This window comes from Uranotaenia lowii, chromosome 2, assembly GCF_029784155.1.
Source record: "Uranotaenia lowii strain MFRU-FL chromosome 2, ASM2978415v1, whole genome shotgun sequence".
NCBI lineage: Eukaryota > Metazoa > Arthropoda > Insecta > Diptera > Culicidae > Uranotaenia > Uranotaenia lowii.
Window position 1 is genome coordinate 63,927,043 of NC_073692.1, and position 288,358 is coordinate 64,215,400.

The window sequence follows — 288,358 nt, forward strand, 5'->3', positions numbered from 1 at the left end:
GTTTCATTGCGTACACACAAAATTTTCGAGGCCGGAATTTAGCAAAATTTTGCTCAAATTTGACCAGCTAAAAACTTAGCAACCAATTTAGCAATATTTTTTAACTAAAGTTTTAGTAAACGAGAAAAAAGTTAGCCGCCGCAGTTTTTGCTCAAATTTCTAGCAAAAACCGGAGAAAAAGATTGTCCGGATCCGTAATTTCATGTTTTGTTATTTTTTCTCTGGAGAATCAGGGGAATGTTTGATTATTGACTAGAATACACAAATCATTAAACTTTTAGTTTATTTTTCATACTTTTTTCGTGACATTATTAAACACTTTTTTGAAAAATGTAATTAAATTAGTACCGTTCTGGAAATGTACCTTCCGGGAAGGGAAATGCCAAGTTTCCGACCTTAACTAACGAATTCGCCGGATGCAACCCTCAAAATTTCCGGACAGTTGCTAAAATCTGTCGTTTTCGCTGCCAGTTGTAACCTGTTAGAAAAAAACAAGAAATTTTCAATTTAAAAATCCAAAATTTGCGCTTTATATGATCGGCCCTTACCTGTCCGAATCCGGTGTCGATTTGGCTATCATTTTGTCGTTTACTTAGCCGCAACGAGAACCGTCAGCATCGAACTCCGGAACCGCACTTAATCGCGTCAAGTTGTTATTTTATTGATCAACCGGCGGCGGCTGCTGTCCATAAACAAAGCGGCTAGAAAAATTTTGTTTTGCTCAAATCAAGTAAAATGAACCTTTTTATTGCTAAAATCAAGTAAATTGAACTTTTTGCTAACTCAACAGTAAAAAAATATTTTTGCTAAGGGAAAGTAACAGCCAAATTTTGCTAAGTGGAGCCCCGAAAGTTTTGTGTGTATACTCGCATACCTCCGAAAACAAAGCCGGCTGATGCCGGCTGGAAAACAACAATATACACCAACAATTTGCTGGCGCCCAAGGAAGACACCAACAATTGCTTGAAGATGCACACGGTGCCAGGCCGACATGGCCGGTAGACGCATCAACAAAAATACCAAGAATTGCACGGTTCACATCAAGAAATCAGTTGCCACGCGACTGGTGTGTTTGTGTATGCTATTTGCTGCATGTTTTGCTGCATTGAAAGTCTCGTTTGACGTCGAAATTGATGACTACTGATTGCGGGCAGTTTCAAGCATCATTGACATTCTCTTCTGCTGACTTTTGAATTTCTTTCTTTCACCCGAGCAGTGAATATGAAAGGATTCACTTTCATTCGAGTAATGAAAGTGAACTGCTCGAAATTGAAATTTGTTGGAGTGAGACGAACAAAGGGAAATTTCAATTTCATTCTTTCCTTTCGACGATGCCGAGCCCTGGTACAGACTCTGTTCGATTTTGGCAACACATCCAAACACTTTGTGTTGGGAAACTAAAACTGTTTTATTCTCTATGACTAATGTTTGTACTTGTTACTAAAAATTAACCAACCAAAAAATTCCAACGGTAACCAACCTGATTACCGTTGAACTTTTTACGATTACACTTACACACAAAATTTTCGAGGCCGGGAATTAGCAAAAATTTGCTCAAATTTGACCAGCTAGAAACTTAGCAATCAATTTAGCAAAATTTTCGAACTGAAATTTTAGCAAACGAGAGAAAAAATTAGCCGCCGCAATTTTTGCTCACTTTTTTAGCAAAAACCGGTAGAAAAGAGCCCCGGATCTGAAATTTCAAAATTTATAGTTTTTTCTCTGCTAATTCGAAGGGAATGGTTGATCATGAATGAGAATGCACGAAAAATTTCACTTTTAATTTATTTTTCACCTTTTTTCGGAAGTTCATTTACCACTTTTCGTTGAATTGAAAGTAATTCGTTCCGTTCCTGAACGCACCTTTTGGCGAGCGAAATGCCAAGGGCCGACCCTCATCAACGAATGCACCTGGGTTGTGTCGGATGGAGCGCGTTGACATGCCAGTTGTGGTCACTCTTTATTTCCAGACTGTTGCAAAAAGAAAACCGTCGTGTTTACCGGCAGTTGCAACCTGGTAGGAAAAACAAACAATTTGGAATTTCACAATCGGAAAATCGGTACACTTCAAGATCGGCCCTTACCTGTACGCATCCGGTGTCTATTTGACCACCAGTTTTACGTTGAACTAGCTACCAAACGAACCACAATCATCGAATAATCGGAACCGCACTGATCAATTCGATTTGTTGTTCTTCTCCCAACTGACGACGGCTGCTGTCTATGAACAAAGCGGCTAGAAAACCTTACTTTTACTAAAATCAAGCAAGATTAACTTTCTTATTACTAAAATTGAGTAAATTTAGTTTTTTGCTAACTCGAAAGTAAAAAAATATTTTTGCTAACGGAAAGTAACAGCGAATTTTTGCTAAGTGGAGCTCCGAAAGTTTTGTGTGTACGTTTACGTTTTTCTCATTTCAACAAAAACGCAATTGGGACGGACTAGCTATGAGCGGCAGTGCTCAAATGTAAAAGTTATTCTTATTTCGAATTTCCTTTGCTTGATCATATAGAAAAATTGACTTTAAAAATATGTTTATTATTACAAATAAATTTAATTTATTACAAATAAATTTAAAAAATCAATGTTTCTCAGAACATTAAACTAAAGAATAAATAATTGCATTGCACTTATGAATCACTTAAAAAATGCCGTTCAATAACTCTAAAGCTAAAAGATTAGACGTTTTGCTTCACTTGGGCACATTGCTCTATAACATTTTATCTTTGTACGAGATTTTCACTCTTAGTCTCTTCACTCAACAGCTTTTTTATCTGACAACCTACCGAAACAAATCCATAAAGGCTATTATTGGCACGATGAAACCTATTGATTCAACTCCCGTGGATTTATATAATCTACCATTGATAATTTGTTCTACTCGCCTTGAAGCTTATCGTCGATAGCAAAAAAATAAAATAAAAAGTAAACTAACTTTACGTCCACTTTTCTTTTCTTTCCAGATAATCGGTGCCCAGTTCGCAACTGTCCAGCCTTATCCATAGTTCACCGTTTTTATTTTCAGATATCAAATCGACAAATATGAGTCAGAATCTGTTGTTGGATTACTGTGTGAACGATACTTGAGAATACAAAAAATAAATCTTTCAGTGACGGTGCGCGCAAAATCTCGAATAAGTGCTTGTGAATTATTAGCAATACGATAGTTTTTAAAATTGGGTCAATCAGTAGTGTTAATTGAATGCTGCAGTAACGTAAAGTGTCTTAGCATTTGGAATCGAAAGTGTCTTATACATACCTTTGATAGGTGTTATCAGCTTGTAGTAGTAGTACCTAGTAGGAAGAAGTATTGTTTTTTTCGTTGGTGATGCGTTTGAATCATCTAACCGACCGAATAACAGTTACCGGCCAGCAGAATCGAATCAGCCAAATGGATTAACCTTAGCCGTTAATTTTTACTCGTTTAACCCTCGTGCAATCTGGTGAGTGTAACTATCGCTTTTTAATGCTTATTTTGAGTCTCTTGAAATTCTGGGGAAAAAACTAAAACTCAATGATGAGTGAGAAGCTCGTTTTGAATAAATATTTAGAACGTTTTTCGTTGAGGGGGAACAAAAAATTCTCGTTCCTCGAACATTGCCAATTTGTAATGATTCCATTCATCGAACCCACACAAATCGATAGACAGCCGCTCGGAGTAAGACCGATAGCAGAGTTTCGAAAATTTACACCAACCATAAATCTTCTTTACACACACGTGCTCTGGCTGGAGTCTCGTTTTGCTTGCAAACATGCGTAGTGTACCTACATGTGGAAAGCGAATTAATTTATTTTCGTACCAATTTTGCTTCCTAAAAACAATACGCCTGCAGCGAAAATGAGAGCAAACACTGGAGATCACGCTGCCTTGAATGGTTTATTTTCCAAATCCGATGTCTAGTCGATTTCCGCCCGTGGGGCAAACGGAACTTTTCAATTCCTTTATATATATAGTTCCTTTTCCAAGAACTATATCCTAGGGTGGCTTTAAACTAATTAACGAGCTTTGATGGCCATTTGAAATCCAAACAGCTGAAACAGCCCTACGGAATTCGTTTAGTGATTCATCTCTCGGCGATGAATCTGACAGTCCGCCTATATAAATACTATCTACTAAGGCATGACGAATTACCTAGTTTGGAAATCGGAAACGCGAGTAAAATGTTGAATCGTTGCTTATCAATCGTAAACCGGTAGAACATTCGAATGATCGTGTAAACTTTTCCACGAGAATACCGTTTCGATTTTAGAAGCTGTGCATATGAGCATTATTCACAGTGATTTATTGACTTGAAAAGTTGGAATTTATACTTTATGCTCGAATGGTGCTGAATATTGTCTTCCAATATAAGTTTATTTCTTAAATTACAAAATAAATTTTAAAACTACTAAATCGTAAACAAATAACAAATAAATTATAAAAAAATGTAGAAAACTGCTATAACAATAGTTGTTAAGTATATTCTCAAACTGTAAAGTCGCCCTTAAAAGGCTGTTTCAAGAATTAAAAGAAAATACAGTTTCACTATTCCATTCTAAGCTGCAGTTATCACCTGCTCCTGGTAGGTACTTAACTCAACAAACGTTGTTGTTTAAAGTCACGCTTGACCGGAAAAAATTCTTCCACTGCTATGCGCTAATCGATTAGTGATTTCTGGATTTGTTGACTCTACTGGTTGACATTTCTGCTGAAACGGTGAATCGAAATGCCTTTCTTGTTTGCTGCTGTCTGGAGGGAATGAGCACACAAACTACTTAAACTAACATTTATTTTGAAGTGTGATTGCAGCATTTTTAGAGGACACCGATCAGATAACAATCTGTCAACAAGAATATCATTTGTTAGGTACATTATTTTTGGTTCTCTTATAATATAATACTCCATTAATTTTAACAGCAAAATTCCCATCGACTGCTCATCTGACGACAGCATGCTGATAGACGCTGTCCGGGCATTCGGGAAAAGGTTTTTGCTGCTCTCGTGGAATTTTATGTGGCATTCGTTCGACATTGCAGTGCGAAAAAACCGCTGGTGATAATCTTCGCGGCCCCTGTTTGCCGTTTTTGTAGCTTTGATACCTACCCAGATGACATCACCAGCATTATTGTTTTTGCCCGCCAGATTTGTGCAGTGTTGTTGTACATTTTGGTAACTGTTGCAGAGTATCGTTACCATCAATGATTCATTGCTAGGCGCCCGCAGCATTCTTTCAGTGTTTTGCATTTTAATTTCCGGGAAGTAGTGAATGGAATTTCTTGTACTGTTTTCTCCAGAGTTCAAATGCTTTTACGAAAAAGTGTAGCTAGATACTGTTTTGATTTGTTGTGAATGATAGGATGTTCTTTCTATTTATTGTTTAACTGAAAAGGGTTGAGGTTAAACAAATCTGAAATAACAGCTATTAATCTCTTTGGGTGAACGCCAATTCAACGATTAGTTAAAAAATTAATAAGTCATTTTGTGTGTGCCACAATCAGAGGTTCTAAGATTCATGTGGTGCATGTGAATAACAGTCAAAACCAAAAAAGGAAGGAATCCCTTCAAGTTGACCAAATGAGCTGAAATTAGGTATGAAGCCTTTTCTGGCCTTCTTAGACAGTCCTAGTTAACTTACAGTTGAACTTAAGATGGGCAAGTTCAATAATTTCGATGAATTGCACAAGACACAATATTTATGTATAATCGGCTTGTGTACATTAGGATGTCAGCAAAATGGGTAATATAAAATTTCAAAAATCGACCATATAGATACATTTTATGGTTACCTTAACGCCCATCCGTCCCTGAAATTTTTACCCGTTACAGTCACTGAAGTGTCAATTTGACACTTCTGACTAAAACCAATCAGGCACACCGGGGCAAGTGCTAACGAATTTTATCATAGTTCATTTTTTACATGCTCTAGAAAAACATGTATGTCTTCAAACATTACAAATTGTCGTTCGTTGAATCCTAAAATTATTCCCAAAGAATTCCCGTTGAAAGTGAAAAATTGAATAATGTTGGTAAAAAGCAACAGTACTTTCGTGAAAATATTCTAAGTTTACACTTGCCCCGTTTATGGGCTCAATTGCAAACGCAATGCTTTTTCCAAATTAATTCACAGATGCGTTAGGGTATCAGTATTTCAATGATTTTAATACATGTTCGTTATGTTTTATCCACTTGTATTGATATATTTGCTATTTTCCTACAATATTAATTACTTAGACGGACTCCATTTTTTCTGACTGTTGTTGTAAGCAAAAGACCTTCATTTACCAAAGCATTACAGAATTTCAAATATCCGTTTCAGATACAACACTTTGGATATCCCTACCCCATTTTGGAGATGAATTTTTGAAATGGCTGAAGTTTACTTGGCTTTAAGATGCGTTTGCACCTAACCCGGTAGTTTTTTTTTTACAAGATGGAAATTTGAATTCAAACCATAACAGCCGGGTGTTTGCTGCCGTGAGTGGGTTCGTCCCACTAAACCCATCTTGGGCTTCGTGTGCAAGATGTGCCCCCTGGTTTCACCCTATGATACTACAACAGGGGGTAGGCTGTGCTCATGCACTTATACATCTCACCCTTTTCCTCTTTCTCAATTTTGGTCTTTCTCCTTTATCTTCTTTCTCCTTTTTCCTCCTTCTCCTTTTCCTCTATCGGCAACTTCAGACTGGTACGGAAGACCCCGAGACGTGTGCCGGTTAGGTAACGCTTACATAGTAACTCACGTCCGTCACAGCATCCACTCCCGCAGGATTTCTAACCACCAAGGCATGGCCGATTGAGAAACTATGAAACTAGAATACTAGAATCCCGTCACGACCACTCCGAATTATATCTCCGCTTCTTTTTGCTGCAGGAAAGATCGTAGCTTACTACGTGAGACCTTTTAAGTCCCACCACACGTATGAGTCCAGATTAGGGTTACACTGCGCCCTAAGATCACGTTGCTTTTGGCCCAAGACCTTCCGTTAGCTTGTTCAATTTGGTAGACTATCTCGCTCTCTCCGTTCATCATCTTTCCTGATTCTTATCAGATCGCGCATGATTTGCGAGATTTCGTCGACTATAGCACGCCACGGCTGTTGGTCGCGACACATTTCACTCACAATATTTTCAGCGTTCAAATTTTGAAGTTGTTGACGCCTTGAAATGAACCTGGGGCAGACAAAGATAGCATGTTCTGCCGATTCCCGTTCTACGCATTCCGGGCAATAAGTCGAGCTGATAAGCTTAAACCGATGAAGGTGTTGCTTAAAGCACCAATGACCCGAAAAGAACTGCGTCAGGTAGAAGTTGACCTCTCCATACTTCCTATTTACCCAGTCTGGAAGTCGCGGGATTAACCTATGCGTCCATCTTGCGTTGTTCGATGCTCCTGCCACTTTAGCATTGACGCTGCTCGTTGAATTTTACGCACTCCTCTAACAGCTCTTGCTTTGTAACACTTCATTTCCTCCGCCAGAGTTATGTCGATGGGAATCATGCCCGCGATGATATGTTCCTGTATGCACAGGAACTCGCCTGGCTATCAGCCGATGTGTGCTTCGTAAATTGAATCTGTTGCGCTTTACCTCTATCGCGGAGCACCAGACCACTGCCCCGTTTCGTAGTTTCGACAGTGCTACGCTCGCAAGGAGAAGTCTCTTGCTACTCTTTGAACCATGGCAGTTTGGCATAATCCAGGCCAATGAATCTATGACTTTCGATGCACTTTCATAACAGTATTTGACATGCGCACCAAAACTTAAGCAACTCTCGACTATTACTCCAAGGTATTTCAGCTGCTGTTTCGAAGACGTCGTGTGCCCTTCAAAAGTAATCTCCATGTGCGGCACAACTCTTTTGTTGGTCATGAGCAGAACTTCAGTTTTATGGTGAGCTATCTGAAGCTTAACTGCCTTCATCCAGATGCCAACCCTTTCTACGGACACCGTTGCAAGGTCTTCTACCTCCTCAATTGTTTCGCCAGTGATCATGAGCACGATATCGTCAGCAAATCCGACTATCTGCACGCCTGCTGATAGTTTCAGCGTTAACACCTCATTATACATGGTTTTCCAAAGCACAGGTCCGAGTATGGAACCCTGTGGAACCCTGTGTGTCCAAACCCCCTGTTAAGGCAGTAGATCGTAACCCAGTTTCGGTTTCGTACGTCAAAACTCGATTTTCGAAGACGCTTCCTATTATCCTGCAGATGGTATTGGGAACACGCATCCTGCTGGCATTGTTGAAGGCATTCTTAACGTTGATTGTCACAATGGCGCAGTGACGAAAACCTGCCCGCTTCTTTTTATATGCGCGCTTCGCGTACTCTGTCACCATTCGGATGGCGTCCACCGTAGATCTCCCTTTCCGAAAACCAAACTGTCGGTCCGACAGTCCACTTTCGCCTTCCGTGTTGATAATTAGTCTGTTAAATATTATCCTCTCCAGTAGCTTACCAAGGGTGTCCAGCAGACAAATGGGTCTGTATGATGATGGATGCCCCGGAGGTTTCCCAGGTTTCTCAGCGAGACACTTTTGTAGCACCATTCTGAAAGTATCCGGAATGGTTTGTACCGCCACCTTCAGCACTACATTTGGGATTCCGTCCGGACCAGGGGCCTTATTCACCGCAAGTTTCTTAGCGAAAGCTACAGGTTCCTCGTTCGTTACTGGCTCGATGTCGTGGGCACCCGCGTCGTACGGGGTAAGTGGCCACTGCGTCGGGCCATGCTGCGGGAAAAGATGTGCAACGATGTCTCTCAGTTTTCCCGGACACTTTTCGATCGGCGACCTTGGGCCCCCGAATCTCGCTAGTGCAACTCTATAGGCTTGGCCCAATGGGTTATCATCTACGCTCTGGCATAACGCTCTGTAGCAGTTCTCTTTGCTTGCTTTAATAGTGCGCTTCCCAAGTAACAATTTTAGCTTTATTATGGTCAGCAAAATTTCGTTTGGACTATAGCATTATTTTTCATAAAAAGCTAAAGCGCATTCTATAACATCACCTGGACTCTAATAAAGCGAAAATTAGGCTATTTGGCCCTACCCTAGAAACGTCATCATGACATATTATTGTTGGTCATCAATATTGGTCACCAAAGCTTTTAAAAAGCTATTATAAAAAATGCTTTGGAATTTTTGTTTTTTTCGATTCTGTGAGTTCTCGGAGTTTTGTTTTTTTTTCCAGCAACCATAATGGTTGATGAATGATGATTGCATTATTGAGATATGGATAATAGGCCTGAAAAAATATTTTCCAATGCTTGCATTGTGAATCCATCAACATGGCGTCATTTTGTGCCCTTCGAGTTTGCAACCAACATGGCGTGAGTCAATTCATAGTTTTATTATGGTTTAATGATGACCCCAAAAAAAGCTACGATTTGACGTTTCTCTCGCAAGCCAATCAATTACACGCTTAGGATGAGTTCCTAATTTCTGAGTTGTTAATCCTTAGTACAGTAAATGAAAACGGATTGAAATAAAAACGGATTGGTTGTTAATCACCCGTGGAATAAATCATGAGTTGAAGTCAAATTTTGTTGTCTGACGCCATCTTGAAATCCAAGATGGCGGCTTTCGCTGATCTTTCAAATGTTGTAAATGACCTAAAATCGCATGAAACCCTATCAATATTGGTATTGGGTGAAAGGGCTAAACGATTAGAAGTCGAATTTCGCTATCAGACGCCATCTTGAAATCCAAGATGGCGGCATCCGCTGAACTTTTAATGCTGTAAATGACAAAAAGTCGCATTAAACAACCACTATATGGGTATTGGTTGAAAGGGCTAAACTAGAAGAAGCCGATTTTTTTCTTTTCTTGAAATCCAAGATGGCGTCTTCCGCTGAACTTTGAAATGCTGTTAGTCACTGAGAATCGCATGAAAGGCCCACAATATTGGTATTTGGTGAAAGGGCTAAACTACAAGAAGTCGAATTTCGCTATCGGACGTCAACTTGAAATCCAAGATGGCAGCTTCCACTGAACTTTAAAATGCTGTTAATCACTGAAAATCACATGAAACTTCCACAATATGGGTATAAGTTGAAAAGGATCAAAGAGTAGAATACAAATTTCGCAATTAGGCGTCATCTTGAAATCCAAGATTGCGGCTTCCACTGAACTATAAAATGATTGAAATCATTGAAAGTCACTAGAAATTCCCACAATATGGTCATTGGGTAAAATGGCTAAATCAGTTTAAGTGGAATTTCTCTATCAGATCCTCTTAAAATCCAAGATGGCGACTTTCGCTGAACCTTAAAATGCTGTAAATAACTAAAAAACCGCATGAAACACCCACAATATGGGTATTGGCTAAAAGGGCTAACCTAGAAGAAGTCAAATTTTGCTATCAGGTGCATCTCAAAATCCAAAATGGCGGCTTTCACTGAACTTTAAAATGGTGTTAAACACTGAAAATCGCATGAAACTCCCACAATACAGGCATTGTGTGAAAGGACCAAACGAGTAGAAGACGAAGTTTTCTATCAAACGACATCTTGAAATCCAAGATGGCGGCTTCCACTGAGCTTTAAAATTCTGAAAATGACTAAAAACCGCACGAAAGCTTTACAATATTGGTATTCGTTGAAAGGGATAAACTAGAAGAACCAGACCCTGATTGTTTTTGTTGTTCAAATCGAACGATTTTTTCCCCAACTTTGTTTTTACTTTGTACTACATTTTTTATCATGTTTTTGATGCATTTAGCACTTTTCGTGTTTTGTCGATAGTTTTTGTTTTTTGCCATTTGCTATTTATGTCATTGTATTATGTCTATCATGCTACTATGTCTAAATTGTATTGGTCCTATTAAAGCGAAAACTATAAGGTTATGTTGTTTCTGTTATTTGTTTGATTTAGGGACATGTGCAAAAATCGGATGTTTCCAAAATCGAATGTTGCCAAAAACGCTCGGGGTCTGTATTGTGGTTGCTTTGTGCGATTTTGGGTCACTTACAGCATTTCAGAGTAAAGCGGAAAGAGAAAATCGACTACTACTCGTTTAGCCCTTTTACCCAACACCAATATTGTTGAGGTTTCATACGATTATAAGTCATATACAACATTTTAAAGTTCAGTGGAAACCACCATCTTGGATTCGGATGGCGTCAAATAACGAACTTCGACTTTTACTGGTTCATTTCTTTCAACTAATACCCATATTGTAAGGGTTTGAGGCGATTTTCAGTCATTTACAGTATTTTCAAGTTGAGTTGTAGCCGCCATCTTGGAATTTAAGATGGCGACGGACAACGAAATTCGACTTATACTCGTTTATTACTTTCACCTAATAACAATTTTAGTAAGGTTTCATGATATTTTCAGTTATTTACAACTTTGAACATAAAAGCGGAAGCATCTTGTATTAATGATGGCGTCAAGCAACAAATTTTGTTCCTCCTATTTGAACTCTTGCACTCAATGCTCATATTGTAGAGTTATTCATTCCACTTCCGGTAATTCGAAGTTTTCATAGATTTTTATAATTTTTTATTATTTTAACTCAAAATCAACACACAGAACTTATCAAAAATGTGTAAAAATGGGAATTCCAATTCAAATATGTGCTATCTAATCTGAGCGTGTCCTAATTTGACATCTTGATCGAGAACTGTCACTAAGTTTTATGGCGGTTTAATAATCAGGCACTGAGTGCTATTATAGAACATGCAAAAGAAAGCTTGGAGCAAACTTCTAAGTTTGTGTTTTATTATAGTTTAAACATAGCATTCCTAACTCTTTCTAAATAACTAAAACAGTATGTTTAATGGAAGATTTATGAGCGTTTTCAAAACTATCTAAAAACAGATGATCGATTCAAGAATATAAGCATTTTGCATAACCATAATAAAACCATCATAAAACGACACAAGCTGCACAAAAAAAGTCATAATAAAACCATAATAAAACATCGAAATGCTAGTTAGCTTGATCTGTGTTACTTGGGTTAAGTGCCACCCTGGCTGCTCGGTAAACGGCACCTCTCGTTTCTCTATCGGCTTCGTTTCTCGCCCGTTGAGCTCGTCGTCTGGCTTTAAGACAGCTAGTACGCCACCAATTCGGTGTATTCCTTCTGGGCATGGTCATGTCGCACACCGCTACCATCATTTTTGTCAGCTGCTCAGCATTATGGACCTGCGATGCTTCCTGCATGTTAATAGCTTCGGTGCACACTTCCTTATCGAAAACTTTGGTCTTCCATCTTCGCTCATGGGCTGGCAGTTGCCTTACTGCCACCGGATTTCGGTCTCCTACGCTGTAACGTATCGCCTGGTGATCGCTGTGCGTATAATCGTCACACACTATCACTGATGTTCTGTCTAGAATTCCATGCTTGCGACAGGTGCTGCTTAGATCCAGTTTAGCACAGTTCAACCTCCAGTCTCGCGAAGGACTCCAGTAAACTGCGGCCCCTAGGGTTGTTGCACCTACTACCCCAGTTAACCGCCCAAGCGTTGAAGTCTCCTCCTATCACTACAGGGGCCCTTCCTGTCAGTTCGTGAGTGAGTTCATCCAACATTGTGTTGAACTCCCCGATCGTCCATCTTGGTGAAGCGTAACAGCTGCAGAAAAAGATGCCGTTAATTTTAGCAATCACGAATCCGTCTCGAGGAGAATCTACCACTATCTCCTTGATAGAAAAACGTCTCGTGGCGTAGATAGCAGCTAAGCTAGACCTGTCCGCTGTCCAATTACCGTTTCCAGACGGAATTCTCTATGGTTCTGATAAAAGCGCACATCACACTTCCTTTCGCCTACCGTTTGCTACCGACCTCGCTATGGTTGAGGTTTAGCTGGATTACATCCAATTTTACTGGCTTGCCTTTGCCTTTTTGTATGGCTGACAGTCCAAGCCACCAGTTTCGTGAGCGTTGTCATCCGTTGTCATCATATATTGGAGCCTCTTTATAACATGTGGTTAGCTGAAACTTCCCGGGTAAGGTTTTTCTGTTGTATTTTCTCCAATAGTTTATTTTCTAAAATTGAAATTTTATTAGGCTGTGGATTTGATAGATCGATAATTCTTACGTACCTCAAGCCTAAATTGATCATTGGGCAACCAAAATTGACGGTGTTTGTTCTCTGTGGTTTGAGTCCGAGCCTCAATTTTGTACGGAAATTTCAGACATTTTGTTCGGAAGAAGCACAAACAACTGTTTTCAACACCGGCCGACTTCTTTCGAAGATGGCTTCGCTCAAAACCTCAATTATGACAAACATTTCACCCGACAGAGTTACTTAACTTGAAACGCTTGCCATTCCGTCAAATATTGATCAACAAACGATTAAATTCTGTCTGATTGTTAATTTTTCTTTTTCACCTTATAACATTGACTTGCGTTGTTGTCTTAGAAACCTTTCAAACGAGGATTTGCTGATAATTCAAGTGTTTGAGTTAAACCGAATTCCTTCTGTACGAAACGATTCTATTTCATTTTCATTTATGTAAGTCTGAGGATTATGTAATATTCAAAATGGTATAAAATTCTAGCTGATAACGATGGTGGCTTGATGGAACAATTCGAAAATTAGTTCCTAACGTTGTTGATAATGATAATTCGCCTCTACGTTGGTATACTCAAGTGGTAGAATCAAATAAAAACTAAACAAGAATGCGCCGGCTTACCTAACAGGAAAAAAAACTGTGCCGAATACACTTTGTTGCGGTAGGTAAAGATTAAAACCAGATTAGCTCGATGGCGATGGTTTCTCATTTCGAAATTTCTCTGTCTAACAGGATTATTTTTACTCTAGAATCTGTTCTTACAATACGTTTGTTGCAATACTTTTTGGACAGTCAGTCAGATTTTATATGAAACCAAAATGCGCCACGCGATTGAATCCCCAAGCTATCTTTCTCACTCAGCTAAACTGAGATTCCCCAAATACCAGGAGGGGCGTACATTGACTTTTCCCGATGGGCGTCGTCGTACGTTTCCCATGTTTAAAACCCGAACTATCGTTCGCATATTTTATTTCGATTTCATCCATCTATTTATTCCGGCAATTCTCGGCGAACCTCTCGACGGCTTCGTCGTTGCGTGTTTCGTATTTATTTTAGTTAGAATACGTATGACATCATCACATCCATGGATTATTGTGGGTACGTTTTGGGTGAATGTGGTATACTAAAGACATGAACCGATGATAATCAACATGTGCTACAAAGTTGACGCCTGGCGGGAATCGGATCATTGGCGATGATTATGATGACAGTAAAACAAAAGTGCCAATAAAAATGCATGTTTGAAATGTGCCGTTTCTCCCTTTAAGGCTTTATATGTTAATCATGCGTTTTAATGAAACTCATGGGAGAACTATTCTACCCAGGTACCTATTTATATAAAAATAGCACAAAGAAAGTTTTTTTTATTTGATAGGTCATTTGCTCCTTACAAAATCCCACTTATACGTAAGACATACTATTCTTGGAAAAAGACTAAGTAGCTAAATATTTCCTGTCTTAACTAAAATGGTTCCGCCAATCTTCCGTTCGATTTTCTAAACGCTGACCTTCCGGATAGTGCTAAAGGTTTGTTCCTTCCCACGATAGGTCAAGTCGCTTAGCCCCATTTCATTACAAATTAATGAGGAAGGACAATTGCCTGCCAAATAGCCGCCGCAAGTGGAGAATGCGTGAGGACTATCGATTTCCCGATGTGTCCCTCCTTGTTAGCTTCCATCCAGTGTGTTTGCTTGCCGTGATACTAAGAAGCGTTTATTTGATTTGTAGAAGCATTCTAGCCGAGAGTTTGTTTGTTCGTGTTTTCTTTATACAATGGTATGTTATGTGAGCTTATATTTAGCAGAATGCTAACCCGAATTTCGGGAACTTCTTTTAAACTCTCTCTAGTTTGGGAACATTCTAGTACGGTCGTCACATAATACTGGCGTACTAAATTAACCTTCCCAAGCCGGTTTGCAAAATTTTAGACAAATTATTTTTCGATCCTTTTGACTAGTAGTTTGATTTCGTTCCCCTGGTTACATATCTTGACCAATATTTATGATTTCGGATTCGTTGTTTAGGTCATTTTTAATTTATAAAATTTAAATCAATTTGACTTAGCCAGATTTGATTTGCCAGAATTTTTTCAGCACGTATCCGGGCAATTTTCTTAAAAAAAAAACTGACAAAATTTGGGCGTTTCATTTCTAAATTGACGACCAAAAATCCGGGCAATATCCGGGCAAATTTTGTCAAAACTCAGAAATTACTCAAAAAAAATCAAGATAAAAAAAATTAGAAAAATATTTTTTTTCATCAAATTTCATGAACAGATTTTGAATCGTATTTTAGGCTTCAAAAAATCCTTTCGTGATGTTTTTTGCAAAATCTTTTAAAAAAATAATGTTTCGGTGGCTAAATAAAAAAAAGTATAACACAATCATTTCTTTTTTGTTTTATTTGCCAAATAAAATGAAAAATTCCGGGCAAAATCCGGGCATTTTTCAATGATATCCGGGCAACAGGGCCGGGCCGGACTGTTCCCAAATTTTGTACCAAATATCCGAGCAAACTCGGATAAAACCGGGCAAACTGGCAACCTTAACTTAGCATATAGAAATCTATAGAAAACTTTGAACAGAAAACCTCCGAGAAAAGACATAATTTTAAAATCTTCATATCTGCTGAGTACTTCGGTGTATTGAAGTTATTTTTTAAGTTTTGAAATTGTAAAAAATAATTCTTTTCAAACATCTGTTAAATTTTGAGGGTCACATGAGAGTTTTGGCCGCTACCCTGGAAATACTGGATTTTTTTAATTTCTAAAAGAGGTTGATATTTTTGCTTTGCAGCGCTATGTCTCATTCCTTATTGAACCGATTTTCGAATTTAAAATTAAAGTTTCATTTTCATAACATGATCATCATTTTCACTGAGTACACATAGTAGCCCAAATATTACTGTAATTCGCAATATAAGAATTAAAACAAAACAAAATGCGTAGTTTTTGTGCCCGGCTGTCATGATGCGCTCATCTCATTTTGTCATCGTGATTTCTCAAAAAATTTCATCAAAACTGCTCCTTTTTTATATACTCAATGATAGATTTCAACCTCTACAATCGATGAATATGCTTTTTATGAGGTTCTCCCAAAAACTTGTAGCAACGTTTTCTGAATGTACTAAAAAAGGTGTCGGAATTCTATCAAATTTTTTAACGTTTTGTAACAAGCGAGTCAACAGCTTCACGCACCTCACAACCAACAGGGAGAACTTAAATCGAACAAAATCCATGGCAAACTGAGGGAATCAACGCATGGCTACGTAGGGTGGTTTGTGCTGATACGCAAGAATATTTTCACGTGATTCATAGCTAAGTCACTATCTTCATTATTTTAAACGTTTTTACAGCTTTTCAAAGTTACAGAGCCCTAGTACAGAAATAATTTAATCTTTTAATGCATAATGTGGTTTCAAAATTACTCTTAATAAATTCAAATTATTTGAATTTTGAACCCTTGGTTGTGTTATTTGAATAAAAATATTGTTTCACTGAGTCAGTAATTGTTAAGTTAAGACATTTTTTCTATAAAATTATCATATTGCATAATACTTTTAGCGACTTTTTTTGTTTTAGTAATATTATTTGAAATGGAAATTCTCATTTTACATTAGTGTGATTATTGTTATTTTACCCCTAATTTTTGCAAAGACTCATTATCTTAACTTAAAATCAGGGGTGGAATTATGAATCCTATTCGATTCGAGATACTCGTTTCGAGTTGTAACTCGAATCGAATTAGAATCGGTATTACGTTTCTCGTTCGAGTTCTAAATTTTAACATACTAGATTTCGAGTAAACCGGATAGTAGATCATCTCGAAACGTTCCATTCGAATCGAGCTCGTTCAAGATCGGTAATGCCAAAATCGGTCGAATCGAACGAAACTCGATTGTTTCGAGTTCCATAATCCCGCCCCAGGATTCAGAACAACAATTTAAAAACATAATTAAAATTCATTTTTAATAGTTTATCATTCAAACTTCCAAAATTATTTTATGCCTTCACAACTCTGCAATCAAAATTTACATTTTTTCTTAGAGTTCAGCATCGGAATGGTAAATGAATAAATTAATAACTGAAAACTCAGAATGACTTATACCGAAATCTAAATTGAAATTTTTTTAATTCGGAATATCGAATACTGATTTTGGAGTTGTGAATTCTGAAATCTGAATTCTGAATGAAACCTCACACTTTACTTTTCGTTTTGTGAATTCTGAATCCACAATAAGAATTCAATATTCACATTCCTAAATTCAAAAGTCAGAATTGAAATTCAAATTTTACAGTTTCGGATTAAGTATCATGAATATGAATATGAATAAACAATTTTTGAATACGAATTTTCAATAGTGAACTCATTCTATTTTTTGATTCAGGCGTTTGTATTCAAAACATAGTGGGAAATTGGGGATTTATAATTCCGCATTCATAATTGTGAGTTCAGTATTGGGAACGATGAAATCTTTAGAGTGAATTAGAAGCTCACAGTTTCAGGGTGACCAGTGAGTTTCCATTTACAAATTCCCGTTTTTTTCGATCGGGATTTCATAATCATCCCAGTTTTGAAGCGTAAAAGTGAGAGAGGACATGATATTTTTAGTAATTAAAACCTCGAATTCAAAGATTATTCAGTTAAGGATGATGTTTGTTGAGATTTCTGTAGAAATTAAGGTTTAAGCCGTTTCAAATGCAAAGGAGTAAAAAAATAATTGAGGCCCTTAGGATCAGTGGGATGAGGTGGCAAAATCATCAATTTTGAGTTCAGAACATATTGGCCATCGATTCTGCATATCACAATATAAATCTGATGCATAACTCTGTTTTTTCATAATTTTGTCAACACTTATTTTATTAAATTGAAACGATGATGTTCCAATTGTAGGCAATTTCCCAAATGCAGAATATGTTGTCAAACAGAATGCAATCTGCACTTAACTACGCACTATTCTGGTGCAAGGAAGAGGTACTGAACATTAACCCTTCCAAAACTACTGTGATAGCATTCACTTCGAGACGAAAAACTGCACTAAAACCACTAACATTAGACGGGGAAGTGCTAAACTTCGAATCACAAGTGAAATATTTAGGCATCATACTAGATTCAAAGCTATCATGGAATCCGCAGATAGAGCATGTAATAGCCAAGGCTTGAATAGCTCTATGGGTTTGCCTCAAAGGAGTAGGGAAAAAATGGGGACTAAGGCCTAAAATCGCATGCTTCTTTAGTATGGTGGACCAAAAGTGTGCAAGCTACGGCCCGGAAGAAACTAGCGAAGCTTCAAAGAATAGCAACCCTAGCTATAACTGGCGCTATGCGAAGCACATCAAACGAGGCTCTGAATGCACTACTAAATATCCTGCCACTACATCAATTTATTGAGTTAGAGGCAGAACGTAGTGCCTTGAGACTCTCCAAAAACAAAACTCTCTATGAGGGGGATCTTACAGGACACCTAAAAATCCTAAAGATATTTAAAATAAACTCACTTATTGTAAAGAACGATGACGGGTTCCCGTTTTCAATCTAGACATACCATACAATGTAACTATCAATGATAGGGACGTGTGGGAGTCAGGTGGACCTGCGGTTCCTTCCGGATCAATAAAATTCTTTACTGATGGGTCAAAAATGGATAATAGAACTGGGGCAGGGGTGTTCGGCCCTAGACTCAGGATCTCAATTCCTATGGTAAACTGGCCAACAGTGTTCCAAGCAGAAGTTCAAGCAATTTTAGAATGCACTTTAGCCTGTTTGAAAAGAGGATACAGGTACACAAGTATCTATATATTCTCTGATAGTCAGGCCGCTCTTCGAGCACTAAGGACTTTCACATGTTACTCCAAGCTAGTATGGGAGTGTATCGTTGCACTAAGAAACCTGGCCATGGAACAGAGTATTGTTATTCTGTGTTCCAGGCCACTGCGGTATAATAGGGAACGAAGAAGCAGACCAGCTAGCTAGGGAAGGATCCCAGGGCCTGTTAATTGGACCTGAACCTTTCTGCGGAGTATCTAGGAGTGCCTTGAATATGGAACTCAAGAACTGGGAAAGCACCACTATTGTCTCCAACTGGAGAACAGCAGAGGGAGCAACTCAGGCAAATAGATTCATTGAACCAAGCGCACGACTATCCAAAAACATGTTGAACTTAAGTAAGCACGAATTAAGTACTTACACTGGTCTATTGACAGGACACTGTCCAACAAAACAGCATCTCAAAAGGATAAACATTATTCAAAACGACGACTGTCGGTTCTGCGGGTTCGAAAAAGAAACTGCAGAGCATCTCTTATGCAACTGCTGCGCCCTCCTTAATAGGAGAGAGCGTGTTCTTGGGGCAAAGTTAATAAGCGCACAAGATATATGGTTGAATATCAGCCCTAAGAAGGTTATATCATACATCTTTGATATCATACCCGATTGGGATAAAATGCCTAGTCAGCAATCAACTGTCACTTCAACCCATAGTGCAGGTGAGATCAACTACTGGTCGCAGTGGGCTCTCCCCTACAAGGAAAAAAAAATTTTCCGAATTTTGATAGTATTTGATAAATTTTTTTTTTGTTTTTGTAAATTTTGTTTAAAAAAAACTTGAAATATATTTTTAATAAAAATGTGTACTGCAAATTATATAGATGACCTTCAAGTTTCAATAGGTTTATTTAGGGATAAAATGATTCATAAAAATTTTTGATTTGAAATTCCAGTTTTTTTCCCGGTTTTCCCGCTTTGCTGGCCACCCTGCAATACCGATTTAAGAATTTTGAATCCAGAAAAAGTAATTTTGAACAAAGATTTATGAGTCGTAAATATTGAGTTATTTATTCTCATATTTTGTTCATAATTTGGATTTAAAATTAAGATCTGAAGAATCTGAAATAAAAAACAGAAAATTTTACCTTAATTTGTGCACATTTGAAACATTTCAAAAATCAACATCGAAAATTTTCACACTTGTGTAAAAGTAGTATGTATGTACATTAGATTGGCCCATAACAAAATAAAATCCTTATATTCCACGCGGCACCTCCTCGATTGGTGCATTTAGGTGAAAAAATGACTTTCTGAAGGTTTCAGGTCATTTGGCAGAAGCACGAGCTGGCGCAAAGGATTCGAAATTTGTATGAAGATTTTCGGCAAAATTTATGAAAAATCAACATACTTTCACTATTTGTGTTCTAAAATATGTTCCCAGTATGCTAGAAAGCTCAGAATTTCAGGAATTACAGTTTAAACAATAACAAACAAGTTTGCAAAAGATTGTCACGCGATACGAGTTGACTGTGATGAGTTATTTGCAATTGAATGTGTGATTTTAAATTCTGAGCTTTCTAGCATTCTGGGAACATATTTTAGAACACAATTTTTCCATACATTTTGCCGAAAATTTCCATACAAATTTCAAGTCCTTTGCGCCAGCTCGTGCTTCTACCAAATGACCTAAAACTTTCAGAAAGTCATTTTTTCACTTAAATGCACCAATCTAGGGGGTGCCGCGTTGAAAAAAATATTGTAAAATCATCCCATACAAATTTGGGCCAGTCTAATGTACATATGTCAAATTTATGTTGTTATAGTGAAAATCAAAGAAGCTGGCACCGAAAATATATACTCAAATAAAACTGGTTGCAAATTTTGTGTATTGAGTTCAACTGATACAAAATACTCTACGACAAGGTTTACAACTATTTGCCTTCAATATCGTTTCAATTTATAGGCAAAAGGTCATTTGCATCCAACCTAATCAATCGAGTCTCACTTTTGGCTTGGCCTCTCCTCAACATGCCAAACCACTTTTTGGCACTTTTAAGTCTTCATTCACCATCGGAAGAATTTTATCCTTTTCTTTTCGCCAACATAACTAGTTCCAAGAGATACGAACTACACATTATCATTATCGCAGGTGCTAGTTAGACAGACGTTTGAGGTTTGTTGCCCGTTTGACCGCTCCTTCTAATGAATGGCACCGCCTGGAGGTCATCCAGACCGATCAAGTCTGGAAGGAAGAAATACCAACCAATCCTACCAATGGATCCCAAAGTTCACCTACTTTTCCCCAGACGACCGCACCAAATGATCGCTTTGTTTTCGAGTTCTTGTTAATTTCACATTCGCATATCGTATTGCATGACGTGTAGTTACGTTCCCTACATCAACGCCCATGTTCATACACTAGTATACTTAGTATCGTGTATGGCACCTACAATAAGTATCATTGAGAGACCGTCTGCCCATTGGGATAGGGGAATACCATCAGCCAGCAGCATATGGATGGGGGAGGAAGTATAATTAAGATATCGGCGGCACATTTGCTCGTCTCTTCCATGTCCGGAATATGCAATGTGCCTCCTCCCTCCCTCGACAGCCGAAGTGTCTGGAGATCGAGTAACGTGATAGCGAAGTCAGCTCAATCAGCCAGTACATATAAGTAACTAGTAGAATACATATGCAACGGCCCAATGCCAGGGTCTTCTCCGGTTGAATCCATTCAAGGGTGGAGATTCCGGATGATTGAAAAAAAAAAAAAAACCATTTCAGTGTAAAAGCGGAAGGTACGGTACGGTACGGTGCCTATACAGGTGAATTTGATGAAACCAACACTCTGGAAACCAGTGGAAATGTGGCACTGATGGGTGCCTAATGTATGTCATTAGTGCGTTGTTCTGGAGTGAAAATTCATAGGGTGATTTCCAGTGAAACGTTTGTATTTTAGTGGAATATTTATTTACATATATGTTGAATATGATTCGTAGGTTGTTTCATATTCGTAATTTTATTTAATTTTAGGGGAAAATTAAAATGGAAACTAATTTATTTTCCTCGTGCAAGTGGTTTAAAAGGTATGAACGTGTTTCATCATTTGCTTGATCTCCATAGCCTTAAAGTTTGTGTTTGTCTGTCTGTCAACAATTTACACAGTGACCAAAAAGGTATGTTTCTTTTAATACACAACGTACTGAACGAAGTTACGAGGATCAAATCTGCCACCACAATTTCTAATTTTATTTAACGTCATGATCTATCCCTTTTTGTAAAAAAAATTGAGACTTGCGTCGTTACTGCTTCATACACTGCAATAAGATCAAACAAATAGCAAATCTTAAGCAAATTTGTCGAGATCTCCATGTGCTATACTGCCCCTGTTTGCAAAACAAAATAATTTCATCACTGTAGAAAATAGAAAGAAGTTAGCACGCATTGAAGACCAAATACGAGATAAGGGTGGAACGTCCAAATAGTGATTAACTTCAATCAGACCCATGTAACTTATCGAAAATTCTTTCTATACGCTCAGTGCTGCTCCCTTCTGAGAAGGGGTATCATAACAGGCGACTAAAATAGCTTGTACACCCTCCATGGGGGTCAATGGTTTGAGTATTCAACAACTTCAACGTCAAATAACATAAAAAATTATCAAAGCAACCGTTGTTCGTATTCGCACTGTTGGTATCAATTTCAACATACTTTTTTTTATGAACAAAAAGATTCCCAATTGAGCATTCAAAAGATGATTTTCTTCTCGAACAAAGTAAAATTAGAAAAGCAGAGTTTCGGTTTAATTCAAATTCAAATCATTTTTTTCCGAATGGCAATATATGGCTAATAACTCGTCCAAAAGGTCAACCAAAATATATTTTTACCATTTAAAGCATTGTAGATGGCTCTGAAGTATTCACTTCCAACAGATATACTTTTAAATCAGATTTGTTTTTCCAAGGCACACATTGGTTACCATGGCTAGATACATGAATCTTGTTGCCGAACTTTTAAGGTGGCGTTGCGAACATCGGAAGTCCGTATAGAAGAATTAATGTTCGCGGCAAAGCCCACTTCTTTATCTTGAAGTGATGATATTTTTGCTTCAATGTAGCATTAATCTCATAATCGAATATTTAAAAAAAAACATACTGGAAACTTGGGAACCCCTATTATTGCTACAAGTGCGTAGAGAGATGTGTTCATTTTGTTTTCCACGCTACCTATTTCGTATTACAAATGGCGTCCACGCAAGGGAAATGGAGTTTAAAAATTTTGCACACTAGAATGCCCCAAATGACCCGACTTTTGAAAAATCTATGCGCTGCTGGCTTAAATTGATCCTAGGCCTAGTACACGATCTCATGCCAAATTTGGGCCAGATCGGATCACGGGAATTGTTCGCTCAACGAGCCTGAAAAATGATCTCATACATTTTGACACATTTTATTCGGGAGGAACAAGAAAAAACAGTTTTTCATCAATAACCTTGGTTCCCTTCGGCCGATTTCTTTTAAATACGGTTTTTCTTAAACCTCGTATTTTGAAAAATATTTCATCCGAAAACTGCATTTGGGGCATGGTGGTTTTATCGAATTTTTTTTTTTCCTTTAACATTTTTGTTTGAACAATGCAAACACAAGTAAAAAATTGTATATGTACTAATTATTCAGTTTAAAGTTATTTAACATCAACAGTTATTTAAATCAACAGAAGTTACATGTTTTGTTCATGAAGCTTTAAAATATATAGGGACTTGTGATATAGCTCAGTTGGTAAGTTGCCTCTTGAGCCGATGTCCGTGAGTTCGAGCCTAAAAGAAATCATCGAACACGGTTCTTCCGGATAAGTTTTTTTATGACTGTGCGCCAGCTGTATCGTTGAAAAAAGTCGTGACTGACACAAAGATGTAGAAATTTCTTTAACCGAAACAAAAAAGTTATTTAAAAAAGGGATTTTGAAGGCTTTAAAACTTTTTTAATTCACTTAAATTAGCAAGCAAATTCTTTTTAAAGACAAGCACAACCATTTTGAACTTTGGTGAAAATGTATCCAATATTCATAAATAAAAAAAAAAGAAACTAGGTTTACGGTTCAAATAATGTTTTTTTTTTACTCTTGTAATCTCGATTAAAATTTAAGATTTTTACCTTAACCTTTGACTCAGGGTGGCCAGCAAACCGGGAAAACGGGGAATAAACCGGGAATTGAAAATGGGACCGGGAAAATCGGGAAAAAACTGGGAATTTGTAATCAAAACCGGGAAAAAATTGTGGATCGTTTTTTTCATACTAGAACTTATTGAATTCTTATTTTCATTCATTTATTTTTATAAATTCTGTCATTGAAACGGCTCATATTTCATTCATTTCATCATGACTTATTTATTTCTCAGGCGCGAGGAAATATCTTGATTTGAATTCCATGGGAAAAATGCGTGAAAAACTCGGAAATTTGTTCAAAAACTCTGAAAATCAAAAATCGGGTTTTTTTAGCTTTGCGCAACATTTCAGTGCTCTGAAGTGCTCTATTTCCATGTCCAGAATATTTTAATTTTATTTCGTATGTTATAATTAAAAGTTGTGGAAAAAATTCTCGAGCGTTTCTTAGATCACAGTTATTGTGCAGTGAAATTGAAATCTTACATTCTATACCTTTTTAAAATTTGTTTGCGAATCTTAGGAAAAGTAAACCTACATATCCGGATGAAGAAATAAGTTGAAGTGATGTAAATTTGTAGTTTACTTCATATGCTTAACATCTATCTAACTGGATTTATTCTACATTTATCCAGAATGAATGATTTTCAAAACTCCATCAGGTGCTTTTTATCAGAAAAATCATGTTATGTTGAATTGAAACTTGAAAAATGAGCAGAAATTTAACGAAAATATTTTAAATATATGGGGAATAATTTGTAACAGTGAAACCAAAAAATCGAATGAATTTGTGATAAATAAAGATGAATTTTTAACAAAAGGTAGTGAGAATGATAAAATTAATGCATTCACGCAATTCAGCTTGCCTGTAGATCATCTTATTTTAAAGGAAACATTCTTATGTTTCGACTCTGCATATAAATTGAAGATAAAAATTTCAAATCCAAGTCTTAAAAAATGAATGGAATTTCGAATTTTTTTTTTTCATATTCCATAATTAAGAGTTTTGAATATGGAAAATTCATCATATTTTAGTTTGAAATGCAACACCAAAATTTAAAGCAGGGTTCTATACCAATCATAATCCAAATGAAAATCAAGAACAATAGCTGAATACTGACTAAATATTTTTCTTCAAGTATCCAGGCTAGGCGAATTTAAGCTATTTTATCCTAAAACCTTGTGAAATCCGGGCATAATGTTTCTAAATTTTCTTCAAATTGCGGCCAATATGCAGACAAATTTCAAAATTATCTACTTACATCAAGAAAATAAAACAATTCGAAAACTATTTTTGCTTTATCAAAACAAAACACATCAGTCGATTAAGAATCATATTTATGGCTTCCAAGAAATCGTTCATGTTGATTGTTACAAAGTTTGTCTGTTTTGGACGCAAGATACATAATTCGAAGGTCTCAATTTAAATTTTTGTTTGATTTAGCAAATAGAGTGAAAAAATCCGGTCGAAATCCGAACAATCTGGCAAGCTGAGTCTAACTTTATTGGTGTTCAATATTCGGGACTCAATTACCATCAACAAATGAGAAATTTTTTTTGAAAAACTGTTGTAGAATTGTGGACCTGGGATGAGATTTCGGTGTTTTGGAGTCGAGATTGTTACTCTTTAATCATTTTTGTTGAGCATCAAATTTGATTAGGAATTTAGAACGTTTAACAAAAAATATTTCGCATTTTTGGACAAGCCCCCTCCCTCTACAACGATCATGGTATAAGCTATGAATGAAAAAAATATCGGAAAATCTGTCCACTGTTTTTCTACTTCTTTTTATAGCATAACTGTAGCAAATAAAACTACAATTTTAGATTGTATCGAAGAAAGATAAAAAAGGTCAACCAAATCTTTAAAAATGTTTTTCAACATTCAATTGTTTTGATAGTAGGGCCAGTAAGTGCAATTATGCATACTCTAACTCCAATAAGGTACACATTTATTTTGAATCCTTCAATAAATTTATTCATTTTCTATGTGAATCTGAAAATTTCAATCAATTTCATACAAATTTTAATCAAGCAGCACAAAAGAACCGCTACACTGAACTTATGTCGTTTAATCCTTAATGGAACTGCATCAATCGCCTTGGTCCAAGAACCCTATTTCCGAAATGGAACTTTTTACTTAGGGAATTTGCTCAAACCAAACTTTACTGTGTTCAGTGTAATTGGAATGACTAATGCCCGAATAATGCCTCGTGCATGTATATTGATAAACAATTCTTTAAATGCAACACTTATACCCAATCTAACAACAAGAGATATTTGCGTCGTTCAGGTTTCGCTGCCTGATAGAAAATACGTCTACTGTTCAGCATACTCACCATATGAACAATCATCCCCTACGGATGATTTAAAAAATGTCATTTCATTCTGTGAATCACAAAATATACCTCTTGTAATTGGCTGTGATGCCAATGCCCATCATTTTGTATGGGGTAGCTCAGATATCAATCTGAGAGGCTTAAATTTAATGGAATATTTAAGCAGCACTGATTTGGAAATTCTAATTGTAGGAAATAAACCAACTTTTGTTAGGTGTGACAGAGAAGAGGTGATTGACATCACACTTTGTTCTAGAACAATTTCTCAGGAAATTTCAAATTGGCATGTGCCTAACGAAGAATCGATTTCTGATCACAGGTTTATCTATTTTGAACACTCAGGTGAGTTTTTAGAAACTATTACATTCAGAAACCCAAGAACAACTAATTGGGACCTATATTTGGAGCATCTTGCTACTAAATTTCATGGATATACACCTGAAATTACTACTCCTTCTGAGTTGGATGAAGTGGTTGCCAAAACCACCGAAATTATTTTAAATTCCTATGAAGAAGCGTGTCCCTTACGAACGTTGAAATTCAACAAAAACAGTACACCATGGTGGAACTCAAATCTCAGTAAATTACGAAAAAACTGCAGACGCTCTTGGAACCGAAGGCGCACGGAAGGTTTTGATGCTTTCAAGTTGGCTCGCAGAGCTTACCGGAAAGCAACAAGAGCTGCCGAACGCTCAAGTTGGCAGAGCTACTGCACAAACATTTCAAGCTTGCACGAAGCAAGTAGGTTAAATAAAGTCTTAGCCAAATCAAAAGATTATCAGGTTTCATACCTTAAAACCCCTAGTGGTGATTATACATCAAACGACGAAGAAACATTAAGTTGTCTATTCAATACTCACTTTCCAGGATGTGTTGATCAAGATTCATCGATAGAGCCTGAGTTCTTTTCTGGAAGTCTAGATTCCTTGCATTTTGCTCGGAAAATAGTTACTACAGATTCGATCAAATGGGCAATCGATGGTTTTGCTCAATACAAATCTCCTGGAAGTGACGGTTTATTTCCAGTTTTGCTTCAAAAAGGTTTCGATCATTTCAAACACATATTAAGAAAAATAATGATAAACAGTTTTGCTCATGGATATATTCCTAAACTTTGGCGGCAGATAGCCGTGAAATTCATCCCTAAAGGGGGACGATCATCATACGACGAAGCCAAAAGCTTTCGTCCTATTAGTCTAAGTTCATTTCTATTAAAAGCACTTGAACGTTTAATTGATCATCATATCAGGCAAGAATGCCTTGTCCAACATCCGCTTAATGCGACACAACATGCATACCAAACAGGAAAATCAACATTAACTCTTCTGCACAACGTAGTACATAATATTGAAAATAGTTTTTCACAGAAAGAATCATGTCTAGGAGCATTTCTAGACATAGAAGGAGCATTTAATAATGTCTCGTTTACATCATTAATGGATGCGGCACTACTTCATGGAGTGCCTAGTGTTATAACTAACTGGATTAGCGCAATGCTAAGTAACAGGAATCTTCATTCGTCTTTAAGACAGGCTTCAATCACAAAAGTTAGCACACGTGGTTGCCCACAGGGAGGTGTATTATCACCTCTTTTGTGGAACCTAGTTGCAGACGGCTTGTTGAGAAAACTCAATGACCGTGGAATACCAACCTATGGATTCGCAGATGATTATCTTCTGCTGGTAAGAGGTTTGTGCATAAGCACATTATTTGATATAATGCAACAAGCTCTGCGCTCTGTTGAACGATGGTGTTCTCATGTAGAACTTTCAGTTAATCCTCTAAAAACTAATATTGTTTTATTTACTAAAAAACGTATCACCCGCGGGGTGCGCCCTCTGCTGTTCTATGGTTCCGAAATCACCGTGTCTGATCAAGTTAAATATTTGGGTGTCATTCTTGACTCCAAATTAAACTGGTCTGATCACATCGAATTCAGAATCAAAAAAGCATGCATGGCCTTCGGACAATGCCGACGTGCAATCGGAAAAAACTGGGGACTCAAACCTAAACATATTCACTGGATTTATTCCACAATAGTAAGACCAATTCTGGCCTATGGGTGTCTAGTGTGGTGGCAGAAAGGAGAAGTTGCAACAGTTCGGACAAAACTAAATCACCTTCAAAGAATGTGTCTTTTGGGGATGTCCGGATCGTTCACTACAACTCCTACTGCAGCACTAGAGGCTCTGTTTTCTATCAAACCTCTACACTTGTTCCTAAAACAGGAAGCCTTCTCATGTGCTTTTCGTCTACAGGCAGTTGGTCTCTGGCTGTCAGGAAATATCGAAAGATCATCGAGTCATACAAATGTGTGGCCTGAATTAGTTAGATTAAACAAGTTTAATCTAGCGCCAAACGATTTAACACTCTCGAGTAGTTTTCCCTACATGGGGTTTAAAGTCAAATTTCCTTCTCCTCAAGAATGGTTATCAGGTTTCGTAGAGGACCAAATGTCCTCTCATATTGTATTCTATACTGACGGTTCATTATCAAACGGCCGTGCAGGTGCAGGAATTTACTGTCACGAGTTGAACATAGAATATGCTCAACCTCTAGGAAAATATTGTACAGTCTTTCAGGCTGAGCTATATGCTATTATGTATGGAGTGCAAATTGCACTTCAAAAGAAGATTATGTTCAGAACAATTTACTTCTGTTCAGATAGCCAAGCAGCTATCAAATCACTCAGTGCTTCCAGTTCTAGATCAAAACTGGTAATCGCATGCCGGAAAGCAATCGAAGAACTTGCTGAAGGCAATGGATTAAACCTTCTATGGGTACCTGGACATAAGGGAATTTTTGGAAACGAATGCGCCGACGAACTCGCTAGAGCTGGGTCGGAAAAGGAATTTTACGGACCAGAGCCGGCTGTCCCAATATCGCCATGTTGGTTCAGAAACCAAATTCAAACTTGGTCCTCTAACCAGCATGAACGATACTGGGAGGAGTTGGACACTTGTCGTCAAACTAAATTATTTTTAGAAAAACCATCTCCAATCATATCGAGTTACTTATTAACTTTAAATAAATCTCATTGCACCATCTTGATCAGAGCTCTCTCCGGTCATTGTAAACTCAACTATCACATGCACAACATTCAGCGTGCTGAATCTCCAGTATGTGGTAGTTGTGAATCAGATGTGGAAGATCCCTTCCATCTTATATGTAACTGTCCCTCATTTGCCAGACTACGTTTTCGTACTCTGGGATCTTACGCTTTAAGCGAATCTGAGTTTAAGAAATTAAACTTAAAAAACATTCTATCATTCCTTACCGAATGTAGAAAAGAGCTTTAATGCTAATAATCCCTAGTGGAAAGGCTTTATGCCATCTTAAATAGATTGAATTTATTTCTTCCTTTTATAGGTTTTTCAGGTTTCTCAGGTAAATGATGAAATCTTGGATAAAAAAAAAGGCTAGGCACAATTTTCTCGTATGTTTGGATAACGTGCCGCTATTAAGCCTACCCCCATTCTGATACCTGATACCTGATGTGAATCTGAAAATTTCAATCAATTTCATACAAATTTTAATCAAGGTCAAAAAGTTTACGCTACCACCTAGAATTAGAATTTAGCAAAATATTGAAAGTTATCAAAAAATAATATTTTTAACGAAATGTATATTACTTACCAAATTTATGGTCAAAATAAGGTTGCCAGAATCACCAGTAGATTTTTAATCGTATTTAAGGCTTCCAAAAACCTTTCATGAATAGTTTTTTAAATAAATTGCTCAAAAAATTCCGTTTTGAAAGCATAAATTAAAAACAAAAGTTTACAAAAAAAAATTTGTGTTTCAGGTTTGATTTGGCGAATAATGTGAATATATCCGGGCAAAATCCGGGCTTTTTTAATAAAATCCGCGCAACCGCGCCGAAGGGACTTTTCCCAAATTTTGTATTAAATATCCGGGCATACCAGGATTAAACCGGGCAATATGGCAAGCTAAGGTTAAAAACTTCAGGTCCTACATTCGATATTAATATTTGATATAACAATCTCGGCATGTTATGTCATCAGGGTAGGATTAAGCTATCGGAGGGTCCGGGGCAATTTTTCTCGCCAAGGGTGGGGCGCTTTGAATATTTTTTTTCAGCATACCAAGGAAACCAAAATTACCTTGTCATGTACAGAAAAACTGTTTTTTTTTGCTTTAATTATGTACCAAGCCCGTTATTCGCGTTTTTTTTTTCGACATTCGCTCCCATTTAGTTAATCAAATATTCCCTGACATTCAGAAATTATTAATCATACATGAGCTCACGAAACCCATCGTTAATTAATTTAATATTCTCCAAAAATCATAGCTCAAAAACGGCTAACATGCAAAGCTGGTTGGTGGTCAGTGGCACATAGTATCTGATTGTAACAGAGTTTTGTCCTCCTGAGAATTTGGCGATTAATGATGTGCTCACCATGTCCGTCTAACGATTTACCTTTACCTTTGGGATTAATTAACCTACGAGGACAAGCGATTTTATCACGCAACAGTGACTTTGTCTTGGTTGGTGTGATTCACTGGAATTTCATTTTGTACGTTATGAGCGCAAAAATTTTCAACTCATTCGATTTTTTTATTTCTTTTTCCAGGTATTCACTCGACAAATTAGAAGCGCACGATGGCCAACTACTTCATCTGTTTGGTGATTCAAAGATTGATACTACCGTTGATTCTAGCAATATGTAAGTATGATTCCGGGTTTCAGCGAAAACCACTCCTATTTGGGTAGGTGCAAATTGCGTGTATCCGTCATAAAACTGTTGACATTATATAGGAATGATTTAGTGCTGGGTTTTTCTTTGTTTCCTCCTGTAATTTCGATGCTTTGAACGAAAATAGGTCAACCATAATCTAATTGGGATTGGGATACAACCGTTCACACCTACCTGAATAAAAGGTTGCTTGAAATTTTGTGATATTACCAAACAACTTCGGCCTCAAAACATCGCTCCTAATTGGAGTGCGTTGGTGTTTTCATTCGAATTTGATGGGCATCATAACTTTATGCTCTATGCTTAGGGGAGAAGCATTCATCCAGAACTATTTTCGACTTCCAGAAGGTAAATGTTCCAAAATCCTGGCAGAAAAGTGCCGCACAGACAAAAAGAAAATCACAGACAACTCAAACAATATTCCGCAGGAAGTGGATCGTAAACCATCCTAGCACATTTCACGCGGCTCCTTTTCGCGTCTTGTGTAGGTTAGTGTTACAAAGTGGTTTCCTTATGTATTCCTTCCTCCTACACAGAGCGCTAAACTAAAATGAAACAAATAAAAAAAGGTGATGGTGCTTCCCTGACCGTGTCGTCTTCTCGGTCGACACGTCGTGGTAGTTCTGTACATAATGAACCTTTCCACGTGGTCTATTTGCTATTCTTGTTGTTTCTTGGTGACGTTCGGTGGCCTGCCAGTTGGTTGGTGTGATTTTCGCTTCCTGGATATCCGGAGCAAGCATGGGTTTCTGCTGTTTTGGTTGACAGCCGTTGGAAGTGGGTTAAAGCCGTTTTCCACGAGTCCGATGGTCGCCGCCGCGCCGCTAGCATGTGTATTTATTCTAGCCAAACTGGTGATATAAATTAAAGTTGAAGTCTCGAATCGAAACGTTAAAATTTTTGTCGTAGCATTCGAATGGGCTGACATTCAAATGGTTTTCAAATGTCAAAGCTTTTCTCTGTGGTCCCTTTGGTCTTCCCAGTACACTCTTTGAAGAAAAAAAAAATACAAACTTTCCATGGAATCAAACTTCTAGTGATTTTTTTTTGGATAAGTACCTTTAAGTATAAAATAACGATATTAGATTTCAGCACATTCAAAATGTACCATGTTTAGCATCTCTAATACTACAGAATATTTCAACATTATGTATTAATTAACCAGAGTTCGGAAAAAACTATCGAAAATAAAGTTTTCGTATTTCCCGATTTCCTTTGGTGATTTTGAGTTTTAACAATGGAAACTTGCGATCATGTCCAAATAAGCCGATATTTCACACTGACCAGTTGTTTGGGACAAGCGACAAGATGTAATCCGGTATCGACTTTTGCAACGGGAGTATGCCAACATTACTTCGTTTGATGGATTGACTTATTTAGTAATTTCATCTTCAAACTTTATATTGGTTTGATGACTCTGTGCCAACACTGTTGGAGAAATAATCTATTGGACAATTTTTTTTTAAATAATTGTTTTACATTTCAGTATCCTACAGTACCGTTCATAGTTGTATATAAATTAAATAGCAAGCACACGCACTGTCACTTCGACTTTTAACTTTCAAAACTTTTTACTCTGATGATACTTTTTGATCATACTTCGTGCGTTCGATAGATCAACTTAACACTACTAAGGAAACCACGATTTTTCAAATCAAGGACATTTTTGATTACGTTTTTTGCTTCCTGAAGTTTGACCATCAAAACAACTCAAAATTATGAATAACAAATAACAAATCTAGCCGATTTTCCTCTTTCGGCACAAAAACAAAATATTTGATGTTTTTTCACTCCACCACCGTTTTTGAGTAACGGCACGATTCCAAATCCAACGTAAACAGAGTATACACTTTTTAAGAGCTATTGAAGTGCGTTTCAGAGAAAACGATAGCATTTGGAGGCAATTTGCAGTTTCCACAGATCGTTAGCTTTCTCAAGTACTAGACATTAAATTTTTAATTTTTTTCTCCTTTTCATCTCCGGGAAATACAAGCGAGACTTGTCAACGAATGATTTCTGGATGTAATTTTGCTAGGTGACCGGTAAAAAAATCGTTTTGCTGTACAATACGAAATTTTTCAAAATATCTCCCCACAAGCAGTCTAAATATTTTGCGCATGATTTGACCACCGTATTTAGTTTTTTTCCGGTAGGCAGCTTCTCTACCTTGTAGAAACAAAGGCCGGCCTATTTATAAGTAAGCTAGACGAACCAGTCAGAAAAATTTGCCTTCTTTACCACTTCCTCTATTCATATTTTCAGATTGAGCTTGAAAAAAACCTCTCTCATTCCTCTTACTTCATGGAACTAATCATCTTCCCTTTTGTTCAAATTTGTGATAACTATTGGATCCTCTAGGGCTTATTGAACAATTTACCATGGGAATTTTAGTCGAACAGTTGAGTTTCAGCAGTTTTAGGGATTGGAACTTTTCTGGATTTTTATCGATTCTGACCAAAAATTTTTGTCAATGATCATTAGTATTGGACGCTATCTCGAAAACCACTAGACAGATTGTCATAAAATTTTGTACACAATATATTAATAGGTAACTTGATGGATCTGCGAATGATGAATGTAGTTTAATTTAGTACGTTTCGGCTTCTCAGTCAGTTGAAATTTTATTGAAAACAGCACATTTACTCAATGTCCAACGTTTCGGCCATGATCTTGGCCGTCATTAATAGGTAACTCCACTGAAAATTTCATCAATTTCCATTCAGCCATAAAAAGTAATTCACAAGTGTTGCAGTTTTTTTTCGAATACACTCCACAGTTCACAAAATTCAAGCTTTTTAAAATATAAAGGGCACGATTTTTTGGCAATCCTGCTTATTCCGGATGACATTTGAACACCTAGTTTCTGCTGGATGTTTTTTATTTTCTAGTTTATCTTAAAACTACACTTTTCATAACTTCCGTGAAAACGAGAATCATTTCCTCACAAAAGCGCAGAACTATCGTGAACAAATGGTGTAGAAGGAAGTGTTCCTAAGGTAATATGCGCATACAGCCGTTTGACGAAATGGCTGATCAATATATCTTATTAGTGTAGTTTGAAGGTAACCCGCTTTTGACATATGGCATAAATTTTTTTTATTGTTATATAAAATCAAAAATTTTCAAAAATCCGGAGAAGATTTTAAACTGTTTTGTTGAAATAAATTGAACTTTATTAATTGTGCGTTCAGAATCTGTAAACAAAAATGTTAATGGCTTTTCCTTCTAAATCATCTGAAAATAAGAAACTTAACAGATTAAAGCTTTTAGCAAAGTTATAAATGATAAGATAAAGTTGGCAGAATTTGTTCAGCACGTATCCGGTCCGGACAAATTCGAGCAATTTTATATTAAAACCTGGCAAAATCCGGGCAGTTGATTTAAAAATTGACGACCAGATAATAATTTACTCAACAAAAACCAAGAAAAAATATTTCATTAAAATTCATCGACAGACAGGGCCGGATTAGGCCATCGGGGGGCCCGGGGCAATTTTCCTCGGGGGGCCCCTATGATTCGATTTTTTTTAAATGTTATCCAAGAGAATACAAAACCTTTTAAAGTGTAAAAGAACTGGAGATGAGTTCACACGAGAGTGGCAGCACTGCCGGGTGAAGCTCATAAGTTTAGTGTAGCAATAATTAATTTTGGAAATTTCGATAAAGGAAGGAATCTTATTTGTGGAAATTAGATTAAAGTGCTGTGTTTGAGATTCTCCCATGATGGGAATATGAAGTTTAGCAGTAATAGTGTATATAAAGTAGGTTTTTTATGAAATTACTGAGAAGGAAGAGGAGAAGGCTGGTGCTCTGCCCTCGGGGCCACCCAAAAAAAGTTTTCCTGCGGAGACACCATACGTGGGGCAAGAAGGTTGCGGATCATAAGATAAGTGAATCAATTTAAAATTTTATTTAAGTTAGAAAAGGTAAATTGGTAAAGACTCCCAATATTGATATAAACATTGAAATTGGGTGCTTAATATGTGGAATACTTCATTTCGTGCTGTTTAATTTTGAGCTGTCAAGCTCAATATCTGACAGCCCGAGGTGAAATATTTCACATATTTAGATATTGCATGAAAAAGAACCGTACTGAATCAAATATTGTATACAAGTTTATCTTGAAATAGTCCGCAAAAATTAACAAAGATGGCGCCTTTCATAGGTTCGTAGCATAGCTAAAGTCTAAAGTTGATTTGGTGATTGGAAAAACTTAAACGAATTTTATTACAGGCTTTTTTCTAGAAAAACAATAATTCCATCAGTACTTATTTATGCTAATTTATGTTTTGATAATTTGAACATTTAGTTAGTTTGGCTCCATCCATATTCGCCCTGAAGTATATTAAAATTTAGATACAGTTAATATGAATAACAAAACTTTTTGAATTAGTTTGTCAGAAAACGAAGTGTTTGAACTCCTGATACAACTATTTTAATTGTGTGCGTGTTTTTTTTTTTTGTTTTTTTTTTTTAATCTTTATCCGTTTAAAGATGTACGTTATAAAGGTACGTTATAGGAGAAACAAATGAACTGGAAATTCCATAACGTGAAAAAAGAACTCATATTTTATTGATTTCATTAATTCATAATTATGAGGCTAATCAATACCGAAATGCTTCAAGTTTTATTTCTCGTTTCAGATCATCAGTCCACCCACATAAATATATAGTCGTTATTTTGAGGTTTAATATTTTCACTGTAGAATTAGTATGTTTTATTTATAACTGACTTTAAAGTATTTTTATAGCTTCTTCAAATTATGGTAGAAAATTGCAGGATTTTCCTTATGCAAAATATTTTATTACAAAGATTAGCATTTACAACTGTTTTCTGTGTTGATTTGTTTCAGCCCTTTTGATTTTCAAGAATAAGTGTTAATTTTTTTGTCTAAATTACCTATTACAACTTTTTTATAAATGACGTGGCTTTCTTTCTGATTTTTCACGAATATGATGATTGCATAGTTTCTCACATAGCTTTATATTTTCTGATAATTTATTTATTTATTGAAAAAAGTTCAAACTTTTCAGTCCCATTCATTTTCAATTGGCTGTTTGATAATCTAGATCATTCAAATTTCAATTTTATATTATTTAAAAACATTTTAATATTTGTACATTCTTTTTTTTAATGCAGCAGGGGCTTGCTCGTTTTAAAATAACTCTTTACTTCACAATACAATGTATTATAAGTATTATAGTTTTCAGCTTTAACAAATAATCGCAAGTGCATTATTTTACCCATCATCGATAGCCAATCAAGGAAGAATCAGAACGATTGTTATTGAATTAATTAAATTTTCAATTTGGAATTTTCAACAGCTGGATAACCAACACATGTAAAATCGATCTTTATAAAACTTTTGAATATACCGTATCATTGCCATTACTTAACTTTTTTCAATTGTGTTATTGTCTCAAGTCATAAAACATAAGCTTAATTTTTTATTGCTTATTTTAAATTCGAAACAATTATGTACTGTAAAAATTCCTTAGCTTTGTTCAAAATGTAGTAATGGAGTTTGAAATCTCTTTTTTATATTTACATTTTTATTCTATCTTATATATATATATATATATATATATATATATATATATATATATATATATATATATATATATATATATATATATATATATATATATATATATATATATATATATATATATATATATATATATATATATATATATATATATATATATATATATATATATATATATATATATATATATATATATATATATATATATATATATATATATATATATATATATATATATATATATATATATATATATATATATATATATATATATATATATATATATATATATATATATATATATATATATATATATATATATATATATATATATATATATATATATATATATATATATATATATATATATATATATATATATATATATATATATATATATATATATATATATATATATATATATATATATATATATATATATATATATATATATATATATATATATATATATATATATATATATATATATATTATATATATATATATATATATATATATATATATATATATATATATATATATATATATATATATATATATATATATATATATATATATATATATATATATATATATATATATATATATATATATATATATATATATATATATATATATATATATATATATATATATATATATATATATTATACAATATTATATTTCCCATGTATAGATTGAACTTGAATTTAGCCATTCTTTAACTTATATTTCATAAATTTTATGTTCATTTCATACCGACTATATTTTATATTTATTTATTTTTTTCAACACTAGTTTTACTGAAGAGCGAGATGTGTTTTGAAAATAAATAAATATTTTTATCGGTTACTTCAATATTCACATTCTCATATTGTTATTAGTAATTTCATTTCACATTACTGTTCCAGATAAATTGCATGTATAAGATACAATATTCATATTCATTTTCAAATTAATATTTATAGTCTTATTCATAATCACATTCATTTTCAGATATTCACAACTTATGTATAGTGATTGTTATTTCTATTACAAGATTCAATATCGTCTCAACTTTAATATTCCTATGTTACTTCTTTTTTTTCTTTTTGTAATGTGCTGCAGCTCTCAATTCCAGATTTCATCATGCATGCGGTCCAGATTTACATTGTATGTTAAAAATATCTACTCATATAACCAATTACTATTTTTATTACACTGATTTCAATTATTCTCCTTTTTTATCTTTTAGTGAAAACTCTTCAAACGATTTCCATTTTAATTCTTATCATTTTTTTCATTCCACAGCATCATTTTATCAGATATAATCATCCTAGTATTACCGCATTTATTATTATAATCATTTTTATCACTATGATCATTATTATTATTTTTATTTTTTATTCTTTTTCAATTGTCATTATTATCATTTATCAATATTATTCATTATTATTATTTCTTATTATAATTATTTATTGTATTTATGAATTGTACTGTACACCACTTACGTTTTTATGGGGTTGGTGGGATGCATCAGGGCATCAAACAAAGGGATTGAGCGCATGGGTATGGATCTGTGGCAGTCCTACTCGTATTAAGTTCTCCTGCTGTTTGACGCGCTCTTCTAAAAACAAATCTTGGGGGCGGGGACTACAGAGTCTTGCATAGTGAGTTAGTTGTATATTCGGCAATAACTTCTCGAGACCAATCGATCCTAACCCTTCGGATATTGTAAGTTACTCTACTTACGAATCCATTCCCTTGAACGTCTCATCCAGCAGTTATTAACTGGATATATGGTAACTTACGGTGACTTGTTGATGAAGCCTTAGCCACAACTGCGGTACAACCGTGCACCCAAGGTGGCTACCATACATACATACATACATAAAAGAACTGGAGATGAGTTCAGTTAACTTCAAATAGCCATGTTGTTTGTGTAGAAAATAGTTGATGGAATTTTCAAATAAAAATTTGTAATTAATCACTTACAAACATTGCGGAAGAGTTTAGAAATTTCTCAAAAATGAAGCCTCTGATTTTAGGTACAAAATGCATAATTAAATTCTCATTTTTTAATACCCTTATTACCAACTTAAATCCACTGATTTAAAAAAAATGACTAGATAGATATTTGAATGATTTTCATTCCATCATAAATAGTCCGGTTTGTGCCTCATCGAGAAATATTTACCTAATGACGATTTGAAAGTATCATGAAGATTTGAAACATGAAATACAAAACTCAAAAAATTAAACAAAATAATTAAATTCAAATGTCATAGTGATACAGATATAAGAGTTTGAGAAATCAAAACTAAAAATCAGGTGAAATTAAGAACCACAATTCAGTGTCTCAAATCTAAATCATAGTTGCAAATCAAGCTTTGAGAAGCAAAATAAGAATAAAATTTTTAAAAAAGTTATTCAAAGTTACATTACAAAGCAGAAATTGCATCAAATGTGAATTTCAATTTTATATCTTTGAAACAAAAAAAACTTGTCATGAGATTTATGAATTTATGAATCAAATTTTTAATCTAAATTTGAAAAGTTTCATTGCCCTCAAAATCGAATGGGTATAAATGTAAAAATTCGGAATTTAGATTAAATGTTCAGAACACAAAATCTGCTATTATTTAGAAAATTCAGATAAGGAATCCAAATGAGTTTAGTACCTTGAACAAAGATCCTGAGTTCTCAAAATTCAGAAATACTATGAAAAACTGAACTTCAGTAACTGAAGAAACAACACAAGTCTTTGAAATCTCAATGAATTGAATCTGTAAAAAGATAAGATTAAAAACATAGAAATATTTACGTTAAGAGAATCACTCAAGAATATTAGCAACTCAACTATGAGATCGTTTTTATGATAATTTGATATCGATCATTTGAAAAATAATATGCTGAATTCAGGATATATGCTTCAGACTCTATTTTGTTTAAATCAGTTGAAAATGTTTCAATACGAATTCAAGTCTAAGGCAGAAATTGGGATGGAAATTCATCAATGAAACTCTGTACCGTCGATTGGCCTTATTTAAGCAACTACAGTTCTTTTTAAAGATTCTTTTTTCAAGAATAGGGAGGGAAAAGTAATTTTTATACCAACGGAACTTTCAATAACAATGACTGAAAAGTGAAAAGTTATGATAATACCCGGTATTAACACGTTTACTGCCCGGGTTAAATTCTGAAATGTTTATCATAAAGCTTCTATGTTCTCTCTTAGCACTGTGAGCCAGTTTTGGCGAAATAAGCTGCTATTTTAGTGTAGTAACCATTACTTGAAATGTTAACGTAATAATAAACATTATTATTTTGCAAGACGTTTGTATGCAATGAAAATTAGGAGATGTTTTTTTTTATTGTACCTGATATGTTTCGATTAAAATATGAAAATTTGAGGTGTTTTGCCTTAAATTCTTATAATTTTTTTTTTTCGTTTTTTCGAATTTGCTTAACATTATTTTTGACCAGATTATGTGTTGAAAATTTTGAAATTCAATACCAAGATTTTGATATTCACAGCTCGCAAAATGTGGGAGAACTCCTTCCCTTTTTACTCTAGGGGGTCCTCTTAACCTATCTAAGAGAAAAACTATTCTAGATATTATTTTTCAGGGGCCCCTTTAGTTGTTATATTTAAAATTTTTATTCCGATTTTCAAGTTTTTATTTTTTTTCATAGATTTGAAGCAGTATGATTAAAGTAATTTTAAATCTTTTTTTCCCATCGGGGGGTCCCCCTGAGCCGGGGGGCCCGGGGCAATTGCCCCTTTTGCCCCCCCCTTAATCCGGCCTTGTCGACAGATTTAAAATCGTATTTATGGCTTCCAAAAACCCATTAAGGATTATTTTTATAAAATTTATAAAAAAGTTTCGTGTTAGAGTCATAAATAAAAAAAAAATCCTAGCTATATTTAATGCGAAAGAATTAGTGATAGGAGAAACAAGGGCATGATGGCCACCTTTAAGAGGACCCTTATTTAAACATAAAAACAGCTATGATATGTGAGTTACATCATTGTTTCGTGTTCAGACACTAAAAAGTCTGGCTAAAATATGAAAAAGTAGATATAAACGTTCAAAAATGCGTTTTGAATTTTTTTTTGTCGAAAGCATAAAATCGGTCAATGTAGAGGCAAAATGACTCAACAAACATTAAATCGCATTAGAAATGATAACTCAAGTCGATAATAACGTTACTTCCAATCGCAATTCCAACAAAATAAGTAATAGGCCGTGAAAATGGTAATTTGAAGTCGTTTCCAATGGTTTAAATCGGATATGATAAAAAAAGTCAGCCATGCTAGCAGATTTTAAACACGATTTTGCTCAATTTGTTTTCCCGCATGGGTAAGGTTGCCAGAATTTTTTCCACTCCCATCCGGGCCTAGCAATTCCGGGCATTTTTTCAAAAAAACCTGGCAAAATCCGAGCATGGATTTCAATTTTTCAAATCCAAAAACTGGGCAAAAACCGGGCAAAATTTAGGTTTAATTATACATAAAAGCAAAGAAAAAAAGCAGAAAAAATTGAAATTAATATTTTATTAATTTAATTGCAGACTTCCAAAAACTTATTGGAATACTTAAATATTTAAAGGTTTATAAAAGTAATTCAGCGAAATTATTTGAAACAACCGTTGAAAATTTCCATACCGTTAATCGATTTTGCTCAAACTTACTCAAAAACTTTGATTTTTTTTTTGGTTTCTTTGCGAAAATTATGATGAAAATCCGGGCAATATCCGGACTTTTTTCAAGATAGCCGGGCTACCGGGCCGGACCGGACTTTATCGAAATTTTGCATCAAATATCCGGGCAAACCCGGATAAAACCGGGCAATCTGGCAAGCTTACGCATGGGATTCAAGTGAGAGCAGCAGTGCTACCAGATTGCTAATAATCAAATGTAGTTTTTAGAAGAATTGTCCAATTAGAGAAGCAGCAAATATTGTAGCTGGCAACGGTTCGCATGCGTTGAGAGCAAAAACTTGTGCTCTCTTGCGTTCTTTTAGTATGTGCGAATAAGGCGTCGAATATCATTCAGGTCGTCCATGTAATTGAATTCGCTGTTCATCATGACTCTGTTCGCCCCAAGTCAACAAGTTATTATAAAAACGTAATTTAAAATTAATTATAGTGAAAAATCAAAAATTTAATGGTAGTGTAAATTAAACAATTTGTACATCATGGTGTTGGTTTTTTTTTTAATATTTCTGTAAAGTGTAAAAGAATATTTCCTTTTGCTGAAAAATTATACCATAGAAAGTATGAAACTGTTCCTCATGAAATTTGTTCAAGAAAATACGCAATTCTGTAGAAAAGAGGAGTTCTTACTATGCCCCGAATGCTTGTTATGCCTTAATCTCCCCTATCATAAATTTCGTCAAAATTTCAGCTTTGACGCATCAGTTTCTACCATTTTCAATTAAATTATACGAAAATATTGCATGTGAAACTAAAATACAGTTTCGGAAATCTACTATTTTGACTATTTTTATTGTAAAATCATTTTTTGTTGTTGTTTTCATCGACTTTTTTCGGCAAGAATCAAAACAAAACTTTCCAGTTGGTTCAAAATTCGAACTATTTTTAACGTTTCGCTCTTTTCGGTAGACCTTTAAATTAAATTCATTAATTGTATAATCTTCCATTTGACAAGAACTAATTATCTTATCTAACGATCGTCGTGCTGCTATCCGCTGTCTGTTGATTGTTTTTAATGTTATGTTAACATTGATTTGTCAGTGTCTTGGTATTGGGTAAAATGGAGTTGTATGCTGTTTTGAAGTCAATTTTTCTGTTTGTTATCTAATTTCAATGTGAAACATTTCTACACATATTCTGGTGTTGTACTTCGAGACTTTTTTTCAAAGGCGTTCACGTGGTACCAACCAAGTATTTATTTCCCTGACCAATACTATCCAGCACATCTTACTCAATTCCGCACATCTTACTTTCATCATATCACGTCATGTTCTTGAAGTAAATAAGCAGTTTGGTATCATAGCACAAGTGTTAAATTCCTTAGTTTTAGAGAAAAATATGTTAAAAAACTCCCGCTAAGAACTTTGAAATACTGGAAATCACCTAAAAGTGCAGTTATCTATTCAATAAGGTTGTAGAAGCATTATTATTAACTTTTCCACAGAATATTTCAAGAAATAATATTTATTTTTGTAGAAAAACATAAGTGGTACTATTCTTATTTCGCACAATTTTTTCATATTTTTGGTCCTCAACGCAAATTTCTTCATCCATAAAATGTAAACTTATGCTTGATTTCAACGGATAAATCAATAATTTGAAAAAAAAAATGTAGACAAAAATTTTGACGAATTTCAATCATTCATATTTTTACAAGCATAACACACATACTATTCTTGTTCCGCTTGCTGACATTAAATTTTTCATTAAATAATCAGCAAAAATTATCTATTATAAGATTCGGAACTCTAGCGGGATGCGACAGACAAAACCAAAAAGCGCCACCATCAAATTCTGCGGCAGAAATGCAAGTATTCAGTGAAACACACCAAGGAAAAAAAAATATTTTACACTTCGGAAATAACTAGCCGTTGGAGGGTTCATTTGCACAACAAACACACTGAGGTCCGTTGTCTTGGCTCTCCAGACTTAGCACGGTTTTTTGGTATCAGAGTCGTCATTGGAACTCAAAGCTTTTTCCTTGAGAAATTTCTGGAATTGGCAATATATGACCAGTGGCATGAAAATCATTTTGGGAAAAAATCTGTATATTTAATAACATAAATCAGGATCCCAATAAAAATAAAAACCTGGCCACATCATCGAAACCCTTAATCGCAATATCCTCCGCAATCAATGATCAAGCTCAACGAGATGTGCAATACAAATATGCTATCTGTTTTAATTGAAGTTTATTCTTTTCTTAAATAAGGAATCTGGAAGCACAAAAACGAGTCGGGTACTCAATTTAATTGAGTCAGTGGCATAAAAAATGAAGTGGAGAAAAATTGATAAAAGTATGTCAGAGTGCATTCTGCAAATGTTTTCCTAAATTGAATAAAAGAATATTTGAGTGCATTTTAAATCCCTTAGACCAGGGGCACAAAAGAAAAATTCAATTATCGAGAAATGTTGACCTTCTCTGTCAGTAGATGGTGTTAAGGTTTGTTAAAAGATTGTCCGTTGGCGTTTATATCTCGCGTGAGCTTTCATTACGCCGTATGAAACAAAATTTAAACAAACAGTTTTCTTATGAAAAAAATACAAAAACTGACATAAACTAGTCGCAACTTCTTTCTATTTAGAATATTTGTAGCCTTGACAACATATTCTATATGTGATATACAAAATTTAATGTTGTTTTCATAATTTTTGCAGCAGTTTTCTGTGAATTCTCAAGATTTTTCATACGACGTAATGGAAGCTCATGAGAGATATGCAAAATTTTAAGAACTAGGATTCTTTGAATCTATTATTTTTTTAATCAGGTTTTTGCAAGTTACCTTTTTTTCCGACTAAGCTGCAAAACGCATGTTTTTGAATTATTTAAAATTACCGAAGGAACAAAGAATTTTTCTAATTACGTCAATATTAATAAGATTTTTAGAAACCATTAAAGTAAAAAAATGTTGATGATGTATTGCATCAAAAAAACGTTATTTTCTCGCAGCTTCAATAATCGAACGTTTTCAGTAGTCGGACGCACGCATCAGCCCCAAAATAGTCCGAAAACCTAGCTGGTTACTGTAGTTTTTCAGTTACTCACGACCAAAATTGTAGTGTCATGGCAAAAACACGTATGTTCACAACATTTTTCCATACACCTCGTATCATAATTGAGGCATCTCCGGTTACATTTTCATCGATGAGTGAGATACATATTAGAAAGAACGCTTTCGCACTGCTTCCGGTTTTTCCCTACAATCTCGAACTAGTTTATCCACCTTTTGTGAATGGAACTTTACCCCTCGGATAAGCTAATTGAATTACTACTATAACCTGCTATCGGTGTTTCTTTTTTCCGATGACAGGTCTGATATCGGCCTGACTTCATCCAGATAATCAATCATACATACTATCAAGCTCAATGTATGAAAGGTGTTCGCGCTTATGGGCAGCACGTGGCTTCAACTTGAATGAAAACCAATGGACAGTAGGGTAGAGAAACATTTTAACGACCAGTATCAAATTCAGATTCAAAGGATAATGTATCAAATCTAGCGGTTTTACCTTAGGAGTTTTTCGTATTGAACAAAAATAGAATCCTTCAATCAATTTCCTATTAAAGAGCATTCGCAAAACCAAACATGGCTTCGTTATTCCTATGGCTCGTTTTTCTTCCTAGGGAGGGCTGGCTTTGTCAATCGCGGGAGCACTCTGAGGTGACATTACAGGTTTTCGCTTGGAAAACTACGCGTGCAATCATCTGTATGTTAATTCTGCACGCTTCGTGTTTAAGTTGTGCATATTTTTCGTTATTGACAAGATTTATTTTCTATTTTCCAACAGGTTGCCTGATGAGACCGGTGGGACTGTCCCTTCCCTATCTGCTCTTCCTTTTCGGTCTACCGTTTGTGCCAGTTGCCACGCCAAGGAGTATCAAAGGTAGGAAACGGGGGGGAATTTTGGAAAGTGTTTCATTTGAATTTTAATCGATTGAAATGGAAGGGCTTTCAGTTTCAAGACAGGCAATTAAAATTAAACCACTATCTTTTTTTCAGGCTCCACTGGAATCTATTTCAAACTGTATATTGTGATCAGCATATTGCTGCTAGTGAGCCAGATAGCCTTCCAGATAGTGTTCTTAGCGCTCGGGTACGAGCTGATCGAACCATGCAAATTTTTAGAGGTCTTGCTTCGCCACATAGGGCTGGTGAGGTTCCAGGGTCTGGACGCGGCCATGGTGGTCTATTGGATTTCGCCGGAGATCATCATGAGTTTGGCGGCCGTCGTGGTGTACATAGTGCTCAGGAGGTTGGTCGAGAGCATTCCGGATGCAGATCAAGCACCCACGTCGCCCACCTCGCTGGAAGCACCGGATGTGCTGCCAATGCATTGTGATGCATTCCCGATAAGTCGAGAGAAATTGGCATTCCTAACGAAGCTAGGAGTGCTTTTGAGCGTTGGGATGCTTTGCGTGGCAGCCGTTTTGCAGCCATCCGTTCCCAGTGGGATATATTTTGTAATATTTTTGGGCTCGGCTACATGGTGGGCATGCTACAAGGAGCTAGATAGGTAAAGCAATCAATGTACATAATCTATCAGCAACTAGAGGATGATCTAAACGTTTGCATATTTCCCTCAGAGCATTCGGTGTAGTTTTAAGGATAACTTTGGCATTTTTGATTGTACATATAACGGGGCTGCTGGCGTATCAAAACCCGTGGCCTCAACAGCTGCTTCCGCAAAACGACACTATCGCTAGGATACTTGCACTGACGCCCATTTTGTCCTCGGCGTGTGATAACGTATCAGACATTCGATACGTCAACTTCGATAGCGAACTGGGATCTGATTTCTACCTCAATCCGGTTGTTCTAATGATCTGTTACTATTGTATATCAATAACTTCATCGCTACTTATGAAACCAAGAGTGAGTATCCGCAAATTAAGTGACCATATTCGAAACGGAGTTTTAACGAATGCATCTCAGTCTAAGACTATAGTGCTAACGCAATATATTTTAGAATTAACTACAGGAATGTTCATTTGATAGTTTTTCTAATCGACCCCTTAACTAATGCAAGCTAACAATTTGACTAACTTTTCCCCTCCCTGTTTGAATCGCTTATCGCACCTAATCCCCGAATCTGGAATTGTCTCTAACCTCAAAAATTGGCCTTCCAACATCTAATAAACCTCGGACTGTTAACTACCCCATTGCCAAATTTCCTATTTGCCTAAAAAAACTCGAAACCCCAGATGACGGAGCATGAACGCAAACAGCAGGAGCTTTTCTACAATCTGGAATCTGGCGTTCGGCTTCAGCGCCAGATTTCGTTTCGCATGCAACGCCGGAATATCCTTCGAAAAACGCTCACCAGCGACCGCTGGCGTGGAGCAGCACGCAAAGTAAAAGTAAGCAAAGGCCTCACCACACTCGTCATTGGTAGTAGTAGTAGTAGTAGTGTTTGGCAGTAACGCATCCTTCCCTCTGATTAGAAAGGTTGTTTTGTAGAAGTTAAATAGTTGAAAAGTAGTTTTGGATTATTTTGCGTGTGCACTTGACACCTTTCTCTCTAGGATATGTAATCTTACACTGTAGTTGCAACTTGTAGACTGTGATTATTTTTTAGGATCAACTATATTATGTATTATTTAGTTTTTTTTTTCATATATGTATTTCATGCATATTCTGAGATATTTTTTTGAAAGCAGCAATTGACGTAACACAACTAATTAATTCTGCACAGTGTTTTAAAATTTTTTTTGTCAGAAGCTCGTAAAATATGTAAGAAATTTTGCTTTGAAATCTTTAATTTAGCTTTCCTTTTTTATCAATACAAGTTCGTCAGTCTATGGCTAAACAGGTGTTTCGACTGAAAACTTTTTGGAATTTTGGTGTACTGAATTTTCTGCCCTTCAGATAGTTTTTTGACTTAGTCCACATCTTGAAAACTATGATGTTCGAAATTTCATCATTTTTTTGTTCATCAAAAAGGTTGTACTGAATCGAAACTTGAGAAAATGAGAAGCCACATAACAAACATATTTGAAATGAAGGATTAATTTCGAGGAGTCCGACCAAAAAACCAAATGAATCCGTTTGAACAAAAAAATAATAAGGTTAGATAACGAAACAATTAAAACTAGAACTCGAATTATGAATCCAAACTTAAATTTAAGTTTTGATTTATATATCAGTTACTCAATCCAAAATTCTTCAAATACGTTAAAAATTCCAGAATTTAGAAGCCAGAGCTCAATACTGAAATTCAGTAGATATGAGAGAAGTAAAAGGTTTACATGACATCATATTAAAGCCAAGGATTTCCCCTTATAAAAACAAAGTTTAAATGAAAGACTGAAAAGAAGGTAACAATTTTTGACAAGATTTCGCAGGATAAAGTTAAGGTTATGATTATTATTGAGTTATTTGCTTATCTTTTTCTATTTCAATCTGCAAATACTGCAATTTTCTGTAGAAATCCCAACGAATCACTGTAATCTGTGTTTTAAAAATCTGGTAAACAAACTCATTTATGTATTTGTTTTCCAGATTAAAACTGGAAAAAATCTAAATCAGAAAAACCGGGAAAATGCCGGGAATTCAAAAATGAAATCTCGCTGGTAATGAAAGATTTAAATGTTCACTTGTGAGAATATTTTTTGATTAATAATCGATTCGGGTAATCTAGGAATGCAGGGTAATAAAGCAACTCCACGATAATTTTTTATGGCAAGTGTTGGTTTCTAATGATGAATTTCATAGCCAGAATAATGGTTGAGCTAAAGTTTTAAAGAAATTTGAAATTTTTAATCCTATAAAACTTGAAATATCCAAATTCAAAATATTTATTAATAAAAATCAAATTCAAGAAAATTGGAGAAAGTATTCTTGATTAAATAATTCTCATCATCATTCTTAATTTAAAATTATTTTTACTTACTCAAACTTTCAATTTCTTTTAAAGCTTTGTGCTTTTCAAACGAATACATCCGGCTGGTCATTTTATTTTCCGAACCTTGTATTTCAAACCACGAACTCTGAATGTGGTAATTTTGAATTCCGAGCTTCGAGAAATGATTTCCTTTAAACTTGGATTTAATTTCTTGAAACTTTGAATTATTTTCTCGAAACTTGAAATTCAGAATAGGAGACATAACATTTTGGAACACACATTACCACATTTTTTTTACTTTGAAGTCTTTTTTTCCCAAAACCAAATTTAAGAATGAAAGACACAACATTTGGAATTTAATGCTTAAAAGTAACATTACCACATTCAAATTTCGTGGTTTGAAATACTGGATTCGGAATACCAAGATTTATCCTAAGCTAAGCTGGAAGTCGGCAATCTTGTATTTTTGCACCTATACATCTCGCGTGAGCTTTTATTACGTCATATGAAACAAAATGTTAACAAACAGTTTTATTATGAGAAAACTTCTTTCCATTTAAATTATTTGTAGCCTGGACAACATATTCTATATGTGAAATACAAATTTTAAAGTTGGGTTGATAACTTCTGAGCAATTTTCAGTGCATTCTTAAGATGTTTCATACGAGACGTAATGAAAGCTCACGCTAAATATCTTGAATTACGAATTTTCGAAATCTGTTTTTTTTTTATTTCAAAATATAGTTCGAAAAAATTCATACACCGCTGTTTTAAATCCTATATGTTTCTTCCAATTTTTTCAAATAGAAGACTTTAAATGGATTAAAGAATTTATATTTGGAATTCAGATTAATCTGATTGAACTTACCAGAAAAAAAGTATTTAGAACTGAGTGTTTAAAATTGTGAATGCAAGTTTTGGATCGAGAATTACTTTGAAAGATAAGAGTAAAAAGTTTAAAATCGACATTTTTGAGTTTTGGGTTCGTGAGTTGAAAGTAGAAAGTCGGAATTTGCGAGTTGAAAGTCGAGAGCACTTAGAAAGGAATGAAGATTTTGTGTAAAGAGTTTCAATTTTAGAGTGGATTGAACAGTTTTAAGTTTAGAGTCGGCATTTAAAAGTTTAAAGTTGAGAGTTGAGATGTGATAGAAGAAAATTGATAGTCGAGGTCGAGAGCTAAGAGTTGAGAGTAGAGAATTGGAAGTCGAACATTCTCGCGTGAGCTTTGATTATGTCGTATGTAACAAAATGTAAACAATGAGTTTTATTACGAAAAAATACAAAAACTGACATAAACTAGTCGCAACTTCTTTCCATTTAGAATATTTGTAGCCTGGACAACATATTGTATAAGTTAAATACAAATTTTCAAGTTGTTTTGATAACTTTTGCTGCTGTTTTTTGTGAATGCCTAAGATGTTTCATACGACGTAATGAAAGCTCACTCGAGCATTGATAGTTGAGAGCTGAGACATGAGAGAGTTGAAAGTTGTAAGTTTAAAGTTGAGAGTACAGAATTGGGAGTAAAGAATTGAAAGTTGACAGTTGAGAGTCAAGAGTTGAAAATTGAAAGATAAGAGTTGAGAGTTGCGATTTGACAGTCTTGAGGTTAAGAATTAAAAGTTGAGAGTTAAGAGATAAGTGTTAATAGTTACGAGTTGATAATAAAGAGTAAAGAGTTGATAATAAAGAGTAAAGAATTGATAATAAAGAGTAAAGAGTAAAGAGTAAAGAGTAAAGAGTAAAGAGTAAAGAGTAAAGAGTAAAGAGTAAAGAGTAAAGAGTAAAGAGTAAAGAGTAAAGAGTAAAGAGTAAAGAGTAAAGAGTAAAGAGTAAAGAGTAAAGAGTAAAGAGTAAAGAGTAAAGAGTAAAGAGTAAAGAGTAAAGAGTAAAGAGTAAAGTGTTAAGAGTAAAGAGTAAAGAGTAAAGAGTAAAGAGTAAAGAGTAAAGAGTAAAGAGTAAAGAGTAAAGAGTAAAGAGTAAAGAGTAAAGAGTAAAGAGTAAAGAGTAAAGAGTAAAGAGTAAAGAGTAAAGAGTAAAGAGTAAAGAGTAAAGAGTAAAGAGTAAAGAGTAAAGAGTAAAGAGTAAAGAGTAAAGAGTAAAGAGTAAAGAGTAAAGAGTAAAGAGTAAAGAGTAAAGAGTAAAGAGTAAAGAGTAAAGAGTAAAGAGTAAAGAGTAAAGAGTAAAGAGTAAAGAGTAAAGAGTAAAGAGTAAAGAGTAAAGAGTAAAGAGTAAAGAGTAAAGAGTAAAGAGTAAAGAGTAAAGAGTAAAGAGTAAAGAGTAAAGAGTAAAGAGTAAAGAGTAAAGAGTAAAGAGTAAAGAGTAAAGAGTAAAGAGTAAAGAGTAAAGAGTAAAGAGTAAAGAGTAAAGAATAAAGAGTAAAGAGTAAAGAGTAAAGAGTAAAGAGTAAAGAGTAAAGAGTAAAGAGTAAAGAGTAAAGAGTAAAGAGTAAAGAGTAAAGAGTAAAGAGTAAAGAGTAAAGAGTAAAGAGTAAAGAGTAAAGAGTAAAGAGTAAAGAGTAAAGAGTAAAGAGTAAAGAGTAAAGAGTAAAGAGTAAAGAGTAAAGAGTAAAGAGTAAAGAGTAAAAAGTAAAGAGTAAAGAGTAAAGAGTAAAGAGTAAAGAGTAAAGAGTAAAGAGCAAAGAGTAAAGAGTAAAGAGTAAATAGTTAAGAGTTAAGAGTTCAGAGTTCAGAGTAATGAGTTAAGAGTAATGAGAAAAGAGTTCAGAGTTCAGAGTTCAGAGTTCACAGTTCAGAGTTCAGAGTTCAGAGTTCAGAGTTCAGAGTTTAGAGTTCAGAGTTCTGAGTTCAGAGTTTAGAATTTAGAGTTCAGAGTTCAGAGTTCAGAGTTCAGAATTCAGAGTTCAGAGTTCAGAGTTCAGAGTTCAGAGTTTAGAGTTCAGAGTTCAGAGTTCAGAGTTCAGAGTTTAGAGTTCAGAGTTTAGAGTTCAGAGTTCAGAGTTCAGAGTTCAGAGTTCAGAGTTTAGAGTTCAGAGTTCAGAGTTCAGATTTCAGAGTTCAGAGTTCAGAGTTCAGAGTTCAGAGTTCAGAGTTCAGAGTTCAGAGTTTAGAGTTTAGAGTTCAGAGTACAGAGTTCAGAGTTCAGAGTTCAGAATTAAGAGTTCAGAGTTAAGATTTCAGAGTTCAGAGTTCAGAGTTCAGAGTTCAGAGTTCACAGTTTAAAGTTCAGAGTTTAGAGTTCAGAGTTTAGAATTTAGAGTTCAGAGTTCAGAGTTCAGAGTTCAGAGTTCAGAGTTCAGAGTTCAGAGTTTAGAGTTCAGAGTTTAGAGTTCAGAGTTCAGAGTTTAGAATTTAGAGTTCAGAGTTCAGAGTTCAGAGTTCAGAGTTTGGAGTTCAGAGTTTAGAGTTCAGAGTTCAGAGTTCAGAGTTCAGAGTTTAGAGTTCAGAGTTCAGATTTCAGAGTTCAGAGTTTAGAGTTCAGAGTTCAGAGTTCAGAGTTTAGAGTTCAGAGTTCAGAGTTCAGAATTCAGAGTTCAGAATTTAGAGTTCAGAGTTTAGATTTCAGAGTTCAGGGTTCAGAGTTCAGAGTTCAGAGTTCAGAGTTCAGAGTTTAGAGTTCAGAGTTCAGAGTTCAGAGTTTAGAATTTAGAGTTCAGAGTTCAGAGTTCAGAGTTCAGAGTTCAGAGTTCAGAGTTCAGAGTTCAGAGTTCAGAGTTCAAAGTTCAGAGTTCAGAGTTTAGAGTTCAGAGTTCAGAGTTCATAGTTTAGAGTTCAGAGTTCAGAGTTCAGAGTTCAGAATTTAGAGTTCAGAGTTTAGATTTCAGAGTTCAGAGTTCAGAGTTCAGAGTTTAGAGTTCAGAGTTCAGAGTTCAGAGTTCAGAGTTTAGAATTTAGAGTTCAGAGTTCAGAGTTCAGAGTTCAGAGTTCAGAGGTCAGAAGTCAGAGTTTAGAGTTTAGAGGTCAGAAGTCAGAGTTCAGAGTTAAGCGTTTAGAGTAAAGAATTAAAAGTGAGAGGAAAGAATTAACAGTTAAGAGTTGAGAGTTAATTGTGGTTAATAGTTCAGAGTTGAAAGTTGGAAGTCAGGTTCAAAAAAGTACTTTTTTTCACAACCTTTAAAAACTGAACGTTTAGAGTTGATGGTTGAAGGTTAAGAGTTCAAAGTTTAGATTTGATGGTTGAAGGTTAAGAATTCAAAGTTTAGGTTTGAAAAATAAGTGCCTAAATTATAAATATGCAAACTGAGAATAGAGAGCTGCGAATTTAGAGCTTAGGGTTGATAGTTGAGAGCTTAATGCTGCTAGTGAGAGCTAAATGCTTTGAAGGCCCAATACATTGGCAACAATTTTCGCAACCCGTTGCTGTAAATCGATCCGGATAAAATTTTTTTTTGTTAAACTCTCTTCGAATGACTTCCTATGAATTCAGCCACAGTACCTTTTTACTGAAATTCGTTCAGCCAAGAGGTTCCTGAAACTCTAGGTCAGGCAAATAGAAACTCGCTGCAGGCTTTTTGCAGCATTTTTTTTACTTTTCGACAGAAAACTGAGCACTTTTTGAAAAGATTTGTAATCGTTTATGATACAAATTCGTACCGGAACCAAACAAAATCAACAAAGTTATTGTTTTATAGATGAGGCATGCTTAGTCTGGTGAAACTTGTAAACTTATCCAATGCAAAACTCTCTCAAAGACTTGGAAAAAAGTTTTAAGAATGATCATTCTAATGAAACAAAATTTTATACCTGCTCACTGGTCGGTGATTAAATCAGATCAATGTGACATTTGAGCGCTATTTTTTTTTGTTTTTTTTTTCTTCTGTTTTCCACCCCTGGCTCAAACCTTCTTTTTAAGTATTACCTAGTTATCTCTCTTTTTTCCTCATTTTTTTTTCTAAGTTTTGAGGCTTCCCCTCTAATTTTCGTATCGTGCCAACCAGACACCACATTTACGAAACCCGTTTCATATAATCTTTCCAAATTGAAATTATTTTTTTCCCCGTTTTTCTTTCTTTTCAAATTTTCGGTTTCCGCTTGAATTTGCTTAAAATGTTTGTGCAATGTATGGTGCCTCAAAGAAATCAAAATCGAGAGTCTTTTAATACTGGTCATTTGTCTCAAATTGTGGACGGCCTCTACCTTTCATCGTATGAAGTTGTAAATTCAAAAACTATTCAAAAACTATCAATTTAACTTGCAACTGTGGGGGTGACATTTTCTTTGAATAAACTTGTAATATCCCTTGCACTTGTATACTAGACTTTTTTTTAACTTACTAATAAATTAACATTTAGAGAAGTCGCTGCTCGTCTCACACCGGTTGCTGAAAAATAACACCCAGTAGAACGCTGCAAATATTTCAACTCCAAATTTCTGTTTCTAAATTTCAGTTTTGATTTAAGGTATTTTATTTAAAAACAACACATTTTTCTTTCTTTCTCTTCTATGTTTCCAAAAATTGACCCGTTTGGCTTCTGTTATTACTTAATTGTTTTGGTTACGCGTGTGATTTTTTATAACTTCATTCTGCTCACTGCGCTGCGAATGGTGCTTATTCTGTATGACTGCGCACAACTGCACTCTGTAACTCATAAATGGCTGCGACACTCTAACACTCGCGACAACGATTTCCATAAATCGCATTTTGGAAAATCGACAAAATCACCATCTATCGGATCTGTGTGCTTTAATAAAATCATTTTAAAAATCTACGTGGCCAACAAAAAAAACAATCACGCAAATGGACACGCTTTAATGTGTCTAGAGCGATTTATCCAAGAGACGCCGAGAGGGAACAACTAGAGGGCGTATTTTTCCCGTCATTGCGCCAACGCTATCTGCTTCCACGTCCGCTTCCGCCCCGGACGAGCGGACACCTGTACGTATTTTATTTTGTATGATTAATACTTCATTTATCGCTTGTTTTAACCGTTCATTTTTCCTACATGTTCTACTTCTTTTTTGTCATTCTTCTCTGAGTGTTTCAGTGTGCTTCTGAATGAGTGAAAAATAGCTTACAATTTATTTGTGTCAGATTACAGTGTATATGTTGAAAATCGGCGTAACTCAAATGATTTGATTGATAAAAACCATTCTTAATTTATTCTAGCTGATGCGTGGCGGAACTCGAAGGGTGCGAGATGCTTCCGCATCCGATGCGCAAAATGCAATCCCACAAGACTCGATCGCGATGCATGCCATCGGTAAGTCCATTCTGCGACATTCCCCAGTTCCCCAGTTACCAGTTCAAGGCTTTCAGTTCAAGATTCCTGGGAATCATTGTTTTTACTTATACACATTTTTATTTCTCTTTCGTTTTCGTTCTTTTCGGTTGTTACTCACGGCTGTGAACATTTTCTCCACCCTGTAAATATTTGCTGATACTAATCGTGAAATTGTGTGATTGAACTTACAACTCTGATATGAATGTACATAAATTCTAACTCACCAACAACAACCAACTGATTGGCCACCCAAACCTGCAAAACCGATGTCAATGAAAATTGCAAATGCACGCACCCCGTGTTCTCGAATTATAATTTTATTTTTGAACTAACCCGTCGACAAAAAAATGAACATGAACCTAAATTAGGTCGTAAAAAATTTTCAGAAGAGGATGATTCGTCCAGCTTTTTTGAGCAGATCATGCTGGCCACCGGGAATGTTGCCAACTTCATCTACAAAAACAGCTACATATTCACCAATGTCATTATGATGGTAAGTTGGGTTTTGAAAAATTTAATAGCTCTTGGTAGAACTGATTTCGATTTTTGTTCACACAGACTTGGAGCATCATGTACCACAGCTGGTTGACATTCGTGCTCTTGATCTGGGCCAACCTCATTTGGATCATGCCAAACCAACGGAAGAACATGTTGAACTCCAGTCCATTCCTAGTCATCTATGCCGAACTGTTACTGCTGGCTCAGTACGTTTACGGAATGAAACTCACCGACGATGAGCTGCCGTCCTCCGTTAATGTAAGACTCTTGAAAATAACTTTAAAATTGTGAAAAACTCCTCACGATATTCTTCTTCCAAACAGATCACCGGAATAAATCTGGCCCAAATTGGGTTTATCAAGTATCGCGACTACCCTTGTCTACCGCTGCTAATCAAATCCTCATTCACAACCATGTTCTGGATCTCGCTGCGGCAGATGATCCAGGAGAAGCAGATGGAGCGGCGTACCTCCACGATAGCGGATATGGCGGCGCCGTTGCAGGTGACGGTTGGAGCTGCGACGGCAGCTGGTTCCGGCCCCGGGCGGCCATTGGAGAAAAAGTCCTCCGCTTTTATCACCCGAACCGGAACTTTGATCAATTCGTTTTTGATCAAATTTTGGATTTGGGTGGTGGCCATCACGCTGTTTTTGTCCGGTATGACCGGGATACGCATGACTGGATTCCGGATCGTTTACATGGCCCTGTTCCTCATCTTCGTCCTCACATTCCAGGTAAAACATTTTTGAAATTTGCTTACACCGAAACGGAAACGAAATCGGGAATAATCTGAAGACCAAAATCCAAAATCAAAAACATTTGAAAAACAGTGTTTTGCAAAACAGCTCTGGATGACTCTTAACCCTCACCTGTCCTTAAAATTTTTACCCGTTACAGTTCCTGGAGTGTCAAATTGACACTCTTGACTAAAACCAATGTATCTTTATTCTTTATTAAAAGTTCTGGAAACCTCGTAATGTAACTTAAAAATAACGTGCTCAACGAGGACAACCTACTACAATTTAGACATAAGTTAAAAATGTAAACTTTTCTTAAGAGGACGAATGACCAAGTTGGTTAAAATCCTCTATAAATAAAAAATATAGAATAGAATAGAATAACTTAAAAATAAGCGTTCCAGGCAATATTCAGCTACAACACTCCAGTTTTCCGTTATTTACAGTCTAAGAAAAAAAACAAAAAAAAAACATGCTTCGGAAATAGACTGTAGATCAGCTTCGGAATGCCAGCTAGGGTTCTGGGTGAAGTGAAATAATATTCGCCAATTGGTTCCGGCTCACGCTTGAAGATGTCGGAGTATAAACCGGGGCTAGGCAAAGGTCTTGACCTTTTATTCTAGCTTGGCAACAAACGACTTCAATACCTGGATATGGTTGTAGTGGGATACGATAGACAGAGTAGCATTTCTTGATCCCTAAGAGAACGCCAACCCCTCTCGATCCAAGCGAATTATGTTATGGCTTTGGAAGTTGAAATCTATGTTTGGAGAAAGCCAAGTTTCGCATAAGGCGAATACATCACAATTCAAATTGTGTACCAACATTTTAAATGAGTCTAATTTTGGTAAAACACTGCTGCAGTTCCAATGCAATATTGAAACAATTTCTCTTCCCTCATAGGATGAGTTAGCCATTAAAAGAAACGGCTTCTGCGATGAGGGTCGGATTTCTTTTTCAAGAATTTTCTCATCAGAGGTATAAACATATTAATCACATTCCTCCAACCTGCTGGTACGCTGGAAAAGTCAGGGTAAGAAAAAAATTCCGAGAATTTAATCTTGCCATCATCCGAAAAGCTGGGAAAATCATTAGACGATGGATCAGATGTAGTTTCTCTGGGAATTTTTGCATTCCCGTTATCTACTGATGGGCCTGAATTCTGAAGGAAAGCCTGGGGTTTTGACTTTCTAGAAAGTGGAGGGAAGTCCTCCGAAGACGGATTAAAACCCGAAGGACTCTGAATAGAAGGGGTAGAATTACTGTTTCCACTTTGAGGATTTCTTCTAATTTTAATTTTACTAGTAGCCAATCTGGTTTGTGTTTTAGTGGTGCGTTTCCTTTTTGGAGCCTGTGGTATATTATTTTTTTTAAATGTCCCAGTTGATGTCCCTTCACATCGATCCTCCCCTTCGGACTCATTCTCGCGTAGAAGGCCAAACTGGTTTTCTGAGACGATTGACAAAAAATTCAACATTATGTCTCTATATAATTTCAGAGTAAGGTTGCCAGATTTTTTCTACACGTGTATCGACAACTCCGGGCACTTTTATATAAAAACCTGAAAAAATCCGGGCATTTGAATTCAAAATTGACGACCGAAAACCGGGCAAATTTTGTCAAAACCCAGAATTTACTCAACAAAAAAAATTGAAAAGAAATTTAAAGATCAAAATTAAACCTTAAACCTTTCATGGTTATTTATATGAAACTTGTTTTAAAAAAAATTAATTTTGGAGGCATAAATGAAAAAAATAATACAATCCATGCTTTTTTTGTTTGATCGCAAATAAAGTGAATAAATCCGGGCAAAATTCGGGCAATTTTCAATGAAAACCGGGAAACCGGGCCGGGCCGGACTGCTCCCAAATTTTGTATAAAATATCCGGGCAAACCTGAGAAACCTGGCAACCTTATCTTAAAGTGAGTTTTCAGAGAACTCTTGATCCTGCTCGCTGCTTGTATTATGCACGAAGTTTCCTCATACTTCTCCCCGCACTTAGAACAGAACAGCGTGTCAACTTCTAGAACTTCTGGCAGAACATGACCGAAAGCATGGCGTGCGTACAGCACCTTGAACGTGGGGAGGCCTGGGTCTTTGAATCGGCCAACCCCGGACTTCACCAGATCATCGGCGGTCAAATCCTCTTCGGTTACCACTCCGTCGATTTCCACGTCACGAGCGGGAACGTAAACGCAATGCTCGATCGTAAACTTCGGGTTACTCCATGGATATGGAAAGCGTTAGTATGCTCCATGGTACACTCGTTTACGAATCACCTCCAGTATACTTCCCAGCCTCTACTGTCATGATTCGAGACTTGACTTCCTCTCTAACGACTTGTGATTAAGTTCGCACTCGTGATATGAAGCCCGCTCTTCTACCACTATTTGCTTGTGCTCCGCCTGTATTCGAGTCCACTTTTACGGCTTGAGATGGCTCGAGGTCCCCTTCTCTGCTCGTCCTTGTGCCAGTCATAAGAAGCTTATCCTAGACTTGCGCCTGTCACAGCACGCGTCCGGTCGTACGTGAACCCACTCTACCTGAGTGCATTCCGTGAATTCTCCGTACAAGTTTGACTGCGGAGAAATTATAGTCTTATTCCCGCAGCTTCCGACGGCGGTGGGGGTATCCTAGAAAACGCACGCGACGTGCCTAGCAAATCCTTATACGTAGAAGGAATAGTCTTATCTTTGTATGACACCCTGCTAGGATCGGGTCCATTCGACTCGGAAGCCATCCTCCAAAGAGCAATCTGTCCCGACCGAGATTCGGTCTTCTCAAATCTCGAGCATGTCACAGGAGAACACGTTTGTGACTTTTACGAAGACGAACCCCGACTGGATAGGCGACGTAGAGTATTCTGCATCGCAAATTCGACATCTTCTATTAATACGTTCGGCGCCACGCTCATTTTGGTAGTTTTACTAGACGGGTCCAAAGAAAAGCAAAGAGGGAGAACTTCAATATTTGAAACGTGTGGCTTAACTCAGAGGATAACTTGAGTAAGAGAACGTCACATGTTTTTGATGTGACGGGGCTTCCTAGGAATACATCCGTCACACGAATATGGTTCCCATTCCCATGACGACGAACGTGTTAACGGAATCTGCAGAAATACGACTTTTTCCGCAGTCGAACTCGTAGGTGCATTGTATTCGCGCTGCGGGGTCTTCTCTCATACTTCACGAAACAGCTGGAGACGACCTTTTTCGCTCATGTTGATCATAGCGTCGTCTTTCTCGTTTTTTTTTTTGTTATGGGAGTTTAGCACGGAGTGTCATTCTTTCCTATTTTCTCTTAAATTTCGGGCAGGAGGTTTCTACTTGCAAGGAAACTTTTTAGCTTTTTCTCTACGTCAGGGCAATTGGCAAGTATTTGCCTTAAGCTGCTAGCTAATTGATACGCTGCTCTGTGCTCTTCGTATATAGAGCAATCAATCAGGATGTGTTTGACGGAGACAACACAATTGCACGAAGGGCAAATGGGAGGGTTGTCCCTATCAAAAAATAGGACTGAGTTAGTCTGGTGTGGCCTATCCGTAACCGGGTTAGGGCAGTTCTCTCTCTGGGGTTTTTCCGGTCGATCCGTTTTCGGGGGCAGTTTTCACTTCACTTAGTTTGGCTGTCCGGTTTTTTGACCAGTTTCTATCCCAGGCTAGGGAAAGTTTGTTGGAGGTGTAACGATAGGCATCTTATTGAGGGATAGATATTTGTGAAGGGGTGAGATTGGCACCTATTGAGGCCAGCCGGTCTGCAGATTCGTTGCCGGGTATACCGGCGTGTCCAGGAACCCAAAATAGGGTAGTTTTTTTTGTTTAAAGCTTCGCTTGTTATGAATGAAATCCAGGGGTGCTTTATGTTGTCCTTGGATACGGCTTTTAGCACACTAGCTGAGTCGGAGAAGATGGTTAGAGATGTTGAATGGTTTTGGGTTTTCTGGAGGGCGTCCGATACGGCATATGCTTCGGCGCTGAAAACGGAACACTGGGTTGGTAAGGCGATGCTTCGTTTATCGGAGTGGTCATCAATGCCGCAACCGACTCTGTCGTCAAAAGTCTTAGACCCGTCGGTGTATATGTGGGTAGTCGTTTTGTATTTTCTGTCGAGGAGTTGGTAGAGTGCGGTAGGACTGTGCTAGAGGGTTGACCGGCTTTGATTTCAAGGGACAGGGAGAGATCGACGGATGGTGTTTTCTCGGTCCAATACCGAAAGGCGGGGGTTCTTCTTGGACAGATGGATGGAAGGGTAGAGTTAGTAAGTTCCAGGAGAAGAGTGTTGGTGCGAGATACTAATGTTGCCTCCGATGGCGAGCCAACGGAGAGATTTGGATGTTAAATGTTTGGCCACTAGATATCTGAAGGGATGCTGGCCGCTTTCAGCCAGAATAGATACAATTGGGCTTGTGACAAAGGCGGAACCAACTGTTCTGATGAACCCATTATATTCAGGGTTCGAGTTTATTAAAGAGACGTGGGCCGGACCTACTGATGAAACCAAGTCCGTAGAGTACTGATGGGAGTATCCATCCATGGACGAATCTTAGGAGGGAGTCGTGGTTGGCATGACTTGGGTTTTTATTCAGGATACGAAGAATGTTGGTCTTGTTTTTTGTGCTTTTTCTGACTTGATTGAGATAAGTTGAGAAATTTAGTCGATCATCAATCCATACACCCAAAAGTCGGATGGAGTGGACGAAGGGAATGGCTGGGTTAAGTAGTTTTAAAGTAGGGAGCGTTTTAAGTTTCTTTCTGTTAAGGCCCAGGTGGAGGAGTTTGGACTTGTCAGGAGAGAATTGAAAACCCATTCTGGGTGCCCAACTGGCTATTTTGTCCAGTGTTATTTGTAGTCTATTGCGTGCTAAGCGTGCGAAGGAAGATATCGAGACTAATGTGATATCGTCTGCGTAGACTAGGATCTTAGTGTGATCAGGGATGATTTTAAAGATAGAATTTATAGCGATAAGGCAGAAGGTGGGAGAGATTACTGACCCTTGTGGGACCCCTGTGAGTATTGGCTTTGGATTGGAAAGAGAGTAATTGATAAGGACCTGGATAGTGCGGTTTGATAGGAAGCTTTGTGTTTATTGGTATAGTCTACCGGCAAGTCCCCATTCTCTCAGAGCGGTAAGTATGGTGGTATGATCGACCCAATCAAACGCTTTGGATAAGTCCAAGGATAAGAGATCGATATGTTGGCTACGACTTAAAGCATCATCCACTATGCATTCTAGGAGGCAAAGATAGTCGTCAGTTGATCGGCCGGAACGAAAGGCGTATTGGCGGTCGTCTAAAAGATTTTGTTCAAGAACAGTATTGAGGCGGTGATTGACCAGCCTTTCCATAATCTTACCAGCACAGTCGATCAAGGTGATGGGGCGATAGCCAATAACCCTTTATTTCATGATTTTTTATTTTTTCTTGAAAAAATTCTCAATAGTGATGAGTACATGAAGGGAAAAATAATGGAAAAATATTATTTTCTCATATTTCGAGGATTTAGCCAAAATATTAATTGTTGCTAATTTGCAACAACATGAAATGGTTATACCTTTTCGTTCCTCATACAAGACAGCTAGAAATAAATGCTTATTCCTAATTTATCTAGCTCTAATCGTAGTTAAAGCTCAAGAACTTCGTAAACCTAGTGTCTGGACACAATTTAGCTGGGGTTAGTACCTAAGTATGTTGGTTATTCACCATGGGTGCACGGATTTACCTAAGTTTCTGCCTAAGTATGTGCTTACATGCATTATTCAGATCAATTAGTTCGACAAATTTCCAATGCAGCTTACACTATATCCGAACCAAATGGCTTCGTTTGATCTGTTATCGAGTAAATGTATTACTTATGTTGATGAAAGTATATTTTGGAAGAACAAGTCAATCAGGTGGGCTAGTTTACTATATGAATTCCGGTATCCGTGTATATTTAGCTGACCTGGAAAACTGATTGAACATTCTTATATATGAGAATTTCAAGGAAGCACATCTTACCTGTTGGCCATTTATGTAATTTGGACCTAAAAGTTTCCTGCCGATACCCGTAATCGAACCCATTACGCCTAGCATACCAAAACCAGACTCACGCCAGCGTATTCTCTAGCGGCTAGACCTTCTAGGCACAGTATTATTTTGGGAGCCGGGAGGGTGACGCATGGTTGATGATCTAGCCAAAAGAATTTGTTCTTGGTTTTCCCCAATATTTTAACAGTTGTCAGCCATTTTGTTCAGTTAGAGGCTTATTTATCTGCTTTATTTCAAAAATATCTCGACAACATGATAATATAACATTAAAAATAATAAAACTTTCGTAAGGAAACATATACACTGTTTAAACGATGAAACATTAGAAAGCACACTTTGTAGCCCATAGACCTAACTAAAGGTGCTACCGTTGCATGATGTTGCAAATTTGCAACAATTAATTGAAAGCCGTTATATCAGACAAAAAATCAAAAAAATCTTCAAATTGTATTCAATTGTGTTAATTGCATTACTGAAAATGCGAAAATATTTTCTTCAGACAAAATTTTTTTTCGCAGTGTGAATTGGACTAGGTCAAAACTCTGAAAAATAAGCCTTTTTAAATATTTCATATTTTTCAGATTCAAATTGGTCTAGTTTCTATATGTATACTCAGAAAGTCATTTTTTTAAATTCAACGTAATCTTAAAGTTAGAAATATTATTGCCCTGAAGAAAAAAGTTGACTATTTGGTTTTCTGCAAAAGTTACAACAGCTTTAATTAATTGTTGCAAATTTGTTACTTTATGAAACGAAGGGTTAATATTGTTTGGATCTTTTTGAGGTTTGAGGATGGGAATGCCGGTTTGGGGACGAGCACATGGTCGTTCGGCTAAAATCCCAAGTCGATGGGTGAGGTTAGAGAAACAAGAGAGATCAACAGTGGGTAAGATCACATGCGGGATATAAATGGTGTTTCGATAGAAGGTCCAGCAGTTGATCGGCAGAGCTCGATTGCTCGTGTTCGATCACGTTCACTGTGGTGAAATTGACTAACGCGCCGCTGTACTGAAGCGGAGATTGCAGGTTCAAGTCCTGCCGGTGAGCCGTTGTATCGTTTTCGAAAAATTCATGATATTTACGACCTATGTTCTTCCGTTCTTTGATAGGTCGTGTTTCTCTAATTCTTTCCATCACCTACGAAAATGTGATTATTTTCAGGTACAAAGATGTGCCAAGCGATTTCATAACATCAGTGTTGATTTCACTATCCAATTTTTATGAGGACTTGGCGTCCTATGCCACTGAACTCGTGCTACTCGTTACAGGACTTCAGTCGAACTTGCGTGGTAACTACTGAACTTTTTCCTCTCGGGGCTTATCAGTTTCGAGCCCATTCATAAAATTTTTCTCTGTCATATTTACTGCTACTATCATTTTTATCACTATCTTCCGTTCACTTTGTGATCGTGATTTCAGACCATCTACACCTCTTGAGAAATGAGCCTGAATGGCTCTACTAGTTTTATGCATCTTATCCGTACTATATGAGTCCTTTCTCAAGAGCTACTATTGAATAACGCATAATTGTTAACGAAAATTCTCTTGGTTTCAGTTCTCATTCAAAGTCTGGCGCAAGATGATGTACGCATTCTGGCTGACCGTCATCGTGTACTCCATGTCCATCCTAGTGTTAGTCTATACCTACCAGTTCGATCAGTTCCCTCTCTATTGGAGGGAATATCTCAAGATTTCCGATACATTGTAAGTCGCTCGTTTGTTTGTTTGATTAATATAAAAAAAAGTTGACGATTTTTAATTTGGTAAAAATTTCAGACAAAAAGATATCGGTCTGGAGCTATACGAAACGAAACAACTTTTCCTGCATCTCCTCAATCCAACCATGATAGTCATCATCACCGTAATTCAGCTTCACTATTGCCATAAAAAATTCCTCGAAATCTCAGAAATACCAGTTATGTGAGTATTTATTCCAACGATTAAAAACTGGTAGATTCTATCAAAATATCTTCGATTTTTCAGTCAAGAAAGCGACATCCCAGTGATATCGGAAACCAGTTCAGCGTACGGTACATTTTCCAAGCGGAAAAAGCATAGCAGTGCAACGGATGCTCCACCCTTGGAAAGGGATCCCGAAAACTCGGAGGAAACGTCTCGGTTGAAAGGATCCAACAAGGAAGAGATCCAGGAGAGAGTGATCGCGGACAACACTTCGGAAATTCTAGAGGATCTGCGTTTCCGGAAGCTTTCGAAGCAAGAAATCAAGGGTGTAGCTCAGAAGATGTTTAACATCGTTTCCAAACTGGCGGAGCTGTTTTGGTTGTTTGCCGAAATTCATTTGCTGAAGATCATCCTCATCGTGGCGTTCTCACTGAGCGTGGAAACGATAAGTTTTATACATTTGATGTATGTGCTCATGACGGTATTCGCGGTGAAATCTCATACCGGTTCGTTGGTTCTCATTACGCGAATAATGTCGCTCATTTCTGCGATTTTGCTCATCACCACTATGATCTATCAGGTGGATTATATCAATGAATCGAACTATGAGAGCACGTGTCCCAACATCGACGTCAACGAGACCCATTGGGATATGAATAATGCCAAGTGGTTTGGATTCCAGAAAACCTCGGGGGTTAACAGCTTAGCGGATCTTTTGCGACCTTATCTGATCTACATCATAGTGGTTACGATCCATGCGGTTGTCGTGCTGCGTCAAACCATCCGACGGCTACGGCTTGGACAATCACCGAGAACTCCGCATCTGATGTTCCCAAATATCACCCGGGCGGATGCGGACAAGGACATCCCCCGTATGATCAAGTACCTGTTCAACTATGGGTACTATAAATTCGGTGTAGAAATCTCACTAGTAGCTTTGATTATCGTGACGGCGTGGAGGATGGACATCTTTTCCTGTTTCTACGCCATTTGGATATGTTTCTTGTTTCATATGACGAGGGAAGGATTGCGTAGGATATGGCGTGTCATAACCTGGTTTGTTGTGGTGATAATCCCCTTCCAATACGTGATCTTTATTGGGCTGCCTCCAATCCTTTGTGTTGATTATCCATGGGATATTGCCTTCTTAGACAGGTTCAGAAAATGGGCCATGCTTCCGGAGAATACGGCAGAGTTTCGGGAGCAAGCTTCGAAAATGGTAGCCGATTTTCTGCTACTGATGTTTTTGTGTCGTCAGACATTGGTCTTCCGGATCGAGATAAGGTACGCATCTTGTCCGGATGACTTTGGCGGTGGCAGTAATAAATCTGCCTTGGAAGATATCGATAAACTTGGGACGGTTCCGTTTATCAATCCTACTCCCGATTTCATAGCCAAAGTTCGGAACTGGCTAGATGTGGTAAAGCGAGGAGTTTTCCTCGTGTTTTTCTGGTTCACTCTTGCAATTGTGTTTTGGACCGGCTCCAGTCGAGTGACCCTTTTTTCGATAGGATATCTGATAGGGGCTTTCACATTTTTATGGCAAGGAACCGATTTCTACCTGAGACCGATTAAGTCTATTCTGAAAACGTAGGTCTATTAACTGCATTCAAAGTAGCTTTAATTTAATAAAAACATTTTTTTTTGCAGATGGAATGTTCTTATCGCTTACAATGTATTCGTTATAACAACGAAAACATTGCTGCAGCTAGTTGGTTGCCTGTATCTGCAGCAACTCACCGAGAGTACCTGTTGGTTGGTTCAGCTACTAGGGATCTCTTGTCTATCGGCAAGGGAAAATGGAGATGTGATACCGGATCCGGTTCAACCACCGGCACCGGATCTTTCCCAGTGCAACGTCCCGTATGATGATTCTGGCTTGTTCTGGGACGGAGTGTGTTTTGCCTTTTTGCTTTTGCAACGTCGGATTTTCGCTAGTCATTATTTCTGCCACATTATCAACGAAACGAAAGCGAGCACAATTTTAGCTTCGAGGTACTATTGAAGTTATTTTTCAATAATATTTCAGATTTAATAGTTTTTTCATTAACAGAGGGGCAGAGCTTATCGAAGAACTTCGTATTAAGGAGGTCAAACTAGAGGCCGAGCGAGAGAGTCAGATTTTGCAGAAAATCAAAATGAAGATGGATCGTATCAAGGCTACCCAGCAGAAAATTTTGGAACCAGTTCATGAACCAAGCACTCATGCTAAAGGTATGTTTATCAGTAGAATAGGCCGACTTCTTTCTTTGTCTGTGAAATTATGTTCCGCGAAGACGAATTATAGTGAAATTAGAAATACTTTCGTTCGTTCGGTTTAGTATTTTTTGTACCAACATGTAAGTATTATTTTTAATTTGTGGGATGTAAGTACAAAGTTTTCCGTTCGATTATGCTTCGACATAGAAGAATCTAGAGATCACCTGCGTAGAAAGATGCCTTCAGAACACGGTAGAGGTAGAGTTTTGATAGAGTAGAATGGAGCACATCAAAACATCACTAACGAGAAAGACCTTCTGTTTCTATTTTCATTCTGTTCGGTCCATTTCGCGGCCAGATCTTGAAGGGGATGCATGCATAGCACGCACTCATAGTTTGTCATCATATGCAGGATATCATACTCCGATCGAAGATGAAATTGCCGGTGGTTCTATGATAATTGAAGGCGAAGGCATTTCAGAGATTCCATCGGACAACGGAAGATTGACCGTTGGACGGGGATCTTATCACACTCAGGTTAGCAATAGTAGCCACATGTCAAAACTATTGGAAATCCCACATACCATAAACAACTGGTTTACAACCATTTTAGGCACCTTCACCAAGCTCAGCACTAATGACTGTATCACTCGAAGCTTATCTAGATCCCCAGCGCATGTCGTTTGAATCACCGAATGAAATGCTGGCGAGAGTATGCAGTCCTGATGATACCTTCCCGGTATTCTCACCGCCACCTTGTGAGGTTAGTATATCCAAATCACATGCTAAACAGAAACTTCTGGGAACGAACTTTGAAACTCATCAAATTGTAGAAGGAACAACCTGCTCAGCAAACGAATACACTTATGCCGATCACGAAAACCGCTATGCAAACTCGTCAGCACCGTAGACAATCAAGTTTGAATGCCGTATCCTGGCCCAATCCGAATGAACTTACGGTTAGTCCTAGATTGGGAAGGCCGACCAGTAACCTCACGCCAGCCGAAGTAATTGATCATTTTTGAAAGGCAACAGTTGTTGTTAGTTCTAACTCTGCAAGATTTTATTCCAGGATACACCGGATCAAGTTATGTCCCCTCGCTCCCCAAGATCTCCACGATCCTTCACTCGACATCAACATAGACGTCAATCTAGTATGGGAACTTCCGTTGCGCCAGATGAACTCACGGTAGATCCAAGTCGTCGAAGATCCAGCTTCCTGGTTTCTCTTTTCGTCGATGACGACATGACTCGCTACGACGATGTAACTACGACGGGAGTAACACGGAAACGCTCACGCGGTAAAAGTTTCTGGGGACCAGTCGGAGAAGCTGGCCTTCGTGACTCAATACGATCCGCAGCGTCCCGATCTCCTCTCTCTCATCATGAGTGTAATTATAAACTATACAATTTTCTGTGTTCACTCACTGCTTCATATCATCTACATCTCCTGTAAATATCTTTCGCCGTTGTGTAAATAAATACATGTGATGCCGATACATTCTACCCAATAATTGCAATCCCTCGGAAAGGTATGTATCCACCTCGAAGTTGCTGTAAATAACCGTTAAAAATATATTTCGATTTAAATACAAAAAAAAACCGGTCGTTTATGTAACAATTCTGTAAGATAATCCGTTCTATTTAAACAGATTTAAATAAGGAAAAATCCGAAAATCCTCACCCATATGCAATAAAAGCGGCACGCTGACTTTTCGCCGATCATATACAACAAAACACATTTAAAACACTACACTAGCTTAAACCACGCTTAAGGCTTGATTTGAATTTTATTTAGAACCCTGTTATACCACTTTTTTTTTAAAGCAAACTTATTTGAACTCCTGTGCCTCTGTTGTTGTTTCCATTCTCTAGATACCCCTCGAAGACCGAGTCTGTGGCGCCGAATTTCGGAGAACAGAGCAGCTGGTAATGATGAAACACATTTCTTCTTTTCTTCAGCCAAACTTTCCTTCTCTTGGCCTGGTATAGTACTCTCTGTTTCACCAAATTACACTCATTTATGAAAACTAAAACCTCGTGGTGGATCTATCAATGGTATAATCCTGTGGAATGTTTTTACTGGCGCATCCGTTCCTAACCAAGCGATCAAATCAAAGCGTTTCTGTCGTCGTCGTCGTCGCCGTCCCCGGTTGGAACTACAAGTGGGTCCAACGGTTAAATATTGTCCCGGTTTATGTTGCTTTCTAATCACATTTTGACAGTCCATTCCTTCGAGATCTGTTTTGTTCCTATATCGTCCAAAGGTCCGTGTATGACGGCGAACAGTTCATCTGTGACTAAAAAAAATCAGCACCGACACCCTATAAGGGGAGCTTTTTCAACACTCTAAATACGACACCCTGTAGCTTAGCTTGCACATTTTTTCAGACAAAATTAATCCAAAACGATACTGCTTCTGCTTCCTTTCAGCTTCCGATGATTATTCAGCACTGCATTGAAATTGTTGGCGGTGGAGAGGTTTTTTTCCAATTTTTGTTTCGGTCAATAATTTTTCCACAGACTGTCTGTGATTTTCCTGTGTTTAATTTTCTTTGATTTTATTTTTTTCGAAATGTGGAATCTGACCCATTTTTCAAGTTCTTGATATCCATAGGTTTATTTAGATGAAAGTTTTAATTGAAAATCATTTGAAACCTTTAAGTTTAGTTGATAGGTAAACGTTTTGTATGCTTAGGTGAAAATTCATAAAGACATGGTTTTGTCATAGACATTCATGAAGCCAGTTAAAAAGACACTTAGACAACTTTTATGTTACTCAAAATTCTCGTTTTCACCTCACTATATACATGTTAATGTTAGCTTCATCCTCATAAGGCCCTTAGAACAGATTGAACTTACTTTTCACTTTGGTTGTTTTTTCAACTGAAGCTATTCGCTATCGTACCTTTTATTTCAAACTACTTCAGTTTCTTGCATTTCCAAATATTTTTACCAAAATTAGAGTTTTTTTTACATTTTCAGTCAAACAGCATTTTTTTAAACAATAAAATATTATTTTGAATATTTTTGACATGCACCCAATAACTGTTTTGTTTTTCTTCATATAAGGATACCGATCAAACCATAAACAATAAAATTTCAAAAACTACAAATTTATACGGAAATTGTTGTTTTCTAGAGAAAATGAATTTATTTTAGTGTCAAATTTTGCCTTCAAGATACACTACATGACACTACTGTTTATGAAACGTCTAAAACAAACAGCTTAAAACTTGTAGAATTTTAAAAAATGAGTATACAAATTGTGCAAGAATTTAATTTTGTTAGCCTTTTTTTAATAAGTAGTAATTCTTTAGAATCCAATTTTTATGCTGTTGTTCAAAATTTATAATTAAAGTTCTATCATTGCTGACTGTTGGCAAATTATTTTGCAGAGTTTCACAAAAAAAAATTGTTTTGCTTGGAAAATGGTTTAATATAGACTCAACCTTTTTTGAGTGTTTTATTTGTTTTTTTAACTCTTGTCCCCTTAAAGCTGTGTATTATTATTATTTTTTTGTTTTGCTCAAATACAAGTCGCTATATTCTTAGGCTTCTGAAACCTCGCTGGATCGAGAAAATATTTTGCTCCGTAGGTGAAAATAAGGCATTTCCCCACTTGTCAGACGAAAAGCTGATTTCTCGGCATATCGTGGTGAGGTAAACATAACAACAACATTACGCATGTTCAATGACCAGATCTGAACGAGTAACTGAGTAACGAAATGAAATTGGCAATGCAATTGTAGTGGTTTTGGAAGCGCACCTTGACGAAGAGCATATAAATTCTTTATTTAATAATTTGTGAATTCATAACAAGTTAAGACATGAAGGTTTGTTGATGCTTTTAATTAAATAAGTGTTTAAAAGAAAGCATTGAACAGTGCTTATCATCAAAAATCAAAATGGCGACCAGTTGGGATTTACGTTTTTCAAAACAAAAACAAAAAGCTACCCTATCACAATCTGTCTCAAGCCTTCCTCCAACCGGATGAAAATCCTTGAAAAAAAAACAATCTCAAGCAGGGGACTGAGATAAACGAAGAATTATCGTCAGTGGTCAAACAAATTTTGCAGCCAATGATTGAATTTGTGGTAATTTGTTGAAATTTGTTAGAGAGAATTAGAAGGTTTAAGTTAAAATGAGAGAAACCGGTGCTCAGAGAGAGTGAAAATGTGCTATAATTGTTGCAAATTGTTGCAATTTGTTAAGCAGTTGAGGAATTTTGATCATTACCATTCCAAATGCAAAGAATTCTCTCTCCACTGCAATCCCTTGGTCTCAAGCCTAGTCCACACTAGGAGACGGTTCGTCTCGAAACAGTCTCAGCGTCTCTCATTTTATTCGGGAGACACTGAGACTGTCTCAGGTTTCCAACAACAACAACAGACAACAAAGTTCGTCTCATAACAAAAATCGCAGTTCATGTTGCCTAGTGTGGACGCGTCATACGAAAAAAAAAAAAAGATTATCTAGTTCTGGTTATCATACTGAGTCGAATTAGGGTCATTTTTGAGTTTCTAAAACCCCGATACATAATTTTTCGCTAAATTTTCAAGTAACGTTTACATGAGTAAATTTGAACTTTTATGTTTCCATAGGAAAACTTAATATTTTGTTCCAAAAAATCAACCTAAATTTCGTTTCTTCTGTGGAATCAAGCCTGATAATGGGTTTTGTGCCAATTATTTAATTCTCCAAGAAAAACTTTTCGCTGAACAACTTTGTCGAAGACCATAACTTCGTATCTTATTAACCAAAAAAGTTAGAAGCTGTTAAATGTTCTTCTTCGAACTTATTGATTCTTAATAAAATTTTGCTGAACGATTAACTCGACTCATAGCTAAGGCCAAAACCTAACATAATTATCCCAGGTCGACAATTCTACTATCGATTTAAAAAAAATTCTCACTTGTTGATAGTCATTTAAAGACTGCACTCGAAAAACGCTATCAAAAGTTATTCACGAAAGAAGTTGGTGTAGAATTTTGAAACAGTGCTTAGTCTCGAATATCGAATTTGCAATAAGATTAGACTTACTAAGGTTGCCTGATTGCCCAGATTTTGCCCAAATATTTTAACTTTATTTGCAAAAGTAAAGAAAATTTAAATTGCGTGATAACAATTATGTATTTTGCGTCCAAAACAATTTTTTTAACAATGATTACCCAAAAAAAGGATTGTATCCCATTTACCCGAAAACCATTGCCCAGGATGAATGTTTCCCAGAATGACAAATACCCGAAATCAAACCCCAGAATGAACCATTTCCCAGAAAAAAATTCACCAGAATGCACCATTTACCAGACATTTTTTACCCAGAATGGATCATTTCCCAGAATTTTTTTCGCCAGAATTAAACATTTACCAGAATGGCACAAATCCCAGATTTTTTCCCCTAGTATTTTTATTTGTTTTTTTTTTTCTAATGAATTCTTGAATATTTCATATGATTCGAAATTATTTTTTTCAAAATGATTTTTTAAATGAAACTACGACTTTGAAATTTTCCAACGAAATTTATTTTAAAACCAATACTGTGCTTTGTTTATGGTTTGGGTACTTTAATTGATTCAATGCTTACCATGGTCCTTTAAAAAACCGTTTTGGTATTCGACTCCTCACGCTGCGCGTTCGAACTTGAAAGACGATTTGTCCTTCACGCTGTCGCGTGGCGGACGGGGCTAAGGGATCACCCCTAGCTTTCACGCAGACCTAGGAAGCCCCGGCAGACCTAGACCAATGTCTTAGGGCCGCCGCTTCCGACGGCGTGTCGGCGGCCTCCTCGGATTTGGGAGCTTCGGCGGCTTTGTGCCGCCTCAGCCCCTTCATCCTCGTTGGTTGCGGCTTTGCCGCAAAAGAATAAAGTTATGAAACCCCATTTTTTTTCGTAACAATTCTTTTTTTTTTAAATAATTTCTAGTAAGGATAAATGTTTTCAATTTTCTGGGAAATGGTTCTTCTGGCGAAAAAATTTCTGGTACATGGTTCATTCTGGTGAAAAAATTTCTGGGAAATGGTACATTATGGCGAAAATTTTTCTGGAGAATAGTTCGTCTGTGGAAAAAAAATCTGGGGAATGGTTCTTTCTGGCGATTGGAATTCTGGGGATTTTTCATTCTGGGCAATGGTTTTCGGGTAAATGGAGTACAACCCAAAAAAAGTGGCTGACAATTTTTAATGACATAAAAAAAAACAACTTTTCGATTTTTTTTTCTTCATGATTAAATTGATGATTTACCAGATTTTGGGTTGCAAATTTTGAAATGTCAGGATTTTGCAAGGTTTTTAGATAAAATAGCCCGGATCTGCCCTGCCCGGATAAGTGCGGAAAAACATGTAGTAAGCTTAGGTTTAAATCAATTCTCATGTTCTGATTCGATTTTTGAAATCTACAGATTTCACAATCCGGCCACAGGCAACAAATTCTGTAGCCGGATTGTGAAATCTTTATCCAGTTTATTATTTTTGATTTTCAGTTCGGTTTATCATTGGGACAAAATTCTGATTCGAATCTCAGTTTTACATTTAAAACTAAAACCAGATTAACTTTTTATGTTTGAAACTCATCATTCCGGAACATTAAAAGAAAATATTTAAAATAAGCATTTTTTAGACTTGAATTTGAAATTTTTACTGTTCATTCCTATGCAGAATTTAAACTTAAAAAGTTCCATTATGGTGATCTAGAATTGATACATCAGAGTTTCATCCATCGGAATTTTCATCCAGATTCACTGGTTGAATTACTAATAAATAATTAAGGAAAAAATTTCATATATAAAATCGAAGATTCAAAACTCAAATAAAAGATTTCTGGTTAAGGATTCTGTCTGTTCTGTTCATAATTATTGGTGTTTTTTTTTTGGAATACAGATTCAGAAATCGATTTCAAATTAGAAATCCATTTTTATTATTCAGGTTTGAAATACAGATTTCATAGTTAGAATTAAAGTTCAATATTTTCCAAAAGAAGGTGACCAATGTGAAAACCACTATTTTAAAATGAGATCTGAACTCATTTACAATTTTTTGCAAAATCTGAATTTTAATATTAATTTTTTCCCAGGATTTTAATGATGATAATTTATTGCTGATAAATTAACTTTATCTTCAGGTTCAGGAAAATTCAGCTGGATATATATTTTCATTAGTTAGTTGTTTGACAGTATTAATATTGTTTCTACTTCAAAAACAAAGATTTAAACTTAAATCTAAATTTATCGAGTTTGAAAGAGTTGAAAATTAATCTGGGTTCGACCTAGAGTGTCCATTTCCCGGCGATTTTAGCGTTCCCGGGAATCGGGAAATCTGACGATTCTTTTCCCGGGAATTCCCGGGATCCCGGGAAAAATAGAAAATGAAGATTTCAACATGAAGATCTTAACCCTACTTAACATCTACTGCATACGAATTCTTATCAATATAGTATTTTTAAATTTTAATGTAGTACCTAGTATTGAAAAACATTTCAAACTTAAAAAAAATTAATAAGCAAACCAAAGATCCTGGTCCGATTTCAGCTGCAATAATTTGAGAAAGATTTCTAACTATCGATAAAGTTAGTTAGCTAGACTTCAGGTTATTCATCAAATATTGTAAATTTCCAGAAAATTGTCCATTTGTTTAATAGTATATCAATTTTTTGTTGTTTATTTTGCTATTGTCAACAGTATCCGAAACGAAAGTTCTAAATGATGAGTGTTAAATAGAATTTCCAGATTCTTACCCGTCATTATTGGAATTGTTTGGTTTTAAAGTCTGTTTGTCGTTTTTCACTTTTACACTAAGTTTTCGATTGAAAAAACATTTTTTTCTAATCAAATTCAATATATTGACCAGATTTTAGAAAAGAAAAATATGTAGATCACACTGACATGATTCCTAGAACAAAAGTTCGACCATTTTCTGGTTAATTTTTGTTGTCAAATATTGCAGGTCCACCAACCGTCGGTATTGCGAACCTTCAAAATTTGACAAAAATATGCCATGTAAGAAAAATTTAACTGTTTAGCCTGATTTTATCGTTGAAATAGCCTTTTATTTAAGTTGGGTGCCACTTTCTAACTGGGATAGCATTTCTTCAAATCGGCGCATTGATCTGGGATCGATATTTCGTACTTTTGGAAAAATCATCCATCAAACGAAATTGAGTGTCCAGTCAGTATGGTCAGTGGCAGAACTATCAATTTCCTTGCTCAATTTGATTCATTTTTTCCAATTTAGATCGTGTAAATTTGAAGTACTTGAGCACATTTTACTGGCTTCGGAATTCCCCGGGATTTTTAAGCGTTTCCCGGGATTCGAGAATTCGGGAATTTTTCTAATTCCCGGGAATTCCCGACCGGGAAATCCCGGGTAGGACACTCTAGAACCTAAAACAAGTTTTTCTGTAACCTTCAAGATCCCTCATTTGTTTTTTAAAGCTTAAAAAAACTGACCACTTTTAGGACTTATTTTCGAAAGTAGTGACTTAAAATTAATAACTAATAATATTAAAGAAATTTAACCCAAATCATGAGATTTACTTTTACACTTCCACAATTTTTTACTATTATTTATTCATACATTTTTAAAAAAAAGTTATAGGCAAAAAATTGTCATCAAAACCCCTCCTCATGAGGCAGTTCTCCCTACGGCTCTGAATGAAGGTATGTCTTTTGGCGTTGAAAATCAATCAATTCAACTGACATCATCGCTTGTGCCTATCGAAGTTTTACTTGAAAAGTTATCATGCAATACCTCGCTAGGCACAAGTAGTGATCTCAGTTGATTTGGTAAATTTTCAATGCCAAAAGACATACCCCTATTAAACAACTAACAACTTTTTGGTCTTATAAGATACGACGTTACGGCCTTCGAAAACGTTGTTCAGCAGAAAATTTCCTTTAAACGTTACTTAAAAATTCTTCAAAAAATCATAGATAAGTTTTGAACCGAAGCTAAGTTTCCAAGATTTCAGAAATTGAGTCAGTTGAATTGGGAAGGAGGTGGTCGGAGATTAACAGAATCCAATGATTAAACGTTGGATAGTTCATCCTTTCAACCTTACCGTCAGGTTGATTCAACCACGCATTAATTCTTTTTAATTTTTTTTAATAGATTCTGTCCGCACAGAAGGCAGATTTTAAGGATTTGGTGAAGATTTGTACAGATTTCACCATTTAAAAAAAAGAACAGAAAAAGCGTATTGATATAGAAACCATATCGATTGAACATTTCATTAAGAAAAAGGCAGAATTCAGATTCATGTGAAAGTCGCCAATTATGAGAAATAGTAATACAGTTGAAAGTAGCTTTCGGATTTCAAGACCGTTTTTAGGTAATTAATTAATTTTGAATATTGAAATCATGAAAACATAAATGGTATCCACAGTACAACAAAATTTTGTCGGTGAATTTTGTTTTTCAATGAGAGTAAAGAATTGAATGTGGCACCGCTGACAGCGGGGAAGAAATTGTTGTTATTTTTAATTATTTTTTTTTTTCATTTACACTGAGGTGACTGAAACACTAGGGCGCTCTTGGCTAGAATTCTCTTCCTATGCTTACGGCTTGTTTAAACTCGGATAACGAGTGGAGCATGATCAGCGAAAGAGAATTATACCGTATTTTTTTTCACCTGGAGGCAATCCAGAGGCAACCTAGGTTCGCTCTAACTGCTGTCATCGTGCTCATTTATTGCTCGAGAGGCAACCTAGGTTCGCTCGAAAACCGGACGGAGTCGCCCTGAGAAGAAAGTCAGTTTTGCGAGAAGTTCACCAATACTCTCAACGTTGTTGTCAAAACATTAAACAGCTGTTTTTGGCTGGAAGCAAAACAGTTGAAATAATGAACGGGAAAATTATTATTGCCGCGATTTTGAACCTCTCAGCCAAGCAAAATCGTACTACCTGATGTCCATGTGCAATCCGGACACGAAATAAGGCAATCCGGATGTGAAGAACCGAGTGAACAAATCCAGAAGGGAGAACAAAATGACAGCTGCATGTAAACATTGCGCTCGTTCTCACGCACACCTACGTATGGAATAACTCGAAACCCGAAAGATGCTTTTTTATTCGGACGGTTCCAGAGCCAAATCCGGAATCAAAAAAAAATACGCCATTACACTTGGAAGCAGAGTTGCCAATTTCTTTTGAGCCTCCAATAATCAGGCAAATCCTGAGAATCAGGCACATTGGCACCCTGTTTGGAAGCCGAACTGAAAACAGAGTTGTTTTCTCTCGGCTCTTTATCGTTTGGAAGAAGCCGACTAGCCGACCTACCATGCTTCTCAGGGTAGTCGTTTAGCCTAAAGGCTAGCGTGTCTGGTTTGTAATCAGACGATTGGAGACTCCAACTAGACTAGAAAAGAATGCAAAATATCTCTACGCAGTTTAAAATCTTTGGCCAGCATTACAGCCTGGCTTACATTGTAAAGTTTGTCAATGCTCTTGGGTTTGTTGGCGTAAATTTAAAATTTTTTTATATGCCAACAGAAAAAAGTGTGGTATCGTCGTATCCGGAGAACGAAAAAATGAGTTTAAATCACCATTTTATGAGACAACGATTTTTTTTATAAGCAACTGAACAATCGTTTCCGAATTAAAGCATGGAATCATCGTTAAAAATGCTGCACTAAATGACTTTTCAAAACTGTGCTTATGTGTCGAAATCGGCTGAAACTTACTTACTTACTTAATGATCCCGCGCCGATCCTCCGGTGCATAGGGCCGTTGTAAAAGACCTCCACTGTTGACGATCCGGAGCCAGCGTCTTCACCTGGTCCCAGTCAAGATTCTCGTCGACAGTTCGGATTTCAGCGGCTAGGCTTCGCCGCCACGAGTTTCTGGGCCTGCCTCTTCTTCGATGACCTTCTGGATTCCAGTCAAGTGCCTCTCTGCAAATCTCGTTTTCATCTGTTCGCACCGTGTGCCCAATCCATCTTCACTTACGTTCCCGAATCTCGATTTCTAGGGCCCTTTGATGACACCGGCGATGTAGTTCCTCATTCGAGATCCAGTTGCCAAGCCACCAAGCGCGGATGATGTTCCGCAGGCAGCGGTTTACAAATACTTGCAGTTTTCGCGTCGTCACCGCATATGTGCACCAAGTTTCGCACCCGTACAGCAATACGGATTTGACGTTTGAGTTGAAGATTCGGATTTTTGTTCGTAGAGAGATCTGGCGTGACCGCCAGATGTTTCGGAGACTCGCAAACGCAAATCGGGCCTTTCTGATCCGGGTTTCGATGTCTTTCCTGGTACCACCATCAGGCGTTACTCCACTTTCTCAACTTGTTGCCCAGCTACCATGAAACTGGAGGGCTGAAAACTGAGGAGTTATTCGATGTTGAAATCGAACACATCCAGATGGCGCACCCTGTATGGAAAATAATTTCGTTAGTTCGGAACTATTCAATAGTTTTTTGATTTTCTGGGCATATTGAAATAATTCCCAGAATGCACCATTTCCCAGAATTTTTTTCCCCAGAATGGAACATTTCCCAGAATGGCACAAATCTCAGATTTTTTCCTCTAGTATTTTTATTTGTTTTTTTTTTATGAATTCTTGTAAATTTCATATTATTCAAAATTTATTTTTTTTAAACGATTTTTTAAATGAAACGAAAGGTTTGAAATTTTCCAACTAAATTAATTTTAGAACCAATATTGTGCTTGTTTATGGTTTGGGTACTTTAATTGATTAAATGCTAACCATGGTCCTTTAAAAAACCGTTTTGGTATCCGACTCCTCAGGCTCCGCGTTCGAACTTGAAAGACGTTGCACACTGAACCTCGAAAATACCCAAACTTGAGAACTTTCCCCGCCAACCCGAATGAAACTCTCTCCCTGCAGGTTTGGCTTTTGGAGGCATAACCCAAAGTTAAGCTCTTAAAGGAGAACTCATCCCCCAAAATCTGATACCGCAATAAAATGGAAATAAAAATAAAAATAATTACTTCAGGTACGGGAATCACACCCATACCTGCAATGGCTCTGCGATTACCATCTCAGGATGCTAACCGCTGGACCACCGGAGAGTTGTTGAGAGAGGCAGCTACATCACCGTATATGCGAGACTTTCTGCGAATGAAGCGGTAATAAAAGTTATCCCCCAAAAAAACAGTTCTTCGCTTCGAACTTACCCCCCAAACCTAAATCTGCCACGATGGAGGTAACAGAATCAGATGCGCTTACAACAAAACCCCCCCAAAAAAACAGTTCTCCGCTTGAAGGACAAGTTTGGCGTATTGGCAATCTGTGATTTTTTCACAAACTTAAGTTGTCAATCTAGAATTTAGGTTTGGCGGGTGGCAGTTCTCAAGTTTGGGTATTTTCGATTTTCAGTGCAGACCTAGGAAGCCCCGGCTGACCAAGACCAATGTATTAGGGCCGCCGCTTCTGACGGCAGGTCGGCGGCCACCTCGGATTTGGGAGCTTCGGCGGCTTTGTGCCGCCTCGGCCCCTTCATCCTCGTTAGTTGCGGCTTTGCCGCAAAAGAATAGTAGGGTAAAACTGTACAAAACGCACCAGCGGGGTAAGATGGCCGATGCCATTATTTCTCAAATATACACTAACCAACGGCTTCAAATGATGTTTTTCTTCATTTATATTGTAGCAAACAAGCTTTTTCATCATTCGAAAGATGAGAAGTTCACAAAAACTACTTCAGTTCTTAGAAACAGAAGAATTAATGAAATCAGCGTGAAACTTGTTATTTTTCATCAGTAACATATAAGGTTTTATGGTAAAACAGCCTGCGCAATCTTATAAAACTACAGCTTATCGTTTATCCACGCATGTGCTCTTTCGGGAGACTATAAAATTTTTGTTGTATTTTATTAACTTCCTACAAAATTTTATCAAAAATCGTTCAGATGATAATTGGGGCAGAATGCCCACAAGACCACGTGTTTAACGCTCAAATTTTGAATGCTGTTAACTTTTGAGAAAACCCGAATATCAAAACAAAATGCCATTCTTTTTATTTGCTGACTCCCAAATTACGATAACAATGCATAATTATTGTGCATTTAATTGTTCGAGTTAAAACTGTGCATCAATATTCGACTCGAAAAAAAATTATCGGCCGCCATGTTTGCTACGATATCACCATATCAGTCAAAAAAATTGAATTTCGTTGCCTACTTGAAGGCGTTTTATATATAAGGATATTAACAAGTGTATTTTGAAAAGCAAAATTTTCGTAGAGTTTAGCAACACTAAATGATTTTTAGCCAAAGGATGGTTAGTTTACAAAAATACGATGACCATGTAATCAAACATTTGATGTTTCAATAATTACATTCCGTATAATCGTTGTTCCATTTCATACCACCCTTCATGTTTGGTGCGTTCTGTCCACTAGCTTTGGCGTTTTACCCCGCGGTTTGTTTTCTGGCTGTTTTAGTTTTTTACAAAAATATAGTCAAAATCGTGTTTTTATCATATTTTTTTCTTTTCGATAATACGTAAATCTGACCCCTGAATCGCCGTCAACTTTCAATTTGGTTCTTAAATGATTGGTATCGCTGTAAATAGCAATTATGCTTAGCTGGTGCGTCTTGTACAGTTTTCCCCTATTATGGGAACCCAATTTTTGTGGAAAAAAATCTATTTGAATTTTTTGAATTTCAGGTTGGATAAATATATTAAATTTTCTGGGAAATGGCATTTCTGGCGAAAAATTTTCTGGGAATTGGTTCATTCTGGTAATTTTTTTTTTTCTGGGAAATGGTTCACTCTGGGAAAAAAAATTCTGGTAATTGGTGCATTCTGGGAAATTTGATTTTTCATTCTGGGCAATGGTTTTTGGGTAAATGGGGTAAAACCTTAAAAATGTATTGATAATAATAGTAATGTATACAGAAAAAGTTTTTACAATTGAGCACATTTTAAGAAAAATTGTGAAATGTTTACACAAAGTAAATTTATTATTATGAAATTTACCTAATTTAATCAATTTTCAGAAATATTTATCTATTTCATAAAGTTTAAGCAAACTGGTCCTACTTTTTTATGCAAAATACTAAACATTTAGTCAAATAGGTGAACAGCTTCAACCTCTTACAGCACTTTTATCCTTCAAAGCAAGTCATCATTTTTCCAGCACTCATGCAAAAAGTCGATGTTGTGTTCGCACCATAGAATACACTGTTGTCTCGTACACCGAATAATCTTTGATATCAAATGTTTCTTTTCTCTTATTACAGATTTGGTGTGGTATACAAAAAAAAAATGTCCGGCTACAGTTGAACTAATTGGGATTAACGTTTTTCCATTCTAGCGATTCGTTCCGGCGATTATTACATGTTCGAGGATACCGAGCATGAGTTCGAGCTGGATCTGATGCAACCACGGGATTCGGACGAAGAATTCGACAAGAAAAGTTCGGCGGAACGACGCTTGAGCAGACGGCATCTAACACTAGGAAAGGTAAATTTTGTTTCTGCTCCTAGCTTGAGGATATTACAAGCGCTGAATTATTTAGCAGTTATAGTTGATGATTTATCCGTTTTGGGTTTTAAGTCCAAATGTTTTGATTTCGTTTTAAATTAATGCAACCTTTTTTTATTGGAACTTTGAATTTCCATCCAAATCAACACAACAACATTCAATATCACCTATGCTCACCTGCACGGTTTCGCATTTTAAACTTAATGAACTGTTCTAAATCCCAAATGGTTCAAATTACACCCCCACTCCACTATTACTGTCCCCCCACCAAAATTGTCCGTCCATTCTCCAAAAATGGTTCATCTGAATCCTTGGGTTTTGAACTCACCATCCACCACTTACCACCCACTTATCAACCGGGTCGCGCGTGTATGGTGCGTAACGGTGTGTTGAGTAGTTGATAGCTAAGATCAAGGAAACCAACGAACTGGACCCGGACCAGGATCCGACGGAAGAAGGGGGTGAGTTTTCGTCTCCTACGACCGAAAGTGGCCTGGCCCACTCATATCCGCCGAGGTGCAGCTCTTCGCCTGGAATGCTTCGACGCGCCTCATTCAATCGCGATCACGACGACCGTTCCGATCCGGAAGCAACCTCTACCCGGACCGGTATCGTAGTGGCTCCGGACCGTTCTGCCATCTCCGAACCACTTCCACCACGTCACACTCATTTCGTGAGTTTTGTTTTTCGGTTGTTTGTTTACTCACTTTCTGTCGTTGCTCATTCTGTTTGTATACCTTATACCAAGTACATCAAATGGGTGGGTTTGCACCCAGTTTTCATTCTTGAATAAACTTACATCAATTCCATCCATCACACCAAATCATTCATCAGTGTTCTAGAATAACCCCTTCATGTTTAGCGCGCTACGGATTCCGATGGATTTGAGTCCCCCGTAATGTTTGGCTTTGTAGTTTTGATTCACATAATCCACATCATTGACTAGTGGTATTCATATTTAAGCCTGTCTTTTTGGAGTCGTTTTGGTTTGAATATTTGATTTTTTTTATTCTAAATAGTAATATACAGTACCGTTCATGAATATATAAGAATTTGACGACAAGCGAATGCATGATCTGTGAACTCTGAAAGCTTCATATTATATAGATACTTATTCGTAAAAAATCGAGGAGAGTGAAGTATCGTGGGCCACCTTACTATATAGGATGGGTGTTGAGATAAAAATCTCAATCCAACTGTTATCATTGTCGCTCTTTGTAACCATTTTTCCCAAATGTTTTTGGTCTGTGTACGCATTGTATGTACCTTTAAACCAATTTTCAAATAAAAGCTTTTGGGGTATCATGTTAGTGAGATTTTCTTATGCCAAATAAAGAATTATGAAAAATACTTTATCCGGAGCTGCAAATGGTCAGTGTCAGACAGCCAATGTCAGTCGACTTTGCTAGTGCCTTGAATGTCTATGTCATGCGATACTAAGTTTTGGTCAGCGATATAAACTTACAATGTCATCATGACCAAGTTGAAAGATCCACATATTGATTGCTGGGACATTTTTTTCGTACCTACAAAGATTTCATTTTTTAAATTGTTCTTGAAATTCTCACCTACGCATCCAAAAAATCAAATAAAAAAGCTGCACGAGTGTGTGATTCGAGGGGAGTGCAATAATGTCATGCAACATTTACGACTTTGACATTCTTATGTTGACATTGATTACTTGATTGACATTAATTTTTTAAATTATTCTCACGTGCAGAACTCTATTTATCATTTCTTCACCTGAAAATGCTTTGATATACCTAAGTGGATTATGAAATTATTGTTTAAAAAAAAACTCATAAACTTTGCATGTTATTTGGCAAGTTTCTATTTGGTGGCCCACAATTCCACACAATTTTTGAAAATCCAATCTAAATTTCTTTTTTTTTTAAAACCGCCACAACTTGAGAGAAATTTTTTCAGCTCCAAATGATACGTTAAAAACCTAGAAAACCACGCTATTTCTAATTTTTGTTTTATCTTATTTTAAAAAGATGTTATGAATAAAAAAAAGCGGCTCAAAATGCCCCATAGTCCTAAACTGATTTGGATGATTAAGTAAATCATGTTTTCCAAATTTACTTTCGTTGAAACCAATTTTAATTATGGTTTTTGTAATAGAAAACTAGTATTTTTGATGCTTTCTACGTTTCTCATAATGGTTTTTTATTGTTTTAATGATAATTGATAACAATCACTTAGAAAGGTAATTACTGAAATTGATATTACTGGTACTAGTTGATGGTACTACTAAACATATAGTGATTAAATTGAAATGAATTGGTTATATGTATATTAGAGTGCCCCAAATGACTCCACATTTGTAAAAGTTATGTGCTGCAGGTTAAAATTTATCCTAGGCCTGATACAAAGTCTCATGCCAAATTTGTGCCAGATTGGACTACGGCAAGGAGTCGCTCAACGAGCCTGAAGTTTGTGTGGAATTTTGAGACATTTTGTTCGGGAGGATCATAAAAAACCAGTTTTTCATCAACAACTTTGGTCCCTTTGAGCCGATTTCTATTAACTACGGAGCTTCTTGAAGCTTAAACTATGATAAATATTTCACTTTAAGATCGAATTTCGATAAAAGTTAAGTTAAAAAGTTATTAAGCTTCAAAAATTGGATATAATTTTAGGGATGGTATTAAAATGGGTTGTTCGGCCGACGGTTATCCAGCCGAAGGCTGTTAGGCCGAAAGGACGCAAGGCCGAAAGAATGTTCGGCCGAATGGTCATTAGGCCGAATGGTAATAAGGTCGAATGGTCACTAAGGCGAATGGTCATTTGGCCGAATGTTCATAAGGCCCAAGGCCATAAGGGCGAATGGACGCAAGGCCGAATGGTGGTAAGGCCGAATGGATGCTAGGCCGAATGGTAATTAGACCGAAAGGTCGAAAGGCCGGAAGGTCGTAAGGCCGAATGGATGTTGGGCCGAAATGTCATTTAGCAGAATGATCGCCATGAATGGTTGCTAGGTCAATAAGAAATCTTTTACACTTGTCTGCATGCTAGGCAGAATGATCATGAAACCGAATGGTCGCTAGGTCGAATGGCTGTTAGGCCGAATGGACGATAGGCCGAATGTTCATAAGCACGAATGGTCATTAGGCCGAATAGTCATTAGACTGAATGGACGATGTTTGCAATGTTCGCAAAGCCGAACGGTCAAATCCAGCCTAGCATCCATTCGCCCTTACGATTATTTGGCCCGACGACCATTCGGCCTAGCATCCATTCGACCTTGCGAACATTCGGCTTTACGACCTTGCGGCCTTACCACCATTCGGTCTTGCAACCATTCAGCCAAATGACCATTTGGTGTAACATCCATTTGGCCAAATAATATTCGGCCAAATAACCTTCGGCCTAATATCCCATTCGACCTATTGTCCTAATTGTCCTAAAAATTTAACCCATTCGGCCTGGCGACTTTCGGCCTAACATCTTTCGGCCTATCGGCCTTCCGCCGAATGGCAGACAGTAATTGAAAAAACTCATCCGGTATAGCTGTGATCGATGTTTACTCTTGGGCTCGAACTTACGGACATCGTCTCAGGAAGTAACTGACTTGCCTACTGAGCTATATCACAAGCCCCGAGATAACAAACCGATACATAAGGACTCTGTATTCGAAAAAAATGCAACACTTTCATTTGTGAATTAATTTCATGAAGGTATTGGAAGTGAGGTGTTTGACAAAGCGCCATCCAAACCTTTCAATTTGAAAAATGGTAAATCAGGGCAATTTATCTGTCAGATTCGCCCAACACACAAAAAACATACCTAACATCGTGTCTTAAAGATAAAAAAAGCTTTCCAGCGATAAAACAAACATAATACGGTGGGTCAATCGTGCGTAAAATGGCAGATCCGTTGGCGGGGCAAAATTAAAAAAAAAAATCGGGAAGTAAATCGATACGAAATTAAGCGTCTGACGGATCTCTTGTCAGAAATTTTCAATTGAAAAGACACGTCTGAATATTCCGCGGAAGAACGAGAAGAAAAATTAAAAAAAAAATACCCAGTACCTACTACATTTGACTGACGATCCATCGAAGATGCGAATCGATAAGTGGTACATATATTAACCCGCCAAATATACCGAAAAATGCCTACAAAAGCGACCGTTTTTCTTCCATAGCTTTTTTGAAGGTTTCTCAATCAAAAACTCTGTTTTGGTTGGTTATTTTGAAAGTCAAGCTTCAGGAATTGAAGAAAGTCAACAAAAATAGCCTTGATTTAGGAAAAAGGTAGTGCCCAATATAGTGGCGCATAGAGTGTCCGTCCCGGGATTTCCCGGGCGGGAATTCCCGGGAATTTGAAAAATTCGGGAGTTCCCGATTCCCGGGAATCGTAGTTTCCTTCCCGGGAATTCCCGACATGTATGACATTTTTTCTCTGGAAAAGCCTGGAAGATGTTCTTTTTGAAAATGTAGTCATACAAAACTGATTGAGAATATGCCGATTCCTGTGGCAGTAGGGATTTTGCAGCCATTTGGTACATTTTTTTATATTCGAATAGGTAAGTTTAAAAAGATTATATGTATTTCCACACCGTATTCATTGAACGAAACCCCACAAAAGTTCGAAAAATATATGAAAAATTGCGTAGCAGGTAGACTGATTCTCGAAAGTAACATTCGTGCACTTGTTTCCCTTTGGCTTTGAAAGCCAGATAAGCCAGATAGTTTTTTATATGAAGAGAAAATATGTGTTTAGAAAAACGAAAAATGGTTGGAATAATCAAACAAATAAAAACATATTTTTTAATCAACCCCTAACTGCATGGATGAATTCTTCATTTGACTTATTCAGGTTATTTTATAGTTCTTTAGACTGTTTTTAAATATCATGGTTGAAAACAGTTTAACTTGTTGATTAAAATAAGTTAAAAACATTATGAAGAGTACATTTTAAACAAATTATGGGCTTGTATACACGAAAAGTTCGATAAGCTATGTATATTTGAGTCGAAGTGCATATATTTTACATGTTTTTTAATATTTCCCGGGATCCCGGGAATTCCCGGGAAACAGGCCACCAGATTTCCCGATTCCCGGGAAAGGGAAAATGGCCGGGAAATGGACACTCTAAGTGGCGCATATGTTGCCCAAACATTTCAGTGAATATATTTTTCCATTAGACACTATCTCAATAATTAGTTGACAGATCGCCACAAAATTTTACACATGTAAACATTATATTACTAGGTAGTATAACTGAAAATTTCATCAATTTTCTTCTATCCACTTGAAAGTTATCTAAAAATGAAAGTGTTGCATATTTTTTGAATACAGTCCTTGTATGTATTGTATATATCTAAATAAAAGTATCATCTGAGAGTGCTATTATGGAAGTACAAAGTACTATTTCTTTAACTACTTATATTAATGATCGGTACTGTAGCTTCAAAAACATCAACAGTGCTATTACTATTTACCTACTATAGGACGAAGGTGTAGTTTCTAACAGATTAGTTTGAATTTATTTTTTTTATCTTGCAATACTCAACCACCCCATTTGATACAAAAAATCGTAAATTTAGACTTATCCTACTCCTCATATCAAAAAGCCATCATTATTTTTCGCTTATTTCTTTTAACATATTATTGCTTTTTAATACGTACATAAGAATGGCAGCAGGATGGGCTATGTCGAATTTCGAAAACTGACCATATACATTTTGTAGATTACCCCAAAAACCTGACTTGTGAAAAACTTCACTTACTTACACTGTTGACGATCCGGGGCCAGCGTCTTCACCTGGTCCCAGTCAAGATTCTCGTCGACAGTTCGGATTTCAGCGGCTAGGCATCGCCGCATCAGCGCATCAGCTGAAAAATTTCAGCTCGATCGGATTTGATTCAGAGATGCCTCAGAGCCCTTAAAGTTTCAATTTTTTGTCCCTCAAAAATCACTAAAAGGGGACCAAAGAAAATCGGAAAAAAGGAATTTTAATTTTAATGCCAAATGACTTAAAAAATCATAAAACGTCAAAAACTGGCGATGTCTAAAAAAAAATTTTTTTTTCAAAAATCGAATTCAAAATTCTAAAAATTGCACCAAAGAGGGAGGGGGACCGAAGGAAAATCGGAAAATCAAAATTTTAATTTTAATGCCAATTGACTAAGAAATGCATGAATCATCGAGATCTGGTGTTAACTCGAAAAAAAGTGTAGGTTGAAATCGACTTTCTGGAACGTAGCCGTTATTACAAAAACTGGCCGTTTTTCGGAAAACCGGCTCAGAAAGTCGAACTTTGGCTAAAAATTATATTTCATGAATTTCTAAGTTATTTGGCATCATCATTAAAATTTCGATTTTCTAAAATTCCTTTGGCCCCCCCATTGGTAATTTTTTAAATTTTCAAGTCTATTTTTGACGAAATATTGATGGCTTTTGAGGCACCCCAGATCAAGTCCAATTGAGCTGAAACTTAGCACTGGTCAGTTTTTTGGGAAATTCAACAAAATGTATATGAGCTGTTTTCATAATTCGATCATGACATTTTTTCCGTACATCAGTTGCCACCCTAACGTACATACTTACATTTAATGTCTTATTTTCACTGTCTTATTCATCACTATTACTTTAAAAAAAATTGCTTGATCTGCAAGTGCACATATTTTATAAAATTGAGTTCCGATTTGGAAAGTACCAAAATGAAAATGTTATAATTACTCCAAGTCTACACTTATTACATATTAGGCTGTCGAGAAGCTGCTATTGACCATTTGCATGAATTTCGATGCACATTATTAGCCAATCAGCTAAGAATGTGACAAGCATATCTAGTTCGGAATATGATTCCGGATAATGTGTAAACAATATCTTCAAATCAATAAATTCAACCGAAAAAAAGTCGAAATTTTTACTTCTACCATTCCATGTGTCGCTTTGTGGATGTGTTAATGCTAGATTTATAAGAAAAGTGCAGTTTGCTGCAGTTCGATACAGCGTTTTGCAAGTGTATCCGAACTTATCAGGACAGGGCAAGTATAGCCCAAAAAACTTCGTAGATTGTACTTTACCAAACTATCTTGAACTGATTCGAGAAAGTAGCATAGTTTGCTCTGAGTAGTTAACGACGACTAGACAGGTATCAGAATAAAGGTAGGCTTAAAAGCGGAACGTTATCCAAACACACGGGAAAATTGTGCGTTCGCCTTTATTCCGTTAAAGCGACACCAAAATTCTAGCCTAGCGACGTCAGCTTTTAATTGTAGGCAGTATGATATTTTACACCTTTCGAATAAACTTCAGCTCTTCGGCGTTGCAGTCATTTATGAATATAATAAACAGAAGCGGTCCGAGGTGACTTCCATGAAGTACCATAGCGGAGTGGCAAATGTAATAGGCAGTGTTCAGTAAAGGTAGCTAGGAATGTAATGTAAACATGAAGATAATTTTGTGACTACCTGTCACTGTGTTATTTAGATAGCTTTTAATCAAGAAAAGTATAGACAACAAATTTTTGGGCACGGTTAGAATTAAAATTTACCTGTTTGACCATTATTAATGCGGTAAAATTGATCGAAGGGACCTAGAGGACCTAGCTGTGAGCTGAGTTGAAAAAAAAAACGCATCGATTCCATAATGGCAAAAAAAGGTGTTTATTCAAACGCAAACCAAAATTTCGATTCTGAACGTGGGCAGGAAGGTTTCGTGTCGGTTCGTCCAGCAGGTCGGCCTTCATGTTTACAATTTAAGAAACTCTTTAGCCGAATCAATAAATGTAATAGTCAAATTGTAAGCAAGAAATTTGGACCTCTAAATTAAAGCAGGCAACTAGCAGATCTCCGTACTGAAATGGTCTGTTGGAAAGTCTCACGTGGATTTTTGAATTTCCGCCTGACTATCAAATATTGAAGAATAAATCTGAGCTCCTGAGTCGGCACATGCATGCATGTGCACGAGCTTTTCAGTCTTTAGGTAAGGAAGATTGTTACAGCACACGTTGAGAAGAATGGGGTAATAGGAAGGTTCGTCCCGGATACTGTATTTTCGAACAGACCTTGTGCGTGCAAGAAAAAGGTTTTTATCTGAACCTGCAGTGCTGGTTCATAAAATTTGCAACAGTGTATATTTTCCATTCTCATGCAAAACTATCAATTTGTATCAAATAAGTTGAACGTGGTATTAGGTATAGTACGGTTAAGCACAGCTTTGCTTCTTAGTGCACACTGCTGGAACGTCTTTTTTCTCTTTCGATCTATGGTGATCAGATGCATTGCACTACCTACTATATAAAACTCATCAAAAACGAAAATGAACTCCATTTTTGCTTTGATTATATGTTGCTTAAACATTAAACCGCATTGCTCCAATTCTAACTTCAGGAAAGCCACTACAACTAAGTATGTTTGAATCTTAATCAGGATTCTGGAGGTAACAAAAGAAAACCTGCGGAAGACACCGACCAAGCGGATGGCCAGAAGCCTAGCACCAGCAAGAAGCAACCGCGTGCACAATCTTCCACCGATGAGGAAGCTCGGCTGATCAGCGATGACGACGAAGAAGAGCACGAAACCGAAGAACAGGAAGAGGAGGAGGAACCCAAGAAATCCAAACTATCCTTCTCCGGTTTGAATCTGGTGACAGCTTTCTTGGCGGGAGCTCTTGGATCGCTTACACTGCGTCTTCATCGGGTTTCCCGCAGCTACCGATACGTTATGAAAGTGTTGGCCAAAGAGAAGAAAATTTTGAAGGCATGAGTTACTCATAAATTTTGAGAATGCTTTTTTTGACCAACTTCTATTTCTTTAGGAAACACCTGGATTTGGAGCAGGGATGCGAACCGGGTCTAGTATGGTATGGACACCGATTCAAGGCTCTCTACGATCGGGAAGGTAAGTTAAATCGTTAGCGATACCTTAATAGTGTCATTAAAGTATTAAATGAAATTGTTTGTAAATAATTATAATAATAATTCATGTCGCTTGTGCTGTTCAATGTATAACTTGCCGTCGTTCTCGTAGTGTGCATTCAGGTTCTCGTTCTGGTGCTAGTACAATTAGTTTAAGGTCCCGCGCTGGAACCCCAATCCCCAGTAGAATAGCCCTGTCCCGTAGTTCGATTCACAGTAGTAGAGCTTCACTGCCTCATCCGGTAGTAGCTGCCTTGGCCGGACAACAACAGGCACAGCAATCGGTGCCATCACCGGTGCCGAAACGACATTTGCCCCATCAACCAGAACACGCTCATGAACCAGAACAGTCGCCGCAACATCCGTTACCACTACACAAACAATCATCCCAATCGTCGCTGACCTATTCGCCCCAAATTGGCGGCATCACTAGCACCACCACCACACGTAGTCAAGAACAGACTTCATCACAAGCCGAAACTCATATCGAGCAGTACATCCCGGAACAAGGGTAAATGGTTTTGTAAACTCTAATGCACTCTCTCATGGCATCATCTCTTTGCCGAGCACGCTATCGATTTTACTAACCCCGAAATCAAATTTATAAGTGGCTGTGAAGCTCATTGTGGTAAAATTTAGTAAATATGGTGTAGAGAATGTAGTTGTGTAGTAGTTTCACATAGCGTGTTTTAAATGATCGATTTCTATTTTTGATTTATGTAACGTTTGAATGTAAGTAGCTGATCAACTGTATTTGATTTATTCTGATAATTTTCCAAGGCTTGAGGTTTCTTTAAGCTAGCTTTATTATGTTAATTTTTTTTAGTACATAATTAAATGCTAAACCAAGAAACCAAAAGTCTTATATCTACTTAAATGCAAACCTCCAAAGTTTGAAATCTGCTGAACAAAGCTTCCAAAGCGAATTGCCACCGGATTTGCTCGAATGCGGAAATGAAAGTTACGAAATGGACCATAAATTAAATTGTTTGATATGTTACAAGTCAACCGCATTACTCTAATATACAACATGAAAGTTACGAATAGGACTTTTAATAGCCTTCTATGAAACATAAAAGTAACAAAAGCTCCTCAAATAGCATTCTTTGTGACATGTCAACCGCATCCGCCAGTTCATGAATATAAAATGGGAACGAACATGAAGAAAAGCACATTATCCAAAAAAAAATCATGCAATAGCCGCCTAAAAAGAAAGAGAACATCCTCGCAAAAGAATGCCTAATTCTAAACCACACAATGATTGTAACTTTTTAGAATCTAGAATGGCTTCCAAAAAGATTTTTTTTTTCATTCTCTATTCTGTTTTCATTATGTTACTTTCAATTTTGAATGGGTTACTCGATTATTTATCGTGAATTTCGATGCTTAGCTAATCTAAAGTTTCTTCGCAATTTATGCTATTCGTTGTGCTGAAAGCTTATTATTTGTTTCTAATAGTTGATCAACTTGTACATTTTCAACCCTTTAATCCATGTTTTTTCATGGAGAACAGTTGGCAACAGTGTGTGCATAAGCCAAAAAAAATAAAATTGTAAATTTGCTACTTTATAAATCATAGGACATAGGTCCTCAACCTCTTTCAACGGATTAGGCTTAAAAATTTTAAGATTTCATTCCTAAGAGCTTTGCCTGAGTTTACATTCATTTTGTTGATTTGATTCAAAATGCGTTTAATAAGTTTATGTTCTGGAATTTTTGTTTCGAACATCTTGAATTTTGGCTTTAAAGCTTACTTCAGATAGAATCTGAACAAAAACAATTGCCTGTATTTCAGTTAATTACTATTGAATTCAAGATCTTGTTTTATACAAATGTAGCGTTTTCTTCATACTCTTAAGAAAAAATACGGATAAAATTATTCGACAGGGTTTCGAAGGAAGAATTTTTCGAATTTTTCCAGTAACATGGCCCATTAGGCGGTGCACACCAAGAGTTCATCGTTTTAGGTATTTTATTCCACAAGGTTTTCATCTGATTAAGGATCATGATTACCCCGTATTTTTTAAATAGGGCGGGACTGTAGGAAGTTTAGTGGGTTAAGTTTTTTTTGGAACAAACTGAACCCCTTTCTCTGCATATCATTCTTGAACGACTTTGCTGTAACGACAGCATGCCAAATCTGGCCAAAACATTACTGGATGGTCGTGGGATCGTATGAACGACAAAATTCGTTTTGGATACACTCTTTTGGTATAGTTCCAACGTCATTTTCTTATTTGTAACGAAAACTTTCGTTTTTTTTTTGCCACAGCTGCAAATGCCCTGCCGAATCATAAATAAGGAATTTCCCCACTCGTCAAACGAACAGCTGATTTCTCATATTTACATTTTCTCGGCATTTCGTGGTATGGTAAACATAATAACAATATTCCGCATGTTCAATGACCAGATAGTAACGAAATAAAATTGGTAATGCAGTTGTAGTGATTTTGCAAGCGCACCTTGCTGAGGAGAATATTAATTCTTTATTTAATTAATTCGAAATTCATTACTAGTTAAGACATGAAGGTATGTTAATGATTTGAATTTAAGAAGTTTTCAAAGAAAGCATTGAACAGTGCTTATGCAAAGGTCAAAATGGCAACCAGTTGGTGTTTAAATTTTTCAAAACAAAAACAAAAAGTAACCCTACCACGATCTGTCTCAGGAAATACTCTATTTTCGTGCAAATTTGTCGGCAAAAACATGATTAATTAATCTGATTCCAAACAATTGGATTGAGCAAGAATTTATATATGAAAGTTAATAAAATTTCGATCCTCCGAACGCAATAATACCTTGAAACAAGTTTTTTAAGCACGGTTTCTTTTTTTTTACTTTTAAAAAGAAAGAAAAACAGGCATCTTTGATAATTGGCCATATTATAGAGGAGACTCTCCCCTATTCAATGCAATAAGTCCAGGATAAAAATCGATCGGGGGTCTAGAATATTTTTTAAAGATTTGCTTTGCTAAATAAAATTTTCAAGTTTTCGTTAATAATTTTTCCTAAGAACTTCAAATTTTACATTTTTTGGTTTAAATAAAAAAAAAAAAAACGAACACACACTTGTACAGGATCTCAGTGAAACTTCATATTTCTTTAAATTCTACTTAAGACTAAAGCGTTCATCTTTCAAGGGTTTTATGGCTAGCATCGTACTAATGCTAACACCACCAGCCCACAGTGGTCCAAAATGCGAAAAACGTGATCGTTGCTTATAACTTTTTTAGGTCACATTTTAGCATATCGGTGTCTTCGGAGAAGTTTGTCAGTAAAATCAGCACTATAATAAAAAACTATTATTTTCTATCAAATTTCTAACTTCTCTGTTATAGGTTTTAGCTCTTTGATGTCTTCGACAAACTTGTTAAAAATTAAATTTTCTACAACTTTGTCTCAGATGCCAAGTTTCGAAAATAATTATTATCCGAGATATCGGCCAAATAGGAAACTTAACCTCTAAAAATCAGTTTTTTAATAATAACTTTTTTCAGTAAATTTTAAGTTTAATAAAATGTTCCACAAAGTTGTTTGTCTTACTAAAATACACCACTTTGTTGAACATTTCAAGTTTGTAAAATGTGATAGTGCAGAGCTATGTTAAAAAAATTACCGAAAATAGGGCTTTTTCACGCCTTATTTTACAAACACCGGGCAACATCGGGCAGCCCGCTTCAGATGCAAAATAAATTCGAAGATTTCGTCTACAAGATGCAGGTACAATCGTCAGTATCCACTAGTATCCAAGCGAGATACTTCATTTTTACTTTTCCATGTTTGCATTAAAAACAACGATTTCTATGAAAGCACATACATCGCATTCTACTAGGTACGTGTGTTTTCTTCTAGCTTTTCCCTGCGCGCTGTCAGAAGCAAAGGTTTGGAAGCGCATTTGTATTAGTAGCATCTCCAGCTTGTAGAGGTTATCTATTTCAATTGAACACACAATAACCTGTACTAATAATACAATAATAATAATTATTTTAGAAACTTGGCATCTGAGACAAAGTTGTAGAAAATTTAATTTTTAACAAGTTTGTCGAAGACATCAAAGAGCTAAAACCTATAACAGAGAAGTTAGAAATTTGATCTCACTTGTAGAGGGATTAATCAGAAAAATAATAGTTTTTTATTATAGTGCTGATTTTACTGACAAACTTCTCCGAAGACACCGATATGCTAAAATGTGACCTAAAAAAGTTATAAGCAACGATCACGTTTTTCGCATTTTGGACCACTGTGCAGCCCACAGAAAGAGTACTATGTATGCCGTGACCGAGAATCGATCTCATGACTTCTGGCTTAGGAGACTTAAACGCTATCCTCTAGGCCACGGTTGGTGGCAAATTTCAGGCAGATTCCTTCAAAAATATCCAAAATTTTCAAAAATTATGGTAAAAATAATTTTCAATCAAACATTCTGGCTAAAGTGTTAAGTTCCGAAAAAAAATTGAAAATTTACGATGATAATTATCTGGAACTACACCCAAAGAAAGGGTTGAAAATGCCTATTGGAGCTAACCATGCATGTGCCGAAAATGCGCTGATATGTGCATTGCGCCAAAGATGGTATGATTGGAAAAGCACTACTGGCATAAAGTTTCAAGCTCTCTGACAAAACAATGCATGACCACTTCATTCAAGCGACACAAGAAAAACTCTGTTGTGGTATGAGCCTACTTGGTTGAATGATTCAACTGAATCAAAGCAATCGAAAGATTCCTTTTAATTCAACCACGGTACTACCGGAATCTTTCGATTGCTTTGATTCACAAGAAAAACATCTTATGGGATTTTCATCCTTTGGATTATTCATCCCAGAAACAAGATAATAATAAAAAAAAATCCGTCTGATTGTGAGATTAAAACCCACACCATTTTTGACTCATGCAACCAAAAGTTCGGATATCACTTAAGTACCGAACTTCACATAGAGCTGTACACCAGTTCTGTGGACATTTTTTGCTATAAAATGATTTTTCTAGGTCCATTGAAAATCATCCTTTATCAAGTTCTGGCAAAACTCAAAAAACCTTTAAAGTACTGTTTTGGTTACTATTTCTACTTTTTGAGAACTTTAAAGTTGGTATAAGAAAAACAATCTTCTTGTTACGTACTTCTAATTTTTTCAACATCAAGTAGCTATCAAAAGGTTGCAAGTTTTTTTGTACAGCTCAAAAGTTCGTTAAAAAATCTCATTGTACTCTTTTGTAAACTTGAAAGTTTTTAATTAGTTCCAACGAGCGTTCAAAAGCAACTTCACAATATAGGAACTTTGAAGTAGATTAAGAGGCTTGTTTCGGACTTCAACGCATGTTTGCCTAAACAAACACGTCATTACTTGGGAAACGACAATATTAAGTTCACATTTAGATCCGGGGGGAACTTTTTAACAACTTGAAAGTTGGGATAAAGTAGAGATTAAGAACCGGAAAGTCGTTTTGAAGAAAATCATCACATCAAGTAAAATCGTTGCCTACTCATGATAAGATGTTAGAGCAGCAAGTATGTAGCTCGATTTTAAAGCGGTGAGCTTGGGTTCGAGGCTTGGTAAAAAATGTGAGTTAGTCACAAATATGGTTGATTAATTTGAACTAAATTAGCGGACTGAAGAAGGCATATAAAGGAGCGAAAAAGTAATTTTTCCGATTTTTTTGTTCTGCTTCAAAAGTGTTTTTAAGCTGATTAGAAGTTGTTTAGCAATTTATGCAAACTTTTGGTCAACTTGAAAGTTTGTTAAGTTACTTAAAAATTGAGCTGAAAAGAAGTTGTATTACAATACAAGATTGAGCTGATCAAACCTGATCGAGGAATGTTAAAGCTCAGTTCTTTTATAAATGGGACACTTTTTTTTCCTAACAGCTCGTTCACTGGTAGTCGGACATTCAAAATTTTGACAGCATTTTGCTGCCTGTGAAAAATCCGACCTATTTTTATCAAAATTTAAAATTTACATGTTTTTGAGATATTTACGATGCAAGAGAAAATAATTTTGCACAGTTTTCTACAAAATCCGTCATTATCAAAGTGATAGCTGACAAAACCGTTGATTATTCCAAGAACAACTGCGTGTGAGTAGTGGAAAAGTATGCAAACACTGTCAAAAGTGTCCAAAAAGTTCGAATAAAGCATTGGCGTGAAGCACATGATCGGCAACTACGGTTAAAGGTCATCAGGGAAGCCAAGTCTCACACCAGCATTTTAAATTTTGAATAAGCAAAAAACTAAGGGTAGATCGCTGAAATGTCCAAAAAAAATTTCTCCAATAAGCTAAAAGTGTTGCTCAGTAATGAATCATTCAAACCTTACCTCAAACAACAATTTTTCTGCTAGTTCCAGAGCTCGTGAGCTGTAAAGCCGGTAACGAGGCTATGGGACAGATGCTTTCTGATGGATGACAAAACTTATGAAATACCCTATTTTAAAAAATTCCAGCGTTTGAATCCTATACCAAGTCTGCTTCTGGTAAGGTCCCGAGCATATTAAAGTATGCACAGCAAAAAAAGTGTTGCAATATTACATCGAAAACGTGCACATAACTTGAGTTTCAAAGGCGACCTAATATTACATCTTTTCTTTGTACAATATAGTACCGTAAAACGGGGTAACTTTGATCACCGGGGCATCTTTGACCAACAATAAATTTTTGCACATTATCATCAATAACTCAGTTTATAGTATGAATTTTTGAAAACTGTTTTCTGCGTTTGAAAGCCTATTAATTGAGTATGAAACAGACAAAATTTGCTTTGTATTTGAAATTTTTTCTGTTAGTAAAAGTGTAATTTCAAAATTTGAAATTTATCTACTTTTTCCAAGGCTTGCAAACAAACAGCTCTCCTGATGAAACCAGAAAGCGTTTAGAAGCAAACGGGTTGTTGATTGTGAAAGAACTATTTTTTTTCTTTGTGTATGTATAGTTATAGTGCTATTTGAATAATCTTTTAGTGATAAATTTTTGATATTTAAAAAATAAGGACATTTTCCAAGAGTAAGCCCGTATTGAACAAATGGACAGAAACCCTATCAAATGGATTACTTTGAAGAAAAAAATTAAAATGGTAATAGTAGGAGGGCCTAGAGGAATGTGTTAAGGTAAAATTTCATTTGTATTTGAGAGCTCAAACAATTTAGCGATTGTTTTAAATTTTGCCCCTAAATGTATGCAACATAATAGTATTTTTTTCAATTATAAATTAAAAAAAAAACGTTAAAAAGCAATATAAAATTTGTAAAACTAGCATTTGCAAATATTATGAAGGTATTTTGTATCCTTTATGATCAAGAAAACTAGTTAAAACCGTCAAAATAGAGACTGATCAATGATACCCCAAAGCATCAAATTGAAAACAGAGACGAAATCGATTTTTTAATCAAATTTAAAATGGTCTTATAAATTTCTGCAACCATGTTTAGCGTTCATTGGAGTCCAGTACTGATTTTAAAAATATGAAACATGCCACATTCCTCTTAACAGAAAAAATAATCGAAAAATATTGAAAAAAGTGATCAATATTACCCCGGATTACGGTACGTAAAACGGATGTAAAATAGATCAGTAAATGTACATATGTATCATAGTAAACAACGTCAAACATTGAGAATGTGCGAAGCTTCTAACATAATTTCAAGCACATTGTCAATTGAAAAATAATAAAGATATGAAATATGAATATGAATATTCAAATTTATATATCGTATAAGTGGAATTAGCACGTGCAATCGAATCCTGATAGTGAAATATCCTATTACTGGCTCTCTGGCTCCATTTCGAAATACTTCTTTTCAGTTTTGAATCCTGATGCTGAATTTCTTTACAAGTTCTGATTAACGAATTTTAGTTTTTAATTGGTTTTGAGCGTGAGCATTTTCCACCAAATATATTAAATTATCTGGTTGTATTTTTTAAAGGCATTGGTTCACTATTTTGATGAAATGGTTGTGATGTTGGTTGATATTTTATTGAGATAATATATAATGCAGCTTTGTATTTTTGGTTTTTTTTTGTTCAAAGAGATTTTTTAAAGCAATTTATGATTTGGTCAAGATTTTCTCATGTCAATTTATTTAAAATTTTGAACAGCAAGTGAATAAATTTGATGAAACTAAAACTAAAATTGAAAACAACGCTGATTTTTTAAAAGTTCGATTGATCAAGGATTCGTGCTTTGACGCTTTTCTTTATCATTAGATTTTTTAGAGATGATAATATTGATTGAAACGCATCTCCTGGAGCAAAATAAATTTTTGCAGTGTCAAAACATAAACTTAAATAAAATTTAAAAACAAATTTGATAAAGCACTTGTTGCATACAATACTGGTTTATTTTTCAAGGTTTTGAAACTTGCTCAGAATGTACAGCAGGATCATTTTTGTTCTTTATTTATGTTTTCAAAGGCGTGGAATACAATTTTTAGCATTCATGCATTAATTTGGTCTGGCTTCAACAGCATATTTCTGGGATTTTTTTTATTTATATCATTAAAAAGATGTTCATGTTTAGCCTGAAAAATGTATGGTCAACTTTTGTCAAAATGATCATATGTATCTTTAACTTCCAAATTTGGCTAAAAATATGCGAGTTTAAGTTTGCAATTGAATTCAAAATTTTTACCTTCTATATAACTTCGCTCATGTAACTAAGTTAAGAAAAATATAAAAATCAAAAATATATCTATGCTTGAATTGCAAAAATAAAACGCTTTCAAAGAAGACTCAAAAAGTTTCGCACCACTAACCTAGCTTGGTTCGAAGCAGTTGGTAAAGAGTCTCCTAAAAATCCCTAAAGAGCTTCTCATATCTTTCCCCAACGAAGGTCGTTCCTTATATAAATATATAAAATAAAATCAACGAAACTTCTAATGATCTTTTTTAAATATTTATTAATACTATTTCTAAACTTAAAACTAAATCTATCAAAAAATAAAGATAATAAATCCATTATTAACTTATTTTTATAATAAGGGATCGTACTAGTCGTTCTGCGCTACCCACAATTGCTGCGTTCGAACAAGTTCCTGTATCGGGTTTCATTTTCTTCAATATGAATTTTTGAAGAAATTCCAGAGTTTAGGATGCGCACAACGGAAATTTGAAATAGTAGAAGAAAAGAATTTCAAAATAGTTCTCAAACGCCACGGAAATGGTTCAACAACCTTCGGTTAAAAAAGAGCTTTCAGCAAAAACGTATTAATTTTGTTGAAAACCGCAATCTAAAAAAGAGAGAAAATAATAGTAATTTTTATCCACAAAATAAATGATTTGATTAAATACCTATACTCACGATCACTGGACTGCCACTTCCATCACCAATTATAAGATTTTCTTCATCAACGTCCAGTAGTGTTAGGAATTTCTGTTAATTTTAATTGCTGTTTGCCTAATAAGTTTAAATTGATTTTTAGCTCCGGACGAATCTTATTCCGAAGGAAACCAAATATAATGATTCTCGGTCTCTGAAAATAAAAATAAATCCAAATAAACCTTCCAGTAGAAGATTTGCTAAGGGATTCTGTTAATTTTTATGTAACTTACCTGCTAAACAAATCCATCTGGGCCGCGAAATCCTTCCTTCTAGTTTGTGTGTAATATTACAACGGATGATATTATATTACACAGGACGGCGTGTTCAAATTCTTTACATCGTTTGAATGTAATAAAATGCATCCAACATATGTAATATTTTTTTATTTTTTATGTAAATGCATTAAAGCCGAAAGATGTGAATTATTACATCGAAAAAACGTGAATAATGCGTTGTTTGGCTCATATCAACTGAAATTACATCGGCCTATGTTACTTTTTTTTTGCTGTGTGTATTTGCTGGTTGTTTTGTTTAAAATAAAATGATTTGCCAACATTCTGTTATTGTGAAAAAAAAATTTCAAAACGAAAACTTTGGTTTTTGCTGTTTTTAACAGCCTAAATAGAGTAATCTTGTGTGTACCCTTCGCAACCTACGATGTATTCTAACCGATTGTACTTTAAGTTCAATCTGATGATGGTTTCACTTCATTGTTGTCAGATTTTGACAGCAGAAATTCCTTTAAAAACGCTTCAAAGTGGCTAAAAAATAATCTAGTGTTGTTAATTTCGAAACAGCTGTATGCACTAAATTGCCCTTAGTTTCTTTTAACACTAGAAGGACCGGCAAATTGAATATACCTATTCGGACCGTGACCAGTCAAAATGACTGGTAAAGGGGAAATTTTTTCTATCATAATATTTTTAAATTTTTTCTTTTGAAATTGTTTTGTTATTAATTCGATAACATTTTTGTTATAAAATTGAAATATTTTTTCACCATGGGTGCCCGGAATCACCTCAGTTTGGCATAGTTGACGAATACGTGTATGTCATAAAATGAATATGTCAAATAATTATCAAAAAATTGAAACACATTATCAATCTAATAATAAAAACATGTTAGATGGCTATGGTTATTGACCATGGGTGCACGGTTTCACTTCAGTTTTGTTTTAGTAGATGTTTTCTAGCATCCATCGCTCTGAAGTTTTTTCAACCCGATGCCTATAAATTATACCTGATATTGTAGTTTTTGAAGCATATTTTTTATATAAGTAGAGCAATTCACCATGGGTGCACGGATTCACCGCCATTCATCCAACATCAATTTTTTTGCATGTTAAAGGAAAAGAATAAAGACTTTTAAAGATTCGAATGAAAATTTGTGTTATATACATGGTTTTTCACTATGGGTGCACGGATTCACCGCGTTTTAATCAAATATTGGACTTTGCAATTTTTTAAAAAGCATTATTACAAATCTTAACTAAACCAAAGTCGAAATCATGTCTTTCATGTTGAGACATAATTATTTAAATAACGATTTTTATTTTCAGCTCCGTTTTTTCATTCCTGGAAAAGAAATATTTCAATTATATCTTGAAATAATAAATTTATTTATTTATTATTAAAAAACAGGTTTTTGCCATCGTATATTTATCTGATAAGATCTGATCAACATCCAAGAAATTGGAAAACGGTTATCATGGATCGAGTGAATTTTCGGAATTATATGCATCAAGTTATGTCGTGCGACGGAAAACAGTGGAAATAAAAATAATGAATCAACATGGTCAAATGTATACATTGATTTGTTTTTCCTTAAAAGTTTTTCGATTGACTAATGTTGCATTTCAAATGCCTATCATATCTAACTCAAAAATATTTTGTGTTCTGAAGCAAGTTGAAAACTATTTATTTCTATATAATTAACAACGGTGAATTTACAGCCATTCCGGGCACCCATGTTGAAAAATCTTAGCGCCAATGTGGTCTATCAGATAGACTGGCGTGAGTCTAGTCTAGGTATGCCAGGTGTACTGGGTTCGATTCCCGGTATCGGCAAGAAATCTCTAGGGTTCAAACCCCGTAAGTTGCCGACAGGTAAGACGTGTTTCCTTTTATAATAAGAATGTTCAATCAGTTGCCAGCTTTATACACGGGTGCCGGAATACCTGTAAGGGAACTTGAATTGGAAATTTGTCGAACCTAATAATCTAAGAATGCATGTGAATACATACTTGAGCAGAAACTGCGGTGAATCCGTGCACCCATGGTGGATAACCAACGTATGAAGAATAATCAAATATAAAAAAATCATTTAAACTGTTCAGTTTCATAGACATAAGGTCTTCAAATTTGAATAAATAAGTACACAATTCATAATTATTTTACTCATACTAGTTCAGTATAAAACATATTTATCACCTAAAATTACTCGATTACTCGAATGGACATGTTTTAAAACTAACATAACTTTTACAAATCTTGATGAAATTTCGCCAAATTTTGACAGAAAGTTTGATTATAGTTGAGCAACAAAACAGACCAAAAAAATTGGGAGTCAAGTGCTTGAAGCGCCCCACAGCGGTCGATCCGAGAACTTTTTCTACAAATTTCCATGACTTCGCATCGAAAATCAATAATTTCATAGCTAATGACACACTCCTGCCCACCATAAATCAACTAAGGCTCTTTGTCTTGAATGTAGATTTCAAATAAAACCAAAAGCAAGCAAAAAAAATTTATCTTGTTTGAGTTATAGGGTTGTGAATTTTACCAGTCATTTTGACTGGTCACGGTCCGAGTGTCCATGGCGAAATTTTTCTCGCTTATTAAAAGAGCTCGAAAAATAAAAAATACACAGTTTTGTAAAGATTCAAAATTTATGAAAAGTCGTATTTTTTGCGAATTTTTAGAGGGTAGTGTTTAAAAGATATTCAACAAACAAAGTGTCCCACCAGTCATTTTGACTGGTGCGGTCTTTCTAGTGTTAAATGAGAAGATTAGACGAAGTATAAGTGGAAAAAACTGATCAATGTCATGACTGAAAAAAGTGTGCGCCGGCCGATGGAAGGTACCAATAAGGTTGAATTTTTTTTTTTACAAAAAACTTAATTTTTTTTATGAATTACCATAAGATTACCGTCATTTACTTCATAGAAAGTATTTAGATCAAACGAATGGTTTTTAGACACACGCATTCGAAACTGTCCCATTAGACTGAGTCCATTTGGGGTCATTTTACAACGTTTACATGAGTAAATTTGAACTTTTAGGTTTGTATGGGAAAATTGAATATTTAGTACTGAAAAATCAACATCATTTTTGTTTCTTCTATGGAACCGAGCCTGCTAATGGTTTTTGTGCCAATTTATAAATTCCTTCAAGAAAATTTTTCACTGAACAACTTCGTCGAATATCATAACTTCGTATCTTTTTAGACAAAAAAGTTATTAGCTGTTTAACAGGTGTATGTCTTTTTGGATTGATAAACCATGAATTCAATTGACACCACTGCTTGTGCCCCACGAAGTATGGCATGAATAGGGGTCTTGCAATACTTCGCTATGCACCCAGCAGTGGTGTCAATTGAATTCATGGTTTATCAATCCAAAAAGACATACACCTGTTAAAGAGCTAATAACTTTTTTGTCTAAAAAGATACGAAGTTATGATATTCGACAAAGTTGTTCAGCGGAAAATTTCCTGTAAGAAATTTATAAATTGGCACAAAAACCATTAGCAGGCTCGGTTCTACAGAAGAAACAAAAATGATGTGGATTTTTCAGTACAAAATATTCAATTTTCCCATACAAACCTAAAAGTTCAAATTTACTCATGTAAACGTTAATTAAAAATTCTGCAAAAATCATGGATGAGTTTTGGACCAAAACGAAGCTTTCAAGACCCCAGGGTTTGAGAAATTCAAAAATGACCCCAAATCGACTCAGTCTACTGTCCCATATCTAAAAGAACTAAGCTTTATCCGAACGTTTTGTTGTTTGAGTATCTTCATCTTTTCCATCCGACCGCTTCATCAGTGTAGGACTACCGGAGCCAAATGGAAAATTGGGGTTAATTTTCATAGTCTTATGATGGGAAAGGGAATGGAAAACGAGAAAAAAGGTTGAATTTTGGGTGTAGCTCTTTATTTTTTTTTTTTTGTAGCGGCCCACCACACTCCCCCACACCAAAAGGCTCAATTGAGCCCCCTGGTAATGGACGCTACTGTTCTCAGCATGTCTGGCAGCAATGATAATAAAAGTTAACGCGAGCAAATTTTAATCATGCTGAGAACACAAAAATTTTTGAATGTCGTGCGAGGAAATGTATTATTTAACTTAATTGACTACAATATGAATCTCAATGGAAAATAATTTCCTTTGAAGAGATTCATTATACTATATTTACTATTACACTATTTATTTTTTGCTTATTTTATCAAGTTATGTTCAATAATTTAATATAATAAAGTTACAAACTACAAAATTTTTAAAGAATAATACTATTAGAAAATAACGCTACAAATGAACAAAAAGTAAGCAAAACAAAGACTGGTTGATGATCGACTGTTTTAATGGTTCAATTTTTCTTTCAAAAGCTGTATCACTTTGGTTTTGAACATGGAACGATTGGTTATATTTTTAATTTCAGTTGGTAAGGTGTTGTATTTAGTAGGTCCAATAAACGAAATTCTTTTTTGCCCTAATGATGTTGTTGATCGGCTTCGTTGCAAGAAATCTGACTGGCGAGTGTTATGAGTTCGCAACCCCGTAGTTAAATGGAGGTTTTGAATATTTTCAATTGAGTGTAGATTATCATAGACATATATAACAGTTTGCAAATCACAGAGTTCAGATATTGGAAGAACGTTATGCGTTCTTAAAGAGTATAGCTGAAGGGTAGGGAATAACAAAGGGAGCTTTAAGATGTTTTTCAAGCATCTATTCTGGAGCGTTTGAAGTTTCTGTAAGTGGGACAAAGAGGCTCTTCCCCATATCATAATAAGGTAGTTCAAATGAGAGTGAATAAACGCAAAATAAAATTTAAAGAGAACATGTTGTGGAACAAAATTTCTCAGTTTCCAAAGAACACCGCAAAGAGGAGTAATTTTTTTTCCAGGTGTTCAATGCTTCCTCTGTAAGTTTGTTTTTTTTCCTGTTTTTCAAACCAAAATACCAGCGAAGTTAAACTTACACGGTAGCAAGACTGGTAATCAGGCGCGGTCCTATGGGGGGGGGGGGTGATCGGGGTGATCACCCCCCCCAAGCGGCAAAAATCCGTTACAGAATACCCGCAAAAGCTCGAATTTCTATAAAAAGTTGGAACTTTTCTGCGTAGATGTGCTTTCCAATTTTAAAAATTTTCCACTCCGTGGGGGTGTTTATTCAACAAAAAAGTTAATTTATCACTTAAAAGGTTCAATATTGAAAAAGGTCAAACTCAAGCAGCTGTAACTTAGGATTCCCTGGACTGAATTATACCAAATAACTTTTGTTGATAAGTTACTCAACAAAAGGGTGTTGTTGAGTGGTGATTTGGAATTTGCTATTAATAAAATGTAGGGACAATTTTTTTTTAAGATTGTCACTAATTTCTCTCATATGCTTCAAATATACGAGCAAATCGCAACAAATTTTAGTATTTGCTTCAAATTCAGAGTTTCTGAGTTCTTGATTTTATTTTGAATTTCAAGGAAATGAAAAATTTGGAAAAGTCATATAGGGGGGTGAAAATGGTTATAGCACTGAAATTCTTGAAATATTTGTTCTGGTTTTATCATACATTTATTGCCTCCAATTGCAGAATAAAAAATCAGGTTCTGAATCACAGTAAAGATTCTGTTTCGCGTGAGTTTTTCACCTTCAATTAATCCACCATTCAAATATGAATTATAAACTTAAAATTAATAACCTATATTATGAAATTCAAAACAAAAATTCAAATTTTAAATCTGATTTTATTTAATTCTGTTTGAAATGTATCACATCAAACATTCATATTATGGATGACTGTGGAAAAAATACAAGTACTGCCAAACAGAAATCGAATATAAAATATTCATAGTAAAAGTTTAAATTCTAAAAAATCCTCTCAAGAGATTTCAGCAGCCATAAATCGAAGAAAGAGATTACGTTTTATGACTTTTGCTTTTCCTATGAGTTTTTAGTGCCAAAAAGGATCAAAAAAGTATTTATATCAGCTGTTTCAGGAATTGGTGTTGGAGATAGAGATTCAAACTCATCTCTAGAATCCAAAATCTGCATTCAAAACTATAACACAAGAAAACAAAATTCACATTTTCCGAAGTGCAAAGAATTTGAAAACTAATTTCAACTTATTTAGGAGCTCTAAATGCAAATTTGTATTCTTTTATTAGCTCTTTTTTCCGGTATAAATTTTGAAAATACAAGGCTCATTGGAGAAATTTGTGCACTTTTTAGCAAAAGTGTAAAATATCCAAAAAAATTTAGAAAAAAAGGTATTAACTTAATGATCAATTCTAATAAAGACTGTGAGTTATTTACCATGAGAAAAAAATTATATAATAATAAGTATCTTTCCTCATTTTGTAAAATACGAAGATTATCTAGACGAAATCTGTATTGTTTTTTTCCGAAAATTTGGTACTTTTTGCATTCTTCCCTCTGACCTGCATCGTTGAAAGAATAAAGTATAATGAAACGATTAAACATATTTTTTGTTGTTCAGGTTAGTTACTTCATTAATTATCATTGATCGATTTAACTCTGAACTGCTAAGTTTTAAAATTACTCAACGCCAGAAAATAAGAAGGGGAAAAAACAGACAAAAAATCGAGTTTGAGACGCAAAAAACTTCCAAATTCAGTTTGCCACGGTTATAATTTTTCCTTTGTGAATTAAAACTATTCCCTTATCATTCCACTATTTTTTCGGTTAAAAGGCATTATATCATGCCAAACAGTCATAAGATTTTTTAGTGATTTAAATTTTAAGTTAAAATTTAGCTTAAGGTTAGATATTCTTAATCTGAAAGCTTGGCTATTTCAATTGCAAATGATTGAGACTGTTCAAGTGTTCACTAAAGAAGAGAAATAACATTCAGAATTAACCCTTCATTTCATAATTTTCTTTATAATTCAAAATTATTAAAAAAAAGGTAAATATGTGGTGAACGAAAATTAATCACTTTTCTTTGTAATTTATTTCTTGTAATACAATTAAAATTGAAAATTTTGAATGAAAACTTTAAATTCAAGAGCAAATCAAATAAAAATCGGTTCCAGAATTTAGAAACTGATTTTGATAATGATAATTGATGATGATTTCTACTTAATTTATATTTAAAGTGTTGATTTTATGTATTGTGTTTCCAAATTTGAAAATTATAATACTAAATTTCCAAATCACGATTCAGTAAAATACCCCAATGAAGAATTCAATTCCCGTTAGTTATGTTAGTTAGTTTGTTTATCGGGCTTATCGGTGAAAAGTAAAATACTTTTGATAAATTATAAAATACCAGAGTGCTAATATTTAGAAGCTCAGAAAAAAAAATGAAGATAACTCGAATTTTTTTTCTACGTGTTCATCTCTCAACATCGTGTGTATTATTGACATTGAAAAAATTACATGTTTTATCGTGAATTTTTTTAAAGAGCTCTTAAAGTGACAATTTTAAAATGCCAGATATATGTACCTACAAATTTAAAAAAAAATATATAATCATTTTTTCGCAGTGGTTTTTATAGATTCGGTGGTTGTTTTATAAAGGGATAACAACCCCCCCTCCCCCCCCCCCCCGCAACCCCTCCCTTCTCCTTTCGCTCACTCAAATGATTGTTTTTTTCACCAGATATTAACGTTCCTTTATATTGACTGATTTTTGAAAGTTGGAAAATCACCCCCCCCCCCCAAGAGCCGACTCTAGGACCGCCCCTGCTGGTAATACTAGAATTTGTCAGAAATAGAACTGTTTTTTCCTTAAATTTGTCAATGAAAGGAACCATTTGAATCTATAATAAGTTGTTATCCCTTTTCAACTATTTAACAAATGTTTGGAGTTGGGTGATATGTTTGTTATAAAAATTGTTTTACGATGCATCAGTTAACATAAAATATTTCTTAACCGTAGTCTCTGTTTCACTTTCTGTGCACTCCATTCAGCCGGCTTCATCAGGTCAGTGGTTTGGGTGCGGCTCTTGCAGTAATGGCCCACAAGGAGCGTCAGGCTAAACAAGAGTAAGTTTTCCTACTTGTAGCTGGATGTTGTACCGTAGTACTCGTTAATATCACCTGTTAGAATGGTAGTTTTTTTTTTGTTAAAGTGTACCAAGACAACTTACGATATCGTTGTCATCTTTTTTAGTTCTTGTTCTAGTTCTACAGCTATGACGCATGATGTTCAAAATATTTTTCGTCCGATAGTTATCTTTTAAAAAAAATCGAAGAATGTAGTGTATTTTTCTTCCCGCTTATCCCTCCCCATTGATTGAACACTCACAACACATTTTGTAGAACCAGTAGAAGTTATGTTCCCGAAATTCTTATCCTGGCTCCCTCGATTGAGCGAGGCCTAGATGATGGAGTTCCGTACAAGTTTGTCTCCAGTGATACGCTGGGCAGGTAACGGACAGCAATAAGATATTTGATTTTTGTCTCTATTCCATCACAGAAATACTTTTTGTCCAACAACAACGCACCCAAATTGTTGTAGACTGCACTGTAAATATTTTAGCGGCACTTCTCTAACACATAAATTATGAATGATTTCTATTGCGCGTTACAATAATTTATGTTTTATTTCTGCGCCTAGCAAATCAACGGAAACCGTGGAGACTATCGACAAACAGCTCGAAGAGGACGACTCCGAGGAAGATTTCGTTAGCAAAGAACATTCGGTTATAGTGGAGTTTTTGCAAGCATCCTGGTACGCAATTCTCTCACATACGGATTTCATTTGCTATTTTTTGGTGTTTTTGAATCAGGTGACTTTTAAAAAAATATTTGTTAAAGTATTAAACTTAGGTCTTTTTTAAACCTTCCATTTCTTTTTTCAGATTAAATCGGCTAGTCTATTTTCGCTACCACTTCCTCTGATGGTAACTCTATGGGGGACGCTAACATTCCCTAGGCCTTCGAAAAACTTCTGGGTAACGCTGATAGCTTATACCCAAACGGTGGTCCTACTGAAGTGCATCTGTCAGTTCGAAATGCTACCGTGGAATCAAAATCCGATTCCCCCGAATCAACCCTTCAGTCCGGCACGGCTGATCGGTATTGAGCACAAGAAAGGTTACGCCACCTACGATTTAGCATTGCTTTTAGTGCTGTTCTGTCACCGATTCATTCTTAAATCCCTGGGACTATGGAAGTCCGAGTTTGTCGACGAAACAGAACTTTCCGAGGGTTTGTATCGATTGGACACGGCGGATGAGAATGTGAAGAAACTGCTGAAGGAGTCGGAAGAGATCAACAAAGAGTAAGTGAAAATGTTTTTGTTGGATTGCTTTTTTTTAATGTAACATCCCACTAACAGATTTCAGAGATTTCATTTCCTTACCCGGTTGGGTGCAGCAATCATCCAAAGGGTCAATCTCACAAACTTTGAATCATTCAGGTCCATCGGTATTATGGTTTTGTTTTTGTTTTTTTTAAATGTCCTATCCAGTATTGCATTTTCGGTTACATAACTATCCAACAGGGTGACCCAAAAATAAGAGAATGTTCCAAAATCAATACCTTAGATGTTGAAATCGTTCCTTTACTTGTAAGAAGGCCCATGCAAAATTTCAGCTCATTTGATTTACACTAAGGGGTCTGGCGAAACCGCAAAATTCTGTTTATTGACTCTAAGTTTATGCACATGTACCGATTGCTCTACAACACATTTCTTTTCAATATTAGGTATTGGAAAAATTGAACGGTGATACTTGTTTCCGCTATCGCTTTACCGGTATTACTATCTCTACCTCTCTTGTACCCTTGTGTGTTTAGATTAAGAAAACCAAATTTGTAGAGCAATCCGTGCCTGTTGATAAAAGTTTAAGGAGTACCAATCGAAACGCCAGCGGATAATCGTACAAACTTATATTTATTGCGGAAAGCAAAAGTAAACAACGCAATGTGCGCCACTAAATCTCCAAGCCGAGTGGTGAGAATTTAGTTCTCTCCGATGTCGCAAGATGTCTTCTTTGGATGCAGTACAGGTTCCATAACTAGCGTACCGCATCACTCCCCCTTCCTAGAAAGATCCTTGACCTGAAACCGAACGTGACGTCCGCTTCTAGTTATTCGATCAGCCAGGCGCTCCAAATCACGCATACAGTATGCCGGTTTGACACGGTCGACTGATACCGTAGAGGGTTTGCTCTTGATGTTGATGGTGATTGTCTTGTCGTTTCGTGAGACAACTTCGTAGGGTCCTGTGAAGGGAGGTTCCAGAGCTGCTTTTACTCGGTCGGTCCTTAAGTACACGTGTGAGCAGCTGTCCAAGTCTTTAGGAACAAACACGTGTCGCTTTGTATCGTTATTAGAAACAGGACGTGGAATAAGAGAATTCATTTTTTCTCTAAGATTATCAACAAACGAATCGGATCTGCCTGAGATCGTACGTTTTTCCATCATCGCACCAGGTATACGAAGAGTAGTACCGTACAGCATTTCCGAAGCAGATGATTCTCCGCGAATCGCTGTTCTCAATCCAAGAAGAACAAGTGGTAATGCATCTGTCCAAGCTGCTTTGTATGATTTGAGACCTGTTTTCAGAGGTCTGTGCCAGCATTCGATTAAGCCATTGGCTTGGGGATGGTACGGCGTTGTATGTATTCGTTCTAATCCTAATAGAAGGGACAATTCTTTCATGAGCTGTGATTCGAATTGTCTTCCTTGATCCGAAGTCAATATCTCAGGAGTTCCAAATCTGGCCACCCAGGTTTCTACAAATACTCTAGCTACGGTTTCGGCTGTTATATCGGGCATAGCTACAGCTTCTGGCCATCTACTGAAGCGATCGATCATGGTAAGGATGTAGCGCATTCCGTTCGATATTGGCAAAGGACCTACGATGTCTATGTGGACGTGCTCGAACCTTTCGTCGGGAAGTTGTATTTTGGCTGGTTTCGATTTGGTATATCTAGTAACCTTGTTCTTTTGACACTCTTCGCAAGCGCGTACCCATTTCGAGATATCTTTGTTAACTCCAGGCCAAACGTAATTTTTTAAAATCTGCACTTGTGTTGCCTTGATTCCAGAATGGGCTACTCCGTGAATTAGATCGAAAATAATTTTTTGGTAGGATTGAGGAACACAAACTCTTGACTTACCGCCTTGAAATTGGCAAAGAAGCTCTATCCCTGATCGAGGATTTCGTAATTTTCGAATATCAAGATTAGACTTCTGCCAAGCTTGTAATTGTTGGTCCTGTTCTTGCTGTATCGCGAAGTCGCAATAATCGATGTTCGGTGGTATACAAACTGCTTCGATTCTAGAAAAGACGTCTGCAGGAATATTGTCAGCCCCGGCAACATGTAGGATTTCAGTAGTGTATTCGCTGACGTAGTTAAGAAGCCTCTGCTGACGCGGTGTTGGCTTGTTCGGATCCTGTTTAAAAGCAAACGTAAGTGGCTTATGGTCGGTGAAAATTATCAGATTGCGCCCTTCTATCTCATCCTTGAAATGCTTCACACCAAGGTATATTGCCAGTAATTCCCTATCGTAAGTCGAATATCGTTTTTCTCGTTCGCTGAATTTGACAGAAAAATATCCAAGCGGTTTCCATGTATCATGAGAAAGTTGTTGCAAAACTGCGCCTGCTGCCAAATCGGATGCATCTACCATTAATGAAAGCTGGGCTTCCGAGTCGTAATAATCTAAGGCAGTAGCTTCTATCAGGGAATTTTTACACTCGCGGAATGCTTTTTCAGCTTCTTCCGTCCATGCAATCGGTGTCTTGTCATTCTTCTTGTTTGACGGTATCAGCTTTCGCAAGGGTAATTGAGTTTCGGCTGCATGCGGGAGAAAGCGACGGTAGTAATTAGTTAAAGCGAGAAAACGTCTCAGCTCTTGCACGGTGTTCGGTCTAGGGAAGTCTGCGACAGCAGAAACTTTTTCTGGAACGGTTTTGCAGCCCTCTTTCGTAATAAGCTGTCCCACAAATCGCACCTCTTGCTTGCCAAGTTGACATTTGTTAGCATTAATTTGAAGTCCATTTTCCCTCAACTTTTGAAAGACTTGCCTCAGATGATCTTTGTGCTCTTCCATGGATGAAGACGCGATGAGTAAGTCATCCAGATATCCAACTACAAATGGCAAATCGAAGAAAATGTTGTTGATGAATCGTTGAAAGGTTTGACCTGAATTCTTAAGCCCAGGTGGCATCACGAGAAACTCATAAAGACCTAGCGGCGTGATTATTGCTGTTTTCTCGACATCGTTTTCGTGCATCGGGATCTGGTAATATGCTCGCTCCAAGTCGATAACAGAGAATATGTTTTTACTGCGAAGAGTTTGACAAATGTCATAAATATGTGGCAGAGGGTACCGATCGCTTAACGTAGAGTCATTTAGATTTTTATAATCACCTACTAATCTAAATTTCACAATACCATTCTGCAAGGTCTTTTGTGCTAGATGTACTGGACTAGAATACGGGCTTTTTGATGGTCGAATGTATCCTAGTTCCATGAAGAGCTTTAGTTCTTTACGCAGCGCCTCCAGCTTATGCAAAGGAAGTCTCCGAAATTTGGCATGACATGGAGGGCCTTTAACATGAATGGTGTGTTTGACGCTGTGTCGGACTTCTTGATTAGGCAGACGTGGTCTTGTGACGTCGGAAAACTCGCTTAATAAACCGCCAAAATTATCGCTACAGTTAAAGGTTTTCAGGCCGAACACTCCGTCTAGAATTAAATTAACTTGTCCGTGTGCTTTTAAATTTGTTTTTTTATCGACTAAGCACTCACCTCGTAAATCCACCATCAGGTCGTAGAACTTTAAAAAATCTGCGCCTAGAATAGGTGACGTGACGTCAGCTATGGTAAATCGCCAGGGAAAATCTCTACGCAACCCGAAAGTTGGCTTGTAGATTTCGGTGCCGTACGTTGAGATGCGGGAGCCGTTGGCAGCGTACAAATTCAGGCCTGTAGATGGTTTTGCCTTTTGACTTAGCGAGCACGGCAGAACGGACAGATCTGCGCCAGTGTCGACCAGAAATCTGTAGTTTGTTGCTGGATCGTGGATGATAAGGCGGGATTGATTAAAACTGCTGCATTCGCCCACCGTCGGTTGCAGCTGTACTAGTTTTTTGATTGAAACTGACAGGGCTGGCGACAGCTTCTAGCATTTGGACCGAACCTTCGATGATAAAAACAATAGCGATGATCACCGGAGTTACTTCGGGAGTTTCGCTGGTTGCTGAAATTTCTGGTACGAGATCTGCTGCGGTCGTGACGTAAAGCCGAAATTTCCATTGATAATGCCGAAATTTGTTCACGTAGCTCTGACAACTCAGATTGGCTGCTCCTACTTTCGTCGATAGCTGCAGAAGATGTATAACGAGTTTTCGCGATGTCTGCAAGCTTATCCGCCTGTTCAGCTAGTTGTGACAGCTGCAGAGTTTCCTCGGAAATTTTGAGCACAGCTTGTGTTGTTTCCGGAAGCTGTTGTAGCCATAGGGACTTCAGAATTTTTTCGTCCGTAATGAAGTTTCTGGCTAGATCTCGCATTTCCCGTAGTAGCTGAGATGGCTTGCGGTCGCCTAATTCACATCCTCTTAGGAGCTGCTGTATTCGGTTTTGCTCGCTGACGCTGTACTCCTTAAGGATCCTTTCCTTGACGGTGGTGTATTTATCAACTGCCGGCGGATCCCGGATTATATCCGAGCAGCACGCAAGTATCTCCGAATCAATTGCTGATAGAACATGGAAATACCGGGTGTCTTCCTGGATGATGCCAGCTAAAGTGAACTGAGCTTCCACTTGGGCGAACCAAAGAGCTGGATCGCGTTTCCAGAAAGGGCCGATTTTGATTCCAACTCGATTAATCGCGCTGACTGGCGGCGCTTGTGAAGTAGATGCTTGTGCTGCCTGGAGCTCTGCTTGCAGCCGGATGATTTCGTCCTTCAGGCGCTGATTATCCGTCATCGTTGAGCTTTGGGCGCCTCGGCAGTGGATTTTATGTGTAGAATTCAGGTTATGTTGCCCACTGTGTGGTGTATCGATTCCTCCGTTGAATTCCTATCGTCGGGGTCACCAATAAGGAGTACCAATCGAAACGCCAGCGGATAATCGTACAAACTTATATTTATTGCGGAAAGCAAAAGTAAACAACGCAATGTGCGCCACTAAATCTCCAAGCCGAGTGGTGAGAATTTAGTTCTCTCCGATGTCGCAAGATGTCTTCTTTGGATGCAGTACAGGTTCCATAACTAGCGTACCGCAAGTTAAATAAAAAAAAATAGATTTTGCAGATTCACTAGAACAAATGGTGTCGAGTTTCCAAACAAACTTGAGAACCGTAGAACGACCCCTTAGACATAATCAAATGAGTTGATATTTGGCATGGGTCTACGGGCAGGTCAAGGAATGATTTTAGCTTCCATGGTTTGATTCCGGATCATACCCTTATTTTTGGACCACCCTACTTTCCAATTAAGACCAGCCAGCAGCTTTGGTGTTAGTTGTTGAATACCTCTGAATATCGTTGATACCTAGCGAGTGGAATTCAAAATAAACATGAGTATTTTCTTCAACAAAAATCTTGCGATACAGTCGTTACATTTTAACACTTTTAAAGTTCGATTACACAAGGCAACAAAATTCACAATTCCTAGATGCAAAGAGTATAGAGGTTTATTTTGACTAACTTTGGGGCACGGATTCCAAATATTCATCTAGCTTTTCTGATCTCTCTTCAATTACCTCAAAGTTGGAAAAAACTCACTAATTTGACCGGAATCTAGTGTTCAAAACTGCCTCGAAAAATGAGATGAGAAATTCAGAAAGTCTCATAAAATTTGTTCAAGTTCGCACATCATTACAATCATTAAAAAACTATCAATCATAAAAAAAGGAAATTAAAATTTAATTTTGAATCCAGAACTTTTTGTTGCAACTTTAGAAATATAAAAAGGTGCTAATATTAGGTACAATTTTCCAGTAATAGTGTTAGATTCAAGAGTTTAAAACTAGACAATCATCTTTACACACGGCACGTTTTTTGTAGCTTAATTAAAAGTTTGACATCGCTTATTTCAATTACTCGTCATAGTTTATTTTCTCTGCTTACTCTCGTTTTGAAATTGAAGGGCTAACTTGAGAAATTTATTTGGCAATATTTTAGAATATTTATAGGTCTTATCAGGTCAATTATAAAACTTTTTATATGTGCTTCATCCAACGTTTCGAATTATATTAATTCTTTATCAAGGAACTAAAATTAAATACAGGAGCATAAAACATATTTTCTCATAATTAATATTAACATTAATTACTCACTCGAACATTCGTGTTATTGTCCAAAGCAGATGCACTCCTACAGCGTTCATCAATCGTCGGGATTCTGGCTATGAATTTTGAATTTCAAATCTCATTTCATGTCGGAAGTGAGGAGGAAAGCTTGCGTGTGACTTACGTGCCCAATATTCTGGTATCGGCCAGGGCGTCGGCGCCTACTCCGTCGTTTTGGAACACGTCCGTGGCAAAACTTCTATCACTCGACTCACTGTTTGTTATTATTGTTTGAGTTTTCGTAGCGTTTTCTTTACCGCCAGAACCCGGCGTCCATGAGTGCTTGCGAGTGTTTGCGAGAGAGTGAAACACTCCGCCGTACGAGATTGCTCTCCCGTCTGTGTCGCTCTCGTACGGCGGAGTGTTTCACTCTCTCGCAAACACTCGCAAGCACTCATGGACGCCAGGTTCTGGCGGTAAAGAAAACGCTACGAAAACTCAAACAATAATAACAAACAGTGAGTCGAGTGATAGAAGTTTTGCCACGGACGTGTTCCAAAACGACGGAGTAGGCGCTGACGCCCTGGCCGATACCAGAATATTGGGCACGTAAGTCACACGCAAGCTTTCCTCCTCACTTCCGACATGAAATGAGATTTGAAATTCAAAATTCATAGCCAGAATCCCGACGATTGATGAACGCTGTAGGAGTGCATTTGCTTTGGACAATAACACGAATGTCCGAGTGAGTAATTAATGTCAATATTAATTATGAGAAAATATGTTTTATGCTCCTGTATTTAATTTTAGTTCCTTGATAAAGAATTAATATAATTCGAAACGTTGGATGAAGCACATATAAAAAGTTTTATGATTGACCTGATAAGACCGAAAAGCCAATACATAACCTCAAAATTATTCCCGGTCGAACAACAAATAGAATATTTATAAGATAGTCAAATCGAAGGTTTCAAATCAATGATCAACTTTTCGAAGACCGCGAGTAGTTGAATTGAAACTTCTGAGAAAAATGAGGCGTCCTTTAAGTTTATTTATCACATTCTGGTGAAATATGAGAATTTAATGATATTTTGGAATATTTTTTTCTAAACAAAAATTAATTTTTTTTTTCGAAGCATAAGTCAAAAAAATCGCAGTCTTCAACATAGTTGCAAATGGAATATTAATCTTTAGTTCCGAAAGCTCATACAGTTTCTCCAATGATGTTACAAATAGTTACATTTTTCTATAGGTTTTTAAATAACTTGAGATTTCTTTTCAAGCATATTTTTCTTTGAAACTAGAATAGCTAGGTAATATCTTAATCCGCTAACGAATGGAGGACAAGTAGGTAGATTCGAAATCAGTTTTTGTTTTTTATAGAGGGTTGTAGGTTTATTAAATAGTTATCAATGATTGAGTTTACTCAAAACATACTAGGGTAATTCTGCCCAAAATGACCTTGTGGGGTAAAACCAGCGACTATATTTTGACAGATTTCGAATATTGGCGAAATATTATGAAAAGTCTTCTTAAACAAATGAGTTCAGGAAATCGTTATGTTATAATTTAAATAAAAATAATTGCCAGATACTCAATGAAATCTGAATAACGATCAAATTAAATTTTATGGTGGCTATTCATCACTAAATGAGCAAAAGAAATAAGCTTCTACGCTAAGGTGATTGCTGAAAACATCCTCACCCTTGTTTATTTTTTTTGGTTGTTCAAAGAATATATTTAAACTATCAATAGATGAAAAACTGCTCTAAATTGTTGTTTTATGAAAAAGTCAAAATTCATTGAACTTTGAATATCCGATCAAAAAGCTCCCATCGAATTTTGGACAAATCGCCCTCCTCTCAAGGTGCCGTTCGGTAAGATGTTAACAAAAGCACGTGTTTTACTCTAGATTTCGGATTACAGTTTTCCATGAATACATGCCGATTATCAACATGATACATCGATCTTCTTCTTTGCTTAGTACTAATTAATCAATAGGACATATAATAATTACAACTTTTGATCGGGTTTGAGTAAAAAACGTGCACACAGTTCAACATAATGACAAAAATTTCAAAATTATTCATTTTCATGTTTTCATGTGTAGGAAAAAATGGAAAAAAAATATTTTTTTTCACTTTTTTTTTCGAATTTAATGAGATATAATTTATTTTCACTGTGAAAATTATGTTGTTTTCGAGTCGTTTTGATCCAATGTTTTGAAGCATCGCTTTCCTACGCTACGGCGTTTTACATCCAATGATTTTAAAGGTTGCTTTGAGAAGCGTTTGTAGCAGATAGAAATACGAAGAACATTTTGCAATGCATTCGGGTGAACAGCTTATGTATTTCGCCTGATCGGTCATTTTTCCAAGCAGATGCATATTCCCCTGAATGACCCTAATTTTTAAATTTCAAAACTCAATATCACCAAAGCTAGATTTGACAGAATCATACAAATAATTCGAATTCATGACGGCAAAATCAATTTTTGAAACAATGGCTTTACAGATTTGAAAACATGTACATATCATGTTTTTATTGTAATCTGCATTTTATAGCTTAGCTTATAGTAACTAAAAATTTTGTGAACAACGTTGAGTCTCTTATATTTTCAAAACCCTATTCGTCCACTTTTCAACTTGGTTTTTACATAAATCCTTAAAGTTAGTTTGGCTTAGCAAACTCAGCTTAACATGTGCTTGCAGAAATTTATAATATTTCTTTTCCATTATACAGAGGTTGTTTTCAATTTCGAGCAAAATTTACAAAACGTTTTATCTAGCTCAATCATTAATCGGAACAGTTATTTTTAATCATTTCAACCCAAGAAACTGACTCAAAATAAAAATATATGTTGAACAATTTTCGGTAACTTTTTTTTATTGAAATCACATTTTTCTACATAACAAATCTAACCTTCCCAGATTCAATAATGAAAACTTTGAGTATTTTTTTTATGGAAATATTTTTTTGTGCATCTTAACAAATAACCACATGTTTACGACTATGCCAAATTATTGAATATTTCTGGTCAAGTGGTTCGTGGACTGTACTTTTACAGGCAAAAACAGTATGTATAAAAAATTATCGCTTTTCGATACTGTTTTCAGTGTCTAAAAGTAAAGTTTTAGCACTGAATTACATAAAAACAATATTAATAACCATTCAGGAATTTAATTCTTTTTTTTTCCAATTGGTGACTTTTTCAATAAAAAAAAAAGTTTTTAATTTTTTTTTTAAACTTGGTTAAAAAGTTCTGCGGAAAATGATAGGGTCAACTGAGGTTATTATGAACAAAAATCGTTCTGTTTTGTTCTTATATCTGTTCATAATTTCCCAAATGAATATGAGATAATAATGAATACTGTAAAGATTCCTGTTTCGTGAAAATTCTTAATGTTGGCAATATTTTTAGTGAAATCTAAACACTGCGCTAGATACGATTGGTGGTCCTCCAAACATTACTCTTAATTGGCGAATTTTTGTACTCACAAAGGAACAAGGAAGCTTGTCTTACAACCTCATATTAACAGATTTTAGAACTTGGTAAATTTATGCCTTTTCGGTTTATTTTGATGCCTTTTCGGTGATTTTGACGGTGGGATTTGGTATTGGTATTTTGTAACATTAAAGATAAGTTTAGATAATCTAACAATGCCTAAAACAAGTGTTCATAACTTCAATCAATTTTAAATCAACCAGATATAATTTTACACTGTTTGTGTATAAATTTCATTGACCGGTTGATTTTTGCATTACGCAATGTAAAATTAAATCAAAACAGTTTATCTCTATTCAATTTTGGAAAAAAGACTAATATTAAATCGAAAGGAGTTTAAAATTACATCTTTTTGTAATCACACTCAAGAAAAAATAAATGACTCGTGTTTAAGATTCCGTGTACTTTTCGACAATTTTTGCTATGTATAGAAATCGCATTTCTAGGTTCATGCTTGAAATATTGTATCTTGCGTAACTTTCGATCCCATCGATTAAACTTTTCAAAAACCTCGACGACATGCAAAATTTCAATAAAAAATGTAGCGTAGTTTAAGAGATCTTGCAGTATGAATGAGTAAAGTCCAAAAAGCCCGATTTTCGTAGAATTACTACTCCAGAAAGCTCAAATTTTGTGATATACATAATAGTGTGACAGTTGATCTATTTAAAACAAAAAAATTGAAAAAAAAATTTCATCATAATAAAAAGTTATGGAAGTTCAAAGTCGAAGTGACAGTGCCCGTGCTTTCAATTTCTATACAATTATGAACGGTATCTGTATCTACACTGTAAAAAATATCTTAAAACTACATGCTACATATACCACAATCAGACGTTTGTATAGACGATGTATTTTTTTTTTTAATTTTTATTGGTTACGATGTGTATTTAAGCTATATTTATTACAATAAATGAATTTGAAGCGAAACTATCCAAATTTACATGAGTGTTTTTTTTTGCCATTTTCTTAAGGCCCTATTACATCAAACGAGTCAGGTAACTCGACTCGACTCGTCACTGTCGAATCGAGCGAAATGTCTTATTACGGTAGTCGAGTGAAACTGATCGAGTTAATTTGAGTGTTCGAATGGCGGCTGTCAAATTAAAAAAATTTCAAACCGTCTTTGAAATGCTTCCTCATGCCTAAGGCTGCCAGAATTTTTTCCACTCCCATCCGGGCCTAGCAATTCCGGGCATTTTTTCAAAAAAAACCGAGCAAAATCCGGGCATGAATTTCAATTCTTCAAATCCAAAAACCGGGCAATAACCGGGCAAAATTTTGGTGTTATTATATATAAAAGCAAAGAAAAAATACAAAAAAAAAATGAAATTAATATTTTATTAATGTAATTACAGACTTCCAAAATCTTTTTGGAACACTTAAATATTTAAAGGTTTATAAAAATAAATCAGCGAAATTATTTGAAACAACCGTTGAAAATGTCCATACCGTTAATCTATTTTGCTGAACCTTACTCAAAAACTTTGAGTTTTTTTGGTTTCTTTGTGAAAATTGTGAAAATATCCGGACTTTTTCACGATATTCGGGCAACCGGGCCGGACCGGACTTTCTCGAAATTTTGCATCAAATATCCGGGCAAACCCGGATAAAACCGGGCAATCTGGCAAGCTTACTCATGCCAGATATCAGGCTTTCCCCTGATTTTCCTGTCGTTTCTGAAAAACTTCGTCAATGTTTGCTGTTTTTATCATGAAAAATACCCTACACGACAGGGGGTTGGTTTAAGTTCCTGTAAATAAAACCGAATCAAAACAAACTTGGCTCGGTGAATCTTGACAGCTGAGTCACGAATTTTCAAGCAGTCGACTCAGTCGAGCTACTCGATTCGACTACTGTAATACCAAAATGGCTCACTCGAGTTAAATTACTCTTGACTCGTCTTTTGTAATAGGGCCCTTTCTCTCTAAAATTACTCGACGCAATCAATCCGCATCATTTTTGCTTGTTAAAAAATTACGAAGTCAAAATATAAAATAAAATACTGTCTAATTTTATTACATACCTATACTGCCGCTGCCGGCAAGTCTGTCCCATATGCAAAAACAACGAAACGAGAAAAACGGCTTTAAAGATTTTTATAAACTTTCGTGGATTTCTCGGTTTTCTATTCCTTTCTTCACAGATATTAAGATAATTGTTGTAGAATTTCGTCCAATGTTTTTTTTTGCTTTGGAATTTGTTGATGCAGAGGAGAAAATAATGATGGGACATATTTTGCATGCATATTAAATGTACCCGCAAAGCTGCCTATATTTGGCTTTTCTTTTGTCTTTTGATCTTTTGATTCTCTCTATCTTCGCTATAATATTCACTTTACTGGTTGTATACTGATGAAAATAAGTTTGTAATGATGTTTATGACATATTTAGATAAAGATAACGTATAAAGTTTATCGTAAGAATTGAGTATGTCTAAAATAAAATGAATAACAACGTTCCATGGTTGTTTAATCTGTACCTATCTTTTGGATAGTTTTTCGGTCGATTATCTTTTAAGAATGATTATAAATACCTATAAATTATATTAATGTTGAATCAGAAACAGCAAAGCATCTTGCCTGCAAATATTTAATGAGAAAAATCAATTCAATATGACTACACATTCGGCTAAAGTAGCTTGTAAAAATTATGGAAACTGTTATTTTTGACTTTACTGTACTGTTTTATGTAGTCTAACTTTCGTAATTTCAATGAATGCTTATTTTGTCGCACACATTGTATGAATATTTGTAAAAGTAACGTAAATTAGAGGAGCGATTTTAAGGCATTCTGTAAAAATAGACATATGGGACAGCATTGCGGGTATATTTCATATGGGACAGAGATGACTTGGTATTTTTTTTTTTCATATTTATATGTTGAGAACAAAGGCATGAAAGTTTTTAGTCTAAATTGTAGAACTAACTGTATTTGAACGATTTTTGAGATAAATTGAAAACAGACGAAAATGCATGTAAGACAGTCTTGCGAATAGCGGCAGTATAGTTTTGAAGCATATTTGAAGACTGTGTTTTTTTTTTAAATTTAACAAAACATATTAAAACACTGATTTTATCGCTGGTCTGACGCAGCATAGAATATACTTTGGAGTTCAAAGTAGTTTTATACGATAGCCGTTATAAACTTTGTAGACCGTAGTGAACCAAAATCACTAATAAGCCAAAAATGTCACATAGGTAATTTAAAAAATCATAACATAAGTTTGGTTAATTATGTGTTTTTTTTTCAAAGAAAATTTTTTTTTTGAATATTTTTGGATTGATTAAATGCAAACTGGATAGGCATTTGTCTCATTACTCATCTTTATCCCACTAACGAAATTCCTTCTCCCATCTGCACCGGCCCAGAGGACATTCCACCCATTCCCGCATCAAGATCTCGCCGGTCTACCCTTTTGCACTTTCTGTCAAGACATGTCTCGATACTGAGGGCCCGATCTTCTCAATTCCAACAACTGAACCTGGACATACCCTCAAGATTAGATTTTTTCTCCACCTACCGATACCAAAATGCCCAAATACGGCACATCCCAGGGTAGTTTTATCAAAAGACTTCAACGCATCGGAAGCGATGAACCTCATTTTCAATTGATTAACCAAAAAATTATTTCTTTCACCTTCAATCCATCTATCTTCTAGGCAAGATGCAGTCGTTATTCGGCGGGACGATGGAACCGAGCTAAATATGGTTAAGGTAGAGGAAGGGGCGGATCAAACGCCACTGCAAGACGATACCGAGAACGGAAGTGCCTTAGTTTGTGTGACGCATCATTCGGAGGATCCGGGCGATTATTTCCCGCAGATCGTCAAACATTCGTTCCAGAAGTATGCCTCCTCGGTGAAGGCATTCTTCGATCAGCTGCTGGATCGACAATCGCGCAAGACGGCCGATGTGTATGGGTATTTGTTCCTGTGCGATTTCATCAACTTCTTCGTGATTCTTTTCGGATTTTCCGCATTCGGGGTAGGTGAAAGTTTTATTTGGTTTTTGAATAAGTTTTGCGAAGCGATAGGAAATAAGATAATCTCATGGTTTACAATTCATTTTATTTTGCTACTCAAAAAGACTTCTCTAAAAGATTGCTAAAACACTAACTTTTTTTTACGAATATACCATTTCATTGAAAATCTGGAAAATTGGAAATAGAAAAAAAAGCAAAAAACTCTTTGTTTTTTAAGTTATTCCATACTGATTGAAGGCAGATTTCTTTCCCTGCTCATGAATGTTCGTTTGTTTCACTTTAAAAAATACAATAAGTGCACATTTCATGACGACTTTCATTTAAAAAAAAACTAAAAATAAAACCTTTGACATATCATTTCCAAGTACCTCACGAACAAAAACGAAAATAAATGTAACTTCACATACGTTTATACGAAGAATTCTCACTTTTTAAACCGCAAAACTTTTGAAAAAATTGGTATATAGTCAATTTTTGGTTTCAACATTATTCAAATATTTTTTTTTCTCTTCTAGACGCAAGAAGGAGACGGAGGCGTCCTGTCATACTTCGAGGAAAATAAAGTGCCAATGACTTTTCTACTTATGCTAATAATCCAGTTCTTCCTGATAGTGGTCGATCGGGCACTGTACCTGCGAAAGTACATGATCGGAAAGATTTTGTTCCAATTCTTCCTGATCATCGGGTTGCATATCTGGATGTTCTTCGTGCTGCCCTGGACCACGGAGAGGAGCTTCAACGCCACGAATCCACCGATTTATTACTATTTGATCAAATGTTTCTATCTTCTGTTTTCGGCTTATCAGATTCGTTGCGGCTATCCGGCACGGATTTTGGGGAATTTTGTCACCAAAGGATTTACCATGATCAATTTCACCGGTTTCAAGATATTCATGTCCATTCCATTCTTGTTTGAATTGCGTACTTTGATGGATTGGATATGGACCGATACATCTATGACGCTGTTCGATTGGCTCAAAATGGAAGACATATTTACGAACGTTTATCAGCTGAAATGTATGCGGCAGCTAGAGGAAGATCTTCCGGCCCCTCGTGGACAGAAGAAAGGTGCTCTTGTTAAATATTTAATGGGTGGAGGACTGATGTTAGGCGTGATTTTGCTTATTTGGTTTCCCCTGGCCCTATTTGCATTTAGTAACGCTGTTGGAGAACCGAATCTACCCTACGACGTATCGGTTTCGCTTCGAATAGGACCTTACGAGCCGGTTTACGTAATGTCTGCCCAAGATAGCAACATTCACGGACTGAACGCTGAACAGTGGGCCAAATTTATGGTTCCCTACGCCAAGGATAAGAGTGCTCTAACTTTGTTGTCCAACTACGAACAAGTCGATGTAGCGGCTGTAAAACTTGGGGCTAACTCTACATCCATCTGGAACATTTCACCGCCCGATAGGGCCCGACTATTGAACGACCTTAACACAACGTCAACGCTAACGTGTCGTTTCCGTTACACCATTAGTCGAAAGTCACATTCCAAAGAAAATCCTGGTACGGTGTCCGAGGAAAAAGCCTACGAACTTGGACCGAACGATCCAGCCCGCCCGGTTTTGGTACAAATGCTGTCCAGTGACACCAACATATCGGTCTCGTTGCCGTACATGATGCCAAAATTTTTAAAAGTTAAAAACAGTGGCAACGTTAAACCGATCCATCAGTTGATACCAACTGCTGATAGTAAGTTTTAAAGCTAAGCTCTAAAATATGATTAACTAATATAACTTTATTTTTTACAGCCGATGAGAGCGAACGAAACTACCGGAACCTTACATTACGGTTGTTCCAAACACACTCAAACAACACGATTCCCCTGTTCTGGTGGGAGGTCAAGGAAAACTGCAGTGATCCCACGTATGCCACATTCGCCAACATGCCATATGCCGACTGTTTATCCCACCTGGTGATGTACATGTTCAATGATAAAATTTTTCCCAGTACCATCAGCTCGATTGCCGCTGGCGGGTTAGTTCCGAAATTTCAAACCCAGAAATTCATACAAGAACTAAAACCCTATTTCAAATTTCAGAATCATCGGAATCTACTCCTCTTTCATCCTCTTGCTGTGGCGAATGCTAAGGTCCAGCATCTTTTCCGGAGCGAGTTCCAAGATCATGTTCGAGGATCTTCCGTACGTCGATCGGGTGCTACAGTTATGTCTGGACATCTATCTGGTGCGGGAGTCGCTCGAGTTCACCCTGGAGGAGGACCTGTTCGCGAAGCTGATATTCCTGTACCGGTCGCCGGAAACCATGATCAAGTGGACCCGGCCCAAGAACGAGGAAGGGGACGACGAAACGGACACAATGAGCTCAAGCTCCAAGTCGCGCAAAAAGAACGATTAGTTTTCACGACGTTTTGCTGCTTGCTAGTTATTACGCTATTAATGATACTGGTGATATTACTTTATAAGGCGAAATAATTATTTATTACAAACGATCTGTGTAAATGAATACATGGTTCATTAGGATGAAAATTTGTTAAAGTTTGGCCTCTGCTTAGCGATTTGGACAAAGATATTTTCCCTCGATATTGTAAAATTTCATATCGCTTAATTTATCTTTTCTTTTCCCTCATAAATCTCACTTCTAGGATACGGCTTATGCAAATTGATTTGTCACACATTACGGAAATTTGAATATCAATCATAATTCGAAATGCATTTTAACTCTAGTCGAAGAAACAAAAACAATTGGATATGAAGAAAGTCGGAAAAGTTTGTATAATTTGTTCGAATCATACTTAGGATAAAAAAAATTTGAAGAAATATTTTGTGAAAAAGATTGTTAACTTGTGAACGAGCAAGTTCAATCAGTTGAAAATTTATTTTTGGAATCAATAAAACGTTTGAATAATATGATTGGAGTTTAACATTTGATATTCCGAAATTCTATAATTTTTATCCCTCATATCCCTGTTTTTATTAACGTTGCCAATTTTTGTTTATATTTTATACGGGATTTTCTTCCTTTAGGATGAATCATCCCATATTTTAATGTTGCAGTTGGCGGTCAGTCGTAGAAAAGCTTATCCGGTACAACAGTGTTCACCATAGCATTTTCGTGGAGTGAAACAACTAATAATTTTTTAAAAGGTTACATTACAAAGGTTAAATTCGTCTGTGAGGTCTGGGCTTGTGATATAGCTCAGTTGGCAAGTCTGTTGTCTCCTGAGCTGATGTCCGCGAGTTCGAGTCCAAGAGTAAACATCGAACACAGTTGTACCGGATGAGTTTTTCAATAACGATCCGCCAACTGCAACGTTGATAAAGTCGCGAATGCCATAAAAATGGTAAAGCGACTAAAATCGAAACAAAAAAAAAAAAAAAAAATCTGTGAGGTCTTTAAAATATATTTTTTTCATAAGCGATCGCTAATTTCGCACTCAATTGTATGTGATACTCTGAGCTAACCACTCGAAATATTAGGCAACACGGCTGTGTTACCACTAACCTGATTTGAGTACTTACGATTTATCGTGTGATGAAGTAAACATTCGTACAAGGGGCTGAAAGAGAAGAAAATTTTCTAACTGATATTTTAAAACAACACTGACGTTGTGGTACCAAAATGCAATTGAAATTCAAGGGGAACTGATGTTCTGGTTCTTAAAAGCTGGACCGTACTGGTTATATGTGATTTAGCAGTTGCTTCAGTCCCTTGCATTTGTGCCATGTTTACAATCATCAGCTGTCATTAGCAATCATCAATGGGCTATGGAATTGCATGTAACAAGTGGGAATAAATACAAACAAAGCGTAACATTCTAATTTAAAACTTGGTTTATTTGATACTGCCCAAACCAATTCGGAATACTTATAAAATAAAAGATAAAAGAATTTCAAATTAGATTGAAAACTAAGAAAAAGTCGATACAAACTTTCCTCCGTGCACCAAAGGCTGAATTTGACAAGTCATTTGTTCGTTTGGAATGATACTGACAGCTCATCGCTATTCACGGTATAAATATATAAGGTAAGCTACTAACTCGAGTAAACAACTCGTTTGAATGTAAACAAGTGACGTCATTACTATCTGCCTATAGCGTGCCAGGCAAAAAGTTTTGCGCGCGTAAGATAATGCTGCATACACCGAGGATCACTAGATTGATAGTAATGACGACATTATCGGGAAGATATCACCTTATTATATTGTACACCGTGATCGCTATTCCAATTTTCACAGTTGGCGTCACTCTTCTTATACACGGAAAATAATAAAAAGGTAAAATTTACCGAGACAGCAAAGGTGAATGCTCGCAAAAGCCAAAAAGGTAACTTCTACCTATTCGAGGTGAAACTCACCTCACAGCGAGGTAAAATATACCTGAAACGAAGAATGAAAAAAGGTACAATTCACCGAGAAAAAATGTGAATCCAAAAAAGGTAAATTTCACCTCGTAGCGAGGTGAAGTTCACCTGAATTGAGCTGAATGAAAAAGTATAATTCACCTAGAAAGAAAGGTAAATCCAAATAAGGTAAAACTTACCTCGTAGCGAGGTGAAGTTGACCTGGATTGAGCTCAACAAAACGGTACAAATCATCTCGAAAAAAAGTAACTATTTGACGAATCCGTTTATTGAGGTTAAGCTGTTTTGCCGTTGAGGAACAAGTTCTGCTTCGTGCACAATATGTAAAAATCGGAACAAAATGGTAAGTGTTTTCTTAGATTTCATTTAGTTGTGCTGGTTCTCTTCATAATACTTTGCTTTTGTTTCAGATCGGCCCACAGAGCTTCGTGTTGTTTTCCCGTCAGCCTTCAGATATTATTCCGGACAAGCCGGACCTGACAAGCTTGGCGAACAAAGGACTTGCCTCAACAATTTTTAAAGAACACGGTGATATATTTCAAAAATAAATATTAGGTAACTCCCTATTTATTTCAAATAAATACCAATTTTTTCATGAATTGTGTTTTTTTTAAATTAATTATTATTGAAGAAACCAATCAAACAAACAAGCATTTACCTTTTAAATCAGTGAATGGGAAAACGGTATTATTTACTATTTTGCTTGGTGAATGAGAAAATGGTAAAATCTACCTTTTTGCTAGGTGAATTGAAAAAAGGTAAAATTTACCTTTTTGCTAGGTGAATGAAAAAAAGGTAAAATTTACCTCGAAAGAGGGGTGGAAAAAATTCACCTCGCAAAAAGGTAAATTTTACCTTTTTTTTATTTTCCGTGTAGGCACGCTAGCAAAAATTAAAGGCAGCCGCACAATAGCCCGTCGGACGTCGCGTCGCGTGAGCGTCGCGTTGACATTTCATTTTGGGGATACCGTTTTCCGTTTGAGCCACCACAATGGTGCGTCGCGTCAGTGACCAAAGGACTGAAGCAACTGTCAAATCACATACAAACTGACCGTAATTTATGAAGATGTAAACCAACCGATGCATTTTTTGGATAATCGTTTTAATATTACATCTTTTCTATGTGCACCATGCATGTAAGTCCATAACCAGGAGTGTAATATCACTAATCATAGTAATATCGTATCGAGTAGTCATTGTTCATCCAAATTGACATTTGATTTGGTATACAAATTAAAAAGTCGATGGAAAATTGCGAGGCTCAGGACGATTTGTTTCTCTGGTGAGTATTATCAATCTTCTCAGAAAAAATAAGCAAAACCATCGAACAAGGTTTCATTTTATTTTAACTTTCTAGGACAATTTCGCTCAAGGACACCGGCGTGAATGAAAATATAGTCAGGTTTGAAACCATCCGGGTGAAATGGTGAGTATTTTTTGCCGATCTGTTTATCCTCAATGTGCTCATTTCCAATACATTCTTTCAGGAAGTAATGTTATGGATGGAAAACACACTCTGGCTGTTTCTTCCTAAGGATATGGAACCTCAAACTGGTTCAAATCTTACTGCTACGGTGCCTTGGCGATATTGCTCCGTTGTCGATGAAAAATTCCCAGCAATGAAAGAAAGTTCATACAGCTATCATTTCATCGCAAATTGTCAGAAATTCAAGTGGAATATATTGACAGGATTTTCAAAGTTCCAGCTCAGTTCCAGCAAATATCAGAACATTCGGGTACATTAGAAACTCTAAACTATATCACCGTGCTCGAATTTGTCTACTGTCTTTTGATGTAATTTGTTTTACATCGTTTAGATGTAGTTCACAACCTACATCAAAATAATGTAATATTAGAGATGTTTTGCGAGTCAAGTTATGTGCACGTTTTAGCTGTAATATCGCAACCCTTTTTTTGCTGTGTAGTTATTCAAGCTTCTTCGTTTGGTTCTTTTGGCACGCAGCACAGGGTGCCCAGACGGTGTGGCAAACAAGCCAGAGCGGGTACCGAGGAGCTCGAACTCAATACAGCCGGAAGTGCCAAGGTCGTAGGCACGAAGCTGCTGAGGAATCGGGACATGGGAGCTCAGTGGCACTGGGATCGTGAGAGCGTAGCGACCGAATGATTGGTGCTCAAACCGATGATAGCTGTGCTGAGGAGAACTGACGATTTCGAACATAATTGGAAACTGGAGGCAGCCGTAAAGAACCGGATTCGGAAGCCGAACAAGAACCGGATCCGCGAGCCCAAGAAGGAATCTGTACCTGTGGCTTGAAAGACAGCATATTCATAGCTTCCGGGACTGTCAACCAAGCAATTTACGTGAAAGAGTGTTTGAATAAACGTCTGCTGCCTTTCCTGAAGAAACACGGTTGTTCCGTACTGTTTTGGCCGGATTTGGCATCTTGCCATTACGGTAAAATGGCCATGGAGTGGTACGCCGCCAACAACGTGCAGGTGGTTCCCAAGGACAAGAACCCTCCCAACACGCCAGAGCTCCGCCCAATTGAAAAATACTGGGCTATTGTCAAGCGAAACCTAAAGAAGACCAAAAAACCTGCTAAGGACGAGCAGCAGATCAAGGCAAACTGGCTTTCTGTGGCGAAGAAGGTGGACAAGGTGGCTGTACAAAATCTGATGGCAGGGGTTAAGCGTAAGGCCCGGCAATTTGGATTTGGAAAAGCGAAAGCCTAACTGAATATTTTTCCTGATTTTTATACTAATAAAACTTGAAAAAAAAAATTTAAGTTGATTTTTTAAATAAACTATTTTACCGATTTACACGCGTTTTCCCTTGACCAAATTTGGACCGTATCACCCTTTATCTTCACCGAGACCTTCAAATTTTAAAGGATGCCGACGTCTGTCTACGCCTTCTGTCGAAGTTGGACACAGATGAAGCGGATTGCAAACTGGAAAGTTCTCATAGTGAGATTGATCTTCCAAAGATCGGTGCAAAATCGACCAATTCTCGTGGAAAGGTGTACAACTTCTTAGCCGATTTAGGATTACAGACTGAATAAACATGGACAACTTAAGATTAACATTTAACACCACGTACAAAGATGTACCAAGCGATTTCATAACATCAGCATTGATTTCAACAGAGCAACACCTTTCTGTGTAACTGGTCTGCTCGGAACCAAGGCGGGTATATATTTAGTAGGTGTACTTATCAGCCTAATTTCCGAATCAGCCATGCTGGTTTTCCAAATTGGTTACCATGGACACGTTGCGTTTGTTTACAAATAATTATTTGAAATCTGATTTCGTTGTTTCATATTCACATCCCTTCACTCGTTTTCGCTGTCGGTAAGTGAAGCGATTGGTGACCTTAAACAGTATTACTAGCTGATAGTCGCCCGGCAGTTAGTTCCGAAGCAGCTTCCGGGGGAGTGCAATTGGTGGCTAAGTTTGTGGCTCTCGATGTGAAGAAATGGCAACAGAAGAACATCAGTTTGATGTTGGTTGAACTCTCAGTCAGCAGTCGAAGCAGAACGCCATCGTACACTGCTCATAGACTCGAAGAGCGAGCAAATTATCGGAAATATTGATGGAATCAGTAACATGTGTGGTGCGAGAGTATGTTTGTTTTTTTAATATTTTTAATTAAATGAAACATTATCATTCCACCGTTTTAGGTTTTCAGATACAAATTCAGAAAAGTTAAAAAAAAACATATGGAAATTGCGTGGGTAACTATTCCCAAGGACTCGCTGGTGAATCCCAGGTCCCAACGGGAATTTTTAACTGATGAACGCTGACTGGAAATTGTTAAATTGCTAAATTGCCACAGGAAACCTACGAATACGGTGTAAGTTGATGGCCTTAGTGACTAAGCGAAAAACCAATCAATAATGAATTTCTATGCATGTTCCGAGTCAGAAGAAAAAATAAAAAGCCGGATGCTTTGAAGCTGACATATTAAGTGTAATAGAAATCAGTAAAAACGGAAATTCAAAGAAAAAAGGAGACATTCATATAAGCTTGTGAGTTGATGATAATTGCAGTAAGAGTTTTTTTTTTAAATAATTAAGAATCAGTTGAAAATACACTGTGTTTTATTTTCTGCTATTTAAACTATACAAAAATAGACTTAAATCATTATAGAGTTTTAAAAACTGTAGGGAAAACCAATCAAAAATGTTTCAGTTTAATTTGTTTGTTTGATAAATAAAACCATCATGTATAAACCTGTTTCTAGGTACGTCTTGAATATTTTCTTTCAAATATATCATATACTATCAACACAGATAAACAGACAGGACACTTAGAACAAAAATCATTCAAATTTTCGCAAGAGATTACATTGCCATCTGGTGTCGGTATTGCCTACCAATCAGTTTTGTCTGAAATAAAAGGATCGAGGTAGTCTAAGATATTGTGATGTTAAGAAAAAGTGTAAACAAACAAGTTTTTCATTTGTGTTGGGATTTTGTCAATTTTTCCTTTATATTATTTTTCGCGTGTGATCGAGATGTTCCATATCATTGAAGATCAGGGAACAAGAAACAACTGTATTCAAGAAAGAGTGCGATCTTTACTAATATTCATGAACATTCTGGCTGAAGTTAGTGCTCTGGTTGAAACCGAGCATATTAGAAACTTCATGAACGGCAGCAGCACAGTAAATCCGAGCTTCATCCCTCACAGCCAGAGTTTCTTGAGACGGGTTAATTTAATCACTGCCGAAGCGTATTTAAAATAAATCACTTTTTTTCAGAGTCATGTATTCATTGATTATGTAATGGAAATAACAGTTTTGTCGTCCTTGAGTGTAACAGAATCCCACTGATAGATTGGTTTTAAGATGGTTCGAGTCGACTATCAAACATTCCTCCAGCCGAAACCGATGAAAATTTATCAAACGGAACAGCTTCGGATTGAATTGTGAAGTAATATTGTGTTTGAAATACCAATATTGTTCTAGAAAAAGCTGTTTTGGATTTCATGTATGTCATTTTATTGTAAGGGCTCAGTAGAATTATAAAAAAGCTTATCGAAGTTTTATTTGTTTTTCATAGAAAATTTATCTGTTATTTTTTAAAGAAAATTTATACATTTTATTTTTACAGGATTTAAATTTCTCAAGTAGGTACTCATGTTTTCGTCAGAAATAATTTTTTCAGTCTTTCACTACAATCCTTCAAGAGTCATTTTAAAGGTTAAACTTGGTTTCAAACATCTTATAGATCTTAATAAATTTCGGCTCATTCTCAATGAATTCACTTCCACAAACATTTCTTCTTCTTTTCGTTAACATGAACAATCATTGATGGAAGGGGCCACTGGAGGGTTTTTTCGGGATTCGCCTTTTTTTCTCTTTTTGAAAATGTGAAACTCCTTATCAATCCGGTATTTTTGTACGATTCAGGTCATGTGATGCCGGATTTGAACCTTTCCGTATGAACGTAAATTTTTCCGACCGGGCCGCCGCTAACTTAGGAGGCATATACCCTCGGTCCGGGCAACCGTTGTCGGCGGATACTAATCGTCTTCGGCGACGCAATAGCTCAGGAACAGGCACTGTTAGTCAACCCAGAATTTACGCATCGGCCGCGATACGAGCAAGTCATCCGAACAACTTCTATGGAAATAACTCCTAAAATACAAATGCACCAGCTGTTAGAAGGTCGGTCCTGTACGAAATTAGGGATTTTACATACCGAAAGAATTAGCCTTTGATCCGATTATTTTAGCTGTTCGTTGCATTTAATTTTTAAAACGTTGTGACTTTAACTTTAATCACTTTAACTTCTACCAAAGTGGGAATCAAATTTTCGCTGGATGAAAACAAACTGAAATGAACATTTTAAAATAACCATGGTGATAAAAATATTATTACCATTATTACACAGCTACCATGATGAAAAACTTAGATTTGCTTCTTAGTGATTCTAGTGCACTCTTGTGGCGACATTGCCTACCTTCGGAACAGATTTGCGAAAAACGAAAACCGAGTGTCCCGTCTGTTTGTCTGTGCTATCAACATTATAATTTAAAACTAAAATAAAAATGAGCAATATCTAGATGGGATTTTATTGAAAATAAAATATCCTTATTATTTAAAACTGAGTTTTTGATATTTTTTAACAATACGGTTTGGTGTTGAATATTTTTCGGATATTTTTCGAGAATTGTTTTTCTTAGTTCTTTCCCAATATTTTTTTTGAAAGCTAAGCTCGAAGTTCTGTGACACAGATCAAAAATGTTTTTCATGGCTTTCCCCATGACCTGAAACCGACAAGTTTGCTAAAGCATGGAATCTATACCGAGGGCTGCGTTCATCTTGGATATTTTGCATCCTAAATCAGGATGCGATTTTTTTCTGCAGAAACAGTCTCAGTTCGTAGAGACTCTGGTGCTTGGAGACCAGATCCAGCTAAAATTTAAAAAAACTGTTAAGATTGCAGAAACCTATCGGAAATCTGTTGTGAATCGATTCACTTACCTTTGAGGAAATTGTCCATTGAACCTGCAAAGACTGTCTCGGATCGCAAAGGTTGCGGTACGCAGAGACTTGGAACAGCTGAAATTGAATGAAACATTTCGATTGCGTACGTAAACCGACTGAATAATGAGAACTAAATTAACCTTTTGGAACGTCTCTGCCATTATCAAATCAAGAACATTCTGCCCAAATTGAAACGAACAAAAACAATTTGGCTCGAAGTGCTCTTAACAGATACCTTGATTGGACTTTGGTATCCATCCTTCCCCATGGTCAAAGAATATTGTCCACGCCCTGAATTGTTCCCTGTTTTAGGAAACTTCAGGTACACAATTTTTTCCACCGCGTTTGATGACCGACCGCTTATTTAGGAAGCTTTTAACTGCGCAGAAAGACACAATAATCCCTTAAGAAATACGACCGAATTTTTTTTTCAAATATTTTTAAACAAAGATAACGAGCCCTTCACCACTTCACCGCGCAGTCTTCGCCTACTTACTGCAAAAGTCAGAAAACCTAGTAAATTTAATAACCTTGCTCGGAACCTTCAGCAGCACTGATTGTTTCTTCATCTGTCTGACCGTAAGTTGCGGCAAACCCGAAGCAATCGACCATGTGCTCGCTCGGCTAAAATCCCGAGTCGATGGGTGGGGTTAGAGAAACAAGAGAGATCAATAGCGGGAAAGATCACATACGGGATATACATTGTGTTTTCGATAGAAGGTCCAGCAGTTGATCGGCAGAGCTCGATTGCTCGTGTTCGCCGGTTTCATCACGTTCACCGTGGTGAAATTGGCTAACGCGCCGTGGTACTGAAGCGGAGATTGCAGGTTCAAGTCCTGCCAGTGAGCCGTTGTATCTTTTTCGAAAAATTCATGATATTTACGGCTTACGTTCTTTCGTTCTTTGATAGCTCATGTTTCACTAATTCTTTCCATCATCTACGAACATGTGAAAAAGAAAAAATTTAACACCCAGTACCAAGATGGGAATCGAACCATGGATCGCCTGAGGCAATATCCATGCGACTACCGTGTCACCACGATAACAACTCGGCCACCGAGACGTACTGATGACAAAGGTTTAGAGGTTGGTAAGCTACTTTTTCTATCTTCAAATTTCAAATAGAATGTAGACGAAATTTCGTCGTTTGCTCATCGTAACCATGAACTTAGAATAATAATATTGTTGTAACATTTCATACATAGATACCATAGCGATGAGCTCATTCTACTAATTTAAATAATATTTTTCTTCGATGCCCTGATGCAAATGCTCTCTAAGCTTTCTTAAGTTGGCAATTTTTTATTTATTTTTTCTTTAAGATCTTCTTCTCAAGAATCGGAATAAACCTGTTAAAAAGTTAGTATTCGGTATACACCGACTCTCGGATTTGTTAAATACATGTTGAAGTGTTCAAACTCACTATTTCAAATCTAATGGATTTCTTTCCTCCAAAGTACATTCCACCGACACAAACCCAACTTGGTTCAGCACATTTCGATAGATTTATTCACATCGGTTTGTTTTTTGTCATTGCGTTTTACCAACTAAACGAAGAGAAGTCACCAGCCGCCACAAATATGTTGTTGAGAGGATGTCACGTTTTGTTTTTGTCTCCCGGGTCCCTGCCATCGCTGCCATCGAATCGGATCGAATCAAATTTACCGTCGTCTTCCGAATCGCATGTGGCCGTAATCGTCAAACTGATCGCCTTCGCCGCCACGTTTGCCAAATCGCATATGGCCGTAGTCGTCGAAGCGTTTTTCGATGTCATCGCCGTCGAATAGATTCACATCTGCAAGATAACCGGTGGGATTTCGAGAGGAACCACCTTTTCTTAGCATTGCATAGGGAGATGCTGCTGGCCTTCGATTGTAGACACTCCTTAGCCAAGCGGTCTGAAGTTTACTGAGTCCTTCGTCACCCAGAGGATTATCCACCTCGCCATTGATGGACGTTTTAGAACCGACTGTAGCCAATGCTTCACTAGCCAACGCATGGTATGCGAAGTAGATTATCAACGATGCCAAAATTGATAGCGTAAGTCGAGCCATTTTTTTATTTCTTACACTATTTGAACCAAATCTTAGAAAACAAAAGTTACCGTAACTGATAACTTTATCAATTGACTTCTTGAATTGAACTGGTTGCTGTTTCCGGAAAAACGCAAGTTTATATAATGGAGAGCTCCGAATCCTTTTTCCAAGGAATTATTTTTTCCTCGAATCGATGCTGCATCAACCAGCTTCAAAGATTATTAGCGATAAGAGATAAGGCAAGCTGATTGGTATTCACATCCCAATCGACAGCACCGCGAAGTGGCCGTTATAAACGGTTAACCCAATTACTGTCATGGTGCGGATTTATGCTGTTGAGTTATTATTCGTCACTTGAAAATTGGCAGCATTTGCGTTTTGTTTGCTGCTCGAGTTGTTTTGAACTCCTCCGATGAACGATAAAAATTTTGTGACGAAAGCATGTTGCAGATATTTTTAGAACCGGCAATGGCGCTTAGTTTAGGAAGAATTCAATGCTAAATTTCCGATGTATTTATAAAATAAGTTCTACAATTTGATGAGAAAACTATTAAATTTCAAAATACAAGAAATTATTTACCATATCAAGATCAAGCAATTGACATTAAACATCATCTAACATCAGTTTAGGATATGAACACACGTCGTTTACCAATTTGAGATTTCTGTAAATCACGTGAAACATAGAACTTCTAAAAACTGTACATTCATTCGATTTGAGACTCCTGATAACGGACGCTAACTGTTCTCAGCATGTCTGGCAGCAAAACAAGGAATAACTTAATACCGTAATCCGGGGTAATATTGATAACTTTTTTCAATACTTTTCGATTATTTTTCCTGTAAGGGGAATGTGGCATGTTTCATATTTTTAAAACCAGTACTGGACTTGTTTGAACATAAAACATGGTTGCAGAAATTTTTTGGACTACTTTAAATTTGATTAAAAAATCGATTTCGTCGCTATTCAGGAATTGATGCATTGGGGTTACATTGATTAGTCTTAATTTTGACAGTTTTAAAGAGTTTTTTTTGATCATGAAGGATACAAAACAACTTCATAATTGTTTACAAATTATTATTTATCAATTTTACCTTTACCTTTACGTTTCTTTTAAAAACATTTATATTAAAAAAAAACAATGATGTTGCATACATCTAGGGGCAAAAATTATAATAATTACTAAATAGTTTGAGCTTCAAAATACAAATGAAACTTTACCTTCACACATTTCCCTAGACCCTCCCACTATTTCCATTTTCATTTTTTTTTTCAAAGTTAATCACTTGATACGATTCCTATCCACTTGTCCAATAAAGGCTTACTCTAGGAAAACGTCCTTATTTTTTAAATATCAAAAATTGATCATTAAATGACAATAAAAATAGCACTATAACTATACATATACAAAAAAAAGTTGTTCTTTCACATTCAACAACCCGTTTGCTTCTAAATACTTTTTAGTATCATCAGGAGAGCTGTTTGTTTGAGAGCTCTCCTCGTCCTGGAAAACAAATCGATTTTTGAATACGGCGAATGCGCCAACTGTAAACAAATCCAGATAATCACATAAATGCGTTAAACTATTTTACATCCGAAAATATGATCTTTTTTGAATTTTTGTTATTTTAGTGAAGTTAAGTTTAATTTTTTTAATAAGGCGAATAGTTTTTTTTATGAGTGCGGAATTCCACAGTTCATTCGCCCATTTCCCCTCAAAATTTCGTCGCGAACAAAAAGGCCAATAGTTATTTAGAGATAGAAAAAGGGCATTGAAGTTTTTGAAATTTGTTTTCCAGGACGAGGAGATGCACAATTCAGTATTTATAAGACCGTTAAATGTGCTAATGTTTTAATGTGATCATTTGGACCCGCTTTCAAGCCTAAATTTGCTTGAATATTGCTTTTTTAATGAGTGATCCAAAAGGCGAACAGTCATTCTGCAATTCAAAAGGGCGCTCCAATTTGGCGAATGAACAAAATGAAAGCACCAGTCTGTGGTAAAAGGGCCCATTTATGAATTTTTTGAAGTAATTAGCACGGAAAAGCTATATTTATCGATCGGGTGATGAAATTAAATCAATTTGAAAGCATTTTAGCGACTTATTTAGGAAAATGATTGTACGCAGCTAAATAGGAAATTGATTTTATTTTCTGAAACTTGGATGCGTTTTTCTCAAAACAAGGTCTTGGCGCATTCGCCGTATTCAAAAATCGATACCGAATTTCAAAAACTTCAATGCCCTTTTTCTATCTCGAAATAACTATTGGCCTTTTTGTTCGCGTCGAAATTTTGAAGGGAAATGGGCGAATGAACTGTGGGATTACACACTCATAAAAAAACTATTCGCCTTATTTAAAAAATTAAATTTAACTTCACTAAAATAAGAAAAATTAAAAGAAGATCAAATTTTCGGATGTAAATGAAGAGTTTAGCGCATTTATGAGATTATCTGGATTTGTTAACAGTTGGCGCATTCGCCGTATTCAAAAATCGATACCGATTTGTTTGAAATAAATCTCAGTGGTGGAATATTTCGTTTAACATTTAATAGAATTATGTATAAATAAAAAAAATAAACCAAGAATACGACTAAAACTACATAATTTAAATTTTTTTTGCAAAGAAACTTAAAAAAGGAATAAAGTAAGTAGTGGTTGATCATCGGTTTGGGTTATCTTTGTAGTACCGCATAAGTTTGGTCTTAAAAATATACTGTTGGAATTGTTTTCAATTTCTTCAGGAAGGCTGCTGAATTTTGTTGGACCAATGAAGGAAATTCGACGTTGGTCAAAACTAGTTGAACTTGTACTGCGCATCAAATGGTGAGTTTGACCAGTATTGTGATATCACAAACCCGCATTGAATCCTAAGCTTTGATTATTGTTTAAAGAGTGTAAGTTACCAAAAACATAAGTTATAGTTTGTAGATCACAAATAAAGTATGGATAGAGGTGATATATTGTGAGAACGATCAGAATAAATTAAATTGGTTGGATAGAGAAAAGGAAAATTGAATGTGGATTTCAGACAACGATTTTGAAGGGTTTGTAAACGGGAAAGGATACTAGGTATTAATTAGTATAAACGGGATTGTACAAAAGCAATATAAAATTTAAGTTAAATATGACGTGGAACGAAAGCTTGCACCCTCCATTAAACACCGCTCAGGGATGAATTTTTTTGTATTTGATCAATTTGGCCGAACCATGACAGAGTTTCGTCCAAAGTGTGTTTATATAGAAGATGTTACCGTATTTAAAATTCTCGATTCAGCCACTTTGGCCATTTTGGTTAGGCGGAACTCATGGAGTTTGTTTACCAGTAAACTACACAATTATTCCTACACGGAAAATAAAAAAGGTAAAATTTAGCGAGAACCAAGGTGATTTTTTATCCATCCATCTTTCTCGGTAAATTTAAGCTTTTTCCATTTACCTAGAAAAAATGTAACCTTTTTTATATTTACCTAGAAAAAAGGTAACCTTTTTTAATATTTACCTAGGAAAAAGGTAAATTTTACATTTTTCGCATTCACCAAGCAAAATAGTAAATAAAACCGATTTCCCATTCACTGATTCAAAAGGTTTATGCTAGTTGGTTTGGTTGGTTTCTTCGATATAATTAAAACGAAAAAAAAAATTATTCAAAAATTGATATTCATTTCAGATAAATAGACTTTATTGTTGATGCAAGTCCTTTCTTCGCCAGGATAGGGGTATTTAGGCTTCACGTTCTTCCGAGCCATTCTATTCCGATTTTTACATAAAGGGCACGAGGCTAAACCTTTTTCCCCATCTCGATTCAGGTATACTTTACCTCACTCTGAAGTGAGTTTCACCTCGAAAAGGAAGAAGTTACCTTTTCGACTTCCACGAGCGTTACCTTGCTAAATCGGTAAATTTTACCTTTTATTATTTTCCATGTAGATAGTTGAAGTTGGTAACCTTCAATATTACAGATTGGCCTACTGCGCTACTTAGTGTTTTCATCATCATTCCGATATTATCCCCCAACTGGACGGATGAGTCAAATGGAGAAGGGACGGAATATGCTAATTGTAGGAGGATTCAGCGGCCATGGAGGCGCGGAAGAACACGAAAAAGGCAGCGCTGATGTCCGAAATGATTTTGCATCCGATAATTTCATCAGACAAAACAGAACATTCAAGACAGAAACGGAGAAAAACGTTATTGAAACATAGATTCCTAAAACATTAATCACATAGGTAAGGAAAAATAAAAATCAAATCTTGAATGATTTTGTGCCTTTGTTTCATTTCATGGCTAGTGAACGGTATACAATGTGCAACTCGAGACCCCATACACCCAACCTTCGGGTAGTGGTCATATCACCTCTTGTCTGCAACTCCGATTCTCTACCTCCCCGTGGTGCTAGCTGGGGTGCGAGCAACCTTAGCGGAGATCGGGTACCCAACCCCGGTGGATGCTTTGGTCGCATGCAGACTGAGTCAGGGGGCTTCGTACGCGTCTGTTCTCCATGTTAGGGGCGGCGTGCGGAGTGCAACAGCGTCCTGGTGGTGTTCGGGACCCAAAACAGCAACATCACGACGGTCCTCCTGCGAGATAGTGGGGTCAGCTGCGGGCCTTGCGAGCCTGTGACTACAAAAAACATAAGCAACGAACAACGAACAACAAATTTCGGATGGAAATCGGCAAAGACCCACGCGACGAAAAGGGACTAGCGATGGGAAACTTGGAACATGGAACTGCCGATCTCTAAATTTTGTGGGCAGTACCCACGTGCTCTCCAACGAATTGAAGAGACGAAAATTCGACATCGTAGCGCTGCAGGAGGTATGCTGGAAGGGCTCCACGGTACGAACGTATCCAGATGGTCGTGCCATCTACCAGAGCTGCGGCAACACACACGAGCTTAGAACAGCTTTTATAGTGATGGGAAAGATGCAAAAGCGCGTGATCGGGTGGTGGCCGATCAACTCACGAATATGCCGGTTGAGAATCAAGGGCCGGTTCTTCAACATCAGCATCATCAACGTGCACAGCCCTCACCTCGGAAGTACCGGTGGCGACAAAGACGAATTTTACGCGCAGCTGGAGCGTGAATACGACCGTTGCCCAAAACATGATATCAAGATCGTCATCGGGGATTTCAATGCTCAGGTCGGCCAGGAGGAGGAATTTAAACCGACAATTGGAAGGTTCAGTGCACACCAGCTGACCAACGAAAACGGCCTCAGACTTATTGATTTCGCCGCCTCCAAACGAATGGCTGTACGTAGTACCTTTTTCCAGCACCGCCTTCCACACAAGTACACCTGGAGATCACCGTACCAAACTCAATCACAGATCGACCACGTTTTGATTGACAGCCGGCACTTCTCGGACATCATCGACGTCAGATCCTGTCGGGGCGCCAACATCGAGTCGGACCATTATCTAGTGATGGTGAAGATGCGCCCAAAACTCTCCGTAGTGAACAACACGCGAAACCGGCGCCCGCCTCGGTTAAATATCGCGCGACTGAAGCAACCTGAGGTCGCAGCAGACTACGCGCAATCGGTCGAAGCAGCGCTGCCGGCAGAGGGCGAGCTTGACGAAGCCCCTCTCGAGGACTGTTGGGATACCATAAAGACAGCCATCAATAATGCTGCGGAGAACGTCATCGGTTATGTGGAGCGAACTCGACGGAACGACTGGTTCGACGAGGAGTGTAGGAGGGTGATTAACGAAGAGAATGCCGCGCGGGCGGCAGTATTGCAGAGGGGCACCCGTCGAAATGTGGAAAATCACCGACAGCGGAAGAGGCAGCGAGTCTGACTTTTCCAGGAGAAAAAGCGCCGCCTGGAGGAGGAGGAGCTCGAGGAGCTGGAGCAGCTGCATCGTTCCCAAGAAACACGAAAGTTCTATCAGAAACTCAACGCATCCCGCAAAGGCTTCGTGCCGCAAGCCGAAATGTGCCGGGATAAGGACGGGGGTATCCTGACGGACAATCGTGAGGTGATCAAAAGGTGGAAGCAGCACTTCGATGAACACCTGAACGGCGCACATGTAGGAGATCAAGACGGTGGGGAAAGGTACATCGCCGGCGTAGCCAACGACGAAAAGGAGCCACTCCCAACGATGAGTGAAGTTAAGGAAGCCATTCGCCAGCTGAATAGAAACAAGTCGGCTGGGAAGGATGGCATCGCAGCTGAACTCATCAAAATGGGCCCGGACAGGTTGGCCGATTGCCTACACCGGTTGATAATCCGGATCTGGGACATAGAACAGCTACCGGAGGAGTGGAAGGAGGGAGTAATATGCCCCATCTACAAGAAGGGCGACAAATTGGACTATGAGAACTACCGAGCGATCACTGTCCTCAACGCCGCCTACAAAGTGTTGTCCCGAATCCTACTCCGCCGCCTAACGCAACAAGCAAACAGATTCGTGGGAAGTCATCAGGCCGGCTTCATGGAGGGACGGTCAACGACTGACCAGATATTTACATTACGGCAAATCCTCCAAAAATGCCGGGAACACCAAGTCCCTACGCACCATCTATTCATCGACTTCAAAGCCGCATACGACACGATCGACCGTAACGAGCTATGGAAAATCATGGACGAGAACGGCTTTTTCGGGAAGCTGATCAGACTGATCAAGGCGACGATGGATGGAACGCAGTGCTGTGTACGGATTTTGGGTGAATTGTCGAGTTCATTCGAATCTCGCAGGGGGCTTCGACAAGGTGATGGTCTATCCTGCATGATGTTCAACGTGGCGCTTGAAGGTGTTATTCGACGAGCGGTGGGCGAAATGCGGGGCACGGTTTTCAACAGATCCAGTCAACTTATCTGCTTTGCCGATGACATTGATATAGTCGGCAGATCATCTGCGGCGGTGGGGGAGATCTACCGCAAACTGAAACGCAAAGCAGGAAGGATTGGGTTGATGATTAATACGTCCAAGACGAAGTACATGCTGGCCTGCGGATCCGAGACCGACCGAACCCGCTTGTCCATTAATAACAAGGTCACGATCGACGGCGACGAGCTGGAGATAGTCGAAGACTTTGTCTATCTCGGCTCACTGGTGACCGCAGACAATGACACCAGCCGTGAGACCCGGAGGCGAATTATCAGCGGAAGTCGTGCCTACTATGGACTCCACAAGCAACTGCGGTCAAGAAGACTTAGCACGAAGTGTAACCTGTATATGACGCTTATTAGACCGGTTGTTCTCTACGGGCACGAGACATGGATATTGCTCGAGGAGGACCTGCGTACACTCGGAGTATTTCAGCAACGAGTGTTAAGAACCATCTTTGGCGGCGTACAGGAGAACAGAGTGTGGAGGCGAAGGATGAACCACGAGCTCGCGCGACTCTACGGCGAACCCAGTATCCAGAAGGTGGTGAAAGCTGGCCGGATACGCTGGGCGGGACATGTTGCGAGAATGCCGGATGACTGTCCTGCAAAACAGGTGTTCGCTACGAATCCGGTAGGAACAAGACGAGCGGGGGCGCAACGAGCGAGGTGGTTAGACCAAGTGGAGCGTGATCTGGCGATCGTGGGGTGCCCGAGAAATTGGAGAACGGTTGCTATGAACCGAGTGAATTTTAGGAATTATGTTCGTCAAGTTATGTCGTAAGACGGAATACTATGTAAATAAAATAATTGTTTCATTTCATTTGGTGAATAGCCAGAATACCAAAAAGAGCCCTTCTAGACAGTGAATGGGAAACTGGTAGAATGTGCCTTTTTGCTCAGTGAATCCAAAAAAGTAAAGTTAACCTTTTTTCTAGGTGAAAAGAAAAATGGTACTATTCACCTTTTTGCTAGGTAAATGAAAAAAATGTAAAATTTACCTCGCTACTTGGTGAATTTTAACTTTTTATTATTTTCCGTGTATAGCTGAATAGGATAGATTGAGAACGCAATTAAGTTTTTTTCCTGGGAGATTGATCGTGTATTTCGTTTTAGCAAGATTGAAGGTCAGGAGATTAGCTGAAAAATATTTATGAAGAAGTTTCTTCCATGTTCTTCCATGATGGTTATAACAGCATTAGGACAGTTTTCAGGATAAAATAGGGCTGTATCATAGTAAAAACAGTAAAGGTCCTATATTGCTGCCTTTCGGGACACCAACTTCCAAGCTTTCTAGAGAGCTCTTTGCCTCACCTAAGATGACAAATTGTGTCTTGTTAGCCAATTAGCTGCGTATAAGATCATTGGCTAACCACTTTGCTCGTGGCGCCCCTGATGGTCTCGTTCCTACCGGATTCATCGCGAACACTTGTGTTGTAGGCCAGTTGTCCGGCATTCTCGCAACTTCATGTCCTACCCAGCGTATCCATCCAGCCTCAACCACCTTCTGGATACTGGGTTCGCCGTAGAGTCGCGCAAGCTCGTGGTTCATCCTTCGCCTCCACACTCTGTTCTCCTGCACGCCGCCAAAGATGGCTCTTAACACTCGTCGCTACTCCGAGTGTGCGCAGATCCTCCTCGAGCAATATCCATGTCTCGTGCCCATAGAGAAAAACCGGTCTAATGAGCGTCATGTACAGGTTACACATCGTGCGAGGTCGTCTTGATCAGTCTGGTCAGCTTCCCGGAAAAGACGTTCTCGTCCATGATTTTCCATAGCTCGTCACGGTCGATAGTGTCGTATGCGGCTTTAAATTCGATGAATTTATGGTGCGTAGGCACTTGGTGTTTACAGTATTTTTGGAGGATTTGCCTTAGTGTGAAGATCTGGTCCACCGTAGACCATCCCTCCAAAAAACCCACGAATCTTTTTACTTTTGGCGTTAGGCGGTGGAGTAGGACTTTTTAGGCGGCATTGAGAATAGTAATCGCTCGATAGTTCTCACAGTCCAATTTTTCGCTGTTCTTGTAGATTGGGCATATTACCCCCTCCTTCCACTCCTCCGGTAGCTATTCTGTGTCCCAAATCCGGGCCATCAAACGGTCTGGCCAACTTCTTCGGGCCCATACTTACATACATATCTTAAGATTTTCGGGTAGTTGGCAACAAACAACTTCAATCATTACAGGTGAAAACTTTGATGTTCAATATAACTGTAGTGTAGTTGTCTAACCAGATCCAAAATTCATTCATAAATTTTACAACCCTAATCTAATTACTGCGGACGTGTACCTATAATGGACAATGGTATGGGAGAAAAAGCAAAAACAAAATCCTTCACCCTCACGTTTGTGTCAGCAAATGACATCACTCGGAAGCATGCTTGCATCTTTTTTTTTACATAATTTGCGAGACAGTTACGCCGCCAGCCGCCCCAAGCCGGTCCTTATTGAGCTTAAACTAAATGAAGACCAAGAAAAGCGTGAAAATGTGCTATCCTATTACCGATCAGGTGTAAGTTATCGAGCAGCGACTAGAACGTTACCCAACCCAAACGTTTATTTTGGAACTCTTTTTGTGCCCACAGCTCGATTATACCTGGCTTAGGATGTCTCAAAAATTTTTAAATAAAATGATTTTCATCAATTAGATTCAAGCTTTAATAACATTATCTACTTATTGTTTGGACCTTTTGGGTAAAGATATCCAGAATATTTAGATTAAGACATAACCTAAAATGTGTTCCAGGACGAAACTGGAACCAATGGAACTATTAAGTAATTGTGCCAACGAAAGAACGTCGTAGGGAGCGACAGCTGCCACATTGCTGCACTTCTAAGGTAATTATCTAATTCTAATCCTTCTCCAGAAGCAACAGGTGGCCATTTCATATCCGTATATAAGCAAATTGTTTTTCGCCGCAGACCTTCAGTAACAATCTGATACGTGCTCGTAGACACATCCTTGTAAGGGACAACGGGCCATGGGAACACCAACTCGGGTCATACAAATTGCCAAGGAAAAAAGCCAGAAATTTTTCGCCTCCGAGTCGCAAAGGTTTTCCTACAAAATCGAAAAACTGCTAACCGTATACCAGGGCTATAATCAGATCAAGCCGAAAGTTTTTCCCAAACGGCTGAAGACCATGTTTGCATCTGACGTCATCGTGACCAACGAGGATTACCAGCGGCCCCCGGATTATTTCCCGCAGTCTACCTTTGTGGCCACTTCGTCGTTACGGAGACATCAAAGGGAACGGGGACTGGCGGTGGGACAGATCGATACCAGCAGCAAGATCCGGATAGTTTTACCAGCACAAAGTGTCGATAGCTGTAGTTCGCTAAGCAAACCTGGAACTCCCTGTAGATCGCTGATTGGTGGGAAGCGCACAAAGCCTTCGAATGGGGGTGGGGGAGGTGGAGGATCGAAAACGCCCCCGCGAGTTGTGTTAAGTACCCCCAAACACACCGGGAAAAGAGACAATATTCTGTGCTCGAGTGTGATGTTGACTTACAAGGAGGATTTGTTTTTCAACGATAAAGAAATGTGCAAAAAGGATACTGATGTTTGACTGAAGAGGGAGGTGATAGTGAATAAGTGATGAAGTATATTAAAGAGCCGTTGCTCGTCTAACCTTAGTTTTATGGCTTTTTTAATTAATTGAAATAAATTTTAATGTGTAACTCTAAAAACTTTGTGTTTTGGAAAATAATTTAATGCGATATCATCCATAACGATACAATTGGATTCGGTCGATTAATGATTATACGACAAAGGAGGAACGCCGATTTTAAAGGACATTCAGGTATCAGGTATCAGAATGGGGGTAGGCTTAATAGCGGCACGTTATCCAAACATACGGGAAAATTGTGCCTAGCCTTTTTTTTTTATCCAAGATTTCATCATTTACCTGAGAAACCTGAAAAACCTATAAAAGGAAGAAATAAATTCAATCTATTTAAGATGGCATAAAGCCTTTCCACTAGGGATTATTAGCATTAAAGCTCTTTTCTACATTCGGTAAGGAATGATAGAATGTTTTTTAAGTTTAATTTCTTAAACTCAGATTCGCTTAAAGCGTAAGATCCCAGAGTACGAAAACGTAGTCTGGCAAATGAGGGGCAGTTACATATAAGATGGAAGGGATCTTCCACATCTGATTCACAACTACCACATACTGGAGATTCAGCACGCTGAATGTTGTGCATGTGATAGTTGAGTTTACAATGACCGGAGAGTGCTCTGATCAAGATGCTGCAATGAGATTTAATTAAAGTTAATAAGTAACTCGATATGATTGGAGATGGTTTTTCTAAAAATAATTTAGTTTGACGACAAGTGTCCAACTCTTCCCAGTATCGTTCATGCTGGTTAGAGGACCAAGTTTGAATTTGGTTTCTGAACCAACATGATGATATTGGGACAGCCGGCTCTGGTCCGTAAAATTCCTTTTCCGACCCAGCTCTAGCGAGTTCGTCGGCGCATTCGTTTCCAAAAATTCCCTTATGTCCGGGTACCCATAGAAGGTTTAATCCATTGCCTTCAGCAAGTTCTTCGATTGCTTTCCGGCATGCGATTACCAGTTTTGATCTAGAACTGGAAGCACTGAGTGATTTGATAGCTGCTTGGCTATCTGAACAGAAATAAATTGTTCTGAACATAATCTTCTTTTGAAGTGCAATTTGCACTCCATACATAATAGCATATAGCTCAGCCTGAAAGACTGTACAATATTTTCCTAGAGGTTGAGCATATTCTATGTTCAACTCGTGACAGTAAATTCCTGCACCTGCACGGCCGTTTGATAATGAACCGTCAGTATAGAATACAATATGAGAGGACATTTGGTCCTCTACGAAACCTGATAACCATTCTTGAGGAGAAGGAAATTTGACTTTAAACCCCATGTAGGGAAAACTACTCGAGAGTGTTAAATCGTTTGGCGCTAGATTAAACTTGTTTAATCTAACTAATTCAGGCCACACATTTGTATGACTCGATGATCTTTCGATATTTCCTGACAGCCAGAAACCAACTGCCTGTAGACGAAAAGCACATGAGAAGGCTTCCTGTTTTAGGAACAAGTGTAGAGGTTTGATAGAAAACAGAGCCTCTAGTGCTGCAGTAGGAGTTGTAGTGAACGATCCGGACATCCCCAAAAGACACATTCTTTGAAGGTGATTTAGTTTAGTCCGAACTGTTGCAACTTCTCCTTTCTGCCACCACACTAGACACCCATAGGCCAGAATTGGTCTTACTATTGTGGAATAAATCCAGTGAATATGTTTAGGTTTGAGTCCCCAGTTTTTTTCGATTGCACGTCGGCATTGTCCGAAGGCCATGCATGCTTTTTTGATTCTGAATTCGATGTGATCAGACCAGTTTAAGTTGGAGTCAAGAATGATACCCAAATATTTAACTTGATCAGACACGGTGATTTCGGAACCATAAAACAGCAGAGGGCGCACCCCGCGGGTGATACGTTTTTTAGTAAATAAAACAATATTAGTTTTTAGAGGATTAACTGACAGTTCTACATGAGAACACCATCGTTCAACAGAGCGCAGAGCTTGTTGCATTATATCAAATAATGTGCTTATGCACAAACCTCTTACCAGCAGAAGATAATCATCTGCGAATCCATAGGTTGGTATTCCACGGTCATTGAGTTTTCTCAACAAGCCGTCTGCAACTAGGTTCCACAAAAGAGGTGATAGTACACCTCCCTGTGGGCAACCACGTGTGCTAACTTTTGTTATTGAAGCCTGTCTTAAAGACGAATGAAGATTCCTGTTACTTAGCATTGCGCTAATCCAGTTAGTTATAACACTAGGCACTCCATGGAGTAGTGCCGCATCCATTATTGATTTAGACGAGACATTATCAAATGCTCCTTCTATGTCTAGAAATGCTCCTAGACATGATCCTTTCTGTGAAAAACTATTTTCAATATTGTGTACTACGTTGTGCAGAAGAGTTAATGTTGATTTTCCTGTTTGATATGCATGTTGTGTCGCATTAAGCGGATGTTGGACAAGGCATTCTTGCCTGATATGATGATCAATTAAACGTTCAAGTGCTTTTAATAGAAATGAACTTAGACTAATAGGACGAAAGCTTTTGGCTTCGTCGTATGATGATCGTCCCCCTTTAGGGATGAATTTCACGGCTATCTGCCGCCAAAGTTTAGGAATATATCCATGAGCAAAACTGTTTATCATTATTTTTCTTAATATGTGTTTGAAATGATCGAAACCTTTTTGAAGCAAAACTGGAAATAAACCGTCACTTCCAGGAGATTTGTATTGAGCAAAACCATCGATTGCCCATTTGATCGAATCTGTAGTAACTATTTTCCGAGCAAAATGCAAGGAATCTAGACTTCCAGAAAAGAACTCAGGCTCTATCGATGAATCTTGATCAACACATCCTGGAAAGTGAGTATTGAATAGACAACTTAATGTTTCTTCGTCGTTTGATGTATAATCACCACTAGGGGTTTTAAGGTATGAAACCTGATAATCTTTTGATTTGGCTAAGACTTTATTTAACCTACTTGCTTCGTGCAAGCTTGAAATGTTTGTGCAGTAGCTCTGCCAACTTGAGCGTTCGGCAGCTCTTGTTGCTTTCCGGTAAGCTCTGCGAGCCAACTTGAAAGCATCAAAACCTTCCGTGCGCCTTCGGTTCCAAGAGCGTCTGCAGTTTTTTCGTAATTTACTGAGATTTGAGTTCCACCATGGTGTACTGTTTTTGTTGAATTTCAACGTTCGTAAGGGACACGCTTCTTCATAGGAATTTAAAATAATTTCGGTGGTTTTGGCAACCACTTCATCCAACTCAGAAGGAGTAGTAATTTCAGTTGTATATCCATGAAATTTAGTAGCAAGATGCTCCAAATATAGGTCCCAATTAGTTGTTCTTGGGTTTCTGAATGTAATAGTTTCTAAAAACTCACCTGAGTGTTCAAAATAGATAAACCTGTGGTCAGAAATCGATTCTTCGTTAGGCACATGCCAATTTGAAATTTCCTGAGAAATTGTTCTAGAACAAAGTGTGATGTCAATCACCTCTTCTCTGTCACACCTAACAAAAGTTGGTTTATTTCCTACATTTAGAATTTCTAAATCAGTGCTGCTTAAATATTCCATTAAATTTAAGCCTCTCAGATTGATATCTGAGCTACCCCATACAAAATGATGAGCATTGGCATCACAGCCTATTACAAGAGGTGTATTTTGTGATTCACAGAATGAAATGACATTTTTTAAATCATCCGTAGGGGATGATTGTTCATATGGTGAGTATGCTGAACAGTAGACGTATTTTCTATCAGGCAGCGAAACCTGAACGACGCAAATATCTCTTGTTGTTAGATTGGGTATAAGTGTTGCATTTAAAGAATTGTTTATCAATATACATGCACGAGGCATTATTCGGGCATTAGTCATTCCAATTACACTGAACACAGTAAAGTTTGGTTTGAGCAAATTCCCTAAGTAAAAAGTTCCATTTCGGAAATAGGGTTCTTGCACCAAGGCGATTGATGCAGTTCCATTAAGGATTAAACGACATAAGTTAAGTGTAGCGGTTCTTTTGTGCTGCAGATTTATCTGTGCAACCTTAATAGAAAGCATTTCTATCAAAGAATTCCACACATATTTCCATCACACACAAGAACCCCTGCACCTTCATATCGACGCATGAAGCGGGGTATCCCATACAGGATGAAAATTTAAAAATCGTGTGTATAATCTGAATCCCACGAGTTGCCAGGAAAAATACGGCCCTTTGCACCAGTGCCTGGCTATAGTGCAGACCTTAACAACGTTCTGCTTAAGGTAGGATTATTATACACCCTCCTACCCCCACTTTGGGGCCCACAGGCACAGAACCACCCTGAAGCGGGTGTTTACAAAATTTAGGAGAATTCAACTCGTGCATGCGCATTGATAGCAATAAGCACAATTGGTGAATCCTCCCTGAAGAAAACTTGGCTTAGAACTTCAAAATCCCAAGCCAAGTTTCCCCCCCTCCCAATGTGATAGTCGCATTTGAAGAATGACTAACGCATATGGGAAGTACTGGATAAGTCGCCTTTTACGACGTGGACCAGTATCCCAGTGGTAGTATTCTATAAGCCGCCACCACACAGCCGATATATTAAAGTATATTAAAGAGCCGTTGCTCGTCTAACCTTAGTTTTATGGCTTTTTTAATTAATTGAAATAAATTTTAATGTGTAACTCTAAAAACTTTGTGTTTTGGAAAATAATTTAATGCGATATCATCCATAACGATACAATTGGATTCGGTCGATTAATGATTATACGACAAAGGAGGAACGCCGATTTTAAAGGACATTACTAGATTGGTTGAAAAAACTTGCAGCTCTTCTTAGGTTGCATAAATGAAGTTGAATTAACTACTGTAGACGACTTAATTTATTTAACAGAAGAGATCAACGTCTTGGCTGGCTTGCAGATTATATTGAAAAACACCGTTTAAATATTGTCTGAACCGAAGATTACCATCGGATTAGGAGATTAAACTGCTTTATTACAGATTCGTTTCATGTTCTCAGCATTTAACTACAAATTCAAATATAATTTAGATACATATATTTGTTTTGAAAATCAAGATAATTCAGGACATTTTGAAGACTAAAAATGAAGAGTCAGGGCAATTTAAGAGTTTTCGAAAACCAGGAAGGTCTCTCAAAAATCAAGACAAATCCTGAAAAATCAGGACACCCCTGGCACCTCTGATTCGGAGAGCAGCGCCTTTTCTCGTAAACGACAAACGAAACCAACAAAAAACTGCGTTTGCTCATTCCTCTTCTACACAATGGGCCTTCACAGATGCCAACTGTTTTTTAGAAAAGTCTGGAAGATTTTGGAAACATGTCTGAAAAAGTATGGATGTCGAGCTTTTTAGTTAATGAGTGTTATGACCTTTTTTTGGTCGCTATGGGATGATAACTGGGATGAATGTCACAACTTGCATCGAGACTGGGAAAAAAATGTTAAGCAAAGCAGATGAAAGTCGGTCGTTGCTTCGATGACATTCATATTGGCAATTGTTACGGCGACATTCAACATTTTGTCACAGAATCATAATCGTAACATTCATTGGAATCTCCATGATATGTTATTACAGCTAAAACGGTTCCTTGCTAGTTTTATAAAGGAGGGTTTTGGATGTGGATAGGACAATCTGGCCGGCTGGCAAACCTCTAACCCAATCTAAGTTTTCCACGTAATTTTTCGTAATCCAGAATCGGCCAGATTGACCGTGGCCAGGACCAGATGGCCCCAAACCACTTCTGCTATCAATTCTCATCATGTACATGTCAAGAGCTTTCAATTGATGTGTCGCAAGTTAGAATCTGATAATTTTGATTTTTCGGATTCCGGAACCGGTCAGAACTAGTTGACCCGAACCACTTCTATCAATTCTCATCATGTTCAGGTCAAGAGCTTTCTTTTGATGTGTTGCAAGTTGAAATCTGATCATTTTTATTTTCCGGATTCCGGAAACGGGCAGATTGGCCGTGGCCAGCACCAGATGGCCTCGAACCACTTCTTATATCAATTCTCATCATGTACAAGAGCGTTTTATTTATGTTTCACAAGTTAAAATCTGATCAATTTGATTTTTTGGATTCCGGAACCGGCCAGTTTGACCGTGGCCAATGAACTTCATGACTGTCAAAATTATGACATTTTTTTAATTTTTCCATGACAGTCACACAATCTAAAATTCAAAAATGTCATTCCGACAGTGTGGTACAAAGAGATGATGAACAAACACGCACACTATTACAGAACTCGTTATTCAAAAAGTAAAAAGGTAAACAAAGCCTACGTCACTTGCCAGGATGTTTATGTATCCTAGGCGAGAATCGTAAACAGCAGTTGGCAATGATTATTTTTCTCTAGTTTTAGCTGGTACAGCGATGATGGTTGTTTGTTTGAAAATGCAACTGACGTCACGAATTGTCTTGGATACAATGTTTACAAAAAAAAACTTTTACTGACACTTAGCACGGGACTTCCATCGCCACCTGAGATGTGTATACAGGTTGCAGTCAGAGGACCAACAGAATCTTCGACTATCACAAGTCAAAAATGTTATCGAGAGGAATAATTCGAAGACATTTTTCTGAGCGACTGTCATTGCAAAACTGAATAACATTTTCTCCAGTCGTTTAACATTTTTTTGAATGATCGTCAATGTCATTGAAATCTTTTCTAATGTCATTGGAAAATGATATGCGACTGTCACGATCCCGACTGTCCTTTGGATGACATTCGCATCACTGGTGGAAACTTAAAAAAAACTGTCTGATGAAAGTCTAAAATCTTGAAGGAAGGTTTTTCGGGGAAGGGAACTATCTTCATCAGCGGATGTGAATGCCAGCGTTGCCACATAAAAATCTGTATTTTTTTTACAATCCTTTTTTTGAAACGGCTCATACGTTTAAGTTTTGAGGAGCAGTCGTTTTGAGTTTTTGACAATTATTTTCTTAGTTTAGCACTTTTTCAAAGGAAAAAAGAAGACAGAAAGGGAAATATGAAAATAAAACAGGGTTATTGACGGAGATCGATAGCTTTTAGAAAGATGTAGATTTCGGTCATGTAGTCCAAATCTAGCACAACTAGCACGTCTCTCACTGGAACGTTAGGTGGTTTTCCTCGGGCCCGAGTCTATAAAAGTCGTTCTGGCAACAAGATGGACCTTGGTATTCCTGGCCGCAACTACACAAATTGCTGCCAGCAATATCAAAACGAAAGAGTACCGCGTCTAAGGTATAAAAATCTCTATTTTCAAGCTTAAAAATCTATTTAATCTGGATATATTCTCAAAGCATTCTGCATCCAAAGGTCGGAATGAATGATAAACTCATTGAAACATGAATTTTTTGTTCAAACATTTATCACTTTTATCTTGATTTTTCATCAAGCAAAATTTTGATTTCATACTTCTTTGGTTTTTTGGTTTTTCCCCAAATTCATTCAATGGTTTGCATTCGAGAATTGCATCTTTAGTTCGTGTTGTTAGAAAGTTTCTTACTTGACTTTTACAAGCATTTTTTTTTTTTACAAAAAGTAGAAACCATTCCTTGGAGTAAGGTGTTTTGGATAAGCTTTCTGAAGCATGGATGGCCAAGATTTTCATCGAACAGGCCTCATTTTAAAGCTCGAAGCTTGCCAGTAGAAAACGATTTTATTTTGACAATTCTGCATCATAGGGGCCATTCAAATATTACGTAACGCGTTTAGGGGGGGGGGGGGGATGTAAGAGCTTGTTACGTTTTATGGATTTAGGATAGAAAATCTGAGACGAATGTGTTACGTAGGGGGGGTGGAGGGGTTGAAAATTACCGAAAATTGCATTACGTAATATTTGAACGGCCCAATAGGTATGCTTGTGGGATGATAGATTGTTTAAAAATATGTTTTCATACGCTCGGCGGTCTTGAAAAGTTAAAGACTTTGTTCACCGCGAGCATAATCTTTAGGGGTGAACATGAGGATACTTGATCCCTGGGGATACTTGATTCCTTAGCTATATCTCAAAACCGGAATGTCTTACAAAGATCAAATGTTCTAGAAAACTGTGCCAAATAGAACAACACAACAAAGCTCTTATCTAAAAAAAACTTTAAAAATTAAATTTCTTGTGTTATTGAACTTTGTTCGAAAAATTTAACAAAATGAGACTAGAAGATCTTTTTCCATTACTTTAAAATGTTTCCCACATGAAAAATTTACAATAAAAATATTTTTTCCAATCGTTAGAGTAGAATAGCAATATTAACATCACATGGTTTTTAATTGAAAGTTTTATAAAATGTATGTTATGGGTTTAATTCCCTCGAGTTCAAAATATTATTTTTCTTTTGAATATATCTCGATCATTGCTTAGTACGATTGCTGGTAAAAAGGGCTAAAAAAGTGCTTTTTTCTGAAAATTAGAAAATTGCGCCTTTAAGTATGCAATGACTATTAGGTAGTATACAAACTTTTAGAATTCTTTTTGTCTAAAACTGATAAACTAAACTTAAAACCCATGTGTCCAAAAATAGTCAATGGACCTTTTATCTTGAGGTTTTTTTTCTATTTCTGCCAAGGGTCAAGGCACCTTGAACAAAGGATCAAGTCTCCTTAAACTTAAAAAATATCATCATTTTTTTCGTCCCACGAAAATGCTTCTAGCTCATCTACGGGTTCATGTTTCTCTTTTATTTTTTAAGCATATAAACTTGAAATTACACCCTATCAGGAAATGCAAAAGACGGATAGTTGGAAAAGATATGATGAAAAAAAGAGAAGATAATTCTCACCTAATAGTAAACAGTGGAAAGCTGCGGGGGGTTGAAAATCTGTAGGAATTCCAAAAATCTGTAATCTGTATATAGAGATTCATGGTTCCAAAAATTTGAAAATAATCTTTATGATTATAGAAAAATCTGTAGGGGAGAGTGAGGATACTTGATCCCCTTTTCTTATTTTCACCATATCTTTTTGGAAAAATTTAGCAACTCGCCGTCTTTGACATTTTCTGACAGCTTGTAACTCCAAGTTTCTATGCTCCAAAAATTAAAACGATACTTGAACCCGTTGATGAACTAGAAGCATTTCCGCGGAGTAAAAAAAATGCGATTTTTCTGAACTTAGGGGAGACTTGATCCCCTATTGAAGGAGACTTGATATTTTATTCAGGAAGCCCTTATCCTTGTATAAAAATCAAACAAAACCCCAAGATAGAATGTTAATTGACTATTTTGGTCATGTTTGTTCTCATTTCACAATTTATAGCAGACATAAGAAGAAAACTCTATTACTTTGTCTCAACGTTAATAACATTGCATACTTAAAGGCGCAAATTTTTATAATTAAGAGAAAATTAATTATTTTTGCTCTTTTCTTCAGACAATTGTTTGATAAATATTAGTTTATGGATAAATATTAGTAATTTCGTAATCAGCAATCATAACGATCAATTCAGAAGAAGAATATGCCGATTGGAAGGGGGATCAATTGTACCCAACTTTAGGGGATCAATTGTACCCATAATCAACATTTTAGAAAACTTTTCCTAAAAAAAGTTGAGAGTTTTCCATTGCTTTGATAATATGGCATTACGAAGTTCATTTTACGCTCGAACGATTGATACATTGGAATAAATATTTTTTTCATTATTTTCCCATGTAAGGAACATTTTAAAGTGATGAAAAAAGATCTTCAAGTTACATTTTGTGAAATTTTTCAAACAAAGTTCAATTACTCAAACAATTATTTTGTTAAAAAATTTTAAACTACAAGCATTGTTATTTTGCTCATTTTGGCACATTTTTCTAGAACATTTGATTTTTGTAAGACATTCCAGTTTCGAGATATAGCTAAGGAATCAAGTATCCCCAGGGATCAAGTATCCTCATTCTCCCCTATATGTGGTAACGCTGGTGAAGCTCACTCTTGATTACAGTGCAATTCATCTCTCCCCGTACAGCTTGGGGAGCAGAAGGATAGAATTGCACAATCTTTCATTGGATAAGCCTATCTGAGTATCTGAGCAGTTTTTCCATCCATGTAGGCAGCAAACTGTAGCTAAATTTTTAAGGCGCATTACTTGAAACTTTTTAGGAAAACAAAAAATATTTTCGTAGAATGTCGTACTAACGAATTCGAAAATGACGGATATTACTGTAGTGTAAAGTAAATACAAGACAATTCGACTTTTTATCTGAAACCCTTTCCAGCAGCAAACATTTTCGAAGATATACTTAGGCCAGGCGCGGTCCTATGGAGGGGGGGGGGGGGGGGTAATCGGAGTGGTCACCCCCCCCCTCCCTCAAGCGGTAAAAAACCGTTATAAAATACCCACAAAACCTCGAATTTGTATAAAAAGTTGGAACTTTTCTTAGTAGGTGTGCATTTATTTTTTCAAAATTTTCCACTCCGTGGGGGTGTAATCAACAAAAAAATTAATTTATCACAAAAGCTCAATATTGAAAAAAGTCGGTCCACCATACTCAAGCAGCTGTAACTTGCGATTCACTGGACTAAATTATACCAAATAACTTTTGTTGATAAGTAACTCAACAAAAGTGTGTTTTTGAGTGTTGATTTTGAATTTGCTGTTAATGAAATGTAAGGACAACTTTTTTTTTTAAATTGTCACTAATTTCCCCCATATGCTTAAATTAACACGAGAAAATCGTAAAATATTTGATATTTGCATCAAAGCTTCTAAATTCTCGATTTTGTTTTGATTTTTAATGAAATGGCAAAATGGATAAAGTCACATAGGGGGGTGAATATGGTTATAACACTGAAATACTTGAAATATTTGTTCTGCTGTCGTCATACATTTATTGCCTTCAATATGCAGTTTCTTTATTAATTGCTCAGATTTAGAAGCAAACAATGAAAAAAATAATTTACCTATAATCGTACGGAATCATGTGATTTTCAATTTTTTTTTTATTTTTAGAAATTCTACCATGTTAAATGGATTAACAGATATTGGTCGCTCTAAGAAGTAAAAAAAACTTTGGCTTCCAAGTGTTAAATTGCCTTTATTGTAAGAAATTTAAATTTTAGGCAAAATATACATCGGAGTGATCAGTTTTCCAGTAGGCGTTTAAGAAACGTATGACTTCAATTGACCGTCTAACTTTCCAATCCATATTTTTGTCTTTTAGTCACCAATATTTCACTAAACAAATTGATTCGTTTTAAACAACAAGTGTTGATGCCGCATTAAATTCATTTTTGATGAAGTTTTGAGTAGCAAAAAGCTTCCATAAGCATTTATAAAAGCTGTTTCAATATGAAGTAATTGGTGTAGGCGATAGAGATTCAAATTCATCTCCAGAACCCAAAATCTGCATTCAAAACTAGGTATAACACAAGGAAACAAAATTCACATTTTCACATTCTTGTTTCCGGTATAAATTTTGAAAACACAAGGTTCATTGAAAAAATTTGTGCACTTTTTAGCAAAAGTGTAAAATATCAAAAAGATAAAAAAGGTTTAAGATTAATGATCAATTTTGATAAAGACTGTGAGTAATTTACCATGAGAAAAAATCATAGAAGTAAGTTTGTTTCCCCATTTTGTAAAATACGAAGATTATCTAGACGAAATCTGTATTGTGTTTTTTTTTCTCGCGGGAATTAGACACTTTTTGGCATTCTTCCTTCTAATCTGTATCGTTGAATGAATAAAGGATAATGAAAAGATTTTACATATTTTTTGTTGTTCATGTAGGTTAGTTACTTCATCAATAATCATTGATCGATTTCACTCTAAACTGCTTAGTTTTAAAGTTTCTAAATGCCAGAAAAAAAGAAGGAAGACAAAAAATCTGAAAAAAAAATCGAGTTTGGGACGCAAAAATCTTTCAAGATCAGTTTATCTCGGTTTTAATTTTTCCTTTGTGAATTAAAACTATCCCCGCATCATTTCACTAATTTTTCGATAACAAGGCAAGGCAGTCAGAAGATCTTTCAGTGATTTTGAACCAACACTCCTGGATTTCAAGATCTACAGCAATTATGTCACCGATACTGCTTTCAGCTCATCTACACAATAATATTGAAATTTTAAGTTAAAATTTAGCTTAAAGTTTGATATTCTGAATCTGAAAGCTTGGCTATTTCAATTGTAAATAATTGAGACTCTTTACTAAAGAAAAGTATTAACTTTCCGAATTAACCCTTCATTTAATTTTTTTTTATTATAATTCATTTTTATGTTATGTGTAGGTACCAAAATGAACAATAAAAAAGACTTATACTTTTTTATAATTTATTTGTTTTAGTACGATTAAAATTGAAATTTTTTAAAGATAACTTTAAATTATAGAGTTAATGAAATTAAATTAGGTTCCAGAACATTCATTTTAAGAAACTAATTTTAATAATCGTATTTTCTACTTAATTTATATTTAAAGTATTGATTTTAAATTTTGTGTTCCCAAATTTGAAAATAATAATACTAAATTTCCAAATCACGATTCAGTAAAATATCCCAATAAAGAATTTGATGCCCGATAGTTATGTTTGTAAACTAGTTTATCGGTTTTATCGGTGAAAAGTAAAATACTTCCGAAAAATTATAAAATACTAGCTGACCCGGTGTGCTTTGCTACACCTTCCAAAATTTTTTGAGACTTGTTTAACTTGTTATTTATTTGCACAAAATTTTAAGTTCAATTTCAAAATCATTTAAATGTTTTTTAAAAATGAATTTGCAATTTTATTTATTTTCAAATATTGATTATTTTTTTTAAAATCAGTGTTTTAATCCTTTTTATGACTCTAGAATTCTTTGCTTCATAAGTTTATACCTTATGCCAAAATATTTTTTCATATACAATGGTTGGAAAATCGCTCAAGAAAAGCAATCAGGAATGGTTTCTAGCTAGAATGATGCTTCCTCCGAGTGCTGTGATACGCACGTGGTAAAAGTACCCATTGAACATATGTCGAAAATCAACACTAACTTGATACAAGAAGATATACCATGCCCCATCGGAGGCTACCGTTGCTATTCGTCACGTGGCTTATCGACGGTGATCGACATACTTGGTGATACATTTTGAACGTCGCTCCCTCAATCATTCCCGAACGTCTTATCCTCGCATCATTGTTGATAATGCTCGTTATTGATAGACGATCATTAATGTTTCAAAAGGAAAAATCTGACTAAATACCAGGACTACATGTTCAAAAAAGCTGTAGCACATGCTGGACAGTTCATTGCGGTTACCTAGTCATGTTTTTGTCCTTCTAGGCAAAGCGAAAAATAAAAAATCATCTGATAGCCTACATAGATCGCTCAGAACGGATACATATCAGTTATGATCCTAAAGGTTGAACGTCGTCAAGGGAAAGAAATCAGCATAGAGACGTTCGTTGCTGATAGTCTGCGTCCTTTTTTACCTCATCATGTATCGCAAAAGTGTTTCAAATACGAAAGCGTCGTTGTCATGCATGATTGTTTGTATGATTTGGTTAAAGAAGGAAAATTTGACTGCTTTGATTTTTTGGCTCTGAATGTAGTCAAGCATGACTCGGTGAAAATGATTGATTTTGGGAAGACTATTCATATAAATATGAAACTATCTCAAACTATCATATAAACATTTTTAGTAATAAAATAACATCATGGGACATTTATTTTACCTATTCGTTCTCGAATTATCATACAAATTACCCCCATTCCTATATCCCTAGTTGAAGGAAGGTGGGTATCATAACATCAGAAAAACAATTCTTGTATACAAATACGATCCTACGTTATATATGACTCCATTCTCGATAAGTTCTCGAGTTATTCAAACAATGGGTGACCCTCTCCCCTTTGTATATCTCCCCTCTGGCAAGAGAAGGGGTTCGCAAACCATCGAAGAAACATTGCTCGTACTCCAATTTGCTTCCATGATAATTTAGTTCTATATTCTCGATAAGTTATCGAAATATTAAACAAATTGTATCAATGCCCCTTTTTCCCTCTATATCGTTCCACTGATTTGTGGTAGTGATGCTAAACTACCGAAAAAAAAACATATCTTGTGCTCGAATACGCTCTCATGCCAAATTTGGATTCGTTTGATTTATTAGTTGTCGAGTTATGCTATAAAATTTGTATCGGAGCCGCTCTTCCTACCTATCCCCTACCTGGAAGAAGGGGATAAAGATTGAACATTCCGTGTATTCAAATACACTCCTATGCCAAAGTCTTCCCCAGTTGCTAAATTGAATGATTGTTCCCATGTCATACTTGGTTCCATTTGTTAGATAAGTTTTCGGTTCATGCAAAACAATCATACATATATGAGCTTCCGTCTTCCCTATCTGCATTCGCAATTGAAGGAGAAAGAAGTCTCAAATAAGCTAATATCCATTTTACGTATCCAAATGCTTTCCCATGCCAAAGTTGTTTCCATTTGCTTGATTAGTTCTCAAATAATGCGAAAAATTGCAAAGGAGTCCCCCTCTTCCCTCTCCTTCATATCACCCCACTGGAAGGAGGCAGTAGTACCAAATATTCACAGAAACCTTCCCCGTGCTCAAATACCCTCGCAAGCCAAATTTCGTTCCATATGCTTACTAAGTTCCTGAGGGATGTACAAATGATATGGGAGGACCCTCCGTCCTTAAGATTTTCAGACTTAAAGAACGAAGGGTTTTCAAAATATCATAGAAACATTTATCGTAATTTAATACCTTCTCACGCCAAATTGGTTGCCATTTGCTTGATTATTTATCCAGTTATGCGGAAAGTTTCAAAGAAGCTATCTCCCCACTTTCTATATTCTCATTGGAAGGAGGGAGGGGTACCAAATATTCATAGAACTATTTATCGTACCCATATACCCTTCCTAGCCAAATTTGGTTTCATTTGCTCGAATAGTTTTCAAGCTATGCAATAAAAATTGGTGAAAGCACCCCCCCCTTCTTCCTGTATCTCCTATGGAAGGAGGGAGGGGTTTGAAATAATCAAAGAACCATTTTTCGTATTCCACTATCCTCCCATGCCAAATTTTGTTCCATTAGCTTGATTAGCACTCCAGTTCTGTAAAAAAATGTAAGGTAGGCCCCCTCCCCCCTTTCTATCTCCCAACTGGAAGGAGGGAGGGGTACCAAATATTCTTAGAAACATTCCTCGCACCCATGTACCCACCCATGCCAAATTTGTAACCATTTACTTGATTGGTTCTCGAGTTATGCAAAAAATTGTCTTTTGTTTGGGAGGCCCCTCCCCCCCTTCATGAGAGAGGGAGGGGTCTCAATCCATAATAGGAACCTTCCCCGGCCTCCAATACCCCCACCTGCCAAGTTTCACGCGAATCGGTTCAGTAGTTTCCGAGTCTATAGGGAACAGACAGACAGACAGACAGACAGACAGACAGACAGACAGACAGACAGACAGAAATTCATGTTTATATATATAGATCAGAGCGCAAATATTTAGAAGCTCAGGAAAAAATTAGGATAGCTTGAAATTTTTTTTTCTACATTTTCAAATAAAAAAAATATCAAAATTTTTTCGCAGAGAATATCATAGATTCGCTGGATTTTTTATAAAAGGATGTGAAAGTTGTGTAGAAGGATACTGAAATGAGTATGAAGAGAAACTTTGATAAAGTTTTCATTTTTCATCTCTTGTTTCATCCTTTTTTAAATACATGTTGTTCAGTGAAATTCATGTGGGAAGGAGGAGCAGTGTGCAGCTTATATTGTAGACTCATTTGCAACTGACAATCCCCCTCCCCCCCCCCCCCCCCGCAACCCCTCCCTCTCTTTTCGTTCACTTAAATGATCGTTTTTTCACCAGATGTTAACGTTCCTTTATAATGACTGATTTTTGAAAATAGGAAAATCACCCCCCCAAGAGCCAACTCTAGGACCGCCCCTGACTTAGGCTGGAACAAATATCAATTTCTATTATTGTCAACTCCCTCGTCCCCTTCTAAATTTCTAAAAAACCCGAATGGGGGAATAAATAAAGTTTGAAGTATGCCATTTAAATTTCGAAAAAATATTCATATATCCAGAAGATTACAACACCAAAAAAATACAAATATTGGAAAATAGGAATTGTTTCACCTTTTGTATTCTTATTTTTATTAAATTTTTCGAAAAAATTACTTCATTTATAGGTTTTGTGCATGATACAGTATGCATTTTTGTTGCATACAAGGTTTCGTGCAATTTATTCAATTCAATTGTTTTTCGCAATATTTTTTATCATCCCCTTCCCTCGCTGCAAAAAATGACTTTGTGCTCCCATATGTTTTTTCAGCTGCTGTTGAAACATTCGTCAAATTTGTTGGCAAGTCTTGCCTGTTTTATCGAGTTCAACAGCATCCAAAAAGTTGAATTAATCCGGAAACTTGATCTCGGGTTGCTGGGGATGAATAAACCAACTGGTTTAAAATCCCAAAAAAAAAATTGATCTCGGGTCCCTCAACCAAATGTTGCAGATTAGCAGGTAGAACGTCTTTCCACTAATCTATTGATTCCAGTAAGATTGCTTGTGAATTTCGTTTTGGCGTTACGTTTATAATCTCATTATTTTCCTATCGGTATTTCATCCGTTGCTTGGCGTTATGATAACCTCTGTTAGTTTTGAAGCCGCACCTTGACAACAGAATCGATTATTTTACGTGTTGTTGAATGACGCAGGATGTTTTTTCGGAGAACTGAAATTGGCTGAAATTGAACCATAAACATGATATTAAAAATATTACATGATTACGAAATTAGCTTTTTCTTACCATATTTTCCAATTTCTTCTTCATAAAATCATATTTCACACTGATTTTTTGATATTTTTTTCAATGTTTTTCAAAAACACTACGCGTTTTGACCCTTGGATCCTTAACATCATCATTTTGATCGCAGGTCCCTCTGAGTGTTGTTACGAGCTGCAAACCGCCAATTCTCATTCTACGGTTACACAGCTTTGAAAGCTAAAATTAAAAAAAAAAATTTGAAAACAAAAATTTTGTATAACATTTAATATCTTTTCTAGGGTACCAGTTAGGTTTGTGCTTTGTTCACATGAATTGTACTGCAAGAACCAAGGAATATTTTACATTCAAAGTTATAATTTTTGAAACTTTCAGTACATCTCTGGAAATTTTGGAATGAAAAATTTAGTTTTTGCATACAAAATTAAAACTCGTTGCGCTAATTCAGGACTGGGTGGATCGCTTTCATATATTTTATAGCTATCTTTGGCAACAAAAAACAACCAAAAAAGCTATGGGAGGTGTACAAATTTAAGAATTTGAAATCTCCATACAAAGCTTGCAGCGGTATGTATGTACATCACGTATAGAATGATCGTACGCATAAAGTTCAATGCTGATTCAACCCTTTTTTTAATCTATTCAATTGAATTTACATTTCTTAAAGCCATTCATCTCTGAAGCTGACTTAAGCGTTGAAAACTTCACAAATAGGATGTTTTCCGGTACCTTAATCGTACTTACACCGTGGCCAGATCTACAGATTCTACCGTAGATCTACGGATTTTGGGCATTTTTAGGATTCTAAGTACTTAAGGATTTCTCGGATTTTCGAAAATTACTACGGTGTTCTAAGGATTAACGAAAATTCTTCCTGACATTTAAAAAAGGTCATATCAAGCCACAAAAATCGGCATGTTTTCCGTTTTCCGCCAAATCTACAGATTCGTACGGCTTGCAATCAGGTCACGCTGCGCATCTGTTGAAATCGAGGGTTTGCATTAGAGAAAGAATTGCATTTAGAATGATAATGATAAAAATTCCACAATTGCTTCACAAATTGTAACAATTCGCACATTTTATCTCTCTCTGAGCACTGGTTTCTCTCATTTTGAATCAAACCTTTGCATTTTTCCTCTCTAATTTCCACAAATTACCACAATTTCAATCATTGGCTGCACAACTTGTGTCATTGACGTATCTTCTCCCTTTATCTCAGTCCTCCGGCTGAAATAATGCGAGAGAGCGCAATTTTTTTTCTCAATGCGCTGGTTGTAAAGAGAGTGACAATCCAATTTTCGGTCCCCAAGCACTAGCATAGTAGGCCTCACTACTACAAGTTAGACCACGTGTTTCCGCTGACGGTTATCATTTGTTTAGTTATAATATAATCAAAAAAGTTTCGCAATGGACAACCAAGAGTTTTCGTTTTCCAAAAGTGAATTCGATCTCGAAAATATCCGCGATCGATTGGTAAAGTGCATTTGTGAGCTGCAGTCGAAAAGAGTTAGTTTCTATTTGATTACCTTTTGGTGTTTTTATTATTGATTAAATTTGTTTAAAATTTAGAACGAAGTTTCTACGCTCAAAACGGATCTGGATGAGTCCACCCGGTTGAAGACGATCGCCGAGCAGGACGCAAAGAACTATCAACGTGAGGTTTCCGATTTGAGAGATCAGCTGAAAATCACGATGGACGCTTTGAACCAGAAGGACGCCATTCGGACCGGATTCATGGAAAACGCCGCCCGGCAGAACGTCCATCTGGAAGCGATGGTATGATTTCTTTTAATAATTAAATTTGTTATGAAGCTAATCGTTGATTAACTTTTTTAAGACAAACGAACGGGAACGGTTCAATGAAAAACTGGAAGCATCTCAGGCTAAGATAATCGAATTGAGTCGGGACAACAACAAACTGCAAGAACAGATCAAAGTTCTTCAGAATAACTGGGATCAGCCGGCCGAAAAGATCGACCGCATTTGGAAGGCCATGGATAATTTGCATAAGTAAGATTGCTGTTTGAGTAACGATTAGAATTTGAGTTTTTTAAATATTATTTTCCTTCAGCACTTTGGAAAACTTGGAAACTGATCAGAAAACATTGACAAACATGGCCAAAGCTTCAGATCGTTTGACAGAAGAAGCGGCGTCGGCTTTGATTAGTTCCCGAAATATGTTGGCAACCTTGACAGATGAAAATTGTTCATTGAAACGCAAGATACTGGACTTGGAAGGTGAGTCGAAACAAATTTATTTTGTAAAACGAAATCTTTAATCCATAATCCAGAATTAAATAATAGCAAGTTTTATGATTTCGATTTAAAAAAAAAAATAGAATAAAAATGGTAGAAGGGCAGATTTTTGGGATGAATCATTCCAAAGGATGAAAATCTCGTTAAAAAAGAAGGGCAGCTTGACCAAAAAGGCAAAATGATAAAAGGGCTAAAAAAACAAAGAGCAAAAAGGCGAAAGATGAAAAGGACGAAAAAGAGAAGGGGCAAAATGGCGAAAAGAAAAATGCATGCATGCATTTGTGTTCAAAGCTTAAATATTTGTTAATTATACTTGAAATTGTTGAATTTTCAGCTCAGGTTGTGTCGTCGAAGATGGAGCAAAGTGTTTCGCCATGTGGACTGGACGATTTTTCGAAAAAGGTAAATAAAATTAACAGATTTTACTATTATTAATCTGCAACCATTTTCAATCGATTGCTTTCTAGTTCGAAGAAAACATTAAATTGCTCACCGATCAGCTGGAACAGGAGCGTGAAACTAGCAGGAAGTTGAAAAACGACATGACCACAATGGCGACGCTTCAGAAATATCTCACCGAACAGTTGGAACAAGCGGCTCGAAATGAATCTTCGGAACTTGCTCCAACAATCGTAGATCCAGATCTCCCCGAACCGGAACCAGTTCCGGAATCATCGGAATAAGTAAGTTTCTAAACTTTTGACTTTTTAATTTATTATTTTTCATGGATGTCATCTTGAAAAAAATAACCACTTTATTTTTTTGTAAATTTTAATAATTTTCTTTTTTTCTTGTGACATTTTTTCTCATTTATATAAGTATCTTTTTTTCTATCAAGCTCGATCGGCGACATCGGCCGTCGTCGCATCTCGCCTTGGAGCTTGGAAAGATTAAGATTCAAGCGTAAAATCAATTTATCCTACGGGGAAATTGTCGATTGAATTTGATAATTTCATTGTTTAATTTGAAACAGTTTTTTTTTCTGCGAATCAAAACAGGCAAACGGATTTCCAGCTATAGGGGGTTCTCTTCATTGTATTTTCTTCTCTTTATTTAAATTTAGTCTTTTTCGCTACCGCGCCATAAATTTTTTGATATATTTAATAAAATTTCTTTTAATATGCTCTCTTCGATTCGATATTCGGTTTATGATCCAACCTCTTCTGGCAGGAATGGTACGGAAATTGTTCATTAAAACCAAAAGAAAAATTAGCAAATTCAGCCTAAACCAGTGACAGTTATTCGAGCCTATTTAAATTTTACTCATATGTATTTGAACGTTTTGTTGTCAAGTCGGCCAAAGTTCAGCATCAATATTATAGTGTTTTAACCCTAGTGTTCGTATCTATCATTTTGGACTGCGCTATAACAGTTTTGGGCTGTATTTTGTTTCATTTAATTCTTGGTTTTTTTATCTTTTGTTTTTTTTCTTCAACTGTATATATTCATTGACTTGGAATTGATACGTGTGTGTATGTGTATGTTGTAATAGTTTTCTTTTTTCGTTTTTTTGTTGTTCTTTTAAATAGCTATCATTTTATTGTCCACATTTAAAGCTACAATTGGAGTTCTCTGTAAATTGGGTGTTTGCTACTTGATTATTTGATGTGATGCAAATTGTTGTGTTATTTTGATAAACAAAAACAGGTACATAAATGATAATCAAAATAATCCAATGAAATAATTGATAGTGTTATCGATAATTAATTTGAAAACTCATTTGGGATATTATTAAAAATATCGTAACATAAACCAAATTCTGAGATCTGAATACGGAGTCCTGCTTTTTTTAAATTAAGGAAAATATATGAAAATATAAGAATTTTATTTCCATATATTCTCAAACTGACATTGTTGTTCGACATTCAACTCTCGACTTTTGATTTTAATTCGACATTCTACTTTAGAGTTTCGAGATTAGTTTTGAAACTTCATCGATCGATTTCGGTTTTGAATTTTGAAAATTGGCTGTCTTCTATGAACTTTGAGTTTTCAACTGTTGACGTTCGACAGCAGATTTTAAAATTTAAAATTTCTAAACTGTAAAATTGGTTGATGAACGGCTTTTCAGTCAATTTTTAAATTCAAAACGATTGTTATTTATTACTGTCCAGACGTTTCGGCTATTTATTGTAGCCTTCTTCAGTGGAAAACTGTAATTTTATTGTGAATTTAGTAACATTGTCATTTTGTTAGTGTTGTTTTGCAAATTTCTACTCACTAATTGTCAGGTTCGTTTCTTGTCTAGTTTCTATTGTAGCTAAACACCAATGGTTGAATTTTCTGTGTGAAAACTGTAGAAATATGTTAGTTCACAAAATCGAATCTCTCCTATTTTTGAACTCACTGCTGCATCAGTAAGACCGCAACGCTTCACCATTTGACAGAGACTACGCGGCAGCGCTTTACTGATGGCGGATTTTATTTTGTGTATTGGTGTTATTGGTTTTATTTATGTCACTAACATTTGTTTTTATTTTGGATTTGGTGTTTTGAGTGTTCGTGAGACTTTGTAAAATGTTAGAGTATGTAGAGCTAAGATTGTTTACATCTGTCCTAAAGTTTAGTGTATTGGTGTTGGTGTAGATGTGGCACATTTCTAGTATCGGGAGAGAACTGGACCTTCGGCTTCTATCGATGATTTTGGCGTTGTCTAAGTCTATTGTGTGTGATTCGTCGATGATGTGAGCAATGAGAGCAGTGCAATTGTCTCGCATGCTCTGCATCTCTGCATCGGTGCGGGTAATGCCTCTGTCGGATAGCTGCTCGTACTTTTTAACGTTAGACTTGTGTCCAACGAGCCGTGTTTTTAAGCTGTTTCGGCTCATTCCTATATATTGTTTGGAGCAGCTATGACACGGGATGGAGTAAACGATGTTCGGCGTTTCGGATGGGGCAATCGGATCTTTAACTCTTGGCAGGAATATTCCAAGAGGCTTAGGAATGCTGTTGGCGATTCTGATGTTGGCGTAATCATTTTTGATGAGTTTTGCGATGCTGTTCGACAGGTTTGGAATATAGGTGAGCGGAAAATGTTGGAGTTGAAGGCATTCGTCGTTGTGCTGGCTGGACGTGGTGATCGGTGATGTATGTTGTTCTGCTGTTGTTGAGTGATGATGGTTATTGTTTGCTGTCGGCTGGATGGATATTGCTGGTGATTCTACTGAAGTGACGGCTATTTGCGGTTGGATGAATGATGTTGGAGTGGTTGGAGGTGGATGCTGGTTGAGTTGTTTAGTTTTCTGGACTATGGTTGATTCACGGTTTATCAGGCGATTGATGAGATGTTTGGGGTAGTTGTTGAGTCGGAGCATTTTGTGAATGGTGGTGTGTTGTTTCGATGTTTGGTTTCTGGTGTCAAACATAATCACTCGTTTGATGAAATTTCGAGCGACGTTAAGTTTGACGTTGAGTGGATGGAAGGAGAAGTAGTTGAGCAGTCGGCCGGATGAAATTTCTTTACTGTACCACTCGGTGTTTAGGGTTCTATCTTCGTTCATAGAGACGACGGTATCGAGGAACGGGATGCAGTTGTTTTTGGACACTTCCAATTGTGAATTGTAGTTTTGGATGGTATGAATTGAATGTGTGTAGAACGTAATCCAGTTGGTCTTTGGGGAGGGCTAGTAACAGATCATCTACGTATTTAATCAGCACAGGTATCTGGAAATTGATTTTTCTCGTACAATTTCTCAGAAGACCTTCCATCACTAAGTCGCATAGAATTGGTGAGGAAGGGCTACCCATAGCAGTTCCTTCTTTTTGCCGGTAGAACTTGTTACCGAAACAGAAATAGCAGCTCTCCAAGCAGAGCTCTATTATTTCGATGAACAGATCTAGGCTTATGTTCGTTGCTTTTCCAATAGTGTCCCAGTTCATGATGATGTCGTGTGTTATGAGACGTTTGGGGGTGTTTGTAAACAGTGACACTACGTCAAAGGACACCAGTATGTAATCAGGCGGTAGTTTGATTTGTTGAAGAACTTTTACTAGCTGGAAGGAGTCTTTGATGTTGTATTGGCTTTTGAACGATGACTGTAGGATTTGAGAAACATATTTTGCCAGTTTGTATGTTGGAGCGGTGATGTTTGGGACGACCGGGCGTAGTGGCAGATCAGGTTTATGAGCTTTCGGCTGGCCGTAGATGCAGGGGCGGATTGGGTTCTTGGATTCAAGAAATGTTGCTGTTTTTTTATCAATGAGTTTGAGCATGAGTAGTCTATTGATGATGTTGTTGGTTTGCTTGGCGATTTTGTTGGTCGGATCTTTATTTAAAATTTCGTAGGTGGGATCGTTGAGTAAATGAAGCATCTTGTTATTGTAATCTTCTCTTTCCATTACAACCATTCTTTTTCCTTTGTCTGATTGTAATATTAGGATATCCTTATTATCAGAGATGAATTTTTTTGTGGTTTTGATTGCATTTTTGTAGAAAGAGATAGCCGGGTTCTTGAAACCTGTCATACGCGTACTGTACAGGTAATTTTGAATTTTATTGACGATTACGCAGCGATTTTTGTCTTGGATTGTTTTATCAGATTTGGTGTTGAGTATTGCTTCTATTTCGGCTATCATATGAAACATCGGAGCTTTAATGTTGTCGCTAATAAGGAGCGCAAATTTGGGGCCTAGGCTGATCAGAGTTTGGACTTCCGGTGGTATGGGTTTTCCGCTTTTGTTGAGTATGGCACCACAGTTCAAAGTGGGTGTTTCTGTATCTGGCGTATTATTACGAGTAAGACGTCTGTAGATTTTGAACTGGGTCTTTTGGGTTTCTTTAGTTTGGATTTTCAGAAATTTAATATGTTGTGTTTCGATAAACTTTTGGACCAGATCATAGCTTGTAGCGGAAGTCATTTGTAATTGGTGATGTTTTAATTGATGTTGCAGCTGTTTTATCCGATAGAAAGTATGTTTTATCTCTATGTTCAGCACTGCTTTTTTGAAATGTTCTGTCGTTTTTTGTAGTTTGTTTTGAAATGGGCTATTGATTTCCAAAAGAGGGTAGATGCATTTTAGTGAGCAGTCTATATGCGCCGGAATGATTCCTCTTTTTCTACAGCTGATGAGAAAAACTTTCCTTACAGTCATTTTACACAGCTTTGACACAAAGCTATGTAAAATGACTGTAAGGAAAGTTTTTCTCATCAGCTGTAGAAAAAGAGGAATCATTCCGGCGCATATAGACTGCTCACTAAAATGCATCTACCCTCTTTTGGAAATCAATAGCCCATTTCAAAACAAACTACAAAAAACGACAGAACATTTCAAAAAAGCAGTGCTGAACATAGAGATAAAACATACTTTCTATCGGATAAAACAGCTGCAACATCAATTAAAACATCACCAATTACAAATGACTTCCGCTACAAGCTATGATCTGGTCCAAAAGTTTATCGAAACACAACATATTAAATTTCTGAAAATCCAAACTAAAGAAACCCAAAAGACCCAGTTCAAAATCTACAGACGTCTTACTCGTAATAATACGCCAGATACAGAAACACCCACTTTGAACTGTGGTGCCATACTCAACAAAAGCGGAAAACCCATACCACCGGAAGTCCAAACTCTGATCAGCCTAGGCCCCAAATTTGCGCTCCCTATTAGCGACAACATTAAAGCTCCGATGTTTCATATGATAGCCGAAATAGAAGCAATACTCAACACCAAATCTGATAAAACAATCCAAGACAAAAATCGCTGCGTAATCGTCAATAAAATTCAAAATTACCTGTACAGTACGCGTATGACAGGTTTCAAGAACCCGGCTATCTCTTTCTACAAAAATGCAATCAAAACCACAAAAAAATTCATCTCTGATAATAAGGATATCCTAATATTACAATCAGACAAAGGAAAAAGAATGGTTGTAATGGAAAGAGAAGATTACAATAACAAGATGCTTCATTTACTCAACGATCCCACCTACGAAATTTTAAATAAAGATCCGACCAACAAAATCGCCAAGCAAACCAACAACATCATCAATAGACTACTCATGCTCAAACTCATTGATAAAAAAACAGCAACATTTCTTGAATCCAAGAACCCAATCCGCCCCTGCATCTACGGCCAGCCGAAAGCTCATAAACCTGATCTGCCACTACGCCCGGTCGTCCCAAACATCACCGCTCCAACATACAAACTGGCAAAATATGTTTCTCAAATCCTACAGTCATCGTTCAAAAGCCAATACAACATCAAAGACTCCTTCCAGCTAGTAAAAGTTCTTCAACAAATCAAACTACCGCCTGATTACATACTGGTGTCCTTTGACGTAGTGTCACTGTTTACAAACACCCCCAAACGTCTCATAACACACGACATCATCATGAACTGGGACACTATTGGAAAAGCAACGAACATAAGCCTAGATCTGTTCATCGAAATAATAGAGCTCTGCTTGGAGAGCTGCTATTTCTGTTTCGGTAACAAGTTCTACCGGCAAAAAGAAGGAACTGCTATGGGTAGCCCTTCCTCACCAATTCTATGCGACTTAGTGATGGAAGGTCTTCTGAGAAATTGTACGAGAAAAATCAATTTCCAGATACCTGTGCTGATTAAATACGTAGATGATCTGTTACTAGCCCTCCCCAAAGACCAACTGGATTACGTTCTACACACATTCAATTCATACCATCCAAAACTACAATTCACAATGGAAGTGTCCAAAAACAACTGCATCCCGTTCCTCGATACCGTCGTCTCTATGAACGAAGATAGAACCCTAAACACCGAGTGGTACAGTAAAGAAATTTCATCCGGCCGACTGCTCAACTACTTCTCCTTCCATCCACTCAACGTCAAACTTAACGTCGCTCGAAATTTCATCAAACGAGTGATTATGTTTGACACCAGAAACCAAACATCGAAACAACACACCACCATTCACAAAATGCTCCGACTCAACAACTACCCCAAACATCTCATCAATCGCCTGATAAACCGTGAATCAACCATAGTCCAGAAAACTAAACAACTCAACCAGCATCCACCTCCAACCACTCCAACATCATTCATCCAACCGCAAATAGCCGTCACTTCAGTAGAATCACCAGCAATATCCATCCAGCCGACAGCAAACAATAACCATCATCACTCAACAACAGCAGAACAACATACATCACCGATCACCACGTCCAGCCAGCACAACGACGAATGCCTTCAACTCCAACATTTTCCGCTCACCTATATTCCAAACCTGTCGAACAGCATCGCAAAACTCATCAAAAATGATTACGCCAACATCAGAATCGCCAACAGCATTCCTAAGCCTCTTGGAATATTCCTGCCAAGAGTTAAAGATCCGATTGCCCCATCCGAAACGCCGAACATCGTTTACTCCATCCCGTGTCATAGCTGCTCCAAACAATATATAGGAATGAGCCGAAACAGCTTAAAAACACGGCTCGTTGGACACAAGTCTAACGTTAAAAAGTACGAGCAGCTATCCGACAGAGGCATTACCCGCACCGATGCAGAGATGCAGAGCATGCGAGACAATTGCACTGCTCTCATTGCTCACATCATCGACGAATCACACACAATAGACTTAGACAACGCCAAAAATCATCGATAGAAGCCGAAGGTCCAGTTCTCTCCCGATACTAGAAATGTGCCACATCTACACCAACACCAATACACTAAACTTTAGGACAGATGTAAACAATCTTAGCTCTACATACTCTAACATTTTACAAAGTCTCACGAACACTCAAAACACCAAATCCAAAATAAAAACAAATGTTAGTGACATAAATAAAACCAATAACACCAATACACAAAATAAAATCCGCCATCAGTAAAGCGCTGCCGCGTAGTCTCTGTCAAATGGTGAAGCGTTGCGGTCTTACTGATGCAGCAGTGAGTTCAAAAATAGGAGAGATTCGATTTTGTGAACTAACATATTTCTACAGTTTTCACACAGAAAATTCAACCATTGGTGTTTAGCTACAATAGAAACTAGACAAGAAACGAACCTGACAATTAGTGAGTAGAAATTTGCAAAACAACACTAACAAAATGACAATGTTACTAAATTCACAATAAAATTACAGTTTTCCACTGAAGAAGGCTACAATAAATAGCCGAAACGTCTGGACAGTAATAAATAACAATCGTTTTGAATTTAAAAATTGACTGAAAAGCCGTTCATCAACCAATTTTACAAAATTTCAACTCAGTCGAATATCAAAAACAATTTCTAAACTGTATTACTGATTCAAAACTTTCGATTTTAAGACTTCTATTCACAATTTTTGACTTCCAACTTTCGAATTTCGACATTCGATATTCAACATTCAACCTTTGAACTTTCAACTTTTGATCTTTTATTCTTCAACTATCGATTTTCGACATTTCATTTTTAAATTTCAACTTTCAACTTTTAATCCACTTTCGAAATTTGACTTCTGACTTTCATCCTTTGTCTTTGGACTTCCGATCTTCTGCTATCATCCATCGATTTTAATTTTACAACCTTCGAATATCGCCATTCTGCCTTCTAAGTATAACTTTCAACTTTCGAGTTTTGACTTTCGACATTTAATTTTCACCTTTCGACTTTCGACTTTTAAACTCAGAGAAGGTAATTGCTACAAATGTCGTTTGTTATGTCTTCGTTTCTTTTTGCGAATGTCGTTCCAAAACATGTTACTCGAAAAAAAGTCGAATGACAGGCGGGAAGAATGTCGCAACTAGCTTGAAGGTTATGAAAAAAAGAATGGTCTGACGTCAGAGGATAGTCGGTAATTGCTAGAATGACATTTTTTTTGGAAATGTTACGGCGACCTCGACATTTTTAATGTCACGAAATCTCTATCGTAACTATTATTGAAATTTTATGAATTTGAATTTCGTGTGTGACTTGTAGGTGACAAAAATTAGCATCGCGAGTTTCCTAGTACAAGATACTAGAAATAGTATCGGTAGAAATTAGTTTAGCTCCGATTTCAATTTGTGACCCCTCCAGTGAAAGGGTTTGACTTGTAGGTGACGAAAATTAGTGTCACGAGTTCGCTAGTATAAGCTACTAGTGTTAGTGCTGGTAGAAATTATTTAAGCTCCGATTTCAACTTGCGATCCCTCTTGTGAAACGGTTTGACTTGTAGGTGACGAAAATTAGGGTCGCAAGTTCGCTAGTACCAGCTATTAGTGTTAGTACTGGTTAAGCTAGTTTAGCTCCGATTCCAACTTGGTGACGAAAATCAGGGTCGTGAGTTCTCTAGTAAAAGCTACTAATGTTAGTACCGGTAGAAATAAGAAAATTTCCTATTTTAACTTGCGATCCCTCTAGTGAAAAGGTTTGACTTGTAGAAGACACAAATTAGTGTCGCAAGTTCGCTAGTAAATAGCTACTAGTGTAAGTTCCACTCGAAATTAGTATAGTCCCGATTTCAACTTGCGACCCTCTAATGAAATGGTTCGACTTGTAGATGACAAAAATTGCGATCAGTCAAAAGAAAGGGTTTGACTTGTAGATGACGAAAAAAAGTGTCGTGAGTTCGCTAGTGCAAGCTACTAGTGTTAGTTCCGGAAGAAATCAGAAAAGCTCAGATTTTAACTTGCGACCAAGATTGTGGAAGTCACAGAAAAATTGAAAATTTCACAGAATTTTGAGAAAATTTTCATCAGAATTTGAAAATATCCACAGATTTCATGGATTTTTTTAAATTTTGTGCATATTTCAAATACAATTTTTTTGTTAACTTTAATTTAAGGTTTTCACTTTGTTTTGGGAAAATCATGATAAAATTGTTTTAATTGATTTTTCTCAAGTAAAATATCAAAAATACCCAATTTTTCATGATTTTTCAATGAATTGAATACTATTTCCATCACAGAAAACCATCACAGAACGTTCAAGTCAAATCACAGAAAGTCAGAATGTTTTTCCGCACAAAACACAGATTTTTTTCAGCAACTTAGCTTACGATTCCTCTAGTGAAATGGTTTGACTTGTAGGTGCCGAAAATAAGTCTAACGAGTTCACTAGTACAAGCTACTATTGTTGATACCAGTAAAAATTAGTTAAGCTCCGATCAAAACTTGCAACCTCTCTTGTGAAAGGGTTTGACTAGCGAACTCGCGCTCCTAATTTTCGTCACCTACTAGTCAAACCCTTTCACTTGACTAGTGAAAAGTTGAAATCGGAGCTAAACATTTTTTTACCAGTACTTACACTTGTAACTTATACTAGCGAACTCGCGACATTAATTTTTGTCACCTACAAGTTTAACCCTTTCACTTGACTAGTTTCAATCGGAGTTAAACTAATTTATACCGGTACTAACACTTGTAACTTGTACTAGCGAACTCGCATCATTCGCACCTGCTAAAACCCACAAATTTCATTCCGGCATTCGAAGAACCAACCGGACCAATGACATTCGCATGGTAGAAATGTAATTGAGGATTAAAATTCCATTAAATTTTAGTTGGCGAATGTCATTGTAAAACTCAATGACTTTTTTCATTTGTGTACCTAGTATTTTTATGGATGACCGTCAACGTCATTGAAGTCTCTTAGAAATGTTACGGGAAATGTCATGTAATTGTTACGAGTTTGAAATTCATTTGAATGCCATTCGCAAGCCTGTTTAAACTTTCGACTTTCGCCTGTTGGTTTTTTTTATTTCATTCTTCAGTTTATCATTCTTCTTTCGATATTGGACGCACAGCTTCAGATTTTTTGATTTTGAAATTTCAACTTTCGACTGATTTCTTTAAATTTCCGACTTAAGACATTCGAATTGAGTCTATGGACTATCAAATTTGACTTTCTTTATCCGACTTCAATCTTGGGACATTCGACCTTCGACTTTAAAGTTTCAACTTTCCACATTCTAATTAAAAACTTTCGACTTTCGACATTCAATATTCTACTTCCATTTTTCGACATTAGACTTTCTACTTTTGACATAAGGCTTTAAAACTTTCGAATTTTTGTTGATGATTTTGGATTTCATCCTTCGGTTCATCCTCCTTTAAGGTTTCCAGATTACCCAATTTTATTGTTATTTATTGGTTTGTCCGGATATTTACCTAAAAATTTCGGGAAAAGTCCGGTCCGGCCCGTTTGCCCGGAATTCATTGGATAACCCCGGATTTTGCCCAGGTTTATACTCATTCTCATTCTCAAATAAAACTTAAAAATCAAATTGTGTTATAAATTTTTTTATTTATGCGTCCAAAACTAACTTTTTTAAGCAAGTTTCATAACAATAATCATGAAAGGTTTTTTGAAAGTCCAAAATACAACCAGAAATCTGTTAATAAAGTTTGAGAAAAGAAAATTTGTTTTTAAAGTTTTTTTTTTTTATTTTTGATGAGTAATTCCTCAGTTTTGACCAAATTTGACTGGATATTGCCCAGGTTTTGGTCAACAATTTCGAAATCAAAAGCCCGTATTTTGCCAGGTAATTAGGTAAAATAGCCCAGTTACCAACTGAAAAAAATCTGGCAACCTTATCCACCTACCTTCGGTGTTCGACTTTCGACATTCGACTTTCGACATTCGACTTCTGATTTTGGACTTTCAACTTTCGATTTCCCAATTTCTACTCTCGACTATTGACTTTCATTTAGTCGACTTTAACATTCGACTTTCCAACTCTCTGGACTTTTGACTTTCTTCTTTCGACATTCGACTTTAAAACTTTCAACTTTCGGTTTTCAGATTTCATCCTTACTTCCATTCGACTTCCTGTCGAAGCCTTTGAACCTTTTTTTTTTTACTATTTTAAACTTTGAACATTCGAACTCTTGAAATGAGTTTTTCGACTATCAACTTTAAACTTCTGATTTTCGATTTTGGACATTCGGTATTTGATTCTCGACTTTGATCTTTAAACTTCCGATTTTTAATTATCGAATTTTGAACTTCGACATTCAACTTTTGACTTTCGACTTCAGATCGATTTCAGATATTCGAATCTTGACCTTCGACTATCGAAATTCAACTCAATTTTGGACTTTCAACTTTCAATTCAATATGAGTTTGGACTTTCAACTTCAAACTTCCGAATTTGGACACCCGAATGCCGATAGCTTAGTTTGGACTTTCGACATTTTATTTCAAATCAAATCAAATCAAACTTATAATTCTAATCTATATATATAAAAATGAATGTTTGTCTGTCTGTCTGTTCCCTATAGACTCGGAAACTATTGAACCGATCATCGTGAAACTTGGCATTTGAGGGTTTTTGGGACCGGAGATGGTTTCTATAATATTTAAAACTCCATCCGACTTAAGGGAGGGGGTGCTCCCATACAAAATTTGTAGTTTTTCGAAACAAATTAAAGTCATGACATCCATTTTCTCGAGAATTTTTTCCCTTTTGGCGGTTTGTTTTTCGTCTCCATGGTTGAGGCGTCGCGAAAATACGTCGTGAGAGGATTGTAACCATGGCATAGCATACTGATCAGTGGTAATATTTTGGCGCGTATTTCTCAACCATGCATATTTTCAATGCAAGGGGTGGCGATATGAAGCCTTGAAGTGATTTTTTTCTACTTGATTCCTAGCTCATTTGTACGGCACATGGTTGTGAATGACGCCTAGATGCGACCCAGATTGACATTTTGCCGATCGAATGAGACATATATATTTTTTTGCCAAAATCTGAAATTGAAAAGTCATGGCATCCATTTTAAGAAATTTTCTTTTCTTTGAGGGGTTTGTTTTTTGTCTCTATGGTCAAGCAAACGTCGTCGCAAGTGGATAATTACCAAAACATACTGTTCATTGATCGCTGGAGCAATTTAACTATCAAGCGCCTGTTTCTCAACCAAGTACCTATATTTCTTATGCACGTGGGGGCGATATGCAACCTATATATGTTTTTTCTTGCTTAACTGTACACAGCACGTGGAAATAAATGACGCCTTGATGTGACACGGATTGGTATTTTTTCAATGGAATCAAAAGCAATTGAAAGATTTGCAAAAATACTTCCATATTTGTTGTCTTAAAAAATATAAATTTAGTTCTGATGCTAATGAAATAATGGTATGACACCTTGCGTACAATTGAAAAAAAAAATACAGAAAGTAAAGAATTTACATACAATCATATTGATGAATCATATTGATAACAGAAATATGAATAAGATGTTTTCTAAAAAGGTAGATCGGAAACATTTTGTTTATCATGCGCCATTTAAAGTTAATGAAGACAAAAAATCCTATCCGACACATGAACTGCTGATCAAGAACCTTTTCTTAAAATGAGATAAGATAGGACTGACATGTGCAAACTTACAAACCAATTCAAGTACGTACTTAACATGAAAAGTGTTTTTGTGTTACATGGCTGCATAAAAGACACTTTTTAACTGCTCCAATTTTAAAAAAATGAGTCATTAGAATTGATATACAACTGGAACTTAAATGTCTTCGTAAATGAAGATAATTTGCTTTGAACAACATTCGTTGAAAGTGGAGTAACAAACATAAATTTATACAGCAGGAATACTGCAAATATATCAATGAAACTTGATAAAACAAACAGAAATACGTATTAAATCCATTTTAAAGCCATTACTTTGAAGCATTTGAAAATAAGCTTTGCATTTCCACTCGCCCCAACATACGAGACAAATGTTAACTTAGAAATTTGTTGTTGTAAATTTTTTTGAATATTTGACTTTCAAAGAGAAAATAAAAAACGCACAAAATTTATTCAGTGATGCAACTGATATTTTTTTAAATACTTATTTTTTGCTTTAATTTAAAAGAAATTTGCATTGTATAAAATCGATAATTTTCATACAACGACAAGTGCTGTTTGGGAAAACTTCAAGCTGAAATGTCTCATGTTCACGAATTTGGCATATGGCGAAACATTTTTAACCATAATTTTGGCACAAAAAGGATAGATAACACTGGGTGACAGCCAAAAAATAGTCTGGGGTTTCTCAGCTGATTTAGACTAATTTTTGTGTCCTGAGTTAGAATATCACATTGATTTTGCTGTACTTTTTTGGCGAAAAATCGACTTTTAAAAATTTATGTATTCTAATATCCTGACCTGATTGATTAAAACCATGGTCATTTTCGGACTCAGGGCGTCAATATTAGTCTAATTCAGGTGGAAAACCCTGTACAATTTTCAAGAAATCTTTTTTGTTACTCAGTGTAATCAAACTGCTTCGAAGGGCGAGGATGGTGAAAATAACTGTTTGAAATGGTTATTAAATACCCTTTTCATCGTTTTTTTTTTTAATTTCTATAGCTTATTTTTTCAATTTCAAAGGGTAAATCAGCCTACCTTCTTCAAGCAGTGTGGGACAAAATTGGAAAAGATGGGGGAGCTCCCATGTATGTATAAGATAAAGAGCTTTTCAAAGAAGGGACCATATTTCACAACAGGGTTTTTTTTGCGTACGGATATTTGGCATAACTCAAAAATAGATGTGACAAATGTTATTATGAAAGTTCGTAACTTCCCACTTTGAGAAAAAAGATGGAAAATCCATTAATTTTGACATTATTTAAGTCATTATGAAGCTTTAAAAACAGAGTACAAATTTCAGATCTTGAAAAACAAATTTAGAGATCAAGTTTCAGTAAATAATATATAGATACCATCTTTGAATTGCAATTCGGAACTGCAGCTGCAGCTCTCATTTCAAAGTTGTTGTATCTGAACTATGATGAGGTTTGATTTAAAAAAATGCTTACAAATATCTAAATTTGAATATTTTTTTACAAATTACATTTGTTTTTGGAAGGTGTAGCAAAGCACACCGGGCCAGCTAGTTGTGTTATAAACTTTTTTGTTTATGCGTCCAAAACAAACTTTTTTAAGCAAGTTTCATAACAATAATCAAGAAAGGTTTTTTGAAAGTCTTAAATACAACCTACAATCCGCTGATAAATTTTGAAAAAAATGGGTTTTCAAGTTGTTTTTTTGATTTTTGAAAAGTAGTTCGTTGGTTTTGACCAAATTCGACCTCCTGATAATGCCCGGGTCAACAATTTTGAAACCAAGTGCCCGAATTTTGCCAGATATTTAAGTAAAATAGCCCGGATTCCTACTGAAAAAAATCTTGCAACCTTATACTTCTACCTTTGATATTCGACTTTCGACATTCGACTTCTGATTTTAGACTTTCCACTTTAGATTATCGACTTTTTCCTATCGACTTCTTTTAGTCGACTTTAACATTCGACACTCCAACTCTCGACTCAAAATTCAAAAATTTCTACTTTCGACATTCGACATATAAAAATTTCAACTTTCCGTTTTCAGATTTTATCCTTAAGTTTATTCTTCTACCTCTAATATTCGACTTCCTCTTGTAGACTTTAATCTTTTGATTAACGAATTTAAACATTGAACATTCGATTTTTAGCTCTCGGAACGATTTTGGGCATTCGGTATTTGATTTTCGACTCTTGTCTTTGACCTTTCGACTTTGAATTTTTGAATTTTGGCTTTCAATTTCAGCTTTTTTACTTTCGAAATTCGGATCTTGATCTTCGGCTACCGAAATTCAACTCAATTTTAGGCTTTCCGCTTTCGAGTTTCAAGTTTGTACTTTCGACTTCAAACTTCCGAATTTTGACACCCGAATTCCGATAGCTTAGTTTGGACTTTCGACATTTGATTTTCGATTTTCAACTTTTAGCTATAAATTTCATATTTCATATTATTACAATTTCCGTTCATAGGCTTTCCAATTTTGAATTTCGATATCGTATTTCGATCTTATACATTCGATAATAAGGCTTTTAAATTATGAATTTCAACTTTCAAGTTACAGTTTTTTAATTTAATATTTCGTCTTTCGACGTTCAAAATTATTTTTTCGGCTTTTGACTTAGGCGTCATCCATAAATTACGTAACGCAAAAAATGCAGTTTTTTGTCCCCCTCCCCCCAGTATGTCACAAATCGTAACGTTTCGACATACCCCCCTATGAAAATTACGTAACGCTGAAAATTACCCCCCCCCCCATTTTCTCATGTTTTTAAATACTGATTTTCGAAGGCAAAAAAGATTTTAACATACATTTTTTAACGTTCTTCAAAACGGAATCAATATCTATCCAAATCGCTTCTTAGTACTCATTGATGATAACTCTCTGATAAAATAAATTAATGACGAGTTGTTCAAGGTGCATTACTGCCGTTCTAAGCAATAATGTCCCATGTGACTTTTGGGTCATTTTCACTTTTTTGCTGGAAACAGTCTCTTTTAGTGTTTACTTTCGAATAAAAACACAAACAAGTATACTTTGTTCTGAACTTAAACGAAATTTTCGTCAAGGTGGTTGTCTCTATGTTGATACTTCTACGCAAGAATGTCACACTAGAGAAAGTTCTATGAAAAATGCAAATTTTATCAAAAAATTGTCTTAAGATGAGTTCAAACTGTTGAATTTAATGTTATTCACTGAAAAGAACACTAAAATAGAGGGCAGAGGAGGAGCGAGAAGCCTTGAGTGTTTTATTCTGAGTAATTGTCACTAAACACTTTTCGGTAGGCACTACTTACAAGATCCATACTCAACTATACATTTTCATAAACAAAGAGGAACGTATTTCTCAAATTACGGTTTAGCATAAGCTTGCCAGATTGCCCGGTTTTATCCGGGTTTGCCCGGATATTTGATGCAAAATTTCGAGAAAGTTCGGTCCGGCCCGGTTGCCCGGATATCGTGAAAAAAGTTCGGATATTGCCCGGATTTTTTCACAATTTTCACAAAGAAACCAACAAAAATCAAAGTTTTTGAGTAAGTTTCAGCAAAATCGATTAACGGTATGGAAATTTTCAACGGTTGTTTCAAATAATTTCGCTGATTTACTTTTATAAACCTTTAAATATTTAAGTGTTCCAAAAAGTTTTTGGGAGTCTGCAATTACATTAATAAAATATTAATTTCATTTTTTTACATTTTTTCTTAGCTTTTATATATATTAACACCTAAACTTTGCCCGGATTTTGCCCGGTTTTTGGATTTGAAAAATTGAAATCCATGCCCGGATTTTGCCAGGTTTTTTTTTTTGAAAAAATGCCCGGAATTGCTAGGCCCGGATTGGAGTGGAAAAAATTCTGGCAACCTTAGTTTAGCATGAGTTTTTGGGAAAAAAATAAACTACGCAAGCTTTTAAAATTATAGAAAAATTGTAGCCGTGTGACAGTTTTTCGTAGAACTAGCATCGGCATGCGTTCTGATTCTACGCAAAAGTGTCACACGGAGCACTTTTGGCTCTAATGTGCTGTTTTTTTTTGTAGGAAATGTAATTTTTTTGGCAGAAAACATTGTAAAATGATTAACTTGAACTGTTCACTGCGAAAAAACTGTCGGTGAATTTTGAGTTTGAGAGAAAAATTGGAAATATAGCTTGTATTTAAATCGCGTTTTTCTCGTTTGCACGTTTTTCCACATGGGACAATCTTGCTTAGTACGGCAGATTACTTGTTATGCAAAATATATTTCACTAATTAGCAATATTCGTCGGAATATTAAAAATTGCATTTTTAGAATCAATTGAGAAAAAATAATAAATTATCCGTTTTAAGATTGGATTGTGCTCTTGGGAGTAAATGTATATAATATTCGGGGTTTCAATGGTTATTTCACAGATATCTAATGCACATTTTATGGAGTCTATCTCAGAATCTTTAAAAAGGAAAGGTTACAAACCATTTTCAATCTTGTTGAAGCTGAGAAATTTTAAGCTGATTTTGGTTTGCTCATTTTTCTGCAAAAAATTGCATGACATCTAAAAAGCTGAAATTAAACTGAAATTTCGTTACGTAACGATGAGTATACCTCCCCCCCTCCCCTATGTCACAATTCGTAACGCTCGAGCTTACTCCCTCCCCCCCCCCCTAGAAGCGTTACGTAATTTATGGATGCTCCCTTGAGGCTTCTTCGACTTTTTACTTTTACATTCAATTTTGGCTTTTGACTCTGACGCGAGAGTCCAAAATTGAATGTAAAAGTAAAATGACGAGGAAACCAAAAGTCGAAAGCCGAAAATTTGAATTTGAACGTCAAAAGATGAAATATGAAATTTTCAAATTCTGAATTTTTTGTCGATTTTTAACTTTTTACGATAGATTGTCTACAATTTCCAATTTTTTATTTTTACATACCTCTTTCGATTAGCAACTTTTATTTCCATTGGCACAGTGGTCCAGAAGGGAATTTAGCGAGACGAAATAAATATCGCATAAGATTTAGACAAAGTTTGCTTCCGGCAAAGATGCTAATACAATAATGCACTTTAATGATAAAATATCAGATATTTGAACGTGTCAATTTTTCCATGATTTTTACATGGAAACTTTTTTGATTGTGAAGATAGAGTAAAACTGTCTTTTACAAAACTTCAGCCAATAATTTTTAAAGCAATTTTGTCGAAGACAACTAATTCATATGACGATTAGGAAGCGTGCTTTAATTTTATCAATGATGAAATGAGCATGTCAAAAAAAACTAGTTTATAAAACTTTTACGACTGTTGTATGTTCATTTTTCAATATTTTTGGCTTCCAACCAAATTATTTAAGGAAAATAGCTTTTTCCGATTTCATCCGACGTTTCGGCGTAATGTATTCCGCCTTCTTCAGGGTTTTATAGGCTGCTATTTCATGTCAAAAAATGTTGTGGCTCAACTTCTCTCCGAAGACAGAGAGAAGTTGAGACACAAGACGGAGAAAAATTTCCCAAAAAAAAAAAAATAGTTTTTCAGCTCTAACTCTATAAAATGAATTTGAACGTAAGCAGTGTCTTCTGCGAACTTTTATCAACTCAAAAGAAGGATGTGGCGTTTTGACAAAAGAAGAAATTGATATTTGTTTCAGCCTAATTGTACGATGAAAATGCGTTTAAAGGGTCAGTCTAATGTGTTATTGTGTATTGAAAATTAACAATCTTTCTTTTTTTTCTCGAGTTATAAAAATAACATCTCCAGGATAATTCCAGAAATAATAAATTCATAATCAAGCTACACAAGGCTGTTTTTGTTAAATTTTTGATTGCCACATTCTGAGATATGATGCCAGTTTAAAAATACATCTTTTTGATAGAAAAAGCATTATAAAACAGACAAAAATGTGCGCCTAAAAAAATTCATTTAATAGAGTTTGAGCTGAAAAACTGTTTTTTTTAAACGCTCTAACATTTCATTATTTGAAAAAGCATAGCGCGCTTCAAAAGTTATTGGCTGAAAGTTTGTAGAAGACAATTTTACTCTATATTTACGATCAAAAAAGTTTTTATGTCAAAATCATGGAAAATGACACGTCCTTATGTCTGATACTGCATTATTTGATGAGAATCTTTACTGAAGACACTTTTAAAGGGTGATACGGTCAAAATTTGGTCAATATCAACTTGACGTATTTCTATCAAATTTGCATTTAAAAAACCTGAACACTCCTCATTTTGAAGGTGTGTGTGTAGAATATTGCTCCTTTTTTGATTTTGGAATACACTCTCCCGGTGTCAAAATGCCGTCCAAGGAAGAAGAGCAGCGTATCAAAATTTTGCTCGCGCATCGCGAAAATCCGAGCTACTCGCTCGCAAAGCTGGCAAAATCGCTAAAAGTTGCCAAATCAACCGTAACAAATGTAATTAAAGTGTTTGGGGAACGTTTGTCGACAGCCAGGAAGTCTGGATCGGGGGGAAATCGAAAACCGGAAGCCGCTGAGACGACAAAGAGAGTTGCCAGAAATTTCAAGCGAAACCCTAACCTCTCTCTCCGAGATGCCGCAAATAAGCTGGGTGTATCATCTGCAACCGTGCATCGAGCCAAAAAACGAGCCGGACTATCGACTCTCAAGAAGGTAGTGACTCCAAATGGCGATGATAAACAAAATACTACGACCAAAGCGCAATTCCGGAGGCTGTACACGACGATGCTGACAAAGTTTGACTGCGTGGCAATGGACGACGAAACCTACGTCAAAGCCGACTACAAGCAGCTTCCGGGACAGGAGTTTTATACGGCACAAGGGAGGGGAAAGGTAGCAGATATTTTCAAGCACATGAAACTGTCAATGTTCGCGAAGAAATATCTAGTTTGGCAAGCCATCTGTACCTGTGGCTTGAAAAGCAGCATTTTCATAGCTTCCAGGACTGTCAACCAAGAAATTTACGTGAAAGAGTGTTTGAATTAACGTCTGCTGCCTTTCCTGAAGAAACACGGTTGTTCCGTACTGTTTTGGCCGGAATTGGCATCTTGTCATTACGGTTAAATGGCCATGAAGTGGTACGCCGCCAACAACGTGCAGATGGTTCCCAAGGAAAAGAACCCTTCCAACACGCCAGAGCTCCGCCCAATTGAGAAATACTAATGGCAGGGGTTAAGCGTAAGGCGCGGCAATTCGGATTTGGGAAAGCGGAAGCCAAACTGGATATTTTTCCTGAATTTTATACTAATTAAACTTGAAAAAGAAATTTAATTTGAATTTTTAAATAAACGATTCCACCAATTTACACGCGTTTTTCCTTGACCAAATTTTGACCATATCACCCTTTAGTCTTAATCGTCCCGCTAAATTTCCATTTTAGACCACTGTGGAATGTCGACTTTCGGTTTTAACTCGAGTTTCAAATTTAAAATTTCGACTTTTAATTTCGAACTTTAGACCTTCGACTTTCGGCTTTTGTCTTCCGCATGTTGAGTGCCAAATGTCATCCTTCGTTTCTAAACCTTCGATTTTAAATAGACAGCTTTTGGCTTCCGATTCTTAACTCTGGTTGTTCAACTTTTTATCTCCAATTTTCAAAGTCGACTATTCAATACCGGTGAAGACTTCAAAAATGCACTTCGAATGTTGACTTTAATTTTTGAAGTTTCTCCAAACGTTGAAGAGTCAATCAGCTGACAACGAACTTTTTCCCTTGTTTTTGTTCAAAAGAGGGTATACATAGTTTAGCATAATAAAAAATAGACATAAAAAAGTGAACAAAATAAGGAAAAAAAAAGGATTTTCTTTCAAACAAAATAAACAGAAAGGAAACGTAAGAGCTACTAAAAGAAAACGTATGACATTGTATTACACTGTTGTTTATCTCTAAAAATAAAAAGCATCAAATCAAAAATTGCTAACCAACAACTTTGCACATGAACTTGTACACGGTTTTCATAAGTAGGTTTTTTTTGTATTTCTGTTTTTCGATTTTACACATTTCGAAAACCAAATCTACAGAAACAAATTAAAAATTTCCATTAAAATTTTTAGTACGATTGAAAGAGTTTTGATTATATTGTTTGTTTGTTTTTTTTTTTTTTTGTATTTGTTGTTTCCCTTTGCGGTGAAAGTTTCCTATTTATTGTCGTCGTCATTCTTGATATCTTCGGCCAATTTTCGCTTAGAGTGTGAGCAAAATACTGAATAACTTCTAAAGATAGGGGTATTAAAAACTGTATGTGAGTGCGTTTGTGGATTTTTTTTCTCTCTCTTTGTCTTCTGAGTAGTTAGTAGGGGTTTTGTAATGGTTCAATGCTGGGAGAAGAATAAAATTTTAAAAGATCAACAATAACAGTTTTAAGTCTCGATTTTTTTTTCTCTTTCTTTCGATAATTCTGTTCAACTGATTGCTAAAATATGTATTTCCTGTTTCTTCGGATAGAATTTTTTTTAACTCTAGGATTAGTTTTGTTGCTCTCCTGATAAGTGAGATTATTTAGCTTCGAGTTAGGCAAAGCTTATCAAGATCAGTTAATAATACCTAGTTCGCAAATATGTCTTACCTAGTAGCAATCGTAAAGCGTTCAAATGATTTTTTTTTCGATATCTCTGATTCTGATTCTTGAATTTTTTTCCGATGGATTGTAAAAAAATCCCTATCATCAGCTTTTTGATGTATTTTTATCTTCTGTTTTATTTATAAGTTGGTTTATTTTCTTCAAAGTACATTATGCGTTTTGTAGTGTCTACCAAATTGTTTTCTTTTTCAGTAACGTTTACTTTACTGTACAGTCTCTACTCACCGAAATTGACGGTTATCGGTTAAGTTTCTTTTTTTAAATTTCAAATTAATTTATCGCTACTTATTGTCATGATATGACAGTGTTTTGTTTGTTTTATCCTTATTTTAATATCATCGCTAGTTTTTTTTTGTTTATACACCTATTATTGTCGATTTCTGTTGTTTTTTTTTGTTTTTCAAGTGTGGTATCAAGGTTTTCAGTATCTACCATCCTAAAAGCACTGTAATCTGGTTGTTTTCTTAGTTTTTGATAAATTTAAATAATTTTTTTCAAAAGATTTTTTTATTGATAATACGGGATATGGTAAGATTTTTTTTTCTTCAGAAGACAGTTGAAATGATCCGGGTTCAATTTTGTACTCAAAGAGTTGTTTATGTTTACGATATGTCGAGATTTTTTTATGATTTTGGTTTCAATAAAAAGGGACTTGAAGATTTGGAAATCATTAAAATATTTTTCGCAGATTTTTGCTTCGCTATATTATTTGCTTGAAGTTGTAAGTAAAAATGCTCTTTCTAGTAACGCTAAAATTGAATTAGTAGTTTTTTGTTTATTATCTTAAAGACGTTGCTAGCTCCTTACCATATGTAATATGGGCATGTAAAAGAGTTGACACTAGAACTTGTTTCTCCTTCTTATTTTCATTTTTGTTAGTTCAATATTATAAGCTTTCCCTAGAAGATGAAGCGCTATCCGCTCGATTGTGGCCTTTATTTATATTTTGTTTTCAAAAATAAATAATTGAACTGTACATAAGCGCTGGTTCGTCTAACGTTAGCCCAAATCGTTAATGTAAGGTAGCTAACAGTATTAATGTTCTCCTTTTCTCAATATATATAAACGATAGCTGTGTAAAAATCTATTCCTCTTTGCTCAACATTTATTAAACGATTTTTCACTTAGAATCTTTCCTAGTTTTACTCTCTGTACACTGCTCGCTGTAACCTTTTGATTTGATCACTTGTTGTTTGTTTAAAAAATTATCGCATTGCTACTGCTGCTTGATCCGCAACATGCTTTCCATAGGTCAGTTGCTGGTTGCTAGGGCAACCCCATTATTGTCGCCAGTTTTGATTTTTACAAAGGACCCATTTTCATTCGATTATTAAGTTTCCTATTACAACTGTGTTTTACATCCATCTCGCTATAGTTGCTAAACAGGACTGGTCATTACTGGTTCGTTTTTTTTTGTTCTGATTTTTTAAAGGACATTTACGATCTAGCTCTCTTATTCGGGAAGCCTAAGGGAAGGGAAAGAGGTTCTGTTGACGGTAGTCGTTGTTGTTCAGGAGCAAATATTCATATTGCTCATCAAGTGGTCATTTCTGTTTAAAAGAAGGTAGTTAATTTTTTTTCTGCTAATATTTTTTTTAATTTTTGTAAAACTTCAATGAAGAATGGAAACTGGAGGAAAGCAACTCGATTAAACTCTTAAAATTAAAAAAAAATACAAATGGTTTAAGAAATGTCAACTGAGATTGAATATCTTTAAACGTAAACATCATTTGTTTGAAATTGGTTTAAAATTAATGATATTTTTACCAAAAATAAAATGGTTAATCGCGAGGAAAGCGTTAATTTAAAAAAAAAATACACATAATAGATTATCACTTTTGGGGCGTTTGAATTTCAAAAAATTATGAAGATCTTTTGGCCTAAACAACGACTCTGACACCTTCCAGAGGAAGGTGGATTCAATCCCGAGAAAGCGTTAGCAAAAACTGTGCGTGTATTCATTTTTTTTAATATGTCTGAAGGGAAACATAGAAGATATACGAGTCTACGGAATTTCTAAGCAGCTTTGAAAAAATTTTTGTCTGGCAAGCAGTTTCCTTGATAAGTGATGGACTCATATCAAATAAAATTGTCATTTTAAAAAATGCCATTCGGCCTTATAAATGTGCCAGCAACTTTCCAAAGTCTGGAAGATTGAATGCCGAGAAAGCATTAGAAAATAATATGTTTCTTACTATATCTTCAACTTCACTGGAAGATATATCGAGGATAAAACATTGATAACACATACTGATTGAGTAGTTGATCTCAAATTGTAGAGTGATTTTCTTTAAAAAAAATATGAAATCTGGGAAGCGGTTTCCTCGATGCGAGGTGAGGTCTGAATTGTTCAATGAGCTCTACGGCAGTTTGAAACTATTAGGAATGCCGATTGGCTTCAAAAATTTCCCTACAACCTTCAAAATGCTGCCTCTAAAGGCGTTTAATAGTTTTTTTTACAGACTTACAGGAGAGTTTGGTATGTTTGCAAAATAGCATTATTTGAAGTTGACTTCAAGGATGAAGTGTGATTAATTAAACAAATTCGTGAAACCAGGCTAATGATTTTCAAAGATGATTGTTTAAACAAAAACAGGAACACGAAGATACATGAATGCCCTAACGAATATCTAAAGGTTGATAGATTCAGTTCTGAGGAAACATTAGAAAATAAACTGAATATTTTGAACGTCTCTGAACATCGGTGCAAGTTGTTCACTATGGTCCTTCAGACGCCTCAAATAGATTATCTGAGCATAGTAATTTTTTTCGAAATCTGACACACGATAAATCCGAATTCGGTAAAGTTTATCAAAAGGAAGAGAAACTCATTCGAACACCATTTGGCCTGAAAAACGTTACTGCAATATTTCATTAGCCTTTGAAATATTCCAGTAACATTGTTCAGGCCAAATGGTGTTCGAATGAGGAAGAATGCACTTGGGAGAAACTTTGCAACCATAAGTCCCATAAAACAGGAACAAAAATGCTTACTAAATACCTAGCAAACATTTTTGTAGGTTTATCTTTCAAGAAACTTTGTTATACGTTTCATATCAAATTCGTAAAAAAGGGTATTTACCTACCACCTTTATCATATCCGATTTATACCGACTTTAAGTAACTATTTTTACGATCGTTTACTTATTTGGTAGGAATTGCGATTCGCATTAACATTGTTAACAATTTGAGCTATCATTTCTAATGCTATTTTATGTTTGATGGGCAGTCTCATCATTGACTTGAGGTACGTTCTATGCAGCTCAAAAGCAGCCTTTTGATTCAGCTTCTAAAAATCGTAAAGTGAGCAAAGAATTCTCTCTCAATTAAATTTCACCCTAGGTATCAGCTTATATCAACTGCTCTTGAATATTTACTATATTCAGTACAAGGTTTTGCCATGATGGTGCGTGCCGTATCTCAAACTTTGTTCAATTTGCTGCTCGATTGCTTCTTCCCAACATTATACATCAGAATGTTAATTCAAGTAATGAAAAAAAAAATTGCGCGGCTTCGGAATCGAACCTCAACCTTCGTGGTGCCAACTGAACACATGAACATTTAACATGTACTTTTTGTGATTTAGTAAATCACGTTTAGAGTAATTTTGTGCTTTTTTTTGTGACTTAAGTTCCTTACTACGTTGTCACTACGTCGTAAATTACTTTTGCAACTTTCAAGTTCATTAATGAGTACATATAGTTCCCTCAAGGGAGTTGAGCAGCCTTTTCTCTTCATCAGCCAACATGTACCTTTCAAAGCTTTTATTTGAATAAATATGAATTATGGTTGCTTAGGATATCATGGTTTCGGATGGTCATAATATAATGGTCATTCTTCAGACTATGAACATACTCTACGGGTTGCTCCTCTCAAGGAGCAGAGTGATGAAATTCCAAATTTTCCATGATCTGGCATTTGATTTATCGATGCGAGAAAGATTCTAAGCCGTTTTAAGCATACCCAGAGAATAAGGAACTCATACGAATGCCGTTTGGTTTGGAGAATACCCCTGATATCTTCTGAAGACTAATGAATTCAGTTCAGAGGAAGGATTAGTAATATCACTGTCTCGCATCTTAAACACGCAATACTTTCACTCCCTATTAGTAAGTACGAAGCCATGGTGTCCAGGTGTGATGTACGCACTACATTGTGTAAGCTCATACTTAGGCAGAAACTGTAGTGAATCCGTGCACCCATGGTGGATAACCAACATACTTATAGAATATTTATCCTTCAGATCTGAGTTGCTTGTCTCAAGAAAAAGAGTGATTAGTTCGATTATCTTCTATAATCTAAAATACGATTTGACAATTCGAGTAACGTTTTGAGTCGTTTTAAGTTGATCAAAAGAATAAGGAACGCATCTGCCATTTGGTTTAAAGAATACTCCTGCTATCTTACAAACAAAGCCTTACAAACTCAGTTTAGGTAAAGTATTCAATAGCAATTTTTCTTGCATTCTCAATATCACTAAGATACATGAGGATATTGTTATATTCTCAAAGTTTCTTTGGGTTGTTCAACACATGGTTTAGAGTGAAAAAATCTATAAAATTATGAAATCTTGAAAAAGGATGTTTTTGGAGGAAACTCAGAGAAGCAGAAATCTATACGATTGCCGTTCGAGAATGTCCCTGCAAATTTCCAATGTTGATTAATTCACTCTTTAGGAAACATTACCGAATAACATTCTTCGCCTTATATTTTCATCATCACTGAACGTTTTATGTATCCCAGATTTCAATAAGGTCCTACATATTCTCCAGGATGTTTATCTCAAGGTGTAGAGTGATAGGACTCAAATTTTGGCGACTGATTTGTTTTGAAATAAGATGGATTCTATTTTTTTTAAGTGTAGCAAGAAAATTATGGATTTACACAAATGCCGTTTGGCCTACAAAATGACACTGAAATCTTTCAAGGAATGATAGATTCAATTTTTAGGGAGCATTAGAAACTCCCTCATCTTGAATTCTATACATTACTAAAAATAATATAGAACAGATAAAAGAAATTATGTGCACAAAATTTTCCAAAAGATATGAATTTGATCGAATGCCCTTTGGACTACAAAATTCGCCTTCAGCCTTCTAAAGGCCGATGGATTGTTTTGTGAAAAAAATACAAAACAAATAGGCTTCAGCTGATTTTAGATGAATACACATAAAAATTTTAAATATTTCCAACTACCACCGTACAGAATCACCTTCACCTTGCGTCGTTCTCTAAGCATTATCTTCAATTAAATTTTTCTTCTTACTTCTGAATCATGTTTGTCCGAAGGGCGCCAACAAACAGCGGATTTCATTTTTTCCCTAATGTAGTATCAATACTCCTTTGTGCGTTTAACGGTTCCGTATTTACAGTATGCAGTTGGTGTGTATTTTTGTGTGTGTATTAGCGCAAGTCTGTGCCGAATTCCAATGAAAAACTATTAACAAACAAGAGGAAATAAGTTTTAGTTTTTTCCGGCATTAAGTCATTCAAGCTGCGCTTTCATTGTATGTGTTTGGCAGAGGCTAAGCAGAATCTTAAGTGTGGCTCTAGAACTATTTTCTTTTGTTAGTTGTGTTAAGTAAACGAGATTCTTACAGCTATAAGCTAAGTACGGTCAGGGTTTGTTTGTTAATGGCCTATCTGCCTATTTACAGAGCAAAGGTTGAATTGAAACTGGTAAATCATAAGCAACATTGTATTATAATCGCAGCGGCAGATAAACGACGATTCTTTGACATCCTCTCACACTCACTGTCCCTCAAACATCCATATCATCTTGCCTAGGTTAGGAACATTTGACATATTGGTATTCACAACGTACTTATTCGTCGCTCGTCGTTGGTCTCACTCTTGGATTAAATAAGTAACATTCAGCACTAAGCACCACTTTAAAAATAGTAATCTAACGCGAGTTAAGCCATCCCGGATGTTGCAGCCACCTGGAGTCTCTCCTAGAAGCATTTCCGTACTATCGGGGCAGCTGCCTATGCACGTAGTCTCAGTATTAGTCCTAGTGAACGCTATCGCATCGAAGGTGAAAGCGCAAGGGCCCAGTAAATACTATACTAGATATTCTACGTGCGTTCCCATGTCTCATCGATTGATCGTCAGGGTACGCACATACTTCGGATCCATCTCCTCCAGGTCCCGGCCCTTGGTCTCCGGGACGACCATGATGACGAAAAATAACCCAACGCAGGATATGCACGCGTACAGCCAAAATGTCCCGTGAAGGCCAAACATTGCCTGCAATTAGAATTAGTTGTTTAGATGCTTGATCATACCATAAGTCAAGAAGTAGTAATCTCACCTGAAAGTCCATAAAGGTTTTAACGCCGAGGAAAGCACAAAAGTAGCTGAAGCTGGTAGCAATCGAACTTCCGATGCCTCGATACTCAAGCGGGAACAGTTCGCCCACCAGAAGCCACGAAATGGGTGAAATGCCCAACGAAAAGGCAACAGTAAACACCAGCACACACAACAGCGGAATCCAGTCGTTACTTCCAGCCGGAACATCCGGTTCAATGTTTGCCAACATTTTATTGGTCTGTCCGTAGTACACGAACGATCCAAAGCTAGCCAACGCGAGTGACATAAACACCGAACTCACAATCAGCAAAGGTATTCGACCAACCGTATCGATCAGCAATCCGGACAACATGGATGCAAGCAGCTGCACAAACCCGACGGCAATGGCTGCACCATGGGGATTCATTCCGGCAAACGTTTTGCTGAAGATGGTCACCGCGTAGAAGTTGAACGAGTTGGCACCTGAAATCATGAAACAAACCCTAAGTCAGACACCTTTACAAACACTAGTCAACCATCAAGCAAACCCACCGGTGAATCGCTGGAAGATCATAAGGCCACAGGTGATCGATACGGGCTTGACAAGTCGGGCATTTCGCATGACGGCCTTCACATTTCCGGCGATGGCGTCGAAGGAGACCCGCGGTAGCTGCCAGTTGCGGACGATTTCCGGCAGCCGGCTCACCGTTCCAAGTCGACTCTGGGTGCTGCCGGTCGGATGCTGGCAATGCGTTGGCAATTGCTGTTGATTGGCACCGTTGCTGCCCCGGGATGTCATTCGATTCAGCAGGTTGATTCTCGATGTACGTACGTTCGATCGGATTGTGTCGAGTTCTATCTCTACGTTTTTATGTGGACCCCGAAGCCATTGGAGGGAACTGTGGATGGAAGAAGCGAAAAAATTGATAAGCTACGTTCTAAGATGCGCGGTATCAATTGTTCTGAGATTGTGAATTGAGTTGATTAAAAGAATTCCAAATAAAAAAAAAACATATCCAAATATTGCTTGTTGAAACAGTTAAAAAGCTTAATTAGATCGTTTTCCAATGGCGTTTTACTATTTAAAACAATATCTTCTTTTAATATTCAAACCGGACTATCTATTCTCTTTCCTTGTTTCTGTTTTTCTTTAATGTATCGTCCTGCAATTGGTTTTAAAAATAACCTCAGAACATAAAAGTAAATGCAGTAAATTTCAGTGCTAACTTCACTTAATTTTTCAACGTGTTTACTTCACTAAACTATTGTCTGTTGCATTATAAGTTGGATTTGGTGCTAAGTTTTGCAGTAAAAGTTATCCGACCAAAGTTTGTCTGAAAAACGATTTGCATGTATAAAAATAGTAGGATTTATACTGCTTTGGCAGCTCACAATCCACAATTACTAAATGCACAGTGCAATTTTGTGTGCTGCACAAAATAAATAAAAAAAACAATTTCAAATAAATAAAGTATCTGGACGATATTTTGAATCTCTATCCTGATCTGAATCCTTATACTGATCATATAGCGATATTTGGTCTTGATTCAGATTCCAACCTTGACCTGAGACCTTACCCTGAATTTGAATCTGAATCCGGAATCAGATCTTGATATAAAACCTAATTGTGATTATTTTTCTTATTGTGTTTCCAATCACGATTACGATCCAAATCCTGAATTTTGATCTTAATCCTGAACCCTGAAGAATAATTTTGAATTCTTGATAGAAATTCTGGTCCAGGATCATGATTCCGAATCTGGGTGTTAAACCTCATCTTGATTCGTGGATTATTATTCCAAATCCTGCTGCTGGATTACGATCCAGGATGCTTATCATGAATCTCAAAGCTGGGTCATGAAGTGGGATTCTGGAACCTAACTTCTGATACTGATTCCGGATTCTGGACTCTGATCTAGATTTCAAATGTTTGTCCTAAGTTTTGATCTCAATCCCAATTGTTGATTTTGAATCTGGATTCGGCATTCTGATCCTCCTCCTGATCCCAAAACCTGATTATGGATTTTGAATCTTGATTCGAATCCTGATTCTACATTTTATTCTTAATCTTGATTCTGGACCAGGAACGCACCTGGACCTAGATTCTGATTTCGGACTTAAATCTCTGAGCTGGATTATGATCCCAACGGATCTTCAATCCTAGATTTCAATATGATCCTACAGACTCTCCAAGATGTCTTTATCTCAAGGTGTAGAGTAATAGGACTCCTTTATATCAAATTTAGACGAGTGATTTCTTTTGAAACAAGATGTATTCTGAATTTTTCAAAGAGTAACAAGCAAAATATGAATTTATACGAATGCCGTTTTGCCAGCAAAACTACACTGCAATCGTTCAAGGGATGATAAAGTCTGCTTCATTTAATATTGGAACAAATTCTTTTGCTCATTGTGGCGCTCCTAGTGGACGGATTTGGAAACTTTTTTCACCCACGTGTCGGGAAATTCATTACCTTTCACTATGTATTTATGTCATAACACCAAACGATAGCATTTTGTAAACAACCGCCATGGAAGCCGAACGGAGAGATCAAATTGTGCACAGTTTTCTTACGAGTACGAGTACGAGAATTTCTTCGAAACAGCAATGAATATTTTTTTTAATTTTTTTTATGAAAGAGTAAAGAAAATGCTACATTTGTATGAAAAACAAATTATGAATTCGTTAATAAATGACTGAACTACACGCAATTGTTTGTGTTCCAATATTAAATGAAGCAGACTTTACATCCGTCGAACTTGGTCAGCACTTGGTCGTACAGCTTTCGAGCACGGATTCTGGCCACATTGTTCTGCTTCAGCGTCCGATTTGGCTGTTTGCTGGCTCGGAATGACCTTATTCCTTCCCGGAGACGAATTCGTCGCACCGTACTGTGAGCGGCCTGGAACTTATTGGCCAAATCGCGGTCTGAAAGATTGGGATTCCTCTTGACGGCCTTGATGACTTTCCCACGCAGTTTCCGGTCGACAGTTCTACTCCGACGCTTCGAATGCGGCTTCCGAGCCGTCGTCAATGTTTCCTTGTACTGCTTGATAACACGCCATACGGTATTTCTGGGCATTTTAAGCTGTTTAGCTAGCTTCGATGCCGACAACAATGGATTTTCAAGAAAACTGTGCACAATTTGATCTCTCCGTTCGGCTTCCATGGCAGTTGTTTACAAAATGCTATCGTTTGGTGTTATGGCATAAATACATAGTGAAAGGTAATGAATTTTCCGACACGTGGGTGAAAAAAGTTTCCAAATCCGTCCACTAGGAGCGCCACAATGAGCAAAAGAATTTGTTCCAATATTAAATGAAGCAGACTTTAGATCCAGTTTTTTCGGAAGTATTAGCAACTGCCTCGTCTTGAATTCTCTACATAACATTAAGAAATATTGAAATTATGATGATTCTGCTTATCTCAAGTTATACAAAGATATAAAAAAAAGTTTCCAAAAAAGATATGAATTGGATCGAATGCTCTTTGGACTACAAAATTCATCTGCAGCCCTTTCGATGGATTATTTTATGAAAAAAAAAAAACAAACTTGAAAGCAAGTTTGCTTCAGTGTATTGCAGATAAATACTCATAAAGTTTTGAGATGTTTCCAACTACCATCGTACGGAATCACATTCATCTTGCGTCGTTCCCTAAGCATTATCATTAATTAACATCGTTTTTTTTCTTTCTTCTGAATCATCCCAGCATACATTTTTGCAGCTGTATTCTTATGCTGTTTTGATATGAGTTCCATATACATTATAGAAAAATCGTTTGTAAGTTGAAAAAATAGCATTTACCTACCAAATTGGAGGCTATATACATACATAAATTTCATTTCTTTCTAAAGCGACGAAGACTACATCAATTGGGCGTTATACGACACCTTATTCGTATATGTAGAAAGAATGCAAGAGAGCCCAAGATTTTGCTCTCATAGCGTTCAAATTGTTGCCAGTGACAATAGTTTCCAGTTCTCTCATTGGTCAATTTTACTCAATTCCCAACTGATTTTTAGCCATCATCACTCGTTTTTAACACAAAATGTACGTGGAATACAGAGCAAATCAGCGAATCCCTTAGGTGGGGCATAATAGAGCATGTTCCCCTACCTAACGAAGCTTCGCTGGACACGTTCAAGTCGGTAGCAGTGTGTACTCTAAGTAGGACCCCATAACTGAGCGGCGAATTCCATAATGCTACGAACCGAAGAGCATTACACTGCTTTCAGAACAAAGACATCGTCGAAGTGTTTCGTGCTACGACGTGAAAATTCTAATGCAGCAAAACCCTTCGCAGACGTGATTGCGATGTGTTCAGTAAATGTAAGTTTGTTGTCAATTTTCACTCCCAGGTCGAGAATGGACTTGACATTCTCCAATGTTGATCCCGAAAATTGATATTCGAAGTTGACTGTGTTACGTGCACGAGTGAAGTTGGCTATCTTACATTTTTTGGCGTTTGCCGTCATCCCATTCAAGCGGCACCAATCTTCTAATCTGCTGATGTCGTTTTGTAAGGCCAGATAGTCAACGGCACTTCTAATTCTTCTGAACAACTTCAGGTCATCAGCATAAAGCAGAGTGTCGGATTGAAAACTATAACATAGGTCATTCACGAAAACGATGAACAGAAGGAGACCAAGGTGACTTCCCTGTGGTACTCCAGATGGGGTGTAAAAAATTCGTGATCATGAATTTCTAATTTTCGTCAAAGCCTGTCGATGCAATAGATATGAGGCAATCCAATCAAAGGGCCAAGCTGGAAAACTAGGCGATCCATCTTTGCAAGAAAAATTTTGAGCGGGACACGGTCAAACGCTTTTGAAGAGTCAATATAGACTGAATCCACTTGACAATCTTTCTCCAGACTATTGCTCAGGAAACTAACGTAACACATCAAATTCGTCACCGTAGACCGTTACTTTACGAACTCATGCTGAGACTCTGAGATAAGAGGTTTTATGTCAGCATACAATTGATACTGCATTAAAAATTTTAAAAAAAATTGAAATTGAGTTCAGGATTGAGATTGGGCCGTAGTTTTCGACGTGAGGAGCACTGCCTGATTTATAAATCGGAGAAATGGCTGCGACCTTCTAAGCACTAGGAAACGTCCTTTCGTTAAGTGATCGATTTAAAATACTGCAAGTTGGGGTAGCTACAGATGCGGCGCAATGTTTCAGAGCCGCAGGAGAAATGTCGTCAGGACCAGATCCTTTCGTTGGGTCAACTGCTGTCAGCTTCTCGTAGATTGATAGAATTCTGGACATTGATCTAGATTCTGATTCTGAATTTCATTCCTGTACCATGATTCTAGATTCTGATAACTATCCAGGATCGTGATACCGGATTCCGTCAGGATTCCGGACCTTCATGCAAAATTCTGGTACGGATCATGATTTCTGATTCTAGTCCTAATTCTGATACTTGAATTGAACCGTTATACTGATCCTAAAACTTGAATCTTGATCACGCATTATGGTCTTAACCTGATCTCTGTTTATGATGAATCTTTGTATGATACTTTATCCTGGATCCTTATACTGAACCTTCATTCTGAAACCGAATCTTAGATTCTGGTGATCATTTTGGATCCGTCCAGGCCGATCCTTAGTTTTGGGTACGTAAGTCTTACGCTTTCCTTATCACCTCCTTAAAATTTTATAGCTAGAAACCGACGATCGATCAACGCTTTAGGAGCGCATTTGCTTGTGACTACAGCACGAATGTTCGGGTAAGTGAACAATTATTACAATATTTGAGTCACGCGAAACATGTTTTATGCTTTTATGCTTCATTTGATTTCCTTGAGGAAGAATTGTTAAAAATTCAAAACGTTGACAAAGACCATATAAAAAATTGTTGTAATCCTCGATCGAAAGACTGAACGCCGAACGTACCCTAGAAATTCATGGATTCTGATCTTGATCATGAATCTCGAACCCTAACGCCGATCTTAAATTTTAATACCGGATCATGAACCCGATCCTGATGCTGATTGTGATCTTCATTCCGTACTGTGGATCCCTTATTCCGCTCCTAAATACTGGGCCTCGAATCAAGATCCTGTATCCAGCACTCGATACCTGATCCAAATCCCTGATTTCAGATTCTGGATCCTTATTTCGGATTTTGATCTGGAATTGTGGATTGTTTTTCTGATAAAAGAGGGTGTGGGTGTTAATGTTTTAAAAACTGATTTTGGGTGATTTGTGCGTCTTAAATTTGAATCATTTGTCAGTTTTTGTCTATCACCTCTATCTGATCCCTACCTTGAACCAAAATCCTTATCAAGATCCTGATGCCAGAGTTCTGATTCTGTTACTTGATTCCTGATTCAGATCGTTGTTACTAGTTCTGGACTCTGATCCCATATCCTAAAGCTAACCTCGGATCATGATCACGATATCGAAACTCATTCCGAATCTTCATCCTGATCCTGATTCGATTTTTTTTTGTTTCGATTATAGTCGTTTTACCAATTTTATGGCATCCGCGAATTTATATCAATGTTGCAGTTGGCGGACAGTTATTGAAAAACTTTCCCGGTACAACAGTGTTCGATGTTTACTCTTGGGCTCAAACTCGTGGACATCGGCTCAGGAGGCAACTGACTTCCATTTGAACTATATCACAAGCCCCTTATTCGAAATCCTAAACCCTGATCCTATGAAACGTGATCGAGATAAATATTTCAGACCCTTTAGAATACTTCCGGAACTTGATTCTGTATCCTAGACTTAGATCTAGATCTCTTTAGGTCAGATCGAGGTACAGTATAAAGGTTTATAATTAACTAGCTGATCCCATGCGAACTCCGTTTCGCTTTCAACTTGGAATATGTTATGAACAGTTTGTATGAATGTCAATTGCCAAGCATTTTCCAGATGCACTTCTGAATTCATTGTTATGTAATAATTGCAAAAATATTGGACGATTACTTTGTCTGTTGTCTGCTGATAAATTTGAAATCAGGAATCAATTGACCGTGCCAAATACCCCGTGTATAAATTTCGACTCAATCGTTGCATAACAACGCTAAACCTCTTTCGGTGGCCTCTTATACAATCTTTGATATCTGGAATCGATTACCCTTCCCTCAAAACTCCCGTGTGCAAATTTTCAAAGCAATCCATTGTATAATAACGTCAATATTGCAAAAAACCGTGAAAAATTTAATTACATGGACGACCCCTTTCGTCGACCCCTGGCAACATTTGAAATCTGAAATCGATTAACCGTCTCTGAAAACTACCGTGTGCCAATTTTCATCCCAATCCGATGTATAATAACGACGATATTGCAGAAATATTGAAAGGTTAATATGGACGACCCCCTTTGCTGGCCCCTTACACTGAACTTAATACCTGAAATTCATTTCTCGTCTCTCAAAACTCTTGTGTACCAATTTTCGTCTGAATCCTATGTATAATAACGACAATATCGCATAAACAGTGAAAAGATAACATGGACGACCCCTTTGGACGACCCCTGATTTTAGTTTGGATAAGTGAAATCAGTTGTTTGTCCCTAATAACTCCTATGTCCAAATTTTCATCCCAATCCGATGTACAAAAACGTCAATATTACTAAGATACTGAAAATCTAATATGGACGACCCCTTTCGCCGGCCCCTTACACTAAATTTGATACTTCAAATCGAATGCACGTCACTCAAAACTATCGTGTACCAATTTTCACCTGAATTCGATGTATAATAGCGTCAATATCGCAAAAACAGCGAACAGTTAATATGGACGACCCCTTTGGCCGACCCCTTACACAAAATTTGACACCTGAAATCGATTACTCGTCTTTCAAAACACTCATGTGCAAATTTTCAACATGATCCGACGAAAAGTAACGTCAATATCGCGAAAACAATATTTGTCTTGTATGGACGACCCCTTTCAGAAGGGGTCATCCAAAAATCTGAAAACATTTTTCATCTTTCCTGGTCCTAATGAGCATCCATGCCAAATTTCAGACCTCTAGCTCTTAAGACGGCTGAGTCTATAGAGGACAAACAAACAAACAAACAAACAAACAAACAAACAAACATACAGAAATTGCTTTTTATATATATAGATAAAGATCCTAGATCCTGATCTTCATTCTGCACCTGGGTTCTGAACCCAGCTTCTGATCCTTTATTCTGGACTTCAACCTCGATCAAGATCTTAAATCTAGCTATCGGATTAATATCGGAGATTATGAAAATCATCTAGGATTCTGATTCCGATCCTTTTCCTGAATTCCAATAATTGTGATCCAGGATCCCGGACGCTGATCCTGAACTCTGTTGATCCTGGATCATGATTTTGAATTTTGGTCCTGATACTAATCCCAAATCCTAGTGCGGATTCTGATCCCTTTTACTGAATCTGGAACTTTATTCCTGATCCCACATTATTGTTTCAGTTTCAAAGATCGTGGAGTGAGCTATAAAGGACCTTCTTTAGTTTGCTTAGTCTTTCTTGTGATAATTTCTTCCCGTCAGAAAAAGATCACCTTTTACAGACATTTTTCATCATTTAATGTATAATCTTAATATTCAAGGGCCAGGACCAGCGAATAGTGGATACGGGTTTGAAAGAAAATTGATAAAAAAATAATGTTATACCACTCTATAATCAAGAAGGGAAATACTTTTTTTTTCTCACCCATATGAGACTTACTCGCCCATAAATTTCCCCCCATTTCTTCCCTATGCAAACTAGGAAATGCGGAATTATGTTAACAAGCATATCAAATAAAGCTATAGTCAGTGGAAAACAGTGGAAAGTGTAAGGCTGTCATTTTTTTTTCCTTCGTACTCACCGATGGGCTTCATCGTCGCAACCCCTAAGCACTAAGAAGCTCGGCGTTTCCGGTATATAGATCACAGATATGAAGAGCATAATGGGCGCCACCGAGACGAGCATCGCCAGCTGCCGCCAGTCCAGGTACGCTCCCAGCAGGTAGGAGATGAGCATCCCCATGTGGCCGGCAATTTTCTGGATCGCACTCAGGAAGCCCCGGATGTCCGGGGAGGAAATTTCGCTGATGTAGACCTGGGTCACGGTTGACACGATGGCACAGCAGAAGCCGCCGACGAAAGCGGTGAAGAACATCGTTTCGACCGATTTGGCGAACACGGTCAGAATCCAGGAGAGCGAAAATGGCAACGACATCAGTGCCAGCACTCGTTTCCGGCCGTACTGCATGGCCACGCCGCCGAACATTCCCCCGAACAGGGCACCTGCGAATATGGAAGACGGAAAGGAACGGAAGCGAGATGCGAGACATTTTAGTTAAACTTAATTGAAGGGTGTACATTTTAGGGAGGAACAATTTTAATTTCCGGTCTAGATTAACTGTCCGATTGATACCGGAGCCTTCCGGTGAGATTGTGGTTCTGGGCATGTGGATTTAGGCGAAGTTTGGGCATTGGTTTTTTTCTGTTAAAGCTTAGTTCTTTTAGAAATGGGACAGTTACGAATGCGTGTATCTCAAAAACCAAACGTTTGATCGAAATACTTTCTATGAAGAAAATGAAAGTTATGTTATGATATTTCATGAAAAAATTTCAAAAAAATTATTTATCCTTTTTTGTTAGAGAAATTTCTATTTTATTCTTGGTATCTCCCATTGGCCGGCGCACACTTTTTTCAGTCATGGTATTGATCTGTTTTTCCAACTTATACTTCGTCAAATCTATATTTTAGGTGGCTTAACCTTCCTTCTTCAATTTCTGATACTTTTCGGTCCAATACTTCTCTTTTAAAAGAAACTGGAAGCATTTTAGTGGATACAGTTGTTTTGAATTGAACAAATTTGATTATTTTGGACCTCATTTTTGAACGTTTTTAATGGAATTTCTTCTGCCAAAATCTGACAATAACGAAGTAAAACCATCATAACATTGAACTTGAAGAAAAATCGGTTAGTATAAATCGTAGGTTGTGGATGGTACATACAAAATACTCTTTTAAGGCTTTCAAAAACAGCGAAAATCAAAGTTTCGTTTTGAAAATTATTGTTTTTTTTTTCGCAGGAGCAGAATTTTGGCAAATCATCATAATTTTATACAAAATAACCAGCAACTACATACTTTAATATACTCGGGATCTTGCAACGAGCAAATACGGTATAGAATTCGAACGCTGGAAATAGGGTATTTCATAAGTTTTGTCGTTCATCAGAAATCATTTGTCCCATAGCCTCGGTGCCGGCTTTACAGCTTATGAGCTCTGGAACTAGCAAAAAATGGTTGTTTGAGGTTGGATTTTGAATGAGTCTTCATTAGGCAACACTTTCAGCTTATCGGAGAAAATTTTTTTGGACATTTTAGCGATCTACTCTTAGTTTTTCGCTTATTGAAAATTAAAAATACTGGTATGAGACTTGACTTCCCAGATTACCCTCAACCGTAGTTGCCAATCATGTGCTTCACTCCAATGCTTGATTTGAACTTTGTGGACATTATTGACAGTGTTTGCATACTTATCCGCCACAAAAACTTAGTAATTCTTTGAATAATCAACGGTTTTGTCAGCTAACAATTTGATAATGACGAATTTTAAAGGAAACTGTGCAAAATAATTTTATCCTTTTTTTCTTGCATCGTGCATATCTCAAAAACGCGTAAGTTTTAAATTTTGAAAAAAATTGGTCGAGTAGTACTTTTTACAGGCAACAAAATGCTGTCAAAATTTTGAATATCCGATAACCATTAATCGAGCTATGAGCAAATGAAAGTGTCCCATTTCTAAAAGAACTAAGCTTTACTTTACGTTCAAAGAGCATCTAGGTGCTCTCCACGGGAACTAAATTATATATTTTTTAAGAACAAACTCAATTTGCAAGGAATTTTCTTATATTTCTTTCTAAAAAAGTATCAACAAATGAGACTGGGTAAGAAAGTCGTTAGGCCCAGGGCTTTTCAGCCGAAGGTCAATCAGCCGATGAACGTTAGGTCAAATGACAAAAATGACAAAAATGACAAAAATGACAAAAATGACAAAAATGACAAAAATGACAAAAATGACAAAAATGACAAAAATGACAAAAATGACAAAAATGACAAAAATGACAAAAATGACAAAAATGACAAAAATGACAAAAATGACAAAAATGACAAAAATGACAAAAATGACAAAAATGACAAAAATGACAAAAATGACAAAAATGACAAAAATGACAAAAATGACAAAAATGACAAAAATGACAAAAATGACAAAAATGACAAAAATGACAAAAATGACAAAAATGACAAAAATGACAAAAATGACAAAAATGACAAAAATGACAAAAATGACAAAAATGACAAAAATGACAAAAATGACAAAAATGACAAAAATGACAAAAATGACAAAAATGACAAAAATGACAAAAATGACAAAAATGACAAAAATGACAAAAATGACAAAAATGACAAAAATGACAAAAATGACAAAAATGACAAAAATGACAAAAATGACAAAAATGACAAAAATGACAAAAATGACAAAAATGACAAAAATGACAAAAATGACAAAAATGACAAAAATGACAAAAATGACAAAAATGACAAAAATGACAAAAATGACAAAAATGACAAAAATGACAAAAATGACAAAAATGACAAAAATGACAAAAATGACAAAAATGACAAAAATGACAAAAATGACAAAAATGACAAAAATGACAAAAATGACAAAAATGACAAAAATGACAAAAATGACAAAAATGACAAAAATGACAAAAATGACAAAAATGACAAAAATGACAAAAATGACAAAAATGACAAAAATGACAAAAATGACAAAAATGACAAAAATGACAAAAATGACAAAAATGACAAAAATGACAAAAATGACAAAAATGACAAAAATGACAAAAATGACAAAAATGACAAAAATGACAAAAACGACAAAAATGACAAAAATGACAAAAATGACAAAAATGACAAAAATGACAAAAATGACAAAAATGACAAAAATGACAAAAATGACAAAAATGACAAAAATGACAAAAATGACAAAAATGACAAAAATGACAAAAATGACAAAAATGACAAAAATGACAAAAATGACACAAATGACAAAAATGACAAAAATGACAAAAATGACAAAAATGACAAAAATGACAAAAATGACAAAAATGACAAAAATGACAAAAATGACAAAAATGACAAAAATGACAAAAATGACAAAAATGACAAAAATGACAAAAATGACAAAAATGACAAAAATGACAAAAATGACAAAAATGACAAAAATGACAAAAATGACAAAAATGACAAAAATGACAAAAATGACAAAAATGACAAAAATGACAAAAATGACAAAAATGACAAAAATGACAAAAATGACAAAAATGACAAAAATGACAAAAATGACAAAAATGACAAAAATGACAAAAATGACAAAAATGACAAAAATGACAAAAATGACAAAAATGACAAAAATGACAAAAATGACAAAAATGACAAAAATGACAAAAATGACAAAAATGACAAAAATGACAAAAATGACAAAAATGACAAAAATGACAAAAATGACAAAAATGACAAAAATGACACAAATGACAAAAATGACAAAAATGACAAAAATGACAAAAATGACAAAAATGACAAAAATGACAAAAATGACAAAAATGACAAAAATGACAAAAATTACAAAAATTACAAAAATTACAAAAATTACAAAAATTACAAAAATTACAAAAATTACAAAAATTACAAAAATTACAAAAATTACAAAAATTACAAAAATTACAAAAATTACAAAAATTACAAAAATTACAAAAATTACAAAAATTACAAAAATTACAAAAATTACAAAAATTACAAAAATTACAAAAATTACAAAAATTACAAAAATTTCAAAAATTACATTATTTCTTAACCCATTCGAGACGGAGGCCTTTTCACGACATTTGAACTCATAGTACTTTACTCTTAGATAACTTTTCTGACGTTTAATTTTCATCAAAACCATTTTTCAATACATTTTGCCAAACATTTGCGGATTCCATTGGTATAAGAATATTATTTTTCCGAGCAAAAGTAAACTCACAATGAGTGATTGTTCAGACAAAGGCACAAAAATTCCATTGCACACACGGTGTGCAATCGGTCTCGAACGGGTTAAATTACAAAAATTACCAAAATTTCAAAAATAACCAAAATGACAGAATTGAAAAAAAAGCAAAAATGACAAAAATGACAAGGAGGCAAAAAATTGTAAATAATTTATTAAAATTTCCAAATTAATTTAGATAGCCTATATTTTCGTTTTGACAGATTTAACATTGTTTGGATGTATGGCTTTTTAGCTTATTTTGTTTTTTTTTATTAAACTATATTTCATGATATTAATTTTGTATTTTTTTGATAATTTTTTAAGTAGAAGGTAATTTGATGGGGAATTTATGTTACTTTTGTTATTTTTTTTATTGTTTCTATTCTTTAAATTTTCTTTTATTTCGTTTTCTTTTTTTATTTTTTTTTCCTAATTTTGCAATTTTTGTATTTTTTGTTTGTTAAGCTTTTTATTATCCATATTTTAGTTTGTTAAGATTTTTTTGTAGTTTTCATTTTTCGTTATTTTTGTAATGTTTACAGTTCTTCATGTTTTTGTGTTTTTTTTTGCATTGTTTTTATATCACTGTTGATATTACTTGATGCTTATTTTTTTTGTTAATTTTTATATTTTTTTCTATTTGAGTTTTTTTTTATATTTCGTCAGTTTTTTTCACAACTTTTGTTAGTTCTGGTATTTTTTTATTTCAAATTTTTGTAATTTTTGTTAATTTTCTTTTTGTTTTTTTTTGGAATTTTGATAACTTTCCAATTTCCCGTATTTTCTCTCCGGATTGTTATTCTGTCATTCTTATCATTCGTTTTTTTTTTAATTTTATCTTCGACCGAACTTTTGTAAATTTATTCCATTTTGCCTTTTGCCCCATTTGACCGAAAAAACTTTAGCCCGATAACCCATTCGACCATATCTGAGCCCATCAATACATATTCAATAGTTTATAACTGAAACAGATTCTCGAACCTATTCAAAAATTTTTTTATCATTTTTTGACACTCACCCAAAAGTGATAGACTGGCGATCCAGCTTGCCTGTTGATCGTTGACCGAAAAAGCGGTATAGTTACCCCGCTGGCGAATCTGCAGCTCCTGCAAGCTGGCAATGGCCGGGCTCGAGTAACCCTTACCAAGACCCGCTGCCAGCGGTCCGATTGATACGGCTAGAGCTGCAATTATCTGCGAACGAAAAAGTGCAAATGCGAATGATGAGAAGACGTTCTGAGAAAGATCTGTATTCCAACAAAACAAAAACAAACTCGAAACCTTTTTTCGAAAAAGGGCTGAAAGCGTGCTGAAGCGTATGATTAACGTTTAAGAGGTTGCAATTCTATTGTTTTTTCCCCTGCATTTCCATTCCGGTTCGGAATGTTTAAATGGGACAGTCAGTCGGGTGACAAATTACTCTGATCCAGAAAAAAACGGAAAATGAGGCGCCATTGGGGGATTATAAATAAAGCTAATGGTCGGGTATGGCGTGCCGCAAAATACCTAGGTTCGACACAAGTAATATTAACCGACGCCGACGACGACGACGACGATGCCTTGTACTGCAGGTGACGTGGGTGGAATTTGTAGAGCAGCGGAAGGGATAATGGCGATTCCAATTTTATTGTTCTGTGCTGGTCGATTCAGCTTTACATTGTGAATGTGGGGAATAATCCTCCCTTTTATGTTCGAACCAATTGATAATGCTGTCGGCTATACAATAGAAGAGGGACGTGTGTTTTTAATATGTGCTTTCTAATACTATGCTTCACATCTCCAGGAATTGATTTGAAATATTATGCAGACTACAAGTTGAGTTCTTTATAAAAAAAAGATCATAATTGCGAGAAGGCCTTCTACGATTTAGGTTGACAGTGAAGTATAGTAAGTCGATTAATTTCAGATCAATGACATCTCTATGACTAACGAACAAACTAAGAGCGTGGGCTGCCCTATTAGTTAGTGTAAACAAGTTCATTAGCTAGTAATCGTTTTCCATTCTTTCGCTAGAACAAATTTACCTAGTAACTGGCACATTGATTTGACTGCCATATTGCAAAAAAAAAACTTGATCGAGAATTATTCCTCTTATTGAAATCTACTCCCACGGAGTATGTCGCTAGGCGCAGAATAGCTCATTAGATGTCATTTGTTCCAATTATTAACTCTAGTATCCGGAGGGGTCTGGAGTTTCTCACCGGAGATTGTTCTGATTGAAATTTAACCACCTTAGTTATTCGCGCGATTCTTGCTGACAACCGTTTAATCACGTTTAAAGTTAAGAAAAGCTTAACCATTGCATTGCGTGTCATTCTACAATAAACATGTACATTGAGTGAACCTTCCGGGCAGCGATAAATTTGTTGTCTGCCAAGAGAAGTGTGTTCACACAATCAAAGCACGAAAAGGAGCCGACAAAGGCCTAGTCGATCATTTGCTATCTGGAGTTTGTTGATTAGCTGGTGACTAAATCGCACTAAAAGTGTTCTGATTGACATTATATCGTTAAGAGTTTGTTACACGCTCCCGATTGGGTACTCAAAATTAAGTTTTATCAAGGATCAAAATTCTATGAACTTAAAGCTGATTGCCCTATTCCCTTGCCTCCTTGCGATGTTTCGGAAACGGAGTTCGAAACGTTTAGGACGTGTTTTAATGATTTAAGTATCTTCGAAAGTGTATTAAGGTAAAAACAGTTTAAATTTACTTCACAAATGTTCAAATGCATTGCTACGCGCAGTGATGCCAGATACACTAGCATTCTTGCGATCTATATGAAATCGAGGAATAGTGAATATTTCCTTCTATTCTGAAATTATGTTTTCCAATTCAACATAAAAATTTCTGCATATAAATTTTAAAAAATATGAAATATGATTGTAGATAAACGGACATGGCGCACTTCGCCCTGCCCCGACATGTTTTCAAAAATTGTTCAATTCACAGAAATAATAATAAAATATGTTAATATTTCGTTGCCTGATAAATGTCAAGATCATCGTTCATCATAAGAACAAATAACAGATGAATTTAATGGCTAATAGATGCTGTTAACCTGACGAGAAAAGTTGAAAAATTTCGAGAAAAGGCCTTAAAAAAATTGTTATTTATTTTCGAAAAATGACGTAACAAAGAAAACTTATAAGGTTCACAAATGTTTAGGAACGCAATAAAATGTAACTAGAACAGGCTGGCATATTCAGAAATGTCGATAAATGGTTGTGTGATAAATGGTTTAAGTTTTTAAACTACTTAAAACGTGTTATTAAGGCCGGAATATAATTGAAATCTATCTTTTGTCTCTCGGAGTTGTAACACCAGCTAACATGAAATCGTAAAAGAAATGATAACATAAGTCGTTTCTACTGAGATTTTTAGTGGCTTTTGTATAAATGTTTGTTCTGAGCAGAGGTGTCTTCATGCTACATTAGACTGAGTCGATTTGGGGTTATGTTTGAATTTCTCAAACCCTGGGGTCTTAAAAGCTTCATTTTGGTTCAAAACTCATCCGTGTTTTTTTGCAGAATTTTTAAGTTTACATGAGTAAATTTGAACTTTTAGGTTTGTATGGGAAAATTGAATATTTTGTACTGAAAAATCAACATCATTTTTATTTCTTCTGTGGAACCAAGCCTGCTTATAGTTTTTGTGCCAATTTATAAATTTTCCGCTTAACAACTTTGTCGAAGACTTCTACTTTGTATCTTATTAGGCAAAAAAGTTATAAGCTGTTTATTAGGGGTATGTCTTTTAGCATTGATAAACAATAAATTCAATTGACATCACTGCTTTGTGCCTAGCGAGGTATTGCATGCTACTTTTCATACAATAGTTTGCGAGGCGCAAGCAGTAATGTCAATTGAATTTGTAGTTTAGCAATACCAAAAGACATACCCCTAATAAACAGTTGATAACTTTTTTGCATAATAAGATACAAAGTTGAAGTCTTCGACAAAGTTGTTAAGCGGAAAATTTCCTTTGAAAAAATTATAAAAACTATGAGCAAGCTTGGTTCCACAGAAGAAATAAAAATGATGTTGATTTTTCAGTACAAAATATTTAATTATCCCATACAAACCTAAAAGTTCGAATTTACTGATGTAAACGTTACTTAAAAATTCTGCAAAAATTCACGGATGAGTTTTGAACCAAAATGAAGATTTTAAGACTCCATTTTTCCAAGAGGGTTTGAGAAATTCAAAAATGACCCCAAATGGACTCAGTCTAATGCTACATGCAAAAAATAATTTTCGAATAATGGGACTAGGATTGCCATTTGTTTTCTTCAAATTAAGAAAGTCTTTTGAAGATAAATCATGATAAATCAGGCTAACATTAATTAGTAAAAATGTCGGTTGAATCAACTGATGTACTCCAGTTTCTGTTTTTACTATGACAAGTGGCTCATTTTGCCTCTTTTCCCCTAAACTTAACAAATTTTTCAAAGAAATGCAGTCAAACAAAGTGTAATTAAACTATTTTTCATCATGATTGATCGTTTTTGGTAGATTTATTCATCCTCTAGCTAATTGTGTTGCTTTTTTGTACTAGAATGAATAGAAATGGCTAAATATCCCCGATTTCTTCTAGCTTTTTTAAATTTGTGCATAAATTTCACCATTACAATCGAGCAATTCACATTCCAAATGCAAAAACCAAGTGATTTAGAGTAAAATTTGACGCTAAATCGAGTAGTGTACACCGCTTAGCTTACGCTTACGAGAATAGCCGCAATCACCCCATTTTCCCCTAAAATCGAGCGATATGTTGAAAAAAAAAATCATTATGCCAAATAACAATGCCTCCGGCCATGCACAAAAGTGATTGATACAGGTGAAAATTCAATGCTGAATCGAATGATGTACACCGACGAGAATAGCCTCAATTACCCCGATTTCCCCTTAATTCATGCATTTTTTTTTGAAAAATACTTTGTTACAAACGAGAATTTTATTTAACAGATGCAATAAACATTGAAACGGATGTAAAACTTTTTGTTGAATCAAATGATGTACACTGCTTAGTGTGAAGTTGACGAGGAGAGGTACAACAACCCCGATTTCCCCTAAATTCATGCATTTTTTTCGAAAAAAAAGCATTGTAACAAACGAAAATGCAATTGAACAGATGAAAAAAGACATTGAATTAGGTCTTAATATATTATATGGTTGGGATAAAAAATGAATGGGTGCCCGATCAGAAGGGAAAAACAATATTATATCAAAATGAGATATTTTGAGACTTATTTTTCCTATCTAAATGACTAATAATTCAGTACTCGTAGGATGTTAAAATATCTCAAATTATATCAAAAAATCTATACGATCATAGCTAAATTATATCAGTTTTTGATATGCTCCTATCAAGATTATATCTCGTTCAGATAGCATAGTTTGATATTGAGCAGAGCAAATCATATCATGATTATAACTTCAAGATATGAATGCTTCGAGAAATTTTTCTAGTGGAATGTCAGTAACCCACAGTATTTGCTAAAACCGTGCTCCATTTTTGGTTTTCCAAGAATATGATTCAATTTTATGAATCTGTTGAGCGAAACTCATTAAAGTACGGTTTGGGCCGTTGACTTCGATGTCCGTGTTTCAGAAAAAGTTGTACGTATATCAAAATAAGATATACCCAGCAAACATTTTTGTAGGTATATTTCTCAACAAACTTTGCTATACGTTTCATATACATTATAAAATCATCTTATATAACTCGAAAAAAACAGCATTTACGTACTAAAGTGGAGGCAATATACATACATATTTTTTACTTCTGGCTTATGCGATAAGTGTTGTAAAAATTGAACGATATACAACACCTTTTACCGTACATCCTGACAGTATGCGAGAGAGCGCAAGTTCTGCTCTCAATGCATGCAAACCGTTGCCAGCGACAATATTTGCTGCTTCTCTCATTGGACAGTTTAACCAAATGGACCCTCTGATTTTTAGAAATCTGGTTGCACTGCTAATCGCAGAGAGAACAACAAGGTTGTTTTCTCACTTGAATCCCGCACGCGGGAGATAAATTTGCAAACATGGCGCAATTTTGTCATATCCGAGTCGGTAGACTTTAACCAACCATTTTTACGATCATTTACTTGGTTTGGTAGGAACTACGATTCGCATTAACATTGTTAACGAGTTGAACTGACATTTCTAATGCGATGTTATGTTTGCTGGGTAATCATTTTATTTTAGGACAATCCGAAAAAAATCTTGATCATTGAATATGAGCTCAACCCCATTCAAGTTTGTCAATCAGAATAAGATATAATTCAGATTAGAGAAACTTAAAATCGAAATTTTGGAGTACTTAATTATAACTGAATCAGATGTAAACATCTTGGTGAGATACGTTTGAGTTATTATTTTGATATGCTCTCCTGATCGGGTGAGCATTGTATAAATAAAGGACTGAAAAAAAGCAAAATAAGTCATACTCAAATTTTCCATTTTTTAAGAATTGAATACAAAAACAATGGTTTAATTTCATTTCCTGAACTTTGAATAATACTGCGACTCTAACTCAAAATTTCTGTTAAGGATTTAGATTTTGCAAAAAAAAAGTTTCCAAATTAGGATTCAGTATTGGAAGCTCGATCAGATATTTGATTTGAAATTTAAAAACAAAACTGAGATCAGGTCGAATAAGGTTAATATTTTCACTTAGAGTCACTTTATATATTCGATACAGATTTTCTAATTTAAGGTTTCAAATTTTGAATTCCTTGTTATGACATACCTATATAGTTATGAATCTGTAAGAACAGCTTCGATCAATAATCTGTTGTATTCAGTCGATTTTAGTAGCCGTGGTACATTTTGTGGACCTGATGTATAGAACTGAGTCGATTTGGGGTCATTTTCGAAATTCTAAAACCCTGTCAAAGACCGTAATTTAGTATCTCTGAGTTATAGCAAACAAAATGTTAAATGTTTATGTACAAACCTAAAAATTAAAATTCACTCATGGTATGAGAAATTCGGAAATGACCTATACTTATAGGTACATGCCATTTTTCATGAAAATTCATGAATCAGAGAAAATAAGCCTTTTTCCGAAAATCATGGACTATTAGACGCTTATCAGGTTGTCAGGATGGAAAAATCAGGCAAATCCTGAAAAATCAGGCACATTGGCAACTGTTATTGTGACAAGTCTGCTAGTTGCTTGCTTGTTGTGCGGTGATACGGCGGGCGTATCAAAACTTACAAGAAGTCCGGGCCGGACCGGTTTGGTTGAAATTCGGATTTCGCCAGGATTTTTTCGCTGTACATATTTGCAAAAAAAACTAACGAAAAACCAAAATTGTGGTATTTTTAACAATTCGTTTATTTGAAAAAACTCAAAGCATTTAGTTTTACGGAGCCGGGTGACTATAATTTTTCACAACAGTTGCTTAGTTAAATTATGAAATTGGTTATTATAAAATTTTATTTTCATGAAAGAAAAAAAACGATTCTTATCAAAATAATCATAAACGAATTTTTGGAAGCCTTAATACGTTTTTAAGTTTGCTGATGTGTTTTGATGAAAAAAAGTGTTTCATGTGTTTATCTTCTTGATTTTAATTGAATAATCTCTTGGTTTTGGCCAGGGACGGGATTATGTCATAGTCACGAGCCAAAAATTGCGACCAGTGACCCATTTTTTTTCCTCACATGTCGTTAGTTTAAGATTTTTTCGAAATGAAAGCATGCTATGAATGATTGTTTTGGTAAAGAAAGATTTTTCCATTATGCCATTGATCATTGAAATCTTCAATCATTCGGTCATGACATGATGGTTAAAATGGGTCATGAGAAACATCACCAGTACAATTTTTGGCAACTTTAAGGATATTCTGTTCGCCAAGATTATTTTCAATTTACAATATGTTGAAAAACGTTAGCTAGCAATAGTCAAGATTGATGAAAACAAAAATAAAGTCTAGAAATATTTTTTAAAGTTTCCATTTCGTGTCCATCTTTCATTCATTGTACATTCTTCTCATGCATGAATGTTATTTCCATCTTGTGAATTACCGAGGCATTCACATTCACGTTATTGGAAAATTTCTGTCTTGACATAATCCATGACTGATCATTTTTCTTCAAATTAAAATTTCGCTATCCTTATGAATGAACGAATATTTTCAAGCCTGGTTTTGGCCAAATTGGCTCAGATTTTGTCCGGATTTTTATTTGAAAATTTTGAAATCTAATGCCCGGATATTTCTAAGTTATTGAATAAAATTTCCCGCATTTGCTAGGATACTTGCAGGAAAAATTCTGGCAACCTTAACTTACTCTACATCATCGCTCAGCAAGCAATATGCAGAGATGTCACAATCTTTGGAAATGATTCTTTCTGTTCGGCTCAAGTGATTTTATCTTCGGACATGCAAGCAGCGATGCCACACACACCGGTTTGCCGATACTTATACCGATTTTTGACGAAATTATCGGCCAAGAATCGGTATGTACCGTATAGACATTTTTGACAAAACATGATTTTATACCGATTATCCGTATAGACATTTTTGACAAAACATACCGATTTTATACCGATTATCGAAAAATTGCTTCAGACAGAAAAATTATTTCCAAAACAAAACTAAGATTAAAGATTATAGATTCAAGAGCTTTAGACGTTTGATAGTTCATATCTTGAAGTTAATTTTAGTAAAGGGAAAATACGCCAACACCGCTGTTTCGAGAACATCGCGTTTAAGGTTTGACAGCTCAAAACACTCCCAGCAAAAATATTATTTTGTTATCTTTATATCTCGAACACAAATCAGAAATCTGACTAGTGAGAATGCTCAAAAAGTTGTAACCAGAGCGTTAACTTACTGTTCAGTTTAGTGAGAATCTTTTGTGTAAATTGCGTGTATTCATTATATGCAAGGAGGTGCTTTAGTGCGTGAGGACGAATGATCCCCGTAATTTCCCAAACGCCGTACCAGCCAGTACAATTGGGTCAACTCAGCGCAGTCGACACAAGATAGAGCTAAGGAAGGCGTTAGCGCCACCAATGCGCCTAGAGCAAACAGGACATGATGGGAGGAATTACTGGATGGACTTCGAAACCTTTGTCCTGCACACGGCGTCAGCGTACTCCGACCCTGATAGCGTAACTTCGAATTCATACCACAAGGCATCCACATTTGACGGAGCCTTGCCTAACAGAGCATCATACCAAGTTGATGAAAGTGTGAAACGGAAGTTTTAAGAGAACGGAACTGAAACACATGCAGGTAAACGCTATCTCCAGGCCCAGTCCAATCCCCCATCATGTTCCTGTGGCCTCGATATTCTATGCTGGATATCGACCGATTGCTAAACCTGGCGTTTGTCTACAAAGCTGCGCTGCGCCAACGACCCGATTAATCCGTCGTTATAAATATGCGCAGCCTGAGAACCACCTATCGTCCAAATTCGATGATTGGTCCCCAATACGGTACCGGTATTCCCACGTGTCCTTCCTACTTGTGGTGCAGTTGGAGCTGAAAAGCCGACGCCCGAACTAGCTCATCAGGTCCCAGTAGAAAAATCACACAACAACGGTGAGACTGCCACAGACCGTAATAGGAGAATACCGTAGATGAGTGCCACCAAACATTAGCACACGGTACCCGTTCACAAGGTAGAACCAAACAACCATTTTTCGGGGTGAAACTTACTGCGTTTTTCTTGAGAAACACTGTACGCTACCAGTTTGTCCAGTGCCAAAAGAGCAATCTAAAGTGTTTCCTTTTATCACGAATATATGGTGATGGTGTGGATTTGCCAAAAACAGTCCGTAGAAAACAAGATACGAAACCGACGCCCACCTCGGTTAAATATCGTACGACTTGCGCAACTTGAGGTCGCGGCCGACTATGCGCAATCGCTCGAGGCAGCGCTACCAGGAGGGCGAGCTAGACGAAGCCGCTCTCCAGGACAGTTAGTTACCATCAAGACAGCCATCAATAGCGTTGCGGAGAACGTCATCAGACCTGTGCAGTGAACTGGACGGAACGACTAGTTCGACGAAGTGTGTAAGAGAGTGATCGACGATGAGTAAGCCGCGCGGGCGGCAGTAGTGCAAAGAAGCGCCCGTCAAAACGTGTAAAATCACCGACTGCGGAGAGGCAGCGGGTCCGAATTTTCCAGGAAAAAAGCGCCGCCTGGAGGAGGAGATGGTCGACGAGCTGGTGCTGCTGCATCGTTCCCAAGCAACACAAAAGTAGTATCAGAACCTCAACGCATCCCTCAAAAGCTTCGTCCCGCAAGCCGAAGTGTGCCGGGTTAAAGACGAAGGCATTTTTACAGACGAAGGAATCTTAGGAAGAATTCGATATTTATTCCGGGCTTATTGGAAACAAATACCTCAACAAGGAAATACGTAATTGGATTCACCGAAAATGCGTTACTTTTTCGTTAATTTCACAACATAACTATTAATTTTCAATTCTTTAGTTTTATCTGCTTTCTAAATTTTGATATTTTCGTTTACTTTAAATAAACTGTTTTTTTTATTTTTAAATCTGACTAAATCCTAAGGGTCTGAAGTGAGCTGAAAAATTAATTAATATTCTCTCTGATAGGAGTGTATCTCAATTTGGACATTGGACTATACAAATATGGCAATTTACAATGATTTATTGCCTAGTAGATATGACTTCTGATTGCGAAATTCATTCAACCTCACTCGAAATGGATATGTTATCCGAAGAAGTCGAGACTCACCTTGACATTAGTCAATAAATTCATTAAAAAGAATCCGACCCTTAAGCGATCACGCGCCTGATTAAGCTGTATATCTTTCGTTGTGCCCGACTGACTAAACGAATATCGATGGCCGATAGCCATGTCCCGCTCATTAATTGGGGGACACCCACACTGCCGTGTCGCGTAAATCACCTGGGGTTTGAACCATTTTTCATCACTGCTGCCGCGGCACTGGATGGTGTTTCTGAAACAGTTTTGGACACCAAAAAAAATGGCAACCCTTAGTTCCTCCACAAAACATCGTTCCCTTCCTTGAGGTTAAACTAAGCTCGCGAAAACACCGTGTCCTGTATATGCAAATAAGTGTAGATAAATTATAGTAAGTACCTGAGCTTGGGCACCTTAAGCAAATGTACGTACCAATTTACTGACCTACCCGAAAAGCTCGGAATGCATAAATAAACTCGCTTTTCGTCGGATTCCGTTTTTTGCTCCTTCTGTTTTGGAGCTCCTTAAAGCATGCAAGGGACTTTAAAGGGTTGCGCGGGGGTAGCTCGAGTTTCACTTAAAAGAGGAAAAAAAAACTGAACTGGGCTCATATTCACATCCGCGCGGGCGTCCACTGATTTGAATGGAACATAATTTATAGTCAATTATGAAAATTTACTGTAACTACGCGAGCAGGTATGTTTGCACCAGATCACGAGTGCACCAGATTGCAGTTTTTGTTTGTGTGCGCTGTTTGAAATAAATAATTTATTGTAATTTCTTCATTTCTGATGGAACAGGATTTGTCTCGCTGAAGTTAGGTGTGATTTGTGGCATTTAAAAAAGGTCTGATAGTGAGCTTAGGGGATCCACCCTCGGGATTTGGTGTTAAATTTTAATCTTCAAACATTGCGGACCAAATACGAGATATCTCGTTTTTTTGCGTGACGCAAGTACGCTTCCCTGAGAAACATAATTCATATACGATACATTTTATAAATATGCACATTAGTGGACAACACTCTCGATAACTCAAAGATATGTACTAAACTTTTAGGATTTGGTTCAGTCGTTTCTGAAATAGAGAATGAAAATTTTCGGTGCTTTCGGGCTTAGATTTCTTCGCTTTCATTAATTTGTTTAGTTGTCCACGTTTATTGAAACGGTAAAGCCTAAATCGGCTAAGACGGTGGATGCCTTTTTTTTGTTAAATGATTTCTTGAGCTAGATTTTAGAACATTAAAGTATAAATTTAAAAATTAAATTTTGGGCTTATGACAATGCAACTTAGATTGAAACTGTTTTAAAGGACTTATTGGTTGGTTACCCAAGTAACTATTTTTGCTCTATTTTGGTTAGCACAACTTCGTTAGAGAATCTTCATAAAAAGCTGAAGCGCATTATATACATCACCAGAACTTTAATAAAGCTAAAATCTGTCTAATGATCCCTGTTCTCGAAACATCATCATGACTAATTTTTAAATCATCATTATGCTGTCGCTTTTATAAAACTTTTATAAAACACTAGCTGACCCGGCAAACTTTGTTGAGCCTTTGAATTTGAAAAAAAAATATTTTTCATGTAAGTAGACGGTAAATAATTATTTATGTTCATGATTGGTACCGTAGTATGAGGTGAATCGAGACAGTTTACGGACTGTTGTCGTAATATTTCTGTCAAATTATGTTTAGTTGGCCTTTACAAAACGCAATATAAAAAAAAGAAAATATTCAACTTTCAATTTTAAACAGCTATTTCGGTTCACCCCCAAGTTGGGTGAATAGGGACAGTGGCATATTGATCGAGGAAACCAGGGACCGAAAATAGCACGAACACAGTACGTGCAACACAATTTTTTGACACACCACACTGAAAACGAAATCGTGTTGTGTTTGTGTTGTTCAAATTAGTTGTGTTGCGGATGATACATAACACAGTCTACATAAAAAACATTGTGTGCAACATCGAATCGAAAGTGTTGACACAGATGACGATGTGTGCGACACTTGAATGTAGCACAACACATTAATTGTGTTGTGTTCAGATTGGACACAGTGTTTACAGAACGAACACATATTACTTATTATAGCTATGGCGGCACAACTTTCCCGTATGTTTGGGTAGCGTGCCGCTATTAAGCCTACCCCTCTTCTGATTGTTTATGAAATTAAAGGGACGGGTTGTTACACGGGTTTTCAGACAAATGGCCCTTAATCTGAATCAGGGGCGGTCCTAGAGTTGGCTCTTGGGGGGGGGGGGACTTGTATTTTGTAGGTTTGTAATTTAAAAAATTAGTGAAAACTTTTAACAAATTTTCTCAATACACTTATTTATATATCCTTTTATAAAACAATTTGCGAATCTTAGATGGTCACTGTGAAAAAGTTTTGATAAAAAGATTATTTTCGTAATTTTTACAATCGGTAGTTTTTAAAAATTAATACTTTAAGAATTTTTTAAAGAATTTTCCGATATGAATATCATTTCACAAATGAAAATTAAGCACACATTTTCGTAGAAGAAAATATAAAAAAAATATTCAAGTTAGCCACAATATTTTTTTTTGGGCATCTTCATATCAGCGTAAGACCCTCACCAAAATTTTACAACAATTCCAAAACAATTATTTAAAAAAAGTGTTCTTTAATAAATGCTGCGAATTAAAAACTGAATATACAATTATTTTCCTGAAGTATTTCGCTGAATCGTTGTTCGAAAGTATCGAATTTATATTAATTCTTGTTCCAATTCTTCAATTTTAAATTGAAATTTAATTCTAAATAAGATCATCAAAATCATATTCTTAGGTATGAAGTTTTTGATACTTCATTTTTATTTGTTTTTTTCTTGAATTTCGAGCTCTCATACTAGATTTTTTATTTTATTGTACCTGAATCCAAAGAAATAGTAACTAATTTGCAACGAATAATTTAAAAATGTGAAGAGTAGTTTTTTTCATACTCCCAATATTTCCAAACTTTTTGTATAATGTTTGAATAAAATAAAAGAAATTGAATATAGAAATAATTTCTGAAAGTTAATACTATTTCAATATTTCAGTGGAAAGTCATAATTAATTGCAATTGAAATAACCAAACTTTCAGATTCAGAGTAGAGTGGATTCAGTTTAGGTGGACCTCTGGGGAAGGGAGGTAGGGGTTGCCAAATATCCACACTTGTGCACGGAGAGGGAGAAGGGAGTAAAATATCATTTTTTTTTTGTCCACGTGGTATCTGAACGGTCCCAAAGGTAATTTAACACTTAAAGGTTTTTTTTTACTTCAAAACAGTATCAAGATATATTGATCCATCAAACATGGAGAAAAAACGCTCTGCAATAACGTGTAAGAATCAAAGTTATGGTCGAAACAAGTTTGCATGTATTTATTGAACATACCGTCTTTTGGTGAACATTATCAAAATATTATCAAACTATAGTTAAAGTTTTAACGAAGTTAGTCTGGAAAAACATTTTCACTAAATATCCAAAAAACTTCAAAAATTCATCAGTATTAAAGATAACTTATCAGATTAGCGAACGTAGTTTGATGACAGAGATACGCACGAAATTAAATTGCATGTTTCGCATGATCCCAAACTTTTTGCCGATTCACCATACTGAGGGTTATGCCCAAACTTTTGATCGTTAACATAAATAGCTATTTTATCATTTTTATCTATTAAAGGCACTATGCAAATTTTAGCACAAAATTTAAAGAAATGTGTTTTGATATTTATGAAAAAAGATTCAAATGCAACTAAAATTTTTAAATTCGGTCCACCCAACCCTGAACTGATCAGGTTTAAATATAAAGTGCGATTTTTCGGAAATTTTCCAACTTTAAACCAAGTACAAGTCATATTAAGTTAACATATATATTTTGTCAATAACATACGAAGAAGGTTTTGCTCATCGACTTCAGAATGAGATCAAAAGAAATGCAATATGTAATAAGATTACTGAGATATGGCCAAACAAATTAGCTTTTGTTTGAGGGGGTGATTCCAAACTCATGGCCGGCAGCGTATATGGTCAGCAAATTCGAAATCAGCGCTGTAAGTACCTCAACTAAAGTTATGTGGTGAAATTTGGTCCAGCGAATTGCAAGTTACAGCTGTTTTAGTTCGGTGGACTCATTTTTTTTTTCAATTTTGAGCTATTAAGTGATTAATAAATTCTGTTATTGAACAAACCCCCCACGGAGTGGAAAAATTTAAGAATTCGAAAGTACACCTACTAGGAAACTGTGTTGCTTTTCAAAAACACAGTGCTGTCTCCCAACACAACACATTTGAAAACTGTGCTGTGTTCGTATAGCACGGCACCCAAATTGTGTCGTGTTACAATGAAGTGTCGCACACATTTTTTTTTGTATCAGCACATGAGATTTCGTGTTGCACGTACAGTGTTCACAGCACAGTGTGTTTTTTTTCGGTCCCTGGAGGAAACCGTTCATTTCTGCTTCCATTTTATTGAACGTGGTTCAGTGTGTTGTTTTTCGATTCGCCGATATTTTTTGTGTATTCCTTTTCCCTGTTATTATTTATACTTATGTTCGAATTTTTTTTTTAATTTAGTGCCTACCTACAGGGGCAAAAATTATTGTTTTAATTTAGAAGTTTTAATTTTTGGATTTCCAGCGAACGCTGAAAGCTAATATCTTCTAGATTGAACTTAAAAATGTTTTTTTTTTCATTTGTCATTATTTTTTTGTATAGAGAGGGTCCTTGACACTGTAATGTCCATTTTCGATTAATCTCAAAAGCTCTCCAAAGAATGTTTTGCAGAAATGTGTTGCCATTTTTAGCAGTTTTAATCAATTGTTTTTCCTTTTTTCTCCAAAACCATTTTTAAGTATTTTTCATCGTAAACCAGTTTCTCAGACATAGCACATCACTAATTACAGTGTTTCCAAATAACACTTCATATGGTATTAAATTTTGTGATTTTTTTATGCTTTTTTTTAAAGCAAATTTTCATATTGCATTCTGTTTCTCGTTTTCTGTTACCTGACTTGGATTTGATTATTTACTTTGAATTATTTGATCATCTTTTCAATTTACATTTTCCAATATTTTTCAAAAAGTTTCGGAAAAAGAAATTTGGAACATTAAAAATATTCATGGAACTCTGATTCACAGCAACTTCATAGAGTTATGAAATTTATTTTTTATAAATGGCATTTAAATTTATATTCGTAGAAAGTTATAGCATTTTTTTTATTTCTTTCTGTCAATCACTTTTCAAAATAAAACACGCATTTTCAGAGTCTGTAATTAAATTTGGAAATTTAGAATTTTTTCTCGGTATCTCTTAGATTTTCTCTCTTTACTTTTGAATTCCTAAAGAAAAACTAATCTTTTTTAACTATTCGGATTGAAAATTTTTGCAGTGAAAAATGATTTAAAATGCTGGTTTGATGATGATTTTATAAGATGTTATATTAAAAAATGTGAAATGTTATTCTGAATTTTGATGCTTGTTCACATTTATGTTCGAAATCTGACTTCAGGAATTTGTAGTTTAATGTTTATCTAATATTGATACAATAACACTTGTTTGCAAAATTTTTAAAAAAAAATCGTGAACTTCATCGACTGACCCACATTTTTGAAGTAAAATTGGGCGCTGAAACCGAATAAGAAATTCATAAAAATCTCAGTAAAACAGTTTTAGAGTTATGCTTTAAAAATAAAATTTTTGGAATAATAAAAAAAAAGTACTTGTACTTATATTCCAATATCTCGGACTGCATAACGTTATTTTTAAATTTTTTTTTCGGATATTAAAGATGAATAAATTTTTATATCGATCATCCAAACTTTAATTTTAAGTATGTTCAACAGTATTGTTGATATAAGTGAAGTCATGCTAGAAAAACTAACGAAAAATGATTTTTTTAAGAGAAAATTTAGTTTAGTCGACAGTTTTAGATTTGATGATAACATTTGAAAATTTGATTTTCCATGGACCGTAGATATACGTTCAAAACAAAGATTTCAAGTTGTTGTTTATCAAAATCGGTTGAGAATTGAAGAAGTTATGGTTATTTTACTAAAAAAGTAATAATTGCATTTTTGTATAATTTGACGAACTCAAATCTTAATATAGGAAGAATGAAACATAGTAAAACTCACTTGCTCCAAGCTTAAACTGATCATTAACTTACCAGGAGGTCATATGCCAATTTTTAGTAAGATTTGACCATGGGGAGGGATTCCTTGAGTTTCAAATGTAAATGAGATTTTAAGGTATTTTGCTCGAAAGAAGTAACAAATACTGGTTTTTCATCAATAACTTTTTTTTCATTGATTGATTTAGTTTTGCAAACATTTTTCTTAAAGTCTTAATTAAGACAAATATTTCACTCGTAGGCTGCAACATGATTGGACTTAAAACAAAAAAGTTATTGCGGTTCAGAGTTTGTATTTTCTCTGCAAATTGACACCTAATGAGTACATTTAACTCATTGCGTTTTTGACGACAATTTGCGGCCAGAATACAATATTTGAGCCGTAATAACTTTTTTGTTTTAAGTCCAATCATCGAAAAAAGTTAAGAATGAAAAACCAGATTTTTTTTAGTTTTCTCGAGCAAAATACCTTAAAATATCATTTACATTTGAGAGGAACTCCTCCCCATGGTCAAATCTTACTGAAATTCGGCATGTGAACTTCTAGTAAGTTAATGATCAGTTTTAGCTTCGAGCGAGTGAGTTTTACTATGTTTAATTCTACCTATATTAAGATTATAGTACACTGCGGATCGTCAAATTATACAAAAATGCAAATATTACTGTTTTAGTAAAATAACCATAAGTTCTTCAATTCTTAACCGATTTTGATAAACAACCACTTGAAATCTTTATTTTGAATTTTTATTAATGATCCTTGGAAAATCAGATTTTTTAAATGTTACAAAATCAAAAATCATTTTACTTTAGTTTTTCTATCATGACTTCACTTATATCAACAATACAGTTGATCATACGCAAAAATAAAGTTCAGATGATCGATAGCAAATTCCAAAAAAAGATTTAAAATTAACGTTAACGCAGTCCGAGATATTGGAATATAAATACAAGTACTTTTTTAATTTCTCCAAAATTTTATATTTAAAGCATAACTCAAAAACTGTTCTACAGAGATTTTTTGGATATCATATTCGGATTCAGCGCCCAATTTCACATTAAAAGTGATGTTCAGCTTACTTAGTTAAAAAACGTTGTAAACTAGTGTAATTGAGCATTTTTCAAGAGTCCAAACAAATGTTTAGTTTTATACAGGTTATAAAAAAAAATTAATCCTTTTTAGCACTGATATTTGGTTTTAAACTATCTTCTTTGTTTGGATCTTGGTTTATTTTTTTCTTGAGACTAAAATTTTTCCAACCTTCTTGTGTGTGTAGATTTAATTGAATCAAATCCTGTTTCTAAATACTCATACTAAGTGTTGGATCAAATTACAAGTTTTAGATGTACAAAGTTTTGACGTAGAATTACGTCTTACGGCAACACTATAGGGGGACAAATTGAAAGTTGCGATCGGATCTCGCGTCACGAAAACTTTCCAACTCAAGGACATCTTTCCTAAAAGACATTTCAAGCCTGCTCATCGTTGATTGGCTGGTCGAAAATGACAAAAAACACGGACGCCACGCCCCTTGGTATGTTTTATTTTTCCCTTCCTTCGAAAGATATAAAAGTAAGGGGTCTCCGGTCGACCGGTTTCCATTTCTTCGGAGTGTCCCGAGGAAGACAACAATGATTCGACGGTAAAGTGTGCCAACTGTGGAGCTGACCATCAAGGCAACGACAGGAGTTGTCCAAAACGTGAAACTTACAAACAGATCCGAAAAGAGGCATCAACATCACATCAACCAAGGCAAAGCCAAACCAAACCCTTGCGCTTTACTAGCAAGGATTTCCCGCCACTCCAATCGAAGCCGATAGCACAGCCACGGTTACAGCCTTCAATCAACCCAACATCAACCGGTCCCACAGCTGGTTCAAATTTGCCATCTCCCCCTGGTTGGCGCCCGATAACATCATCTGAAGAATCCGACAAGTTCTCTCCGGAGGAATTGTTGAACATCTTCGAGCATATGACTGTAGCCCTGCGCCGATGCCGCAACAAGCCTGAGCAAATTCAGGTGCTAGGAAAGTTCATCATTCAGTATGGATCCTAAACCCATCACTGTACTTAACTGGAACGCTTGCTCTATTAGGGCAAAATCCATCGAGCTTACTGACTTTCTCAGTAAGCAAAACATCGACGTGGGTCTACTCTCCGAGACCCATCTAAAACCCGGTGACAGTTTCTGGCTGCCGGATCACATCATCGTTCGACTTGACCGCACCAGCTCCAGGGGGGGCGGGGTGGCCATCGTAGTACGAAAAGGAATAATCTTCAAGATCTTGCCGCACATTCGCACCACCATCATCGAAGCCATAAGTGTAGAGGTTGAGACAACGACTGGAAATGTCCGGTTCATGGCAGTGTACTGCCCACGGCAGTGCTTCGCCAGCAACGGGTTGGCAGCACACTTTTCCAGGGACCTCACTGCCATCACACGTTCCAGCTGCCGATTTGTAATCGGTGGCGATTTCAACGCCCGCCACGAAGCATGGCGGAACTATCATCAAAACCAAAACGGTCGGCTATTATTCGACCACTCGCAGCATAGGCTCTACACAGTGGAATTTCCGGACGAACCAACGTATGTCTCCCGGGCGGGAAACCCCTCGACTTTGGATTTGTTCCTGTCTAACACCACGATCTCCAAGCCGCAGGTGCTAAACGAGCTTAGTTCTGACCACTACCCTGTGGTGGCAAGTATTGGCAATGCAGCTCGGCGTCCACCACAACTTCGCAAGGACTACCATCGGGTCGACTGGGTTCGTTTCTCACGAATGGTTGACGAAAACATCGAAGAGGACCCGCCGCTCGAGGACGAGGCAGACATCAATCGGGCTCTGGAGAAACTACACCGAGCGATCACTGTGGCCGACGAGACGTGCATCCGACGTGTTCCTGTGAGGGGTAAGTTTATTGCTATTGACTCCCACACCCAGCTCCTTATTAGACTTCGCAATGTTCGTAGACGCCAGTTTCAGAGGACCGGAGATCTGAACCGTAAGATAGAAGTGTCCGATCTTAATAAGTTGATCTCTTCCAGAATGGACTCACTCAAAAACAAAAATTTTGAACGTGTCATCCAAAACTTGGATGAACGTTCCAGACCATTCTGGAAGGTTGCCAAAGTACTTAAATCACACCCTAAACCAGTTCCCCCTCTTAAAGTTAGTGACGGTCTGCTCATTTCACCTGTCGAGAAAGCAGATGCGATAGGAAACCACATCGCCTCATCGCATTTGCTTGGCTCGAACATGGTCAGTCCATTTGTAAGTCAGGTTGCTCAATGCGTCCACTCCCTTGATAGCTCCTCTTGCGTAGTACCCCGAGAAGACCAAATCTCTGCCGAACAAGTGAGCTCAGCGCTGAGGGCTACCAAGAACATGAAAGCTCCCGGGTTTGATGGAGTTTTTAACATTATCTTAAAGAAACTTAACACCAAAGCCTACCTGCTGTTGAGCACTATCTTCAACAAGTGTTTAGAATTGCACTATTATCCAAGCATCTGGAAGGAAGCCAAGATCGTTCCGATTCTCAAACCCGGAAAAGACCCTACTCTGCCCTCAAGTTACCGACCTATAAGTCTCCTCTCAGCGCTGGGCAAACTGTTTGAAAAACTAATTCTCAATCGTATGCTACAGTTCGTACAGGACCACAATATATTATTGCCTGAACAGTTTGGTTTCAGACATGGTCACTCCACCACCCACCAACTAGTAAGGGTAATGAACACCATCCGGAGAAATAAGGCTGTTTCCAAGTCCACAGCTATGGCTTTACTAGACGTCGAGAAAGCCTTTGACAATGTTTGGCACGAGGGACTTGTGTACAAGCTTTGTTCCTTCAATTTTCCAAAACATTTGATAAAAATCATCCGTAGCTATCTTCAACAAAGGTCGTTCAAGGTATCTTTAAATGGATCCCTATCAAACACGTACGCCATTCCAGCAGGTGTTCCGCAGGGCAGCCTGCTTGGCCCTCTGCTTTATAGCCTATACACCTCTGACATTCCATCACTAGGCAATGGCTGCGTATTCTTTCTATTCGCGGACGATACTGCAATTGCCGTCAAAGGGAGAAAACCTCGCGAAATTACTAACAAACTGCAGCGATGCCTTGACACCTTTGTTGACTACGCAAATAAGTGGAAAATAAAAATAAACGCATCTAAAACCCAAACCATTCTGTTCCTGCACAGGCAATCCCCTAAACTGGTACCTTCCCCATCTTGCGCTGTGACTATGAATAACACAACGGTTGAGTGGTCCGCTGAAGTCACCTATCTTGGCTTGTTGATCGATCAAAAACTATTATTCCGCTCTCATATTGAGAAGACACTGTTAAAATGCTCCGCTTTGATCAGGTGTTTGTATCCATTGATAAAACGTAGATCCCGCCTCTGTAGGGGTAACAAACTGGCCGTCTATAAACAAATAATTGCACCCGCGATCTTCTACGCTGCTCCGGTGTGGGGGTCATGTGCACAAACTCACAGGAACAAGCTCCAGAAGATGCAGAACAGATTCCTGCGGATGATTCTAGATCGGCCGTTCGATACTAGAATTTCGGAACTCCACCAGGATGCAAATATCCCAATAGTTGATCTTAAAATTAATGATATTGTTTCCAAATTTAAAGAAAAATGCCAAATCTCTGAACATGCTTTAATAAGCAACCTGTACATAGTAGATTAGTTGTATATTAGGATAATTTTATTGTAGTTGTACATAGTAGCTTTAGGTAGGAAATCTTTTAAATTCAAGAAAAACAATCCCACTAAGGTGGTCAACACGAACAATTTATCCAAGATTGAACATTGTAAATACTTATCAAAAGACAGAAACAAAGCTGAAAAGAGAAAATTCTGTATCACTTCATCAAATGTAAATATGTAGTTTAAAAACCAAAATCTGAGAATAAACATAATTTTAATGCAATGTCGACCGGTTTCATTCTCAGTTTGCCCGTTGAGCAGTGCAATTCGATCTGCATACGGACCCCACCAGCGGTAATCCTATGCAGATATCGTTTTGCTGTCAAACAGTGGCAAGTTGCCACAGTACGAAAAGTGCGGAGACCATGCATAACCAGCACCTACCACCCACGCCACCTACGCCACACACCATCTACCACCCACGCCACACACCATCTATCACCCACGCCACCCGCCACTCACGTCACACGCCACCCACACCACCTACCACCCAAGCCACCTACCACCCAAGCCATCCATCACCCACACCACCTACCATCCACCATCCTCGCCACACACCACCTCTACCTTCCACCCACGCCACCTACCCCCCACGCCACACACCATCCTTGTCACCTACCACCCACGCCACCTACTCACACCACCCGCACACATCACCCATGCCACACGCCACCTACCACCCAAGCCACCTAACCCACACCACCTACCATCCAACATCCTCGCCACACACCACCTCTACCTTCCACCCACGCCACCTACCACCCACGCCACACACCACCCTTGTCACCTACCACCCACGCCACCTACCCACACCACACACCACCTACCATCCACGCCACCTACCACCCACGACACCTACCACACACGAGACCTGCCACACACCATTTACTACCAACGCCTCACCACCCACCACCCAATCGACCAATTTGCATTAAGAAGACAAGACTCTTTCAAAGATATTTTGGCCCTGAAAAGGGCCGTTTGTTGAGTTTATAATAAACTAATATCTAGAATGATCAATAATCCCACCTTAAAACGTCGTTTTACGCTAGTGATTGCTGGACGGAAAAAGAATTGACTTAGAGGAAATGATAAATTTGGGTATCAATTTTTCAAAAGAGCTTATGAGTCAAATGTAAATAAATCGAGTAATCAGCTGAGTTCATAAGTAATATTTTCCTTGGAAACTTATGGAGCTGTAAAATTTTAAAAATAATTTTCTCGAACAGCGATATTGGCACTATCGCCCTTTACAAAAATCGATACCGAATTGATACTGATTCAGAAGAGACGCATGAGGCAGAACTTTCAGGGAGATTTTTTTCTACTTTTGCACTGAGTCAAGCGTTTCTATCAAAGGCAGCGGTGAGAAAGCTCAAAATTTCGGCACTGATAGGTACTAGTTAGCTTGCAAGCGTTTGATTTTAATGTTGAAGAAATCGTTGCCTATTCATAGGCGTTTAATACTATGCGTTTCTTTGCTACGGATAGTTTGCATGCAAGAGAGCATTTTGCGTTCTTCTTTGCCTATCAAAACATATTGATCATAGTTATTATGTGTAAAATAAAAAAAACACTTTGCTGTCACAAGTTTGACTTATGGTATCAATGTTTAAAAAACTTCGTTTTTAGCACGACCATTGTAGTGACTCTGAATCATTGACCTAACGAGAATTGCATATAAGACAACAAATGTTCATACTTGATATATATTAACGCACATTTTATGAGCGTCATCTTTTGCTAAGAGTTAAGCGTATGGATGAAAGGGATCAGTTGTTGATTTAGCAGATTTTTTATTGAAATTTGATGAAAAACTGTGTTGTATAAAAAAGTATTGCTTCAATTTTTGTCTTTTTATGCAGCGTTTTTTTTTAATCCAAACGTTGAATAAAAGAAAAAAACAGATTCAAAATTCCTTATTTAAAAACACTTGATTTATTAAATGCCAGCACTATCATTAGAAGCTTTCTCGCAGGCTTTTGATACTGAGCTTGCATATAATTTGCTTAGTAACAAAACTTCAATTTCTAAGCCATGGGTCTTGACACCACTTATATGTACATTATTGTACATTAGAGTGCCCCAAATGACCTGAGTTTTGAAAAAGTTATACGCTGCAGGCCAAAATTGATCCTAGGCCTAGTACAAGATCTCATGCCAAATCTGGGACAGATCGGATCACGGGAAGGGGTCGCTCAACGAGCCTTAAGTTTGTATGGGATTTTGAGACATTTTGTTCGGGAGAAACATGAAAAACCAGTTTTTCATCAATAACTTTGATTTCCGTCAAACAATTTCTTTCAAAAACGGGTTTTCTTAAAGCCTAAATTATGAAAAACATTTCATCCGAAGACTGCATTTCAATAAGAGTTAAGATAAAAAAGTTATTAGGCTTCAAAAATAGGCTAACTTTTTTAACGGTGGTATTCATCAGTGTTAATGAGGCGACGATATGTTCGACCGCCTCAACTCGTTAACAGTGATGAATACCATCCTTAAAAAAGTTAACCCACTTTTAAAGCCTAATAACTTTCTTATCTTTACTCTAATTGAAATGCAGTCTTTGGGTGAAATATTTTTCATAGTTTAGGCTTTAAGAAAATCCATTTTTGAAAGAAATCGGCAGACGGAAATCAAAGTTATATATGAAAAACTGGTTTTTCATGTTTCTCCCGAACAAAATGTCTCAAAATCCTATACAAACTTAAGGCTCGTTGAGCGACCCCTTCCCGTGATCCGATCTGGCCCAAATTTGGCATGAGATCTTATACTAGGACTAGAATCAATTTCAGCCTGCAGCGCATAACATTTCACAGGTTTTGAATTTCCCATACAAATTTGGGGCAGTCTATTGTACATGCTTATATTTATTTCGCCTTTAGTTATGCAACTGAATAGTGCTGAATAATGTTTTTTACGGCCAACCACTTGTTTGAAATTGATCAACTTTACTCAAAAAAATTTAAATTTATTACGAAAAATACATTGGCACAAGATAGGCTGTCGTAATTCTACGTTAACATTACGATCGTGTCTCATATACGACCTCTTAAACTTTTTTTTTATATTCTTAATTCCGTTTTTAAGTATCTAAGCATGACAGGAAACTGAAATTTTTTTCTATCGCTTCCTTATTTTCCAATTGTTTTTTTGCAGTTATGAAATTTTCATGGAATCACAAAGTTTTAACCATTCTATACTCAAACTAAGTGAACACTTTGATTAATTTTGATAATTTTAATAATTTTGAAAATTTATAAAAAAAAATTTTTTAATCAATTTAAGGATTGCTGATATTAATAAGGTACGAGTAAGACGTTCTCATGGTGGTACCACCATAAGTATATAATGAAATATTTCACCGTTGTCTTTTTAGTTGTTTAGAGCAGTGTTCCAAAAATCAATCAAAACAAACACTCAGGATACGTTTCTTATTTGAAACATTCTGATAGTATAATAGGAAGGCGCCTCTCGCAACTGCTTCGCCCGACTGGTATGCAATCTCGATTAGCGTTCCACTCAGCAATGCCAACCGAGTCGCATCATTCAGAATCATCGGTTTTGCAAACATCGCATATCGGAGATGAGTGAGATACAAACTGATCCATTCTGAATGTCACTCACTCAGTATCCGCCTAGCTTATTTGAAATTGAAAACACAGCGGAAGTGACCATCTTTCCCTCACAAACACAACTACAATTGGATTTTATTCTTACTGGTGTCAAAACATGCTGTAAAATCAAATAAATTTATTAATTGGCTTTAAAATCAAATAATATTTGCTAATGATCGGTTGAATGTATCACTCATTCACTGCCTGAACCATTCACCCCTGATCCTAGACGAACATGATTCGCAGTATGCATCGCTCTTTGGTGAGATTCCAATTTGATAATGGTGCTGTACTGTTTTGACAGAAAGCATCATGCGAGGTGATCTGTATTTTAGCGATGAATAGAACGAACAATGATCGAATAGGTCCAATAGCAATCAATAACAAAACCCGATCGCTGTACGTTCAGTTGCGGAGTGCAATCAGGATCATTCATTGAAAATGAGTGATATTCGGAACACTGGTTTAGAGTATGTCAAAATTTGTACAGTCATTTCGTTGTATATAATTTCCATTGAGTAATATGGAACTCTCTAATATGATCGCAAAACTTACCCGGACCGGGAAAATCCGGGTTATTTTATCGTTATCCTGAAAATACCTGGGCATTTGATTACAAAATATCGGATTTTAAGCTTCCAGAACCGATCATGGTTATTTTGTTGAATTCGAGTTTTATGTTTGTTTTTGCACATAAAGTGAATAAACCCGGACTTTTATTTAACAATATCTGGGCAAATCCGGGCAATCTGGCAAGCTCTAGGTAGACAGCTCAAACATGTTAAATTTGCCTTCATTCTGCAGCCAAAATGACTATTTTCGGAAATATACTCTTTACCGGCTAATAGTATATTTTTCACCCCATAAAGCAGATTAACAATTGCCGCCGATCGTGGCTTAGAGGATAGCGTTCAAGTCTTCTAAGCCAGAGGTCATGAGATCGAATTTCGGTCATGGCATACATAGTACTCATTCTGTGGCTTGGCGATTTTAGCATTCGTTAGATGTTAACCATCATATCCTTGAAAAATGTACGCCTTAGAGTTAAGTGAATAAGATCTCTTCATGAAGTTTCACTGAGATCCTATAGGTGTGTGTTCGTTTTAAAACAATCCCATCCAAGTACACATTTTACTGATGCCACTTGAAGAGTACAGTGGCTATGAAAAAGAGCACCAAAACTTCCTACATAAAGATGGATGAGCATCAGTAAGCCTTGATTACTTTTGGCGCCTTCCTACCCTGGGTGATTTAAAAAAAATGGAAATTGGGTGCCATGACTTTTATTTGATACGAATTAAAACTAAAAACTTATTATAAAATCCGTTGTGTTTTTCTTCGCGCAAAGATGAACACAACAAAAAAAATTGCAAGCAAATCGGATGAACCCTGCAAGAGTTATACGTGTTATTTTTTTTATTTTTTTTTTTAACTGGTTTGTTTACATACTTAATATTGTATTCACTGTATATCTGTATAAATCATTGCACTTCTTTTTTGGGTCTGGCTAATTTTTCTTGCTATATTTTACACCACTTCTTACAGTTTTAGCTCATATTAAAAAAATGTTTGAAGTGCTTTTCAAATAAGAATTTATTATTCCAACGAATATCGTGAACTCTGTTTTTGAATTCAGTTAAACTATTGCTATCACTTTTACCGTAAAGTTTCAAATTAAAATGAATCGATGTTCGCACATATTTTTGTCTCCATTTTATGTATAAGATTTTAGCACTTTTTTTTTTCGATATTGTGAATTCTCCCTATACAGAGTTGAAAAGAAAAGATTTCAAGATGGTGTCAGGTAACGAAATTCGACTAGTACTCGTTGAGCCCTTTCAACTAGTAGGTACTTATATTACGGAGGCTTCGTGCGATTTCAAACCATTTGATGCATTTTCAAGTTGAGCGGATGAAACTATCATGGATTTTCAGATGGCGTCGGACATCTGAATTCAAATTTTAATTATTTATGGTCAGTCAATAAAATATAGTGAAATTCCCGAACTCAGTATCAAGCATCTAACTCAGTCGGCCATGTGCTGAACATTCCACACATATTTTTGCGTTGCTTGCCAAATTCTCCTCTAAGCCTTAATACTGACATTTCCTCACAAAAATTTTCTCCCCTAGTACAGTAATTAATCGTTATTCGAAGTCGATTATTCCACTCCATTGGAATAGCGACGTTTAATCGACACCTTGTACCTACTATGGAATTCGTAGCCACAGCAGAGTCGGTGCTAAAGTTAATCAATCTTTCCAGCTCGATCGATTCGTTTATAAGTCAACCTAGGTATCTGGGTATCAGAGCTGGTCGCGCAAACGATAAGTATCAGCGCATGTTGAGGGCACATCTATAGGAGATATGTTTATACGACAAGCCATCGATTTGGCATGCAATCGATTCCGAGATGCCATGCCAGTAATGCCATTGGGCCAGGCTGTCCGTGTTCCAGAACCAACATCTGTCAAACGGTTGTCTGGTCGATCGAATGGCCGGTTCTCCTTCAGTGGCCACACGCTCGGCTTAGAAACTAACTTTAAGCCGAACTTTTAAGCCTCTAATGCCCCTCAAACAACAAATAGTAGGCATAACATTTTAAGCACCCGGCAAGGTTTCGCTTTCCTGATTCCATCGAAGGCCTTTATTGGAATACCTAATCGCGAGACACTCGGAGTAATTCTTTTGATTCCAACTGCCACACAGCAATGCAAGCTGGTCATCAATGGGCATAGATTTAATTGAAAATGGAGAAAAAAAGCTTAAAACGGAGACCCACCACATCTCCCCATCAGATGCCTCAAGTGGCTCCAAGTCGAAGTAGATGGTCAAGTTGAATTTCCCAGCTGGAATTAACATTGTCAAGTCGATTTCATTGCCTGTTAACTCGACTGCAATTCGAAGGCGCGCCATGCAAGTCGACACTTGCCCGGCAGAGAGACACTTTTCCACCGGTCGGTCGTCCATAAATGCTGTAGGACCTAGAAGAACCGGGCGTCATGTTCGTACTCAGTCGTAGTTAGTCCGGAGATACAGATCTCTAAACGGCGGCGATGAGGACAAAACTCACTTCTTAATAGACCCATACCTACGGAGTTTAGAGGAACCAACGAGCGCATTTTATTATGCTAATTGCTTTTGATTATGGCTTGTTTGGAGCTAGTTGCCTGAATTTTAATTGAGCGTGAGAAAATCTGGTGCTCCTCCGGCCGCCGGCTGTGTTTTGGGGCTCATAGTGTTCCATTGGGTGCGATTGCAATCCTAGAATCTAAATGGACTCTAGGAGTAAATGAAACTGTTTGTGTGTTGGGGGATGCTCCCATATTGAATTAATTGTCATTGGCTTCATTGGATGCGAGCGGTTGGCCGCATTCGTTCAAGAGTCCGAAAAACTTTCTATGAGGCCAATTATAGCTGACATTTATTTCCAAATTGTAGCTAGTCCTATCAACCATAGATGGGAATAGATTAAAACTATTAAATTCAAGTTAAAATTTGTCAAAATTTAAGGAATGTAACTGACTAAATTTTTAATCCAGATAGACTTAGACGTAGCCAATGCATGGTTTTTTTTCAACTACTTTATGATGTGCCTTTGGTCTGACAATTTGTAGAGCATAATAGAAGAGAGAGGAAACCTTCATAAGATTGCCTCATTTCAATGGTCAACAACCAAAGCTCCTCAACTGCAGTTTAGTCAGAGAAACATTTCAAATTCAATGTTGTTTTGTTGGTTTTACTGAGCGTTCACTAGAGCGTTCTAAGATAATTTTAATTTCTAAGCTGTAATTAAAGAATGATCTCGGAGCAGAAAAACAGTTCTAGAATACACTGACAAGTTGCCCAGTGCGTATGAACCTGTTCTCTCCTTTGAATTAATCTATATATATATATATATATATAAATGGATTTCTGTCTGTCTGTCTGTCTATCTGTCTTTCTGTCTGTTCCCTATAGACTCAAAAACTACTGAACCGATTTACGTGAAACTTGGCAGGTAGGGGTATTGGAGGCCGGGGAAGGTTCCTATAATGGATTGGAACCCCTTCCCCTAACAGGAAGGGGGGGATGGGCCTCCCAAACAAAAGACAATTTTTTGCATAACTCGAGAACCAATCAAGCAAATGGTATCAAATTTGGCTTTGGGTGGTATTTGGGAACGGGGAATATTTCAATGAATATTAAGTACCCCTCCTTCCTCTCAGTGGGGTGATAGGAAGAGGGAAGGGGGACTACCTTAAAATTTTTCATATAACTCGAAAACTAATCAAGATATTGGAACCAAATTTGAGATGGGAAGGTATTTTGTTACAAAAAATATTTCAATGATTATTTGAGACCCCTCCCTTTTTGCAGTTGAAAGGGGGAGGGGCCTTTTTTCATAGTTTTTTTACATAACTCAAATACTAATAAAGCAAATGGAACCAAATTTGGCATGGGAAGATATTTGGATACGAAAAATATTTCTACGATTATTTGAGACCCCTCCCTCTTTCTAGTAGGGAGATATAAAGGGGAGAGGGGCCCTTTTTTTTAATTTTTTACACAACTTAAAAACTAATCAAGCAAATGGAACCAAATTTAGCATGGGCGGATATTTGGGAACGTGACATGTTCTAATGATTGTTTGAGACCCCTTCCTTCTTCCAGCGGGTAGGAATGAAAGGGGGAGGAAAGTTCTATATAATTTTTATTGCATAACTCAAGAACTACAACAGCAAATGGCACCAAATTTGGCATGGAACGATATTTGGGTACGAGAAATACTTTAATGAATATTTGATATAACTTCAAAGAGGTGGATGAAAAGGGGGAGACCCCTCCCCTTACAATTTTCAGTATAACTGAAGAGTTGAAAAAGCAAATTGAACCATATCTACCATATTATGTGAGGGAATTTAGATACGAGAGATAACCCACCTTTTTTCAGCGGAAAGATATAAAGCGGGAAAGAGGGGCTTCCATAGAATTTTTTGCATAACTCAAGAATTAATCGAGCAAATGAAACCATATTTGGCATCAAAAAGTATTTGAGTACCCTTTCTTGCAGTAAGATGATAGAATCGGGAATATAGGGTATAGTTGGGAATATAGAAACCTACAGACAGATTAAAATTATCAGATCTTTAACACAAATTTATAGAGTAAGATTCAGAATATTTCTATAAGTTATGGGGATTTTTTTTTATTATCTGACGGGTTTGCGCCGGGGGTCTTCAGATTTTCCCTAAAATTGAAAATTTGGTTCATTTTTGCGACTTAAAAATACATGTATTTTTTCAGATTTCTAACTTTTTAATTTTTTGAGTTAGCTTCGGTTAGATTTTTTTGTAAATAAAAAATAACCATTTTTCAAAGCTACATAACTCTGTTGTTTCTCAACGGAAATTATAAAATAGCACATCAAAATGCATTGAAATTTTATCAGCTTTCCAAATAGAATAGTTGAAAAAAATTGAATAATGACCTTCAACATGAAAAGTTGTAAATAAACTTTAAATGGCGTCTAAAAGTACCGTCTGCACCACCGAATATTTTGCAAAAAATACCATTGTATAGCTCGATTCATGATGTAACTTTCATCTGAAGACACCAAAGTGGGCCATTAACACCTTGAAGAGTTATGAAAGAAATAATGACAATAAATCTCTTTTTTTGCATCGAAAACAAACAATGGTCGAACAACTGCACTCACACATGGAGATATCAAGCACTTCGAACTACATGGAAACGAAAGAACTTATCAAAGCTGGTAAAAAACACTTCTTTTTCGTCCTTTTCAGACTGCCTCTACTCGCATAACAGTCCCATATTAATTTTCGTCGTTTTAGGTCAACATAAGGCCCGTTCCCCATTCCAAATAAACCCAAATTTAGATTTAAAAAATAGAATTATTATAAAGACCATCGGCAAATAAAAACTTTGTATAAAGTGATATGCCTAATAAACTAAGTGTTAAATAAAAAAAAAAAAAAAAAGGTCAACATAAGGCTTCAACATAAAAGACTAAAAAAAGAGGTTTTGTTCTAGAAATTTCGAAAAAAATATCAATTCGTGGCTGTCCTATATAAAATATACCTGAATAACAGTCCCATATGTGAAATATCACGGATTTGGTTAATTTTCAATGTTTCTTTCGGCGAAATAGTCTTTGGTTTATTGCTCTGAATCATTTAAACATTTTTTTAACTCACTTGATGTCGAATGATGCACACTAGTTTTCGAAGGCAGGTCTGACTTTCTTAGGAATGACTTCCTGAGCGAAAAACTATCGGATGCAATCAAAAATCGTAAAAAGATTCAACTTACAATGTGGAATTCATGATAATTTTTTGCAAAAGTATGTTTCTTTTTCTGACAATTGCATTTAGAAGTTCAAAAATGATCAAATTTAAGTCTTAGAAAGTAGCTTGGTGAGAAAAAAATATATTTTGTATGGGACTGTTATGCTAGTAGATTCGAAAAAGGTTTCAAATATGGTCGATTAACAGTCCCATAATGAATAAAAATGGTGCTCTCGACCTTACCAATAACCCAATTTCGAAAATTTCAGGTCTAGCAATTTATTATGACAACCTAGAAACGATTTTCGTTTATGCTGAAAGTAGTGGTTACAATTTAAAAATATATTCCAAAACAGAAAAAGCTGATTGTCTCGCTTGCTTGTTTTTGTATATGGGACTGTTATGAAAGAAGGGGCGGTAGGTTGTTGCAGCTTAACTGACTTCATGTTATATCCAAAAATCTAATAACGTATTCGTTTATAGCCAGTTTTGCACCAGGTCACAACAAGTTATGCACATTTTACTGTCATTTTTAGAAGTTTATGCGCTAAGTTTTGCATCCGTAATTCCCCAGATTTGATTTAAAATGGACGGTGGAACACTGAAGATTCGTGTGTAAGCGATCGAGGTAGCAAAACACTGACGACGAATTATGTTCGTTCTAGTATGGTAAACCTCAAAACTGGGTGAATGTAGAAAACGAATACGGTAAAAGTATCATATTTTCATCATTTTACAGCGTGGGCTGGCCATACTGAACTCTTTGATTATTTTTACAACATTTGTGCCACTTTCTCATACTTTTTTGATCAATAGGAAAGGATTTTGGTGTCCAGTGCTTAGCTCCCGATATAAAAACTATGTAAAGCACTGTCGTACTTAAAAGCCTATTCTTCAAATTCCGTTTATAATTTTTTTTTTCATTGGTGCCAATAATCACTTCCCATTACCTTTCGTCGCAACATTCGTTAACAGAATGTTGCGACGAAAGGTAATGGCAAGTGATTGTTGGCACCAATGAAAAAAAAATTATAAACGGAATTTGAAGAAATGGCTTTTAAGTACGACAAGCACGTCTATATTTTATTTTTTTAATCACATTTTCGTGATCCCAAACACAGTGACTGAACCTTCTACTATTGGCATTGATTATGCTTCACAATGATCTTTGATCGAAAAATTAATAAGTTATTTAGTATATGACCAGGTTGTAAAAGCAACATTCCCATTATTAGTTATATCACATAAACAATACGATACTCAGAATTTTGGTTAAAATTTAAAGTTTGCTGCAAACACTCGAAAAAGTAGTGTTTTTTACCTGCTTTGGTAAGTTCTTTTGTTTCCATGTTTTTAGAAGTGCTTGATATCTCCATATGTGAGTGCAGTTGTTCCACCATTGTTTGTTTTCGATGCAAAAAAAGAGATTTATTGTCATTATTTCTTTCATAACTCTTCAAGGTGTTAATGGCCCACTTTGGTGTCTTCAGATGAAAGTTACATCATGAATCGAGCTATACAATGGTATTTTTGCAAAATATTCGGTGGTGCAGACGGTACTTTTAGACGACATTTAAAGTTTATTTACAACTTTTCATGTTGAAGGTCATTATTTAATTTTTTTCAACTATTCTATTTGGAAAGCTGATAAAATTTCAATGCATTTTGATGTGCTATTTTATAATTTCCGTTGAGAAACAACAGAGTTATGTAGCTTTGAAAAATGGTTATTTTTTATTTACAAAAAAATCTAACCGAAGCTAACTCAAAAAATTAAAAAGTTAGAAATCTGAAAAAATACATGTGTTTTTAAGTCGCAAAAATGAACCAAATTTTCAATTTTGGGGAAAATCTGAAGACCCCCGGCGCAAATTGTCAGATAATAAAAAAAAATCCCCTTATCTTTGTGTTGCAATTCGAAACTCCAGCTGCAGCTCTCATTTTTTAGTGGTTGCTTATGAAGTATGTTATAATTTGATTTAAAATAATGCCAACAAAACAATAAATTTGAATAATTTTTGAAAATATCATTTCATCATGAAAGGTGTAGCAAAGCACACCGGGTCAGCTAGTAGTTCATAATCAACGAGATTTTATGAATTAGGCGTTTTTGAGAGTAAAGTCATGTGAAAAATTATAAAAATTTAGTCTATAGATAAAGTGGACGAGCGTGTGCTGATACCTAGGTAAACTTGACACACTTAACATGTATATACACAATCTGATGTCAGATTGGACTTAGTCTCCCGGTGATACGAATTTTTGTAAAAGTTGAACACTCGGGAGGTAAATCCTGTTTAAGTATTGCCCCCCGAGTATGCTACTCCGTGTCCATGGGTGCAATTGGTCGACTTTAGAATACTATGTACTTCTAGGCCATTAAGTCTACCTGGGCCTTTGGCCATAATTTCCATCTGGACCTGCAACTAAAGGTACACCCATAATGGAAGACCAAGTCCGCCCTTCTGTGCACATCGGTTTTCTCGGTTTCAAATCAAATACACCCTACCTCTTATTACGATTCAAGACTGAGGACCTCTCCTTTGAAGACTTGAGGCCCGGCCTTTACTCGTAACTCGAAGCTCGCTAGGTTACCACGACTATCGTCTGCTCCGCCTCTATTCCATCCACTATAAGAGACCAGTGACCTATCCTCTAACGGCTTGAGGCTCGAGGCCCTCTCTTCTTTGCCATCCGTATACCGATCGAAAGCAGCTTATCCTAGACTCGCGCCTGTCACAGCACATGTACGGGACTTTTACGCTTACGAATCAGATGAATCCAGACGTACCTGTGGTATCTTGATATAAATCGTCTTTGCGCTCCCACCATACAGACAATATATGAGAGCCCAACTCAACCGACGATGTTGAGCAATCGATAGTACAACTGACCTTTGTAGAGTATAGCAAGCAATCAAGTCAGTTGTGCGGGAGTCTGGATTAGGATCTTAATAAGGTCTAGACCCGGGACTCCACAGTACCCAGCAGCTCGACATACGCAGAGGGTTTAGTCTTATCTTTGTATGCTTTACTGCTAGGTTCGGACGCACTCTACTTAGATGCTCTCCGGTGAAGGAGTCACCTTACACCGGTCGCCGACTGGTGCTGGTTCCAACTCCTCTGCAGGACAGTCATAATAAGAGTGAACCCATTGCTGACAACGCGTCAAGTAACTATTGGCTACCTCGTACATCCTCCGCACGATGTTGTCGGATGTCGTGTCGGGTCTACAGGCGACAAGCATGTTAATGCGTACCTCTTCGAACCTTGAACAGTTGAAAATTACGTACTCTGGTGTCTCCACTATGTCACCGCAGGTTGGCAGAATGGCAAAGCCACATGTCCAAACCGATGGTGGTACTGAATGAAGCATCCGTGACCAGTTAAGAACTGGGTTATGCAGAAATCCACTTCTCCATGTATCCGATTCATACAAAATCCGACGTTAGGGATCATGCCATGGGTCCACCGGCATGTTTTCGCATATCGGACATGTGTCTATGCTCGTAGCAGAAGATATCCGAGATGGGAATGACCCCCTCCACAACATCAGCAAATAACTGGTTCAACCACTCAGTGCGAAAAGCTATATTAGAGAGGAACCTAGCATATAACGACTGGCGTAGAGCTCCACCACACCTGAAAGATTCGTAGATATAAAACTCTACGGAACCTAACTAACTCTCTTATTACCAGGAACTAAAAAACAACACCTGCATCAATTCCTGGGCGATCAGGTTCTGGCAAATGTCCTATGGAAACGCGTAAAAAGTCTCGGTGTTGGTAAGGTTAAAACAACGCAGGCGTGTAGTTTTGATCCAGATGTAGTAAACCAAAAATTTTCGTCCAACTACTCAATAGATGATGGTCATCGGTGGTTAAGGGCTGTTTCAACTTCTGTTTTCGGCCAGTTGCACTGTGGGAAGTTGTTAACTCCGTTTGTGATATAAAATCGAATGCTGAAGGTTTAGATCGCGTACCCATAAAGATGATTAAACTTGTGCTACCGTTAATTGCCCATCATTTGACTCATCTGTTTAATGTGATCATAAGAACATCTATCTATCCTGACTGCTGGAAAAATGCAAAAGTTATACCTTTGAAGAAAAAGCCTCAACTGAGCACACTTGAAAATCTAAGACCCATAAGCATACTTTGTGTTTTATCCAAAGCGTTCGAAAAAATAATGAAGGATCAAATGTCAACATTCAAAAACAACAGCAATTTGCTGACAGATGCTCAAGCTGGTTTCCGCAAAAGTTAGAGTGTGAAAACAGCAGTAATTCGTGTTTACGATGAACTTGCAGCGGCAGGGGATAAAAAAATGTCAGGCGTGTTACTTTTGCTTGATTTTAGCAAGGCTCTTGACACTATTTTACATAGAAAACTTTGTGACAAGCTTGTCGAACAATTTCATTTTTCGAACGCTGCTGTTCGGTTGATTGAATTGTACTTAACGAATAGAATGCAAACAGTTTTTTGCGGAGAATTATTCTCACGGAGTACTCACGTAACCTCTGGCGTTCCGCAAGGCTCCATTCTTGGGCCGCTTCTTTTTACATGTTACATTAACGACTTGCCTCTTGTGTTGAAACATTGTTCTATCCAACTATATGCTGATGATGTCCAGCTCTATGCTGTCGATTGGAACCGGAACTCGAATGAACTTGTCAGGCTGGTCAACGAAGATCTAGCAAGAGTTGCTGCGTGGTGTTCGAGTAATGGACTACTGGTGAACCATACCAAAAGCAAGGCGCTGTATATAACCAAATCTAGAAGGCAAGCTGTCCATGGTTCTCTCCCCAATGTCTTCATCAACGATGAGCAAATCCACTGGAGCAAAACTGCGAACGATCTTGGATACATTTTTAACGAAAATTTATTGTGGGACAATGTGGAAAAATTTCCGGCTGTTTGCGCAATCTTTACAGAAGTAGGTACATACTCCGCATCAACCAAAACAAAAATGTGTTTGTTTAAAGCCTTGATCTTCCCACATTTTCTGTTTGGTGATGTACTCCATGTTCGCCCTAGTTCTGGTGCACTGAATAGACTGAATGTTGCATTGAATTGTTGCGTGCGATATGCCTATGGCCTAAACCTTTACGATCGAGTAAGTCATCTACAAAGCAATCTCATTGGATGTTCTATGAAAAATTTCTATGCATTCAGATGCTGCATGTTTATGCGTAAGCTTGGTTCAACACGTTATCCCCCCGCACTATTTGAAAAGCTCATATGCGCTCAAGGAAGCTGTTTGCGCAATTATGTTGTGCCTACTAATAGGACCGCTTTGTATGCAAATTCTCTTTCTGTGAGAGGTGTTGTCAACTACAACTCATTACCCCCAAATGTTGAGCGTATACAATCAGAAGTCATTTTTAAACGAGAATGCCTAAACTACTGGAAACAGCACCAGAATTAGCAGCCGCGTTGGATTCATACTTTGAAAATTATTAGTTATAGGGAAATAAAATAGAATAGGATTGAAATAAGTGAACGTGACAAATGTGTATGTCGGAAGTAGTAATTAAAAAGAATATTGTATTCTTACTCTACAGGAACAATAAACAAATAAACAAACAAACAAACATCCTGTAAGTGACAATCCTGTAAGTGTCACTCCAGGGGTTGTCGTTGGCGTCCTCGCAAAGTTGTCTGAAACGAGCCTTTTAGCTCGCCTTAATTGCTCTGTAGAGGGCAGACCTCGCACTTGCGTAGGGCACTCTACGCTCTTTTTTCGCTGACTGGGTCTTCGCTCTCTTCATACATCATCTAGCCTGTAGGCAGCAAGTACGCAGGTCTGCAATTTCCGTCGTCTTTCCGCTTGTGCCTTCTTGTCATTCCAGCGTCACATGCGCGTGCAAGTATCCTCGTCCCTCGTCCCTCGTCCCTCGTATCCTCGTCCGGTCGAAATGTATTGTCTACCTCTTTTACCTGTTCGCGTACTTGTGCCCACACGATAGCGGACCGCAAAGTGGTCGCTATCGTTAAAAGATCCGCTCTCCCTCCAGTCACTCGTTCAGGACGGACTGCAGAAAGTGACATCTATGATGGGTTCGCTTCCATTCCTGTGGTAGGTCCTTGTATCGCCTACAATTCTCAGGTCTACGTTCAGCCTTTCCAAGGTTTTCAGTAGATGTCAACTCCTGGGGTTTATAAGACGACTACCTTATTCTACGGTCCACGCGCTGACGTCCCCCCGCCGATGACAACTTGGCTTCTACCCGTTAGACAGTCAACGATTCTATCCATTATAGAGCCTCGCGTAACTTTGAATCCCATTGATAGAACTTTTCAAAAAATTCAAATATACTAACTTTATATTTCAACAATCACTCTGCAAAATTTCAATAAAAAGTGTACCGTAGTTCCTGAGATATTGCAGTTTGTCAAATAGTCCAATTTTCGTAGAACGACGGTATCTCAGGCCACACAAACTTTAGAAAGCTCAAATATTGTGACATAATAGTGTGATACTCAATCTATCTGACGAAAAACATTTGATCAAAAAATATCATCAAAGTTGAAAGTTATGAAAGTTCAAAGTCGAAGTGACAGTGCGTGTGCTTCCAATTTGCCAGCCTTGTGTCCTCTCCTGCAGTGGACACATTTTGGCGTGTTGCTGCAGCTAGCTGCCTGATGGCCGGCACGAATTTCCACAGCCTCCCCAAGTTTCTCTTACGTGTGCACGCTATACTCTTCCTTCCTTTTTTCCCTGACCCGGTTAGGATTGCGTTTGGACTTTCTTCGGGGTTCCAGGTCTCGTTTCCAGTTTCTCGTTTCCGGCATATTCCGCTTCGCCATCGGTCTGCAAGAAGACGCTTACCTTCTTCGGCTGAATGGTTTCCGCCCGCAGAAGGGTCACAACATCTTCTTCACGTGGCTTCCTCTGACACTCTAGTGCGGTAAGGAGGCTCACCACCTCTCGGTTCGCTGTGACTAAAAGTGTCATCACGTTGAGGATGTTAGACTTTGTCTTAACACATTCCACCAAGTCCTCAATGCCCGTCATTGCCACTGCAAGTACAGCAGGAGCCTCAGTGTCCTGAATACTGCTTTGAATGTCTATGTCATGCGATACTTAGTTGTGGTCAGCAACATAAGCTTACATAGTCATGACCAAGTTGAATTTAAAATAATTACTTTCTACGACTTTTTTCTTCTAACAACGTTCATAAAATGTGACGTGAAATAGGAAGATGACCGTATGTGTGTCGCCAACCTGAGGAATACAAAAATGTCATTAAATAATGACATTGCTGCCTGGCTGACATTGTAGCTTGGTCATTCAAATCGTAGACGACCTTGATTTTCTTCCGACGACATTGACTACTAGTTCATCAGGATCGAATGAAATTGACTGAATATTACCAGCCTTGAATCTAAGTTTATTCGGCTCTACGTCTTACGTAGGAACTACCCGGCCTTTTCATTCATTAGAACAAGTTTTCAACTCGGTCTTTTAATTTATCAGAACGAGTGTACCGCTCGACCTCACACCCTTTGACCGAGCTGATGTTCTTAAATTGTAGACAATTTATAGCGCTGCCTTCTCAGTTCTTGAACTCCATGTTAACGGCACTCTTCGACACTCGGCAGAAAGTTTGGAAAACTGGCCACCTTTCCAGTTCACAAATCGTCTGAAGTCGCTGAAAATAACAGCGAAAGCTGAACGTCATTGTTGTCGCCAAAGTGAGGACACGAGGCAAATTTTCATTCGTCAACGCCATTTTATCGCATAGAGTCGCGTTCCATCGCGAGATCCATATCCGAGCCCAAGTAACACAGATTATGCCAACTAGCATTAGGAAGTTTTATTATGGTTTAATTATGGCATTTTTCTGTGCAGCTCGTTTTATGGTGGTTTTATTATGGTCATGCAGAATGCTTATAATTTTATTTCGACCATATGTTTTCAGATGGTTTTGAAAACGCTAATAAAACTTTTATTAAACATGCTGTTTTAGTTATTTTGAAAGAGTTATGAATGCTCTTTTTAAACTATAATAAAACACAAACCTAAAAGTTTGCTCCAAGCTTTCTTTTGCATGTTCTATAATAGCACTCAGTGCATGATTATTAAACCGCCATAAAACTTAGTGACAGTTCTCGATCAAGATGTCAAAACAGGACACGCTCAGATTAGATAGCACATATTTGAATTGGAACTCCCATTTTTACACATTTTTGGTAAGTTATGCGTGTTGGTTTTGAGTTAAAATTAAAAAAATACATCTTTGAAAACTTGAAATCACCGAAAGTAGTATGAATATCTTTACAATATGAGTATTTAGTGAAAGGGCCCAAATAGTAGGAAAAAAACTGTTGCTTGACACCATCATTAATTCAAGATGGCGGCTTCCGCTTTTATTTTCAAAGCTGTAAATTACTGAAAATATCGTGAAACCTTCACAATATGGTTATTAGGTGAAAGTAATAAACGAGTAGAAGTCAAATTTTGTTGCCCGTCGCCATCTTAAATCCAAGATGGCGGCTACCACTCAACTTGAAAATACTGTAAATGACTGAAAATCGCATAAAACCTATATTATAGGGGTATAAGTTGAAAGAAATCAACCGGTAGAAGTTGAATTTCGCTATCTGACGCCATCTTGAAATCCAAGTTGGCGGCTTCCGCTAAACTTTAAAATGTAGTGAATGACTTAAAATGACATGAAACCCAGGTGGTAGTGGGTGGAAGGGCTTAACGAGTAGAAGTCGAATATTGCTATCTTACGCCATCTTGAAATCCAAGATGGCAGCTTTCTATAAACTTTAAAAATGCTCTAAATCATTGAATATCGCATGAAACTTCCAAAATATGGGTGTTTGTCAATTGGGATAAGCTTCAAAAAGTTTATTTTTGCATTCTGACGCTGTCTTGAAATGCAATATGGTGGCTTCAGCTGAACTTTAAAATACTGTAAATGAATGAAAATAGCATGGAACTCCCAAATATTTTGTATTGGGTGCTAAGGCTAAATGATAGAAGTCAATATCTCTTTTCGCGTTTCTCTGAAAATCTGTAAGTGACTGAAAATCCCACAAAAACCACCACAATACAGGCCCCGTTCGTTTTTGGCAACATTCGATTTTGGCAACATCGAATTTGGCACATGTGCCTAAATCAGACGGTTAACAGAAACAACATAACCTTATAGTTTTCGCTAGAATAAGACCAATACAATTTAAACATAATAGCATGATAGGAATAATAGAATTACATAAATGGCAAAAAAAACAAAAACTATAAACAAAACAAGAAAAGTGCTAAATGCATTAGAAACATAATGAAAAAATAATAAAAGTGATTTAAAATGATCTAAATTGTCTTAAAATAGTAGTAGTATTACGTGAAAAAAAGTTGTGTTCAAGCGATTTTCATTGATTAACAGTATTTTAAATTCAGTGGAAGCTGCCATCTTGGATTTCGAGATGGCGTCGGAAAGAAAAAAATCGACTTCTAGTTTAGCCCTTTCACCCAATACCCGTATAGTGGTGGTTTAATGCGACTTTTTGTCAGCATTAAGCATTAAAAGTTGAGCGGATGCCGCCATCTTGGATTTCAAGATGGCGTCTGATAGTGAAATTCAACTTCTACTCGTTTAGCCCTTTCACCCGATACCCATTTTGTTGGGGTTTCATGCGATTTCAAGTCATTTACACCATTTTAAAGTTCAGCGGAAGCCGCCATCTTGGATTTCAAGATGGCGTCAGACAACGAAATTTGACTCATGATTTATTCCACGGGTCATTCAAAACCAATCTCTTTTCATTCAAAAAGTCTGTCCTCATTTACTGTACTAATGATTAACAACTCAGAAATGAAGAACTAAACCTTAGCGTGTAATTGGTTGGCTTGCGAGAGAAACGTCAAATCGTAGCTTTTTTTGGGGTCATCATTAAACCATAATAAAACAATGAATTGACTCACGCCATGTTGGTTGCAAAATCGAAGGGCACAAAATGACGCCATGTTGATGGATTCACATACAAGCATTGGAAAATATTTTTTCAGGCCTTTTTCCATCAATTCCATCATGATTGACCATCAGATTTGACGAGGCGCATTTATTTTAAGATACTATTTCATATACATTTTACCTAAAATCTTGACTGGCAGTAGAAAAGACGCTCAATATATGGTTAAAACATTGGTTTTTTTAGCTATTAATTTTACCAGATCATATCTGAATAATGCAATCATCATTCATCAACCATTATGGTTGCTGGAAAAATTAAAAAAAACTCCGAGAACTGACAGAACCGAAAAAAAACAAAAATTTCTAACATGTTTAATAATAGCTTTTTAAAAGCTTTGGTGACCAACATTGATGACCAACAATTAGATGTCTTGATGACGTTTCTAGGGTAGGGCCAAATAGCCTGATTTTGGCTTTATAAGAGTCCAGGTGATGTTATAAAATGCGCTTTAGCTTTTTATGAAGATTAATGCGATAGTCCAAACGATATTTTGCTGACCATAATAAAGCTAAAATTGTTACTTGGGAGGCCATCAATTTTGTTCAGAGGTCAAATGAACGGAGCCTTAGATTGGCAGCACATTCACAATGCTCAAACATAATGCTACCTCTTCAAACATCAATAACGGCGTCGGCCACGTCCTAGTAGTCAATGGATGGATTGGAAAAGATGGAAAGGGACGAAAGATCAATCTTGTGCTTCAGGGACAAGGTCACCTCTGCATTTTAGCAAAACAATCTGGGTTTGGAGGTTTCGGTAAAAGGATTCGATCGGGAGACACTGTTGACTAGTGTGATCAAAACTATGAAGTCTATTCTTCTACTCTCCAACTATTGCCGAATTAAGATAGTTTATAACCTTCTTCCAATATTATTTCCTATCTTTATCTAACATTAAGTGGCACTATTGGAAATTGAATAAGAAAAAAACCCTGCCTTCATTTAATTTAACGAATTTTGAAATCTATCGCAAATCAATCTTAAATGTTACAATACTTTACTGTTTCGATTGAAAAATTACAAACGGTTGAAAAATTGTGTTAGAATAATTATTATTAGATGGATAGAAGAGAATTTTATGGGAAGCATTTTCATCACATATCTACTACTTTTTTGTCCAGTATGGAGCAACTATATAGAGAAGTAATGACAGATAGATTTGACACTACCTTAAACACTAACGCAGTTGCTCATAAATAGTATTTGCCGCGGCTGTTGCTAATGTTGTTGTAAATTGTAAACTTACAGTTGTAAACTCAGTTCTACTTTATAGATTTGAAGCATTTCTACTGTTCTAAAAAACCTTAGGCCAGTCTCAGAGATTGAACTCTCGCATTAGCATTAGAGCAAACAAAGTAGAACTAGGACGGTTGGAATAAATTCCGACCATGAGCAGAGACAGAAGTAGAAGTATCTAAAAAATGCACTCAATTTAAAAAAAAAAAAACCCCAACTCACCTGCGTAAAATGGTGCGACCGGTTGATGACACTTAGCTTGCCACCCTTGCCGGTGCCTCCGCCTCCCCCATTCAGTAGTGGCTGCTGTCCACCTGGGCCCGCCCTGGCCGCCGACTGGCCACCGCATGCGGGCAGTATGACAGCGCCTGGTCCACTTCCGTCTCCAACCAGCTGACTGTGTTCGATGATTATCTCCTCGCGTTGCATCTTGCCAATGTGGTTGCCCGAATCCGCTGCAAACGGGTCGTCCCCAACTAGCAGCAGCGGTGGCTTCTCGTCCAGATAGACCCCGGTCCCGGCCGAGGAGGACTTGCCTTGATGTTGCCTTTGGTGCTGATGCTGATGCTGCTGTTGCTGATTCTGATGATGGTTGTTGGCAAAGTATTGATTGTAGTTGTTGTTGCTGTACAGATGATGATTGGTGGCGTTGCTATTCTTATAGTTGTTCCTAACGTTGTTCTGATGCTGCTGATACTGATAATGGCTTTCGTAATGATTGTTCTCGTCGTATGGTGGCGCTGCTCCTGTGCCCCTGGAGGCTCCGGACGCCGTCGTTGGTGGCGATATCAGAATGTTGTATTGATTTTTCGTAAAATTTAGATTATAATTGATATTGTAGTTATGGCCAGCGTAGTGCTGCTGGAGCACACTGTTGGTGTTCTTAGCTATAGGCAAATGTTGCTGCTGCGGATGCTGCGAGGAAGGAGGTTGCGCTCTGGAATAGGCGTCGTTGTTGAAATACTCATACTGTTTCAGCTCGTAAATCAGTGGACGTCGCTTGGTGTTATTTTTCAGAATGCCAACTGGATTGCCGCTGCTGGCTGTGGTCGAATGTTGGAGGTTGTTCAGCAGCTGCTTCTGGTAATCGAGACTCTTGGCAGCCGTTCTAGGAGCTGGAGCAGGAGCAGGATTATGATGGCTCGGGTAGTAGTTACTGTAATGGCTACTTGAACTATTGCCGAGATCGGCAGGTTTTAGTTTTACGTGCTGTTTGCTGCTGCTGCTGGAGAGAGGATTTCGTTGCGTCACCACCGGATATGGATGTCGATCCACAGGCTCGAGCGGATGCTGAGCAGGACGCTGCACCTGTGAAACCTAAAAGATAAAAAGAAAAAAAAGTTAATACAACAAGTCCTGGGATAGTTTTATTTAAATATTTTTGACGTCTTGTACTTAATTTCTGCCTTCAAATGCTGCTGCTACTCCAATTTCGTTAATCAGAATGAATTGAAATAATTTGTTTTATTATCTTTGATTTTTAGCGAGCGCATACGGCTATCATTTGGATGAGTTTGAAGATGATATTAAGGAGTAAAATTAAACAATGCCAATTTTCCTATGTCATGTGTTCCACTTTCGGACTTCTTTTGATGCCAAATGATGGTATTTTAATTGTAATATTGAGATGATTTTGATCTCATTCAGCATAACCAGAGCAACAGGTTTCAGCCAAAAAATTCCGACAAACTTGAGTGGAAAAACTTTTTTGGTGTAAGTACATTCCTTAGCTTCACTTTTAACAAATGTGTACAATAGAGTGCCCCAAATGACCCGACATTCGAAAAAGTTATGTTCTGCAGGCATAAATAGATCCTAGGCCTAGTACAAGGTCTCATGCCAAATTTGGGACAGGTCGGATTACGGGAAGGGGTCGCTCAACGAGCCTGAAGTTTGTATGGGATTTTGGAACATTTTGTTCAGGAGGAACACGAAAATCCAGTTTTTCATGATTAATTTTGGTCTTATTCGGCTGATTTCTTTTAAAAACAGTTTTTCTTAAAGCTTAAACTATGACAAATATTTTATCCGAAGATTGTATTTCGATTCAAGTTGAGACACAAGAATTATTAAGCTTCAAAAAATAGTTATTTTTTTAAGGCCGATATTCATCACTATTAATGAGAGACACTGCTGCTTCAAACATTTTGACGCAGCATTTCAATATTAATCACTGAATATCACCCTAATAAAAGTTACCCCATTTTTGAAGATTAATAAATTTTTTATCATAAGTTGAATCGAAATGCAGTCTCCGGATGAAATATTCGTCATAGTTTAGGCTTTAAGATAAAAACGTTTTCAAAACAAATCGGCAGAAAGGGACCATGGTTATTCATAAAAACTGGATTTTCATGTTCCTCCCGAACAAAATGTCTCAAAATCCCATACAAACTTTAGGCTCGTTGAGCGATCCCTTCCCGTGATCCGCCCAATCCGATCTGGCCCAAATTTGGCATGTACTAGGCTTAGGATCAATTTAAACCTGCAGCGCATAACATTTTACAAGCTTGAAATTTCTCATACAAATTTGGGGCAGTCTAGTGTACAAGTTACAGTCAAGTATTTCCTCGAAAAGCTTAAGATTATGATTGAAACATTCTGATTCTGAATTTATGAAAAATGTTAGCTTTGACTTGCTATTGTCTATCATACTTTTGAATTTTGAAATGTTAGAACCAAGGTTTTTCACACAAAATAACAAAAATGCCAGGGTCATAGTTGGCTCATATTTGAGTCATACTTGAATCAAAATATACATACAGGATCTCAAGAAACTTGATGTATCCTCGAAGAGATTCCTTTTACTAAACTCTATCCAAACATCTTCCGAGGATATGATAGCAAGCATCTTAAAAACGCTTAAACCCGAGGGATTGCAATAGAGAGAATTCTTTGCATTCGGAATGGTAATGATCAAAATTCTATAACAGCTTCACAAATTGCAACCATTTGCAAAAATTCGCACATTTTCTCTCTCTGAGCACTGGTTTCTCTCATTTTAACTCAAACCTTCTCATTTTCCCGCACAAATTGCTCAGATTACCACAATTTCAATCACTGGCTGCACAACTTGTGTGATCATTGACATATCTTCTTCTTTTATCTCAATTCCCCGTTAAAACCACCAGTCCCTAGAAAGAGTACTGTGAAAGTGTACCGTGGCCGGGATTCGATCTTATGACCGTTGGTTTAGGAGACTTGAAGGCTACCCTCTACGCCGCGCGCTTTGTCATTAGAGTATTTTTTTATGATATAATTGACACAAATTTGATTCACAACTATTCCAAATATCATATTTTATTCATATTTGAGTTTTATAAGGGTTGTTTTCCTGCTAAACTTGAATCAAATTTTTGTTATATTTGAGTTTAAGTATTTTAGCGTAATTTGTTGTAAGTTATCTGATTTTAATCGCCGTAATTTTCATGATAATAATTTTAAGTCGCATGCTCCGTGGAATGAAAAACTTGAATTTGTTTTTATATATTTATAGAATATGAAAGAAAGGTGGATATGCAGGCATTGCACTATGGGGCGGTTCCATACAATGAGGCGGCAAAAAGTATGATTAGGTGTTTTGGACTATTTTGTTATTTTTGAAAATATTTTTTTTAAGAAAATTAGTATTTTAACTAACTTTAAATCAATTCATTCACAAATTTTTATAGACAACTTTTAAAGTAGGATGCTAGGTGTTATTTTTGACCTTACTTTATATTTGTTTTGAAAACAGGGTTTTTAACCAATTGATCATGAAATGATAAATATCTTCAAGACATTTCATGAAAGTCAAGAGAATCAATCATGAGAAACATTTTTTTTTTGACAAACCAACATCAACTTTGATGAACTTATACTGACTAATAGGTAAAAATTACCCATTTGCATGATATTTTCAGCTTTAAATGACTATAACTCCAAAAACGGTGGAATCTCTTTCATTGTATTTTAGGACCTTAAACTAGGCTTGCCAGATGTTTTTCAAAAAAAGCGGGACATTTTGAGAAAAAAAGCGGTCCACAGCCAAAAAAAGCGAGACATTTTAAAAATTTATTTGAAAAAGGCATGAAATGTATGTTCACATACATAAATATGTTTTTTTCTACTCTCAAAGTGCGGTACTTTTTTTCTTGAGTATAAAGTTCTATTAATCGATAATAGAGGCATAGTTCAGTTGATATAACATCTGCTTTCCAAATCAACGTCTATGCTTTCAAATCCAGGCGAAAAATTCGAACAAATTCCAACGGGACAAGCTTTTCAATGCTTTTCCGTTGGAAAAAAAAGTGCAAATGACACAAAGACGTTAAAACAACATTGATTGAAACAACAGTTAAATCAATTTAAAAAAAAATCTTACAATACTTGCGATTGAATGTTATAACAAATCAAATGCTGGGATAAGGTTCTCATTAAGCAACTTGCTTACATTTGAAACAAGGAAACCAATTATGTTTTTATACATATTTAATTCATATGTACAATGTAGATATTCACTGATTTTTTTATGGAATGTTCTTAAGTTTGGATTTTCTGGTTTGTGAAAAGAATTTCATTATATTTACAGCATAAATTGTTTTTCACTATAAAAGTCAAATAAGCTTTGTTTCTAGATTGGGAAGATTTCAAAATTATGAAAATCAAATGAGCCATCCTCCGTTTTAGTACGAAATCAAAGTGACATTTATAGTAACCTTTCATTAGCATTATCCAAAATGAGATCATTCTGATAATTTTTCGAAATACTGAAAACTATAAGTTTCGCCATGCAGCAAATAGTTATTTAGGCAATATGTTTTTTTTGCAATATTTAGCAACACGAGTCATAAATTTATCCAACGAAATTTGCCGAGTCAAATAATCACATTGATTGCTAAAAAAATCCAGTTTTGCATATAATTTCCACCAGTTTTAAAAATAGAAACATAGTATGAGTCATATCACAATATGACACTGTCACATACTCAAATCGAGCTTGAAATTATTAGGAATTGCATAGAAAAATTAAAAGATAATTCCCATAGAAATAAGGGATCATCGGTAGTGAATTTTGAATACGGTGAATGCGCCAAATGTAAACAAATATCAGCACTGGTCAGCTGAGTGATAAAGTACGTTCGGAGATCTACATTTTGAGTGTACAACGTTAACTGAAGGATATTTGGTTTTCGAGAAATAGAGAAAGCAAAATAAATTTTGTTGGGAGCTTATGGAGCTGTCAAACTTTTAACGCGTTTTTTTCGACACAGTGATGTTGGCGCATTCGCCGTATTCAATATTCGATACCGACATCTTATTCATGTGATGTGCAGTTTTGATAATGCAAAATAAATCAAACGTAGGCAAACCTTTTTGAAAACTTAGTTGGAAAAAAGCGGGACATTTCGAGTAAAAAGCGGGACGGCGGGACATTTACCAAAAAAGCGGGACATGTCCCGCTTTTGTGGGACGGATGGTAACACTATCTTAAACTAGATCTTGATAGTGAAAAGAGTATGGGGAAATGCGGAGCTTTTTTTGGCAAGGCTTTAAAGTTTTTGACTTTTGAAAAAAATAATTATTTACTGATTTTTATCATAGATCAATTTAGTGTGTAAAAATTTTGAATGGTTCAAATGATAGCTTTCAATATAAACTTTCATATGATGCACTTTAAATTAAAAAAAAAAATGTTTTCCATAGAAAAATATGTGATTTAAATTTTTCTTCTTCATATAAATTTTTTAATTTTTTAAAGTCTGATGTCTGGGGTGTGCTCAGTATCCAAGATAAGAACTGGGAATATCTTAGTCAAATATTAAGTTATTAACTAGTAAAACTAAAAAAGCGATCCGATAAAGATCAGTTTTTGACTTTTTGCCGCCTCAAACCCCATAGTCAATAGGAGAAAGCTTGATAGGTGGTGAAATTTTAGACTAGAGGCACCCGAGTGCAACTTTATAAAAGCCGGGTGTAGAACATCTCTCAAATTAAAGCGTTTTTTTCATATTCAAGCTTTTTTTCCTCAGATTTAAGCTTTCATCTCCAATGCTTCAAGGCATAAAAGCGCAAATCTGGTCAAAACATAAGCTTCACTAACACTTTTTAAACTTTTTTTCTCAGATTTTAAGCTTTTTCTTGCCTTGAGAGCATTGGAGTTGAAAGATCAAATCTGAGAAAAAAAGCTTAAATCTGAGTAAAGCTTAAATCTGAAAAAAAAGGTTTAATCTGAGAGGTACATATCACGGGTTGAATAGAACTGCATGGGCTTGTGTATAGCAAGCCCAGTGTGGGATTCTGTTTTTCAGTTTCTCATGCATAGTTAACTAATCTAGAGCAAAGGCCTTACAATTCATGGGAAGTTTTCATGAACATGCCCTCTAGTCTAAGATTTCAACACCTATCAAGCTTTCTCCTATTGGCGCGCTAATAGATGCCTATCCGCCTTTCTTTCATCGATATACAGTGAACTCCCGATTTTGTCAACCCCATGATAAATTTGAGAGTGACAAATTTGGAACAGTGACAAAATCGGGTAATTTTCAAAAGCATTTTTTTAATCAGAAAACATAATAACTTCTTCATTTGAAACAGTTTGTTTTTTGTGTGATATAAGGTGATAACACTAGTTTACAGCATTTATGAGCTTAGTAAGCTGAAGGTCACTTTTAATGTAAAATCGTGGGCTGAATTAAAAAAAAAATTAAAAAAAAATCTTAGAAGAACAGTTTTGAAGTAATGATCCAAATATAATATTTTGAAAAATATAAACAGTACTCGTACTTATATTAAAATATTTCGGACTGCATAACTTTAATTTGAAATCCTTTATTGCATATTGAAGGTGGATAAATTTGCTATCAATTATTTTAACTTCATTTTTGCGTATGATCAACAGTATTGTTGATATTAGTGAAGTTGTGATAAAAAAAATAACAATAAAAAATGCATTTTTTAGAGAAGATTTTGTTTTATCAACAGGCTAACATTTAATTTATTTTTCTATAGACCATGAATGTCAATTCAAAACAAAGATTTCAAGTGGTTATTTATCATAATTGGTTGAAAATTGAAGAAGTTATTTGTTCTACTACAACAGTGATATTTGCATTTATGAATAATTTAACGAACCGCAGTGTACTAACCTTCATAAAGGCAAAATAAATCATGATAAATCTCACTTGCTCTAAGCTTAAATAGATTATTAACTTACCAAAAGGTCACACGATAAATTTCAGTAAGTTGAAGAGGGGTTTCTTAAGTCTCTAGCGTGAATGGGATTTTAAGGTATTTTGCTCAAAAAAAGAAAAAATGTTAGTTTTTTATTGATATTTTTTTTCTTCATCGACTGAAGCCTGGATTAAGAAAAATATTTTCCCGAAGACAACAACGATTTTACTTAAAAAAAAAGTAATTGCAGTTCTAAAAATGTGTTTTCAAGTTTGTCATTTTTGTCATTTTTTCATTTTTGTCATTTTTGGCATTTTTTGAATTTTTATCATTTTTGTCATTTTTGGTATTTTTGTCATTTTTGTCATTTTTGTCATTTTTGTCATTTTTGTCATTTTTGTCATTTTTGTCATTTTTGTCATTTTTGTCATTTTTGTCATTTTTGTCATTTTTGTCATTTTTGTCATTTTTGTCATTTTTGTCATTTTTGTCATTTTTGTCATTTTTGTCATTTTTGTCATTTTTGTCATTTTTGTCATTTTTGTCATTTTTGTCATTTTTGTCATTTTTGTCATTTTTGTCATTTTTGTCATTTTTGTCATTTTTGTCATTTTTGTCATTTTTGTCATTTTTGTCATTTTTGTCATTTTTGTCATTTTTGTCATTTTTGTCATTTTTGTCATTTTTGTCATTTTTGTCATTTTTGTCATTCTTGTCATTTTTGTCATTTTTGTCATTTTTGTCATTTTTGTCATTTTTGTCATTTTTGTCATTTTTGTCATTTTTGTCATTTTTGTCATTTTTGTCATTTTTGTCATTTTTGTCATTTTTGTCATTTTTGTCATTTTTGTCATTTTTGTCATTTTTGTCATTTTTGTCATTTTTGTCATTTTTGTCATTTTTGTCATTTTTGTCATTTTTGTCATTTTTGTCATTTTTGTCATTTTTGTCATTTTTGTCATTTTTGTCATTTTTGTCATTTTTGTCATTTTTGTCATTTTTGTCATTTTTGTCATTTTTGTCATTTTTGTCATTTTTGTCATTTTTGTCATTTTTGTCATTTTTGTCATTTTTGTCATTTTTGTCATTTTTGTCATTTTTGTCATTTTTGTCATTTTTGTCATTTTTGTCATTTTTGTCATTTTTGTAATTTTTGTTATTTTTGGTATTTTTGTCATTTTTGTCATTTTTGTCATTTTTGTTATTTTTGGTATTTTTGTCATTTTTGTCATTTTTGTTATTTTTGTCATTTTTGTTATTTTTGTCATTTTTGTCAATTTAGCCATTGTGCCTCGAGGAAGCTGAGTAAGTTTTACGGAGCCTGATTCATGAAATTTTTGATTACTTGAGGTTTTCCAATTTTGTATTGCGATCAATACCTATTCATAACCTTATCAGCAGTTCTACAAGTTAAATTGAAATGATTCGTTACTTTATATAACAGTCTTGCCAAGCTTAATTTAAATCATTTTTTAAAATATTCATACGTAAACATAACTGGTCCTTCGTTTGCGTTGGTTAATATGCCATCACAATTCTCATCACGAAATTCAACTGTTTGGCGTTGAATGTTCAATATTTTCTATTTGTATCGGGGCTAATTTTACCGGCACATAACACGCATGTTTGCATATACGCATGTGAAGTTCATGTTCCACACGGGACGCGTCAATGGACTGCAAAGGCGAGTCCATTCGTGCTAGCTAAATAGCTAACTCGAAAAGAGCCATCTCTGGTGCCAGCTGGTTTCGCCCAATTGGAATGATAATGACATTTCGTGACCGTAGTAAGTAAGGAATCAATTTAGACAGTTTTGGCTATAGGGGGTTAATCGGCGTTTTGGGCACGCACCACAACCTTTGCCATGGGTATGTATTTAGGAAGGTACGCCCAACTGGCGTGCGTACATTCGTATGTCATGGAATGAAGCTCGTATAATTTATGTGCCTGACAGGCACGTCTTTCAGATCGATCGATCGATCTGCATAATTTTACTGGGGAGGGAAAACACATTAGAGACAACAAGCTGTCATTCGGTGAAGGTGCGATGAGAGATGGACTGACTGGACTGGACCACAGTTAATGATGTTGACAGCAAGGGTTCTTACGCATAAGAGCAATGGAGCATCACGAGTTTGGTAGTCGATAAGCGTGTTTAGATGTCTGTCAGTTTGAACTGATCAAATAGGGTTCTAGATTTCCGTTATAGAGCGAAATTTAGAAGGTGGGCATTAAATAAAGTGAAAAAAATGGGTTTTTATTTGGAATTTAATGAGTTTTAACAAGTGTGTATTGAGTTTGAATGTGGAAGTTTCAAAGAATTATTAAAGTTTCAATCTCCTCATTGCGTTTTAACAGAGAACAGAATCGAAGTCAAACGAAACCCTAGGTCATTTTAATTAAAGCTTATCACTTACAAGCCATCCTGTAGCAAGTTGCCTTCAGGATGGTCAAGTGTTGTAGGAGAGACATTTCAAGATAGTATCTCTTTCTCTTTCAACAATCAACCAGTGATCAGAAACAACTAACTAACCATCTGCTGCTTTGTGGATTTTTCAACGAATCCAAAAAAAAAATTTTTCTTCAACATTCTCAACAACATCGAAAAAGATTGATCTTCCCCACTGCTGGATTGTCTCGCTTTTTTTTCAATTCCCCAAGGGTTTCGTCATACAATCAGATCGAACAGTGAGTTTACCGCTATTTCATCCCTTTTGGGGTCTCTGTTTCACTTGTCTTTTGAGATGTGTTTTAATATGATTTAAGATATGCTTTCAAATCGAACTGTCAGAGATGAACACCAAGTACATACTGAGATTTTTTACTTTCCTTTTGGCTCTATGATGATCTCCAACAATTCATTTAATGTCAAGTAAAATGAAATGGAGGTATAACGTTGTAAAAAGCTCTTCTTAAAAATGAAGGAGAGATTCTCCCAAAGACACGTAATGTAGTAGAAAAGATTATTATGGAGACGTACTTTTTCTTAGCTTAGCTTGTTTGACTACTCATATCCACCTTAAATCATTAAATCCGAAATGCTTCAATTACAGTTTTCAAAATACGATAATTTTTCATGATTTCTATAAAAATAAAACATTATATTATATTCATTCATCCAAACGCATTTCGAATTTCATGATCGCTGGCGTGGCTAAGCGGAACAAGTTCCACATCGCCAATGGTTGCTACTCCGTGATTGATCGAGGCCATCAATTTTGTGCAAAGTCCAACAGAATGGTGTTTAGGATTAACAGTACATTCTCAGTGCACAAAACTCATGCTCTCCCTTTAAAAAAGATCAATAACGGCGCCGGCCACGTCCTAGTAGTCAATGAAGGACAGAGGAAGGAATGTTAGTAAGATACTCTTTTGGTTCAACTTACAACCCCTTATCTTCGTGTATCTTAAAAATTTATTTTCAAGTAATCAAAAACAGAGGTACGCATGTATCACCAGCTATGGAAACCGTCTGTACGTCTGCGAATCTATATTCAAGTATCAAAGGAAAGGGTTATGTTGGTAACGGGAGGGTATAGATCAGGATCCATTTTGGAAAATGGTACGACCTTGGGTTTCCCTACACCTTCTGTGCTCCTAGTCGTTTCCTATTGAAACTCCTGATTCTGTCTATGAGGCCTATTGACAAGAAGAATCAATGATGATAGTTCTTTTTCAATAGCACTTGAACAGTGCAAGAGTTCAACCAAAAAGAACTTAGCGATAATAAGGCCTGGTTAAAACTAGCTCATTTTCCTCAAACTGGTTCCTATAACATCAACGAACTTGCAAAACGGCTAAATTATTCTTATTAAGTTTTTAACATTACATATCAATTAAATTGGTGTCAATCAATCAAATACAACAATTGTTTATAGCAACCTTTGATATTATTTTCATTTTGCTCTATCGCTTGATAATTCAAAACAGCCGTTTTGTAGATTCCTTAATGCTTTTCTAAACTCGGCCTCATTATTTTGATATATGTACTTGTTTGAAAAAAAAAAACAGATATAGCGCAATTTTAAATATGTAAAATAAATTATTCATTTTGTTGAAAGTTCTTGAGTTTTACTATTACCGTAGTTTGTTTCATGCTTTTTAATGCTTAAGTAAAAATCTTCTTTAGATAACTTAATCTCTTTTAGACATATTTGAACTTGAAACAAACATTTGTTTTTCTTTTGACGGTAAAATATTGAATCGTGATAATTTTCAAAAAATGTTATGAAATTATTAATCAAATTTTAAAGTATTATTCATGAATAATATTGTAGGTTAACATTTGTTGAACCTTATTCTGTTAAATCATCACGGTTTGTTGTACAAAATAGATCGTGAATAGTAAAACAACGTTATTCGATTTTGAAGTTGTTACGATGATATAATATAAAAATTAAATATGTTGATATAAAGTGTCGAATCAATACTGAGTATCGGATTCCTTTCTCTGTTTATTTTCCCGCTTCGAGGTGTCAATGCTTTATATATTATTTATTTAAAATTTGTACTGTTTTGCAATAACAACTGGTTGACTTCATATTATTGTAGTAAACAAGCGAAACTTTAAGAAAGGTGCTGTGAATTGATTGTAAAAAAAAACCGCAATTTTGATTTATGAATTAATCTTCCGTAAGTATTTTTGAAGTTAACTTATTGTGTTCTTATTCTTTAAAATTACTTTCCCCTAAATTTTTTTGGAACTAATAACGATGCTTGAATATGAGAACACTTAGCGTATCAAATTGGATTGACTTCGAAATGTCGTTTAAAAATTTAGAAACATTAGAATCTACCCCGCCTTATTCTGTAAATCAGAATAAATCCATAATAATTTAGACAAATAATCAAATTCGAAAAAAAACTATGTTTGGTTCGAACGACGCAATTTGATCATACGAACTTATATCTTGCTGCTTGAAATAAACGCCTAAATATATGCTTAATTTCGAACATGTAAAAGCTTCGCAAGCATTTTTCGGTTTCATACTTGCATGCAAGGTTTTATAACATCCAGTTATTTTTCATGCTATAATCGAAAGTGAAATATTTCATTACATGAAATATTTCGCATTCTGTTATGACGCTGTCAAAAGTTCAGCTTCAAATTTTAAAAATGTTTTTTTTTTCTAAATTTAATTTAAGAAAAATCTAAACAAACAAGTTAAAAAGGAAACGATTTAACTTATCTTAACATCCGGTGTCCTCAGCGCATTGCTCCACTTCTGGAAAACCATCTATAGTCTCGTTCGCGTAGCATCTGCTCTTTTTAGATCTCGCTCACCCATTTCGAGCAAAAACACACCAAATACAAATTTTTCGTCGAAACTCCACATTTTTACTATAAACAACCCTTAAACACAGCACTTGAAAATAACAGCCACAATTTACAACCCGTTTTACAGCAAAAAATTAGAAAAAAATGTTCTTCAAACACAATTTAGGAACTTCACACAAACAGTGTTCCCAAATTCCTATTATGGAGACGTACTTTTTCTATAGAATTACTCAAATACTGGCGAATTATAAAGTAGAGGCATCTTGCCCCTTAGGTACCTTAGTACCCAAGAACTAAGAACAAGTTCAGTTAGGTTCTCTTTGCCTTCGTTTCGTTCTCATCAACCATCCGCCCTGTGGCCATTCCGGTGGGTGGCGACGACCCTTGATCTGATTCACTGTTCCAGGATTGTCGTGTGGAGTGCAATGAAGATTTGATTTCCCCAAATGATTATGCCCCCGATGCTGATAAAAATCGACAGCGATGTCGACTTAATGGAGAGGAAGATGATGATGACAATGATGATGGGTTGTCATATTTCTTGTGGACCCAGCTGTAACTTTGTACAGCTAAAGGGGAGGTAAAGATGTTTCGACTGATTAATTGGAGAATAAAGGAGATACTTTTTAGTGGCTTCAACGGATGATTTTTCTCGCCATGTTTGTTTTGGATAAAGATAAATCAAGGTCAGATAAGCTGAATGCAACTTTTGTGAAACAAACAGAAAAAATAAATGTTAAGGTTTTCTTCGCTGGGTTTTGAAATTGAACCATTCTGTACCATACTTAGTTTCGTTTGATATGAATTTTGTTATAGAAAGCACCTGTAAAAACACAGTGATCATTGAAAATTTAATTTTAATAGGAGAATATATTTTGATTGATAATATATATTCGAATTATTTACGAATGCAGAATAAAACAATAACTCCCCGATCAATTTCTCTCACCTACTTTAGGATTTTAACTATTCTATAATAAAGACAAAAAAAACTATTCTTAGACAATTTTTTGAAATCTGTCCTAAATAATATTAAGATTTTTATATCGAATCTGTGGTCAGATTTGGTCTATCACCTCTAGTTTTTAAATCTGCCTACAAATCAAAACAAAAACGTAATCGTTAATGGGGTAAAGTGCTGAATCTGGCACATCATGGTACCATCGACGATGGAACGAACCTTGTGAGGATGTTCCATTTATTTTCTCTACCTTATTTTATTGTATTTTTTTCTTTTCATTTGAGTTAAGATGCATAAAGCTATATTAATAAAAGGTTCATTAAGTCAAAATTACATTTTAAGGTTCAATAGAAGAAGTCTAGAGTTTGTTTTGATTAGGTGGTATAAGCCACTTGACTTAATTCGAGAAAATAGCTGTTCAAGTTTTGTTACACATTTTTAATTCCTGTATTAAACAAATCGCTCAAAATTATCTGGAAATTTGATTTGCGTTACAATAATAGATTAAAAAACTGCTATTGTATCTGGTACAAGCATAGATTCAGTTGTACTTCTAAACATGCTCTTAGGACCTTTTGCATTATACATTTGGCGGAAACTTGAAACTTGATTATATTTGTCTTAATCTTCGCCAAAACTAACAGTTCTTGAACTTTACTGCATATTCATTTTACTGAGATTGTTGATAACTCTCTAACTAGCGATTTCCGTTTGATTTTCCAAACTTTCAAACACCTAGCAAAACATTTTCTGCGAAAATGCATAAAGTCTCATGAACCAACATAACAAACTATTATTTTGGGTCCTTTTGTTGCACGGCAATCCAGTGCAACGCAAATAGTCGAAAAAACCAAATTGCACTCGAAAATGAGAAGTCATTATACGTCTTAAATTTGAATGCAGCCAATAACTCAATTTTGATTATATTGGTTCATACGACCTAATCAAAACAAACTCTAGAAGTTTAGTTTTCATCAAAGAAAAGCGCAAATAAACTCGAATGGAAATGAAAAAAGCGTTAATTTTATAACCATTTATTCGGGGGTTTGGGTTGGGCCATCCGGGCAACCGATTGAAGCGATTCTTGAGGAGGAGCAATTCTTGAGGAGAGGAAGGCTCCGTCTCCGTCAGTTGATGAATCTTGAGCAAGTTGCAAAGTAAAAGTTGTTCGCTGAACTGGTTGTGTCTTGCTACCTGGGTGGTAGAAATACATACATAGATACGTGCAAGATAGATTAACTATCACAATTTTATTTCCAAAAATTTACAGATACAGTAATTCTACGAAAAAAGGGGACATTTGATTTTTTGACATTCAAACTGCAGTACAGTAGTTTTTCTATTTTATCACTGTTCGATTTTTTCAATACTCGCCAAATTCACGCTTTTATCACGCTTTTTTAGAAATCATCAAGAAACCATTTTCAGGACCTTAATTTTCTTTCAAAAGTGTAGAGCGTCTTTTTTATGATATTTTTTTATGGTTTGTGGTCTTGTATAAAAGTGTTTAATAATATGAAAATGTCATTGAAATGCTTACTTTAGCTGTATAGTTTTTTAAATCGTCATTTCGATCATTTAGAATAATCGACTTAGGTATTTTAACGTCACGCATGTGTTGTTGTTTGTGCTCTGTGAGCCGCTCAAAAAAAAAGTTATTTTTTTGGTTATGCGAATCATATAAAGATGTGGGTGAATTTAGCAGTTTTTGAAAAAGAGATAAGTTTCTCTAATTTCTTTTTTTAATTTGTTTATTTGAAAGGGTAGCGAATGAAAAATAAAAAAAAAACTATTATTGCAGACAATTGGAAAAAAATCTGTTGTAGGGCAACAGGCTAAAAGATTTATCCAACCAAGTATTAAAAAATAAGAAAAAGCTCTTAGCTTATCTAAGAAAACCTTAAAATGTTTACAGGGCTCGTTACAGGTCAATGCAGTCGTTACTGTGAATGCAGATATCACATGAATAAAATTGGAAGATAAAACTCTGACAAGTGTCGTTTCTGCAGTATGGAGAAGGAATCTTCGGAACATCTTCTTTGCGAATGTCCTTCTCTCATATCGAAACGGATTAAAATGAACGGCTGTAAAATACTAGATCCCTCAATTGCTCCTTAAAAGGTTCATCTTCATAAGAGCGGTTATACCAGATTGGGAAAATGCCAAATCTCAAGATAGGGACACTACCTAAATATATACAGTGAGCGAAATAAGAATAGCACCACTATGTGTTTTGCTTGTTAAAATATGAATGTTTGAAAATTACAAAAATTTTCTTCCACATTTTGTTCTGAATTGCTTAACGGATAAATCAAGCATAAGTTTACTTTTTTTGGAAGTAGCAATTGGCGTTGAGGACCAAAAATGTGAAAAGGGATGCGAAAAAGAATAGCACCACTTGAGTTTTTCAACAAAAACAAGATTATTTTTTTAAACTTACTGTGTAAAAGTGAATAATAATGCTTCTAAAAATTATTTGAATAGGTAACTGCATTTTAAGGAGTTTTCCAGAATTCCAAAGGTTGTCAAAGGTATTAAAAGGGGGATTTAAGAAATGCTCCTCTAGCGTTAAGGAATTTGATATTTGAGCTGTAATGTATTACCGAACTACTTACTTGCTTCATTAAAATGACGTGAAATGATAAAACAAACATTCGGGAGTAATTCTGAATCAGAAAAAAATAGGTTGAAAATCAAAAACTTTGATTTTGTTCAGTAAACTACACTTTTTCCAGTTTCAAGTCGTAGATGGCAGCACTATATTGCAGTTAAAACCTAATTTAGTCTCAATATTGATTTTCCAGGTTTATTCAGGCCCATATTCATCATTTTGAGGTATTTTTCCATCACAGTATTGTGGAATTACACGCTGCAGAACGCTTTTCCGGATTTGCAAAAGAATCACCAACACAAAAATGTACAACCGCCAAAGTTCCTGCTCATCTCAACTTCCGATTTAATTGCAAATCATATTAACAACACTGCTAGCTGTTTGGTTCAACAAGCTCCTTCGCAAAGTATAACTTAATTCTGATAATCGGTCCAAAAAATTCACTTTTAGTTACCTTGATGCAATTCTAATATTTTTTGGCTTTAGTGATCTTAGAATTTCCAAAGCGTTCACAGTACATGTATTTATTTCTTGACCAAAATCATCCAGCACTTCCTAATTAATCCCGGATATTCGAAAATGGACATGAGTTAGGTTAAATGGCAAGATAGTGCTGCCATCTATGACTTGAAACTGGAGAAATAGTGTTTGACTTTTAAAAAACATTTATATTTTTGAATTCCAACCTGCTTTTTGGATTCAAACTCAGCCTCAAATCTGTGTTTCATCATTTAGCATCATATTTATGAATGTTAATGAAGAAATCAAGCAGTTTGATAAAGTTTTTTAGCTCAAATATCAAATTCCTCAACGCTAGAGGAGCATCTCTTAAAACCCCCTTTTAATACCTTTGAAAACCTTTGGAATTCTGGAAAACTCCAAAAATGCAGTTATCTATTCAAATAGTTCGTAGAAGCATTATTATTCACTTTTACACAGTAAATATTTTAAAATAATCTTGTTTTTAGCTTAGCTTTGCTCGATTGACTACTTACATCCACCTTAAGCCATTGAAACCGAAATGTCGTTAAAAATTCGGAATTATACTTTTAAAATGATATAAAGTTCTTACTTTCCATAGTTCATTTCATCATAATAGTAGGTACTAAAGCATTTCGAATTCCATTACCGCTGGTGTGGCTCAGTAGAATGAATTCTACATCACCAATGGTTGCTACTCCGTGATTGACCGAGGCCATCAATTTTGCCCAGAGGTCAAAAGAGTGGTGTCTGGGATTGACAACACATTCACAATGAATAAAACTGATGCTCTCTCTTTATACATCAATAACGGCGCTGGCCACGTCCTAGTAGTCAATAGATAGAGAGGAAAATAAAAGAAAGGGATGATAGAATGTAAAATTATGCTTTAGGACCGAGGTCAACTCTGCATCCTAGCAAAACAATTTTTGTAGGGATGGGGGAAAAGAGATATGATCAGGAGACACCTTTGACAAGTGTATAGATCTTATTAAACCTATTTTCCGGTGCTTTCATTGTTCCTAACAAAATGTTTTTTAACTCTACACAACAATACAAAAAAAAACAAGAGACATGTACATCAGTTTTTTAAAATAATCTTGTTTTTGTTGAAAAACTCAAGTTGTGCTATTCTTATTTCGCACCCCCTTTTCACATTTTTGGTCCTCAACGCCAATTGCTACTTCCAAAAAAAGTAAACTATAGCTTGATTTATCCGTTAAGCAATTCAGAACAAAGTGTGGAAGAAAATTTTCGTAAATTTCAATCATTTTTATTTTAACAAGCAAAACACATAGTGGTGCTATTCTTTTTTCGCTTACTGTAGAAGTGATCTTCCTTGACTTAGCATATATTAAACAGGGGGCATATTACAATAGATCAACTAACTGGTCGCAGTGGTATTATCTGAATAGATTATTTTGGATTATCATAATGAAATTGTGCTGGCTTTGCCTTGAAATATATTAAAAGGACTAAAATTTCTGATTTTCTACATATGGAAAAGAAAAGATTATCTGTCCAAAATTAGAGAAACACAATTTAAAAGTCCGAGTTGAGTAAATTGTAAAACATTTTTTGAAAAGGTAACCTTTTCAGTTAACCAAAGGCAGTAGTGATATATTAAATTTGCAGAAGATAATTTTCTATGCAGTTTTCTTTAAAATCTTTTTCAAAATGGACTTCAGAGATAACGCCTGTTAAATTTCCATAAAAACTAAATAATTCACTTTAACAAGATGTACACTATCAAATTGATTTTAGACGGTTTTTGAGTAAAATATCTTTTCTTTTCACAAATCGGTAAAAAAATGTCTGACAAAAGCAATAACGAAGAGAAAAAAGTGGAATGAATGATTCATTTGTGTTTTGAAATCAGAATCTCACGATATTGTATTGAGTTTTCGATTAAAATAGGTTCATTTAATGGAAGTTGAATATAAAATATGATATTCATATACAAATATTTCATCATAATTTTATAGAAATTGCATTTTTGGGTTCATGCCTGAAAAATTGTGTTTCGCGTAGCTTTCCAGCAAACATTTTTGAAGTTATATTTTCAACAGCTTTGCTCTACGTTTCATATACATCATAGAACAATTGTATAAAACTCGAAAAAAAGCAAAAGAAAATTACAATAAGATCAAGTTCTTCTATGTAAGAATGAAAAAACGCGCTAATAGCTTCTTTTACTTACTAATATTATGTTCAAACGAAATAACTAAGTATCTATGGAATAAATGCAATGGGATTAAAAAAATCTTTGAACATGGTAAATTTTATAGATAAACATTTTCTTTCGTACAAGTTCATAAGACTCTAAAGGAAAATAAATTTCTCATAAAATTATTTAAAAAAAGTGTCCATTATGGAAACTTCCACCTTAAAGAATGTTGATAGATAATCCAAATCGAACCCCTTTTTTACATTAAATCCCAAAAAAACACTTTTAACTCAATAACAAAATTAAAATAAAAGGTACTAGCACAGGGTTCCATGCAAAATTATGACCAGATTATACTACGAAAAGGGGTCGCGCAACAAACCTTAAGTTTGTATAGAATTGAGCGGAATTTATTCGGGATTAACAAAAAAACCTTTTTAACAGTTTTCACCAATAATTTTGGTCTTTATTATCCGATTTTTCTTTTAATTTCAGTGTTCTAAAGCTTAAATTATAACAACATTTCATCTGAGGAACGCACTTCTTTGGAGTTATCATAAAACAGTTACTAAGACTTGAAACTGGTATATACGCGTCAATTAACGATCATTCATGTATTTTTTTTATAAATGACCCATCAGAAGCTTATTTTTGAAACTCAATATGTTTTTTTTTATCATAACCCTAATCGAAATCGGACCTTGGGATAAACTGTTTGTCATAACGAAAGCTTTGTGAATGACTATAATGAAAACAAATCACCCGAAAGGGACTTCAGAAATTGGTGCAAAACTGGGCGTTCATGTTTTTTCCAAGAAAATTTCTCATTTGCCATACAAATTTTAGGCTCATTGCGTCATCTATTTCCGTGGTCTGATCCCCCAAATTTCGCACTGGACTTTGTGCTAGGCCTAGGATCTATTTTAGCTTTGCATAAGTCGGCTGATTTAGGCACTCTAGTGTTTATTAAATAACTTTTAATAGACCGGAGGATTTTGAAATAATCATTTATTTTTTCTATTCTTTGCAATTAAATATTGAAAAGATTCAGAAATATATTTCAACGCTTTTACAAATAAATATTTCCTAGCATAAGTTTTTTAAAAATAATGTTCTCATCACCGCACAAATAAATTTTGAATAAAATTGATGTGCGCAGTGCGCAGTGTTGAACCTTATCTGCTTATATGAGTCATTTAAATTCAATTCCCTAATTTTTTTGGGTATAAATGGATCGATTTCATCATTAAATCACATTATTTGTTAAGGTTTTGAGCATTTTTAGTAAATTAAGCATTAATTTTAAGTTATATTTTGATTTATTTCATGTAGCTGACCATATAATTTCTTGACGTCACAACGCTTTGCAAAACCTTGCTCAAAAAAAGGCACGTTATGACGTCACGAAACTGATTCGCTCTAAAATAAATTGAAATCAACATTTGAAAAAACAAAAACAGTTATTTTTTGGTAGTAATAAAACGATAATTTTCCGAAATTTTCTTAAATTTGATCGAATAGAAGAGCGGAAAAAATGGAAAAGAGGCGCGTTGTGGCGTCACGATTTCTTTTGCTTATATTTCGATAACTATTTGTTCAATAAGAATACTTTTGATTTTAATTTGTTACTAGTTAAATTTTGAACTTAGGGGTATGATTTTTTAACAATGTGCGATATGAACTGTAAAATCTACAAACAATATACCAAAAAAATTGGTTTGCAAACGTCTTGACGTCACGCTGGAATGGCTCAAATATATTGTGCCCATGAAACGGTTTCCATACAGTTAAACATCTGCTTAATACTTTAACACAATAGCAAATTGTATATCGGAACTTTATCTCGTTAAGAGTATAACAAGAAAAGCTTCAGATGTCAAAGCCATAATTTTATCACCACCCGGTGGTATTTAAATCTATCCATAAAACGGCTATTAAAAAGCCCAATAATTATTGATCTTATTAATTTGAATAAACCCCTTTACTTCTAACTGCCTTAAGAAATCTTCAGAAAGCCTCATTTCCAGCTGCTACACAGACAACCACTTGCTCCAAATCGGCTTACTTACCATTGAAGTGGGGAAACCGGACAGACGGATATCACCAATATGAATCAAGCAAGCGGCAACGATTTAAATTTGTCTCAACAACAAAATCCTTTCGGGTTTTCCTTGACTGTTGTCCGGGGACTTGAATTGTGTCTAGTAGCTTGTTACTAATGCCAAGGTCCTCCGTCGTCGTCGTCGTCAACTATCGATTGTTCTTATAGTCTCGGGTGGTTTTCCTTCCCATTCTGGTCCGGAGCTTGGGTTTGTTGGGTTTGTCTACGCGCAAAGTCTTGTTGGGGCTTCTTCTGCTTGGGTCAAATAGAATGGCAGAATTCTTGTAATTCAATTCCAAACCGACGGCAACCGGCATTGGCAGTGACAGACATTTACTGAGCCAAGTAAATGTAACGCTCTTCCCACAAGTTTGAAAACACTGATCCGGGGGGATCGCTGGGCTGGGAAATTAAGAGGTTTAGCCGCATGTTCAACAACCGCGAAAGCGGGGTGCGTCAGAAGAGCGACGCAACCGGTGACAGCACCAAACGTCACAAAATGATAAACCGTCGTTACAAGCGAATAATGCAATAAAACGTAATAAATTTCAATTGCATCAGAAATGCGCGTCTGTTGATGTTTGTATGTATACATACTTAACAATTTTCCCCGTTGAGTCTGTTCTGAGGAAGGCACCGGTTTCTCTCTCCTTGAACTCCCACAAACCGGGACGCATCTTCATTACGATTCGTTAAAAAACCGATAGGACAGGATCGGGCAGAGGGAGTCTGAATGTAACTGACTGACACAGCGAGCTTCACACATGGCGATTTTGATTTATATCTGCCGATGCAATGTTGCAAGTGCCTACTGCTTATTTTTATTACACGCTGTTCGGTTGTTGTTCAGTTCTTGGTACCGACTTAATCTGCGAATGATGTTGTTTTTCATGTTCATGGAGACGCCTGGTTGGTTGCTCACCAAAAATAGCAACCTGTCACAGACTGGTAGGCTGAGATGTATACATACGTCAATCTGTGAGCAGACACCAGCACCAGGCGCCATGCCAACAAGAACGGCGTCGTCGCCACGTCCGTCAGTCCACGAATGTGCGCAACATTATTGGATCTATTAAAAATTAAGTAGACATGGAAGGCAACCACCGTGCAAATCTATGCGTCTACATGGTTAACCGGGAATCGTTCCTAGTTAGATGAGTGACAGCTGAGTGCACGCTGTTTGGACGATTTGCCACTCAAATGGGCCGCTTTCCGCATTTTCATGTCGACTTCGAGGAAGACGGCAATTGATTCCGGTTCTACTTGTAGCCAATTTGTCTTCGTTTCTATTAGTTATTTTTTCATATTTGAAACATACTTGAATCATTATTGAATCATATTTAAATAATATTTGAAACATATTTGAATCATATTTGAAATATACTTGAATCATTATTGAATCATATTTAAATAATATTTGAAACATATTTGAAACATATTTGAATCATATTTAAATCATATTTGAATCATATTTGAATCATATTTGAATCTTAATTGCATCATATTTGAATCATATTTGAAATATATTTGAATCAGATTTGAATCATATTTGAATCATATTTGAATCATATTTGAATCATATTTGAATCATATTTGAATCATATTTGAATCATATTTGAATCATATTTGAATCATATTTGAATCATATTTGAATCATATTTGAATCATATTTGAATCATATTTGAATCATATTTGAATCATATTTGAATCATATTTGAATCATATTTGAATCATATTTGAATCATATTTGAATCATATTTGAATCATATTTGAATCATATTTGAATCATATTTGAATCATATTTGAATCATATTTGAACCATATTTAAATCATATTTGAATTATATTTGAATCATATTTGAATCATATTTGAATCATATTTGAATCATATTTGAATCATATTTGAATCATATTTGAATCATATTTGAATCATATTTGAATCACATTTGAATCATATTTTAATCATATTTGAATCATATTTGAATCATATTTGAATCATATTGGAATCATATTTGAATCAATTTTGAATCATATTTAAATCAAATTTAAATCTAATTTGAATCACATTCGAATCAAATTTGAATCAAATTTGAATCATTTTTTAATGGTATTTAAATCTTATTTCTCATCATATTTGAATTATTTTTTAATCATAACTGAATCATTTTTCAATAATATTTTAATCATATTTGAATCACATTTGATTTTTTTTGTATTATACTTAAATCATATTTTAAACATATTTGGATCATATTTGAATCATAATTGAATCATATTTAAATCATATTTGAATCATATTTGAATAATATTTGAATCATATTTGAATCATATTAGAATCATTTTTGAATAATATTGAAATCATATTACAATCATATTTAAATCATATTACAATCATATTTGAATTATAGTTTCATATATTTATTCAATTGTGGCTTAAAAAAATAAATGAAATATAATTTAAGTAAGATTCTAATATGATTGTGACATGATTCAAATATGATTAAAAAAATGATTCAAATATGATTCACATATGATTCAAAAATGATTCAAATATGATTCAAATATGATTCAAATATGATTCAAATATGGTTCAAATTTGATCAAAAAATGATTCAAACTGATTCAAAAATTATTCAAATATGATTAAATAATGATTCAAATGTGATGCAAATATGATTCAGAAATGATTTCTTTATGGTTAAAAAATTATTCAATTAAGATGAATCATATTTGAACAGTATTTGAATCATATTTGAGTCATATTTGAATCATATTTGAATCATATTTGAATTATATTTGGATCATATTTGAATCATATTTGAATCATATTTGAATCATATTTGAATCATATTTGAATCATATTTGAATCATATTTGAATCATATTTGAATCATATTTGAATCATATTTGAATCATTTTTAAATCATATAAGAATCATATTAGAATCATATTCGAATCAAATTTTAATCATATTTTAATCATTTTTTAATCATATTTGAATCAAATTTAAATCATATTTGAATTATTATAAGAATCAAATATGACTAAAATATGATTTAGATAGGATTTTGATATGACTCAAGTATGATTCAAATTTGATTCAAATATGATTCAAATATGATGCAAATATGATTCAAATATGATTCAAATATGATTCATTTATGATTCAAATCTGATTCAAATATGATTCAAATATGGTTCAAATAAGATTCAAATATGATTCAAATATGATGCAAATATTATTAAAAAATGGGTAAAAAAATGATTGAAAATTATTCAAATATGATTCTTCAATGATTCAGATATGATTCAAATATTATTCAAACATGATTCAAATATGATGAATCATATTGGAATAATATCATGAATCACATTTGAATCATATCTGAATCATATTTCAATTCATATATTTATTCAATTGTGGCTAAAAAAATAAATGAAATATAATTTAAGTAAGATTCTAATATGATTGTGACATGATTCAAATATGATTAAAAAAATGATTCAAATATGATTCACATAGGATTCAAAAATGATTCAAATATGATTCAAATATGGTTCAAATTTGATCAAAAAATGATTCAAATTGATTCAAAAATTATTCAAATATGATTAAATAATGATTCAAATGTGATGCAAATATGATTCAGAAATGATTTCTTTATGGTTAAAAAATTATTCAATTAAGATGAATCATATTTGAACAGTATTTGAATCATATTTGAATCATATTTGAATCATATTTGAATCATATTGAAATCATATTAGAATCATATTAGAATCATATTCGAATCAAATTTTAATCATATTTGAATCATATTTTAATCATTTTTTAATCATATTTGAATCAAATTTAAATCATATTTGAATTATTATAAGAATCAAATATGACTAAAATATGATTAAGATAGGATTTTAGTATGACTCAAGTATGATTCAAATTTGATTCAAATATGATTCAAATATGGTTCAAATAAGATTCAAATATGATTCAAATATGATTCAAATATGATTCAAATATGATTCAAATATGATTCAAATATGATTCAAATATGATTCAAATATGATTCAAATATGATTCAAATATGATTCATTTATGATTCAAATCTGATTCAAATATGATTCAAATATGGTTCAAATAAGATTCAAATATGATTCAAATATGATGCTAATATGATTAAAAAGTGGGTAAAAAAAATGATTGAAAATTATTCAAATATGATTCTTCAATGATTCAGATATGATTCAAATATTATTCAAACAGTATTCAAATTTGATGAATCATATTGGAATAATATCATGAATCACATTTGAATCATATCTGAATCATATTTCAATCTTATTTAAATAATATTTGAATCATATTTGAATCTTATTTGAATCAGATTTGAATCATAATTGAATCATATTTGAATCATATTTGAAAAATATTTGAATCATATTTGAATCATATTAGAATCGTCATTGAATCATAAGTTAATCATATTTGAATTCTATTTGAATCATATTTTAATCATACTTGAATTATATTTGAATTATATTTAAATCATATTTGAATCATATTTGACTCAAATTTTAATCATATATGAATCCAATTTGAATCAAATTTAAATTAAATTTGAATTATATTTGAATCATATTTGAATCATATTTGAATCATATTTGAATCATTTTTGAATCATATTTGGATCGTTTTTATTAAAATTTCAATAATATTTGAATCGTATTTATGTATATTTAAATCATATTTGAATCATATTATTCATTTTTGTCATTTTTATCATTTTTGTAATTTTTGATATTTTTGTTGTTTTTGTAATTTTTGTCATTTTTGTCATTTCTATAATTTTTGTAATTTTTGCCATTTTTGTCATTTTTGTCATTTTTGTCATTTTTGTCATTTTTGTCATTTTTGTACGCGAATAACCAAAAGTTGGTTAAAACGTCTCTAATAAAATAAAATTGTCATTTTTGTCATTTTTGTCATTTTTGTCATTTTTGTCATTTTTGTCATTTTTGTCATTTTTGTCATTTTTGTCATTTTTGTCACTTTTGTCATTTTTGTCATTTTTGTCATTTTTGTCATTTTTGTCATTTTTGTCATTTTTGTCATTTTTGTCATTTTTGTCATTTTTGTCATTTTTGTCATTTTTGTCATTTTTGTCATTTTTGTCATTTTTGTCATTTTTGTCATTTTTGTCATTTTTGTCATTTTTGTCATTTTTGTCATTTTTGTCATTTTTGTCATTTTTGTCATTTTTGTCATTTTTGTCATTTTTGTCATTTTTGTCATTTTTGTCATTTTTGTCATTTTTGTCATTTTTGTCATTTTTGTCATTTTTGTCATTTTTGTCATTTTTGTCATTTTTGTCATTTTTGTCATTTTTGTCATTTTTGTCATTTTTGTCATTTTTGTCATTTTTGTCATTTTTGTCATTTTTGTCATTTTTGTCATTTTTGTCATTTTTATTTGGTTTTGGCTTATTCATGGCCACTTTCAAAAAGTACAACGAGAAAAAAATTTCATGCATTGTTTTTCGACGATTTATTGCCACACTTCGGCGATTCCATCAATTCGGTTATCAACACGTCTTCATCGCCGAAACTGTGCTACAAAAAAAATCATACGCTCAGTTCAGCTCAGGTCCCTCGAAGGCAGACGAATATTTATAGCGAATAATCACCATTATTAAGCATTCGGGAGTATAAACTTCGGTTGACACGAGAGCTGCCTGTATGCCAGTCAAGGCACAGGTAAAGTGTGCTTACATTTCCAAGACACCGAAATTCCATCGCATACACTTTATTAGGAGGCCCATTATTCAGCCGAAAGGAAACTCGGTTAAAAAGTCGAATTTTGCACGTTTTTTTGTGTGCTTTTTGCTGGTTTGTTTTCGGAAGTTTAACACTTCTCCCCTCGAAGAAAGGAAACAATCCTCCGAAGAAAAAAAAGTAAACAAAAGATTGCAATCGTCGGCACGCCGAAACGGTGCAACAAATCCCCGAAATAATAAGCCTCCGATGATTAAAGCTCCCTAAAATAAAGAGAGCGCACGAAAAGATGCTATCACTTATTGAAAAGGGGGGAAACAACAAATTAAAAAAAAAATAAAGAAAAGAGAACACCGAAATCGTTAACTCTTCTTTCTCGGGACCTCGGATGGTTCCAGGATGTTTTTTTTGTGGTGGTTGTTATTAAAATATTTATTTTCATTCAATTTGTTTAACGATGAAAATAACCATGTAACGAACGTTTTGCCTTAGGCTTTCGGAGGTGCTTTTTTCCTTTTCGGAAGGATGTTCTCAGGATGTTGTAATCATAGCTAGCATAAATTAAAATTAATTTTTGCTTGGTTCAGGTATATTTGATGACTTTATTTGCAGCAAAATATGAAGCCACAAACCGGAAATTTGACCTACAAAAATAATATAAAAATTTGGGGTTCCTTTCAAGGAAAAATTAAAAGTTTACGGTTGTTATTACAAAAACAATACTCGTACAAAACTTTGTTTCCGATCTCATTTTTATAATTCAAATATTACAAAGAAAACTCCTTCAAAAACTTTGTCAACCAATTTTCCATTGTGTCATTTTCCATTCATTTTCTTACAACACCGAGTTGGGCGATGTAAAGGTCATAACGTGACTTGAAAGTTCTACGACGACTTGCGTATCCCTCTGTAAATGGCTGGCCTACATTTTCGGTTGGCCTTTTGTTCCATTTTTATTTTTCCGTGGAACAACCCCTTTCGCTAAAGATCGAATCCGGAACACCTTTTCACCTGATTTTCTGTTTTTCATCATCTTTTCGACACACCCCCGAAAAAACACACCCACATCTCACCAACCCCAACATATAAGCTGGAGGCGTTGATTGTTTGGAAACAAGCGACGCCGTTTGGTTCATTCACCAAAAAAAAAGCCAAAAATCTACTTCCTACGACGACGACAAAACAACAGCAGCACCGGCTGTCGCCGACGATTTTCTACCGTGCTGTCATTGCGTTTTGCCAGTCAGTCTGTTATTATTGGTGCAATTTTTTTTTCGTTTTTGGGCTTTTGGTCGGGAGCTCTTTCAATAGGAGTGTATGTGGAATAAAAAAACAGAAAGGATTCTCCAACTCCGACTCCTGGATCATGCGTCTCCCTACGCAGTTGCTCCTCACTTTCGTTCTATTTCGACCAGAAGTTTGAGCCATCAAACGTGGGGAGATGGTTCAAAAGTTGCAGAATTTATTTTAAAATATTTATATCATGTGTAAATTTTAATGATGTGACACGAGTCTTTTCTTTGTGTTTCAGGAACCTTTCAATTTCAGCAGTGATGCTGTTGTGGTACAAATTAGAGATCTGTGTTACTTTGCGTCGAGATAGGGTTTTCGAAAACTGCGAAAGATTTTAAAATAGTGCCTTGAAGTATGCAATGCCTAAAGGGGTTTTGGCACCTCCTACGCAGTTTTACGCTAGAGAGATATAAATCTGCCATCTGTCATATTTCTATAAAAAAAATATTTCAAACATATGACGGTACTGAAGCAGAATCACGTTAAGGTGACGAGAAAACATCTAGATTTTAAATAAATTCAACTGTAAAATAAATCCTTGTATAATGAACAAATGACCAGCCATATTTTTTCACTCCTCAGCTGTTCAATAAAAAAAAACCGTTTGAATGGAATGCAAAAAGTTATTTTTAATTTTATAAAAATTCCAGGTGTTAAAACTGACATTTAGCTATTGGAATGAACTAGATTATTCTATTTGAATTTTCTATTTTGCTTAACACCAACTTTACCTTTACTTTTATAGCAAGGATGTTGATTTTAAATTGATCAATTTCGTTTTTTACATATTTTTATCGATCAATTTCATATTTTTATTTACATCGATCTTAGAACGGATTTTAATAAAAACTGCTTGGTTTTTCCCGGATTTATTCATTTTATTTGCTAAATTTATCAAAAAGTTCAAATTGAGTATGATTTGATTTTCTGGTCCGAAAACTAACTTTGCAGGATTATTTCCATAAAAATTTATTACAAATTTTTTTTTCAAACATTGAACAAAATTGTATGTGCTTCAACGAAAGAATACAGTTTCAAGTGATTTTTGCATATTTTTTTCTTTGATTTTATTCGAATAATGCATACATTTTGTTTATATTTGTCCGGATATTGCCCGGTTTTTGTAATTGAGTAGGTATATGGAATTTAATGCCCGGTTTTGCCGAATTTTTCAAAAAAAAATTTTTCCGGAACTGTCAGGCCCTGAAACGTGCTTGAAAATTTCTGGAATACTTATATAGAATCACATCGTTTTTGGCACCGTTCGCACTTCGCCCGCCCATAGAAACGCTAGATCAGATAAAGGGCCGTTCAGATATCACGTGGACAGAAAAATGAGATTTTTGAACCCCTCTTCCCTCTACGTGAACAAGCGTGGACATTTGACAAACCCCTACCCTCCTCCCTGGATGTCCACGTGGACAGATTTGAATTTTTTTTTTCTAAAGCTAATTTGACAGTTAATAGTCGTGTTTTCTGTTGCCTTTTTGTTATTTAAATGGCTGATTTTGAAATAAAAACTAATTAGCATTTCCTGTTATAACATAATTATAAAAAAAATTAATTTCTAAATTATCATATTTATCACTTGTTTTCAAGTGGATATTCATTTTTCAAACTTAAACTGGAAAGCTCTGCAATTTTAAGATTTTGATTTAAACATCTTAATATCTAATCACCTTTAGAAAATATTTTTGAAGTCTTTGTCCACGTGAACATGACCCAAACCCCTACCCCCCCTCTCCGTGGACATTTCCATGCCCCCCCCCCCCCTCCCTCTCAGTTGTCCAAGTGGTATGTGAACGGCCCCTAATTATTTTTGCTTTGTTAAAATGAAAAAAAATGAATTTAAATTTCATAAAATCTGCCAGCCTATCTTTTCATGCTTACTTCATGCCTATCCTTTGCGCTCATTCTTGTTTATTATGAAAACAAAACAATTCCTGAGGTAACTAAGTATGGTAACTATCGTTCGTAACGCACTGTGGGAGATTAGGGAGATTAGCATACAAGCAAGCGGATGTCAGCTGATGTCAATGTCAATGCAGTTGAAATACGAAGTTTTCGCGCTGGTAATTGGCAACCATGCCAACCAGCGACGATGCCAGCAGATCGAGGCCTTGAGGATAGCATCCTTGTCTCCTAAGCCAACGTTCATGAGATCGAATCCCGGTCGTGACATAACCTGGCACACATAGTATGATGAAGGTTGGCGGTTTTTAGCATGAGAGAAATGCTAGCCGGGTATACCTTGGAATTTTACGCCTCAATGATGCATCACATGCATGTGGATAGATATTTCAAGGGAACTTAGATTGCACTTGAAGATCCTACCTAGATATGTGTGTGCTCGTAGTGCTACCGGTAAACAACTGCAACTTCAACCAATAGTGCAGTAGTGTCAAGTAGCATAGCAAAGTAAAAATAATAACGCGGGGTAATACCACAATAGATCAACTTAATGGTCGCAGTGGACTCTCTCCCCAACAGGAAAAAAACCAGCGACGATAAAAAAATCATCAAACACCTCGGCAATCGGCAACCCTTTTTTTGTTTGGTTCCGACACTTGGATATCGCCGTCGCTGATGTTGACGAAAACTCCAGTTTGGAGATTCAGCGACAATATAAAAGAGGGAGGAAATTATACAATGTAAAAATAATGTATAATATTTGTGCGGAACTCAGGCCCCCAGCAAACATTTATGAAGGTATAACGCAGTAACAACAGAATTATTCAAACAAATATACCAGATAAGAAGATTGTATTAAACTTACCAAAATAGCATATAGCTACAAAAGTGGAGGCGATATATCTACAATGACAAGATTCCAACGATTCGATTTCCCAACAAAAAGCAAAATAAAAGAAAAAAAAATTCCTCGACCGAGATTTGAACTCCAGTCCTCCGAGTTCGCAGACCGGTATCTTACCACGATGCCAACTCATCAGTTGATATGGTCTACGCTAAAGCTCTATAGGTGAGATTTTCTTTTTACGATCCGGTCAAAGGAAGAGACCGGAGAGAGTGTCAATTGAAGGACCGCCCATTTATCGTAAATCAGTTCACTCAAATCGTAAATGTCGAATGAGCATATTCTCAACTTTTTGGAGGCATATTTACGAATTGACTAAACTGCTATCCGATTCAATTTCTGTTGGGCAAAGCTTGTCGTAAATGAATGATAGAAAATCACTCAATACCAACGTGTTTACGATAATTATTTAAAATGTCTCAATATTCGATTTGGATTATCATTTCTATTACGATTTCATGTTAGCTGGGCCCTTATCCTTCCAGTGGCTGCCCTTTCATTTCTTATCGCTTCTAGCCAACTCTTATTTGTTAAAAACGAGTTTGAAAAGTTAGGTCACTACACGGAAAATAATATAAAGGTAAAATTTACCGAGATAGCAAGGTGAACGCTCGCGGAAGCCGAAAAAGTAACTTCTACCTTTTCGAGGTGAAACTCACCTGACAGTGAGGTAAAGTTTACCTGAATCGAGCAGACTAAAAAAGTACAATTTTCCGAGAAAAAAAGGTGAACCCAAAAAGGTAAATCTTACCTCGTAGCGAAATGAAGTTCACCTGAATCGAGCTGAATAAAAAAGTACAATTAACCTAGAAAAAAAGGTAAAACTTACCTCGCACCAAGGTGAGTTTGACCTGGATTGAGCTAAAAAATTGTACAATACATCTAGAAAAAAGTTACTATTTGCCTAACCCGTTTAATGAGGTTAAGTTGTGTTGTCAGTCAGGAACAACAGGCTTTGTGCCCTATATGTGAAAATCGGAATAGGTCACATAAAACCAGTGACCAGTGACATATGTCACGTGACATTCAGCTTAACAGATAAGCTGAATTTCGATTGAAAATTTCAATACTTTCCGCTACATCTAACTTCAGCGAATTACTGTTCAACGATCGAAGTAAAGAAATATTTTCTTGATCGATCAAATGGCCTGTTTCACAGATGTGTAAAGCTACTGAAGATCTAGGATTCTGTGAAGGAAGAACTTTTTTCTTCGAATCTGATTTGGCAATTGCCAAATGTTCTTCGAATCTATCTATTAACTTCCTTTTTGTTTGTCCAATGTATACCTTATCACAGTCAGAACAACTGATCTTGTACACACCGGATCTATGTAGAAGTTCCACCGGATCTTTTGTTGATCCTAAAATGGATTTCCAATGGTAGTTCCAATAATCAACAAAATACTGAAAGAGGTCTTTCAAATACTGTAGCTGAATTCAAAGGAATCTTCGACTACTTTGAAATCATAGTTTCATTCAGCAGTTCTTCAAACCTTTGATTATCCTCCAGATATTATTCCGGAAAAGCCGGACCTGACCGGATTAGTCGAAAGGAGAAGTGGCCATGGTGGCTCGGAAGAACGCGAAGCCAAATTGTCACGAGCCTGGCTAAGCAAGTACTTGCGTCAATAATAAAGTCTATTTATCTCAAATAAATATACATAAATTGTTTAAATAAATTCAGGTTTTGTTTAATTTTCATTGCAGAAACCAACCAAACCTACTAGCATTTACCTTTTAAATCAGTGAATGGAAAAACGGTACTATTTACTATTTTGCAAGGTGAATGCGAAAAAGGTAAAATTTACCCTTTTGCCAGGGGAATTGAAAAAAGGTAAAATTTACCTTTTTGCTAGGTGAATGAAATAAAAAGGTATAATTCACCGAGAAAGCTGGGTGGGTTTTTTTTTTATTTTCCGTGTATTGGTAGTCCATTAGTGTGCCTAGTTTCAAAATAGGGTGACCTGAAATGCCGATCTGCTCATTTTATATTTACCTTTCAAAGATGTTATTAAAAAAAACCGACGGTGGCGCAATTCACATAAAGCTCCAAATTTCTAGTTCGGAATTGAACTCTTCAAAACTTGTTAGAATATTCACGTAAAAAACTTCTTCTTATTTTTGAGACTGAAGCCAGTAAATACTGATTTTTTTTTAGAGATTAACATTTACAATAGTATATTGAACGAAAAAGTTTTGTGTTATCAGTGATCCGAAATTTTCTTTTTTAGTTTTTTTTTTCAAACATTTATTCTTTTTGCAATTTTTATTCATTTTTCAATATCTTAAGAATGGAAGAAATCAGAAATTTTAGCTCTTCCTAAACAAAGTGACTTTTTTCTTTTAAGAATTTTGTTGATTTTTTTTTCCAATGTTTGGCCGTGTGATCTCGTATAGTGCAACTCAGTGCCATGTTTTGTTGATTTTTCTGTGAGTTCTCTGCTACTTTGATCATGAGGTGTTACAGCTCTGTGCGCTAGTGGTGAATCCTCTTGGAAAATTAGCTTTTTCTGACATTTATGAATTGTGAAATGAAAACTCATATGGCCCACAACAGTCGATGTACCTTTCGTTTTCTTTGATTTTCTTTGGGACAGAATGTCGTCACTCTCCTTATAGGCACTCTAGTCACGAGGTAGTTGTATTCACCTAACTTAATAAAACCAGTGGTAGTCCTAAAGAACCTACAAGAACATACAGTCCACATTATTGGCATCATGTTCACAACATGAAATGGCCCTTCGAAGCTTTCGAACTGGATCGAGCAAGCGGCATATACCGACAGATAACACCGCTCCAAGATGGTGGTTTAGATAGTTTTGGCATAGTTCTGGCATAGTTCTGTTATAGTTCTGTTTCCTATTTTGCTGCCAATACTTGCTTTGCTGACGATATTGACATAATCGGCAGATCACCTGCAGCGGTGGAGGAAACCTACCGAAAACTGAAACTTGTAGCAAGAAGGTTTGGGTTGATGATTAATATGTCCAAGACGAAGTATATGCTGCCATGCGGATCCGAGACCGACCAACCCCCTTTTCCAGGCGACGAACTGGAGATAGTCGAAGACTTTCTCTATCTCGGCTCACTAGTGACCGCAGACTATGATATCAGCCATGAGAATCGAAAAGGCTTAGTTCTCGCACGAAGTGTAACCTGTACATGACGCTCATTGGACCGATTGTCCTCTACGGGCACGAGCCGTGGATATTGCTCGAGGAGGACCTGCGTACACTCGGAGTATTCGAGCGACGAGTGTTAAGAACCATCTTTGGCGGCGTGCAGGAGAACGAAGTGTGGAGGCGAATGATGAATTACGAGTGTCCGGAAGGTGGTGAAGGCTCGTCGGATACGCTGGGCAGGACATGTTGCGATAATGTCGGACGGCTGTCCTGCAAAACAGGTATTCGCTGCCAATCCGGTAGGAAAGAGACGAGCAAGGGCGCAACGCGCGAGGTGATTAGATCAAGTGGATTTTAATCTGGCGAATGTGGGATGTTCGAAAAATTTGAGACGACGATTGCCATGGGCCAAGTGAATTGGAGGAATATTATTCCTCAGGTTATGTCAGGAGACGGAAAACGGTGTAAATAATCTCTACGCTCACTCAAATTCATAGACGGGAGAATTTTACCAAACTTCTCGATCCGGTGCTCTACTGTACACATGTAAACACCTAAATCAAAAGTTCAGAAATTTAGATTGAAAAATAAGTAAAAATATTAACTATAGAAAATTTGATAAAAAAAATAACTGTTTTCAGAATTGAACCCACTCAACATGCGGGTTGGCACCAAAGCAAGGATTCCTGCTAAGTCATTCATTCAATATTGAGAGATTTCGGTTCTGTGCTGTGCTGAATATCCCGGATCCGAAAAACGGAACCAGCCAAGTTTCTGTTTTCTTTTTCTTCTGTTCTTAAAGAAAACACCAGATTGAGCTTGGATGTGGAGAGAAGAAAGTATTCGGGTAAGGGAATAGAAAGGGGTAGCGCTATTCATCGAATAGCAACGACCGACCAGAAACACAGGTGGAATTGATTAAATCTTTTCGGCTCTCCATCCTTCCTCCCAAAATGGCTAGCTTCCTCCTAAAGAAAGAATTTCATTAGTTGTCGTCAGTTGCGAGATAAAGTGGAGAATATGTTGAATAATTTATTATGAAATCCCGAGGCACCGGTGAGAAAAGGTGTTCCAAGAGGGTTGGAGCTAGATGTGATTATGTGCTATGAGACTTATTGACATGATGAACCATGCGTTGCTTCTGAATGCAGAAATGAGGCTGTATCTTGATGACTTTGAAGTAGAACAAAAAACTGTTTTTGGAATGAAGTTCGTCAAAATATCAGCAGAAGATATCGAAATTGAATCAGGTAATGACACTTGAAAATTGTTATTTTCATGTTACTTTATCTTTATCCTCCCTTCCGTTTCAAATGATAAAGACCTTTGAACTTTGTATCAACTTTATCGAAAGTGAAAAAATCCTCAATTAGGCATTCCTGTAAAAACCTCTCAAGCAACTTTAACTCATCAATGGTGAACTTCGTAAGCAAATCATGTAAATACTTTACTGGCCCTTTGCTCGGCCAAATGAAGCGTGTAAACTATGATCAAATAATGACACACACAGAAGTAGGAAAAAAACGTCCAATGTCAATATTGACACTAATGACATTCGTTATCGCAACTTTTCCATCTCGTCGAGTCTGGCTGGTTGGCACTCGATCCGCCCCGAGGAAAGCGACAACTGTTTAGCAGTAGTCGGTATAACAACTCCTCAAGGTCCGATTTTCCGATTTCGACTTTTTCCTTCCATTACGCTCCGTTAGCCAGCCAGCTCGGAAAAGTTTGTTATGATTCCAAACACCAAAAGAAAGTGTTTTCCCCATACCTACCCATACACAATATAGATCTACAACTTCTAGGTTAGGTTAGGGACCAAGGAAGAGTGCAGTGTAATTTTCTCCTACCACAAACCCCCAACGCGTGTTTCTTTCCTATTTTCCCCTCCTCAGGGCCCAGGACTGACAACATCTTTACAACTTTTCGCACTCTCGAACCACATCGGATCAGATAAGAAGATGATGCTTTTCCGATAGAGTACTATCTACTCTACTCTTGTACGGTTTCTTGGTTCCTTAGGGTTTGGCATCTGACAAACAGATGGGAGCAACAACGACGATGACAAGAGAGAAGTAAAAAAAAATCTGTCGTCTATTCTGTCCTTTCCTGGAGTCTGTTAGCACTAGCTCTAACCGGTATTTGGGTTTTTGATTCGTTTTCCAAAGTTTTTGAAGTCCACCGGGATGGATGTAGTTTGGCAAGTAGTTTGGAACAGTTCATGGCTAGGTTTTTCTTTGTGAATGCTTGAGTTTTTAGTATTCTGCATAACAATGGCATCTCAAAATGATGATCCTGATATGATTTCTACTTAAACAATTATTTGATAAACCTGAAGAAAACCTTGTGAGCAATAATTTGATTCCATATCTTTTTTTAACTATCAACTGAAATTGGTTTTAACCCTATATGAATCATTAAATCGTAAAACAAATGTGTCCGTGTTTATATTTATTTGTTCGAATTTATTGCGAAGATTAACGGTTTAAAAAAATATAAATTGTTTGAAAAGTTTAAAAAAACTGGTACTTTTTTGAATTCACAATCATCGATTTTTGATGGATTCAAGTAGTATGATATTTTAAACAATAATGTGTTAAGCCAAACAGCGCTGAGGTGTTCTGTAAGGCGTGCTGTGTTCGATTCCCGGAATCGACATGAAAAGTTCTTGGGTTCGAACCCTATAAGTTTCCGACAGGTAATAAATATAAATATTAATAATTTCAGAGGGAATGGATCTGGGGGTAATCTGGAAAGAATTTTCAAGCGGAGTGGATCATCAATCATTGTAGGTCTTTGAAGTTAGATGCCTTCCTTCGACGAACCATCGCGATGGTGTGAAATTTCACGCCGAAAAAGGTACCCAATTCAGGCAAAAACGTCTCGATTGAAAAAACAACCTTTCATACTTATAAAACACGAGGAATTGAATGGTCTACACTGATTTTTATAAAACGACTCTAAACGCCTCATTTTGCTCTATTTCATTTATTTTTCTAGGTGTAAAAGTGTAAATCCGATTGTAAATAGCAATTTGCCTTGCTACAAAAAGCCAGATTAACCATACTGGTTTATGTGGAAAGGTCGGCTGAATTCGATTTTTTTTTTAAACGTGTCCACAAAAGCAGCTGACAATACTTTTTTGAAGAGTGTGATTTACGGAACTGAAATCAGTGAATCATTTGTTGAAGTTCCGAGTGTTTGGGAAAATTGGGACTAGTGCTACGCCCTCCGGACTGATTAAAAGCTGCTTAAAAGATAACTCTTCACGATGGTTTTTGAAATAAATTGTAGTGGAATTAGCACTAAAACTTTAATTTCTTTTGTCGTGTCAATAAGAACTAATGTGCGGAATGAGATTAAAAAATATTTGAGTGATTTGTGGCAGGAAAAGTTAGACGTCCCAGCAAACATAGATGTCATAAAGCGGAGGATGGCAGTCGACAGAGACGTCAAGGACAGGAAATCCTGGTGAGAGCTTTCCAGTTTTTTTTTTTTGCTTTATTTCGGGTCCTTAGACTTTTATCGTGTGGCGTTTGATGCTTTTCTTTTTCTACACTCTGCGCTTATGTAGATTATGTCCATATCCTGTGATGTTTAAACAACTAACTCGAGATTGGTCAAATTGATGTGAAAAAGTGTGCTGGGGTCTTTAAATTTAATAAACTAAAATCGGCTCAATTTCGAAATTTTCCCCAAAGATCGACGCGAGTGTTGTGTTATATTTCTGTTTCATGTGAATATGTATGGAAGGTATCTGGAGAAAATTCATTTGTAGTATTAGGTCGTATTAGGTGTGCCGTCTCGCTTGCACCACTATATTACACCTAGCTTTGACGAATAGAATACTACGCACAGACCTCCAAGATAAGAATTTCATTTTACTTTCATGAAGAACATTCTATTTGAACTTTCAAAAGCATTTTGAGTGATATTAAGGAAGCTATGAAAGGTGGCATTATAAGCAGAGGAAAGTTTTAATAACGAGCGCGTGAGTGAACCCGGTGAGAGAAAACGTGGTGGTTTTCCGGTTAGATACAGTCTTTTGACTCGTCAGTGCTGCTTCCGAAAGTCAGACCTGGTTTTTGGATTTTCAGATGTTTTGAAATGGACTTTTCGGGGTAGAGGAAGAATTCAATGAAATAATTTGTACTAGCTCCTTCACTCTAAAGATTCCATCGATCTTGGTGTTCATTCAACGACGCTGGTGATTATTTTTCTTGCTGTCCCACCCTAGCAGATGTCTTTCACTCTAGCTCATTCAGCATTCTTCTTGCAGTAGTTTCATACATTTTCCATACAAGTTTCTCCTCATGTTCATACGTACATATGTTGGGCAACGCTGACTTGCCCGATAAAGGGGCTGGGTGCCAAATAACATCGTTTGAAAGAGATGAAGCGATTAGGGATTTTAACATCTGTCCCACTCACACCCACTTGTTTTTTAGATTCTTTAGTTCATTTATTTTCTGGCCCAGTCTAGGAGAAGGCCAACAGAGGAGGGGAGGTTTAAAATTTTGCATGACCTACTAGTTTATACGGGTTCATGCGTAGGACAGAAATTAGTGTTTCAAACAGTTTACGGGATAAAAAACGCAGTGTGTGTTAAAGTTCCTAAAAAATAACCACATTTTATTCAATATAATATTATTAATTATTATTAAAGTTCCACAGCCTTATAGGAAAAAAACCCCAATTAATCACAATGGTCTATATCTTATAAAATTGTATGTTTTGGCTAATATTTTTTAGTGGTTTCAGATTCGTAAAAGTTAAACAGTAATTATATTACCATTAGAATATAAAGATACTTTCGTAAATCCTTAAGATTTTCAGCTGGATTGCCAAAGGATGAATAACAAGTACAAAAGGAGATATTTCGAACAATTTATGCATCAAATGTGTTATTAACCTTATTTTTCAGAAAAATATGATAACTATATTCCAGTTCCCAACTCCTCCGACCATTATTCAATTTTTTGAATATATCTTGTTTTTCATAAATATTATTTATCTTCATCTATACTATAATTCAAATCATAAACTAAATACATGTCCATCTTTTATTGGACGTATTAGGGTGCTAAGTTCATATAATTTAGCAATTATATTTATGAAGTTCCTGGATATGTCAACAATAAAAGATGGAAAGACTAATCATAATTACATGACCCATTTGGTCATGCGGCTATGATTGGGCGGGGCTTATTGGCAATGAAAGTAGCCTCGGGATGTGCAGCTGCCATTCTGAAATGGGTTACTGGAATTTCAATAGAGCTAACACCACCAGCACCCGCGATTGAACAATTTTAATCAAACGGATTAATATTGGCTCTTTTGCATAACATACCTGCCAGCTCAGGGGGTCGTTGGATGGATTATACATACACATACATACAAAGGTCGGCTGAATTCGATTTTTGTTTTTACAAACGACAATTAGCTCATTTTGTCTCTTTTCCCCAAAACATAAGAAATTTTTTAAAGAAATGCAATCAAATAAAGTGTAATCCAATAATTTTTAATCGATAGTGACTATTTTTAGTAGATTTATCATTCCTCAAGCTGATCGTGTCGCTGTTTTCCACTGAAATGAATAGAAGCGGCTTAGTAGCCCCAACTTTCCCTAATTTCACTGTAACCATCGAGCAATTCACATGCGAAATGCAAAAACCAAGTAATTTAGTGTAAAATTTGTCGCTGAATCAAGTGGTGAACATCGCTTAACGCTCACCTGATGAGAATAGCCGCAATCATCCCGATTTCCCTTAAAATCAGGCAATATGTCAAAAAAAAAACATTAAAACAAATAACAATGCATCAGAAAATGCAGATAAAAATATTGAAACGGGTGTAAACTTCATTGCTGAAGAGCTCATTATTCAGATTTTTTTTCCCCTAAAAAAATTAAAATAAAACATTGAAAAAAATTTACGTATTTCCTTTTGTAATCTCTTTTAAATTTAAGAATTCAAAATAAAATGAAAATTTTCAAAGTCTTTGGGATTTTCATGTTTTAATTCACTTAACAATCACTTTAGGAAAATGATAAAAATATTCACTCAGAAATTTTTTTTTATTCAAGGAAAGATATCAAAGTAAAAAAATTCCTGTAAGGAGTTAGTTTGTACTTGTTGTATGGGAGCCCTCCTCTCTTAAGTGGGAGCGGTTTGTAACTATTATAGAAACCATCTCCGACCCCAAAAACCCTCAGATGTCAAGTTTCACGATGATCGGTTCAGTAGTTTCCGAGTCTATAGGGAACAGACAGACAGACAAACATTTATTTTTATCTGTCCCGGAAGCTGCTTTTAGTCGGCTTTGACGTAGGTTTCGTCGTCCATTACCACGCAGTCAAACTTCGTCAGCATCGTCGTGTACAGCCTCCGGGATCGCGCTTTGGCCGTCGTATTTTGTTTATCATCGCGATTTGGAGTCACTACCTTCTTATAAGTCGATAGTCCGGCTCGTTTTTTGGCTCGATGCACGGTTGTAGACGATACACCCAGCTTATTTGCGGCATCTCGGAGAGAGAGGTTAAGATTTCGCTTGAAGCTACCGGTAACTCTCTTTGTCGTCTCAGTGGCTTCCGGTTTTCGATTTCGGTTCGATATTGTAACGGTTGATTTGGCAACTTTAAGCGATTTTGCCAGCTTTGCATGCGAGTAGCTCGGATTTTCGCGATGCGCGAGCAAAATTTGGATACGCTGCTTTTCTTCCTTAGACGGCATTTTGACAACTGAAGAGTGAATTCTAAAATCAAAATAGGAGCAACATTCTACACACACACACACACACACACCTTCAAAATTAGGGGTGTTCAGGTTTTTTAAATGCAAAATTGAAAGAAATACGTCAAGTTGATATTGACCAAATTTTGACCGTATCACCCTTTAAAATTTACGGGCGTGTTGCCTGATAACCTAACCGAGCACAAAAACCCTCTTATGAATAGAAAAGCGTCCAAGTTTTGAAGATTAAAAAAACTTATTTTGGGCATTATTTCAACAAAACGTGTGGTTTTTGAGTAAAACTGGCTTTGGACTCAGCTCCCAACAACATGTGAATAACGAATGTTTCCGATTAAAAAGCGTCCGATTAATAAGCGAGTACTGCGTATAAAATTATAAAAAAAATCAAATGTTTAATCTCACACAATATTTAAAAGTAGTAATCATTCTAGGATTGAAATTTTCAAGTGCGATAAGGTCATACATTTTTTTAATGGTTCGGTTCTGTTTAATTAAATCAGGCTGTAATCTTAAGTTTGATTCATATAAAAAAAAGGGAAATCCTTAATCCGATTCTGATCAAAAGTCCATTTTATTTTTCATTTTTTTTCACCAGCCAGTTTCCATGCTAGGTGATAAACTTTTAATAAGCTACCAAAGCAATACAACTTCATTATGGTATTTTAAGTAGTAGCTAGCTTCAACGATAACATCAGACATTGGAGAACAATCTTGACATTTTTCGTAGAATCCAGCTGCTACACTCGTCGTCGTCGT

At 36.1% G+C, this 288,358-nt stretch overlaps 7 protein-coding genes across 14 annotated transcripts; 4 read left to right on the forward strand and 3 right to left on the reverse strand.

The window, feature by feature from the left end:
• The first annotated feature begins 3,001 nt into the window (after positions 1 to 3,001).
• On the forward strand, positions 3,002 to 107,102 carry LOC129749644 (piezo-type mechanosensitive ion channel component-like). 8 transcript variants are annotated; one of them, XM_055744671.1, is made up of 22 exons: positions 3,003 to 3,444; positions 30,858 to 30,950; positions 45,016 to 45,111; positions 45,228 to 45,741; positions 45,812 to 46,100; positions 46,430 to 46,585; positions 53,791 to 53,904; positions 54,136 to 54,229; positions 54,619 to 54,743; positions 54,809 to 55,006; positions 55,072 to 55,482; positions 63,067 to 63,215; positions 63,288 to 63,431; positions 63,495 to 65,003; positions 65,064 to 65,408; positions 65,467 to 65,627; positions 67,488 to 67,541; positions 79,889 to 80,037; positions 80,456 to 80,731; positions 88,443 to 88,913; positions 106,391 to 106,465; positions 107,040 to 107,102. In XM_055744671.1, the coding sequence occupies exons 2-20, from the start codon at positions 30,887 to 30,889 to the stop codon at positions 88,776 to 88,778; spliced, it is 5,184 nt and encodes a 1,727-aa protein (XP_055600646.1). In that variant the 5' UTR covers positions 3,003 to 3,444; positions 30,858 to 30,886; the 3' UTR covers positions 88,779 to 88,913; positions 106,391 to 106,465; positions 107,040 to 107,102. The 8 variants fall into 8 exon arrangements, with proteins under 8 accessions (XP_055600648.1, XP_055600649.1, XP_055600650.1 ...); XM_055744678.1 differs by lacking the exon at positions 80,456 to 80,731; XM_055744672.1 differs by lacking the exon at positions 67,488 to 67,541 and having other exon boundaries at positions 3,004 to 3,444.
• On the forward strand, positions 88,873 to 124,034 carry LOC129741479 (piezo-type mechanosensitive ion channel component-like). The gene is made up of 12 exons (XM_055733219.1): positions 88,873 to 88,913; positions 89,043 to 89,441; positions 106,391 to 106,465; positions 106,742 to 106,849; positions 107,040 to 107,211; positions 107,284 to 107,705; positions 107,763 to 107,851; positions 120,546 to 120,732; positions 120,837 to 121,161; positions 121,675 to 122,857; positions 122,917 to 123,142; positions 123,207 to 124,034. Exons 1-12 carry the CDS (start codon positions 88,873 to 88,875, stop codon positions 123,520 to 123,522), a joined length of 3,543 nt encoding a protein of 1,180 aa, XP_055589194.1. The 3' UTR covers positions 123,523 to 124,034.
• A 9,388-nt stretch (positions 124,035 to 133,422) lies between these two features.
• LOC129748791 (uncharacterized) lies at positions 133,423 to 134,074 on the reverse strand. The gene has a single exon (XM_055743541.1). It carries the CDS (start codon positions 133,992 to 133,994, stop codon positions 133,602 to 133,604), a length of 393 nt encoding a protein of 130 aa, XP_055599516.1. The 5' UTR covers positions 133,995 to 134,074; the 3' UTR covers positions 133,423 to 133,601.
• Positions 134,075 to 162,450: 28,376 nt separating this feature from the next.
• Positions 162,451 to 164,022, forward strand: LOC129741480 (tropomyosin-like). The gene is made up of 6 exons (XM_055733220.1): positions 162,451 to 162,589; positions 162,653 to 162,859; positions 162,921 to 163,093; positions 163,155 to 163,321; positions 163,674 to 163,741; positions 163,807 to 164,022. Exons 1-6 carry the CDS (start codon positions 162,491 to 162,493, stop codon positions 164,020 to 164,022), a joined length of 930 nt encoding a protein of 309 aa, XP_055589195.1. The 5' UTR covers positions 162,451 to 162,490.
• Positions 164,023 to 165,744: 1,722 nt separating this feature from the next.
• Positions 165,745 to 168,196, reverse strand: LOC129741481 (uncharacterized). Its single transcript, XM_055733222.1, has 2 exons — positions 167,051 to 168,196; positions 165,745 to 166,950 (listed from the first exon to the last, which is right to left on the reverse strand). The coding sequence occupies exons 1-2, from the start codon at positions 168,194 to 168,196 to the stop codon at positions 165,745 to 165,747; spliced, it is 2,352 nt and encodes a 783-aa protein (XP_055589197.1).
• A 499-nt stretch (positions 168,197 to 168,695) lies between these two features.
• On the forward strand, positions 168,696 to 170,921 carry LOC129741482 (uncharacterized). The gene has a single exon (XM_055733223.1). It carries the CDS (start codon positions 168,696 to 168,698, stop codon positions 170,919 to 170,921), a length of 2,226 nt encoding a protein of 741 aa, XP_055589198.1.
• Positions 170,922 to 184,337: 13,416 nt separating this feature from the next.
• LOC129744854 (facilitated trehalose transporter Tret1-like) lies at positions 184,338 to 268,584 on the reverse strand. Its single transcript, XM_055737593.1, has 7 exons — positions 268,448 to 268,584; positions 247,323 to 248,417; positions 205,442 to 205,616; positions 200,198 to 200,618; positions 191,921 to 192,267; positions 191,391 to 191,851; positions 184,338 to 191,326 (listed from the first exon to the last, which is right to left on the reverse strand). Exons 2-7 carry the CDS (start codon positions 247,527 to 247,529, stop codon positions 191,174 to 191,176), a joined length of 1,764 nt encoding a protein of 587 aa, XP_055593568.1. The 5' UTR covers positions 247,530 to 248,417; positions 268,448 to 268,584; the 3' UTR covers positions 184,338 to 191,173.
• Between the last annotated feature and the right edge of the window lie 19,774 nt (positions 268,585 to 288,358).

Coding starts and splice junctions, on each gene's coding strand:
- LOC129741479 (XM_055733219.1), top strand. CDS start 88,873: ATGGTATGGACACCGATTCAAGGCTCTCTACGATCGGGAAG. Junction 88,914..89,042: donor GGCTCTCTACGATCGGGAAG/GTAAGTTAAATC, acceptor TCGTTCTCGTAG/TGTGCATTCAGGTTCTCGTT. Junction 106,850..107,039: donor TCCAGTGATACGCTGGGCAG/GTAACGGACAGC, acceptor TTCTGCGCCTAG/CAAATCAACGGAAACCGTGG.
- LOC129741481 (XM_055733222.1), bottom strand. CDS start 168,196: ATGACTTCCGCTACAAGCTATGATCTGGTCCAAAAGTTTATCGAAACA. Junction 166,951..167,050: donor CACCAATTCTATGCGACTTA/GTGATGGAAGGT, acceptor CCCTCCCCAAAG/ACCAACTGGATTACGTTCTA.
- LOC129744854 (XM_055737593.1), bottom strand. CDS start 247,529: ATGCAACGCGAGGAGATAATCATCGAACACAGTCAGCTGGTTGGAGAC. Junction 192,268..200,197: donor TGCGACGATGAAGCCCATCG/GTGAGTACGAAG, acceptor TTCCATCCACAG/TTCCCTCCAATGGCTTCGGG. Junction 191,327..191,390: donor AAACCTTTATGGACTTTCAG/GTGAGATTACTA, acceptor TTCTAATTGCAG/GCAATGTTTGGCCTTCACGG.
- LOC129748791 (XM_055743541.1), bottom strand. CDS start 133,994: ATGGCTCGACTTACGCTATCAATTTTGGCATCGTTGATAATCTACTTC.
- LOC129741482 (XM_055733223.1), top strand. CDS start 168,696: ATGACTTCCGCTACAAGCTATGATCTGGTCCAAAAGTTTATCGAAACA.
- LOC129749644 (XM_055744671.1), top strand. CDS start 30,887: ATGGCCAACTACTTCATCTGTTTGGTGATTCAAAGATTGATACTACCG. Junction 46,586..53,790: donor GAGCAGCACGCAAAGTAAAA/GTAAGCAAAGGC, acceptor TAATGTGTCTAG/AGCGATTTATCCAAGAGACG. Junction 67,542..79,888: donor TTCGGAGAACAGAGCAGCTG/GTAATGATGAAA, acceptor TTTCCATTCTAG/CGATTCGTTCCGGCGATTAT.
- LOC129741480 (XM_055733220.1), top strand. CDS start 162,491: ATGGACAACCAAGAGTTTTCGTTTTCCAAAAGTGAATTCGATCTCGAA. Junction 162,590..162,652: donor GTGAGCTGCAGTCGAAAAGA/GTTAGTTTCTAT, acceptor TTTAAAATTTAG/AACGAAGTTTCTACGCTCAA. Junction 162,860..162,920: donor ACGTCCATCTGGAAGCGATG/GTATGATTTCTT, acceptor AACTTTTTTAAG/ACAAACGAACGGGAACGGTT.